The following is a 205,384-nucleotide window of genomic DNA, read 5'->3' on the forward strand; positions in this document are numbered from 1 at the left end:
GGAGTCTTTTACTTTGAGATCAGATATTGAGCATTTTTGACTTCCGAATTTTTTTTTGCTTACCCAGTAAAGTGGGTGTAATTCTTTCTTTTTCAGCCTTCAAGTGCACAATATTGAACATTGCAGTATAAGCCCTTCAGCCCTCGATTTTGCGCTGACCAGTGGAAACAATCTGAAGCCCATCTCACCTACACTATTCCATTCTCATCCATATGCCTATCCATTGACCATTTAAATGACCTTATAGATTGCCTGCAACAGTAGTAGACTTTCCACATCCCTAATACTCTCTGAGTAAAGAAACTACCTCTGACATCTGTCCTATGTCTGTCACCCTTCAATTTAAAGCATTGTCCCCTCATTGCTAGCCATTGCCATCCAAGGAAGAAGGTTGTACAGTGAGAGCCTACCTAACCCTTTGATTATCTTATGTGTCTCAATTAAGTCAGCTTTCAACCTTCTTCTCTCTAACAAAAGCAGCTTTCCCTCGTAAGACTTTCCCTCCATACCAGGCAGCATCCTAGTAAATCTCCTCCTGAACCCTTTCCAAAGTTTCCTATAATCCTATCTCTCCTATAATGCGGTGACCAGAACTGTAAGCAATACTCTAAATGTGGCTGCACCAGAGTTTTGTACAGCTGCAGCATAACCCCATGGTTCTGAAAATCAATCCCTCTACCAATAAAAGCTCACACACCATATGCATTCTTAATGACCCTATCAACGTGGCTGGCATCAAACATTAAAGACCATGTTGAGGGCTTATGGTCAGGATTATCCAGATGATTGGGATAAGGGAGATCCGTTTGTACTTCTTGCGATCAGAGATGCACCAAATGAATCAACCAAATTCGGTCCATTTGAATTAATTTTTGGGCATGATGTTAGAGGAACGTTAAAATTGATTAAGGAGAAATTAATAAGTCAGAATTCAGGGATCACCCATTTGGACTATGTGTCAAATTTTAGAGAACCCTTAAATAGAGCTGGAAAGTTGGCTAGACAGCATTTAAAAGTATCACAGCATACAATGAAACAGGAAGTGGATAATAAATCAGAAATTAGCAATTTTGCAATTGGGGATAAGTATTTGTGTTATTTCCAGTAACAGGTCAGCCTTCAAAAGCAAGGTTTAATGGACCTTATAAAATCGAGAGGAAATTGAGTGAAATGGACTACTTAATAAGTACTCCAGATAGGAAGCAGCCTCTCAGAGTGTGTCATGTGAATAAGCTCAAAATGTATTTTGATAGGGAAGGAAAGCAAGAGGAGAAGGTGTTAATGATTACAGCATAGAAGGAAGAACCAAGTTCGAAGGATTCTGAATTGGACATTCCTCAAATCAAATTGGACAATGAGGAAGTTGTCAAAGATTGGGATAAATTATTGAGTTACCTTCCACAAGAAAATCGAAATGATCTGAAAGAGTTATTACAATCACATGGGGAGATATGTGAAAATAAACTGAGAAGTACTAACCTAATTGTGCATGATGTTAGAGATAGAAGATGCTATTCTGATTAAGCAACATCCTTATAGGCATAACCCTCTAAAGTTGGCGCAGGTTCAGAAGGAGATAGAGTGCATGCTCCAAGATGGCTTAATCAAAATGAGTTAGTGACTGGAGCTCACCCATAGTCATGGTGCCAAAGCCAGATGGTACCCAATGGTTATGTGTGGACTATTGCAAAGTCAACACTGTTACAAATACTGATGCATACCCAATTCCATGGTTGGAGGACTGTGTCAAAAAAGTGGGACAAGCAACTTACATTTCTAACTTGGACTTGCTCAGAGGCTACTGTCAAGTACCTCTGTCAGAGAAAGCAAAGGCAATTTCAGCTTTTGTAATGCCAAATGGGCTATATCAGTTCAACGTCATGCCATTTGATATGAAAAATGCCCTAGCCACATTTCAGCGACTGACTAATAAGGTCATTGCTGGGTTACACAATTGTGTTGTTTACATTGATGACCTGGTGATTTTTAGTCACTCATGGAAGGAACATTTATCAGATTTGTTCGATCAACTTCGGAAGGCAGGCTTGGTGGTAAACTAGCTAAAAGTGAATTTACCAAAGCCCAGTCAATTTCCTTGTCCATGTTAATGGGCATGGACAAATGGCCCCATGGAATGCAAAAATGAAAGTAATTAAGATATCTCCCACATCATTGATGATAAAGGCAGTACTACGGTTCCTGGGATTGAGTGGATTTTACTGGACGTTAATGCCAAACTTTAGCAGTGTGGCTGTTAACCACTGCCCCAGTATTAGCCACACCAGATTACACGAAGCCTTTCAAGGTGGCTATCGGTACCACTGATGTGAATGTTGGTGTGATTCTCCAGCAGGAGGTTGAGGAGGGAATAGAAAGACCCATCGGGTATTTTTTCAGGAAGTTGAACGTTCATCGATAGAAATATTCAACGGTGGAGAAGGAGACTTTGAGCTTGGTATTGGCATTACAACAATTTATATTACCAGCAATGCACCTGAGATAATCATATACAGAGGAACCTAGATTATTCGAACGAGAGGGCCGGACACTATTTTGTTCAGATAACTGATTCTTCGGTTAATTGATTCAATACCTCTCCTCGGGGGCTCGGAGTTTTCTGAAATTTCCTTTTTCCTCACTCTGCCTGTCTTACTCCCTCTGTCTCAGAGTTTGTTTCTGAGCAGAGACACACACTTGTGTGTAATGGACCTGCAGCATTGATGCAGACCCCACACCCCAATCAGTTCAATGAGATTTACACAGTGAGCACTTGCTAAGTCCATTCCCCATTCATGTGACTAGGCAGCAGCACACAGCGTGTGAGCCCCCCATGCCACTGTCACCCGCAACCTGCCCCCATCTGCAGTCTGCCCCTACCAACATCGTCCCTTGTCTGCCACTGCTGCCATGAGGCCCCTTCCATGCTCACCCACCATCTCTGCCCCTCCCCGTCCCCCAACCCCGTCCAACACTGCCTCGTGTCGCCCCTGCCTGCGACACCAAACCTGCCCATAATTGACCCCTGTCGCCCCAACCCTGTCCACCCCCACCCACCAACCGTGCCACTACCCCCGTCACCTCCCCCGCCCCCAATCCGACCTGGCTGCCCGAAACCCTCCCTGGGGCAGCTGTACTGGACAACAACAGTAAGACTGCTGCTGCCTTTGGGTGGGTGAGTCTCCAAAATAACACACACACAAAACCTATTATTGCTACTTTTTGATAGGTTCTGCCTTTGCCATGTATAGGACAATGCTAGAGAGATTATCTGGGGAAGCGGGGTGGTTTAGAGGACACCCTTATGTAGAACTCCAGGGAAAGTATGGAGACAGAGAGAGAGAGAGCAAGGGCGGTCAGTCATTTGGAGATCGTGCCTGGGCTCCCATTGATGTCCAGGACTGTTCTCAGCAGAATTTCATTAAGCCAGGTTCATTTTAATCGTTGTAAACAAAAGATGCGAACAGTGTTGAAACACCTCTTTGATGTAATGTTTCTGTCAGGATGTTGAGATCTTCGGATAATCCGAAATTCGGATAATTGATACTTGGATAACCAAGGTTCCTCTGTACGCCGATCATAACCCGTCAACATTTGTGGAAAAATTTAAGGACAAAAATGCCAGACTGTTTAGATGGAGCTTGTTGTTGCAGCCATTCAATTTGACAATTGTGCATGTGACAGGCCGTGAAAACATAATTGCTGGTTTGTTATCGAGGCTCGAATGAGATACGAAGGCATTTGGTGGCAGGTGTGCTTTGGCCTGAATTTGCATGTGTTTGTGCATGTTTATATGTGTATAATTAGGAAAGTGTACATGTGTGTTTTAGACTACTAACCAGTTTATTTTGAAGGGTTTTAAAAATGAAGCCATCTTTTGATATTGATGATTCAGTTTTTTTTAAGAATGGGAGGTGTCACAAAGCTATTCCTTTCCTCAAGGATACTATGTCCTTGATTTTTTTTCAGAGGGATCGTAAATGTGCGGGCTCTGATTAGACTGGTTTGGTTCAGAGATTAAAAGGATTTTGAGAAGGCCTATTGTTTATATGTAAACAGATGAGACTTCATGCCCAAGTAGTCATATTTTAGAAGCGATCTGTACAATGAAAGGGGAGTGGTCAGCTCTCTAGCTGAGCAGTTCAGTCCAGAACCAGTTGGGAGTTCAGCAGTGGACTGTGTGAACAGGCTGTCTCTCCTTCTGCCCTTCTAACTTCAACCTGTAAGCATCTGTTCCATTTTTTATAGTGTTTTAAGGAGGTTTGCTTATTGGGACTGTTGTGTATATTTGGAACAGCCTAATTAAGTCTAGCTTGGATAGACTGAGTTCTGTAGGAGTTCTTTATTCTGTTCTTTGTGTTTCATTGTGTAATTTTGTGAATATAGTTTTGACTGTTTTAAAACCTGGTAGTCAACCCTGCTAACTTACTCCAGTTAATTTCACTGTACACTTACTGAAACAAATTGCAAAGTTATGATCTGGGCTGCCTGCTTATGAATATTTTGAGTGGTGTGGCCTAGTCCATAACGGAGGTGAGCACTTGGGTGATAGTGACCACAATTCAGTTATGTTTACTTTAGTGATGGAAAGGCGTAGGTATAGACTGCAGGGCAAAAGTTATACCTGGGGGAAAGGCAATTACAATGTGATTAGGCAAGATTTAGGATGCATAGAGTGTGGAAGGAAACTGCAGGGGCTGAGCACAGTTGAAATGTGGAGCTTACTCAAGAACCAACTACTGCGGGTCCTTGATGAATATGTTCAGTTAGGCAGGGAGGAAGATGTCGAGCGTGGGAGCCGTGGTTTACTAAGAAAGTTGAATTTCTTGTCAAGAGGAAGAAGAAGGCTTATGTTAGGATGAGATGTGATGGTTCAGTTAGAGCGCTTGGGAGTTACAAGTTAGCCAGGAAAGACGTAAAGAGAGAACTAAGAAGAGCCAGGAGGGGACATGACAAGTCGTTGGTGGATAGGATCAAGGAAAACTCTTAAGGCTTTCCGTAGGTATATCAGGAATAAAAGAATTACTAGAATAAGATTAGAGCCAATCAAAAATAGTAGTAGGAAGTTGTGCATGAAGTCAGAGGAGATAGGGCAAGTGCTAAATACTTTTCGTCAGTATTCACAGTATAGAAAAATATCATGTTGTCAAGGAGAATTCTGAGATACAGACTACTGGACTAGATGAGATTGAGGTGCATAAGGAGGAAGTGTTAGCAATTCTGGAAAGTGTAAAAATAGGTAGGTTCCCTGGGCCAGTTGAGATTTATCCTATGATTCTCTAAGAAGCTGGGGAGAAGATTGCAGACCCTTTGGTTTTGATCTTTATGTCGTAATTGTCTACAGGAATAGTGCCAGAAGACTGGAAGATAGCAAATGTTGTTCCCTTGTTCAAGATGGGGAGTTGAGACAATCCTGGAAATTATAGACCTGTGAGCCTTACTTCGGTTATGGGTAAAGTGTTGGAAAGGGTTATAAGAGATAGGATTTATAATCATCTAGAAAGGAATAATTTGATTAGGGATAATAAACATGGTTTTGTGAAGGGTAGGTCATGCCTCACAAACCTTAATGAGTTCTTTGACAAGGTGACCAAACAAGTGGATGACGGTAAAGCAGTTGATGTGGTGTATATGGATTTCAGTGAGGCATTTTGATAAGGCTCCCTATGGTAGACTATTGCACAAAATACAGAGGCATGGGATTGAGGGTGATTTAGTGGTTGGCAGTTTGTGATATCAACCATATAATGCTGCCAATATGGCAAGAGGGCCAACAAGGAGTCAACGTATTGGGCTTGAGGAGCCCAGTGCCACTGGTGTATGCATGTGGACCATAGTTCTTTGAGAAGGTGACCAAATAGGTAGATGAGAGTAAACCAGTTGATGTGGCGTATATGGATTTTAGCAAGGCGTTCGATAAGATTCCCCACAATAGGCTATTGTACAAAATGCAGAGGAATGGGATTGTGGGAGATATAGCAGTTTGGATCAGTAATTGGCTTGCTAAAATAAGACATAGGATGGTGGTTGACGGGAAATGTTCATCCTGGAATCTAGTTACTAGTGGTGTACCGCAAGGGTCAGTGTTGGGTCCACTGCTGTTCGTCATTTTTACAAACTACCTGAATGAAGGCATTGAAGGGTGGGTTAGTAAATTTGCAGATGACTCTAAGGTCGGTTGAGTTGTGGATAGTGACGAAGGATGTTGTAGGTTACAGAGAGACATAGATAAGCTGCAGAGCTAGGCTGAGAGGTGGCAAATGGAGTTTAATGCGGACAAGTGTGGAGGTGATTTACTTTGGTCGGAGTAACTGGAATGCAAAGTACTAGGCTAATGGTAAGATTCTTGGTATTGTAGATGAGCAGAGAGATCTCGGTGTCCACGTACACAGATCCTTGAAAGTTGCCACCCAGGTTGATAGGGTTGTTAAGAAGGCACACACTGTTTTAGCTTTTATTAATAGAGGGATTGAGTTCCGGAACCATGAGGTTATGCTGTAGCTGTACAAAACTCTGGTGCACTTGGAGTATTGTGTACAGTTCTGGTCACTGCATTATAAGAAGGATGTGGAAACTTTGGAAAGGGTGCAGAGGAGATTTGCTAGGATGTCGCCTGGTATGGAGGGAAGGCCTTACAAGGAAAGGCTGAGGGACTTGAGGCTGTTTTCGCTAGAGAGAAGAAGGTTGAGAGGTGACTTAATAGAGACATATAAGATAATCAGGGTGGACAGGGAGAGCCTTTTTCCAAGTATGGTGACGGCGAGCACAAGGGGGCATAGCTGTAAATTGAGAGGTGATAGATATAGGACAGATGGCAGAGGTAGTTTCTTTACTCAGAGAGTAGTAAGTGTATGGAATGCTTTGCCTGCAATGGTAGTAGATTTGCCAACTTTAAGTACATTTAAGTCATCATTGGATAAGCATATGGACGTACATGTAATAGTGTAGGTTAGATGGGCTTCAGATTGGTATGACACATGGGCGCAACATCAAGGGCCGAAGCGCCTGTACTGCGCTGTAATGTTCTATGTTCTTTATGTTCTATGTGCCTGAAATTGCCTGGTACAACTCAAGCAAGAGAAGGGGTGTCTAAAGGAGACAATTCAGAGGACAAGATATAAGCTACATGCTGCCAGCAGAGAGTAAGGCCTGTAGAAAAAGCAGAAGGCCCAGAGTCAGCAGAGATTCGGTTAAATGATCTGTCAGTATGTGGTGAAGTTGATCGATTCTGAGTTCTTCCCAAATTAGAGGGGAAGACAGTAAAGATAGAAATAGATTTAGTGGACCAGTATCTCGGATTTCCAAATCAAAATATAGGCAAAGGTTACAGGCACTGCCATTGAAGTTTTCCAAGATTACGCCATGGACATACATGGAACAAGTGGTGCCACTGAAAAGATAAGGTAAAAGTACAGCTTAGGGACACGTATGTGAATTACCTTTGCACATATCACATACTTAATGCACTACCCTGCATTAATTGGACATTTCTGGTTACAGAAATTAACTTGAGGCATGGTTAACACACTGTTAGACTCAAACATGATTTTGCAAGAGCTTTTGGACAGGAATAAAGATGTGTTCAAGAGATCCCTGGTGAAAATGAAAGGAATGGAAATGAAACTTTGATTGAACTGGGAGGTGTTTCCAGTAAAGTACACCATCTGGCTGAAAGTGAAGGTGGAACTGGAATGATTGGTGAACCTAGGAGCATTGGAACTAGTAGCTACCAATGAATGGGCTACTTCAATCATTCCTGTCTTAAAAGCCGATGGCACATTGAGGATTTGTGGTGACTTTAAGGTCACAGTCAACCCATTGTGTGGATCAATACCACTTCCAGTCGCTCTGTTCTGCAGATTGGCTGGGGGAAAGAAATTTTCAAAAATTGATGTGGCCTAGGTCCACTTGCAGAATCGAGTCTCAAAAAAGTCCCAGCCACCGTTGTTGACATTGACACGCAGGGCACTGTTCCATGACAAGTGACTGCCTTTTGGCATCACTTAAGCACTGGCTGTGTTCCAGAGGGCCATGGACCAAATTTTGAGTGAATTGCCAGATATCCAGTATTATTTGGATGATATTTTGATTACTGGATGTCCAAAGAGGAGCATTTGAAAAACCTAGAAGAAATTTCCTAAAGGTTGCAGGAGCATGGCCTACAACTAAAATGTGTTAAAAATTCTCCACAGAGTACCTGGGCCATGTAGTCAATGACAAGGCACTACATGAAGTGCCCTAAAGATGAAGGCAATCATGAAGGCCCCGAGACCAGAGAATGTGTTCCAATTGACATCATTCTTGGAACTTGTAAATTACTTTGTCAAGTTCATATCTGATCTGGCAACCATGCTCAGATGCCTGCATTGGTCACTGGGAAAAGGGCAGCCATGAAAATGGACTCAGGAATGGTAGGAGGATTGCTGGGAAGTGAAGGAAAACATAACAAAAGTCGGACATGTTGACTCATTTTGACACGAAATTTTCACTGCAGTTGACGTGTGACGTCTTTCCTTATGGGATTGCCGCTTTATTGCCAAACAGAGGGAAAAAGCCAATTGCATTTGCATTGAGGTCAGTGACAAAGACAGTCTCAAACGACACCAGGTTATAGTCCAAGAGGTTTATTTGAAATTGCAAGCTTTCGGAACTCAGCTCCTTCCTCAGTGGTATGATAGAGATGTATAAGCCACTGCATTTATAAGTAAAAAGTTAACAACTTTAAACTAGCTGCCCTTGTTGAATCTTTTAATCAGTTAGGATTCCTTTCAAATATTTTTCTGCTAGATTATTACATGTTTTTTCAATGTACAAGAGGTGACAGCTCAGGTTAGACAATGCACTTTAGTTGTGAGGGCCCTCTTCAAATCTGTGTTTTAAACTCACATGAAAAAGTGCTGAAACAAGTGCACCAAGGGCATCCTGACATGGTGCAAGTGAAAGTAATAGCCTGAAGTTACTTCTGGTGGCCAAAGATGAACTCTGAGATGGAGGAGAAAGGGATTCAAGTAAATCTTGTGCATTAGTCAGGAAGATGTTGCGGTCGTTGCCCCTTCACACATAGGAATGCGCTCATTCACCATGCCTACAGATTCAGATCAATTTCACAGGATCAGTCAAGGCAGATGTTACTAGTGACATTGTGACCTGAAGTGGCGGTCACAAAGTCAGTGTCAACAGAAGCAAAAATAGATCAATTGGATTAAATAGTTGCTAGATTTGGGAAATCTGAACAAATTATGAGTGACAATAGCCCATACTTTGTGGGGCAAGAGTACCTGGAGACCAACTCAATATCGCCCTGTGTCAAACAGAGAGATATGTGTAAACCTTGAAACAGGCCTGAAAGATCTCACAATGAGGTTGGGGATCGCTAAGATGGTGACTCAACAATTTTCTCAGCATGTATAGGAACATACCACATGACCACCCAGTGCTTGTAAGGATCCTTAATATTCAAACACCAGCTAAGAACCACATTTGACTCACTGTGGCCAGAAGAGGCCAGAGTGCTGGTAGAGTGAAATCAAAAAGGACAGCTAGTCGGAAGGAAGGGAACCTCAAAGTTAAGGGCATTCATAAAAGGAGAGACCGTATTGATAAGAAATGTATGTTTGGTAAAAAAATGGTTCCCTGTCGTGGTGGATGATTCCTTAAACAGGAGTGTTGTCATATACGATACAGATTAGAATTGAACTAGTATGGAGGAAACATACAAACCAGCTGAAAAGATGACCGGCAGAATAGTGAACCAGTCCAGATGTGACTAGTGATGATGACCATGTCATGTGTCTCCAAGCTAGGATTGGCCATATCCAAGGAGGAGACAACAGCAGCTTTATAGGGTAACAACAGCCAGTCGGAGAGGGATGTATCTGCAGAACAACAGGAACTTCTGGAAGTCCAGGATACTACACTGGAAAAAGTTCTTGATGAGGAGACAGATTCCCAGGAATCACTTTTCCTCTGAGAATCTGATCATATCCGTGTAAATTAGAGGGTTTGTTTTCTTTTGCCATGATTTTTTTGTTTTGCAAATTTCCTGACAATTTACACATGCTAGCTACAATGCCTGTATAACAGTGAGAATTGTTGGATGTAGGTATATGTTAAGGGGAGTACTGAAATAAAAGAGGGTGTTTTATTTACATAGTTGGGTGTGTGCTACCCCTTTAAGACAGCAGATTAGGTGATCCAGAGGCAGAAGAGGGGGGCAGTCTAAAATTGATTGTGGAGCTGATAGGATACACAATAAAGTATTCCCAATTCAGATTTATCCTCCGTATACTTATTTTATTTACGATTCTAGTGAACTGCAAATATAAATAGGAGAGGGCTAATGAAATCCTAGCATTTTAATTAAACAAAAGAGCTGAAGAAATAACACAAAAATATAGACCAGTCTGTATGACATTGATAGTAGGAAAAATACCAGAATCCATTATAAAAGATATAATAGCTGAGCATTTGGAAAATAATGATAGGATTGGACAAACTTAGAATGGTCTTATGAAAGGGAAATCATGCTTGACAACTCTTCTGGAATTTTTCAAGGACATAACCATAAATTTGATGGGGAAGCCATTGGATGTGGTTTACTTGGACTTGCAGAAGGGTTTCAATAAGGTCTCAAATAACAGATCATGTCAGCTTAAAGCACATTGAATTAAGGTGCATTGCTTTGACATGGATCGAGAACTAGTTGGTAGCTAGGAATAAAGAGTAGGAATGAACGTGTTTTTTTCCAGTGGCAGTGAGCAACTAGTGGGATACTCAGGTGTGAGTCAGAGTCATAGAGATATACAGCACGGAAACAGACCCTTCAGTCCAATCCGCCATGACGACCAGATATCCTTACCTAATCTAGTCCCATTTGCCAGCACTTGGCTCATATCCCTCTAAGCCCTTCCTATTCATATACCCATTCAGATGCCTTTTAAATGTTGGAATTGTACCAGCCTGCACAACTTCCTCTGGCAGCTCATTTCATACACGTACCACCCTCTGTGCGAAAAAGTTGCCCCTTAGGTCCCTTTTAAATCTTTCCCTCTCACCATAAACCCATACCGTCTAGGTTTGGACTCCCCCAACCCCAGGAAAAGACTTCATCTATTTATCCTATCCATGCCCTTCTTGATTTTTATAAACCTCTGTAAGGTCACCCTTTAGCCTCCGATGTTCCAGGGAAAACTGCTCCAGCCTATTCAGTTTCTCCCTATAGTTCAAATCCTCCACTCCTGGCAACATCCTTGTAAATATTTTCTGAACCCTTCCAAGTTTCACAACATCCTTCCGATAGGAAGGAGACCAGAATTGTATGCAATATTCCAAAAGTGGCCTAACCAATGTCCTGACTATAAAAATTAACTACTTACATGAGGGAACTAAATGTAATATCCCAAGTTTTCAAATAAAACAAAGCTGGGTGGGAGGCTGAACTTCTGAGGAGGATGCTTCATTCTAATGTGAACACATTCTTGAGTTTTGCCATGAGGCTGGATATGGTGGGACTTTTTTCACTGGAGCATAGGAGGTTGAGGAGTGACCTTATAGAGGTCACAAAATCATGAGGCGAATAGTAGGGATTTCAAGACTAGGGGGCATATTTTTAAGGTGAGCGGAGAAAAACTTACAAAAGACAAGCATCTCTTTTTTTACACAGGGTGATTCATGATTTGACCTAGAGGTTTGAAGAGTTTGAGGTATAGGGAGAGGCTGAATAGATAAATGCTATTTTGCCTGGTGCATCAGAGCCTGAAGGGTGATGTTATAGAGGTTTATAAAATCATGAGGGGCATGGATAGGGTAAATAAACAAGGCCTTTTCCCTTGGGTGGGGGATCCAAAACTAGAGAGGATAGGTTTAAGGTGAGAGGGGGAATCCCCTGAGGGGGACCTTTTTCATGCAGAGGGTTGTGCATATGTGGAATGAGCTGCCAGAGGAAGTTGTGGAGGCTGGTACAATTACAACATTTAATAGGCATCTGGATGAGTATATGAATAGGAAGGATTTAGAGGGATATGGGCCAAATGCTGGCAAATAGAAGTAGTTTAATTTAGGATAGACCAGTTTCCGTGCTATACATCCTATGACTCAATATGTGGAGTGAATGTCCAGAGGAAATAGTGGATATGAGTACAGTTACAAAGTTTAAAAGACATTTGATTAAGTATATGAATAAGAAAGGTTCGGAGGGATATGGGCCAAGCACTGGCAGGTGAGACAAGTTTAGTTTAGGATTGTTGTAGGCACGGACTGGTTAGACTGAAGGGCCTGTTTCCATGCTGTATGACTTATTAGTTGAGTGAGTGAGTGAGCAGGCAAACACATGGCAGACGAAGTATAATGTGGATAAATTTGAGGTTATCTGCTTTGATTGAAAAAATAGGAAGGTAGATTATTATCTGAAAGTTGATATATTGGGCAAGTGGGAGATGCAACAAGACTGGGATTCCTTGTACACCAGTCACTAAAAGTAAGCAAGCAATGCAGCAAACGGTGAAGACGGCAAGTGGTATGTTGGTCTTTACAGAGAGAAGACTCAAATACATGACCAGAGATGTCTTGCTGCAGGAGTATCATTTACAGATTTAGTCTCCTTATCGGGAGAAGGACTTTCTGGCCATAAAAGGCATGCAGCGAAGGTTTACCAGACTGATTCCTGGATGGCAGACTGGTGTATGAACTTGACTGCATCAGTTAGGACTATATTCATGGGAGTTTAGAAAATTGAGGAGTGATTAAATTGAAACCAAAAAAGTCTAACAAGACTAAACAGGGTAAATCCAGGAAGGATGACCAAGAATCCAGAAGCAGGGATCACAGTCAAATGGTGTAGGATTGGCCATTTAAGACTGAGATGAGAAATTTGCTCACCCATGAGAGTGGTGAGCCTGTGTACACCTTAGCCACAGCAAATTTTCTTTGAAATGCTTTCAAGAAAGAGTTAGATATTGTTCCTACTGTTCAGGGGATCAAGTGTATAGTAAGAAAGCAAGAACAGGGAACTGAGTTGGATGATCAGTCATGATCATATTAAATTGTGGAGTAGGCTTCAAGAGCCAAATAGTCTAATCCTGCTCCTATTTTCTGTTTCTGATTAGGCTGATGAAATAACAACCACCAGTGTTGGAGTAATTAAAATCAGGAATGTGCAAGATTCTGGAATTGGAGTAACATAGAGACACTTAAGGATTGTCAGACTGGAATAAGATATAGAGAGAAGGACATGTGATGACTTCAAAGAATTTGAAAGCCATGAGGATAATTTTAACATTGAGAAGTCATTGGGCTAGGCGCTGATGTAGGTCAGAGAGCACAGAGGTGTTGGATGAACAAGACTTGGTGAATGTTAGGATCTGAGCAGCAGATCAATTGAGTGTAAGGATGATGGCAGGTCAGCCTGGACAGCAAGGAAGGAGTAAATTCTACAGCTTAAAGCAGTATAGATGAGTTCCAGTTACAAATGAGTTGACGCAAGACTGAGTCCGTGAAAATCATGGAAGTGGATGTAGCTGATCTTGATGATGGAATGTATATGGAGTCAAAATGTCATCTCGGTGTCGCCAAGCTTGTCAATTATTTGGTTTAGCCTCCGATAGTTACCAGAGTTTGGAATGGAACTGGTCACTGAGAACAAAATTTGTGGTGCGGTCTGAAGACAGTGGTTTTCCAAATACTAAATCAGAGAAAGTCTTTGCTGATCCAGTATTGGAAGTTGGTCAAGTAGAAATAACATGGAGGAAGTGGAGGAGTCAAGTGTGTGATGGTGAGGTAGATATAGATGTTATTAGACATACATCCAAAACCTAATATCATGCTTCCTCTTGGCAACGTTATCCAAAGATATTTTAAATATGAAATTGGAAAATGGCAAGGATGAATCCAGAGGTAACAATAAAGAATTGATGTGCTCTCTGACCTACATCAGCGCCTAGTCCAATGACTTCTCAATGTTAAAATAAAGAGACGCTCTAACAGTTAATTCCCTGGTTATGAATGAATAGATCCAAATGGAACCAATCAAGGGCAATGTATGATCTTAGGATAGTGGTCAAAGGCTGCAGACATGTCAGAGGATAAGGAGGGGTTCTTTTAGCAAGGTTCTGTGACAGAGAATAGACCTTTTGACTTTATAAAAGGTTATTTTGATTCAGTGGCAAGCATGGAAAACTTTCAAAGGGAGTCAAACATAAAATCCCCACGATAACAGGCACAGCATACTCAACAACTTTGGAGGCAAAGGGAGGTTGGAGGTGTTGGAGGAAGATGTCACAGGCACAGAGGGCTCAAGCATTTCTTTTTGAAAAGAGTAGAGATTATGATTGACTTAAAGGGACAAGTACCTTTTAATATTATGTTCTACCAGAGGGTCAGGAATATGAGTTTGGTCTTTGACAGTTTGTTAGGAATAGAGTCAAGGGAATGGGTGATGGCTCTCATGAGCAAGATAAGTTTAGAAAATCCACATGGGTAAAAGGTGAGGAATATATTAATATTTAATTAATTTTTTGAATGTGATTTATTTAAATTTTAACACAGTCTGGCTATTAAATTTCAATCAGCTTTAATGGATGCATGATCCATGGTAATGCATCTATAAATCAGAGTCCACTGCCAATCAATCAACACTCCAATTATGAATCCCACTGCATCTAAATGTTGGTTTTCTGTTTGAATTTTTATTCTTGAAATATACTGGCGTGTGCAAGGTGAAAAGTTTCTACCAAATGCATCTTTTTTTCATCAATACTGACTTGACCTTACTACCCAAATAAACATATTCAATCTTGGGTTCTACTGACTGAAGCTAAATTTGATGCTGATGCCCAGTGAAAGGGAGGTGAGTTAATATGTTTTTGGAAACAGTTTCTTACATGCTTGAAAACTAGCATTGGCCAAATGTCCAATTATCTTGTAAATGTCCATGTTAAGTTCTGATCTCTCTGCTACAGGAAGGATATTGTGAAACTTAAAAGTCTTCAGAAAAGATTTACAAGGATGTTGCCAGAGTTGGAGGGTTTGAGCTACAGGGAGAGGATGAATAGACTGGGGCTGTTTTCCCTGGAGCATCAAAAGCTGAGGGTGACCTTTATTGAGACTTATAAAATCATATGGAGCATGAATTGGCTAAACAGACAAGGTCTTTTCCCAGGGGTGTGAGAGTCCAAAACTAGTGGGCATAGGTTTAAGGTGAGAGGGGAAAGATTAAAAGGGATTTAAGGGGTAACTTTTTCACACAGAGAGTGGTGCACGTATGGACTGAGTTGCCAGAGGAAGTGTTGGAGGTTGGACAGCTAAGTAATGGGACAAGTAGTTCAAAGTGCTCTTAAGGTGACCCAAATTGTGGTAATTTCAGAAAAAGAAAATCCATGCAAGATCACAGAATTTCAATGCAAAGCTTACAAAATGTTGGTGTTCCACTATTGCATAACTTGGAAAGTGCAGTACCTGTAAAGTAGGCCAAGTGGTTTTGGTTAAGTGTGGTGGAGTCTTGTGGAAAATCATTCACCGCAATACTGAACGATTTCTCTTATTGCAGATGAGCAACGGTCCTATCCAACTTCAAATACTTACATGTTGGAAACATTTCTAATTAGATAAAACTGAATGCGATGAGTATTGATTTGAAGGTTCAGCCCGCATTTCAACATTAAAACCGTCCTATTTAAAATCTCGACTGTATATTAGACACTTTTCTGTAGAGATATTAAAGGATCATTTAGAGTGGAAAATATTCAACAGCATAGATTCTATTTTGAATGCAAAGCAGATCAAAACGGAAGATGATATTGCAAAGGAATATTCATTCAGTGACATCCATTTAATGACCTTTTTAATTAAGTTTCCACTATCGAGCGATCAGGAAAATGTTTTGGAAATATTAGTAGAATCTAAAGAGATTTTAAAGAGTAAAAGGAAAATACATGAGCATAATTTTGAATCGATCAGCTTTCCGTCCATATGCACATACGCAAAAAATATTGAGGAAACATAACTGCTGTTTTTGATTTTACGAATAGCGTGTCCATAACTGCTAAAATCCTCGCGTTGACTTGACAAAATGAATGTTAATAATTGATTTAAATTCCAGTTTAGATCTTAATCAATATATTGTTTCAATTTAGAAAACAAGTCAGACATCATCAATAATCAGATTTGCATTTACGAGATAATTAAATTGTCGATATGTTTGTAACCAAGAGAAGATTCATCCTTCATAATTTCTTGATTATTTCTTGAACACAAGGTTTTCGAGGTTTGTAAATTAGTCGTTTTAGAATTAACGGACCCGACCAAGTAAACAAATACAGGGTATTCAACTCATCGATTCCTTTTTCACTATTTATGTAAATTTTATGTGTGCATAGGATTATTGCATGTTTTGATTTTGATTTGGTGAATTCAACTAAATCATTTCGGACCTGCAAGCATATTGCAGAATAGGTTTGGGGCCGGACCTGGGTACGTGTTTGGCTTTTGGGTGGCTACAGTTAACGGAAATGATAGCTCTGTTTTAGATTTGGATTTGGTTAGAATAAACTTTTTTCTTGCATTTTGAAATACTGCATGAAAAAGCTTTGACTCTTTCTTTCGTGAATAATACTGCACTGTTAATTATCCATTGATCCATTAGTTCGATTTCAGTGGTTTAGCTCATTTTAAAATTATTATGTACAAATTTATTAAATAACCAATTGCATGAATTATAAAATATGCCGGAAATTAAAACAATAGCAAAAAAAACTTAGTCAACACTTCGCCAATCACCACCTATTCTCTTGCAAACCAAAACACGGCGGATGCTGGAAATCTGAAATAATTACTGAAAATAATAGAAGTACTAGACAGGTCTACAAAGGGGGAGTCGAGAGTGTGTGGTGCTGGAAAAGCACGAAGGTCAGGCAGCATCCGAAGAGCAGGAGAATCGACATTTCGGGCTGGAGCCCTTCATAAGGATTGAGAGGGAGGGGGAGCCAGTTAACAAGTCAGGTCTGTGAACGTTTCACATTTGTACTACTTCTATTACTTGGTTGGAGTTTAATGTGTGATCATTCATCTGAAATCTGTCTGAATAGAATATTTTACGTCTTGGTTCCATTCTACTATTAGCTATAAAACTTAGAAAATGGTACTGTTACTACTTGGACATATTCTCGCTATTCTTAAATACATTGTATTTAAATAGTGCCTTTAACAATGTAAAGCGTATAAAATACTTCAGCAAAAGTAGTGATTCAAAAAATGCCATCCAAAGAAAAGTGAAGAAGGACGACTAAAAGCTTGGTCTGCAAGGTAGGTGGCAAGTAGCTTATTTGGGAAGAGAGACAGAAAGCAGTTCTGGAGGTAAATTTAAGTGATCAGGGTCTCGATGATTGAAGGGGTCGAGGGGTGAAGGATTAGGGAATGTATAAGATGCTAAAGAAAGAATTGTCAGAAGTTTTCAGGATTGGAGAAGAGGGTTGTGACCAAAGGGGAAACTGAACACTAAAATGAGAATTTTAAAATCCAAGAATTGTCTCACTAATGTAGATCACTGAACAAAGGCGTGATGGGAGGATGGAACTTGGCGCCAGTTAGGATAATTTACCCATAAACGGAATTCACGAAATTCAGACTGTTCAGGTTGTATATACTGTTCCCAAAAAGTGGAAAAAATTCCCAGTGTCTGGAACATTGGAGGGATCATCTCAAGCAACTTTAAACAAAAATCCACGGACCGTGGCTTCTGATACTGAGTTTTCTACTCATACGCCAAATCGTTTATTTTTGTCGTGTTATTTTAGTTTGAATAAAACATTAAAACTTCTGCGATTACTTCAATATTTTCGGCCTCAATTTTAGTCCTTACCCAATCACTTTTTGATTCATCCCCTTTAATCCTTTTTGATTACTGGCAGTGTGCTATGTTATAAATTTTGACCCTTTAATTAGTTTAAAACATATGGCGAATGCTAAATTTGGTTTTTAATGATACTGCCAGCTAAATCTGTGCGCCTCTACTACATGAAATACAGCTCCTTTCTAATGGAATCAACAGCCTTTACACGTTTGCCTTTTGCACCTATACACTAGCCGAGCTGCCAACCTTTGTCTTACTCTTGAAATAATGTTCCAACGATAAATTCGACATATTTTTAAATTCTGTATTCCACGTTTTTGTTAGCTAACTTGATAAATATTTTTCTTGTTAATAAAAGTTAGATCAGAATTCGCAAATTTGCATTGAAAAGCGTTTGAAATTGCGGCTCAGATTACGAGCTGTAGCAAGTGTAACCTCACACTTGGACGTTGCAGTTCCTGGGGGGAATTATAATGGAGTGGTGCGGTACGGAACCCGAGAATAAGCGTGCGGTTACGGCCGTTTGTATCTCGGAAACGGGCCCGGTCCTTCAGGAGTGAGCCGACCCTGACAGCGGCCTCCACCCGGGGAGGCGCCGCCTGATATTGGGATGCATTTGGCTGCTGGAAGTGTTCAAGGGGCAGCCGCCATCGCAGTACGATGTGGCGGACAGCAGTGCGCCACCAGCTCACCGGGGGAGAGAAGCATATTCTGCAGGTAAATATCACTCCAGCACCGATGCGAGGCCAAGTCAGTTCATTGTACATCTGCATTCCCTCAGAAAGAACAATGTATTCTGCTTTTTGATTTCCTTTGTGTTATCACTCGAACAACGATTCAGGCCTTTATGTAAGAGACTCAGCACCAGGTCTGCGACCTCCTTCAGCTTTCCAACCTGATAAATATTTTATAACGATCAAGACGTGTGTGAAAATCCAAATTTTCTCGGAATAGAAAGGTTGCGTTACAATCCAGAAGTCATGTCAATCACTTCATTTATTCTGTTTGGAACAAAACTGCAGTATCTAAAATGAAAGGTCTATATAAAACGAACCGATGGTAATTGTTCAGTATTTAGGGTGTGAACCTTATTCCATTGATGTTAAGGAAAGGATAGTTGTACGTGCTGCTGAGTTATTCCTTACCCAGCATGTTAGAAAAATAATCTTGAATTTAATTTGTAGAAGTACTCCTTTAAATGATACCCGATTGAAAAGTATTATTTCATGACTTTCGGAGAGCATTTCGGCCCATCTGTAAATGCACAAGCCCTCAGAACTATCCACTTCACCCTATTCCCCAAATTATTTTAATTTCAAATATAAAACATATGACAAATTCTAATATAGTAATTGTTTCTTGTCCAGACACTTTAATATTCTAACAACTTTTCTTATCAATAATTATCATTATCATCAGAAATAAAAACAAAGTGCTGGAGAAAATTAGCAGGTCTGGCAACATAGAACAATACAGCGCAGAACAGGCCCTTCGGCCCTCGATATTGCACCGACCTGTGAACTATTCTCAGCTGGTCCCCCTACACCTGTGGAGAAACGCTGGGAAGAATATTTAAAGGGTCCTGAATAATGCAGGTTATGGTGAAAAATGTGGTAGAATAACGGTCAATGTCTGCTCCACTTTGTCATATCGCACTGCTTTTTTTGAACTAAGGTGTCAAGGTGAGATTCTCACCGGGCAGCGTGAGTTGCCTTTTCAAGGGCGTTGGTGCTTGTCAACAACCTTAATAACTGTACATCTCATCTCATTTGATATGCAGTTTCCTATCCTACCACAGGCTGTGAACAAACCAGATGCAGAGAATTTATGACATGGAAGTCAGAGCAAGTATCTTGTGACTTCCACTCACCACTTGCTCAAAAAGACCTCTGTGGGACACCAGGCACTAACATCTCAGGACATGCACCATGGGCACTGGTCACACACAGTCTACAGACACAAGCTTCTGACATGTGACTAGAAGAAATCTCAGGCATCCATCTAAACCACTTACAGTATGCTTCTGCATTTCAAATCTGCACCTTTTGGGTGCAATAGCAACTACCATTGTAATGCAGCAATAATGACACTTTGTGGTCATGGACATACACCCAGTTCATAGACTGAATCAGGCTGCAACTCTTAGCACTCACTTTGAGTCTACTTGGTTGCTTAGAGACTCTTTGTTTTGCCTTGCCCTGCCCTTTTACACCTTGCTAAAAATCACACAACACCAAGTTATAGTCCAACAGGTTTAATTGGAAGCACTAGCTTTCAGAGTGCTGCTCCTTCATCAGGTGGTTGTGGGAACACAATTTATAGCAAACGTTTACGATGTGATGTAACTGAAATTATATTTGAAAAAGACCTGGATTGTTTGTTAAGTCTCTCATCTATTAGAATGACAATGTTGCTTTTGCAACTTGCTCTTCACCCAACGATACTAGGTTTACAGAACTGCTGTATTGCCTTGTCATTTAGTGCAAACATAAAACCAGGAATTTTGTAATGGTTATTAGCAGACCTCAGTCAAGTCAAGGGACTTCGCCTTTGGTTAGGGCGTCCTGGTACAGTAGGTTAAGGGCAGCCTCCGACATCTGTCCATGTGCTTGGGAACAGTCAGTCAGCTGCTCAGAGTGATTAGAGTTAGGACCCTCTCCACGTAAAGGGTGAGCAGCTGAATGTCAGGCAGTCCATCACATATCTTGACACTTGCTGCCCTATTGTGGGCGGTTTTTCTCCTGGAATTAGAGAGAAGCAGGTAATAAGGGAGGGTTAAACTTGAGTGGCACAGCTGTTATTTTTGATGCAGATGGGGAACATGGCCCAAATAAGTGAGAAGACAGTACAGAGGGCATGTATGGTTAGTGCCATTCAGGATCGGAATGGGAGCCACCAAGTGAGGGAAGATTTGCAAGTAATAGGTGAGTGTGGTTGAGCATAAATCTTAGTGAGAAGTGGATGCAAAAACAAAGTGAATGTGAAGTATCAAGAGAAGATGGCAGCAGTTAAGCTGATGGAGTGGAATAGGTCATTGAGTACCTACAGTGCTGTGCATTCCTCGAGAGGGGCTGAGACTGCACTGACCCTAGTGGCAAGCTTGAACCATGGTCTCTCATCCTGGCCTTCACTACCAGTCAGGCGAAGGAGGACATCCTACATCTGCATCACCTTATCCACCAGGACCTCCCTGCCCACGACAGCATGCCAGTTTCTCCGTGTCCATGTCTGGGGCAAATACTATGCAGGGCATTTGCAGACTTTCCGTGCTTGTCCACGTGCTGAATGGCCTTTTACACATATTGTGCTAGTGACACTGGTTAATCCTGGGTCATTCTGACAGTGAGATGGTTCAGGTACAGCAAGTACTAGAATGGGGCTAGAATCAAGACAGGGTGTATCATACTGTTGGGCTAGGTCGTTAATGAAGTGGGTTCAGTTAGCTACAGCAAGAGATTTCGCTGAACCTTGTTTGACAAAACTGAAACACTTGATACCAGATTATTAAAATGTTCTCAATTTTTAGTTAGAAAGGTTTCAGATTAAATATGCTTATTTTTGAAATAATTAACAAGAAGAAAAATAAAGTTATATAAATATAAACATATTAATAGTTCAAGTCCAATGTAAGTACTCCTCTTCAATGATGGGTACAACTGCTTTAGGTATTGATTCCTTAAATGTCAATGGCTTTGGTTTGGCTTAAGGTACTGAAGATTGATCATGCTGCAGGATCTAATGACATTTGAACCTGAATGGAAGAGATACTTTGGGATCTATTAACTTGGCTGACAAATAGTTCTTTGAGAACTGGACTAGAGGGAAGTCAGGACCCCAATTCTTTTATATGTTCGTGGATTGTTGGCATCATTGATAAGGAAAGCATTTATTATCCATCCTTAAAATCCTTGTGAAGGTGGTAGTGAGCCTCCTCCTTCAGCCATTGCTATCTCTGTGGTGTGGGTACACCTATAGTGCTGTAGGCAGGAAGATACAGGACGTTCATCCAGTGACAGCGACAGAATGGTGATATATTTCTAAGTCAGAATGGTTTTGCAAGTTGGAAAGGAATTTACAATTAAAAGTTTCCATGCTTTGGCTTCTTATCATTGTAGACAATAGAGTTTCAGAGTTCAAATGATGCTGTTGAAGAAGCCTTGGTAAGTTGTTGCAATACATTTTGTAGATGGCACACACTGCATCTGCAGTGTACTAGTGATTGGAAGTGACTTTTTTTGATTGCGTCGATTGGGATGTCGATTGAGCAGGTAACTCTCCCCTCAAAGATGTCAAAATTCGTGAATGTTATCAGAGTTGCATTCATTCTGGCAAGCAGAGAGCATTCAATCACCTTTTCAACTGTACCTTTGTAGATGCTGGAATGGAGGTGACTTAATCATTACAGAATACCTATTTTATGATCTGCTTTTACACTGACAACATTTATGCAACTAGTCAGTTAAGTTACTGGTCAATGGTGATCAAATATTAATGGAATAATTATGATGGAATATTGTCAGTGGTTAGACTCTTTTGTTGGATTCAGTAATCACTTGACATGTGTCATACATGTTGTTACTACTTATCAGTCCAAGTCAAAATATTGTCTGGATCTTTTTGCTGCCTTTGGAGCCTTAAAAATTTGAGTCTTTGAACAGTGCAATTAATTGTTGACTGTCATTTCCCTTAAATATGCTTATTTGAATATTCTTTTTGAGGTTCACTGATATGCAAAGTAGAGTTTGATTTTTGTCAAAGTTTATCTGGGAACTGAGAGCTTTTCTTTTTCATCTCGGTTTGCTAGGAATAAAACTTGAACTACCTAGATTTCATATTAGCCATAAACCCTAAATGTAGATATCTTTATAGGAATACCATTTTTAATAAAGAGATACATCAATAAGAATAGCAAATTGACTTTTCAGAAAGAGGATTACGTTCGTCTTTCTTAAGCTAATTATAGTGATCAATAAGCCCCACAATTCCTGAACTCATCACAAAAGTTAAGATTTTATGAAAGTATGCAAAATTGTGCAATCTATCAGTCTTTTAAATCCAAGTTTACAGAAAACGTGGACAACGTTTCTACACATAACAAGAATTGCCAGTTATTACAAATAAATATATACTAAATGAGGCAAACAATTCTGAATCATCAACACTTAAGCCTATTAAAACTGTAGCCCCCTTATAATCTCCACTGTACATATACATACAGACACGAGGTTTTGGAGAGAAGGACTGTGATGAGAGTTCATTAGTCCCTGTTCACATTGTTCACAGAGAGGATTCTATTGGCTTGTCAGCCATTCTGCTGTTTGAAAACATATGTAGAAGGAGAATCATTTGTTTTCAGAAGAGTGTGACTAGTTCACTCACCGGTTGAGCATCATAGCTTACAGCAACTGCTGAAAGAAAAATAAATTGGCTTTAGGCTGTAGTTGTATTTTACTGCAGAGAAAAGAGTTTCTGCCCTTGTGGAGATCCAAAGGCTTGTCTCAAACATTCACATCCCTGCAAGCTGTTCATTTGCCTGGGAACCAATCACATAGTTGTTGACAGGCAGAGGGCATTTTTCATCGATAATTGGTCACTAATCTGCAGACTAATCATCTACTTGATACCAACCAAAGTCCCATTGTTACACACCCACTGGCTCACTTCACCTCACCTGTAACCAGACTCACACTACTGCTTGAACAAACCGCTGTGTAAAAAGCACTTAACAGTGAGTGTCAGGTTATTTTAAAAATGCTGAAAATGTGTTGCTGGAAAAGCGCAGCAGGTCAGGCAGCATCCAAGGAGCAGGAGAATCGACGTTTCAGGCATGAGCCCTTCTTCAGGAATGAGGAAGGGCTCATGCCCGGAACGTCGATTCTCCTGCTCCTTGGATGCTGCCTGACCTGCTGCGCTTTTCCAGTAACACATTTTCAGCTCTGATCTCCAGCATCTGCAGTGCTTCCTTTCTCCAATTTAAAAATGCAGCAATCTTTCAGTAATTTTTGATTTTTAAAAGCTATTTTTGCATTTCAGTCCACATTCAAAGACACAGAAAACTATTAATGTACACTTTCAGAATTCCTTTACATTGCTATTAGAGATGATTTTATTATTTTGGGTTGGCAGTCAGATATGTTGTCTGAGGAAATTAGTTGAATTCTCAGATCGTTAGTAGGTGTAGGTTGGCAAAGGACTGCGCCTTAAGGAAGCCTCACAGAACTTCAAGTTGTGACAATTGCTGTTCACTACCTACATAAGCTGGACACAACTGGACTACTGCTTATAATTTTGATCATCCTGAAATAAGAAAGATGTTGTTAAACTGGAGAGGATACTAAAAAGATTTACAAGAATAGTTTATTTTCCCTGGAGCATTGGAGGATGAGGGGTGACCTTATATAAGATTTTAAAGGATCATGAGGGGTATGGATAGGGTGATTAGCCTGTCTTTTTCCTAGGATGGGAGTGCAAATTTGATGGCATAGTTTAAAGTGAGAGGGAAAAGATTTTAAAAAGGACTGGAAGGTAACTTTTTCATGTAGAGGGTGGTGTGTGTATGGAATGAGCTGCCAGAAGAGGTGGTGGAGGTGGGTACAATTACAACATGTAAAGGACATCTGGATGGATATATGAATAGGAAGGGTTTAAGAGGGATAATGGGCCAAATGTTGGCAAATGGGACTAGATTAATGTAGAATATTTGGTTGCATTGGATGAGTTGGATCAGTCATTCCGTGCTGTATGACTGTCTTCTTAGTCACGTATTCAAAAAAATTTAATCAAGTTTTTGAGACCTGATCTCCCACACACAAAGCCATACTGTTTATCCTTAATCAGTTCTTGCCTTTCCAAATGCATGTAAATCCTGTCTTCAGAGTTCCCTCCAATGATGTTTAGCTCACTGGTCTGCAGCCTTTCTTAAACAATGGTATCACATTAGCCAATCTCCAGTCTTCTGACACCTCACCTGTGATTATCGATGATACAAATATCTCTGCTTAGGGGCCCTGTAATTTCTTCCCAAATTTTCCACAATGTCCTGGGATACACTTGGTCAGATTCTGGGGAATTATCAACCTTTATGCACTGTTTTTTCAAGACATCACTATTTATTTCCTTGAGTTCCCTAGCTTCCATGTCTTCTATCATTGTAAACGCTGATGCAAAATATTTGCTTAGGCTCTTTAGAATGTCTTTGAACTCGCATTAATCTTATCTACCAAACCCATCTCATTGTCCCCTTTTCGCCATCCTGATTGCCCTTTTAAATGTACTCCTTTACTCCTCAAAGGATTCACTTGTTTCCAGCTATCTATACCTGACATATGCCTTTTTCTTGACCAGAGCCTCAATATCTCTAGTCATCCAATGTTCACTGCTCCTACCAGCCTTCCTGTTCACATTAGTAGGATCATGTTGCACCTGAACTCTCATTATCTCACTTTTGAAAGCCTCCTACTTACCAAACATCCTTTTACCTGTGAACAGCCTTCTCCAATCAATTTTTAAAAGCTTGAAGATCTAATTTTGTTCTTGAATGTATGGAAATAGATCAGAGGGCCTTTTGTAAACACCAAAAACATGAAAAACAAATTAAATTTAGGTTAACTTATACTTAAAGTACTTTCATCAAAACATATTTTATTATGTTCCTATTATTAATTGCCAATCTGTAACTCTCATTCAAATGTGCAGGTTTTATTGTAATCTGGTAAGGGCAATATTAAAGCAAAAGGTGATTCCTGTATTATTAAATAGCCCATCACAACTCTGGATCCTAGACTCAAACATGGTCAATGGTTATGTACTGAAAACACCAGAATATGGTTAGTAGCTCTCTGTCACTTATCTCTAGAGAGAACAGGAGACAGTTGGAGACTTTTTTTTATAAAAACATCAGAACAAAATAAATGCAGAAAAATGAGAAGGAAGATGTTTTTTGTAAGGAAGATTGGATTAGCTTTAATGCCACAAATAAATATAATTTTAAACTTGACATAATTGAATACTCCTTAAAGCTTCATAACACACAAGGATGGAATTTTTTTGGAAGAAGTCAAAATATATTGATTGCAGCGTTATCAGTTATCAAAATTTCCTCTCCTGGCAAAGTTACAGGAGAATCAAACCACAAATGTAGCACCTGAATTGACCCTTTTATAGGAGGAGGCAATAGCATAGTGGTATTTTTTCTTGGACTATAAATCCGGAGGTAAAAACAATGACTGCAGATGCTGGAAACTAGATTCTGGATTAGAATGGTGCTGGAAAAGCACAGCAGTTCAGGCAGCATCTGAGAAGCAGGAAAATCAACATTTCGGGCAAAAGTCCTTCATCAGGAATAGAGGCAGAGTGCCTGAAGGGTGGAGAGATAAAAGAGAGGAGAGTGGGGGTGAGGAGAAAGTTGCATAGAGTACAGTAGGTGATTGGGGGTGAGGATGAAGGTGATAGGTCAGGGTGGAGGGTGGGGGAAGGTAGCAAAGAGTACAGTGGATGAATGGGGGTGGGATGAAGGTGATAGGTCAGAGAAAAGGGTGGAGTGGATAGGTGGAAAGGAAGATAGGCAGGTAGGACAAGTCATGGAGACAGTGCTGAGCTGGAAGTTTGGAGCTGGGGTGAGGTGGGGGAGGGGGAAATGAGGAAACTGGTGAAGTCCACATTGATGCCCTGGGGTTGAAGTGTTCCAAGGCGTAAGATGAGGCGTTCTTCCTCCAGGCATTGGGTGGTGAGGGAGCAGCGGTGAAGGAGGCCCAGGACCTCCATGTCCTCAGCTGAGTGCAAGGGGGAGTTGAAATGTTGGGCCACAGGACGGTGTGGTCGATTGGTGTGGGTGTCCCAGAGATGTTTCCTAAAGCGTCTGTTAGGAGGCGTCCAGTCTCGCCAATGTAGAGGAGACCGCAGCGGGAGCAACAGATACAATAAATGATATTGGTGATGTGCAGGTAAAACTTTGGATCTTTGGAGTGGGCGCAGGTTTTGTCATTCCTGCGGTGGCATGGGCAGGTGCCAGGATGGGAGGGTGGATTGTTGGAGGGTGTATAAATCCAGAACCTGGGTTTGAATTCACACCACAGTAAAGGGTGGAATTTGCTTCAGCAAAAAAAAACTGGAATTAATAGTCTAATTTGACCATGGAAACCATCCTCACTTTTTACTAAAAACCTTCTAGTTCATAAATATCTTTTAGGGAACAGAAATTGCTGCCTTTATCCGGTCTGGCTGAAATGTGTCTCCAGACAAATAGTCATGCAATTGAATCTTAACTGACTTCTGAATTGACCTCGCAAGGCTTTCAGTTGTACAAACCAATAAACAGTCTCAAAAAAAGGATGAAACCAGGTGGATCACCTTGAATCACTGAAAGCACCAAATATAACAATGGCAAATCCAGCCCTGTAGATTACTAACAGCTAGGGACTTGTGCCAAAATTGGGAGAGTTGTCTAAGAGACTAGTTGAGCAACAGTATGATTATAGTTACATTCATGGAATCATATTTTACAATATACCAGACATGACTATTACCCTCCCAGGATATATCCTGTCCCACCAAAAGGACAAACCAAGCATTGTGGTAGCACAGTGGTCAGGGCATTGCCGTGGCAGGTGGTGAGGGAACTAACCAAAGGAAAAACATGCTTTACCTCATCCTCACCAATTTCCATGCTATATATGCCCTTTTCCATGACGGTATCAGTAAACGTGACCAATTCACATCTTCACATTGAGGATATCCTGCATCAGGTTGTGTGGCATTATAACTACCCTAAATGAAATGGACTTAGAACTGAAAGACTGCAAAACTGTACTCCAACGCAATCTGCAAATCATGGCCTGGCATATTCCCCACTTGACCATTAGCAACAAGTCAGGGGATCGGCATTGACTCTATGACGAGTGCAGGAATGCAGCCAAAGAGCAGCACCAGGCATACCTGAAACTGAAGTGTCAAATTGATGAAGCCAAAACAGGCCAACTTGCCAAGCAGCATAAACAGCAAGCCATAGACATGATGGGGAAGCCCAGCAAATTAGTACAAAAGTTAAGGCTGAACTATTTGAAGCAATATTCAGCCAGAAATGTCACTTGGATCATCAATCCTGACCTCTTCCAGAGCTCCCTAGCAACACAGATGCTAGTTTTCACTCTGTGATATCCAGAAATGGTTGGAGTCACTGGATATTGCAAACATTATGGACCCTGACAACACTCCGGCATTGTACTGATGGCATGTCCTCCACATCTAGCCAAGTTGTTCCAATATATATAAATCTGGTATCTAACTGACAATGTGGAAAACCACCCAGGTATGTCTTGTATACAAAAAGGACAATAACTCCAACCTTATCACTACTGTCTACTCTTGAACATCAGTAAAGTGATGGTTAATGTAATCAGCAGTGCAATCAAACAGTTCTTGTTTATCAATAAACTGCTCACTGATGCTCAGTTTCAGTTTCTTCAGAGCCACTCAGTTCCTGACCGAATTACAACTCTTTTTGAAAATGTAGACAGGAGAGCTAAATTTGAGATGTGAAATAGAATGATCGGCCCTAGAATGGTGGCATTGTTTATTGAGAAAAGGTTGCAGAGAATGATATTGCATACAAGAGCTTCAATCCAGTATCTAGATATCACAGTGAAAACTAGCATCTGTGTTGCTGCGAACCTCTGGAAAAGTTCAGGATTGATGATCCAAGTGACATTTCTGGCTGAAGATTGTTTTAAATAGTTCAGCCTTAACTTTTGCACTAATTTACTGGGCTTCTCCATCATGTCTATGGCTTGCTGACTAGACAAATTCCACTCATACCTTTCAAGCCATAATTTGATTTCAGTTCACAGACCATAAAATTCAACACTGATTACGACATACCCAGTTCTTACCTAATTAACCCATAATTTATAAATATTCATCACCTGTTCCCTTGTTCCATTAGGTTTCTGGTATTCCTTCAAATCTGACTAGAAGTCCCTCCTTCTCCAGCCTTATTCTGTGTCTAGCCTCATCGCTTCTCCTCACCTTCCTGCCCTGTTCTAACCTGTTCACCTTCCCATTCACCTACCCACTCCACTCCACTCTTTCCACAAACAAATCAAATTACAGTAACCCCCTACCTGCACCCGTCACCACCACCCCACCTACCTTCCCTACCCTCTCCCTCTTTTTTTTTACTTCTTGGCTCTCCTCCCCCTCCCCAGTCCTGATGAAGGGCTTTGGCCCAAAACATTGACTTCCTTGCTCCTTGGATGCTGTTTGACTTGCTGTGTTCTTCCAGCTTCACATCTGTTGTCTCTAACTTCCAGCATTGCAGTCCCTTTTTTTATTTTTAAATACATTGATATATAGAAATAAAATGTACAAAAGGATAACACTTATCATTGTTTTAATGTATGTTTAAGTACCGTTTGCTAGTATTTATAACAGTTTGTTTTAGAACCTAGTACTTTATTCATAAAGCAATTAGTTAGCCAACTGCTGCTATCCACCTATCTCAATTTGGAAATTTCCCCATTCCTAAGCATGTTTTTAAAACAGCAATATCATCACTATTTTTGAATCCTGCATTTCATTGAATGCATGTCATTCCATAGTAACTTATTATTGATGTAGTACTGAATGGGTATTGCTGCTGAATCCCTTCATAGAATTTCTTCTAATATTTTCATCAAGAAAAATGCCAAATCCACTACCACTAAGATACTGTTTATTAATCTTCAGCTCTTTTTTGCTTCACAAGCTAAAGTGCAATACTTACCTCCCTTGAAAGAAAAATTATAAATTCTCCTGCAACTGGAGAATCCAGTACTAAAATCAATAAATTTCATGTTCTTGGCATCACACATTGATGGAAATTTCAAAACATGCTATTTTATCACATTGTTCAATGTTTTATTCACCTGTATGCTTTCTTCCATTTTGGATTTTTTATTTTTGTACTCAACTTGGAACCCTCAAAATTGCTTTGTTTGGATGCCCAGCCAATATAGCTGACCATTTATACTGCAGAATTCCTCCTTTTGGCGTTTTGGAGTTGTGAAAGCTGCTGAAACTTAACTACAAATTTAATTTTTTTTTGTTTTAAACTTAACTCTGACAATATTTTTAAAGTTACTGCTTCCACTCCACAAAGAAATACTCTTCTACATGCATTGTAATGCTTTCAGCTGTCCCTGGTGGTACCAGTAAAATAGGTCCTTTTGAACTGGAGATAACTTAGTTTTAATAGGATAGAGAAGTACCAAGGTCTAGAGGCATAGTTTACACCATAAACACAATTATTTCACCCCCCGAATGCCCCATTGAATTTGGTTCCTCTTCTGAAGGGTGAAGAAATACTCCCCTCGACTTGATCTTTCTGCAGAAGTGTAGCTTTAATATCAATTGATCTACATTCTCAAGCATTTGTTGTGAACAGTTGCAAGATAATCTACATTTCTTTTCCTGTTATATATGATTCTACTCTTATATCTTGGTTTCCTATTTTTGCTTCAAAACCTTATCCCCTTAGCCTTGCTTTAGCCTTACAAGTCTCATCAGGAGATGCATTTTTTTTCTACGCATATCCACCTATGTGATATCGCAATAAATCAGCCCTATGGCATGTCAGTGTATACTCTAAATTCTGTCTTTAAAAGTTGCTAAACAGCAACAATTACATTAATTTATCCTCTATTTTATTTGTAGCACGAGGATTTCCTGACTTTTGTTCCTGATGGCATTCCTGGTCTGTACTGTACTCCTTGATCTTATTAAACTATGCCTTCTGTCTTGCTTCTATCTCTTTCTGGAATGTTCCAGTTTGATCTTTCTCTTCTATTAAAAGAGTACCTTTTCAAGATTTGTATTCTCTTTCTCAGGCATGTCCTCTCCCAGAGCCACTTTCTGATCTTATACTGTGTTTTCCCTCCTGTCATTTTCATACTTCATATTTCCATGGGCCTAATCTCCTGCCCTTCATCATGTACATTCAACTGGTTGTTACGTTTTCCAATGGTCTTTTCTATTCTGGTTATCAGAGTTGCAATTCTCCATCAACTATACCTTCTTACCATCTGGATGGAATTCTTAGCGTGGACAGCCCATGTTAGTCTAGCTGATAATTTACTTTGGCTGGTCTGCCAAAAGTTTCTGAATCATTTCATCTATTACCACAATTTTTTTCAAAATCCTGTTGTTAAAGAAATTACTGGTGACATTTTCATAATGATTATGTTCATGTTTGTACACATGTAATGAAATTCAACTTCAGCAAATTTCCTCCATTTCCTTGGTTGAAATCGCTAAGGGCAGACGTGCTAAAGGCCATGATAGGAGTCTTAAGTATTTCTTTCAAATCTGACATCCATCACATCACTTCCACATGGTTATTGCATCCTTCATCGCCTCTTCCCATGTCATTTACTTAAATGTTTAACATTTTAGATCTCAGGCAACTTATCTTTTGTAGATTTAACACAATTGATTTTTTTTGTCTTTTATATTTCTGCCCCTTTAATATTAATTACACTTAACTAAATAATTTAAGAAATTTTATCGAGTAAGAAAGTCTGTAAGCATGGAGACAGGCCCTTTCACCCAAACCGGTCCATGCTGATCATAATATATACACAGTCACCACATTTTTCTGCACTTGGCCCATATCCTTCTAACCCTTTCCTATTCATGTATTTCTCCATGAGAAATGCTTCAACCACTTCTGCTGGCAGCTCATTCAATATGTGTACCACCCTCTGTGTAAAAAAAAATTGCTCCTCCAGTTCCCTTTTATTCTTTCACCTCTAACTTTAAACTGATACCCTCTCATTCTTGATTTGCCAACTGTGAGAAAAAGACTGAGTGCATTCACTCTATCTATGTCTTTCATGGTCTTCTACACCTCAGTAAGCTCCCTCCCCCTCCCTCAGTCTCCTACACTCTAAAGAAAAATGTCCCAGCTTATCCAATCTCTCCCTCGAACTCAGACCATTGAGTCCATACGGTATCTTGTGAATTTCTTTAGCACTCTTTCCAGTTTAATAATATACTTCCTGTAGCAAGGTGACCAAAACTGACACAATACTCCAAGTGCGGCCTCACCAATGTCCTGTACAACTTCAACATAACTTCCCAACTACTATACTGAATGCCCTGACTGATGAAGGCCAGTATGCCAAAAACATTCTCCACTGGCCTTTCTACCTATGACTCCACAGAGAACCATGCACCTGAACTCCAAGGTCCCTTTGTTCCACTACACTCCACTACCATTCACCGTGAAACTCTTACCTTGATTTGACTTTCCAAAATGCAAGACCTCACACTTATCTAATATTAAACTCCATTTGCCACTTCTCGGCCCACCCCTGGGTGATCAAGGTCCAGCTGCAAGTTCTGATAATCTTCCTCGTTGTCCATGATATCACCTATTTTGGTGTCATCTGCAAACTTACTAATCATGCCTTGAACATTCGCATTCAAATCATTGATATAGATAGCACACAGGAAAGGGTCCAGCACCGATCCCTGAGGCACTCCACTGGTCACAAGCCTCCAGTCCGACAACCATCCTTCCACTATTACACTCTGCTTCTTGCCATCAAACCAATTGTGTATCCAATTTGCTAGGTCCCCCTGGATTTCACGCTTCTAACCTTCTAGATAGTCCTGAAGAAGGGTTACACCCAAAATGTCAACCTCTCCAATTCCTGATGCTGCCTGGTATGCTGTATACTTTCAGCCTCCTGCTTGTCTACTTTGGGTTCCAGCATCTGCAGTTTTTTGTCTCTATCTAACCTTCGAATCTTATCAAATGCTTTACAGAAATCTACATTTACGACATTTACTGCCATGCCCTCACCAAACTTCCTGGTCACTTAATCAAAGAATTCTAACAAATTTGTGAGGCAGGATCTCTCACTCTCAGAGCCATACTGACTACTCCTAATCAAACTTTGTTTTTCCAAATGCATGTATTTCTTATCCCTCAGAATCTTGTCAAATAACTTCCCCATCACTGATGTTAAGCTTACTGGTCTACAGTTCCCAGATTTTTTTTTGCTGACCTTCTTAAATAATGGCACATTTGCTACCCTTCAGTCTTCTAAGACCTCACCCATGGCTAATGATGATGCAAAAATTATCAGCCAGGGCCCCCGCAATTTCTTCTCTAGCCTCTTGCGGTGTTCTTGTATATATCTGGTCAGGACCAGGACATTTACCCATCTTCATACATTATGATACATATCCTCTACTATGATATGGACTATCCCCAAGATATCACCACTAACTTCTCCAAGTTTCCAAGACTTCATGTCTTTCTCCATGGTAAATACGGAGGAGAAATATTCCTTGAGGACTTCGCCCATCTCCTGCAGTTCTACACATACACATACACTTACACTTTGGTCTTTGAGGGGTCCTAATCTCTCTCTAGTTATTCTTTTTCCTTCAATACACTTGAAAAAAATTTTTTAGAATGACTCTAATCTTCTCAGCCCAGGCTAACTCCTGCTTCCTTTTCACCCTCCTGATTTCCTTCTTCAGTAAATTCATATTCCCTTTATATCTCCAGGGATTCCCTTGATCCGAGCTGTCTCTACCTGAGCCATGCCTCTTTTTTTTCTGGTCAAAGCCTCAGTATCTTGACATCCAGGGTTTCCTATTCCTGCCCCCTTGCGCTTCATCCTCACAGGAATATGAACTCCAACTATCTCACTTTTAAAGGCCTCCCAGTTGCCACAGGTCACTTTACTTGCAAGCAAATTACTCCAATCAACCCCTGCAAACTCCTGTTTAATTCCATCAAAATTCGCTTTGCACTAATTTAGAACTTGAACCTGTGGACCAGTTTTGTCCCTCACCATAACTATTTTTAAATTAGTAGATCTATGATCACTGGTCCAAAAGTACTCCCCCATTCTTACCTCCGTCACCTGTCCTGCCCTATTTCACAAGAGTAGTTTGAGTTTTGCTCCTCCCCAAGTAGGATCTCTATATACTGCTTAAGGAAACTTTCCTGAGCATACTTTACAAATTCCACTCCATCTAAGCCCTAAATGCTCTGGCAGTCCCAGTCTATGTTAGGAAAATTAAAATTCTTGACTATGTTAACCCTATTGCTCATGCTAATCTCCCCAGTCTCACTGTATATTTGTTCCTATAATTCCTGTTGACTATCCAGGAGCCTGTCGTGCAACCCCAATAACGTCACCATCGCCTTCTTATTTCTTAGCTTCACCCACAAAGTCTCACTGGATGATTCTTCAGTCATTTCATCTCCGAGTACTATCATGATACTTGCTTTAATCAAAAATGCAACTCCCCCTCTCTTCTCTCCACTACTTCTGTCCCGCCTAAAGCTCCTGTAAGCTACCAGTCCTGTGCCTCCCATATCCACATTTCTGTAATGGCTATAATATCTTAGTCCCACATACCTATCCATGCCCAGAGTTTATTGGCCTTAACTGTCAGCCCTCTTGTAATGTAATCCAATAGGCATTCCTTGCTCCCTGTCATGATCCAGCCTGACCTGTGTCTTTAACTTACTATTTCTGATGACTGTATAGCCTTTGAGTGTCACACTTGCCTCCGTGCTGTTGAGGATCCTCCCCTAAGCTAATCTAGTTTAAACTCTCCCTTGCAGTACTAGCAAACTTGGCTGCCAAGATATTGGTCCCCCTCCATTTCAGATGCAACCTCTTGAACAGGTCACCTCTGCCCAGAAAAGATCCCAATGATCTAAAAATCTGAATCTCAGCCCCCTGCACTAATTCTTTAGCCACACATTCATCAGCCATATCCTCTTGTTCTTACCCTAACTAGCACGTGGCACTGGAAGTAATCTGGCGATTACCATCAATGAGATCCTGGTTTTTAACTTTTTTCCTAGTCCTCTAAAATCAATCTGCAAGACCTTATCTTTATTTCTATCTACGTCATTTGTGCCAACGTTCACAATGACTTCTGTCTGCTCACCCTCCCCTTTGAGAATGTTCTGCAGCTGCTCTGAAATATCCTAGACCCTGACACCTCGGAGCCAACACACCATCCTCAACTCCCATTTGCAGCAACAGAATATCCTGCTGTTCCCCCTATCTCTAAGGTCCTGTATATTTTTACCCTTTCCTGCTTTGCCCAGAGCCAGTCATAGTGCCACCAACCTGGCTATTTCTGTTTTCCCCTGAACTGTCATTCCACCCCACCAGCAGTATCCAAGATGCTATACCTGTTTTCAAGGGAATGGCCTTAGGGGGATTCCAGCTCTCTCTGCCTATTCCCTTTGCCTTTCCTGGTGGTCACCCAGCTACTCTCTGCCAGCATCTTAGGTGTGACTACCTCACTAAAACTCTTATCTGTGAAGTGCTCAGCATCCCTGACGATCCTGAGTGTATCCAGCTCCAGCTCCCAACACAGTCTCCCTGGAGCTGCAGCTGGTTGCATTCCCCACGTGTAGTCAGCAGGAAGAATGGAAGTCTCTCTGAGCTCCCACATTCTGCAGGATGAATGTGCAAATGCCCTAACTGCTGTTAAACTTTAAAAGGAGTTTACCTGAGCTTAATTGCACTGTTTGCTGAGCTATTGCTCTCCAAAGCCTCTCAAGGAAAAAGCTTTACTTCATACTGTGCTACTAAGAAATTTTGCAACAGCACATCTTTGCACCCCTTCCCTCTTTTTTGGGGGGGTGGGGAAGGAGGGAAACACATACTTGAGGACTTTTTCAAAAATAAACTTTATTCATAAAATATTTGATCTGTACAGTTGGTCCTACCGTACATATGTAAACATTCCATTTCTTTGCATACAGAGATCAAAATTTATTATTTGTGTGTGTAGGGTCAGTACGTTTATCAATCATATATCCATATATTTAGCTGAGGCATCAGCAGAGCCCAAATGACTGCGTGGGCCCCCTGTTCTTCTTAGGCAGGCAGATGTTACACAGTGGTCTTTCCCCACCCAGCCTTGGCGGCAGCTGCCCCAAGCTGCCCTCAACACGTAGTCCTGGACCTTGGAATATGCCAGTCTGTAACTCTCAGTCAGGGTCAACTCCTTCAGCTGGAAGATCGCAGGTTTTGGACCACCCAGAGAGCTTCCTTCACTAAGTTGATGATCCTCCAGGCACAGTTGATGTTCGTCTTGGTGTGCGTCCCAGGGAACAGACCGTAGAGCATAGAGTCCCGCGTCACGGCGCTGCTTGGGACGAACCTCGACAAACACCACTGCATTCCTCTCCAGACTTCTTCTGCATAGGCACATTCCAGAAGGAGGTGTGTGACAGTCTCATCCCCTCTGCAGCTGTTTCAAGGGCAGCGTGCGGTGCAGGAGAGAGTCCGGGCGTGCATAAATGATGTCACAGACAGAGCCCTTCTCACCACCAGCCAAGCCATGTCTTGTTGGAAAGTTCTGGCGATGAGGCATTCTGCCAAATGGCTTTGACAGTCTGCTCAGGGAACCGCTCGATAGGATCTGCCCTCTCCTTTTCCCGAAGGGTCTCCAGGACTCTATGTGCTGACCACTTCCTGATGGACTTGTGGTCAAAGGTGTTTTTTCTCCACAAAGGACAGGTGATACGGAACAGTCCAACTACTCGAGCGTTCCGCGGCAGCAGGTCCGGGCAACATCGGGGACAGGTAGAACCTCAGTCCGTAGTGACACTTGGTGTTTGTGTACTGGGGATTCACGCACAGCTTGAAGCAGCCACACCCAAAGGTGGCCATCAGGGTGAGGGTGACATTGGGTGTATTTTTTCCACCGTTGCCCAGATCTTTATACATCGAGTCTCTTTGGACCCGGTCCATCTTTGATCTCCATATAAATTGGAAGATGGCCCAGGTGACTGCAGCGGCACAGGTTCTGGGAATAGGCCAGACCTGTGCCACATACAACAGCAATGACAGTGCCTCATACCTGATGACCAGGTTTATTCCTGCGATGGAGAGCGACTGGAGCTTCCATCTGCCCAGTTTCTGCCTCACTTTGCTGATACACTCCTCCCAAGACTTGGTGCACGCCCCAGCCCCCCCCCCCCAAACCAAATACCCAGCACCTTCAGGTGGTCAGTCCTGATGGTGAAGGGGATCGAGGATTGGTTGGCCCAGTTCCCAAAGAGCCTCAGTTTACCTTGGCCCCCGAGGCCCATTCGAACTGGTCACATATGCACATGAGTCTGTGCACGGACAGCAGATCTGTGTCTGCGACGTCATCCATGTACAGGGAGGCCTTAACCTGTAGGCCCCCACTGCCAGGAATAGTCACCCCTCTCAGGCTCACATCCTTCCTGATGGACTTGGCAAATGGCTCTATGCGGCACACAAACAAGGCAGAAGAGAGAGGGCAGCCCTGCCTGACTCCAGATCTGACTGGGAAGCTATCTGATTCCCAACCATTGTCAGTGCAGTCTCAATCAATGTTGGTGGAGAGCATTCTGATCCAATTGCAGATTCCCTCCCCAAAGCCCATTTTGGAGAGAGCATCTCTCATTCGTGTGTGATATCCTATCAAAGGCTTTCTCCTGGTCCAGGCTGATCAGGCAGGTGTCCAACCCTCTGTTCTGCACATAGGCGATTGTATCCCTGAGGAGTGCGAGACTCTCAGCGATCTTCCTGCCTGGTACAGCACAGGTTTGGTCAGGGGGAATCGCCAACCCTAGAACAGACCTGACCCGGTTGGCAATTACCTTTGACAGAATTTTGTAATCCACATTCAATAGTGAGATTGATTTCCAATTTCTGAGTTGCTTCCGCTTGTAGATGACCACATGACTCCTTCTGTCCAAACTGGGCTTGGGGAGGGAATCTGCAACATTATATTCGAGGACTGCTTGACACCAGGCCCACAACAACCTGCTCTTTAGTGCTGGTGATTGCTTGTCCTCAGAGGGTGCCTTGCTGTGGTCCTCCCTATTGCTAGTGGTGACTGCATCCATGCAAATCCTCACCCCATTGCCTAAAATCTGCATTGCCTAAGTCCTCTGCTGATCCTTTATAGTCTTTTTAAAGGATACAATGAGGCCCCCATTATGTGAATTGCAATTTCAAAGATTTTCAAAAAGCAGTAACTTTGTCAGTTTCAACATCCAATTTCTTCTGTACTTTCTTCATTAATGGTCCACTAAATAACAATGGTATATCACTGGACATTATATCCATGCTAATAAAATTATAAATTTTGACTTCTGGAAGTTAAGAACTGCTACCTGATCTCATGCAACTGGAAATGACCCCATTTGGGCATGAAAATCATGCCCAAATTCCCCAGAGGAGGACATCTACCCAGTAACCAGAATTTCCTTCAAGACCTATGCAGAGTCCCCCACAAGATTTCCCAGAATTCCCTGTGGAATTCCAGTCAGCTCATGCAGTTCTAGGACATTGCTCCTTGAGAACCACTAAACGGATCATTTGAGCCAATGATAGACCCTCCAGTCTACCTTCTGGATAATAGACATACATGAGTTGACAAGTAACATAAGAGCCACATCAATGCCAAGCAATGACCATCTCTGACAAAAGAGAATCTGTCATTCCTTGACATAACTGAACATCCCACCACCATCATTCTGGAGGTTTCCACTGTCTAGATACTGGATTGAACTAGTCATATAAATACTGTGACTGCAAGAAAAGATCAAAGACTAGGAATCCTGCAGCAAGTAACTCACCATCTAACTTCCCAAAGCCTGCCTGCCATATGCAAACCATTAGGACTGTGATGGAATATTTTCCACATTTTCTGAATGACTCCATCTCAACAACACTCAAGGAGCCTGACACTATCCAGGACAAAGGAGCCCCTTTGCTGATACTGCATCCATAAACACAGTTCTACCCCCCAACACACACACACACACACACACAAACAATTGTGGTGTATTATTCTTCAGCTAGCACCTTACCCTTCTAGCCAGTAGTAGTCATTGATTTGTAACAGCAGTAAATGCATTGGAATGCCATCATCCACATTCCTCTCCAAGCCACTCATCATCCCAGCTTGGAAAAATATCACCATTCTTTCAGTTTTCCATCAAAACCTGACAGCATTGTTGATCAACCAAACCAAATGGACTAGAGCAATTCAAGAGTTCATCAACACCTTCTCCATCTTTAAGGACAATCTTAATGCTGATCAAGCCAGTGAAGCCCATACCCCACAAATAAAGACCTATCGCCCTCTTTCAGATGACAGCTTGCCTAATTGCCTAATCCCCTGCTACCTTTTCTGTCACTGCTCTTCACTGGACCATGCAGCCAGCTAGGCTAAATTGTCTCTGGTACTGCCGAGATGCTGTAGTCTGAGTAGCCAGAGAAATTTGAAGTTGCCTCACAAAGTCTTCTGAAATGTTCTCATCCTAACAGCCTTTCATCTGTCAAATCCAGGATATCACAAATGAAAAGACAGCAGGAGTAGGCCCTCCAGTCTGCTTGCCATTCAGTGAGGTCATGGCAAATGTGGCTGTGGCCTCAATTCTAGTTTTATGCCTGTACCCCCAGAATCCTTGACACACTTGTCATTCAGAAATTTGTCCAACTCAGCTTTGAATATATTCAATAACCCAGTTATTATTCCATTGTTTTGTTGGGGAAGGGAATCCAAAGTCGAATCAGTCTTAGAAAACAAAGAACAAAGAAAATTACAGCATAGGAACAGGCCCTTTGGCCCTCCAAGCCTGAGCCAATCCAGATCTTCTATCTAAACCTGTCACCTATTTGCTAAGGATCTGTATCCCTCTGCTCCCTGCCCATTCATGTATCTGTCTAGATACATCTTAAATGACCCTATTGTGCCCCCTCTACCACCTACAATGGCAACGCGTTCCAGACGCGCAGTACCCTGTGTGTAAAGAACTTTACACACATATCTCGCTTAAACTTTTGCCCTCTCACCTTGAACTCATCATCCCTAGTAACTGAGTCTCCACTCTGGGAAAAAGTTTCTTGCTATCCACCATGTCTGTACCTGTCATGCTTTTGCAGACCTCAATGAGGTCGCTCATCAACCTCTGCCCTTATAATAAAAATAATCCTAACCACTCTATATTTCTCTTCATAGTTAGTGCCCTCCATACCAGGCAACATCCTGGTGAACCTCCTCTGCACCCTCTCCAATGCATTCACATCCTTTTGGTAATGTGGTGACCAGAACTGTACACAGTATTCTAAATGTGGCCAAACTAAAGTCCTTTACAAATGTAACATGACCTGCCAACTCTTGTACTTAATACCCCATCCAATGAAGGAAAGCATGCCGAATGCCTTCTTGACCACTCCATTGACTGGCATGCCACCTTCAGTGTACAATGGCACTGAGCAGCCAGATCTCTCTGTACATCAGTTCTCCCCAGGGCGTTTCCATTTTCCATATAGTTTGCTCTTGAATTGGATCTTCCAAAATGCATCACCACACATTTGCTCCGATTAAACTCCATCTGCCATTTCTTTGCCCAACTCCCCAATCTATTATTATTCTGCTGCAATCTCTGACAGTCCCCTTCATTATCTGCTACTCCACCAATCTTAGTAACTTCTGCAAACTTGTTAATCAGAGCACCTGTATCTTCCTTCAGATAATTTATCTATGTCACAAACAAAGGTGAAGAAATTCCTCCTCACCTCAACCTTAAATACTTCTTATTTTTAAACTGCGCTGTCTGGTTCTAGATTCTCCCATGAGAGAATTTCTCATAACACTTTATATTTTAATAACATCATTTTTCATTCTTCAAAACTCCAATGATTATTAGCCAAACTGTTCAATCTTTTCTCGTAAGACAAATAATCATCCTTTGAATTAACCTATTGAATTTCTGAATTGCCTCCAATGTAAATATGCTCCTCTTAGGTAAGGTGACTAGGTCTGTACAAAGTATTCCAGGTATAGTCTCATCAATACCCTGTATAATTCACCTATAATTATATACAATATATGTATGTGTGTGTATATATATAATTGTGCCAAAACTTCTCTACTTTTATATTCATCCCCTTGAACTAAATGGAATTTGTTTCCTACTTATTTGCTGTACCTCTCAACTCTTATTCCTGTAATGTTCCATAAATTTGGTTTTGTTATCCTGAAAACTACCCAATTATCTCAATTCACTTTTTTTTTGTTAGTTAGCCGATCCTCTCTGTCCATGCTAGTACATCATGCATGACACTGTAAGCTCTTATCTTGTGTAATACTTTCTCAAATGACATTTGGAAATCAAACTGCACAACATTCCCTTCATCCATGTTGCTCATTAAATCCTCAAAGAACTGTACTAAATTTGTCAAACAAGATTTCATGTTCACAATACTGTGTTTAAGAACATGGATTCCTTCATGAAAGTACTAAAGAGTTAACACCTAAGAGAAGCTGTATGATAGAGTTGTCCAATCTTTTTGGATTGGGTAGTCACATTTCAAATGTTCTCATACTCATAGGGACTGATGAGCAAACTTCAGAAAGGTAAGGTTTGCCAGAAGAATAAACATGAGTTTTATAAGAAAAAAATTCAAAGCAATAAATTGATAATTAAGTGAGTCAGTAAAAAAAGTGATCATTAAAAATTGCTAAGCAGCAGGATTTACCTTTTCTTTTGCATCTTCAGTTAAGATGTAGAGTGAGAGAGAGAAAAGCTAGGCCTCATTACTAGGAAAGGAGGTCATGATGAGAATAGGGCCAAGCTAAAGATTTGAGTTTAACTAATATTAGCTCGGTTTGCCTCTGCTGAAGCACACTCCAAGCTTGTCTTAATTGGGTTTACTTTAAATGGGAATCATAAAAGGGCTGCCTTTCAGTCTGAGGATTCCTCCTCTTATGGAAATGCTTTTGTCGAAGAGAGGTGTTAAAGAGGAGTAGGAAGAATGTGTATCCATCATAGTCCCAATCACCCACTTTCCCTGTCATTCAAACTCATTTCCCCTCACATTCCAATCATTAACTCACCCATTAATCATCTAACCGTATCTACACCACTCTGTCACTCAATCAGCCACCAACTCCTTCTTCTCCCAGTTTCTCAGAGGCCTCTGAGAGGTGATGGTGAAAATTGTCAAGGAGCAGTAGGGATCAGTTATGAAAGTAGCAACCCTTGCTTCCTCTTCCCGGTCTAAAATTCTAATGCTCCTGAGCTGTTGTTTTAACCACTGCCCCTTCCAACTTACAGATGTCTCCACCCCCACTTCTTTCAGATCTTACCGATGACCAACCTGACTTTGTCCCATTCCCCCATCCAACTGCATGCCATTTCCCTTCTCCTCTTCTCCAGAAAGCTCCCCAGTCCATCACAGCTCCAGCCTTTGGGCTGAATTAAATTGCTAACATTGTGCTTTTTCAGTATTCCCGCAAACATAGGCTATTTCTCTCCCACATTTGCTATTGATAGATTCATTAGTGAGCATCTTAAAAGCAAATGCAGGAAAGAACCGGGCTCTGAATGGAGGAACAGGTCTTTTGAAAATCTTCATTATATTTGCCTGTATTTTGAACAAAGGCTTGGCAGGCCACATAGAAAATTAGTGGCCCACAATGTGTCCTGCAGGCTACTTGTTGAATAAGAAAAATAAAGGACTTTGCACAAACATATAGGTTCCTGAAGTCAGAAGAAGGCTGAAGATCACACACCAAGGAATGTTGGGATTAGATAGGGTAGACAGTGAAAGCCTTTTTCCTAGGATAATAATGTCAGCTTGTACGAGGGGGCATAACTACAAATTGAGAAGTGATAGATTTAAGACAGATGTCAGAGGTTGGTTCTTTACACAGAGATTGGTAAGGACGTGGAATATCCAACCTGCTAATGTAGTCAACTCAGCCACATTAGGGAGATTTAAACAATCTTTAGATAAACACATGGATGTTGATGGGATGATGTAGGGGGAACGAGCTGAGAATAGTTCACAGGTCAGCGCAACATCGAGGGCCGAAGGGCATGTTCTGCGCTATATTGTTCTATGTTCTGTGTACAAGGCAACCTGCAACTAAGTGTATGGTCAGGGCAGGCAATGTGAGGACATGCAGGATCTATTTGTGTCTTGTTTACAGCAGAACATGCATTCAGACGGTGGTTTTAAAGATGGTTATTACAAGTTTGGCAGGAGCTTTGGTGTTTTGAATGGGTAAGATAATTCAACTGAATTGCTGTTCTCTCAGTTGTAGACGGCTAATTCTGGCTGATACATTCCTGCTTTTCTTACTTCTCCAGCTTTTCATCTTCCGCTTCTTGTCCAGATGATGTTAAAGTCTGGTCTTTCTGGAGTATAAGGCATAATATTTTGAGAGATCCTCCAGAGTGATCCAGACCACAAAAGTACTTTTTGATACCAACAGATATCTCCTGTGGTAGCATTTTATAAGTCAGGTTGGTGCCTGTGCAAAGTTCTTTGACAGAATCAACAGCCACATGTTCCAAGATCAACCTTTATCTCTGCAGAACCAGCTTTTAGTATGATAATCTGCATAATATAGGATGATAATAGAAGACAAGACTGAAGACATTGTGGCTTTTAACAGTTAACCAGACTCAAAACTGCATTGCAGCAAAAGAACTTTTTTTAGACAGTCATATATTTATCATTTTCCCTATGTATTCCAGACACCTAATGTGAACACAGGGAAGAATATGTGTAGTCTTTTGATTCTTCCACACTTGGGAAGGCTGAAACAAGTCCAAGAGGCAACATTAGTGAAGCCTTAGTTTGGTAGGAACCAACTTATTTTACATATAAGGTGTCTTTTTCTCAGCCAGAATTGTGTCCAGCTCTGCCTGGCATGGCATCTTCCCGGTCTGGCATGGCAGACTCCTGGTCCAGGCATGATGGTCCTTTAGCCTGGCTTAGCATCTTCTGGCCCAGCATGGCAGTCTCTCTGCCTCGTGTGGCAATTTCTCAGTAGCCCAGCACAGCGGTTTCCACCCAGCATAGTGTTTTTCGGCAGTATGTGGCAGTCTCTTGGCTCGGCGTGGCCTCAGCATGGACTTCCAGTCTCAAAGTGATTGTTCAAAGTGCAGTCCCACCGTGGCTAAGCACTTAAGAAAGACTGCAATGTTTGAGCTTCTAGCTTTGTTTCTTTATTTTCTACTTAAAACTGAGAAGGTCTACAATGTGTAACTCTTAACCTTCCTTCATGTAATTACTGCAATGTTTAACTTTTTAACTTTACTCTTTCTTTCTACTTTGTTCTTAAGATTCTGTACTTAGGTACTTGTATCTAAAGATGGCACCTTTTGTGGCGAAAGTGTACAGTTTTCACTGTACTCTCGTACTTTTGTACTTGAGTACACATGACAATAAAATCAAATCAAGTCTTAAAGGTGTATTGTGAATCAGTGTTCACGACATGAACTGAAAACTTGTTGCACAGATCCACTATTCTCTAAGAAAAGAACAGTCTGTATCCATCAAAATTTTCCCTTATGTAATTCATAAATATGACCTCTGGTATGTTTAGTTTTGTAGTGAATTGTACTATGCGTTCTATATCATATATTTCATCATGTTTGTCATAAAACTTTAAGAAAGTAACATATTATAACATCCAATCTTCCTTCCATTACTGCTTCAATCTTTTTCTTTCAGATATTTTGTGTTGGCCAGATGGTAATCTCATAGTATGGAGGAAAGGAGTGTGGGCTACTAGTCATAGAGTCATAGAATCATAGAAATGTACAGCACAGAAACGGTGTGCGGGTTCCTTTTATGTGTATTGAAATATTTTATGGACACAAGTTCAGTGCTAAATTTAAATTTGTGTGTGTGATGTTATGTAGCTTTCAGGTGCAAGATGAAGATGAGGAGGAATTTCTTAACTCTGAAGGTTATTAGTTTTTGAAATTCTTTTTATTTATTCAGAAAATGTCACTGCCCACTCCAGCATTTGTTGCCTTCCCTAATTGTGTTTGAGAAGGTAGTGGTGAGCCAGCTTTGAACCATTACAGTCTGTGTGTGGAGGTACACTGATACTGCTGTTAGGAACAGGATAGTAAGATGAGCTTTATGTTTACATGAGTGAACATTAAAGTTCTTAATCAAACATAATGATATACAAGGAGTGGAAACATGGAAGTCTTCTAGAACCTGACAGATGCAAGCTCCATTTCCAAGTGATCTAGCATCACTTTTTTTTTCCTTTTATTCATTCATGGGATGAGGGTGTCACTAGCTAAGCAGCACTTATGACACAGCACTATTTGCCCAGAGGACATTTAAGAGTCAACCACATTGCTATGGGTTTGGAGTCACATATAGGCCAGACCAGGCAAGAATTGCAGTTTCCTTCCCTGAAGGACATTAGTGAACTGGATGGGTTTTCCTGACAATCAACAGTGGTCAATATTAATGGTCATCGTTAAATTCTTCATTCCAGATATTTATTGAATTCAGATTTCACCATCTGCCATGGTAGGATTTGAACCCAGGTTCCCAGAACATTATCTAAATCGCTGGATTAACAGTCCAGTGATAATACCACAAAGTCATCGCCTCCCCAATTATGGCATAGCTCTTATGCAAATACTTAGTAACTATTCCTGGAATGATGATACAATTAACCATTTACTTCATACCTACCCAAATTCATTTAACCTTTAACATTCAACTATTAACATTTAACTCTTTACTCCAAACCCCCTCACAAGTTTTCTTCTATTGAGGCATTATCTCTAAAAGTGTTTTCAGTTCCCTTGAAGGATGTTTAGAGTGCTTTGACTTTGTCATTGTCTGGGGAGTTATTCACAGGTGTGGGTGACAGTTTCTCAAAAGAAAAGAACTTTCCTTTTCAGTTTCCAAGGCATGATAGCATTATGCTACAGTTACTAGCATGGGCTTTTAGTTCAGCCATCTTTCTGAGTTGGTTAGATGACTCCAGTGCACTTAAAATGTTGGTCTGTTCAAGCTCATTTTGATGCATAAGTTCCTGCTCCACCAAGTCATTTGCCTCTCAATGTTTTACTGTTTAGTTCCCAAGTTGTTGAATGAAAGAGAACTTGTGTGTCAACAGCATATTTTTGAGATGCATATGATCAATCCAACTGCTATTTGCAATCTCCGAACATTGGACACTGGCTTGGTCTAATTTGGACTTAGTATCTCTTTTTCTCTGCTTAATTTTTAATTATCTGCCTGCAGTATAGAGCTAACTTGTGATTGACTATTTCCAAAGCATTTTCGTAACTGTATCAAGTCCATCTTGATTTTCCCTGTTCATGATTGTAAACATGAATGCATACAACTCACTTCTATCTAAAGTTATAATGTCCATGACTCTGTTGGACTTGTAAGACATGCTACATGCATAGTTAAAAATTACTTTCCAATTCCATAATCCTATAATCCTAGACATGTCAGATTTTGTGAAGAATTTTCTAACAGTAACATGTTTTGAAGCTTCGCTTTGAATACTATAAGATCTTCTTTCTGTTTCCCTGAAGTAGGCTGGCCTTCACCACAGAGAGAAATCTTTTCATCTAACCATGATTACATTTGTGTTTTCTGCAAGGCAGTTTTAACTAGAAAGGTAGGTGTCTTATGAGCAAAATCTAAGCAGGTTGGGACTTGACTCACTGGACTTGAGAAGAATGTGAGGTGATCTCATTGAAACATATAGAATTCCTAAGAGAGTAAATGCTGAGAGGATGTCTCCCCTTATAGTATTATCTAAGACCAGAGGGCATAGTCTCAAAATAAAGATGAGGCAATTTAAGACCCCGATGGGGAGGAATTTCTTCACTCTAGCGTTTGAGACTCTTTGGAACTCCTTACAGCAGAAAACTGTGAGGGACAGAGTCTTTTTTTTGTATATTTAAGGCTAAGATAGTTTCTTGATCAGTAGAAGGATCAAGGATTCTGGGGAAAATGTAGGAAAGTGGTTGTGAGAAATGTCAGATCAACCATGATCCTATTGAATGGCAGAGCAGGCTTGGGAGGCCAAATGGCCTACTCCTATACCTATTTCTTATGTCTGATTGGTTATGGTCTTATGTATTGAGTGTGTTCTGCGAATGAAGCAGAATATCTTTTGTATTTTTCACTTCCTTCAACAAAGAAGTGACTTCTGAAAAGAAGTAGGAGAAACTTCATGGTGTCTTAATCCACATATATAGAAACATCTAAGATCACCAATTCCAATAAATTAATGACTTGAGTGGTAGATTATTTTCTGTCTCTGCCTTGTGCTGAAAGAGCAAACTAATGACTAATTATCTTTGGCATTTTTTTCTGCACCATTTATTTTGAAGGAAATGAAGATCAGTTTTAAGTTTTCATAGGGGTGAATGTTCTGCAGTGGAGACTGTGTTTCAGGGTTCATTGAGTCACATTCAATATCTTCAGCATCTGCTGAATAAAGAAGGTTTCAAATTACGTAAGTATTCCTTCACTAATGAAGGAATGTTTTTAGGAATGATATACAGGGTTTCTGTAATCTTTGTTCTGTTGTAGCAAAATGCACATGCACCGTCTATCTCTGATTTTAATACCTCCAGTGTCTCAAAATTGAATGGAGGACAGGCTGAGAACTTTTGGCCCTAACCATTGAGTAACTTTGAAAAAAGTAGATACATTGACTATTGTATCAAAATTTAAAGTTAGTTTTCTTATTGTTAATCATGACCTCTGCATATCTGGCACAATCAGGGAAACTGAAATCTTACAACGGAGCTACCACATTCCTCAGGAAGAATTCACTCTGACCCTTTCTTTCCTAGACTGCTGGGACATCTGCAGATTGGTACGGTTTGTATTTTATGTGCTGCTACAGCTATGATGTGGTCTCTCTTTGCCCTCAATAAAAATGGCTAGGCTTCTTTAATGAGATTGATTGTGCCCTGTTTCTTCATGGGTTTGCCACGAATGAATTTTCTGAGTACTCATTTTTTGCCCTTCCCTGTTTGTTATTTGATCTAAGATACTATTTTACTCACTGTGACTGATTTAATTTTTCCACATAAATTGCTGCATTCCCTAGTCTGGACTTCCTCCTGTGCCTTTTCAGCTTTTGTGCAAATCAATCCTACCATGGTTTGGTGTCGACATTGACATTGTGCTCTGTTACTTACTGTTTCCTGTTATCACTAAACTTCTCTTCAAGTACTTTCTCTATTTCTGTGTTCAGATTGCTGGTCTGGCTTGATTCTTCACCCATATCACAGCTAATTAATTTGACTTAAGATGTTTCTGGCTCCTGCCCCATCCCCATCAATTCCATTCTGTTCAGCAATGCACCACATAGTAAGATGAGGTTTATACTTTGTCAGTACTCATCAGCAGGCTTTATTCAAACATAACTCTGGGCAAAGAAACAATACAGAACTATACAGACCCAGACTCCATTTTCAGGTAAATCATTGTTACTTATGCACTTACTCAATGTCTATTCTTAGAGTAAAGTTATAATGAATCCTTTACTCCACAAAAGGAAGTTCTTGGAATTTGAACCAGTGATTGTCTTTCACTATGATAAAATCTCAAGTTAGAATGGCATGTGGCTTCGAGAGGAAGTGACAAATGGTATTGTTCACTAGTATTTGATGCTCTTCTGCATGATAGAAATGTGCAGATTTGGAAAGTGCAGTTCTAGGAGCTTGCTGAATTGCTGCAATGAATGTTGTTTATTGCTGCTACTATGTGGTTGTAATGAAGTGAGTGAATGAATGAGCACTGGAGGCTTAGGTTGGTTAGATTCAAGGTTGAGTTACAGATTTCTGATTGACAAAGGAGTCAAGTATTATTCGAGCAGGCAGAAAAGTCAGGGTGAGACCATACTTAAATCAGCCATGACCTGCATTAATGGCAGAGCTGGCTCAAGGGGCCAAATAGCTGCTTCTTGCTCTGATTCTGTTCTTGTTTCTATGTTTTTTATGTAATATTAGCAATGAAGTATTGAACATACATTGGCCATGTCCATCTTGAATTTTGAGGACTCAACAATGCTTGATGGAGAGGTTGAACCCATGTGTTCCAGCAGTCTTTCCAACTGTTCTGAGGTGCATGACATGAGTGTTTTGCTCCCACTCTGGTTGTGAATTTGTGGCTTTCATATTGTCGACATGCTTGTTCAGGACTGTCGCATCTACCCAAAATTTATGTCACTGGTCCTGACATGGTGCTGACCATGCCTCTTACCCATGTGGGGCCATATCAATGATTCTTATACCAAACCTTGTCCCCTGTGTCAAATGTCTCTTTCGCTTGGTCGATTCTTGTGTTCAGCATTGCAATTCTTGATGTTGTTGTTTCACCCTTCCCCTTCTCCCACATCCAGGTAGCATATGTTAGGAAAAGCTGAGTAGGTCTGGCAGCATCTGTGAAAAGAAATCAGAGTTAACGTTTAGGATCCAGTGACCTTTCCTTAGTTCTGACTCAAAATGTTTGCTCTTCACAGATGCTGCCAGACCCGCTGAGTTTTTCCAGCAAGTTCTGTTTTTGTTTCAGATTTACAGCATTGGCAGTTCTTTTGGTTTTTATACTTCTGGGAATCCTTGTCCAAACACCATTGTAAACAGGCTCATGTCCAGCTTTGTGAATGACTGCTCCATGCCAGCTTTGCATACAAATCCTGTATCTGAGGGATTGGAAATTTATCCAGCTCTGAAAAGTGGTTTGCCATCTGTTTGAAATCCCCACAAAGGCAAACCACCCCATCCGGCTTCACAATCGATACAACTGGTGCTGCCCATTCTACATATTGGACTTGTTTGATTCCTTCACTTTCCAGCCTTCTGATTTCTGCCTAAACTTTTGCCCATAAGGCAAATGGCACTGGGCAGGCCTTGCAGAATCATGGAACTGCTTCCTGGTCAATATGCAAGGTGGCCTTGGATCCTCTGATAGTCCCTAGATCTTCATGGAAGACTTCTAGGTATTTAGTTCGGACTTCACTGAGGCTACCATTTTCTAATTACAAAATGGTGAGCCAATCTGGGTGAATCTCTTGCAGCCAATTTCACCCCATCAAGCTTGGATCAGAGCCTTTTACCAATATCTAAATCAGCTGCTTTTCATAAAAGACCAGAACTGAAGTTGTACCCTGAACCTGTAAAGGTTCCCTGGGATAAGTTCTCAGTCCAGCTGGGATATTGTGCAAAATTTAAGGCTGGGGTCCAGAGCAAATTTTGCTAAAAACTGGTTCTGTGATCACTAATGTAGCCGCATCAGTATTAACCGCCATTAGAATTGGATAACTATTTAACCAGTCGTTTATCTTGATTGGTTCTGATTTTGAAATGGCTAAGCAATTTAACTATTCCAAACCAAATGTAGGTGGACTTTCCAGGGGTATGAAGTCTTCTGGATACTAAACTATGAGTTCTCTCACTCCATTTTATGCCTAATAGGAGTCTTTTGCTGTCTCAAGCTTGAGTACCGGCAGCAACTGCCATAACTTGCTGGCCAGGATCTTGAAATAAATTTTAACTGCTTGGCCACGGTTTGACTTCATTTTGGGATTTTACTGTGGACTGATCAAGAATCCCACTGATCAGGATCTGCCTTGAGCTTTGTAATTGTCTTCATTCAACTAATGTTTCCCAAGCTCGGTCGAACTGGTGAGAGTGTCCATTTCCATCGGAATACCCTGCAACTTAAATGCTTCTCTGGTTGCATTTTCCAGTGAGAAAGTCATGTGTAGTGCCATTTAGGCTTCAGCTAGTAGGCATTTTTTCACATTTCATCATTGATTCCAAATACCAGATAGTCTGTAAGCATCTCCCTTCAGGATTTACCTAATGTCACAGGCTTCTGCCAGTCATTTTAAACTAGTCAAAATTCCCGATATGGATTCCCCGTTCCCAAATTGCCTAGTAAAACCAATAGCACCTCAGAGTTGGCGGACACTTGGGATAATATTCCTTAACTATGGCTATCAATTCTAAAAAGCTTTTAGTATTTGGTACGTCGGGGATCATTAGGCTCTAATAACAGAAAAAGTGCAGTTCCACAGGCTGTCAGGAGAATTATTCATTACTTTTCATCTGCCTCAATGTCATTTGCCTGGACAAAACTAACCCATTCTTTCCATATACAGGGCTCAGTCCTTGACGGCAGGGTTTGTTCTCAAACAAAGATATGATGTAATAGGTTTTTACTCCAACTCAAAGATAACAATTGAAAGCGAGTTTCTTTAGGGTAGTGCTTTTATTCCTGGCGTCACTGAAATAACTCCACAGAGCCAGTATCCATCACCAAGTCACTGTTTATTTAGATGTAAACATTGGTTTTAGTACTATCTCATTCAGAGTCAGCTACCAGATTGTCAGCATCTCTGATACTCCCCTTTTTATATATCAACTAGGGTTTCCAGATTTTTGTCCATTGCTTTTTGTCATTTATATAAGTGATTTGAATGTGAACATAGGTGGAATGGTTAGTGAGTTTGCAGATGACACCAAAATTGGTAGTGTAGTGAACAGTGAAGGAGGTTATCTCTGAGTACAATAGGAGCTTAATCACATGGGCCAATGAGCTGAGGAGTGGCAGATTGAGTTTAATTTCTATTTTGATTTTATTGTCACATGTACTTTACAGTAAAAATACAATAAAATACAGCAAAGCTTTTATTTGTCATCTCAAAATGGCACTATTTTGAACAATGTAAGAATAAGGAAGAAAAGAAAAAAATATATAGTTTGAAGAGTCCATCAGTTCTGATCCAGTTCATCACTGTCAGTGATACCTGTGCCACAGGCCCTCTGCCACCACTTTGCTGCTGTATATACTGGATACAATCAAAATTGAAGTTGCTGATCCTCTGGCGCTATATATTTTAAAAATATATTTTTATTAAGAAAAAGGAATTTTTTTTCTTTTGAATATTACAACAAATACAAAACCAAACAGTTCAAACTAATATTAAAAAACAAACCTGCTAAATTCATAAAAATATATCATAGAACAATACAGCACAGAACGGGCCCTTCGGCACACTATGTTGTGCCGAACATTTGTCCTAGCTTAAGCACCTATCCATGTACCTATTCAATTGCCGCTTAAAGGTCACCAATGATTCTGACTTTGCCACTCCCACAGGCAGCGCATTCCATGCCCCCACCACTCTCTGGGTAAAGAACCTACCCCTGACATCCCCTCTATACCTTCCACCCTTCACCTTAAATTTATGTCCCCTTGTAACACTCTGTTGAACCTGGGGAAAAAATCTCTGACTGTCTACTCTATCTATTCCCCGATCATCTTATAAACCTCCATCAAATCACCCCTCATCCTTCGCCGTTCCAATGAGAAAAGGCCTAGCACTCTCAACTTTTCCTCGTACGACCTATTCTCCATTCCAGGCAGCATCCTGGTAAATCTCCTCTGCACCCTCTCCAAAACTTCCACATCTTTCCTAAAGTGAGGCGATCAGAACTGCACACAGTACTCCAAATGTGGCCTTACCAAGTATCCCTCCAATGCTCTGTCTGAACCTTGTTTCCTCAACCTTATGTAAGCCTCCTTCTTCCTCTTTACTAGATATTCAACCTCCCTCGTCAAACAAGGTTCCCTCACACGACCATCTCTTTCCTGCCTGACAGGTACATACATATCAAGGACACGTTGTATCTGTTCCTTGAAAAAGTTTCCCATTTCAATGACATCCTTCCCTGTACAGCTGCAACATCACCTCACAACTCTTGAATTCAATCCCTCTGCTAATAAACGCTAATACACCTTCTTACAAGCTCTCTCCACCTGAGGGCAACTTTCAAAGAGCTAGGAACATAGACCCCAAGATCCCTCTGCTCCTCCACCTTACTAAGAACCCCACCGTTAACCCTGCATTCTGCATTCTTATTTGTCCTTCCAAAATGGACAATCTCACACTTGACAGGGTTGAATTCCATCTGCCACTCCTCAACCCAGCTCTGCATCATATCTAAGTCCCTTTGCAGCTGACAACAGCCCTCCTCACTAACCACAACTCCACCAATCTTCGTATTGTCTGCAATTTACTGATCCACCCTTCGACTCCCTCTTCCAAGTCATTAATAAAAATTACAAACAGCAGAGGACCCAGAACTGATCCCTGCGGAACTCCATTTGTAACTGGGCTCCAGGCTGAATATTTACCATCTACCACCACTCTGACTTCTACCGGTTAGCCAGTTCTCTATCCAACTGGCCAAATTTCCCACTATCCCATGCCTCCTGACTTTCCGCATAAGCCTACCATGGGGAAGCTTATCAAATGCCTTACTAAAATCCATGTATACTACATCCATTGCTCTACCCTCATCCACATGCTTGGTCACCTCCTCGAAGAATTCAATAAGACTTGTAAGGCAAGACCTACCCCTCACAAATCCATGCTGGCTGTCCCTAATCAAGCAGTGTCTTTCCAGGTACTCATAGATCCTATCCCTCAGTACCCTTTCCATTACTTTACCTACCACCGAAGTAAAACTAACTGGCCTGTAATTCCCGGGGTTATCCCTATTCCCTTTTTTGAACAGGGGCACAACATTCGCCACTCTCCAGTCCCCTTGTACCACCCCGTTGACAGTGAAGACGAAAAGATCATTGCCAACGGCTCTGCAATTTCCTCTCTTGCTTCCCACATAATCCCAGGATATATCCCGTCAGGCACAGGGGACTTGTCTATCCTCAAGTTTTTCAAAATGCCCAACACATCTTCCTTCCTAACAAGTATCTCCTCTAGCTTACCAGTCCATTTCATACTGTCCTCTTCAACAATACGGTCCCTCTCATTTGTAAATACTGAAGAAAAGTACTCATTCAAGACCTCTCCTATATCTTTTGACTCAATACACAGTCTCCCACTACTGTCCTTGATCGGACCTACCCTCGTTCTCGTCATTCTCATGTTTCTCACATATGCATAAAAGGCCTTGGGGTTATCCTTGATCCTACCCACCAAAGATTATTCATGCCCTCTCTTAGCTTTCCTAATCCCTTTCTTCAGCTCCCTCCTGGCTATCCTGTATCCCTCCAATGCTCTGTCTGAACCTTGTTTCCTCAACCTTATGTAAGCCTCCTTCTTCCTCTTTACTAGATATTCAACCTCCCTCGTCAAACAAGGTTCCCTCACACGACCATCTCTTTCCTGCCTGACAGGTACATACATATCAAGGACACGTTGTATCTGTTCCTTGAAAAAGTTTCCCATTTCAATGACATCCTTCCCTGGCAGCCTATGCTCCCAACTTATGCTCCTCAGATCCTATCTTGCTACATCGTATTTACCCTTCCCCCAATTGTAAAACCTACCCTGTTGCACGCACCTATCTCTCTCCATAACCAAGGTGAAAGTCACAGAATTGTGGTCACCATCACCAAAATACTCACCCACTAACAAGCCCATCACTTGTCCCGGTTCATTACCGAGTACCAAATCCAATATGGCCTCCCCGCTGGTGGGACAATCTGCATACTGAGTTAGAAAAGCTTCCTAGACACACTGCACAAACACTGCCCCATCCGATCTACTTGATCTAAAGAGCTTCCAATCAATATTTGGGAAGTTGAAATCGCCCATAACTATTACCCTGTGGCTTCTGCACCTTTCCAAAATCTGTTTCCCAATTTGTTTCTCCACATCTCTGCTGCTATTGGGGGGGCCTATAGTAAACACCCAACAAGATGACTGCTCCTTTCCTATTTCTGACTTTAGCCCATACTACCTCCAAAGGCAGATCCCCCTCGAACTGCCTTTCTGCAGCCATTATACCATTTCTAATTAGCAACGCCACACTCCCTCCTTTTTTACCACCCTCCCTAATCTTACTGAAACATCTTTAACCAGGAACCTCCAACAACCATTCCTGTCTCTCTTCTAACCACATTTCCATGATGGCCACAACATCGTAGTCCCAAGTACCAATTCACGCCTTAAGTTCACCCACCTTATTTCTGATACTCCTTGCGTTGAAGTATACACACTTGAACCCATCTCTGTGTCTGCAAGTATTCCCTGTCAGTGCTACCTTCTCCACAGTCTCCCTACATTCTTGGACATTCTGAAAAATAGCTAACCTACTTTCTGGACTACAAGTCCGGATCCCATCCCCCTGCCAAATTAGTTTAAACCCCACCCCCCCCACCGAAGAGTGCTCCCAGGATATTGGTGCCCTTCTGGTTCAGGTGCAACCAGTCCTGCTTGTACATGTCCCACCTTCCCCAGAATGCAGTCCAATTGTCCAAATACCTGAAGCCCTCCTTCCTACACCATCCTTGCAGCCACGTGTTCAACTGCACTCTCTCCCTATTCCTTGCCTCACTGTCACGTGGCACCGGCAACAACCCATAGATGACAACTCTGTCCGTCCTAGCTTTTAGCTTCCAGCCTAACTCCCTGAGCTCCTGAATAACCTCCCCACCCCTTTTCCTACCTATGTCGTTGGTGCCAATGTGCACCACGACTTCTGGCTGCACACCCTCCCCCTTAAGGATTCTGAAGACATGAATAACTAAGCTAAAAGAAGAAAGTCTTCATAATAATAATGATATTAACCATAACACAACTCAGCAAAGCAAAGCAAAGCAATAGCCCTCGATCTTCGAGCGTGTAAGTTTATACATTAGATTAGATTAGATTACTTACAGTGTGGAAACAGGCCCTTCGGCCCAACAAGTCCACACCGACCCGCCGAAGCGCAACCCACCCATACCCCTACATTTACCCCTTACCTAACAATACGGGCAATTTAGCATGGCTGATTCACCTGACCCGCACATCTTTGGACTGTGGGAGGAAACCGGAGCACCTGGAGGAAACCCACGCAGATACAGGGAGAACGTGCAAACTCCACACAGTCAGTCGCCTGAGTCGGTAATTGAACCCGGGTCTCAGGCGCTGTGAGGCAGCAGTGCTAACCACCATGCCGCCCATGTTCATATGTTCATAGTTCCTTCTCTCTAGATTCCAGATTCATTACATAGAATTGCCATGGCTATATAAATGCTCTTGTTAGTATGGTGGACAAATCTGTACGCAGATAGTCCAAAAAGGGCTGCCACGTTTTATAAAAATTCTTGCTTTTATGGTGCACCATACTCGTAAGAAAGTCCAAGGGGCTGTGCTCCACGACCAGCTTACGCCAGCCTTCCTGTCCCAGGGGATTTTCCAACACCCACCCTAATAGAATGTTCTTTCTGGCACAAAAAGTGAGGATATTGAAAAGCCATTTTTTGTGTGCATCTAATGAAAGTGAATTAACAAAGAAGAAAAGATACTGGGTGCATCTCCATCTCTATCCTCAAGGTCTTCTCTATTTTGTTCGATCAAAGACAATGAGTAAGCATGCCCATGCCCACTTTACATTTAGGACACATTGGAGATGCTCCTGCTTTAAATTTAGCGAGGCAGTCTGGGGCCAGATGGACCCTGTGGAGAAACTTCCATTACAAGGTGTGGGTCCTGCTGTAAATTGAGATGCTTCTTGCATTTTCCCAAATATCGTCCCATATTTCAGAAGAGATTTCAATGTCTAACTCCCTCTCCCACACCTTACAGAGCCATTCAGACTTATCTATTGGGAGAGGATCCCTTGGACGTTGTGTTGCTAATAGATAATGTATCCTCAGCACTCAACACCCTCTTCTCCACGTTGGACCTATAAGGATCAGCTTGAAGTGTGGTCTCTTTTTGTATGAAGTTTCTAATTTGAAAGAAACGAAAGAGATCCCTCCTGGGCAATTCACATTTCTGAGCCAGCTGATCAAAGGACATCAATATGTCCCCTTTGAATAAATCACCAAGACAAGACACGCCCCTAGCTGCCTATAATTTAAACCCAGAGTCCATCACCCATAGCTGAAGGCCTGGCATACCAAGTATGGGTATCAAAAATGATGTTTTGGCAATATTGCCCTTACCCTGACGCATTGCCCTCCACGCCTTGACAGTATTGATGACTCTAGGGCTTTGGCAATATTCATTTAACTGTTCATTTTGTCTAAGAACAACAGGCTGATAAGGAGGCATCTTGCCTGAGATGCTTTGATGTCCAATGAGTGAGGGCCCCCCAGGCCCAATCATTCATGTACGATAGTAACAAGCTTAGCTGATAATTTTTGATATCGGAGAGGCCCACTCCTCCCAGTCTGGAAGGTAGCTGTAATTTAGTCAATTTAATTAGTGGCTGCTTGCGATACCAGATAAGAATTAAACCAGCTGCTCAGTCTTCTAAATATTTGCTTAGTATAAAGCAGAGGAAGCATTTGCATAGAATACAACAAGCGGAGCAGAATGTTCATTTTAATGAGGGCTATCCAACCTAACCAAGAAATCGAGGTGCCTCCTATCTATGAAGGTCCTGCTTGATCATATCAAATAAATGGGCAAAATTGGCTTTAAATAGCTAATCAAAAATGGGAGTAATAAGTATACCTAAGTAGAGAAAGCCCTCCTGACCATCCAAAAAGGGAACAGAGATCTGCTGTCACGATCTGGCACTCTCAGGAGACCTCCCATGGGCAGGGCCTCTGACTTTGCAAAATTGATCTTATAACCCGAGAAGCCACCAAATAGATTGATGCATTGTATCAAGTGTGGCACTGAGACTGTTGGGTTTGATAAGAAGACGAGAATGTCATCCGCATACAGTGCAATATTAATTGACTTCTTCCCCACTTCTGGAGCGGTTAAATTGGGATCCCTCTCTATTGCCTTCACCAGCAGTTCGATCACCAATGTGAAAAGCAATGGTGACAAGGGACAGACAGCCCTGTGAACTGCCCCTACAATTATTAAAATTGCTTGTTCATATACCATTGGTGAGGATCGCTATGCAAAACCTCCACCTACCCGATGAAGGTCTCTCCCAGGCCAAACCGCTTCGAGAAATGAAAAGTATATGGCCACTCGACCCTGCCAAATGCCTTTTCCGCATCTAAGGAGATCACCAATCTTTGCACCGATTGCTGTTGACATACTTGATTAAGTAATCTCCTGACATTGTCTGTCCATCTGCGAACTTTTATGAATCTCGTCTGGTCCTCCTTAATGATGGAGGGCAGTACAGTTTCTAGCCTTAATGCCAGAGTCTTGGATAGGATTTCAAAATCCTAACCAAGACTCTGGCATTAAGGCTAGAAACTGTACTGCCCTCCATCATTCAGGAGTGAAATGGGTCTATAGGAAGCATAGTCCTCCAGGGCCTTCCCTTTTAAAAGAATGAGAGAGATGTTCAACTCTCTTAAAGATGGTGGGAGGAGGCCACGATTATGTGAGTCATTAAACATGCTAAGCATCGGCCCTGACAATATACTTATGAATTCGCTGGGGAGCCTGTCAGAACCCGGCACCTTTCCATTCTGGAGCTGCCTGACAGCCTCCTGCATCTCTTGCTCTGACATTGGGGCATTGAGGAGACTGTTGTTCAGGGATCACTCCCAGAAGGTCCAAATTCTTAAAAAATACTCCATTCTAAACCGCCCACTTTCACAGCTTTCAGGTTGGTATAATTCAGAGTAACGTTTCCAGAATACTGCATTAATCCTTTTTGAATCTTTAGTCAAATTTCCAGTGTACTCTCTGATCGGGGTAATGGCCTGGGGAGAGGGGTGCGTGGGGAGGGGGGGGGGGGGGGAAGTGGGAAGGGGGGGTGGAAGGGGCTCTCTTTTTCCTCGCAAGATATGCTAGGTACTTCCCTGGCTTATCCCCATGCTCAAACAGTCTTTAACTTGCAAATGTAAGCTCCTTCTTGGCTATCCGTGTAAGCATAGGATTCAGCGTAATCCGAAGAGCCATGATCCTCCAGTTTAACCAGTGACGGCCTGTCAAAATATGTCTTTTCAGCTACTTTCAGAAGTGTCTCAAGCAAGTGTTGTTGCTCACCCGTCCGTTGCTTCTTACTGGCTGAATAGGAAATAACCAACCCCTTAGCATAGACTTTAGCTGTTTCCCAAAGGATGGGTGGGCTAATGGCTAAGCCTGAATTAATATCTAAAAAAGCCCCAAACCAGTAGAAAAAATTTCAATACTTTTGATATCCTGGAAGATGAAGGGATCCAGTCACTAGTGCCTCAAGCCTACCAGCGTATCCTTACTCTTGACCATTAAATACACTGGGGTGTGATTGGAAATAGTGATATTGGCAATTGTATATGACAGCACCGAGCCCAGATGTGCTGTGGGAGTCAGAAAAAGATCAATCATGGTATGTCATTTATGTGGGTTTGAAATGAACATGCAAGTTCCTGCCTGCAGGGTGAAGGTGCCTCCAAACATTTCCCACCCCCAATTCAGCACACAAATTTCTTAATAGTTTAGATCACAAAGAAGGTATCAGAGGGCCTTTGGGCAATCTGTCTCCTGTTCTATGAGACAGTTTAAACTCCCTTTTACGATGATGTGTTGAGATGCAAGGTTATCCAGTCCAGAAAGTCCAGCTGTCAAGAATTTAAGGGGGTGGGTCAGGGGGCAGTAATCATTTAAGATCCCATATTCTTCCCCATGTATCAAAGCTTTAAGGATTACAAATCTCCCATGTGTGTCTTTAATGCACTCTATTAACTTGGAAAGTCTTTCTAACTAAAATGGACACCCCTTGACTCCTCATTGAAAGATGAAAAATAAACCGGTCTCACTCATTCTGCAGCTTGAAATGCTCTGCATCTTCCAAGTTTCTTGTAATAAAGCAACATCCACCCTCTCCCTTTTAAGGCTGGAAAGTAGCAGGTGCACCAATTAAACATATCCTTAGCCACAACTTTCTATAGCACCATTTAGACTCCAGAGAGGAAGAACCCAAACTACACATCTTTAATGCAAAAGATTCCATAAAACCCAAAAACTACACGGACTAAAATAACTACAGTCAACAAATCTGCAAAACTTATAAAAATGATGTACAGCAAAAACAGAAAAACAAAACAAAACATCGCCAAAGGCACTGATTGGAGGAATTTACCCCCATTCAAAGGGGGTGCCTACACATCCTACAACCGTGCTAATCATCCCAACTGCCCTCTCAACTCCTACCAGCTAGGGTCACGCCACATACAACGACTACCCGGTAGAGAAAAAAATAAACACCCAAAAGCAACGTTAGTACTATAAACAAGTAAACTAAAAATAAATGCCACCCATTCCTTAACATAACTTAAAGATTAAAGATAAATATTCTATCCATCATGGACACAATTTCACACAACTTATTACCAGAAAGGAAACTCCACCAAGTCCTTTCCAAAGAAAAGCAAACCTGAACAGCTCGGTCCTCTACACCTATTTGGCCATTCAACTTCAGTCAACGTGTCCACAATATTCTCCATTTTCTCTGATGTATCAAACAAATGTATGCTTCCATTTTGATTGATCTGAAGCACCGCTGGATATCTTAAAGAATACTGGATCCCAAGCTCTTTCAATCTCCTCTTGATGCCATTATAGGACTTAGTCGTCCGGCCCACTGCTGCCAAGAAGTCTTGAAAAAACATGACTGTGGAGCCGTCACATACCAATGCCCTCAAATCCCTCTCCTGGGCTCCAGAGGCTCCATGACACTCTCCTTGTCTTTATAATGATGAAACCTCACCAGGACAGGTGAGGTTTCATGCTGTGATCCAGTGGGCTCTTTCAATTGTTATCCTGCCTTTCTCTACCGGAAACCACTTCTCGAAGAACTCCTCCAGCTGCTCACTTTCCGTCCCTTCCAGTATGCCAACAATGCTCAGGTTCTTTCTTCTGTCCCTGTTTTCGAGATAGTCTATCAGATCACTGACCACAGACCTGTGTTCCAGGGCTTCATTCTGGCTCTTGGAGGAGTCAGTCTCTACCTCTACCACTGCAGCCTGACGTTTGAGCTCATCGGTCCTTTTTCCCAGTTCTTGCAGCTTAGCAGGTACAGGAGCCAGCTTCTCTTTTTTTTCCCCTGGATCTGCCTCCTGAGGACCTCGTGAGATTTGCCCAGCTTCTCAACCAGGGTATGGTGAGTAAGAAAGTCCACTGCTTCAGAGGCTTCCTTTTGTATTCTCCAGCTGCAAGGAGAAAGATAAGTCTTTTTCAGATTTCTAGTTCCTTTACTGTGTTATTACTCACAGTGAAGTGTTTGGGATGGATCCTGGCTCTGTCATGTCGATGTTGCAGCGCGAAGCCCAGCAAACGTGATCCTAACACACGCTGCCACCTTGGATTCCCAGGCATCATCTTTGCCACTGGGCTGATATTCCTCCACCAGTGCCTCACTGCTACTGGCACCAGACTAATTCAATGTCAGAGTTGAATCTCTTTTCACTGGGCCCACCTTGTCAAGGTCGCTGTGATGCCCTTCTGCTAGTGCCAGACCCAACCAACAATGAAGTTGCTTGATCTTCAGGTGTCATCTTTTGCTGCTGGGCTTACATTGCCTCTGCCAATGTAGCAGCTGCACATTCCAGGTCCTGTGCTTGCACTGGAAAAGTAAATAAGGGTTCACTCTTTCTTATCCTGAGCTTAATCAAGGTCTGTGGCCTAGGCCCACTCAAGGTAGGCCCTTCACGAATCTGCGCCTTGGGCCCACCTCGAGACCATTCGGGGTTCACACCGTGAGCCCACTCATGGTCAGCAGTAGACTCATCGCAGGTCTGCGCCCTGGGTTCAACTCAAGACCGCTCGAGGTCCACACCCTGGGGCTGTTCATGATCCGCGGTAAGCACATCCAAGGGCTATGCCCTGGACCTGGCTCAAGACAGCTCAAGGTCCCCTCTCACCACCACTGATGCTGTCCAACCTCGGGACAATGTACGTTTAAGAAAAAGAGAGATGGAGAAAAAAAAAGCTCTGGCATATGAGGTATTTGATAAATGTGAGGTGTTTCATTTTGGTAAGGCTTTGTACACTTTGTTATGATCTGGGGACTGTTTCGGAAAAAAAGAGACTCTATAGGGATGCAGATTCATAGATCCTTGAAAGTGGAGACACTGGTAGTGAAAAAGGCACTTGGTACACTTGTCTTTACTAGTCAGTACATTGAGTAAAGGAGTTGAGACGTCACATAGTGGCTGTGCAGGATAGTTGTTAAGCCACTTCTGGAGAACTGCATTTAACTCTGGTCTCCCTGCTATAGGAAAGACGTTGTGATACTTGAAAGAGTTCAGAAGATGTTGCTGGGGTTGGAGGTTTTTTCTAATAGGAAGCAGCTGAACAGGCTGGGGCTATTTTCCCTGGTGGCTGAGGTGCGACATTATAGAAGTTTGTAAAATCATGAGTGGCATAGATGGGATGAATAGCCAAGGTCATTTACTCAAGTTAAGGGCATCGAAAACTAAAGGACATAGCTTTAAGGTTAGAGAGGAAAGATTTAAAAGGGACCTAAGGGACAACTTTTTCGTGCAATGAAATGAGCTGCTAGAGGAGGTGGAGGCTGGTGCAACTACAACATTTAAAAGGCATCTGGATGGGTACATAAATAGGAAATGTTTAAAGGAAAATGGATCGATCGCTGGCAAAAGGAACTAGAATAATTTTTAATCTAGTTCCTTTTGGTGAAGTTCGCTGATAACACGAAGTTAGGCAGACAGGCAGGTAGTACTGAGAAGGTGGGGATGCTGCAGAAAGATTTAGACAGTTTAGGAATGTGGTCCAGGAAATGGCTGATTAAATTAACGAGAGCAAGTGTGAGGTCTTGCACCTTGGAAAAAAGAAACAGTGAGGAAATTCATAAAGCCAAAGTTCAAAGAGACCTGGGAGTGCTGGTCCAGGATTCTCTGTACGTTGATTCGCAGGTTGAGTCCATGATTAAGAAAGCAAATGTAATGTCATTTATCTCAAGAGGGTTGGAATATAAAAGCAGTGATGTGCTTCTGACACATTATAAAGCTCTAGTTAGGCCTCATTTAGGTAAAAACAAGGATGACAGATGCTAGAAACCAGAGTCTAGATTAGAGTGGTGCTGGAAAAGCACAGCAGGTCAGGCAGCATCCAAGGAGCAGGAAAATCGATGTTTCGGGCAAAAGCCTTTCATCAGGAACAGAGCCCCATTTAGAATACTGTGTCCAATTTTGGGCCCCACACCTCAGGAAGGCCATACTGGCACTGGAGCGTGTCCAGCAGAGATTCACACGCATGATCCCTGGAATGGTAGGCCTAACATATGATGAACGGCTGAGGATCCTGGGATTGTATTCATTAGAGTTTAGAAGGTTCAGGGGAGATCTAGTAGAAACTTACAAGACAATGCATGGCTTAGAAAGGGTGGATGCTGGAAAGTTGTTTCCATTAGGCAGGGAGACTAGGACCCATGGGCACAGCTTTAAGATTAGAGGGGGTCAATTTAGAACAGAAATGAGGAGACATTTCTTCAGCTAGAGAGTGGTGGGTCTGTGGAATTCATTGCCACAAAGCACATTGAAGGCCAGGACATTAAATGTCTTCAAGTCAGAGATTGCAAAATTCTTGATCTCGCAAGGAATTGAGGGCTAAGGGGAGAGTCCAGGTAAGTGCAATTGAAATGCCCATCAGCCTTGATTAAATGGCGGAGTGGACTCGATGGGCCAAATGGCCTTACTTCCACTTCTATCGTGTCTTATGGTCATAATTTAGGATATCTGTCAGCATGGGAGAGTCGGACCTAAGAGTCTGTTTCTGTGCTGTACAAATCTATGACTCTATGATTGGGGTTGTTAATCTGGTCCAATCAGGAACTCAAATTCTATGAGGTCCAGCTGGCTGACCTCATTACAACCATTACAGACACAAGACTTCATCCCATAATATGGATTTAACAAATAAAGAGGACACAAGATGGAGCACACACTTCCACTACACTGCATTAACTCAATGCTATTACAGTTACCTTACTCTTTCTTCATCCTTTTCCAAGCCAGCTCTATCTATAAAGCTAAGAAAAAAAATATTGAGTTTCTATCTCCCCAAGGAGGTCTCAAGCCAATCCACATCCTGCTACCTGTTCTAAAATTTTTGCTCACATTTTGATGGCTGGGACAAATTGTACTACCAAAGCAATCCTCAACATTCTAAAGTAATTCTAAATGAAACACCCATAAGGTTCTGAAAAAATTCAATTTGCTCTTCCTCCAAATGTAAATGGATCCTTCAAAAAGATCTAGTCTATTAGTTTTTGAGATTTATTAACAGCTTAATAGAAGCAAAATCATTAATCTGACCACCTTTAATGGCAGAGATAATATATACTCAAACTTAAGATTTGAAAGGAGGTTATAATACAGTATTCCTTTTGTGAAGCCTTTCACTCAAGCAATCCAAAATTGTCCCTTTTGCTTTGTATTTTCATCTGCTTCAAGCATTTATCTAGTTTTCCCCCCAAACAAATATTGATTTCTGTCTGAACCAGACCCTTTGGCAAAACATAGGAAAAGTGAGGACTGCAAATGCTGGAGATCAGATTCAAGAGTGTGGTGCTGGAAAAGCATAGGTCAGACCGCATCTGAGGAGCAGGAGAATCTATGTTTCAGGCATAAGCCCTTCATCAAGAATAAGACTTGTGGGCCAGGGTTCGAGAGGTAAATGGGAGGAGGGTGTGGCTGGGGAAAAGGTAGCAACCTCTGTATACATCGTATCAGCCTCCGTCACTTCTGCCACCTACAAACAGACCCCACCACTCGGGATATATTTCCCTCCCCTTACTCAAAAATATCAAAAATAATATTAAAGTCTCCATAACACCCCTATCAGTGTTCTGGAGAGATCATTTCCTCCACGACTCCCTTGCCAGACCCACACTTCCTCCACCAACCCTCACCCCATTTCCGGCACCTTCCTCTGCAAAACCTCACCTGTGTCCAAGGCCCCAAAGAATCCTTGCATATCTGACATAAATTTAACCTGTACCTCCACAACTGTTATCTAATGTATCCATTGCACCCAATGTAGAGAAGGATGCCAGCTTGCAGATCATTTCAGAGAACATCTTTAGGACACCCACCACCAACCAACCCACCGCCTCATGGCTGAATGCTTCAACTTCCCCCTTCCACTCCACCAAGGACATGCAGGTCCTGAGCTTCTTCCATCGCTAATTCCTAACCACCTCATGCCTGGAGGAAGAACGTCTCATCTTCTGCCTTGGGACCCTGCAACCACACAGGATTAATGTGGATTTCGCCAGTTTCCTCATTTCCCCTCCTCCCCCCACCTTATTCTAGCCCCAAGCCTCCAACTCAGCACCACCCTCTTGACCTGTCCATCGTATTTCCCAATAATCCACTCCACCTTCCTCTCCTTCTCCCCCACCTTCATCTACCTATTGCATTCTGAGCTATCCTGCCTCCAGCCTTACCCCCCCCCCTCCCATTTATCTCTCAACCCCTTAGCCCACAAACCTCAAACTTGATGAAGGTTTATACCCGAAACGTCAATTCTCCTGCTCCTCAGATGCTGCCTGCTGTAATTTTCCAGCACCACACTCTCAACTTTGGCAAAACATTTCATTTTGCCTCAAGTGCCAACAGATGAATTCCTTTTGTTCTCCCAATTTGTGGGAGTGTTAAGTTTATACATCTCATCACTGATTTGTCAATTTTAATAAGAACAATTATTATAAATATCAAAAATAATATTAAAGTCTCCATAAGTTTCCTCTTTACCTTATTCATGCCAATGCGCATATTTCTCATATTGCAAGTCTCTCCTCAGCTAAAGATGATCATTGCGGGCATCATTCCGCTAAAATTATGCTGTATGCTCTTTGGTTCGAAGTGTATGTTCTGACATAGGAAAGCCCAAAGTTGCATACAAACTTCCTTTGTACTCAAAATCTTCAAACCTGAAAATTCTCTTAACCTTTCAGTATTTGTACCTTCAGAAAATTAAGCGTTTAGCTTCTGGTTTCTTTGTTCTTTCACACTCCAGTGTCTTAACTCTGCACTTTTGATTTTTTACATTTTGTGCTTGATAATTTGCTTGAGTTTTCATGATTTCTTTACAATTCTCTTCACTGTTTGCCAAATACCACACTTTTATATCAATGATCTATGTCTTATACTAAAAACAAAAGTTAACCTAGTCATTATTTGTTTGACCACATACAATGTTTTTGTGTGAAGAATACACATTTACTGTTGGTCATTCTCTTATATGCATCAGATAACTTTCTATTCATGATGTTAAATTTTGTTTCAAACTTAAATTTTCCTAATGGTTTTTATCAGACCGCTTATGGAGTGACATCAAACATTTCTTCAAAGGTCACTGAAATACTTTTCGAAACTAAATTACTGTTTTATCTTGATTAATACATGTATTTTTAAATGTATAATTTGATCTTAAACTGAGTTCAGCTGATTTATGCACAATTGATGTCATGCAAACTGCTTTGAATTTACTCAATGTATCCATATCATCACTCACTTGTTTCAAGCCTCAGTTTATATAGTTTGGGGTGATTGAGAAATTGTGAATAAAGCCATTGCTATCTGTCATCTAATTTCCTTCAACAGGCTAACGTACAAGCTCGAATCCAGTGACTTAATCATTGTGAGTTCCACTAACAATTGTTTTAAATCTTTGTCTGCATCCTCACTTTCACTGTAATTTATAATTAGAGATTCCAAATATTAATTTTAATTTTTCTGCCATTCTTTAACTGTCTTGTCCACAGTTAGAGTCACTTCTTCATCCCTCACTGTCCTATTTTCTTTTTAACAATTAACAAAAGCCTTACCATTCACAAAAAGTAAAAATGTGAAGCATACATTTATGGATTGCATTCATATATAGTATACATATAAGAATTCCTTGCAGTTATTTACTTACATGTTACACATTTCTTTGTGAATCCTCTCTGTTGACTTTTCCCAGTCTCAATTATTAAATTCCATTAATAATGGAAACTGCCCATGGAATGTTATCTCACTATGATTTCTCACTGACCAACGGTGTCACCACCAAGACAAACAGAAGAATCTGATAGGGGTCTGAATGCCAGTTAGTTCAGTTGGCTGGATGGTCAGTTTACAAAGCAGAGTGATGGCAATAGCGTGGATTCAATTCCTGCACCAACTGAGATTACCATGAAAGATTGTCCTTCTCAATCTCTCCCTTGCCAGAGGCATGGTGACCCACAGGATAACCAGCTATCTCCAAGAAAGCAGTCTATGGTCTAGTCAGACTATGATGACTTTATATTTACTTTTATATTCTATTCCCTTTGAAATAAAAGCCAATATTTAATTTAACTTGCCTACTACAGGCTGAATTTGGATGCTAGTTTTTTATGATTAGTGGTTGAGGACTCCCAAATCTCTCTCTTCTGCAGCTTTCTGCAATCTTTTTCCATTTAAAATAACATTCAGCTCTTCTATTCTTCCTGCCAAAGTTTTTAACTTCAGATTTCCTCACAACCGTGTTGTGGGCGGCACGGTGGCACAGTGGTTAGCACTGCTGCCTCACAGCGCCTGAGACCCGGGTTCAATTCCCGACTCAGGCGACAGACTGTGTGGAGTTTGCACGTTCTCCCCGTGTCTGCGTGGGTTTCCTCCAGGTGCTCCGGTTTCCTCCCACAGTCCAAAGATGTGCGGGTCAGGTGAATTGGCCATTAGGTAAGTGGTAAACGTAGAGGTATGGGTGGGTTGCGCTTTGGCGGGTCAGTATAGACTTGATGGGCCGAAGGGCCTGTTTTCACACTGTAAGTAATCTAATCTATCTGCTAAGATTTTGTCCACTCATTTAACCTGTCTGTATCTTTCTGCGGCCTCTTTGTGTCATCCTCACCACTTGCCTTCTCGCTTATTTTTGTTTCATCAGCAAACTTGGTTACCGTACATTCACTTTCCTCATTCAAGTCATTAATATATTATAAATAATTGTGGTCTTAGCACTGATCACTGTGATTCACCATTAGTTACAAGTTGCCATCCTGAAAATGTCACCCCACCTTTATCCTACTCTGTCTTCTTTTAGTTAGAATATTATCATAGAGGATTGGTCATTTCCAACACCATTGGCCTTTTTCTTATTAAGTAATCTAATGTGTGGTACCTTATCAAACAACTCCTGAAAATTCGAATATGTCATATTCACTATTTTCCCCTTAATCTATCCTGCCTGTTACCACCTCAAAAATTCTAGTAAGTTCGTCAGCCACGATTTCCCTTTGCTGAAGCCATGCCAGATCTGCTTGATCATATTATGCATTTCTGACAGTTGTGCTATGAAATCCTTTATAATAGATGTTAATTTTTTTCCCCATAACAGACGTTAAACTAGCTGACCTAGAGCTACCCATTATTGGTCTGTTTCTCTTTTTAAGTAAGGGTATTATATTGCCAGTTTTCCAAACCTTTGGAACTTTTCCATAATATAAGGATTCCTGGAAGATTATAATCAGTGCATCTACTATTTCTTTAGCTACTTCTTCAAGCATTTAGAACGCATAGTTCAGGGGACTTATTGGTCTTTAGAGTCATACAGATGTACAACATAGAGTCATAGAGATGAACAGCGTGGAAACAGACCCTTCGGTCCAACCCGTCCATGCCGACCAGATATCCCAACCCAATCTAGTCCCACCTGCCAGCACCCAGCCCATATCCCTCCAAACCCTTCCTGTTCATATACCCATCGAAATGCCTCTTAAATGTTGCAATTGTACCAGCCTCCACCACATCCTCTGGCAGCTCATTCCATACACATACCACCCTCTGTGTGAAAAGGTTGCCCCTTAGGTCTCTTTTATATCTTTCCCCTCTCACCCTAAATCTATGCCCTCTAGTTCTGGTCTTCCGCACCTTAGGGAAAAGACTTTGTCTATTTACCCTATCCATGCCCCTCATAATTTTGTAAACCTCTATAATGTCACCCCTCAGCCTCCAATGCTCCAGGGAAAACAGCCCCAGCCTGTTCAGCCTCTCCCTGTAGCTCAAATCCTCCAACCCTGGCAACATCCTTGTAAATCTTTTCTGAACCCTTTCAAGTTTCACAACATCTTTCCGATAGGAAGGAGACCAGAATTGCATGCAATATTCCAACAGTGGCCTAACCAATGTCCTGTATAGCCGCAACATGACCTCCCAACTCCTGTACTCAATACTCTGACCAATAAAGGAACGCCTTCTTCACTATCCTGTGACTCCACTTTCATGGAGCTATGAACCTGCACTTCAAGGTCTCTTTGTTCAGCAACACTCCCTAGGACCTTACTATTAAGTGTATAAGTTCTGCTAAGATATGCTTTCCCAAAATGCAGAACCTCGCATTTATCTGAATTAAACTCTATCTGCGCACTTCTCAGCCCATTGGCCCACCTGATGGAAACAGACACTTCGTTCCAACTTGTCCATGCTGACCAGATATCTCAACCTAACCTAGTCCCACCCACCAGCACCTGACCTATATCCCTCCAAACCCTTCCTATTCATATACGCATCCAGATGCCTTTTAAATGTTGCAATTTTACTAGCCTCCAACACTTCCCCTGGCAGCCCATTCCATACACATACCACCCTCTGCATGAAAAAGTTAAAAGTTAAATTTGCAAATTAGCCAACACTGCTAGAACTAATGTTGGAACCACTAAATAAATTCCATGGAAAGTAGTTGTTTCCAGCAGTGTTTGTGGTTCAAGTAAGGCAATTGGCCATCCAGCAGAAAATGGAGGACAAAATGTTAACTGTCTAGATATAAGTTGAAGGTGACAGTATGAATGATAAATTTAAACTAGGAGAAATGAGGAGAGAAATAGAGTCAGAGAATTATAGAGATGTGCAGCACGGAAACAGACCCTTCGGTCCAACTTGTCCATGTCGACCAGATATCCTAATCCAATCTAGTCCTACCTGCCAGCACCCGACCCATATCCCTCCAAACCCTTCCTGTTCATATGCCCATCCAGATGCTATTTAAATATTGCAATTGGACTAGCCTCCACCACTTCCTCTGGCAGCCTATTCCATACACACACCATGCACTGCATGAAAACGTTGCCCCCAGGTCTCTCTTTATATCTTTCCCCTCACACTTTAAACTATGTCCCCTGGTTCTGGACTCTCCCACCCCAGTGAAAAGACTTTGTCTATTTATCCTATCCACGTCCCTCATGATTTTATAAACCACTAAAAGGTCACCCCTCAGTTTCCAACGCTCCCGGGAAAACAGCACCAGTATATTCAAACTCTCCCTATATCTCAAATCCTCCAATCCTGGCAACATCCTTATAAATCTTTTCTGAACCCTTTCAAGTTTCACAACGTCTTTCCGATTGGAAGGAGACCAGAATTACATGCAATACTCCAAAAGTGGCCTCACCAATGTCCTGTACAGCCACAACATGACCTCCCAACTGCTGTACTCAATATTCTCACCAATAAAGGAAAGCATACCAAACACCTATCCTACCTGTGACTCTACTTTCAAGGAGCTATGAACCTGCACTCCAAGGTCTCTTTGTTCAGCAACACTCCCAAGGACATTACCATTAAGTGTATAAGTCCTGCTAAGATTTGCTTTCCCAAAATGCAACACCTCACATTTATCTAAATTAAACTCCATCTGCCACTTCTCAGCCCATTGGCTCAACTGATCAATATCCTGTCGTAATCTGAGGTAACCTTCTTTGCTGTCCACTACACCACCAATTTTGTTGTCATCTGCAAACTTACTAACTATACCTCTTAAGCTCACATCAATCCCCATTAGTTTCCCTAGTGTTTTTTTCTCTAGTTATGGTTATTTAATTTATTTCCTGCCCTCCTTTTGCTCTTTGAATATTTTGTAATTTTGGAATTCCATTTGTGTCTTCTATTGTGAAGACAAATATAAATAATTTATCCAATTCCTCTGCTATTTCCTGGTTTCAAATTATTATTTTGCCAGCCTCGTTGTTTCAGGAGCCTATGGTAATTGTAGCTTCTGTCTTCAGTTTTATATATTTAAAGAAATTCATCTATTTGTTTTGATAGTAATTGCAACTTTACTCTTAAAGTTTACTTTCTTTCTCTTGATCATTTTTGGTTGTCTTTTTGTTGGTTTTTAAAAGCTTCTCAATCCTCTGGCTTACCACTAACCTTTGCCATTTTGTTTTCAATTTGTTGCTTGTTAACCATTCTTGGTTTATCCCCTTCTTAGAATCGTTCATACTGGATCTTTGCTGTGACCCATGAATTATTTTCTAAATGTCTCCCATTATTCTTCAGCCATCTTTGTTGCTAAACTCTCTTCCCAATCCACTCCAATAGCTCCACCCTCATTCCTTTGTAATTACCCTTATTTAAGATTAACACAGTTATTTCCAACACCAGTTCTTTCCTCTCAAAGCAAATGCTAAATTCTGCCATGTTATTAACATTGTTTCCAAAGGAATCTTTTCTTCTGACATTATTTATTAAATCAGCCTCATTATACAGCACCAGTTCGAAAATAGCTTGTTCCCTGATTGGATGTGAAACATATTGTTTGATAAAACTGTCCCACGTACACTCTATGAATGTATGATGTAAGTTAGATGAGGAGGATTTTTTTTCTTTTAGAATATAGTGAATCTATGGGAATTCATACCACAGACAGCTGTGAAGACTGGATCATTAATCCTGATAGACAAATTTTTAATTCGGAAATGAATCAAGAGTTCTCAGGAAGAGGCAGGAAAGCGGAGTTGAGGATTATTAGGTCAGCCAAGATCTCATTGAATGACTGGATGAACTGAGTGATTTTCTTCTGTTACTATATCTTATGGTCTTATAGTATATCAGACTAGTTGTTATACAATTAGGTAACCTTTGACTTTCCACCTTTACCTCAGTTACAAAATTTCTAGGACAAAAAAGAAGTTATGAAACATTAATCTTTGCAATTCCTCTAAGAATTTTTAATTGGGTTGCTCACAGCATTGTTTAGGAGATTGGAATGTAGTTGCTCGAGGTTCCAGAGAATTCTGCATGTTTCATAATAACTATTTAAATAGAATTTAAATATTGCATGTAAACAGTTGTCTGTCACCATGCAGTTAGAAAATGCAGCTAGTAGGTGGCACTATGGAGATGGTTTCAGATGTACCGGTCATCTGCCTTGCTATTTTGTACAGTATGTGAAAGAGCTTCACTGCGCAATGGCAATTTATTAGTTGCTAAAAAGGGTTTGTTGATAAATTTTGACCTTTCCAATTATAAGCAAGCAGAGAGCATCTTTTTTTTCTGCCAATGCAAGCTATATAAATGGGTCTTAAGAAAAGATGTATTTAACTTTACAGGCAACTCATTTCAAACTTCCAGCCAGATTTCAGTATACAGACCTGTCCAGGCTTAAGGTATTCTGAAAAAAATTTGGAGGTAAATCTGCTGAAAATGATATGCTATTGCAACATTGGTATAAATGATTAACATAGAATTATTTCTTAAATGAGAAAGTAAATGTGACTTTAAGAGATGTACAGAGAAATCATTCTGTTTTTTCATGTGTCTCCTTATTCTATTTTGGCATATATAAATCAAAATGCTCATGTAAACCCTAAGAGACCTGAAATTCAGAATCAACTCGTCTGAGAAAAAAAACATGAACAGTGGTCTAGTTCTTTAATATAAAAATTACATTAAATAACTCAATTAGTTTTTGAATAATAATTTTATTTATCAGAAAAATATTATTGATCCTAGTTGGCATTTGTGATTGAAATAACTTACAAAATCTTTCAAGAATTCAAAAGTACTTCATTATCAAGGTGAGAGCTTAAATATCAAGGAATTTTAATTTTTAATCATAAGTACGAAGGAAAACATGGCTTTCTCACCAATATGAAGCATTCACCCTTTTCTACTTTGCTGACTAATTTATGTTGATTGTGACGAGTGACTAGACCACTTATAGATGGCAGTCTGGTATAATATTGTTGAGGATGTTAGCACTTCATATTTTTTAAAAAAGTGGTTTATGTATTCAATTTATAATCTGAAAGTATTATTGACCATCTGAACCGAGATTGTGTTTTTGTACATCAGCGAATACTATGGACGAAGTGTGAGTGGGTGAAAATGAGGACACAGTGAATGATGTGATTACATGTATAAATGTACTAAAATCCGCAATAAAATAAAACGATCTGATGGAATTCCAGAATAAACGTGGAGGCAGAGTCCTCCTGCAGGATGTCAAGCTGTGTGACTTCCTGGAGAGGCACTACTTGGATGAGCAAGTGAAGATGATCACCAACCTGAAGAGACTGGGAGCCCCTGAGAATGGCCTGGGAGAGTACCTGTTTGACAGGCTCACCCAGGGGAAGAGTGACTGAACTGATGGCAGGAAGCAAGCCGTGTAACTTTTGGTGTTAATGGGAGATGTGTGCAGAGTAAGGTTACTTTTCTTAAAAAGTGGCCTGCCCTCTATTGTGAAATATGCCAAGTGTAAATAAACTGCTCAATATTGTAAAAAAAATTAAAATAAAACGATCTTTGAGTCATTTTAAGATTATACTTTATTTCAATGAAAATCCTACACAATTCCATATTGGTTTACAATATGATTTTATATAAATTAAATAATATGTGCACAATGTCAGCGAATGGCAGACAGTAATGATTATAATGATCGTATTGTATAATGCAGCAAGACTTTTTTCAAGTTGGTGCATTAGAAGGTCTCTGCAACTAATATAAACTAATTGCCAGAATCGCAAAAGATACCGCCCCCAGCCCCCAAGTCAGTCAAAATCCAGAATTCAACAATATGAATCACAATGTCACTTAAATTATTGGAGATTATAAGTATTATGGCACAGATTCTGGTTTGACATTTCCAAAACATTTAAAATCCGCACTAAAAGACAGCCAATTAGGTCAATGAATTTTTCCACACAAACCATTTACGCTTACTCATTAGTTTACTTTAACTCTGATTAAACTTAAGTTTACGTATCGGGTCCGGTGAACCCTTCACGGACACGAAAGGTTAACTCTGAGTTCTCTTCACAGATGCTGCTGCTGAGCTTTTTTAAGCACTTCTGTTTGTGTTTCAGATCCACTGCATCCGCCGTCCTTTCGGTTTTTATATAGTATTTCACTGGATATCAATTGCCTCAATAGGTTTAATATCAGTCATTATCTATAATTTAATACTGATTCCCAACGCATTCAAGCTTTATTGAATGGTTATAGGAGTGTTGCTAGTATTGTTGGGGATCGGTCTGTGCAGAAGCTGCTAAAGTTTTATGTACTACACCTTTGGCTGGGGTTCTGTGTGGTTCTTACATTTGATGTTTCCCTTGTGTCGGCTGAATACATCTTTGCTCTAGTCGATCGCCGAGAGGTAGAACCGCGCCGTTCGGTTTCTCGGAGCTTGACAAACTCCCATACTACCATGGTGAAGATGGAGGAAGTGGCTGCTGGATTAGCAGCGTTTCACATCCAACAGTTCGTCTCAATGTAATATTAAAGGGAATTGTGATGGATTTATTTGATCGTAGCCCATTACTAAGGTAATCATAGGGCTTCTTTCCGCACTAATCAGAAAAATCAATTAGATCAATTTTGAAACAGCGGAGATTTTTTTCAGTGAAGTGCCCGCACGGACCAAATGACTTGTTGCAGTCCCAAGCAAATCCCGTCGTATTCGTATGATGGCTGGGATAGTACCGGGTCTTTTTTTGATAGCAGTTGCACTCACATCATTTACCACAGTTATTAAGGAATCACAGTACAGTAAATTAGTTTACCGTGATCACTAGTATTGTCCAACGATTACCTCCTGCTCATTCGCGACTGATATGTCTGTGTCAAAGGAAATGTTTTTTCAGCACTTGACCTGTCACATACCATTGAAAGAAAGAATATTTTGCCACGGGCCATTTAAACAATCCTAGTAACTTGCCCTGAATCTATACGCCTTCTCGTCGATTCCTTAGGAACCGGTGTATCAACTTTTTTTTGTTAATCGCATTGCCGAGGCTCTGACCTCCTTCTCTTCCGAAGTACTTAGTGTACGTTGACATTCCTGGACACTTTTCCAACACCCATTCCATATCTTGCACTCTAACCTTAACACCAGTAAGAGCTGACAGTCGCTTGATTTTGACGCTTTATATCTGATGTGTCGGCTATCTTGGCGTGAGCGAACGTAAACGGTACTGGAGTGTTTTAACCATTTTTGTTGGTGGGACTTTTCTTCCTGTTTGTTGCAGTGTCTGACGCGGTTTTCAGCTTTTACTCAGATGAACTGGGTTCCATTCGGTCGATTTTGTCCGTGTGTACTAGTGGTGGTAATAGAGCAATTGGGCATATTTACTCAATGTAAATATCGCGTTTTAACTGTTACTTTTAGACACATAATAATTGACTTAGGCGATAGATTGTCGTTGGGCTAAAACTTATTCCAGGATATTTGTGATGTAAATAGTATGTCTGATACTATATAAAACATAGCAAAAACAGGAACATATAATTCGCAATTTTCAGGGAAGTAGTTGGAGGCAAGTGGAGAAACAACCTTATTCCAGTAAGTAACGCAATTTTCCTGTCATCATGGCTAAAAATATGTTGAGATCAATAGAAATACATTCTTCAGATTAATACACAACTGTTAACTCTTCGTGCCACATTGTTTTTGAGACCCGTCAACTATTCTCGATATATTGGATCCTTATACAGTCTCATTGGTAATCACTCAGGATTGATGTAAAATTATTAGTCCAGACAAAAAACCTTTGATTTCTATATTTTCCTTTGCTATTTTGAACTTCTTTGGTTTAGTTTGATCTTCAATGAATTGTGAATTTTACAAATTGGGTTTAATAGAGGTACAGAATTATGGCAAATAAAACGTTTCAATAATTACAATGACTGGCTTTTATTATTAATTGGCTAAAAGAATTAAAGTAACCAAAAAAAGTTTAAAATGTATGTTTTGCTATGGCAGACCTAGAAAATTTTATGATATCAAATGATTAAGAATGAACAGCAACCCATCTTGATAGGCTAAAGAAGTGTTAATGGAAATTACTCCATGAATTTTCTAATCAGCTACACTAATGGTTTCCAACAGCTATTGAATTCACTTCATGCAACTTTGTAAATTGTGTGCATGACATTGGCATAATCCATGACTGTCCACCACAACAGTAAGAAAACCAGTAAATGTGCCAGAACAATTTAATACTGATGATATGCATAGTATTCAGTACCAGGATTGGTTTACATGTCATATAATTATACAGTTTCTAAAATGCCTTTAAAATATTCAGCCTCTTGGAAGTTGAACTCGTATCATGCAACACCATACAGTCAGTATAGTATCATTAAAAAGATAACGTTCCATGATCACAGGTGTCTTTTGATTACGGTTAGCACATTTCAGTAACAAATAAGACATCCGGCATGACATTTTCTGCCAATTTTTCTTACAGCACTGCACTTTGAAGATGGAAACAGAGGTTACTGATGGCCCTATCACTGGTGGTGGTGAGTTTTAAAAGTTTTCTTTAAACTAAATGTTGCCAAGCTTCTGGCAAAATGTAGATAATTGTGCACTCAAATTACAGTTAATGTTTTTTTAAATTAATGTTGTTCTTGAATTCGTATCATCCAAAGGAAGTGAACATCTTAAAGTGAAACAGTCTTTTAGACAGGATGCAAAATGAATTCCCTTACAGATAAATCACTCTACTCATTCTGGGTTTAAGCAGTGTTATTTTAAATGCTTCAATAAAGACTTAGAACACAAACGTTCATATTGCACAAGAATACTTTATTGGAAACAAGAACTATGCTTTATTAACTATGGTGTGATGACCGACCTCTTCATAACAGGTAGTGATGACTTCTCCCCCAAGATGGAGCATTCACGGGTGGTGGTCCCCACCACAAGCACGCCCAATGGCCAGTACACCTCCCTGAGTCACATGACTAACAGTAAGTGCCTTTTTTTGTGCTAGTTTCTACTCTGCATCAGCATAATTCTCCGAATCTGCTAGTTTTGTTACCACAGACTACAACACAGGACTCAACTCTCTGAGGAGAAACTCAGCAAAGGGTGATTAGTACTTGTATATATGAACCTGCCTTACAGTCTAAATTATGGAATGTTTGGATTTGGAAATATTTCTTTATCCTTGCCAGGTAGGATATATTTGTGTTCAGTATGCAATTTGTTCTATTCTTATGAGTTTGTATGTGCATTAGGAAAATACTCTGAATAATGAATAATAGGTTTCTTAAGAAATATTAGTTCAATGTTTCACAATTGTCAGAGACTACTGCATTTAGAATTTTAGTTTGAGCATAATCATTTTCTGACATTCTACTTTTATTTATATTTGTATAATTTTATATATGTGAAACCACTTATGTTAGTTTTTTGAGACCTTTTAAAGCCTTGGATTATTTTCTATCTCATTTTCCATGCCATCTGATTTACAGTAAGTCAGAATATAGTGGTTATGGAAAAGAATCAGTATGTTTCCTGGTGAAGTTAGTTCCATTTGTCAGAATATTGGACTCAGCAAATAAGACTGGAGGTTTAGGAAACATTCTATGTTTAGAATGCTACCAGCTGATGTAAAATTATTTATCAGAGTTGGCTGATACATTGCTTTCTCTATCAAAAGAAGATGGCAGACACCGTCTACTGTTTGTAGATTACACAAGTTGCTATTGCACTTTTGGCTATTAGGCAAGTTAAATCTTACTAAACCTAGTTTTGAAATGTAAGAAGATGCTTCATGCAGCTGATGCAAATATGAATTATTGTGCTCCCAGGCATAATAGCAATTTGGAAGATTATGCACAACGTATATTCAAAGAAAGAAGTTGTTTGCTACTTTCAGGTGATCGACCTTACTTCTAAAATGAGCAAATCTAGAAAAGAACATTTTTTTTGGAGCAGGCGCATAATTTGAATAGTAATTACTTCATAATTTAAAATTCATGAAATGTAACTGGAGTGAGAGAAAACGACTGAATATTTTTGAAAATCATTTTGTCTGTACACAGTAACATGTGTACATTTTTCTTAAATTTTAAGAATGTTGATTTTTATTGGGATAAATGAAAGCTTCATAGGACATGTTGCATGTGTTTGTAAAGGAGTAGATAATTCATGCTGTTGAGGATGATTTTGCATATGCCCTTAAAATATGAATTTGTGAAAAAGTTATAGAGTGATTGAGTCATATAGAATGGAAACAGGCCCTTCAGTCAACCAGTCCATGTTGAGCATAATGCCAAACTAAACTAGCTTCACTGACCTGTGTGTGGTCCATATCCCTCCAAACATTTCTTTTTCATGTAATTATCCAAATGTCTTTTTAAACGTTGTAACTATACTCGCATCCACCACTTCCTCTGGAAGGGATATTTCTCCTCTCACCTGAAAAAATATGTCCCCTTGATTGAAATCCCCCAGCCTAGGGAAATGACACCTGCCATTCACCGTATCTATACCCTTCATGATTTAATAAACTTCTACAAGGATATCCCCTCACCTCCTAAGCTCCAGTGAAAAACAAGTTCCAGTCTATCCAGCCTCTCCTTATTACTCCTATCGTGCATTCCTGGCAACATCCTGGTAAATCTTTTCTGAACCCTCTCCAACTTAATAATATCCTTCCTATGACAGGGCGACCAGAAATGGATATAGTACTCCAGAAGAGGCCTCACCAACGTCCTGTACAATCTCAACATGACATCCTAACTCCTATACATAAAGGTCTGCGCAATGAATACAAACATGTTAAATACTTTCCTAATCATCCTGTCTACATATGAATTCTACAAGTTGAATTTGAACATATTATATGTGCTTGAAATTTGTGAAAAAATTTTTGAAAGATATTGGCTACCTGACTATTTATTAGTAGTGGTTAATGTCAGGTGGGGTGTATGGAGTAACAAGATGCCTTTGCTGTTAATCATATTACTTATTGTTTGGGGTTAGTATGGACATGAACAAAGCTTTTTGGGATGAAATATTTAAAGAATGTGGAGATCCCTGTTTTCCCTCCTGTACTTTGTTTCCTTTTGCATTTTAGATCAGAAAAGACGTATTGATTCAAGTATTTTTTACAGCAGTTCTCTTAAGATAGGTTTCTCAATAGCTTTGGTTACTTTGTCATACTTTTACTGTAAATCTGTTTGAATCTCATGAGACAAAGTGTGGTGCCATATTTCTACTGCAGTTGCCAGAGCAGAAATAATCTGAAATGAAACCTGCTGTCTGTGCCCTAAATGTGCTAGTATTGCACAAAATCTCTCGCTATTGACTCATTACTACTTTTTGTGGAAATCAGTTTGGAGGTAACAGGGAATGTGGTACTATACAATGTAAGATTTATGTTTAGTGATCTGGGGTGGGGGTGGTGAATCTGTCCTCAAAAATGATCCCTTTTTATCTTGGATGTAAGATGATACCTTTGGCTCAAGGCCAAGTATTATTGGGAGAGTGAGAATGATGCAGACAGGACTAGCAACAAGTTTGTTACAGGAATGGGGTGGAAAAAGGTAGGTTTGTCTCAGCCTTAGAGCTTTTGTCAAAACAGTGTTGTTTAACCTTTTGATTGCCAATTTTGTTCATCTACTAAACAAATAGGTGTTTTTTTAAAAAAAAATAATTATACAGAACTGTTCTGTTGCAAAACTGTACCGATGATTTGATTCAGCTCTAGCTTTACAGTATATCAAGTATGTTTAACATTCTAAATCAGATTTGTTCTCCAAAATAATTTCTATTTAACTTGCAACAGTTCTCTTAAAACAATACAATTTTAATTGAAGTCCAGACATTAATAAAACATTAATTGAAGCATGGATTAAAATTAATATCCGTGGAGCTCAAGCAATAATCACTCTTTACATCTAGCAAAATATTCGGCTCAGTGAAAATAAAATCACTATTTTCTTACTTATTATACAGTAATTTGGGGTAGTGATTTGACTGTAGATAAAAGAAACATTTTACAACCTCAGCATATCCGAAAGACTTGTATACAGGCAATGAAGGACATTTAGAAGTTTAGTCATTGTTATCCAACAGGGCAGCCAATGTGCATGGAGGAAGCTCACATAAACGAAATAAAACTCAAATAAACATAACTATAGTGTTTTATTATTGATGCTGCTTAAGGGATAAATATTGGCCAGGATGTACAGGAACGTAACGTTGTGAAATATTTTCGATTCACCAGGGAAAGCAAGCAAGGCCTTTCCATCTGAATGTTTGTTAAAATACAGATCTAACAGCAGCCATAAAAAAGTCAACTTAATGCCTCAGGTAGAGACAGTTAGTTCATACTAACCATTTTTCTTTGTGTTGCTTACATTTCAGATAGAGATACTGAATTAAATCTGACAGTGTCTCCACTCAACATGTTAATATGACTTTTGTCTTACAACTGATGATAGAATTGTAGTGCATTTCCAGAACTTTTTTTAATCTTCATTTTGAGTAAATTTAACCTTTATTCTGTGCTGCTGAGAAGAATTCAAGGCATTCTAATTGTGACGTACAAGACTCTGAAGGGGTTTGATGGGGTATTGGTAGAATATTTTCACTGGCCAGGGAACTTAAAACATAGGGGCACAGTAATAGAATAAGGAGCCAATTGTTTATGTCTAAGATTGGAAGAAATTATTTCGCTTAGAGGATTGTGAATCTGTGGAATTCTGTATTCTAGAAGGTAATGTGTACTCCATCTTTGCATACACTTAATACTGGGATTCAGAGATATTTGGTTTCTCAGGGATGTGGGGAGTGTACAGGAAGATGAAATTGAAGCCCAAGATTAGCCATGATCAGAATAAGTGGTTGAGCAGGCTTGACAGGCCATATGGTGCACTCCTGCCCCTCTCTTGTTCTTGTATTTCGAGCTTGTAGTTTTCACAGATTGCTTGAGATTATTACAGTGAACACTTAAAAAGGCTGAGATCACATCAAGGCAATATAGAATTTCTGCTGACCAGTGTGTAAAATGTCTTATTTTATCATAGATGATGAATACAATCTTTACTATCTCATTTTTACTGTGTCATTTATATATGGTAGAAATGACAAATAAAAGCTACTCTGCTCTCTATGCTACTCTCTCTACTCTCTACTACTAAATATAAATATTTGGAGAATTGTGGAATTATTTTCAATCTGTCCTTGTACACAAATTCAGGTCACTAGAGCTTGCTCTGCACAAATTGACTTATTATTAAAAATAACTTGTTCAATTCCTTTAACTATCACAATTTTATTTATTTGTTTTTCCAACATTTATTGTAAATGTTGCATTGCATTGAGATGAGATTGGTAGGTCATCTTAAACAATTGGTCATAACCCGATACAACAGAGTGGCTTCCTATATACCACTTCCTGGGGCAATTAACAGTCACTCAAAAAATTGTGGGTCTGAGGTCATATATAAACCTGATCGGACAGGAACACATTTTACTTTGCTAAAGGATAGATTTGATTTCTACAGTGGTCTAACAGCTGTGTAGCCCCTTTGATTAATACCAGCTTTTATCTCCCAAATTTAGAAGGCTAACTGAAATTTTCAAAAGCCGTTGTTAGATTAATCCAGGCTCCTGTTTACTAATTCAGTAATTTGACTACTATTGTGTTTGTTAATTGACAGAATTCAAATGTGGAGCAACCTGTGTGGAGTGTGCACATTCTTCCTGTGTCAGTGTGAATTTCATCCCGATGCTCCAATTTCCTCCCACAGTCCAAAGATACGCAGGTTAGGTGGATTGGCCATGATAAATTGTTCATAGAGTCCAGGATGTATATATAAGTGTATTAGCCACGGGAAATGCAGGGCTACAGGAATTGGGTAGAAAGATGGATCTAGGCAGGATGCTCTTCGGAGAATAGGTATGGACCAAAGGCCTGGTTCCACACTGCAGGGATTCTATGAGATTATCCAGTTGGAGTTTGTTTCCTCTTCTGGGCACCAGACTTTAAGAAGGCTGCTAGAGGCCTTAGAGAGTGTGCAGGGAATATTTGTTAGAATGATACCAGGCACATGGAACAATAGTTGTCTGAAGTGACTGGAGAAACTGGCATAATTCTTCTAAAAGAAGAAGATATTCAGGTGGGATATAATGTGGTTGTTCAAAATTATGTAGAATTTATGTAGTGTAAATAAGGAGAAGGTGTTTTATGCCAGAAATGTCAGTAATTATCAGACATAACTTCAAGGTAATTATTGTTGAGGAAAGTACTTTTCCCCCATGTTATTATGATCCAGGATGTATTGCTTGAAGCGGTGTCACAAGCAAATTCAGTAATAATTTGCAAAATGAAATCAAACTCATACTTGAAGGAGAAGAAATTGCAGGGCAGTGGAAGAATGTGCAGGGGAGTGGTACTAGTTGGGTATCTCATTCAAAAAAGCAGAACAGGCAGAATGGGTTGAGTATCCTGCCTCTATGTTGCATATTCAACGGTTGTTAAGTCTTAATGAGTGTAATCTTGATATTTGATTTTAGCAGCACATCAAATGAACACAGGCATTTTTTTAGAATTTTTTTTGTGATTGCTAATTAAAATGGTAGTTTATGTCAATTTACCTTAGATTCTATGTCATTGCTAGCCTTTGAATATAAAATTTTAGCTTTACATTTTAAGACAAATCAGCAATTGACAAAAAAATCAAATAATAAGCATCTTATTCCATACTCCAGTAAAATTGCATTGAGTATAGAATGATAAAAGTTGTGAAAAAACATTGAATTCTACATAGCTTTAGTGTAGTATACTTTAAATAATTTCTACCTCAAAAATGATAAAGCTGTTTGAATAAATGTACTTAGTCCGGTTCTTAAATTGAGGTGCCGCACCCCCAAAAACAAGTGGCATATTATCTTTTTCTTATCCAGGAACCGATTTAAAATGTTTGTTTTGACTTACTAAAGAATTGCCAGATAAATTTTATACTTCATATTTATGTATATTCGTAATCTTGTAACTGGTTGTTAAAGATGACATTTTCCAAGTCTTATTAGGTAGAAGTCAAATTTACATATATGTTACAAATAATGTGAAGTTAACATTTTCCAATATAAGTTCAGAAAAATTTGAATTTTGTTCACATTTCAACATACCTTTGGTGGAAATCTTAATAAAGGGACATGCATTTATAGGATCAATTCTAAGAAAGCAAATGGAAAGATTAACAAACTATTTTATGTAAGCATTATTAGAATATAGAATCTATAGAATTGTGGTTGTTGAAGCTTAGTCAATCACAGCATTTATGAGGAATATAAAGTCTTGAAAAGAAAGAAAATGGCACTTAGTGAGAAAGAAATCAAGAATTGGACTAATTGTGAAGCCAATACTGCCCTAGGTTTATTTTTTGTGCTGATGTTTCCAAGTTTTATGAAATAAAGTGATAAAATAAGTGCTGACATCAAGCAAACTTAGGTGGAAATTTGATGTTGTACTAAACTCAAACAGTCACTAATGCAAAAGTAATTTGGCTTGCAAATGGCTTTCAGATTGAAACAATGGATTAGGTAGTTTCTGATTAAATCCTATTAGTATACAGATTTTTGATAGGATTTTTCCAGTCACACAGTTTTTAGTACAAGTATGAAGGTTAGTGGAAATTTTCTTTGTGCAGTTTCCAGTTCAAAGTGAGCACATAGGCTTTCATCTTTATTTCCTTTTTTGATTTAAATCATTCAAAAGATTGCCTGCATATTATTGTTTGAATGAATGAACTGTTTTGTAAAGCATACTGTAGTTTTATGGCTAGTTTTAGAAACATTTCAGTCTTACCAGGGAACCTGCTCAGATATATATAGTCAACTAGCTGGGATTTCTGAAATGATTATCAAATTAAATTGTTGAAAGAAATCTCACTCAATAAGGTTAGCAGCATCAGCTGGAAGCATCACATATGGATACAGTTAAACATGTTCATTCTTATTATAAATCAACATCAGAAAAACACTGTTTGCAATTATTCTGACCAGATTTTCTTTTCCACAAAATGATGTTTACAAAATGTCAAACAAACTGTTGAAAGTGAAGCTTTTCTTTGTTTTGTCATAACAGTGATATACCGCCTTGGTTATGATGATTCTCCTTCTGATGATTAGTTAAGTGATTTTGCATTTGTCATATTAATTCCGAAAACACATTTGAAATAAAGCCAGTTTACTAACTGTCTGGAGTGTTCATTCATTCAAAACGTTCAGTTTGTATCTTGGAAGTCCTGAAATAGGTTGATTTGGCATTTTCAAGTAGTCCAGCTTGAATTCAAGAACTGTGTTTTCTCTAAGTTAGATTTTGCCAGAAGAATTCATTTGTCATTATTTATGAATTGATGAAAAAAATAGGAATAGACTGTAAGACCTATCAAGCCTGCCCCATCTAACTAACATTGCAACTGTCTATGCCATTGGCTTAGAGAAAATTACCTATTAAATAGACCAATTGAGAAAAACTTCAACTTCTTTCAACTCCCGAAGAAATTGAGCAATTTTTGAAATGTGCAAAAGTCCTTGGTTCCTTATTATCATAATGAATTATTTACTTAGCCTCATAACTGGGATTGCCCTAAGGATCTTGTTAGATTCCCAATGTTGCATTGAGAAAAAATCTTCAGGACTTCTATTTACAGATTTCAAAGGTCTGATTGATTTACTCTCAAAAGTTCCATAACTGTAATATATCCAATATGCTACACATTTGAAAACCTCAAGCATAGGTTCCCTTAGGCAGCATTTGTCCAAAGTAAATAACACCAATTCTTGACATCTGTCTACAAAACTGAGAATCCATGAAGGCTGATATCATCTTGGTTGGCCTTCTGTGTACAGTTTCTAGGGCCTAGATAGCTCTCTCTCTGTGGAGACCAAACTGAACAAATTTCTAACATGTCCATGATTGGAGTATCTTGCAACTAACTAGTTATTGTATTATTATGCATTTTGTTTTTGACAGTGCTAGTAATGCATCTTTTTACTCAAATTAACATACTTAAATTAGACAACTTTTCAAACAAACTAGTTTTTTGCAGTACAAAGATAGAATAGTGGAGTTAAAGCGGGAGTCCTTAGATTATTGTTACTTCCGAAAACATTTCCATGAAACGCACCTCAGAGATTCAAAAGGATGGACAATTGCAATAAATGTTAAAGTGAGACAGAATTTGGTGACATCACTTATTGCTGAACACAAACCCAGTTTATCAGTTTTGGAGAAAGAGATTAACTTGGTCCTTACACATTCAATCATGAATATTTCCACTTTAAATGATTAGTTGTTGGTGACAAATGCATGCTGTTTAAAGAGCTCTTTTCAAATATTAACACGTTGTTAGAAATCCAAATTGATTTGAATTAAACTTCTGTTTTTTCTTTTGCTTCTTGGCTACGTAAATTTTTATTACGTTTTAATGTTAACAATACCACTGTCATTGAGAAAAAAGTGATCTGGTTTGAAAAGTTACCTGGCCACCTGAAACTTCTTTATTATTTGCTCCAAAATAGTTACACCTACACTAAAGCATGTTTAAAGCTCAAATGCTACAAGACTACTTCCTCAAGACAAGAGCCTAACACCAAGTTTGATGTGGATCCTCATATCAACTTAAACTGAAACGATCTCATATTGATGTATTATTATTGGTCTATATTTCAAATTCACATCCTAACAAAATGTTATTTACAACTAAAAGCCATAGTTTAATTGGCCTAACACAGTTTAAAAGGGAAGGAATATATTCTCTAATGAAAAATGATATTTAATGAACATTAAGTAATATCTTCTGCACACAACAGTGATTTGTCATGGATTTACTGATTACATTTTGTTCTGTATGATTAGATTATAATTGAACTTGTGTCTCGGTCCTATTGGAATTGGTTATCTGAGAAAAATCTCCAAACTATGCATCATACTTTCTGAATCTTCATCTTATTTTTAAAGTTCACTAAATATGTCTGAAATGTGTCAAAGACCAATTCTGAAAACATATTTTAAAAGTTTGTTGACTTTTTTACTGAGATCCCAAACTTTTATTTAATCCTGAGTGGAAAAGGGTTGTGCTGGAAAGCACAGCAGGTCAGGCAGCATCTGAGGAGTAGGAGAGTTGACGTTTTGGGCAGAAGTCCTTCATTCCTGATAAAGGGCTGATTCCCAAAACATCGACTCTCCTGCTGTTTGGATGCTGCCTGAGCAGCTGTGCTTTTCCAGCACAACCTTTTTCGACTCTGACTGTCCAGCAGCTGCAGTCTTCACCTCCTTTTTATTTAATCCTGTTGTATTTTTGACTCCGAGGAATTATTGTAATGTATACATAGATCTATGGGGAGTTTATAGCACAAAAACAGTTCATTTAGCGTGGAATTGTGCTATTGTTCATGTTCTGCACAGGCTTTTTCCTATCCTATTTATCTAAGCATCTGCAGGCCTTTTTATGTCTTTCTCATCCATCTGTATCCAGCTCATTTTTAAATGTATGTATGCTGTTCACCTCAAATATATTGTTATTAATGCATTTTGAACTGTAATAACCTTTCCAAACACCTCTTTAATATACAAAAACAGAGATTGCTAGAAAGGCTCAGCAGTTTCTGATTTACAGCATCCAACGTTCTTTTGGCCTTTTTAATGTATTTTCTTTTCTTCCCCAGTTGAGTTTCCGTTGTTCTTATGACCCTGACCAGTAATTTTCTATCCTTATATACATCTCCTTGAACAATAAATGGTTGTCTTGCATACAGGAACCTGCAGCATCTTCTGTCTTAGCATGCACTGTGATTCTGTTTTGGGGTGGGGTGACAAGAGGGTGGAGGATGAGGACAGAATGGTATGGCCTCCAATATCTTGAGCCCTTGCAGCTTGGCTGAAATTGAGAACTTAATGTACAGAATAGTTTGTTTTAATTTGCATGACTAGCTTTTTATGGTCGAGAATCAGTGTGAGGAAAAGAATTTGAACGATAAGTGCTGTGCACACTGTATGCTCACTAGCAGCATCTGATATTGATGACTGTATTTGTACTGCCTTGGGAATAACTATGACTTTTAAAAATGTATGTTATTATTAATCCTTTGCTGTTAATTTATGTTTATGTGGTTTGAGTCACTTAGGACCAAAATAGAGATTGTGAAAGAAAGAGCATCTTATGCGATCTCAGGACATTGCAAGGCATTTTTTGAAATATAACAATATAGAGGAGCATGACAAGTAATGCACATAGCAAGATGAAAAAAAACTTTATATTTATCTGATTAATCGCCTTTTTAATCATGTTATTTAAGAACAGAAAATGGTGAGAGAATTTCCACGTTCTGCTTTGAGCAGTGCAGCAAATTTTATGTCCATCCTCAATGTAGTTCATTGTATTGCCCAACATATGACAACAATATTGAGTATCAGCCCAGAAAATGACTTCACATGCGTGGAGTGGGGCTTCAACATGACCTGTAGTTAAGAGTGCTACCATATAGCCAAAGCTGATACAGTGCCTGATCAAATGTACATTGAACATTCATTCCAAATATGTTTTTTTTTACTTTACCATAGACTCTGGCAACTTTCATTCACTATCCTTTGACTTTAATTCTTCTATGTTCCTCTGATTTGTGGAAGCAAGAACTAGTTAATCTTTTGGGGAAAGCCTATTTAAAGTGACGTTTAAAGTTTCAGTAGCATTCTGAAGTTTGAAAATAATATTATGGATTTCTTAAGAACTTTGGAGAACTATGGATGGTCATTTAGTCTCAACTTGAAAATCAAACACTGTTTTGTAGTAATTTCTTGTATCTAATATAACTAATTAATTAATATAATAAGAAATTGTATCATAATTTCCACTTATTTCAATTGTATGGTTGAACTTGCAGTCCTTGGAACATAGTCCAGCAGAAAAAAACAGAAATTAGCCTTAACTTGTTTGACCTATCTCTTGCTCCAAATGTTAAGTTTAATTCAGTGATTGAGAATTTGTGACACCACACTTTAATGTCTTTGTTGATGATTATTATTATTTAACACCAAATTGTTTTGATTATGGGTGCATTTTATAAAATATTTGAAAATATAACAAAGCTTTGTGCTAGGTATTCTAGTTATTACATTTTGTTTTATTTCTTTTCACTTTTATACTGAGGCTATATATGTTCAGATAATTAAGACTGAAAGTAATTTGTAATGGAATTATGGTTTCAGCAGTTGGAGAGGAAAGGACTATTGTTAGATGGTCATATTACAGTACAGAAGTTTTAGCTGTAACTTTCTAACCACAGTGTCTGCGGCATAGTTGTGCTTTGGAGCATTAGTACTTTGTACTGGGTGTGATGAAAGTTTGCATTTCCTCCTCTGAGATGCCTCTTTGCAGGATTGGGTGTGCATCAGCCAATGCTAGTATGCTGCAGTATGCCTCCCTGTAATTGTCAGAAGATGGAATTAATGGAAAATTGAGTAAAATTTGCACTTCTGCTCAATCTTCATTCTATAGCAGTTGAAAGTTTGGCAAACTCTGAACTGGGAGAAAAAGTGAGGATGATGATGGAATTGGATACTGTCAAAAACACCAGAATGGGCCTTTGGAACATTCTTTAGACTTTATGTGGGTGGAAGATTTTTTTGACCACTATAGAGATAACCATTATATAAAGTGACTGAGCTAAATATTTGACTGTCGTCTTTTCAGTTTGGAGAAAAATAAGTATTGCATTCACAAGTGGTGAATATTCATTTTACTTTCATGTCACAAGATTTGCAATATTGATAAAGTGCAATGTGAACCTTATTTTCCAAACATAATTTTGATTTTGAAAAGTTATTCAATTTCTTTATAAGATTCAAGTGGAATAAATAGCAGTTATATATGTTTCTTCAGTGGGATGAAACAGACATCTTTATCAGTCTTCAAGGGGGAAATGGGCTGGCTGCTTATGCTGTTGCAAAAGCTCATAACATCACTCCAGAAATCGCATTCCACTGAGACATGCACCAAGAGCTGTCCCATATGGTGGGTGCGGGAAACTGTGCACCACACTTTCTACAAAAACAAATGGCTAGTGCTGCCTCTGTGATGTACAACTGATAATAAGTTACAGTACAGCAATTAAGAAAAAACGCTTCTGTGACTGAATCAAATGACAGCATATTGTTACTAATAAGGTCTATTTGAAATATATTGAACATGCTTCATCCATATGAAGTCTGTTTTCTACATTGTAGTTTTACAAATTGGCCATCAGTCAAGTATGGACAAGAGGAAGGACTGGTATAAGAAAAAAAAATGTTTTTCTTTGATAACTAAGCTGCCTGCAAGCAACCATGTTTTATTTTAAACATTTCATTGGTTTTGCAGCAAACTCCATCAAGATAGAGATGCATAGCGATGAAGATGATGGAAAAGTTCTTAATCAGGTGGACAGAGCCAGAAGCAAAGAGGCAATGAGTGCCATGGAGGAGTCTGTGGTGGAAAGCAACGGAATGACTGAAACCAACCCAGGGCCGGAGATACAAGCCGATGGAGGGATACGACTTCCGAATGGTAAACTGAAGTGTGACATCTGTGGGATGGTTTGCATTGGGCCCAATGTTCTAATGGTACATAAACGGAGCCACACTGGTAAGCAGTTAAAAGAAAAATTGATCGTACACTAGATAAGAAATGTGTACTTCGAAAAAAATCAAAGTTGTGGTCCACTTTAGGTATATTATTTTTACGATAGTTAAATTTTTTTTAATCACCAGTGTGGTGGAATAAATAATGTAGGAATTGTCAGTGAATAGGTTTATATAAGATTTTATAGTGCGCAAACTAAAGACATACTGATATAATTAAGATTGTTATCTATTGTCATTGCGCACTCTTAATACTCCCATTGTAAAACAGCCAAACCAAATTTGTTGCCTTGAAAATCACAACATTGGTATTTATCAATTTAAGGATGATGTAAAATCTGGAATACTTAGGTTAGAAATTTCATGATCAAATTGTTTTGCTCATTTGCAAAATACAGTTACAAGTGCTGCTTATCTGTTAGACCTTTTAATGAGTGCATTTGCATGCTTCATTCAGAGGTTCTAGAGAAGTAATATTTGTAAATTATCAAAGTGTACTGAGACTAGTGCTTACAAATTACAATGTTCATATTCTTGTTAGCCTTAAATATATAACATAATTAATTAGTTTCTCTAAACATTATGAAATAATTAATGCATTTTTAAAAATGAAACAGCCGTGAGGGTTAGAAAGGCTTTGTGTTCCTCTTGTAATTTACTTGTTATTTCACACTATATTAAATTCTGGGGAAATTATGCTTTCAATAATTAGCCTCACATAGACATTTTCATATGATAATTTTAAGCCCCTTTAAAAGATTGGGAACTTATCATATCCATCATGACCCCCAGTATGGGAGAATGGACATTTTGGTAGTGATGCATTTGTCTTGTGTGCCTTTCCCAACATTGCATTATGGCTCATTATGGTGTACAACTGCACCTATATTCCTGCGGTGTGGTGGAAAAGCACTGAATGTTGTCAGTCTATTTTTCCATTTAATCTTTAATTTAGTAACCATTAATACCCCTGTAAATATATGTAACTGATCAGTGCAAGTAATTTACAGTTATAGATTCTTGACTAATAATTTGATACCTGACAAAAATTAGCATTCAGTGGTTTCTATTTGCATAAGTAATAATAAGGGAGCATAGACTCATTAGCTAGATAGGAAGGAAGTTGGATGATATGTTTGCTCAATCCAAACATGTTGTCTTAAATTATCTTAATGTAAATTGGAGGAATAAGAGCAGAGGTAAAATCACTGGATAAGCAGCTTAGACTCCTGGGAAAATGTGCTGGGGACAAGGGTTTGTCCCACTGCATTTCAATTCAGTTCATAAATCTTTACCTTGCCAATCTGGCCTACATGTGACTCCAGACCCTCAGCAATTTGTTTGACTCTTAATTGCACATTGAAATGGCCTTTGAAAGGCACTCAATACAGATGTGTCACAAATGCTGGCCTTGCCAGTAACTATCTCATCCAGTGGAAAAACAATAATTGATTCAAAGCAATGAAATAATATGTGTAAAATTTCTCTTCTCCTTTCTTCACATCTTCCCCCTCCTAACCCAGTCTGAAACAGTACCCATTAATCCTAGTTATTTTATTACGTGAATAACAAGCCAGAAGATCCTTCATGATGGGACTTTATGTGCAGAAATTCTGAAAACAAATGACAGTTTATTCTACAATTTGAACTTCTGTCCCTGGTAAATGAGTCTATTTGGAAGAATTTGCTGTGACCAGCACTGGCTCTTCAACTAGAGCTGTCTTTACTCTTATCCCATTCCTTGAACTTTGGCTATGAGTACTTCATATTATTTTCCAAATAGCTGGCTTTTTTTTCAAATAATGACAGCTCCAATACTTCATTAGCCACTTGCAAATAAACATTGTATTCCCAATAACTTTATGTGAATAGAAAAAATGTCTTCCTGTGTTTTTCTTTTTATCTACTGATAATTCTAGACTTGTGCCCCTTCTCAATTTACCAATAAGTGTGAATAATCTTTCACTGTTCACCCTTAAAACCTTCATAATTTTGATAACATTAAGTCCCTTTTAGTTATTCATAAACGTTCTTCAGTTGACATGCCAGTTTGATAAATATCAGCATCATTCAATAATGCAAGCCTTCATTTAGCGTCCATTTAACAATCCTTTCTATTTCCAGAAAAATCAAACTTCTGTTTAATTATGTCTGATTTCCCATTGTTCTTTCTGACTCAGGTGGGGCACATCATACAGAATCTAGATTTTTCCCTAAAAAGGAGAGGTAAAGTCAGAGTGATAATTATCATAATGCTTCAAGAGTGACATTTGCAGAGATAAAAAGTTATTTGATGTTAATTGGACACAATTTTCATACAGTATGAAGAGACTTGGAAATGGGATATACAAAAAGGGTTGTTAAAGCAAAAATGAGTTAATACTGGAAGAACATATACAAACAAAAACAAAAATGGATGACTTTATGTTGGCACCGTATGGTAAAATTGGGCCCAATGCCTTTAATATTCTACTCCCATTCTTCCACTGGGGTTACGTTGGTTCGACAGATATATTTTCCAAGAGTAAATGCATTTGGTAACTAGGTTTGAGAAAAATTGTTTTTTAATATGAAATGAACAACTTTTTATTCTTTTCTGACATGCCTTTAGAGATGAAATTTATTATTTACAGATTTTGTTGCAAATTTTCTAAAATGCACGTAACTTAATAGGGCTACCTCAATGAATGGCTTTCTAATTATTTTCCATTGACTTAATAAGAACTTGACTGTAAATAATTTGCAAATCTTACAAGTTACACTTCTAGGTTTAGTCTAAAATTGCCCAGCTAAGAATATTGTAGCATTGTCATTGATTTTAGTAGGTCAGTTTTTTTTTCTCAAATCTTGAAAATATTGGAGAAGCTCAGTAAAAAATAGTGTACATGAGACTTTTCTATGTGGAATGTTGATAGGTCTGAAAATGAGCAGCTGAGAACAGAATACAGGTGAATTTGGAACTACAGCCTTTGTCCAGACTACGTTTTGACTGCATGCCTATTTTCATGGTAATGAACATAGCAGTGTAGAAAAAAGTAGACTTGACTAATGTCATTTACTGAGACTAGTATTTCCAAGATACACACTGTAGCTGCAGATGGCAGGGAAATACTGTGCAAAGTCTTCAGTGACCAAGAGAAGTACAGAGAAATCACCCTGGCTCTCTGATGCACCTTTTGGATGCTGTCATTCAGGTTATGATAGCAAGTTCGAAAGCCTGTTCTTAGCACGTCAGGCAATTTCTTCATGAGCATTGGGAAGGTTAATTAGGAGGTTAGTGCCAGGAATTTAAACTCTTGGATGTTGCTAATAAAGAAAAATTACCTTCACCTCATCAGAGTTGTCAAGCTAAGAATCTTCTCATCTCAATTACTCTCTTCCACTACACCTACCTGCACCACCTTCTGCATCTTATAATCATTCACAGTGCTGCCACTGTTCTTTCATTCTCCTGCAATTACTATATTACACCACACCACTGTATTCTCCTGGTATATGCACACAATTGTATACCTGCTACATTCACCTCTGTTGCAACCCTCAATTTCTTGCATCTCATATCACAACATATGAACTGTTCATGACAGGTTCAATCTGTTAAACACATCACCAGCTTTATCATAAGCACACTCCTCTCTTCCTTGCGACCATGCACAACATGCAGCAGGAGGCTGGTAACAATAATGCCAGGTGTCCCTACGCATCTTGTCTCTTGAGGAAGAAAATGTTGCTAACATTAAGGGCAGGGTAGATACATGGCCATGATGAGTGTTAACTGGAGGTTGTATTGGGAGTTTTCTATAGGCTTCTGAATAGTTGCAGAAGTGTAGAGGAATGGATAGCAAAGATAATTCTGGATAGGAGTGAGAGTAACAGGGTAGTTGTTATGGGGGGCTTTAACTTCCCAAATATTGACTGGAAATACGATAATTCGAGTATTTTAGATGGGTCAGTTTTTGTCCAATGTGTGCAGGAGGGTTTTCTGACACAGTATGTAGACAAGCCAACAAGGGGCGAGGTCACATTGGACTTGGTACTGGGTAATGAACCCGGCCAGGTGTTTGATTTGGAGGTAGGTGAGCATTTTTGGTGATAGTGACCACAATTCGGTTATGTTTACTTTAATGATGGAAAGGGATAGGTATATACTGCTGAGCAAGAGTTATTGCTAGTGGAAAAGCAATTATGATGTGATCAGGCAAAACTTAGGATGCATAAGATGGGGAGGAAACTGCGGGGATTTGGGTACAATTGAAATGTGGAGCTTGTTCCAGGAACAGCAGCTGTGTTTCCTTCATAAGTATGTACCTGTCAGGCAGAGAGGAAGTTGTCAAGCGAGGGGTGCCATGGTTTACTAAAGAAGTTGAATCTCTTGTCAAGAAGAAGAAGAAGGCTTATGTTAGGATGAGATGTGAAGGCTGAGTTAGGGTTCTTGAGAGTCACAAGTTAGCCAGGAAAGAACTAAAGAAAGAGCTAAGAAGAACCAGGAGGGGACATGAGAAGTTGTTGGTAGATAGGATCAAGGAAAACCCTAAAGCTTTCAATAGGTATATCAGGAATAAAAGAATGACTAAGAAAGATTAGGGCCAATCCGGAAAGTGGTGGCAAGTTGTGCATGGAGTCCAAGGAGATAGGGGAAGTGCTAAATGAATATTTTTCATCAGCATTCACACTGGAAAAATACAATGTTGTCGAAGAAAATACTGAGATACAGGCTACTAGACTAGACTGGATTGAGGTTCACAAGGAGGCGGTGTTAGCAATTCCGGAAAGTATGAAAGTAGATAAGTCCCCTAGGCTAGATGGCGTTTGTCCTAGGATTCTCTGGGAAACTGGGAGGAGATTGCAGAGCCTTTGGCTTTGATCTTTATGTCATCATTGTCATCAGGAATAGTGCCAGAAGACTGGAGGATAGCAAATGTAGCCCCCTTGTTCAAGAAGGAGAGAAGAGATAACCCTGGTAATTATAGACCAGTAACCCTTACTTTGGTTGTGGGTAAGGTGTTGGAAATGGTTATAAGAGAGAGGATTTATAATCATCTAGTGAGGAATAAGTTGATTAGGGATAATCAAAATGATTTTGTGAAGGATAGGTCATGCCTCACAAATCTTTATTGAGTTCTTTGAGATGGTGACCAAACAGGTGGATCAGGGTAAAGCGGTTGATGTGGTGTATGTGGATTTCACTAAGGTGTTTGATAAGGTTCCCCACAGTCGGCTATTACACAAATTACAGAGGCATGGGATTGAGGATGATTTTGCAGTTTGGATCAGAAATTGGCTAGCTGAAAGAAGACAGAAGGTGGTGGTCAATGAGAAATGTTCGTCCTGGAGTTCAGTTACTGGTGGTATACCACAAGGATCTGATTTGGGTCCACTGCAGTATGTCATTTTTATAAATGACCTGGATGAAGGTGTAGAAAGATGAATTAGTAAATTTGCTGATGACACTAAGGTCAATGGAGTTGTGGACAGTGCTGAAGGATGTTGCAGGTTACAGAGAGACATAGATAAGCTGCAGAGCTGGGCTGAGAGGTTGCAAATGGAGATTAATGTGGAAAAGTGTGAGGTGATTCACTTAGGAAGGTGCAGTAGGAATAAAGAGTACTGGGCTAATGGTAAGGTGCTTGATAGTGTCGATGAGCAGAGAGATCTCTGTGTCCATGTATATAGATTCCTGAAAATTGCCACTCAGATTGATAGCATTGTTAAGAAAGCATACAGTGCATTAGCTTTTATTAGTGGAGGGATTGAATTTTGGAGTCATGAGGTCATGCTGCAGCTGTACAAAACTCTGGTGCAGCTAAATTTGGAGTATTGGAGTACAGTTCTGGTCACCGCATTTTCTGCAAGAATGTGGAAGCATTGGAAAGCATTCAGAGGAGATTTCTAGGATGTTGCCTGGTATACAGGGAAGGTCTTATGAGGAAAGGCTGAGGGACTTGAGGCTGTTTTCATTCTAGAGAAGAAGGTTGAGAGGAGATTTAGTTGAGACATATAAGATGATCAGAGCATTATGGTGGACAGTGAGAGCCTTTTTCCTCGCATGGTGAGGGGTAGCATGAGGGGACATAGCTTTAAATTGAGGTGTGATAGATATTAAGACAGATGTCTGATGTGATTTCTTTACTCAGATTAGTAGGGGCCTGCAACAGTAGTAAATTTGCCAACTTTAAGGGCATTTAAATGGTCATTGGATAAACATATGAATGAAGATGGAATAGTGTCGGATAGATAGGCTTCAGATTGGTTCCACAGGTTGGCGCAACATTGAGGGCTGAAGGGCCTGTACTGTACTGTAATCTTCTATGTTTTCTGTTCTATTATGCCTGGCCTCTTCACAACATTTCCTTTTTTTTCCATTTTCCCTTTTATTTCACCCACTGCATCTGCTCACATTTATTTATTCATCACTCTTTCTCCGAGTTAACTTTTTAATTTCAAATGTTGAAAATAAAGGACTCTTTTCTATCAGTAAAGCAGAGGAGACAGACTTACTGAATATGCAATCATTCCACCTGACCTCAGCAGACATCAACTTAGAGACAGTAAGTTAGAACCTAGGCTAGAGGAGAGATCTTTATGCTGTGAATCACTGCACAGAGGATTATAAGAATGACAGCAGGGGCATAGGATGCCGAATTGCCAAACAGCACTGCATTTGGAAATTTGCATGCAGAATGTAAGGGTTCAGTTCACCAGTAGTAAACTCTTGCTCTATGTTCCCTGCTCAAGCTGAAGTAGGTACAATGGGCAGAATGGCCTTCTCCACTTTTGCAATTGTTTGATTCTGTGTATGGGTGAAAGAAGGGTGTGTGTTGACGATAATCTTATGAAGTGATTAGAGACTGCCTCATGATTGAATGATTCATATGTTGTCACGAGAGATATTGGAAAATGAAGGTTAGAAACTGAGTCTGAGTGAGTTACCCTTCGTAGGGTTGGTGTGGACTTGTTGGGCCAAAGGACCTATTCCACACTGGAGGGAATTTAATCTAATCTAGATGGTATTTACCAAGAAATGCTGTGTGTGTTCTGGACACATAGAGATCTCTCATGGTGTGGTTCTGAGCATTGAAAAATGGTTCACTTCATCTTGTTTTGTGGCTTTGATTATAACTTGGAGACTATTTTCCAACATAGAGTGAGAGATCAGTTGAATGAGCACAACTAAGGCACTGATCTCTTTCAGGAGTTCTACAACGAAAACTCTAGTCACTTACATCTTGGTTTTGGCCCCGCATTGATGGATGTGTTCAAGATGTCAAATCATCTCTGCAATTTATTCTTGTTCAGGACCATGGGAGCACAATCCCAGAAAGATGGTCTTCATTCCTCTCAGAATGCTAACATGCCTCCATCCTCACCAACTACTTTCACTGTGCCTTCATTAGTACCACAACTGGGTCTTTCTGGCCTAACATTTGCTGAGACACTGCAGTTGGTAGTTGGATCCTGAAGGCCTGAAGCCACTCAAGGTCACTTTCCATTGTCATTTGAAATGTCCTACCTGGAAGCCTCGTAGACTTACATCTTCCAAGTGGATTAACTTCTTAAAAGCATGAGCTAGGTAAACCAAGTACTGAGGGAGCTTACCGTGTTGATTCTCAATTATTTCTATTAAATAAAGAGCACAGGTGGAATTAAATTGTTGAATTCCAATTTTTTGTTCCTATAAAGCATTGTAGGGGAACTGGGAAGATGTTTCTGCCCATGTTCCTTTTCATGCTGCTCTTTTTCCGCCACTTGTTACACATTTTTTTACCAGTTGTGGTAAAGCTAGTTCCTCGATATCACAAAGTTTGTGACTTGTAGCATATGAGCACAATTCTTGATTCCTACTCCGGGCTTTACTGCAAAGCATCCTGAATGGTTCAGAGTCATTGCTTGAGGAGGGCAATTGTTTGTTTAAATCATAAAATCCCTACAGTGTGAAAACAGGCCCTTTGGCCCAACAAGTCCATACCGACCTTCCAAGGAGTAACCTACCCAAACTCATTCCCCTACTGCTCTGCTTTTACCCCTGACTAATGCTCCTAACCATGATGTTTCTGTTGGGTGTTTGGCACTTCTTAAAGATCTGCCCAATAACTATGGCAAAGGACAAAATCACCATATCGATGTTGTGTGTAGCAACTGTGATTCTTTTTTATCTCTTTAATGGGATGTGAGTGTTACTGGCCTAGCCAGGCTAGCATTTGTTACTCATCCAAAATTACTGTTGAGAAGGTTGTGGTCAGCTGTCTTCTTGAACTGCAATGTCTTCGCTTGATGTACACTGATAGTACCAGAGACAGTGAACCATGGTGCTTCTCTGTCTTGCTTTTTGTGTCTAGGTGAAGTAATATTGTGTTCCACCTACTGTAGAGAGTCTCAGTGATGTTTGGATACAGAAGTCCCCAATTACAGGTGTGATCTAGTGCATCCTGAAAGAAATCCATTGCATGAAAGTGAAGGATGCCCCCCTCCCCCAGCAGCCCCAACTCCACCCTGTGATTTTATCTGCTTCTCCTCAAGCCATAGTAGCTGTTGAATCAGCCCACTCTAGATTAGTGTCTTACAACAGGGTGACCAAACCTGTACACAATATTCCAAGTACAGCGTCATTACTGGCTTATACAACTGTGAAGTAACGTCCCAACTCCTATACTCAATGCCTCGACCAAGGAAGGCAAGGATTCTAGCCCTTTGCTCCCTGACATGGTGGTAGCACCGCTTTAGATGAACTATGTAACTGTACTCTGAGTCCATCTGTTCCACAATACCTCTCAGGACCTTACCATTTACTGTATAAGTCCTACTTTGGTTTGATTTTCCAAATGCAACATCTCACACTTATCTGTGTTGATTTGCATTTGCCAATCCTCAGCCAACTTCCCTACCTGGTCAAGATTCCTTTGTTATTTTTGATAACCTTCCTTGCATCCAGAAACTTACTAATCATACCGTGTACATTCACACCCAGATTATTTATATAAATAACAAATAACAAAGATCCCAGCACAGACCCTGTGACACACCACGAGTTGCAGGCCTCCAGTCCGAGAAACAACATTCAATCATCACGCACTGCATCCTACCATTGAGTCATTCATTCCACCCTAGCCTCCCAAAACATCCAAGGATAGACTTGATCAGGCTCAGGGGATTTATCCACCTTAGTGCACTTTAAGGCTGCAAACACCTCCTCTCTGGTAATATGTTCGCAGTCCAATACATCCCCATTTGGTTCCCTTATTTGCTTTGCATCCATGATTCTCTCCTCAGGAAACACTGAGGAGAAATATTCATTAAAATCTCCCCCATCTCCTATGCCTCAACAGATGGCCATGCTGATCTTGAAGGGGACCTATTCCCTCCCTAGCCACCCTTTCACTCTCAATATAGCTATAGAACCTCTTGGGATTTAACCTTATCTGCCAGATCCATCTCAAATGCTTTCATTGTTTTTCTGATTTCCATCATACACTTTTTATAGTCATCTAGGGTTTCATGAGCCCAGTAGCTTAAACCCAGTGTATGCCTCCTTCATTTTCCTGACCAGAACCTCTATATCCCTCGTCAGTCAGGGATCCCTAAACATGCCAGCTTCTCCCTTCACCCTAACAAGTACACACTATCCCTGGACTCCTGTTATTACACTTTTTAAAAGCCTCCCATTTGCTAGTTGTTCTTTCAAACAGACTCACCCAAACGACTTCTGCTAGATACTGACTAATCATCCCAAAATTGGACCTGCTCCAGTTTAACAGTTTAACCTGAGGGACTGTCCTTTCTTTACTTACAACTATGGGAAAACAAAGAGACTTATGGTCACTGTACCCAAAGTGCTGTCCGACTGACACTTCAGTCACTTGTCCAACTTTGTTTCCTAAGAGGAGATCCAGTGTTGTACCCTCCTGAGTCGGGACCTCTACATACTGATTTAGAAAACTTTCTTGGACACATCTGGTAACTGCGACCCTATCCGCGTCTTTTACACTCCAGGTGGCCCAAACAATACGAGGGAAATTAAATTCTCCAACCAAATGGGCGGCATGGTGGCACAGTAGTTAGCACGGCTGCCTCACAGCATCAGAGACCCGGGTTCAATTCCTGCCTCAGGCGACTCTCTGTGTGGAGTTTGCACATTCTCCCTGTGTCTGCGTGGGTTTTCTCCGGGTGCTCCGGTTTTCTCCCACAATCCAAAAATGTGCAGGTTAAGTGAATTGGCCATGCTAAATTGCCCGTAGTTTTAGGTGAAGGGGTAAATGTAGGGGAATGCGTCTGGGTGCGTTACGCTTCAGCGGGTCGGTGTGGACTTGTTGGGTCAAAGGGCCTTTTTCCACACTCTAAGTAATCTAATCTAATCTAATCTAATACTACTCTATTATTTCTACAGGTATCTGCAACTGCTCTATACATTTAGTACCCACTGGCTATTTGGGGTCTGTAATACAGTCCCAACTGAGTGACCGTCCCCTTCTTTCTAAGGTCTAACCTCATTTGATGACCCTGTAGCAGTCCACACTTTCTCCTTAAAAATATTCTAAGCACTGTTGGTTACGTCCTCCCTTATCAAAAGGGCAAGACCCTCTTTTCATTCACTTGTACGACTGTGACACCTGTAGCTTCTGTATCCTGGAACATTGTGCTGCCATGTACTGCCTATCTCTCAGCCATGTTTCTGTTATAGCTGTAATATTGCAGTTCCCAGAGGCAATCCATGCTCTGAGCTTGTCTGCCTTACCAGTCAAGCCATGTGCTATGAAATAAATGGACTTTTCCTTCCTTTTACTGTGCCCCTGGCTATCCTGAATACTAAACTTGCTCTCTGACTAATGTTTCTTCCCCCACTTCTCATTGGCCCCTCTCATTCAGAGTCCCACACTCCTGGCAAGCTAGTTAAACCTTCCCGGGTAACATTAGCAAATGTCCCCAGAAGGATATCGATCCCCCTCTGGTTCAAGCGCTACCTATCCCTCTTGAACGGGTCACCTCTACCCCAGAAGAGAACCCAATGATCCAGAACTGAAAGCCCTGTCCCCAACACCAGCTCCTCAGCCACGAATTCATCTGGCCTATCTTTCTATTTCTATTACAATTAACTTTGGCTTGCTTTCAAAAGAGGTTGGGACCCTCCAATCACATGGTATCAACATCAACTTCAACAATTTCCTCATTACCCTTCCCCTTACCTCATCCCAAATCCAACTCTCCAACTCAGCACTGCCCTCCTGAACTGTTGAACCTGACAATCTGCCTTCCCACCTATCTGCTGCACCCTCCCCTCCAACCTGTCACCATCATCCCCCACTTGCATCTATTTACCACCTTCCCAGCTAACTCACCCTCACTACCACCCTCCTATTTATCTCTCAGCCCATTCCCCTCTGCCATATTCTTGATGACGTGCTTATGTACAAAACATCGATTTTCCTGCTCCTTGGATGCTGCATGATCTGCTGCACTTTTCCAGTGCCAAACTATTCAACTTCAAAATATTTATCTTGTACCAACAAAATGTGATTACAAAATCTGAATTCAATTGTAAACACAGGAAATAAATAAAAGAAAGACTGGTCAAGCCAACATATAAAGTGTATGTGATGAATGAGTGCTTTTAAATGCAGCATTGAAAAGTGTACCTAAAAGACACCACCAGCAGAGAACAGGACCTTGAATTTCAGTGCCATTGCAATACCAGGTAGTAATTCACTGATTACATCAAACAGCTATTCCTTTTAGCTGTTCACAATTGGTAGAGTATAAACTGTACTCAACCTATTCATGCTTGCAGAACCCAAACCACCAAGTACAGCAGATGAGGAAAAAACTGTGAATGTGGTATATTTGGATTTTTAAAAAAAGCTTTTGATAAAGTCATAAATGAGAGGTTATTGTATAATATCACAGCACGTGAGATTTTTAGTAATATACAGGCAAAGATTGAGAATTAGTTAGCAGACAGGAAACATAAAGCAGAAATAAATGGATCATTTTCAAGTGGACAAGTAGGGGGATCACTGTTTGCTGCAACTACTCACAATATATCAACAATTTGGAGAGAATTAGTGTAATATTTCTAAGTTTCTTAATGACACAAAACTAGGTGGGAGTTTGGTAAGGAGCGTATAAAGAGGCTTAAAGATGACTGATTGAGTGATCAAGTACATGACAAATGCAATAAAATGAGGACAAATGTGAATTTGTCCATTTCAGTCAGAAAAACAGAATATGAGAATGCTGTTTAAAAGGTGCCAGATTGGGAAAGATTGATGTATAAAGGGACCTGGGTGGCCTTTTCCACTAGTCATTGAAAGCAAGCATGCTTGTGCAGTAAGCAATTAAGAAGGCAAATCATACGTTACTATTCAATGCAAGAGTATATGAGAACAGCAGCAATGAAGTCTTACTGTAGCTGTACAGGGCCATGGTGTGCCCACACCTGGGCATTGTGTGTAGTTTTGTTCTCTTTACTTAAGAAAATATGTACTTGCCATAGAAGGAGTGCAGCAGACATTCACCAAACTCATACGTGTGATAGGAGATTTGTCACATGAGGAGAGGTTAGAATTACTGGGCTTGAATTCACTGGAATTCAGAAGAATGAGAAGGGACCTCATTAAAACCTATAAAATCTGACAGGAATGGAAGAACTGGATGCAGGGATGATGGTTCCCCGGTATAGTATGCCTGAAACAGGGGCGTATGGTCTCAGAAAATAAGATAGGCCACTTCCAACTGGGATGAGAGAAAATGTCTTCAGTCAGAATGGTGAAAATGTGAGTTCTGTATCACAGAAGATTGTGAAGGCAAACTTGCTGAATATATTTAAGAACGATTTAAGATTTCTAGAAGCACAACATGCCAGGTTGTATAGGGACTGAGTGGGTGTATAGCATTGATATAGAGGATCAACCATGATTGTGATGCACGGTAACATATTTTCAATGCGCTGAAATAGCTGCATTTATTTTCAGCATCTCTGTGCTTCTCATCCTGAGTACATTAACACCCAATTTAAGGTAATCAGTTAAGCTTGTAACATGGCTATATTTTGGAGAATCCCTACAGTGTAGAAACAGGACAATTGGCCCAACAAGTCCACATCACCAACCCTCAGTGTCCTCCCCAGCGCAGTTCCCCTGTGCCATTGCTCTACATTCGCCCTGACTAATGCACCTAGCCTCCACATTCCTGAACACTATGGGCAATTTAGCATGGCCAATTCACCTAATCTGCACATCTTTGGATTGTGGGAGGAAACCGGAGCACCTGGAGGAAACACACACAGAGGAGAATTTGCAAACTCCACACAGTCACCCGAGGCTGGAACCAAACCCAGGTTCCTGACGCTATGAAGCAACAGTGCTAACCACTGTGCCGCCCCAATAAGTGAAATATATTCATACCAAGGCACCTGTTTTCTGAAACAAAAGGAATATTTCTTATTTTGCCATGAGTCAGCACCTGTAGTACAGTAGTCCACTAGTCAGTTCCTTTAGAATAAATTATTATGATCATTTGAAATTTAATATTCTTGTATTTGTCCAAAATGAAAAGTTCTGACAATGTATCTCACTTTTCAGCAATATAAGTTTTTTTCCATACTTCTGACATGTGCCTTGAATGCCTACATAGGACCTTCATCCAGCATGGTGGATGATAAACCTTGGTATAGAATGAGTTTGTGTAAGCCAATATGTCTGGAATTCATTATTAATCATATTATACCTGTAAAATGGTCAGAAAGAACTTTTGAATTTGTAGGCCTTGGAATGTAGATTCAGCTAATCAAGTAAACCAGAGTGTCAATTATTGTGCTTAATCTTACCAATTCTCTACCAAAATTAACACTTCTAGTGAGTGCGGAGAATGCAACAAGGTTCCTGGTCACAAAATTGATTTTAATTTCAAATAATTGGCCCCATGCTTTAACGAAGCCATTGGATCATTGTCCACGGCTTAAACTTTATCCTACCCCACCTCCCATATTGGTGCCTACTATTTCCAGCACTTAATTTTGTTTTGTGCAATAATGACATTCTGTAAACTGACCACCAGTTGACTCATAACTTTTTTATATTGTACAAGACCAGTAGGAGTGACCATTGATGGCATTCTTACAGTGGTACATTTTTTCACTCTTAACATTAAAAAGTTGTTCACACCCTCATACATATAAATTTGCATATGTCAGAATTTGCATTTAGTCATTACTCTGTTTTGACCTGACTGCAGTGGTCACTGATAGGTCACTTAATAGACAAATTATTTTATAATTAATCTAATTGTACAACGCTTTGTACATCAGAACTATAACACAAAACTTTCCAAAGGCATTGTGAAGGGACTATAGCATGTAATTTTAAAACAAGCAGTACAGGGACTCAATGGTTAGCACCATTTTCTCACAGTGCCAGGGACTCGACTTCGATTCCAGCCTTAGGCAACTGCCTGTATAGAGTTTGCATGGATTTCCTCCAGGTGCTCTAGTTTCCTCCCATACTCCAAAGTTGTGCAGGTTAGATGGATTGGCCAAGGGCATAAACAGTGTCACAAGGGGTCATAATTTTAAGGTGATTGGAGGAAGGTGTAGGAGAGATGTCAGAGGTAAGTTCTTTATGCAGAGAGTGGTGGGTGCATGGAATGCAGGTAGTAGAGTCAGAGACATTAGGAACATTTAAGTGACTGCTGGACAAGCACATGAATGCAGTAAATTGAGGGATGTGTAGGTAAGGTTGATCTTAGATTAAGATGAATGCTCGGCACAGCATCATGGGCCAAAGGGCCTGTACTGTGCTGTACTGTTCCATGTTCTAAATTGCCCATAGTGACCAGGGATATGCAGGCTAGGTGGAGTAGTCATGAGAAATACAGGATTACAGGGATGGGGTGAGTGTGGGCAGGATGCTGTTCAGAGAATCTGGGTGGACACGATGGGCCAGATGACTTCCACACTGTATGGATTCTATGAAAATTTTTATTACATCCATAATGTAAAAAAGAACTGATGTTCACTCTGCTTTATAACACTATGATTTTTACATTTCTCTCTAATATTCTGAAACTACATTAGCAGCTTTCTATCCAGTATTATTTGGTAGTTTCTGATAACACTGACTTTCAACTGAAAGTTATTATGTTCACTTCTGATAAATATGTGGGAAATAAAACCTTACCAACCTCAAGCTTAATGTTAGAAATACACAGTGGATCATGCAGAATCTATAAAGAGAAACGTTTCAGGTCAATAATCACTCAGTTGAAACAAAAAAAATCTGTTTTTAAACTAGATGTCCATCTCCTGCAATGTTTTGCTTAAGGCTTAACTTTACCAAGTGTGATAATGCAAAATGTTTCATAAAATCTATTTTTAAAAAACAGTTCACAAAACTGCATTCCAAAATCTCAGTAAATTTCCCACAAATTCCTGAGAATTTGTAAATTTATCACCAAATTAAAGATGGATTACTGGGCTAATGGTAGGCTACTTGGTAGTGTGGATGAGCAGAGGGATCTTGGTGTCCATGTGCACAGATCTCTGAAAGTTGCCACCCAGGTAAATAGTACTGTGAAGAAGGCATATGGTGTATGGGATTTATTGGTAGAGGAATTGAGTTCCGGAGTCCTGAGGTCATGTTGCAGTTGTATAAGACTCTGGTGCGGCCTCATCTGGAGTATTGTGTGCAGTTTTGGTCGCCATACTATAGGAAGGATGTGGAGGCATTGGAACGAGTGCAGAGGAGGTTTACCAGGATGTTGCCTGGCATGGTAGGAAGATCGTATGAGGAAAGGCTGAGGCACTTGGGGCTGTTCTCATTGGAGAAAAGAAGGTTTAGGGGAGATTTGATAGAGGTGTACGAGATGATTAGGGGTTTAGATAGGGTTGACAGTGAGAACCTTTTTCCGCTAATGGAGTCAGCTGTTACTAGGGGACGCAGCTTTAAATTAAGGGGTGGTAGGTATAGGACAGATGTTAGGGGTAGATTCTTTACTCAGCGGGTTGTGAGTTCATGGAATGCCCTGCCAGCAGCAGTGGTGGACTCTCCTTCTTTATGGTCATTTAAGCGGGTATTGGATAAACATATGGAGGTTATTGGGCTAGTGTAGGTTAGGTAGGCTTCAGTCGGCGCAACATTGATGGCCGAAGGGCCTGTACTGCGCTGTATTTTTCTATGTTCTATATAATGAAGTATTGATTGGAGTTAAGTGTAAGATATTAGAACAAATACAGGCTTAGGCATTCTCATGCATCAAAACTGAATAACTTCCGTATTTGGTATTTGCATGGTGCTTCTTTATTTATGAAATGCAGCAAGTACCATTCATTCACTTTTGTAGTATTCTCCTTATTTTATATGCAATTTCTTTCACATTTTCATATCTTTAAATTTAATGCATTGCTCATAATTTGCTGCAGGGATTTTTTACTTATCATAACTTTTCCACAAATTACCACACCTTCAGGCAAGAAATTATGTATTGAAATTAAAATGCAGTTGTAAGCAGGGCCTATGAAATAAGAGTACAAACCTCAAAGGCCAATAACTTGAAGATTCAGACATCCAGATTGTTCAGTTTGGAATGTGTTTACCTGAAACAATCTTTAAACAATCATTGGTATTAGCTGTACCATTGAATATTCGAGCCAAGTCTACAATTAATATTTTATGAAGAGCCAGATCTTTGCTAAAATGTAATGATGTCTGAATGCTGCCCAAGTGACTAGTGTTTATGCTCCATACAAATCCACCCCCAACCCATTTCATGTAACCTCGTCATCACTTCTTTGCATTTCTCCCACTGGTATTTATCTAGCTCCTCCCTTAAAAGTACCTATATAAGTCACTTCAAATACTTCAAATGTGCAGTAGCAAGTGGCACATTTTAACCACTGTCTCAGCAAAGATGTATTTCTTGAACTCCCTCTCAGATTTATTAGTTGCCCTCTTATTTCTATAATCTTTATTTCTGGAAACACCGTCTCTAAGACTATCACTTTCATCTCTTTTAGATTTTCAAAATTATCTGTTCAGTCACCTCTTGGTCTTCTTTTCCTGGAGATAAAATCTCCAGGCTGCTCAGTTTTTTCTTTAACTTAGCTATTGCCTTTCATTTCTGGAATCTTCCTAAATGGAATTCTTACCTTCTTGAATGCTGCCAGAAACTTTGTGTATTTTGGAGACAAGGCCTACACGGTACTCTTAATTAAAAATAGTTCAACTAAAGTTTGTACAAAACCTGTTCATAGCATAACCTCTTTCCTTCTCAGTTTTGTTCCTTTAAACATCAACTCCAGTTCTTTTCAACATTTAATAACAAATTGACATGTTCAACCATTTGGTTACAAGTCAAATGAGAACTGGTAAAACTGTATTCATACAAAAGTCTAGGGACCCACTTCTTTGCAATGACCCTGAGAATGCAAATGGCAAACCACCATTTACAAACACTAACAAGAAAATGGTTTAGGATGAAACATCAGCAGACAGTTAGTCAAAGAGCTGTCTTTGGGCAAAGCATTCATGACACTACGTAACATGAATGATTGTAGTCAATGGGATTGAGAAAAGTCATCACTAGCAGGTAATCCAAAGGGACGCAAAATTAATTTAATCATTTTAAATGCTGAGGCTGGGGTCAAACATAACTTTGAAATGATGATTTACTGGTTCTGATTTGAGTTTAAAGTTATTTACTTGCATTGCAATTGAATGGATGAAGATGCAGTTCCCTGGAAGAAGAGGTTATGATGACTTGAAAATTGGGCTTCTAGGGGCATGTCAGAAATCAACATTTTGTCCACTGATAGCAATAACTTTCAAATAGTAGACTATTAAGTCATGTCTGCAATGCAGTGTTTTACATTTCATTTGGCATAATCAACTACTATGTTGTTGTGTTTTTATTTAAGCAACATGTGTTTTTAACTTTTACATTGTTACAGGTTCACCCTCTCAAATCCAGCAGCCTCAGACTTTAATGCCTTTCAAAAAAAAAGTTTTAATTCAAATTGGAATGCCTCAGTTCAATGAACAGAGAGCGCAGGAAACCAATCGGCAGGACTATCAAACAGTTTAGGTTAATGGCCATGTTGCTGTTGATACTAATTCACTTCTCATTGTGTTGCGTATAATAACTCTTTTGTGCCTTCCCTCACTTCCTTACACCAATGCAAACAGTTGCAAATAAGAAAGGATATATCAAAAAATGTCTTTGGTTTCAAACAATGCCAGTTCTGGGTAGCTAGATTTGAGAGTGTGGTGTAGAAACATCAGTTGTATTAGTAGTAGTAGTCCAGCTGTGAAATTTGTTGTCATGACCACTGATCGCAGTGACTGTTGAGTCCACACAGACAGATTGAATAAATGATTGCTGCAGTAGCCCATCAGCATTATAAGTGGCAGTTAGTCTAAATCAATAAATTCTCTTGCAACATCAGTGCTCAATGAAAAGAATCATATTAATATAATTGTGTTTCACCTTTCAATATTTAACATATATATTTAGCTTAAATCTAAATTACCTGTTGGCCATGTCTATCACATTTCAAATAACAGTAAACTAATTTTTGTTTGAAGCATGTAAATTTGCTTAGGAGGTACAGTTTCCAAAAGTATTTGTTCACTTTGAAGTTTTGTACTGTACCTTTCAAATATGGCCCATGGGATGTTGGGACATGCAATGAGTAGCCCATAAAGATGTTGTTAAAGTTGTCTTTAAACACTACTATTACATCTCAGTGCAATTGTACAGTTGCAATTATTGACAGCTGAATTAACATTAGCAGATATAGTCATTAACCTAGTATGTTTCAGTGATCACGGGGACAAATTGTTTTTCTATTTGCTTCATGTCAGCTTGTTTGGAAACATTTTTTTTTGGATTCTATTGCACATTAAACCTAGAGGAAATCTTATCGCCTGTCACTTCAACAAGGTATTTTAGATAGATTTCCCCTCACACCAGTCACTCAACAGCTCCTTCAAGCTACTTCTTCTAGTTATAGTTTTTTTGGGATATGTATTAATGGTAAGACTTTAAAGCTGCTACTATGGAAACAACGTCTGCCATGGTAATGCACCTGGGTTTTTGAACTCTGCTGTTGACCACAGGTGTGCTATCTTGCTTTTATGTGTTACAGGTGAACGGCCCTTCCGCTGCAACCAGTGTGGTGCTTCATTTACTCAAAAAGGAAACCTACTGAGGCACATTAAGTTGCATACAGGAGAGAAACCCTTCAAATGCCCTTTCTGTAGTTATGCCTGCAGGAGGCGGGATGCACTGACTGGGCACCTAAGGACACATTCTGGTAAGTTCACATATGAACTGCAGCCTTTCTGCCTACCTTTGGTCATTGTAGGTCTGTAGACGCAGTTATCAGGAATGGAACCCACTTCCCCCCCCCCCCCCAATGCTTCCCTGACTAAACAAGCATGCGTAATATTATCCAATAAATCTTTATATCACATACAAGTGATCCACGTTGTTGTGAAGTATTGTATATCCAGATTAACTGGATTTACCCAACTTTCAATTTGTAAAAAAGAGCACGAAGCACCCTACAAAACAAACTTTACTTTTTAAAAAAGTATCTCTTTAACTGTAGAAACCTGATGCAAAATCTGTCAAACTGAGCGTGATATATTGTAATCATTTCTAGTTTCTGTTTCTCTATTAGTTATGTATAACATTTCCTGTGTCTTGACGTGTAGAGCCATATTGTTTTTAGGCATAGTACTGTTTGATGTATTGCATGGTTGAAGGTGATTGTCTTATGATACTTGTGTTTTCTGTATTAATTCTGAAGTATGAATTTGTAGGATTTTCAGTGGCTGTGTAATTCTAAAAACTCATTTGAACTTATATGGCTTAGTTTGATTTTTAATTTGTTATTGCTGAAATGGTGTAATTTGGAGTTTCAACATGTGAGGGACTGGGCTTTTTTAGCCTGTTGGCTCTTATGATAGGAAATAATATGCTGTGTTCAGAAGTGGGAATTTTTTTGGGCAATTATGTACAGCCTTTGGATTGCTGGTAGGTTCAGGGTAATTCTTGATTCTGCTGTTTGGATTTGTTTGTTTTGCAATGTACATATTGCAACATTGCAATAAAGAATATTGTGGTAATAAAGCTACTCAAACATGATAAATAGTTTTATTCTTAATTTATTGAGGGTTGCATTTTAACTTAATTTACCTTTGGAAAACCAATGGGATTGAATGATGTGCCAGTTTTACACCAAGTCCAATATTACCGTCCAATGAGTTTATCAAGGTGTAAAATTAAATTGGGTCTAAAACCTACATTGCACTGAATCCTATCAGTATTTGAATGGGCAGTTTGTGTTAAAATTGCCTTCTAAATATATAAAATTTAACTTTTAAACATAAAAATGAGTGAATACTTTGCTCATGTTGTCCTTTCTTTTATTTCCTTGTTTTTGTTATCCTACTTCCTTCTCGCTTACATCCTTACACTTTTCTCCACTTAAACTTTATTGTTTCATCAGCTCTGTCTCCCATCTATTTTTGAAGAAAGACACAAGCTTTTTTTTTTCCAAATATGATCCACGTTGAAAATATATTTAAAAGATCACTTGCTATCTAATGTATTTATCTTCACACAGTTTGAGAATGGAGCCATTGATGCCTTCCAATCTGTAGCACAATAGCATTTGAATTTTTAAAAGAACTGAGTTCACTCTGTTTAATCATGTAATTTTTGAAAACTTAAATTTATAACAGAGTTCATGGACAAGATTATTTCAGTTGGATTAACAATAATGACTTTTTTTTTGCAGTGGTTTTATTAGCATTTTATACTTCCATTTTCATTGAAGAAATTTGTCATTATTAATTTGGTTTCAATTTACCATCTCTAAGATTAAAATTGCTGTCTGCTGTTAAGTATTTCAACTGTCACTTACAGTATTGTACAACAATTTAAGATTATTCCATGTACTCTAGACGGAAACTTCCATCAATTCCTCTTGGGGGCAGGGTGTGTTTGCTTGCATGAATACAGTACACAAATCTTCAACTTGTTAGATATGCCTATGTGATATGGATGGCAGAACCTCAACCAAAAACAGCAAATGCTGGAGATCACACTGAAAGCAACAAATACTGGAGTACTGGGTCAGGCAGCATCCACAGAAAGAGAGAGCAAGTTAAATGTTTAGAGTCTATGAACGGGCAAGGGTAGAAGCTCAGGTGATAGGTTAGGTGTGGTTAAGAGCCCTGTCAATTACAGAGGGCAGGAAACCACAGTTTGGGAAGGAGGAAGTCAGGTCAGCAGCGCTCCTTTTGAAGGTGGCATCAACCGAACAGATATAATGCAGGCAAAGGAATTGGGAGAATTGGATGGAATCCTTGCAGGCCTTGGGGTGCGAAGAACTATAATGAAGGGAGTCGGTTGCATTGTAGTGGATGGCAGTGGACAGTTTATTCCACAAAATGGAATTCGAGAGGTCAAGGAAAGAAAAAGAAAGGAAGTGCCAGAAACGGATGATGTGTAAGTTATAGAGGGGTGGAAATTAGAGGCAAAATGAACACATTTTTTAGGGTCCTGATGGGTGTATAAAGTGGCACCACAGTAGTCATTGATGTATGAAGAAAAAAATAGTGGGAGGGGGAAATGTAGGGCCGGAACAAGAATTGTTTCACATACCCCATAATGAAGCAGGCATTACTGGGATCCATGCAGGTGAGCATAGCCACTACTTTTGACTTCGCAGAGTAAGATGAAGTAAAGCAGAAATTGTTCAGTGAGAGAATAGGTTCAGCTAATCGGAGGAGAGTTTTGGTTGATGGGGATTGTTCAGGCCACTTCTCAAAGAAGCCGAGAGCTCTCAGACCCACCCTAGTGGGGAATGGAGGTTTAGAGGAATTGGGGAATTGGACATCCATGGTGAGCAGGAGGCAGTTAGGGCCAGGGACCTGGAAGTTGTCAATGTGGTGGAGGGCGTCAGAGGAATCATGGATGTAGGTGGGCAGGATCTGGACAAGCGGCGGTAGAAGGAAAAGAGCTTGGTATGGCAGGAACAGGCTGATACGATGGGCCTACTGGAACAATCTGATTTGTGGATTTTCAGAAGGAGGTATAAGCGGGCTGTCTGGGATTGGGAGTCTGTAAGGTTGGAGGCAGTGGAGGGGAAGATCTCCAGAGTTAGCGACCCGGTGACAGTCCTGGCAACAATGGCTCGATGTTCAGGTGTGGGATCGTGGTCTGGGGAAGGTAGGACAAAATATCTAAGAGTTGACGTTGAGCCTCCGCAAGATAAAGATCAGTACACTATTCTGTAACATCACCACCTGTAGTTTGGCAGGAAGGACATTATCATCACGACTGCAATCTTCTGGGGTCAAAAGTGCAAGCAAAGGGCATGTGCACAGCCATTCACTCTCTGCAAACTAGAGACATCACTGTAGCCTATTTTGTTGGACATAATACTCCCTGGATGTGCCACAGACGGGCTGAGTGGCAGCATAGTTCAATTACGCCTCCTCCTTTTCCTATTCCCCAGTTGTGAGAGCAAGAAGCCTTCCCAGGCCCAGGCATAATGGATAGAGGTTGCAGCTGAGGCCAATGCCATTGGAACCCACAGAAAAAAAACTGGGTCCAATGCAACTCAATTACAAGCAATCCCCCATGTTCCACAAGGGTAAGTATACTATACTGTTACCACAAAGTGACAGTAATAGGACCATCATGCAGTCTAAGCATGCCCATACAGAGAGATATCAGAGAGGAGGATTATGTATAAGCCTCAGCGCCAGATGGAAAATGTGTACTCAGTTTGTGCCAACCACCTCATGCTATCAGTTTTCCACGAGTTGCAAGCCAGTACAGTTCCTGTTCATGTACTGGGGTGGACTCAGGAGCTGGTGTTGGTATGCATGTTCATGAAGTGCTAATGGACCAATAGAGATGATACTCAATTATTTGCTTTGTCTGTCTGCAGAAGAACACCCATTATAGGAGGGACTGGGCTCAGACTGGCCCAAGGATGGAAGATATTCAAATCACCAACCCTTTTGAGGAGGAGGCCACAGAGCTGGAAGTGGGAGATATGACTGTGCCTGCACTGGGGGAGAGATAGGCCAGTGAGAATGCTTGCACTCTGCTATTGTCAGAGGGGTCAGCAGAGTTAGGCTGTTTAGATAAGAGAGTGCACATACCATCAGCTAAACCTTTTTCTTCAGCATTCTAGGTACTAACAATTAATGGATGGAAAAAAAAGAGGAGACAGCCTTACCCTATCTCCAATCTAGGCCCTCCTCATGTACCACCTCCACCACTACCTTAGAGACTGATATCTCCCACACTTTAGAGAACGTACCAACAAGGTGTTCACCTGCATCTTCCACCAACATGTCCTTCTCTGTGAATGCACGTTCTAAATTAGGCTCTATTAGGCTCTAGGTCACAAATGGTGAACATATCACTGATGTCAGCTAACAACTGGCAGAGGGAATAATGGCTGAGTTCTCTGACACTTGCTTGGAAAACTGCTGGAGACCAGGTCTATGATGACAATCATACTGATTATAAAATCAGCCATGATTTCATTTAATGGCAGAGCAGAATGGGTGTCTTGAATTGCCTATTGCTGTTGCTGTGCCACACGGCCTTATTGCCTTAGAGAGCTCAGTGCAGAAAATGAGTTTCTGGAAATAAGAGTTGGAGATGGAAAGATAGACAATGGAATATCAGACAGAGTTGCCAAGGCCATTTGCAAATTAGAGTGCAAGATGGAGGAGGCCTTCTGACTTGTCTGATGTCATTGTGCTGTGAGTGATCATTTTCATCTCCATATAAAGGATTATAACTGTCTCAGAAACCCAGGTTCAGCAGGACACAAAAAGCTGTTAGGTATGGGCTTGGATCTGCACTCCATTACAGTTCAAAGTTTGGGAGAAGATTTGTAGCTCGGGTGCTCGTTGTGGTTCTGTTCGCTGAGCTGGGAATTTGTGTTGCCGATGTTTCGTCCCCTGTCTAGGTGCCATCCTCAGTGCTTGGGAGCCTCCTGTGAAGCGCTTCTGTGATCTTTCCTCTAGCATTTGCAGTGGTTTGAATCTGCCGCTTCCAGTTGTCAGTTTCAGCTGTCCGCTGCAGTGGTCGGTGTATTGGATCCAGGTCGATGTGCTTATTGATTGAATCTGTGGATGAGTGCCATGCCTCTAGGAATTCCCTGGCTGTCCTCTGTTTGGCTTGTCCTGTAACAGTCGTGTTGTCCCAGTCGAATTCATGTTGCTTGTCATCTGCGTGTGTGGCTACTAAGGATAGCTGGTCATGTCACTTCGTGGCTAGTTGGTGTTCATGGATGCGGATCATTAGCTGTCTTCCTGTTTGTCCTATATAGTGCTAAACCAACTAGCAAAACCAACGTAGTGTACAAAATCCCATGCAAGGACTGCACAAAACACTACATAGGACAAACAGGAAGACAGCTAATGATCCGCATCCATGAACACCAACTAGCCAAGAAGTGACATGACCAGCTATTCTGAGTAGCCACACACGCAGATGACAAGCAACATGAATTCGACTGGGACAACACGACTGTTATAGGACAAGCCAAACAGAGAACTGCCAGGGAATTCCTAGAGGCATGGCATTCATCCACAGATTCAATCAATAAGCACATCGACCCAGACCCAATACGCCGACCACTGCAGCGGAGAGCTGGAACTGACAACCGGAAGCGGCAGATTCAAACCACTACAAATGCCGGAGGAAAGATCATAGAAGCGCTTAACAGGAGGGTCCCAAGCACTGAGGATGTCACCCAGACGGGACGAAACGTCTGCAACACAAATTCCCAGCTCGGCGAACAAAACCACAACTCCATTACAGTAGCCATAATGTATTGGATCTAAAGTAAGGCAAATGAGAGATGAGGCATTCAACCTCCCTCCAAGTGCCACTTTTCAAGGAATCAGGGATGCATTCTTGTACACCAGTGGAAGGAGGAGTTCCCAGCTACATATCCTGGACATTTTATCTCAGGACATTTCAGAGTCCATGCCAGTGATCTCATTACCTCTAATAAGTCAGACCCAGGGAAGTGTTCCAGCATCTGTGCAGCAGACTCTCACCAGGCTGGAGCCCTCAAGGACTAGCCCCAGACCGTGGGTGCCAAATTCATTGCAGTTAATAAGCATAACTTTTGGAAGGCTATCTCTACTTTTAGCTATGATAGTTTACGCTGCACAAAATGTTATCATAAGCAAAGAAAAATAAAGCAGTTGAACACGAGTGACATGATTGTTCAATCAATTGAAATAGTTTTCACTGCAGTAAATGTATGTTCAGTTGCATTACTTATATGTTTGGTGCAGTCTTAAAATGTGCGATGACATGGTTTGGTGAATTTAAAGTTGTGGTGCATCTTCTCTATTGGAATGTGATAATGGTTTTCCCTGGTAGGGATTTCCAAAGCCAGGAGACATTGCATCAGAATAAGAGGCATCCAATATACCACAATGTGTAGGGAACATTTCTTCCGGGAACTATGTTTAGAAGTTTCTCACCAAAAAAAGTGGAGGCACAATGAGAATGCTTAACTACAAAATATGGTAAAATAAAGAAAAACATCCAGAATGTAAGGAAATAAGGTGTTACATCAGAAGATCAGTCTTGGTTTAGGAGAATGCTAGAGCATGCTCGAGAATCCAAATGGGCTACTATTGTTTATTTTTCCTAAATTTACCTTCGAGTTCTCAGCCATAATCCCTGTAATTTTTTCATGCCACTGTGTGGCCCTCCAAAGCCAGTGCACGGCAGTGACTTTGCAACCAGTTGGCACACATGGAATCTCAAAGTGGCAGAAGGAACATTGGATTTCAATAATATCTTGTTTCCATTGAGAATAGACATCAGATGGTATGTGTTCACCTGGGCCAAATTAAAATAGTGTATGGTTTCCAATGCAGAATATATTCTGGCTTACTTGAGTCAAGGGCTATAATCGCAATCGCATTTCCTGCCAAGCTCTCAATGCTGTGGAACTACACAATGTTACGCAGGTCCTGTTGCATGTTATTGCCACAAGATCTATTTCTTTACTGATTGACACATGCAGGGTATTGTGACTACAAATCCAAACCCTGACATTTTTAATCAGTTAAAAGAGGAGTGTTAGAAGTAAAAACAAAGACTGAAAGTATTAAATCTCTGCTGTGTGGCAAAGTGTGGGACTCATGGAATGTTGCATCTGTAGATTGTCAGAAATGAAGTAGCGTCACATCAGGAAGAGATAATGAGGGGATTGACGATCTCTTCTTTCTTTAGCAGTATGTTCTTCCAAATTTCTTTTGTGTTGTCCTTCCAGTTATATACAAAACAAGGTTAAAAACTGACTATAACCTTGATCTGTATGTGCTAGTAGAAGAAAGTATACCAGTGAACTGAGGTTTTTTTGTACCAGCCTAGGTTTCGAGTGCCAGCGCACTGTAAAGGCTACAGTTGAAGAATGACCCACTAGTCACCCCTGTATTACAGGTAAAAAGATTATCTTTCCCTAAGTGATAGAAGCCAACCAGCCAGCAATGTGGTCAGATGAGACCAAAACTATAGAAGAATTGTTTTGCTCTGAGTATTGCTAGCTAACCACCACAAAAATAAAATAAGTCAGAAGTATTTCAACTGATTGAACAGCCAAGATTCTTGAAATTGTTTGATTATTAATATTCTATTATGTATTCTTTACTAATTGAAGAAGTGGCAAATAAGAAGTTGGTGAAGAGCTTTTCATCCTGGTCTGGTCGTAACAAGAGACCCAGAGAGACTAATCTGTATATCTTTTAAAAATTATCATTTTATTAAGTTTATTAATTATTCCTAATCTATGTGTACGTGTGTTGCATTGGTGCTTCTGTATTTACTAACTGATCAACTCAGTCTTCTGTTAACTGAAGAAAGCCTCTTTACATTGGCTTCTGTTAAAACATAGCATGACTTGGTCATCCATGTGGCACCCACAAGAAAGGGATTATTTTTAAATGACCATATTTGAAACCAGCTGAGGAGATAAGTGAATAAAGAAGGAGGTGCCAATTCATTTCTTTTCATCCAGGACCTTAATTTGGGATATCCCTTTGGAACCATAATAACTTAGTTTGTCCCAGGTGAGATTTACCATTGGTAGAGCTAAAGTAAAATAGGTCCTTTTTTTAAGGCAACAGAAGTCAGTGTAAATTAAGTAACATAATAATGTCTGTCCCAAATAGAAAACAACAGCCTCCTAACCAAAAGATATTGAAAAAGAAAGCGTTAAAACTGAAATATTGGTATCTCACTTTGGCTTGGACTCTGTTAGCTTTAGATTATCATGGACCTGTCTGCCTTGTCTCACCAGTGTTCTGAGTTTTTCCTGTTCTTTCTCAATAGGGAACATCTTGCTCCCTGTCACTACTATCATCTCCCTCATTGAAGCAGACATCTCAATCTTCCATCTCTTTCAGCACTAAAACATCCCCGTCCCCCGCTTTGGTGAGTGAGATTGTACAAGCTACAGATTCAAGAATGAAACAAGACACTCATTGTGGAGAACATTGAAGTGCTCCATTTGAGTGATTCAAACACCTAAATCTCATTTTCAATAGGCCTGTCATCCTCTCAGTTGTAGTCCTTGAGTAATTACATATAGCATTATATTTCTCCTCAATGGTGCTTTCCTAACTGGTGGTATCTAGTTCTTCTGAGAGTATCCTTCCAACAACCAACCCTGCAATCTGCCTAGTGCATCAAAGACTTGTACCTTGTGAGTTCTTGAGAATGTAAGCATCATGAGAACTCCCTGTGTTGCATTATCGAACTGGATGATTTGTCTGTTGTGATCGCGTTAGTTGAACATTCATGGGAAATCTTTCTGTTAATGAAGTCAGCTGATTTATCCCAGGGATCTCTATTGGTTGCATGCGCCCAGTCAATAGTCCCTTATACATGTGGGAATCCTATTATTGCAGTAATTCCCAAAGCTCTGCCTTCCTGACTCCCTGGATCTTCATGGAACTTCACAAATTCATGAGCACTTTGATGAGAGCATGTGTGACCTCCTTGATGCATTTGTAAATGGGTGGCTGCGATACCCCACAAAGGTCCCTTGGATAGCCCTAGAAGGAGCCATGGGCAAAGAGACCACCAAAATGAGATTATGGTTTAGTCCTTACAGCTGAGGACATCTTTCAACAATTGGCATTTTATGCATCCATTTCACAGGATATTTTAAGGCACCTTCTGCATTGCTTCATATTCAAGTGAAGGTACCTGCGTTGCTTCTTTTATGATAAAATCATGCTAAGTCAAATTTTTGGGGAACTACCCACAAATTCAAGTGAATGGTGCTTCAAGATAACTGAGGAAGATCATATGAAATCAAATTTGCTGATAAATGTGCTCAATGTCTATTCAGATACAACAGTGACATAATAAATATGAGAAAAACGTCTTTGCTTTTCAATTTATTCCCACTGCTGTGGCCTGATCTTGTTCAGATAAATATTTTGTGAGTTATCTTCAGAAAATGTCAGCATTTTTGCATCTGAAGAGTACTATCTTCTCCCAAGTGTGCAGAATACAGAATGTGAGGTGCTGGAAAGGCATGTTAGAGCAGAACTCAACCCTTAATGGTAAGATCCTGGGGAGTGTTGCCGAACAAAGAGACCTTGGAGTGCAGGTTCATACATCCTTTAAAGTAGAGCTGCAGGTAGACAGGATAATGAGAAAGGCGTTTGGTATGCTTTCCTTTATTGGTCAGAGCATTGCGTTTAGGAGTTGGGAAGTCATGAAGCGGCTGTAGAGGACATTGGTTAGGCCTCTTTTGGACCGTTATGTGCAGTTTTGGACTCCTTCCTATCGGAAGGATGTCGTGAAATTTGAAAGGGTTCAGAAAAGATTTACAAGGATATTGCCAGGGTTGAAGGATTTGAGCTATAAGGAGAGGCTGAATAAGTTGGGGCTGTTTTTCATGGAGCATCGGAGGCTGAGGGGTGACCTTATACAGGTTTATGAAATCTTGAAGGGCATGGATAGGATAAGTAGATAAGGGTCTTTTCCCTGGAGTGGAAGAGTCCATAACTAGAGGGCATAGGTTTAGGGTGAGGGGGGAAATATTTAAAAGGGACCTAAGGGGCAACTTTTTCATGCAGAGGGTGGTGCATGTATAGAGTGAGCTGCCAGAGGAAGTGGTGGAGGCTGGTACAATTTCAACATTTAAAAGGCATCTGGATGGGCATATGAATAGGAAGGGTTTAGAAAGATATGGACCAAGTGCTGCCAAATGGAACTAGATTAGCATATCTGGTCAGCATGAACAAGTTGGACCGAAGATTTTGTTTCCATGTTGTACATCTCTATGACTCCTTACTCCTTAAGAACATCTGCTTTTCACTTCACACCACAGTTTTCCATTTGCTGTATCAACTTTACTTTGTCTCCATCATCAGTACTTTCTACTCTCTCAGATTTAGTCATACTTAGATATCTAACATCTTTTCCCAGATCTCAGCATTGAATGATAGCTTGCCTGTAACTTTATGCTTTCGTGAGGCACCAGGGAAAAAAAAAGTGAAGAAGAATCTTATCAGACTAAAAACATTAACTCTGTTTTTCTCTCCACCAATGCTGCCAGAGCTGCTGAGTTCCTCCAGTGTTCTCTGTGTTTATGTCCTCCTCTTCTACTTCCTCGTCGAACTTCATGTAGTCTATGCTGAGGAGACATAGAGAAGACCTCTTTGCAGTATATTCATTTGCTTTGAGACAACTCACAGTGATCTGGGTAATGAAGGCATTTCCCTGCACCATCCCTCCTACAGTATTTGACTTTACTTCAGTGACCTCTAATTAATATTGTACTAGCCTCGCTGCACCATAAAAGTGCTGCCACTTAACCCTGTGTCACTTTCAAATATCAGCCAGGAATCTGAGATTCCAGTCCTAGAAATTGTTTCCTGATACCATCTCGACATTTCAAACTTTCAGCTGCAACTTTCTCCAAGGCCTTCCTCTGTACTTCAAACATCCTGAGTTACTAATCAGCCCACGCTATAATGTCATTCGCAAATTTGATGGGACCTCGCTGGATTATAACTCGTGTCTTAGAGAAATGTCGATTGCTTGGACATTGGACCGTGGAGATGGAAACTCAGTTGAGCATGATTCCATTACATACATGATTAATGGGATGTCCCTTTAGTCAGAAGTTCAAAACATTAACCTCACCCAACCAAAAGGAACTTCCTCCTGCTTTGGGTGTTATCTTTTGCCAGTGTTTTTGAAGAAAGTTACATGCTTTTGAAATGGATGGCATATGTATTTTACGCCAACACATACAACCCTGCCATTGTCATTCACCAAGATCCCCTCATAATCCTTTATTTATGCTGCAACACCAAAAAAGGCTCTTCATCCCAACAATTCTCCACCAGTTAAAAACAGCCACCTTCTATTCTGATTCCATTTCCTAGCACTTGGCACATAGCCTTACATGCCCTGGTATTGCAAGTGTACATCTAAATAATTCTTAAATGTTAAGATGGTTTCTGCATTTACCACCCTCGCAGGCATTGAGTTGCAGATTCCCATCATTGACTGGGTAGAAAAATATTTCCCCTAAACCTCGTGCCTTTATCTTAAATCCATACTCCCTGGTGATCATACACCCCCTCCACCAAGGGGATTCATTTCTTCCTGTCAACTCTATCTATGCCCCTCATAATTTTGTGCATCATCGTCATGCCACCCCTCAATCTCCTATGCTCCAAGGAAAACAATCCCAGTCTATCCAGTCTCTCTTCATAACTAATACTGTCCAGCCAGGAAACATCCTGGTAAATTTTCTCAGCATCCTGTCCAGTGTAATTGCATTCCTCCTATAATATGGATTCAAGAACTACATTTTATAGAGCCATAGAGATGTACAGCACAGAAACAGACAATCCAACTCAATCATGTCAACCACATATTCCAAACGAATCTAGTCCCATTTGCCAGCACTTGGCCCAAATCCTTCTAAACTCTTTATATTCATACACCCATCCAGGTGCCTTTTCAGTATTGTAATTGTACTCCTATACTCAGTACACAGACTACTAAAGGCAAACACACCAAATGTCTTCTTGACTGTCCTATTGACCTCCAACTCCACTTTCAAAGAACTATGAAACTGCAATCCAAGGTCTCTTTGTTCAGTAACACTCCCTAGAACCTTACCATTAGTCCGTAAGTCCTGCCCTGATTTGCCTTCCCAAAATTCAGCACCACACATTTATCTAAATTAAACTCTAACTGCCACTTCTCGGTCCATTGGCCTGTCTGTTAAAGATCCCATTGTACTATGAGGTAACCTTCTTTGCTGTCCACTACACCTCCAATTTGGTGCTATCTGCAAACTTACTAACTATATCTCCTGCGTTCACATCTAAATCATTTATATAAATGATGAAAAGCAGCGGACCCAGCACGATCCTTCTGGACACCACTGGTCACAGGCCTCCAGTCTGAAAGGCAACCCTCCACCTTCTGTCTTCTATCATCAAGCCAATTCTATATCCAAGTAGCCAGTTCTCCCTATATTCCATGTGATCTAACCTTGCTAACCAATCTACCATGAGGAACCTTGTCAAGCACCTTACTGAAGTCCACATAGATCATGTCCACCGCTCTGCACTCTTCAACACCCTAGTACCCTCATTCAGTACTCTAGCTGTGGTCTAACCAACATTTTACACAGTTCCAGCATCACTTCCCTGCTCTTAAACCTCTATGCCTTGGCTAATAAAGACAAAAATCTACATGTCTTCTTCACCAATTTATCCACTTGCTTGCTACATTAATGGATCAGTGGATATGTATACCAAGGTCCATCTGATCCTTTGTGTTTTCCAGGTACTACCTTCACCATGTATTCCCTTGCCTTTTGTTCTGCTGAAGTGTATCACTGAACATTTATCTGGATTGAATTCCACTGCCACTAATCACCCATCTGATCAGCCTCTCTATTCTCCTGTAACTTAAAGCTATCCTCACTGTTTGCCACCTCTCCAATTTTTCGAATCATCTGCACACTTACAGATCAACTTCCTACATTCAAGTTTGAATCATTTATTTTTTACCACAAACAGCAAGAGCCCCATGCTGATCCTAGTGTATTCCACTGATCACAGGCTTCCAGTCACAAAAAGACCCCTCAACCACCAGCTCTGCTTCCTACCATTCAGCCAATTGCATAGTCTAAGTAGACTACCCCAAAATGTATTGCTGTCACCCACATACCTAGTTACCTCTTCAAACGATTCAATGAAATTAGTCAGGGCTGACCTTCCCTTACAAAACGAAGCTGACTATTCCTCTTTAATCTCTGCTTCTTCAAGTGCAAATTAATTGCTGCCAAAAATCTTCCCACCACTTATCATTCCTCTAATCCGCTACCCTGAACTTCTCCCTTATTGCCATTGACTCCACCTTGTATGAATTGACCTTGTTACTCTTTCAATATCCCTTTCACAGAGCCCTGTCAATGTACTCATCTATTTGGCTCCTGACCATCGTGTTCTCAAGGCCACTTACAGCCTGATTTTTAATATAACTTCCCTCATGAAACAGTTCAAAGTCTATCCATAACCTTCAACTACCAAACAACTATATCCAACACCCAACTTTTTTCAATCCTTTTTTGTGACAATACCTTTTATGTCCTAACCTTCATTTATACCCCCAGGATTGAACTTATATCCAAGCCAAGATGTTCCCTTCTCCACCCATAACATGATATACACATGCATGTCTTGTTTACCTTTCTACCTTCCTGTGACCTCCTTTCCCAGACAATCTCCTACCCATGCCAGCAACTCTCCCTCCTCCCTTGTGCACTCTTCACTCCATCCTTCCCTGACATGTTCCGTCCTTCTCTGACACAATCCCTCCTTCAAGCAGTCCCTCCTTCCTTGGTGACCTTCCAGCCCTTGGGAAATTTTTCCGCAGCTTGGAACACCAACACCAGAACTGAAACAAAAAAACATTAGTTGTTAAAATGTACAATTAGATGGGCAAAGTAGCAACTACTTACTCCGAAATCAGGGAAGAAGTCTACCTCAGTAGGTGTACATTTGCAGTCAGGTATCTGAAAATATGTATGTTTTGATTGTGAAGAACTTAATTGAGAAGGGGCACTTGATTCTGATGGACTGGCCTTTGAACATTGGTGAGATGCTAAAGGGCTTTCTGATACTTGCCATTGGGAAGCTCACTCACTTTTAAAATTCAGAAAACTTAACTGCAAAAAATCATCCTGCTGAATATTGTCCAATTAATGAATTTCCTCTACTTGGCTTTCTACCAAATGCTGGGAGCAGAATAAGATTTTGCCCTCTATATGGGTAGAAAGATTTCTACTCTTTCCTCTAACAATAATTATATAGTTGCTGATTGGGTCCATAGGGAAGTCTCATTTTACTCAGTAGAGTAAACATCTATAACCAAGTACATACTCATTCCTGGTAATGTGTTTAAACTTGTATTTCATTTAACTGAGAAAGCAAGTTATTATTAGTATATGTTTTCCCCACAAGAACACTTCTGCTAATTTTTTCATCTTTCATCTTCAGATAATTGCCATGTGCACACTGCTATCACTACATAGACTGTTGCATCAAATCATAATGCAGGGAGGCATTGAAGTCAGAAAGGCCTTAGGAGACTCATCAACTCATTTTATAATACTTTACCTTGTCTATTAGAAGCATTGGTGAATTCCCCAAGATTTTAATGACCTTACAGAAGTTTGCATTATTTGTACATTTCATTCAGAGTATACATTTGAAATGATAGGTCAATGCATAACTGTTTAACACATTGATAAAGTACTTGCCTCACCCACATAAATTTGAATTAAAGATTGAATGAACTAATATTGATTTTTATTGTTTAGAAACCTCATCAAACGTTTAACATTATCGTTTGGGCATAGGATGGTAAGGCCAGCATTTAACCATTGCAAATTGATTTTGAGAAGGTAGTGGTGAACTGGCTACTTGAGTCATTGCAGCTGGCAGAGTGTACAGAGGTTCCAGGTTTTTGACTTCACCACAGTCAAGTAACAAAAGTATAGTTCCCATGTCAGGATAGTATGCAGGCAGCTTGCCGGTATGGTGTTCCCATGCATCTGTTGCTCCTTTCCTTATAAGTAGTAGAGGTCCTTGTTGTAACAGATGCTGTTGGGGGATAGTTGGTTAGTTATTGTTTTGTCTGTTGGAGATAGCATGCACTACTTCCACTGTAACAGTGGTACAGGATGTGAATGTTTAAGATGCCATACAGGGTCTCAGTCAAACAGGCGACCTTATCATAGAATTCAAATAGTACAGAAAGAGGCCATTAGGCCCATCAAGTTTGTACTCCACCTTCTGAACAGCATTCCACCCAGACCCAGCTCCCCCCACCACCATTCCCATAACCCCACATTTACCATGGCTAACCCACTTAATTTGCACATCCCTAGCATGGCCAATCCACCTCATCTGCACATCTTTGGACTGTGGGAGGAAATTGGAGGACCCGACAGAAATACAAACAGACACAGGGAGAATGTGCAAACTCAACACAGACAGTCACCCAAGGCTGGAATTGAACCCGGGTCACTGGCGCTGTGAGCCAGTAGTGCTATCTGTATCCTGGATAGTGTCAAAAAGTGTGGTGCTGGAAAAGTACAGCTGGTCAGGCAGCATCCGAGCAGTAGGAGAGGCGACATTTCGGAGCATAAGCTCTTTATGAGGAACGTTTGAGCTTATGCTTGAAACGTTGACTGTCCTGCTCCTCTGCTGCCTGACCAGCTGTGCTTTTCCGGCACCACACTTTTTGACTCTGATCTCCAACATCTGCAGTCCTCACTTTCTCCCTATGTCCTTGATAGTGTCTAGATGCTTGAGTGCAAGTAGACTGGCACTCATGCAGATACTCATCACAGTTTTCAGCAGCAGAACTCACGTTCATCCTCTGGAGGCCTGGTGTATTCAATTTAATTTTATGTTTTCTCAGTCGCAGCCCACTTATGCCTGTTACTCACCATGTGCTGATTTTTTTTCACCTTACTATCCTTGAATCAACGTGCAATGTCCGTATCATAGCTGCTGCCTGCAGGTGTTTGTACATTTTGCTTGCAGACGTGCTTGCACTCCTCAGCCTCAGGTTGCATTAACTAGAGAGATGGCAGTTTGTGGATTTCTGAAATCATCCATGATGTGGAGGTACTAGTGTTAGATTGGGAAGGCTAAAGTTAAATCAGGCAACACAGGTTATAGTCCAAAAGTTTAGTGCTGGAAAAGCACCACTGGCTGTGAGCCAGTAGTGCTATCTGTGTCCTGGATCATGTCAAAAAGCGTGGTGCTGGAAAAGTATAGCCAGTCAGGCAGCATCCGAGGAGCAGGAGAGTCAACGTTTCAGGCATAAGCCCTTCATCAGGATTCCTGTACTGATTCGTACTTAATACGAGATCATATGATAAGGGTAAAGTGGCAAAAAGAGAAAGTGCTTTTGCAATGACACCAATTTACAATAACCTCAGTCATCGTCAGACCAATAACTTGTATAACTCTCTCTTCCAAAGGTCTCTTAAAATGCAGACATTGCATGTCAGCCTCCCCACCTTCTACCATCATTTCCTGTTATGTGCCACCTGGCTCTGAGAGAGGGAAGAGTGTCAGTTAGAGTGCTGCAGTTTGTTGAAGTGATGTACTGTGATAGCTGGATTTGTGTGGAAGCTGCAATGTGGCTGAAAGTTTTTCAGCAATGGTAAGTATGTGAGGGGAGAGATGAATTATTGTTCTATTGGTCTTTAATCCTTCTCCGAAATATTTCTGAAGGTGATTCTACCAATTTGTGCAGCCAGAATGCACCTTCATTTTAAGATATGAAGGCTAGCTTTAAAAAGTTAAAAATTCTTGCACTACTCACACATACTTGGGGTCTTGCTAAGTATACAACGTGTCAGCAGCATAGATTCGTAGAGATGTAAAGCACAAAAACAGACCCTTCGGTCCAACTCATCCATGTCGACCAGATATCCTAACCTAATCTAGTCCCATTTACCAGCACATTACCCATATCCCTCTAAATCGTTCCTATTCATATAACTGTCCAAATGCCTTTTAAATGCTGCAATTGTACCAGCCTTCACTACTTCTCTGGCAGCTCATTCCATACATGCACCAACCTCTGCGTGAACAAGTTGTCTCTTAGTTCCCTTTTATATCTTTCCCCTTTCACCCGAAACATATGCCCTCTAGTCTGGACTCCCCCACCCCAGGAAAAAAACTTTGTCATGTCACAAATATGGTGAAGAGCAGCCAATCTGAAGATTGCATTCTGTCTCCTTCATTTGGGCTGGCACAGTGGCTCAGTGGTTACCACTGCTGCCTCACAGTGCCAGGGACACGGGTTCAATTCCCACCTTGGGCTGTGTGAAGTTTGCACATTCTCCCTGTCTCTGCGTGGGTTTCCTCCGGGTGCTCCAATTTCCTCCCACAATCCAAAGATGTGCAGGTCAGGTGAATTGGTCATGCCAAATTGCCCATGCCAAATTGCCCATAGTGTTGAGTGCCTAGTCAGTGATAAATATAGGGGTCTGGGTAGGTTGCTCTTCGGAGGGTCGGTGTGGACTTGTTGGGCCAAAAGGCCTGTTTCCACACTGTAGGCAATCTAATCTAATTTTGATTAAACACAGGATAGTCATAAATTGCAAATCCTGCTCCAAATATCAGCTCACAAAAATCTTCAGCCTATTATCTTGCCAACATAATATTTTTATTTATGAGCAAATTATCTGCCCTGTTTTCTATATTAAAACAGTAACTTTACTTAAAACTACCTAATTTGCTACTCAGTTGTTTTTGGATTTCTGAGTTCATGTATGGTACTGCACAAATCCAGGTCTTTTGTTGACCATGCAGTGTTTAAAGACATATTTTGTCAAAACTTTTTATCTCACAAGACATTTTATCTGATATGAGAAGAGACTAGTGATTGGTTATCAATTAGCCTCTGTTTGGTAGATCTCTTGCCATGGAGAATGCACTAGTTAGATGATAACTAACAATTAACTGCTCAGGTAAATTTAAATTTAAACCAGGGTGGCTACATACAAGCATAGAAAGTTGGGACAGGAGTAGGCCGTTAAATCCTTCAAGCCTGCTTTTCCATTTAATAAGATCATAGTTGATCTGATTCTAACTCAAATCCACATTTCCATCTACCCTGATAACTTTCACCTACTTGTTTAATAAGAATTTATCCAACTCTAACTTAAAAGTGTTCCTTTTCAGGAAAAGAGTTCCAAAGACACTCTGCGAAATAAAAAAAGTTGTCTGTCTGTTTTAAATGGATGACCAATGATTTTTAAAGAGTGATGCCTCGTTCTTGATTCTCCCAAAAGGAAAAACATCCTCTCTACATCCATCCTGCCAAGACACCTTACTTATGTTCAATCAAGTCATTTCTTAATGTTTTAAACTCTTTGCTTATTACTTGTCATTATTTGTATTCTGTCCACTGTTCTGACCTGCCACCTGTATTTGCAGAAATGTATACTTTTTCTTTAAGTTGGTACCTTTCATGTGTCTAGTTAACGACAGATGGTCAGTCCATCCCTTGGAAATTTTCTTAATTTTTGTAATTTATGTATTCTTTGTATTCAGAAATGTTCCCTTAAAGATCTACCACTACATCTCTAATAACCTTTCCTTTAATTTGTCAATTCATACTGTTTGCATAACCCTCGTAATTGCCCTTATTTAAATTTTAGAAAATAATCTTAGACATATTCCTCTCTCGCTCAGACTGTAAGTAAAATTCAGTCAGCTGCTGCTACTTAGGTGCACTTTAAGTGTGAGATTATTATTTAATACTTTCTCATAGCATAATATCAAGTCTAGTATAGTCTGATCTCTGGTCAGCTTCAGACCATAATGTTCTGGAAGGATAGAAACTGTCCCAAAAACATTCTGAGTTTCTCATTGAGACTATATTTGCCCAGCTGATGTGTTTTTCCAATTCATTAAAATTTCCCATTATTGTCATCTTGCCATTCTGTCAAGCTCCTATTGTTTCTTCCTATATGTTCCACCCTACTGTTTGAGTACTGTTAGGTGCCCTGTACACCACTACCATGAGTGTCTTGTCTTTATCATTTGTCATCTCTACCCACCCAGTTCCACATTCTGCTTTCCTGAGCTTTGGTCATCCTTCTTTATTGTACTACACATAGTTCTTCTATAATGCCATAGATTCATTCAAGTGAAACCTCACTCAAAAGAAAAGTGCTTGATATAAATAATGGGAGCTATGGGAAAAATGGGGTTAGGAGCAGACCGGCAAAAAAATCACTCATAATCGCTCAAAAATCACTTAAAAGTCTAACACAAAGTATAGCACAGCCTGAATGAAGATATAAAGCAGATTTGTCAATGAAACAAAAGTAAATTTGATACAGTACATTTAAAATAATATTATTAATGCAGGGCAGAGGGTCATGGTGCATAAAGTGGACTCCCTCATTCCTGTTAAGCAAGCTATATCACATATTCTCTCCTTACGCTCAAAACACTTTACAATATCTAGTTTCTCTTCCAGTGTTAAAGCCTTTCTTTTGCATTCACCACCTGCAATTGTATCACCAGAACGCATCTTCCTAACATTCTTGCCTCGATGCCTCTCCATTTTTTTCAAAAAAAGGGATAATCTAGGAGTAGTCTACCTTTCACATGAACCTGCTCAGTGTATCGTACCTCTCACAGAATGCTGCTCTGTTGGCAGCTAACATTGGCACAGAATGGCACAAAGTCAGGCACTGACATTGGTGCATGTGCAGAATGGCTTGAAGACGTCAGCATGGACATCGTCGCATGCACAGAACGAAGCACTTGAACCGCTCTGTTGCGAACGGAGGAAATTAATTCCTTAATTCCTCAGCAATGTTATAAGCAATTTGTGTTGCCAGAATGCGAGCTATCCGAGAACTGCCTGTATTACATCCTGTACCCTTCAAGGTTCAAGCCCCAATCTATGTGATAACAACCATGCTTCTGTAGTCACTATCAGATCATATTTATTTCTAATGGCACTTTCATTCATTTGTGCTTTGTGCATTCAGATGCAGCGTCTTTACTTTTATCATTTATTACTTTTTCTTAATTCTTTTCTTGTCCATTGGTTGACTTTTAGATTGGTACTCTCTATATCTTCCTGTTGCCCTGTTTTATCACATCCTATATTAATACCTTTTTCCTTTCGGCTCTTCAATTTACCACCTCTTCCCAAATTTGACTCCTTAACCCGACGTGTCAATTTATAATCCTATAATCCTCTTTGCATGTCTAGTTATGCAGCTTGCAAGAACACTGGCCCTAGCAAACCATCTGATCAGATGCCACTTTCTCGAGTAACAGTGCCAGTGCCTATGAAGTTGGACCCATTTCTCCCAGACTACTTTATGAGCCATGCATTTATCTCTCAAATCTGTTTTGTCTTATGCCAATTTAAATGTGGATGAGCTAAAATCTAGAGATAATGATCACTGCATTCTGCTACTTAATTTGGCTCCTCACTACTCATGCTTACGATACAGAGCCTCCTATTTTGTCCTGCCTATGCCATAAATATCCATATGACAGCAGTTATTGGAATCTACCTATCATGCTGCAGGTTCCTGTTCTGCCTTAACCAGATGTCCCAAATCCTGGCCCCCCCGCAGCCAACATCAACATCTGGATTCATTCACAGATTGACTCTTGTGCATTGCCCTGAGGATTGAACCAGAAATTAGTTGTGTCCAGTTTTGTTAATTTGAAACAAGCACAATACATCTGCAAACTCTTATTGTTCACAAAAAGGGTCATTTGTATTAATTTATGTAACATAAATGTAAACTGATTGGTAGCATATTTGTTAATACACTCTGGATTTTTAACAAAGGTTGTCCAATCACAATCAAATCTAATAATGGACACTTCATTTTGAGCTTTGTAAACATGGGCTGATTGGATGTGGTCAGTAGCTTGCCTGTTATGAAGGCTATCTAAAGACTATGCTGTTTGATACAATTCATCAGTCTTTGGGCTGTGCAACCTACATAGAAACACAGGAGCTGAAGTAGACCATTCAGCCCATTGAGCTTGTTCTGCCGTTCTCAATGTTAATTAATCATCCAACTCATCGCGATATATTCTTGCGCCATGCCGATATCACTAAATAAAATGCATAGCTAGAAATCTGTCATTCTCTGTCTTAAGCTTATTTAACGCTGAGTATCCAAGTCCCCTGAATTAGAGAAATCCAAAGATTCACTGCATAAATGAAGAAGCTCCTCATCTCAGTCCTAAATGGCTTGTCTTTTATTCTGAGTCTGTGGCACTCTACTCTTAGTCAAACAGCAATGAAAAATACAATTTCTGCAAATATTATGTGAACTCCTTTAAGAAGTTTATGAGTTTTATTGAAGTTGCCTCTTGTTTTTCTAAAGATCAGAGAATAGAGGCTTTCCTGATTGGGCAGTTCCACCTCTCAGAACAATTCTGGTTAACTTCCACTGAACTCCTTCTATGGCAAGTATAGCCTTCCTTAGACCGAAGGATCAGAACTGCATCCAATACTTTAGCTGTGAATCCACTAGCGATGTATACAATTGAAATGAGACCTCTTTGCTCCGCTACTCAAATTTTCTTACTAACATACTGTTTGCCTTCCAAATTGCTCACTCTGTGTGCATGGTAGCTTTTAATGACTTATGAACAAGAACACAGTGTCCCTTCAGACATCACCACTTTATAATCTCTCACCATGTAAGAAATACTCTGTACATTGATTGCTCCTACCAAAGCAGGTAACCTTACAATTAGCCACATTCCATTCCATTCCATTTGCCATACTCTTGCCCACTCACTCAGCCTATCTGTACCCCCTTTACGTCCTGTTAACAGCTCACATTCCCAACAAGTTTTATATCATCTGTAGACTTTAAATATTATGATTGATTTCCAAATACAGATCATTTATATGGATAATGAACAGTTGGGGCTCATGCACTGATCCTTGATGTAACACAGTGGTTACACTCAATCAAATTGAAAATAATCCATTTAGTCCTATTCTGTATTAACAAATCCTCAATCCATGCCACTATTTTAGCCCTAGTCACATGCACTTTCATTTTGATTACTAACAGCCTGTATAAGATTTTATCAAAAGCCTTGTTAAAATCCAAGTACACCACCTTAACTGGATTCTCCTTGTTGACTCTGCTAGTAATTTTCTCAAATGAATCAATTTTGTCAAACATGATCTCCCCTTCATAAATCCATGTTACTCTACCCAATTGAACAATTGTTTTCTGAATATCCAATAATGACATCCTTTATATTAGAGTCTAGTATTTCCCTCCTACTGAGGCTGGGTTAATTTCTCTAATTCAGGGGACTTTGGATACTCAGCATTAAATAAGCTTAAGACAGAAAATGATAGATTTCTAGCTATGCACTTTATTTAGTGATATCGGCATGGCGCAGGAATATATCGCGATGAGTTGGATGATTAATTAACATTGAGAACGGCAGAACAAGTTTTATGGGCTGAATGGTATACTTCAGCTCCTGTGTTTCTATGTAGGTTGTAGGATGTCAGTAGTTCCTTGTTTTCTCTTTCTCGCCTTATTAATTGGTGGGGTTATATTTCCAATCTTCTAGTCTGTAGATACCATAGCAGAATTAATGGAACTGTGCAACTGAAATTTGAAAGATGATCATCAGTGCATTCACTATCTCTTGACATGTCTCTCAGTAGTCTGGATTTGTCAACTTTCAGTCCCATTAATTTCTCCACTTGTAATTTTTTATTAATACTCAGTTCATACTCTCATTAGATCCTTGGATCGTAATTATTTGAGGGAGACTTCTTGTGTCATCCTATGAGAAGATAGATACTTGTTTTGCTTTTCTGCCATTTCTTTATTTCTTATTAAAACTTCTCCTGTTTCTGCCTGTATGGACCCACATTTTTCTTAGTCTTTTCCATTTTTTTGCATCAATAGTTGCTTTGACAATCCACTTTTATATTTAATGCTATTTTACATTCATGTGCTATTTTATTTTCCACTGTCACTTTCTTAGTCCTCCTTTGCTGAATTCTAAAATTTTGCCAATCCTTAAGTTTATAATTTTTTGACAACTTTTTAAACCTTCTCTTTTGACCTAATACTATATGTAACTTACCTTATTACCCATGGCTCTCTCACTTTCCCTGTTGGGTATTTTTCCCTTAAAATAATATATGTTCACTGAAACTTAAGCTTTAATTATTTATATACTGACTATTGCCTATCCGCCATCAAACCTTTTAATATAATTTGCCAACCCACCAAATGTAACTTCCACTTCACACTTTCATAATTGCTTTTTTTTTTAGATTTAAGATACCTGTTTCAGATTGAATACATCTTTTTCAAACTTTATGGAAAATTCTATCATCCTATGACCATTATTCCCTAAAGATTCTTATTCGCCATTTCTCATTGCATAATAGTAAGGCTAAATTAGCTTATTCCTCAATGCAATGTTTCAAGCAACTGTCTCAGACACATTGAGGAATTCTTCCTGTACAGCATTTGTTCTCTCTATATTTACGTAGTTCACATGTAAATTGAAACTCAGATTTCCTGATCTGTACCTTGTCCCACTTTACCACTACTTTTGAAAGCTTAATATCCACTCCTACCTGTCCCTTGCTGTGCCTTCCCTCCACCCAAATAGATTAGACATCCTGATCTTAGAATAGTACAGCACAGTACAAGCCCTTCAGCCCTCAATTTGTGCCAGCCTTTTATCCTACTCTAAGATCAGTCTAACCTACATACCCTTCTTTGTGCTACTTTCCATGTGCCTATCTAAGAATCGCTAAAATGTCCCTAATGTATCTGACTCTACTGATTGCCGGCAGTGCATTCCATGCACCAAACCCTTTCTGTGTAAAGAACTTACCACTGACATCTCCTCTAAACCTTCCTCCAATTACCTTAAAATTATGCCCCCTCGTGATAGACAATTCCACCATAGGAAAAAGTCTTTTGCTATCCACTCTATCTCAACATCTTGTATACCTCTATCTAGTCCCCTCTCATCTTTATTTGCTCCAATGAGAAACGTCCTAGCTCCCTCAACTTTCTTCATAAGACATTCCCTCCAGTCCAGGCAACATCCTGGTAAATCTCTTTTGCATCCTCTCTAAAGCTTCCATATCTTTCCTATAATGACATGACCAGAACTGAACACAAAATTCCAAGTATGGTCTCATCAGGATTCTATGGAGCTGCAATATAATCTTGTGGCTCTTAAACGCAATCCCTTGCTTATGGAAGCCAAAATACCAGATATGCCTTCTTTACAATCCTATCAACTTGGGTGGCATCTTTGAGGGATCTTTGGACATAGACCCCAAGATCCCTCTGTTCCTCCACACTGCCAAGAATCCAGCTTTTAACCCTCTATTCTGCATTCAAATTCGACCTTCCAAAATGAATTACTTTACATTTTTCCAGGTTGAACTCCATCTACCTGATGGAGTTGAACTTATCAGCCCAGTTCTGCATCCTCTCAATGTCCTGTTGCAACCTACAATGGCCCTCGACATTATCCACAACTCCACCAACCTTCGTGTCATTGGCAAACTTACTAACCCACCTTCCACTTCCTTATCTAAGTCGTTTATAACAATCACAAAGAACAGAGATCCCAGAACCGATCCCTGCAGAATACCACCGAGCTCAAGGCTAAATATTTTCCATCTACCACCACCCTCTGTCTTCTATGGACCAGCCAATTCTATATCCATATGGCCAGATTTCCCTGTATCCAATGCCTCCTTATGAGCCTACCATGGGGAACCCAATTCAAATCCCTTGCTGAAATCCATGTACACCACATCTGCTACTCTACCTTCATCAACATGTTTTGTCACATCCTCAAAGAATTCAATAAGGTTTGTGAGGTATGACCTGCCCTTCACAAAGCCATGCTGACTATCTGTAATCAAACTATAATTTTCCAAGTAATAATAAATCCTGTCTCTCAGAATCAGTATTCTGCCCGCCACTGACATCAGACAGACGGGTCTGTAATTCCCGGGATTATCCCTGTTCCCTTTCATGAACAAGGGAATAACATTTACTATCCACCAATCATCTCGAGTGGAGTACTCTAGTGGACAATGAGGACACAGTGACCATCACCAAAAATCCATCAATCTCTTCCCTCACTTCCTGTAATAACCGAGGGTATATCCCATCTGGCCCGGGGATTTATCTATCCTTATGTTTTTTGAAATTTTCAGCACATCCTCTTTCCTATCATCAACCTTTTCGAACGCATCAGCCTGTTTCACGCTGTCCTCAGAAACATCAAGGTCCCTATCAGTACTTAATAGTGAAGCAAAATATTCATTAAGGACCTCCCCTACTTCCTCCGACTATCCCTGATTGGCCCTACTCTCACTCTGGCCATCCTCTTGTTCCTCACACGCCTTCGGGTTTTCCTTAATCATACCCGCTAAAGCTTTCTCATGTCACCTTCTAACTCTCCGAAGTCCATTCTTCAGTTCCATCCTGGCGACCTTGTAACCCTCTAAAGCCCTGTCTGATCCTTGTCTCCTCAACCTTAAGTAAATTTCCTTCATCCTCTTGAGTAGATGTTCCATATCCCTTGCCACCCAAGGTTCTTTCAACTTACTTTCCCTCCCTTGCCTCAGTGGGGCAAACCTGTCCAGCACTCTCAGCAAGTGGTTCCTGAACAACCTCCATATTTCTGTCGTGCATTTCCCTGAGAACATCTGTTCCCAATTAAGGCACCCCAGTTTGTGCATAATAGCATTGTAATTCCCCCTCCCCCAATTAAATACTTTTCCATACCATTTGCTCCTGTCCCTTTCCATGAGTATAGTAAAGGTCAGGGAGTTGTGATCACTATCCCAGTGAGAGATCTGATTCCTGGCATGGTTCGTTGCCAAGCATCAAATCCAGCGATGAGTCTGTGTCAGTCAAAAACAACCACCTAACTATTCTAATCCCATTTTCCAGCACTTGGCCAACACACTTGAATGCCTTGGTATGCAAATGCACATCTAAATACTTGTCTCTAGTCTAGTTCCCTTGATGCTCCTTTCAGAATTGCATCCATCTTTATACTTGTGTTATTGGGACTAATGTGGATCACAGCCTCTGGCTCTTTACCCTCCCCGAATGAATCTTCTGCAGACATTCTGCGAAATCCTTGACCTTGGCACTGAGGGGGCAACATACCATCTAGAGTTATGTCTACAGTTACAGAAACACCTGTCTATCCCTTGACTTTTGAATCACTTACCACTATTGGCTATCACTTTTCATTCTTTTTCCCTTCTTCACTGTGCAATTGAACCACTTGTGGTGCCACAAACTTGAATGTTACTACATTCTTATGAACAGTCATATTCACCAGTATCCTCATCAAAATGGCAAGTGAGTGAGTGAGATCGATTTAGAGCGCTTCTTCATTGCCTGGTCTTTCTTGACTGCTAGCTGTCACCCACATCCTCTCTCACTTACTGCTTTTGACTCATGGTGTGACCATTTTGTTAAATATGTTGACGACATAGTTCTCAGCCTCGTGGATGCACCACAGTGACGAGGTGTGGCTTTTATTTCCAAAATGTGGAGATCAAGATTTTTTGCTGGTGGAGACACTTCCTGTATATGTGATCATCTAGGCCACACAAATCATACCTGCATATAGATACCTAGCATCATACTAGCACTGTAATTCATATACCGCATTACTTGTTTCCATGATTGCATTGACAATGACATCCTATTAGTGGCGAGCACAACTCATGTTGCTATTGTATAGTATCAACTAGTAATAGTCAGTTTCATCTCTTGCTCATTTTTTTGAGACATCTCACTCTTACCAGTTAATCTGAGGTAGACTGAGTACTTTTCAAAGCTCAAAGTGGCAGCTTTAGGCTTGTTCGTGTGAGTTTGTGTGACATACAAGAAATGATCTGATTGGAATCGCTGTTATTTTGTAGAGTAGCTTTGATATGTCCAATTTCAGCATCACATTTGCAAATTAAGTAAATGGTTTGTGCCCAACACCACGTTGCCATTAAGGACAATCTTAAAGCACAAGTAGCCGTAAGAATCAAATTGCATACATTGTTTGTGATAGACATTCGTGGAGAATCATCTGGTATATCTCTGTTACCACATCAAGGAAAGGGAGGTAATTAGAATGGAGTCATAAAGACATTGAATGAAATTCTTATATGCAGCTGTGGATTCAAATTTGGCAACCATACATCTGCAGGTTGCAAATATGGAATGAGTAGGAAGTTAGGATGCATTCCATTGAAAACATGGGGAATGCAGCAAAAATGCTTGTGAAAGCTGAGTCTGGAGTGGATCGCATAGTGACACCAACTATTTAAGTAAACATGGTGTAGTTAGAACTGAACTCAACTGTATGATTCTCAGAATTGATATGTTCAGTGTGTACTAATTCACACAATGGTGGTAGTTTTAGATCTTCATAACATAGTGCTGCAAAAGCAATTGTCTGTGGCTTTGCAAAGAAAGCTCATGATGCCAAATGAACCTTCTTGTTGGTACATTGCATAGGCTTTCAATGTCAAATAAATACATGGACATGGCATTGTCATCGATACAGAAGTCCTGTGTGGTTCTTACAAATCTGAAGGAATTCCTCTCTGTTTATATGGAAAACATGTTTCAAGCATTACAAGATTGGCATCATCAGCAATTTCGTAAATAGGGTAAATCCATTTGCCAGTTGTGCAAGCGTAATTCTACAATAGGGCACAATAAAGCCATCCTGCAAAATATTGGTTTCCCTGATCTGATTATTTCTCACTATATATCATAAATCAGTGAAGGGGCCTATGGCATAATGTCTGTTCTTGAAATGACCCCACTCTACTTCGGTTTACTCTGAAAGGTAAGCTATCTCAAAGGTGAAGCTAGCCGTTTCATGCTGCTATAAAGCAGCAGTGACATAAATGGACTTCACCACTGACAGGGTGCAGCTGTCAAGGCAAAAAGAAGATATGTCACATAAATGTGGGGAATAAATTTCAGTGCCATTGTGGCTGTAGGTATCATATCAGAGAACATGTTCTTTTTCAATTGTGAAGGTACTGACTGTACCCAAACAGCCTGTATCAAAACATAGTGCCCAAATTTAGATGTGGTGCCACAGTTTAACAGCATTTATTAAATAATCTTGATCGTTCTATGGATTATAGACACAACCAAGTTATAATTGTTGATTGGATGCTAAGTGTGGCACACTTCCATATACTGGAAGCGGCATGTATTTTTACGTAGGGCTCTGTTATTTGTAGACAGAAGAACACACAGAGACTTTACAGCTGTTGCAAATTAACAAATTAGGCAGGACCTATTCTGTGGTTCATTCCTCAGGTCAAGACCTTGATTTTAATTCTAACAAAGTTTGGCAGTCAACTGTCAGTCATTATCTAACTGCATTCTTGATGGCACCAACTCTAGAAGTCAAGAGTTCATGTATCAACCAATCAGCACTGTTTTCTTACACAGTATAAAATGTTGTTCCATTTCCATAGATTTGAGAATGTCACATTTGATGTTTGTCCTGATGATTGTAAGACAAAATGTATGTTTTTAACAATACTCAAGTTCTGTACCACTGAATGACATTTAAAAAAAAACATAATGGCATAGGAAAAGATTTCTACTGTAGAACAGAAATTATGGAATTATAAAGCAGCACTAGAAACTTACACCCCTAGTATTTCTTCATGCTCAGAATGTGATAAATTACATGACATCTCCGGTTCACAACAAAAAGTGCACACAACATGAAAGTTGTGAAAAGGTAGCTACTCAATACCAATTTAATCAAGTCAGATTTGATGTCAGATTTGGCCACTCTATTGAAATAGGAGTATGAATCTCTCTGTTCTGGAAGGAATTAAAATAATAGAATATGTGTGCAATTCTGATCTCCCTCATTTAGGTAGGATGTTGTGAAACTTGAAAGGATTCAGAAAAGATTTACAAGGATGTTGCCAGAGTTGGAGCTTTTGAGCTATCGGGAAAGGCTGAATAAACTGGGCTGTTTTCCCTGGAGTGTTGGAGGCTGAGGGGTGGCCTTACAGAGGTTTATAAAATCATGATGGGCATGGATAGGGTGTTTTCCCTGGGTTGGGGGAAGTCCTGAACTAGAGAGCATAGGTTTCGGGTGAGAGGAGAAAGATTTAAAAGGGACCTAACGAGCAACTTTTTCACACAAAGGCTGGTGCCTATATGGAATGAGCTGCCAGAGGAAGTAGTGGAAGCTGGTACAATTCCAACATTTAAAAGGTATCTGGATGGGCACATGAATAGGAAGGATTTAGAGGGATACGGGCCAAGTGCTGGCAAATGGGACGAGATCAATTTAGGATGTCTGGTCGGCATGGCTGAGTTGGACCGAAAGGTCTGCTTCCATGCTGTACATCTCTGTGACACTATGACTATGACTACGGAGGTTTTTTTTCACAAATATGAGCTCAATCGAAGTGGATAAAAATGGTCCAAGGTCATCAATGTATTGGCAATGTACGCTCATTCTTGTAAAATGCTGAAAGTTTGGAATTGCCATAGAACACTTCCATTTAGGTCTGGACAATATTAATATTTTGATATAAGTCTGGCGTCTTATTTAGTGTTATATGTGTATTATTACACAGAAACTGTTTTGCAAATTTTTTTCTACAGTATTGAGATATTCTAGTATCAATACTTTGAATGGATGCAAGTGCAAAATCAGCATATAAACATTAGGATTGTTTATGTGAAAAATCATACCTTTTGCACAATTCTTTCTTGATGAAATACAGCATAAAAGAATTTTATGAAAATATTTTTGGAAGTATTGTGAAAATTCATCACTCAGATTAAATTTATTTTAATAGTAAATTCAAAACCCCTTATTGATTGGACTTTGAGTTTTCTGTTTCTGTTTTGCCAAGCTAAATTGTACCTTTGTACTATTGATTCCAACTTCTTATTAAAAAAATACATTTGGATGGCAGTTTGCAATGGAAATAAGCAACTTGCTCTCAACAGACTACTCTTAATAAATACTCTTGCTTTACACTTCAACCAGTGACTCTCAACACTGTGAAAACCACTGCTGAATATTTTTTTTAAAGACAATCACCAAAGGTAAATAGTAATCCACAATTTAATCATTGATTTTAATGGGGGTGTGTGTGAGGACTATGATAAATAGCTGTTGAGCATTTTCTCTGAAGGCCTTTGAGTAAAATTTCCAGGAAATTGTGTCTTGGCCTACATAATAGTGCAAGACGCTCACACCATGACTTGCTGGAACTTCTGAATCGTAATAATGATGTATGTCATCAGTAAGTTAATTGTGCTGCGTAGAGCCCTTTAACAGACTGAAAAAGGAAAACAAGGGAGTCCCTTTGTAGAAGAGATGAAAATAAAGGAAAAAAGAAAACAGGTCATGGTCATGGATTAAATTTGTGAGGAGTATTAAATAAAAGCTTTCATAAGTTACAATTCCTGTAAAGAAATAGAATTGAGTGTTAAACTCTTGACATTGGTAATATTCCCTTAAACAAGAGTACACTTTCTGAAGTTTGCTTCGAGCTTGTTTAGAGAATAGCAGGAAGACAGACAAAGTATGGTATTTTAATTGCTCAGTTGCTAATTTTATTAACTCTGCTTCAGAACACAATGGGTTCACACCCACCCAAGAGCCTTGGACACAAAATCTGCCGTGACACTCGAGTACAGTAGTGAGAGAATGCTGTACTATTGTATGAGAATTTGAAACATGGACCTGTCTGGCCCCTCAGGTGAACATAGAAGTTCTCATTCCTTGGTTTGAAGAAGAGCAAAGACATTCTCCCTAGTATCCTAACCAATATTTATCCTTCAATCAACTTCTACTAGTGATTATTGGACTTTAGATTATGAGAACTTGTTAAGCTGCAAAATAGCTGCGGTACTTCTTACAATACAGCTTTGACTACCTTATGAAGAATGAACAGCTTTTAGAAAGTGGCAGTATAGAGTAGAAAAGGCAAGAAGGAGTTAGATTGAGTATTTTATTCTAGTTCACAACTGGCACTAATTGACAATTAGTAGTCTTTTGGAACATTGTCATAATAGATGTGAGTTGTGTGTTGACTCTACTCAAGAGTATTTTTTTCATGATGCCCATAGATATAACTGGACAAAAAATGCACCCCTGTCATTCACAGAATCTTTCATGGTGGCATTTAATTTTTAGTCCAAGAAAGTTGAATGTGTTTTTGTGTGTATCGTAAAGTTCAGGTTCCAGAGTCTCTTTCACTGTTGTGAGAGTATTCATAGAACATTACAGCTCAGTACAGGCCCTTCGGCCCTCAACGTTGCACCGACCTGTCAATCTGAAGCCCATCTATCCTACAACTATTACATGTTTATCCCTATGTTTATCCAATGACCACTTAAATCCCTTAAAGTAGGTAAGTCTACCACTGTTGCAGGCAGTGCGTTCCACACCCCTACTACTCTCTGAATAAAGAAACTACCTCTGACATCTGTCCTATATCTTCCACCCCTCCCTTTATAGCTATGAGCCCTCATGCTAGCCATCAACATCCAACGCAAAAGTCTCTCACTGTCCACCCTATCTAACCCTCTGAATATCTTATATGTCTCAATTAATTCACCTGTCAACATTCCCTCTAACAAAAACAGCCTCAAGTCCCTCAGCTTTTCCTCATAAGACCTTCCCACTATAACAGGCATCATCCTAGTAAATCTCTTCTGAACTCTTTCCAAAGCTTCCACATCCTTCCTATAATGCAGTGACCAGAGCGCAATGCAGTACTCCAAGTGCAGCCACACCAGAGTTTTGTACAGCTGCAGCATGGCCTAGTGGCTCCAAAACTCAATCCTTCTATCAATAAAAGTGAACACACCATATACCTTCTTAGTATACCTATCAACGGGGGTGACAACTTTCAGGGATCTTTGTACATGGACACTGAGACCCCTCTGCTTGTCTACACTACCAAGAATCTTACTATTAGCCCAGTACCCTTTATTTCTGTTGCTCCTTCCTAAGTGAATCACCTCACACTTTTCCACATTATACTCCATTTGCCACCTCTCAGCCCAGCTCTGCAGCTTAACTATGTACCTCTGTAACCTGCATCATCTTTCAGCACGATCCACAACTCCACTGACCTTAGTGTCATCTGCAAATTTATTAACCCCATCCTTCTACACCCTCATCTGGGCCATTTTTAAAATGACAAACAGCAGTGCCCCCAAAAGTGATCCTTGCGGTACACCACTAGAAACTGAACTCCAGGATGAACATTTCCCATCGACCACCACCCTCAGACTTCCTTCAGAGCCAATTTCTGATCCAAACCACTAATTCACTCTCAATTCCATGCCTCCATATTTTGTGCAATAGCCTACCTTATCAAGTGCCTTACTGAAATCTGTGAATACCACATCAATTGCTTTACCTGCATACACCCGTCTGATCACCATCTCAAAGAACTCGATAAGATTTGTGAGGTATGACCTAATTTTCACAAAACCGTGTTGACTATCCCTAATCAACTTATTCCTGTCTAGATGATTATAAATCCTATCTCTTATCACCTTTTCCAACACTTTACCCAAACCGAAGTAAGGCTCACTATTCTGTAATTACCATCCTTGTCCCTACTCCCCTGCTTGAACAAGGGGGCAACATTGTCTATCCTCCAGTCTTCTGGCACTATTCCTGTAGACAATGATGACATAAAGCTCAAAGACAAAGGCTCTGCAATCTCCTCCCTAGCTTCCCAAAGATTTCTAGGATAAATCCCATCCAGCCCAAGGGACTTATCTATTTTCAAACTCTCCAGAATTACTAACATCTCCTCCTTGTGAATGTCAATCCACTCTCATCTAGTAGCTTGTATCTCAGTATTCTCTTTGGCAATGTTGTCTTTTTCCAATATGAATGTTGAGAAAAAATATTCATTTAGTGTTTCTCCTATCTCCTTGGACACCACACACAATTTCCCACTACTAGCCTTGATTAGCTACAGCACTGTCACTAGGCTACTTCCTCCATGCCTGACAAGTACACACTTATTAAGGACACACAGTAGCTGAACCTTGAATCAAGTTCCACATTTCAATTGTGTCCATCTTCTGCAGTTTCCCTCCCTATCCTTTGCATCCTAAATCAGCCTAATCACATCATAATTGCCTTTCCTCCACTCTTGCCTTGAGTTTCATGACAGTTTTTATAACACTTGATATTATTACATATTTGTGATATTTATTGGGGTACCATTTGTGTTGTCGCCAGCTAAGTGATAGATTTCAGTACAGAGACTGTTGCTAATGGCATCATTTGTGGAGCAACAACAGAAATTGCTGGCGACACTCAGTAGGTTTGGCAGCATCTGTGGGGAGAAAGCAGAGTTAATGTTTTGAATCTGCTGAAATGTTAACTCTTCTTTCTCTCCACAGATGCTGCCACTTGTGCTGAGTTTCTCCAGCCATTTCTGTTTTGTTTCAAGTCTTCAGCATCCATAATTCTTTGTTTTATTATTTGTTAGACTCCCCACAGTCCAAACTACTTTCTATTGTTGTGGGTAAGGTAGAAAATAACTCTACTGTATTGTTGGTCAAACTCTGTTTTCAAAGCAGGCAGATTTTATCTGCATATCCCAAAAAAAACTGTCAGAGAATCCAGCATGTTGGACCCCTTCTCATCATCAGTGATTACTGCTACCCTTCCATACATGTTTCCCAATTAGTCTTGGCACATGCTTTATAAGTAGCATCACATTTCCTTTTATAAAATGTTTGTTCCTCTGTTAGTGCTTACTTAAATAGCCATAGGTGCTTGAGTGAGAGGTACTCTTCAGATTCAGCTGGAAGGTAATTGCATTTTTCTCAGAGTGATGAAAGCAGCTAGGACAACATTAGAACTCTTTTAACTCTGCTTTTTCATTGTATAGTTATTAGTGTTCTGAAAATAAATGGGCTCATGCTTCTGTTGAAATAGTCACAGCAAAGTGTGTGAATGTGTACATGGTCACGCTAAAATTGCAACATATTCAGAATTTTAATGTCATGTTGGTAATATCAAATTAAGTGGCTTTATCTGAGCTTTCATCGAAACTCTTTGATGGTTGCTAAGAAAACAAAATGTGTAAATGTTCATTGACTTCCTGGACATATCCATGACTTATACTGTAGTGTGCATTCTTTGGTACTATTTCAGAAATCCTTTTATTTTACATCAATAATCAAGGCAAAATTGGATTCTCTGAAGTATTCCGAATTTAATTCCATTGTAAATGCATGTTTATAAGGTATCGGCTCTGAATGGGTTAATGTTAATTTGTAAATGCGTTTCTTTCAATCTAATGGAGTTGTAGACATGATTTACCTGAGTTCAGACTGTTGTAATTATACCTAGCTAGTTAATGTTAATTATACATATAAACTAAACAAAAGCCTGTTGTGTAAGTCAAGTGCTACTTATTAAGACCTATAGTAGTCTAACCTCTACAACTAATAAGTAATTAATAATTACCAGGCTTAGACTCAACGTCGCTGAAAATGTGTTGCTGGTTAAAGCACAGCAGGTTAGGCAGCATCCAAGGAACAGGAAATTCGACGTTTCGGGCATAAGCCTTTCATCAGGAATGAGGAGAGTGTGCCAAGCAGGCTAAGATAAAAGGTATGCCCAAAACGTCGAATTTCCTGTTCCTTGGATGCTGCCTAACCTGCTGTGCTTTAACCAGCAACACATTTTCAGCTGTGATCTCCAGCATCTGCAGACCTCATTTTTTACCCTTAGACTCAACGTAGAAAGCAAAATTGGACTCTTTTGGTGCAGTGGTAATGCTAAGCCTAGCTAAGCCTGGAGGCCCAGATTCAAGCCCATCTACTTCAGGCATGTGTAATAATATCTCTGAACAGATTGATTAGAATAATATGTAGAAAGGAAGAATCATAGAATAAAGTGATAGAATCTCTATTGTGTGGAAACCGACAATTAGTCCCATTGAGTCCACTCCGACCCTTCGAAGAGCAGCCTACCTAGGCCCATCCCGCTACCTAATCCCTTCAACCCCACATTTCCCATGGTTAAATACCTAACCTATACGTTCCTAGACACCATGGGCAATTTTAGTTTTGCCAATCCACTTAACCTGCACATATTTGGACTATGGTAGGAATTCAGAAACCCACACAGACAAGGGGACTCTTGTATCTACCACCGGGTCCAGAAGTCTGGTCAAGTCCTACCTGTTCCATAGGTGTGCAATTACATTGTTGAACAGGTTGCTTAAGAGTATTTAGAAAGGAATGTCGTAGCAGCAAACTATCCCGGACTCAAGCCGCCAATGTTCGTTAATCAGAAGATATAAAATGCTAGCAACCCAAATATCTGAAATATGACAAAGCATTTCACAGTGGCAGTTTGCATATTAAATATGGCACTTTAGTAAATATGTTGTTTTAAATCACTATTTCATTAGTCCAGTTGATCATCAGATTTCTTTTTCCCAAAGTTGAATAGCACTTTCATAGGTTAGATTCAGGAAATAAGGATTCTCAATACAGAACTAAAGAAGGCTAGAGCTTCAAAATACAGGGACTAATTCTAACTTCAGTTAATTGTGTAAAATTAGCCTTGTTAAATGTTGTGCCCAAATTTCCACAGATGTGGGCAGTTAATTTGATACTACCCATTTTGCATTATCATCCAGAATCAAAATTGATCCTGTAAAAACAAAATGTTACTGTTGATGTTATATGAATGACATTATCTCAGCACAAAATAGTCTTAAGTCAAGTTTCCTACATACACAAACAAGTTTTAGGAACTGTCCATAATTGTGTAAGAACTCTCTTCAGTTAGCTTGAGACCAATTGCTTATATGAAAATGACATCATGAAGCACTTATTAGAAGAGTTTTTTAACTGCATCTATTATGTTTGTTTTTCATAGAATCATAGAATCTCTATAGTATGGAAAAGGCCATTTGGCCCAACAAGCCCACACTGATCCTCTGAAAAGTAACCCACCTAGACCCATTCCCCTATCCTATTACTGCATTTACCTCTGACTAATGCACCTGAATGCACACCCCTGATTATTATAGGCAATTTAACATGGCCAGTTCACCTAACCCGCACATCTTTGAATTGTGGGAGGAAACCGGAGCATGCAGAGGAAACCCACGCAGGCATGGGGAGAATGTGCAAACTCGACATAGAAGTTGTCCAAGGCTGAAATCAACCCCAGGTCCCTGGCACTGTGAGGCAGCAGTGCTAACCACTGAGCCACCAAGCCACCTCAGCATTTTTATTGTTATTGAACGGAGAATCGTCATTACATTGGAAGAAGAAAAAACTCAGAATAAAGCATGTTTTCACTTTTGACACTTCTACCACATAAAAATCCAATGAGCATGATAAGTTTAGAACATTTTTAGAAAAGACAACTTGTACAGAAACTTGTAACTAGTATTTTAATTATAAAGCAAACAGAACGTTGGGATGCATGGCAAAGGGCCTAATGTATCAAATCCAGAAAAATCACTTTTAGACCCTATTTGAAGCTGGTGTGATTATATCCACATACAGTTGGCTTGGTTGACTATTGATGTGGAGTTTACGCATTCTCTTCATGTCTGTGTGGGTTTCTGCCAGGTGGCCTTATTCTAATAAGGATATTCAGTTTTTGAAGGGGTTATGTGGAGGGTTACATAGTTGATCTGACAATTTCAAGGAATGACAAATGAGAGAAAATTGACAATTGAAAAGAAAAAGACTCAGAAAGGGTGGTGCTGGAAAAGCACAGCAGGTCAGGCAGCATCTGAGAAGCAGGAGAGTGGACACTTAGGGCAAATGCTCTTCATCAGTAATGTGGCTTATGCCTGAAACGTCGACTCCCCAGCTCCTCAGGTGCTGCTTGGCCGGCTGTGCGTTTCCAGCGCCACACTTTTGACTGTGACCTCCAACATCTGTAGTCCTCACTTTCACCTGATTGAAAAGAGAAAGCTGAGAGGGGATACAATCAAATGCAGGGGCATTTAAAGTGTTAAAGTGTTTGGACAATTGGATAAAAGTAAGCTTTTCTCTCATTTATTCAATTTAAGCACAACTGGTCATATTTACAGCTAATTACAACATAAGGAGATAAAAAGAATGAAAAGTGAACTTTTTTTTGATCAAGAATGTGGAAAGGTGGTGGAAGTAACTAAGTAGGTTTATGTCAGCAAATGGAAATAGGAATATGCCAAGAGAATATGGTGTATAAATAGAAAAACTCTATTACTGTCTGAAACCATTTTGTGAAAATGTAGTACTAATAGTAATGAGTAGGCAATGCTACTTGAGTATTTAAGTATTACCTAATTTTTATGGTTAATATGATTCCAATTATCAAATTTCAGAAGAAAAAACATATTGGTTATTGGGAAAAAAAAACCCAAAGAACTGCGGATAGTGGACATCAGAAACAAAATCATAAATTGCGAGCAAAAAATAATGTTGAGATGCTGCTGTTGGACTAAGTTAAAAGTCACACACCAGGTTATAGTCCAACTGGTTTATTTGGAAGTACAAGCTTTCAGAGCTTTCAGTAGATGAAAGAGCAGCACTCTGAAAGCTTGTATTTCCAAATAAACTTGTTGAACTATAACCTTGTGTTGTGTGATTTTTAATGTGGATAAACTCAGCAGGCCTGGCAGTATCTGTGGAGAAGAAGCACCCATAACGTTTCAGGTCCAGTTACCCTCCTACAGAACTGAATTAATGTATTGTTATTGAATTCCATTTAATTTAAAATGACCTCAACCTGTACTGTTGGGATTTTATGATTTCATGAATGGGACTCATGCTAGAACTCATCAAGTACATCTGCATGGAGGGAGAGTGCGCTGTTCCAGGATACGCTGCTTAGAATATGCATTGTGCAAACATAATGACCCTTTATTAGAACAAGGGTGACTGCAGTGATTGTTGCAACTAACAGAGCATCTCCCATACTAACTTACATAAAACTTTTGAAGATTTCCTGCATTCATGATGCATGTGGCTAATAAGAAATGTTTGAGTCTCATTTCCATAGATTGTTGCTCCTGGAACAAGTTGCTAGTTAGAGCATAGAGACTATAGTTTGAAGGGACACCACTCCACTGTAACTCTGGCTGATCAGGAGTCTCTCCTGCTCTTGTTTTCCAGAGGCTCTTGAAAGGAATTGCAAGTTGATACTCAACATATTTGGTTACATTATAAATGCATCTTCCTTGGTCACTTAGTCTTAGAGTGAAACTCAAACCTGAAGCCTCTGTCTTAGCAACAAGGAATGCTACCACTGCACCTCAAGACACAAGATTTCCCTCCTGACTGCACCTACATTCATTCGAAAAGTGGTTTCAGAGCTAGAAGATCTGCTGTTGACATGATCTTTTTGCTGCTGCAGCTGCAAGAGAAATATTGTGATCAAAAGTGACAACTGTATATTGGTTTGACTACATTTGACCATGCTTGGGTTAAAATTCCCACCTGCTCCAGAGGTGTGTCATACCATATCTGAACAGGTTGATTTAAAATATTTATAGATCAATGGTTGGAGTGCTGATCAAACAGGCTGTGTTATCCTTTATGGTTTCAAGCTTCTTGGAAGTGTTGTTGGAGCTGCACTCATTCAGGCAAGCGGAGAGCATTCATCATACTACTCACTTGTGCCCTGTATATGACAGAGAGGCTTTGAAGAATCAGCAAGTTAGTTACTTACCAAATAATTCCGAGCTTCTGACCTACTCTTGTAGCCACAGTATTCATTTAGTCAGCTCAGTTCAGTTGCTGACAGAAGTAATGCCCAGCATATTAATAGTGGGGGTAATTTAGTGATGGCAGTGCATTGAAGATCAAGAACAAGTCAGTAAATTCTATACTCTTGGAGATGATCATTGCATGGTATCTGTGCATTACAAATTTCACTTCAATCCTGTCCAGTCATTTAAGCAAAATCAATTCAACCTGGGAGTCTATAGTTTCTATGGCTTGATGATACCCTGAATTTATTCACTAAGCCATGAGTGCAATTGACTTTACTTGCCTCCTTTTCCTTCCAATCCACTAAGTGTATTTATAATGGCGTATATGAAATGAATTCCTCCTTCATGTTGCACTAAATTTATGATCCAGATATGCAAAATTTGCAGAAGTAAATCCATTTAAATATTTGTTTCACTATACCAAAATAAAATCAAACTTGCTGAAACTGCCTGCTAAATAAATAGTACAACAGAACACTGAGGTACTTGAGAAGCATATCAGTTCAATCCTTGCAAGTAAAATTTACTTCCATCTTTTGATTTTTGTCAATTATCAAATATAATTGTTTTCGTTCAACTATTTATTAATTTTGTGCCCATATTTCTGCTTTCTCAAAGATTAATGTTCACACTGGGGTGGAATTTTAGGTGTAACTGTTCAAGTGGTTGTTTGAAAAAACCTGATCAGTGATTAGTGCTGCACTGTTTGTCTGGATAACAGGGAGGAAAATAAGCAAGTCACCATAACCAAGGTCAAACTTGTCCGAAGCATGCATCTTCATTTACGAGAGACTGAAAAGCAATTAAAACTGGAAATGCTGACTTCCTTTCCTTTCTTTCCCCCATTAACACCCAATGACAACAAGGTCAGTTAAGATGATATATTAATGTATAAGCTGTCCAGATCACTACCATTTTCTGTAGCATATCATGGTGATTTAGTCAATATGTCATTTGTCAGCATAAGTTGTTCTCCTCTGTTAGTAATTGATGCCAGGGGATTGGTTACCTCATTGACAAGTTACAATTAGAACATAAACTAGTAAACATAAATAGTTGTATATAGTTTTAAAACATTCCCATGTATCAGTTTCTTTTTTTTAAATACAGTAGGCATTGTAAAATTTATTTGAAGCATCTTGAAGAGTCATAGAGATGTACAGCATGGAAACAGACCCTTCGGTCCAACCTGTCCATGCCGACCAGATATCCCAACCCAATCTAGTCCCACCTGCCAGCACCCGGCCCATATCCCTCCAAACTCTTCCTATTCATATACCCATCCAAATACCTCTTAAATGTTGCAATTGTACCAGCCTCCACCACTTCCTCTGGCAGCTCATTCCATACACGTACCACCCTCTGCGTGAAAAAGTTGCCCCTTAGGTCTCTTTTATATCTTTCCCCTCTCACCCTAAATCTATGCCCTCTAGTTCTGGACTCCCCGAACCCAGGGAAAAGATTTTGTCTACTTATCCTATCCATGCCCCTCATAATTTTATCAACCTCCCCTCAGCCTCCAACTCTCCAGGGAAAACAGCCCCAGCCTGTTCAGCTTCTCCCTATAGCTTAAATCCTCCAACCCTGGCAACATCCTTGTAAATCTTTCTGAACCCTTTCAAGTTTCACAACATCTTTCTGATAAGCTTTTCCTTAGCCTAAGGATAGTGTGCACAGTGCATGCTTGGGCATTCTCTGCAATTCATGTGAAGACTTCTCTATATGTTACACAGCAATCTGAAAGTCCCTGCACAAGGTCTGCATAAGTAGGCCACTTTAATTAAATAAATCACACATGTGCTCTATAAAAAGTGAAAAGGAATGTTGTTCACATATAACAACTTTGACACAATTTGTGATTCAATCATTGAAAATTTGTTATATAATGAATTGTGGTTCATTATGAGGAATAACTAGTTAATGTCAGTCATACATTCAAAGAATAATACTTGAAATTTTTAGCAAACCAACTTGTATCTGTCACATTTAATGAAAATCTTTCACAGAATGTTTCCCTAACTTTGCTGAACAACTCAATGAAAGGCTAAATAAGTAACAGTTTGAGGGGAAAAAAGTGCTATAGGCTGCTAATTTCATGTCTAAAATTAGTATTTTCATTACGCATTTATTTACATGGTTACTGGGTTCTGTGTGGGTAGCAACTTTGAGGTTAAATAGTGTTAAGTTGACCATAGCTCTTATTCAGATAACTTTAGTTAGTGGTGCATGGTTTGAAGAGAGTAGAGCGTACAGGCTGAAGCACAGGTGTTGATGTAGCAGCGGAGTTTATGTTTTCAGTTCCAGCCGTGAAAATATTATCACTTGATCTTTCATGAATACAAGTGCTGGCAAACCATAGTGATGCACATTGCTGGCTGTGCTTTTTACTTGTATTGAGCTTCAAAAAGAATAGCTATCTGTTACTAATCACCTTCTATTAGCCTTTAAGAAAATGTAGACCCAATGTGTATTGCTAAATTCTATATTTTATGCACATATATTGCACTGGGAATCTGTGGACGTTAAAAAGGCACCTTGAGAATTAACAACTTCTCTACGTGCATATGGGACTGTTATTCTAAATGTTACAACCTGTGGTAATGAGACCGTTGGATGACTTTGCACCTGTCAAACAGTGCTCAGTAATTTTTAATGTCAGAGTTCCTCTTTTCAAATGACATTTCCATTAAAAAGTCCCCCAATATTATGCTTGATTCAACTTATTTGCATTTGGCTGTTTGCAGAAATATTTTTTGGGAACCATTCAGGCATTCTGCCGTGTTGCAAATGGTACTCTATTATTGTGCTATGCAGTTTAAATGAGTCTTCAGACTTCTGACATTTTTATTTATTATTTAAAGTTTGCACATGATTCTGATCGATTATGGCATGGTTTAAAGGTGCATCTTTATTTTGCGGTCAATAAGGCAGGTCTGCACAATTGTACTGTTTGAATATTCATATATTCATATAATTCATCAAAATAAATTGTCTGTTTACAGTATGAAGGCAAACAATTATTCATTAAACTGAGCTAATGAGGGGGTAATTTTATCTAGTATCAAACCAATTAATATATTTCTGTGAAATTCCTGTAAATGCTACCTTAAATCTTTTTGTTCAGCTGTTTATTCTAAACTAATTAATGAATGCATTGCAATACTTTAAATATTCACTACTGGAACAAATGAAATGCACCATTGATAGAGTCATATAGCAGTGGTGGTACTGTTTTACTTAAAACACATTTCTACTTTGTGGGGTAGTTTTCCACATACAAGCCTCTGGCCCATCACAAATTCTGTTTAACAAATTGCAGATACTATCACTGTACATTTTCAGTTGTTGCCTTCAATACACAGAAAGTTTTTGACAGTGCCAGTTGCACAGACTTTGCTCATGATGACTGGGTCATCACAAGTAATTTGCTAAAAAATATTTATTCCTTTCGTGTATTGCCCCATTTCTCTCTGCCTTTGCTGTATTAATTTTATAGCAGAAATAAATGCTGACTTTCGCCTTCTACTTTATTTCTTACTTAACAATAAAGGGAGTTTCTTTTGGAGTCCACAGAATATTAGTTAAAACTACTATGGCTTTGGTATTGTGATAAGAGTTCTTGTCACAAACATGTATTCAAGAAACTGTTAGAATCATGATTGCTCTGGAGGAACAATGTCACTGAAAAGGTGAGCATCTGTTAACTGTGCAAATTGTCATGTAGTTACCAGGCAACAAATGAGTCATTGCTGTATCACCTGTCTGAACTACACATCTCTAGTACATCTTAATTTATATTCTGATAATGATATTCATCATGCATTTTTGAGAATTCTTTTCAGATCACAGAAAAATCTGTTAAAATACTATCAGAAGCTACTTTATCATTGTGATATAAGTAATTTCTACTGTCATGTGAGTACTAATGAGGAAAGATGAACATAAACAAATGACAAATTCAATTTTCTAGTTACATTGTTTTCACATCATAATGTTTAAAATGAGTTAACAATTAGAAAGCAATACAGACAGAGCATCTGCTTAGTGTGCTTTGGCCACTTAGATTGTTCAAAAGAATTTTTTCAGTGTTTTAGATTTGGACATTTAAGACTTATTATGCTTTTAATATAAAGTGTTCAGATTTTTTTTCCATGCTATGTTAATTTCATGGACTGAGACATGACTAGTAGTAGTTACCATGATGTTTTGTTCATTTTTCCGTTAATATACAATACTAAAAACAGAAAGAACTACCAATGCTGTAAATCAGAAACAAAAACAGAAGTTGATGAAAAAATTCAGCAGGTCTGGCAGCATCTGTGAAGACAAATCAAAGTTAAAGTTTCGGGTCCAGTGACCCTTCCTCAGAATGGTTTTGAGGAAGGGTCACTGAACCAAAAGCATTCATTTTGATATCTCTTCACAGTTGCTGCCAGACCTGCTGAGCTTTTCCAGCAACTTCTGTTTTTGAATACTATAAACAGTCCTTGTGATCCTTCAAACTTGTGAAATTTAAACTGGACACACCTGCAAGCAAGAAGTTCAAACTCAAATAAAAACTGAGTTGTCAGGTTATTGGTGGCTACATAGGGCTACGGACAAAGACCTTTTGTTCCAAATGTAGGAATATTCAGTTGCACTAAATGGAAAAATGTGTCTTTGAATTACATTTCTGTGAAAATTGTTCAAAACTACTCATTACCTTATTAGGTGATTTTGTGTAGGGTTCCTCTTCCTTTTAATTTAGTGAAGATGTTTTCACCAACATATTAAAATAATGTTATGTACCAGAATAGTTATGATACTTGCAAGATGTATGTGCTATACATAAAATATTTAATATTTTACAAATGTATGCATATTTATCCTGACCAACCTGACTGGAGTATGTCATTTACATAGAGATTCAATATGATTATGTTCATTATTACTAAATTTGAGTAGAGATAATGCTATTCTGGATGTATGTGAGCAGTTTGCCATACAGATGTTATTATAAATGCATTTGAGCAATTCCCCTTTGGATGTTCCACATTGGCTCCTCATCTCCTCAGGGAGTGAATTGCAAATATTCATCCACAAATACCTACATGACCTTGCCCACCTTCTGTCTGTAATCATCTCCAGCTGTGAAATTCTTCACCTGCCTACATGCTTCACACCATCACCACTTATTCCATGCTTCTGTTGTTCATTTTCCTGTTAGCCCACTCCACGTATTCTCCAGAATCATTGCTGTGAAATACTCTCTACTTTCCTCCGAACTTTATCAACATCCTTTGTAAACACATCTTTCTGACCACACTTTTGGCTACCTTACCTAACCCTACCTTTTGTCCGCAATGAAGTCTTGTGGGATTTTTTTCATCCTTTGCTTACACTGTACGAGTGTAAGTCATTGTTTTTTCTCTGTGGCAGACAGATTAACCACAGAAACGTAGCTTGCAGAATCCATTTTGTCTTAAAAGAGCATTTGAGCTGAATCAAGTAAAGCACTCAGTTGAGGTTATGAAGGAAATGCTATAGCAAGTAAATATAATTTTCATCTCACAGTGCCCCATTTCCTTTAATATTGAATGTATTGTGGCAGGTTTAATCTTTTTATTGCACTATTTGTATTTTTAAAATTACATATCTAAAAGATATAAAATGTTAGTTTACGAATGACCAAAAACTAACAGTGGACAAAAAAACTCAATAAATAATAGAGATTGAACCAAGTGTGATGAATTGAAACTCTGAAACTGTTTATATCCAAACCACTAGGAGTAGCAACTGACTTCACATCTGCTAACTTTGTTGCTATTAACTCAGTTAAAGGCAGAAGTGCAGGGAAGGATGACAGCAACCTGCTTTGTTCTTTAACAACTTCTTATGACTTGGGGCGGCACAGTGGCACAGTGGTTAGCGCTGCTGTCTCACGGCGCCTGAGGCCCGGGTTCAATTCCCGACTCAGGCGACTGACTGTGTGGAGTTTGCACATTCTCCCCGTGTCTGCGTGGGTTTCCTCTGGGTGCTCCGGTTTCTTCCCACAGTCTAAAGATGTGCAGGTCAGGTGAATTGGCTATGCTAAATTGCCCGTAGTGTTAGGTAAGGGGTAAATGTAGGGGTATGGGTGGGTTGCACTTCGGCGGGTCGGTGTGGACTTGTTGGGCCAAAGGGCCTGTTTCCACACTGAAAGTAATCTAATCTAATCAACTACTGTAACTTGAAAGCTATGATATCTTGTATTATCATTTATCTGGCAAATCATTATAAAATGTTTAGTCCAGTTGATTGGACTTCCCCCTTAACTTGATCAATGTTTGCTTGGAATGCACAGCCACTTGGCAGAGTAGGAACAATGGTCAAAAAGCTGTTTTAACTTTGGGCTCTATCTTAATATTTCACACAAAAATATATGGTCCCATCAATCTCTGCCTTATTGAATTTGTTTCAGAATACTGGTAAATTTGTTCAATTTTCAGATAGCCTCAGGCATTGGTATCAAGTATAATGTCTAAGCTATAAGGTGAAGGACCTTTGCACAGGGTTATAGCTGTCATCCGGATTGAGAAATGTGCAACCTGACTTCATTCTTTGGAAATTGGCAAATGAAAATAGTTTCAATTAGGCATTTTGAATAAACAGTATCTGTTTCTACCAAGTATAAACATTAGTAAACAGTTACTATTCTAATGCTGCATTTGTAATACTCTCAGATTAGGTGCTAGACTTTCCTTCTTTTAAGATGTTTTTCCTGTTGAGAAAATAGTTTTAAAATGTGAAATCAGAGAAACTTACAATTCAGTGGGATGCGACTTGAGTCATTTTGTCTATGCTGGCTCTTTAACAAAATACTTGCTCGTAGCCCCATATACCTATCTTGTGTCCATTATCCTGTAAGATCCTGCATCATCAAATATCTATTCAATGACCTTTTAAAATTATTTATAGAATTAGCTTTAATCACCATTTTAATAAAATGCATTCCAGATCTTAGCATGTGTCTGATTGTAAGTAATTCTCCTCATCTCTAGATCTTTTGTCAACAATTTCAAATCATTACCAAAAGGTCTGGAGTCGAGGAGAATTTTTTTTCACTTGTTATGACTCACTGGCCATAGGCAGTGGTTCATCTTTATTCCACTAAATCCTTTCATCATCTTGAAAACATCATCCGAAGGGCCTGCATTGCGCTGTAATGTTCTAATTTACAGTTCAATTTTCTTTGTCCCTAGGAAAATAATCCTGATGCATATCCATTATGTTCTCATACCTGAAGTACCTCTCAGCTGTTTTACTTTGGAGAAATGAACTTGAATGTATAAATGACCTTAATTTTTCCTGTGTTCTTTGACCAGTTTCGTGGATGAGATTCTTTATGACTATCTAAAATTAAAGAGATTGTATACCAGTTTATATCTATCTGATTTATCAGAATGCCATCTGAAATATGGCCAGAATTTGTGCCCAATGATGGAAGTCTGTTTGTAGAGTTTACATTTCCTCTATCTCCCAACACTCATACACTCGTCACCAGTTATTATTCCTTGAGATACAACATGCGACTAGGTAGTTCTTCAGACAAAGTTTGCACCGTGGCCCAACAATGGCTGGCTGTTTAACTTTTCTCTCTTGTTAATGCAGCATATTGGTCCTCCAATGTATTAATCACTGGTGTGCCACAACTAAAATGTTATAATGGAGAATTATTATTTCATGTTTTCATCAAATGCTACCAAGTGTAAGCATAGCCCTGTACTGATTAAATCCTAATTTATCTATCCCAGCAATGTGATCCATCTGAGCCTCAGAAGTACATTTACTTTGAACAGTGAATATTTTTACTTCTCCTGCAAGCTTTCAATTTAGCAGATTAGGTAAGAAAGAGGTTGAATATATTTAACCCCTTTTGTGATCTCAGCACATCCTAAAGCGTCACCAATGGAATATTTTTGAATTGTAATGCATTTGTAATATAGGAATTACATTGTCGTAATGTTTATGCATTGGAATTATTTTCTACCTTGTAGACATGATATAAATGCATGTAGTAATTTTTTTATGGAGCAAGCTCATGGGTCATTCAAGATTACAAAGTCTGTGTGCCTTCAAGAGAGTAAAAAGTGAGGTCTGCAGATGCTGGAGATCAGAGCTGAAAATACGTTGCTGGTTAAAGCGCAGCAGGTCAGGCAGCATCCAAGGAACAGGAAATTCGACGTTTCGGGCAAAAACCGCTTTTGCCCGAAACGTCGAATTTCCTGTTCCTTGGATGCTGCCTGACCTGCTGCCCTTTAACCAGCAACACATTTTCAGCTCTGCCTTTAAGAGAGAGCTGGGTGAATTCCTGTTTCAAAAGAAGACCGTGTTTTATAAAATGTAGGTACATTGCATATGCTGACTATATTGGCAGTGTGGTCTCCTGGAAAAGATCCAAATGAGTTGAAGAGAAATTACTTGGTTTTTTTCCTTGAATGGCCTTGAACCTTTTTCCAGTCTGTTGCCTCTCGCTAGAGATTACATGGCTGATGGTGGTTAAGTATGCAAATATGGGAATGCGATCTGAATTGTGATGGTCCAGGTATCCCATTTATTTGGGACAGGCTTCTTGGACCAAGTGTTCTTTCACTGCATTTTGAATTTGTATGTTTACAGTAAACTCTCCTAATCTATATGTATGAAGTATTTGCAGAATTGAGATGGCAATAGCCTAGTGGTATTCTCTGGATTATTAATCCAAAAACCCACGTAATTTTTTGGGGACCCAGGTTTGATTCTTGCCAATGCAGATGGTGAAATTTGAATTCAGTAAAAATTTGGCTATAAAAATTGGCTAATGATGATCGTAAATCCATTGATGATTGTCAGAAGAACCCATCTGGTTCACTGATGTCCTTTCGGGAAGGAAGTGGCCATCCTTATGTCGTCTAGACTACATGTGAACTCCAGACCTACAACAACCTGGTTGTCTCTTAACTACCCTCTAGAATAGGAAATAAATGCATGTTGAGCCAGCAATACCATCATCCTATGAAGGATTAAAAACATAGAATATTTCAGTTCATTATTTTAAATGGTCATGCATTAATCTGTTGCCATTTATGAAAAATAAATTTTCATGTATTGCTTATGTGGCGTGTGATAGTTGCATTTGTTCATGTAACATTTCCTCAAATAGGTTTAAAACATTCAATAGATCATTACTGAAGGCACTTCAGCTGCCAGAGTCAATTGTCAGTTGGTCATAAAAAGATAGGAAATAAGAGCAGGAATAGGCCATTTGTCCCCTCAAGCCTACCCCTCCATTCAACAATACCATGGCTGATCTGCTTTAGGCCTTAACTACTCTTTCAAGCCAGCTCAGCATATGAAAAATCTATCTACCTCCTCTTTGTCTGTATGAGTAACTTATATGAGAAAGAACAACATGCAGGACTAGCATGGGAAAGGTTGGGAACTGACAAGGGGTAAATTGCTCCAGTGGAGGTCCAACCTTGTCACAGTAGATTGGACTGAGTAGTCAAGAGTGTGGTGCTGGAAAAGCACAGCAGGTCAGGCATCATCCGAGGAGCAGGAGAATCAACGTTTTGGGCAAAAGCCCTTCATCAGGAATGAAGGACTGAATAGTCTACTGTGCTGAAACAGTTCTGTGCTGATGTCATTCAGTGAGCTGTAGTGTTTTTGTTGACATTTTCTTTCTCTGAGATTATAGTTGTTATGCAAAGGTAAATTGTGGGTGCACCAGAACATCATTATTTACTGAGTTAGGTAAAGTCCTATTTTTGTTCCAAATTGTCGAGCATCTTTCTACGGGTGAAGAAAAAAATAATGGAAGCTGTTTGCTTTCTTTCTTTCTAGCAACAAAATATTTATATCGTTGCAGCAGCAAAATAAAGATTTTTATGTAATAACAGGAATTAGAAAGTCAGGCTTAGTAGTTGGCACATCGAGGCAGTGTAAACTTAGTGAGTCACCCCATGTCATCCTCACATATCTTCACCTGGCTCTATCAACAATCACTTTGTAAAAGCCTGGGGGCCTATACAATACTTTTATACTGCTTTTGCGTAATTAGTTTGAAATCTCTGTCTGTCTTTGTTTTGTTGTTATTGGGTCCATATTGAGGAATTGTTTAACATTACTTCCAAGTCATATTGGCAAGGTTTGTGAACGACACTGCATTTTATTCATGGCAGGATTGGCTGAAAAATAGGGTGGAAAATTTCACAGATAACAAGCTGTCCTTTCAATATAAATGCTTGAGCAATGAAAGATACATGACTTTAAAATTGGCATTGGTTGCTACCCACTACAGAAAAATTCTCAGCAGGGTGTGTGAAGAGGCTTTTGAGTACGTTACCTGATGCCATCCAATGATGGCATACAATTATGGTGGAATGAGTGGGTAGGCTCCATAAACAGCACTGATGCCATTGCATTCTGTTTTAATGGCCCCACCTGCCTGCCAAACTGCCCTTAAGGTAAACAAGCAGGAGGCTGGAAGAACTCAGTAAGCCAAACAGTATCAGGAGGTGGAGGTCAACATTTCAGGTGTAACCATTCTTCAAGACGCCTGAAGAACGGTTATACCTAAAACATCGACTTCTCCACCTCAGTAGTTAGCACTGTTGCCTCACAGCGCCAGCAACCTGGGTTCGATTCCAGCCTCGGACAACTGTCTGTGTGGTGTTTGCACATTCTTCCCATGTCTGTGTGGGTATCCTCCAGGTGCTCCGGTTTCCTCCCACAATCCAAAGATATGCAGGTTAGGTGAATTGGCCATTTTAAATTGCACATAGTGTTCAGGGATGTGTAGGTTAGATGCATTAGTCAGGGGTAATGTAAAGTAATAGGGTAAGGGAATGGGTGCTGGATTAGTGGTGCTGGGAAAGCACAGCAGTTCAGGCAGCATCCGAGGAGCAGTAAAATCAACATTTCTGGCAAAAGCCCTTAATCAGGAATACAGCACGGGAATGGGTGGGATACTCTTCAGAGGGTCAGTGTGGACTGTTTGGGCCTAATGGCATGTTTCCACGTTGTAGGGATTCTATGATAATTTCTGTGATTCCACCTCCTGATACTTGTTGGCTTGCTGTGTTCTTCTAGCCTCCTGCTTGTCTACTTTGAATTCCAGCATCTGAGGTATTTTTGTCTCAATCTGCCTTCAAAGAGCATAAAATTCAACCCATACTAAAAGTCTGATAATTTCTTTAATGACTCAAACAACTAATCCTTCTAGTTTATTTCTTGAAGTGTAAAGGAGTTGCACATCTGTGCTGTATTTTGGTTTAACTGGTGGGTTTGCAGTAGGGGCTTTACAGCGTCTTGGATCTCCAGCATCTGCAGTACTTTGCCTCGTATTTAGAAATGCCTCTGTGGTTAGAAGAGAACAATTGGTTGTTTTATCTGCAATTCAAGTTGTCTAGGTATAGTAAAACAGATATAATAGCAGAATAATTGATCATTTTAAAAATATATCTGAATAGCAGAATGAACTTTAAAAACTGTTCTCACTTTTCAGCAGACACATTCATAAAATAGGCTAATTAAAAAGATAGAATTCTGTGAAACTTGTGTACAGATCTTGGGTTGGACGAAGAATTGCTTTTATTGTCATAAGCAGAACGCCATTATAAATACACTGTAAGCTTGCCAGTCTGGAAATCTATTGTTTGGAAATGCAAGTTGTCTGGAAATCTTTTGAGCAAATCCAAACACTTTTTCAATATTATTGACATGATTTTAGAATAGTATTTGAGATTGCAAGCATATAGCATTTGAATAAGTAAAACTATTAATGGTTTGTAATGTTAGTTTTATCAATATTTTATGTTTTAGGTAAATATTTATTACAACTGTGTTTTCTAGTTCTCTCACATGTAGCTAGATAGTCTGATGTCATTCTATAAATCAGGAAATTCTGAAATCCAGAAATGACTTGGGTTCCAAGCATTTCAGACTGGTGAAGCTACAATGTGTTATCAGGCATTTTCTGTATTGCAACAGTGACTATACTTCAAAAATCTTTAATTGACTTTGAAGATGCCCTAAAGCTGTAAAATACCAATATGTTTTATTAGCAGTAGTCCTGGGGACCGACTACTTATGGAGTAACACAGATTGAACTTGAGGCTCGCAACAACCATTATTCATCATCTGCATGAAGGGATTTGGGGGAGCACATGGATGTGCAAAGTTTGAATTAGAAAACTGATAATGACAGAAATGCTTTTTTTAAATTATCATGCAAGAATCTTCTAAGGCTTATCCCCAAAGCCAAGAGGTTGCAGTAAAAGTAAACATTGGGATATTTTTCTCAGACAAAACAAAAAACATAAATATCCTTTTCATAAGAACTGGTTAGGCCTAAACTAAAATGCTTGAAAAAGAGACACTGAAAAAGATTCAGACAAAAGTCACTAGATTGATGTTTATGACAAGCTTTGGAAGCTCGATCCATTTTATTCTAGAGCAGGGTAGTTTTGAAGAGATTTGATTGTAGTCTTTAAAATAATTAAAGGATAATATTTGGCCTGGGTGAATCAACAATTTGACTTAGATATTCAGAAAGGACCAGCTTTAAGCTACCCACCACTTCAATGCCAACATATACTGAACCCTAAAAATCCCCTAGATTATATATGATCTTCACCACCACCACTACCCTGACTGACCACTTCCCACCCCCTGGATGAACTTTATAGGAAGCCACAGACATACTGGCCCTACCTCCAGGTTGGGCGCTGGGCGGCTCAGTGGCAAGCACTACTGCCGCACAGTGCCAGGGACCCAGGTTCAATTCCCTCCTCTGGCTACTGTGTACTGTTTGCACGTTCTCCCCGTGTCTGTGCGAGTTTCCTCTGGGTGCTCCGGTTTCCTCCCACAATCCAAAAGATGTGCAGGTCAGGTAAATTGGCCATGCTAAATTGCCCGTAGTTTTAGGTGCATTAGTCAGGAGTAAATATAGGGTAAGGGAATGGGCCTGGATGGGTTAATCTTTGGAGGGTTGGTATGGATTTGTTGGGCCGAAGGGCCTATTTCCATACTGTAGGGTGTCTAATCTTGATTCCTGGCCCGGACTAATTTTATCAGAGTTCCAAAACTGACCATAACCTAATCCTAGGTACAGACCCCTTGACTTGTTTTGGACCAACCAAATGATGGTAGTCCAACTAGAAAAGGCCTAGCCTGCACTGACCAGGGCTCTGGTCACCACCCATCATCCCCACTGACTGGATCCTACCATTCACTACAGTGAAATATGTCTTTTACATATCATGCTCTTCAGGCATATGTAGTATGTTTGCTGCTAACATGTGACCCTCCCATTCCCATTTACTTGTGACTGGTTTTGTTTTCTGTGCTAAAGTTTTCCTTTTTGGTCATCAGCTAGTAGGAATTTCTTCAGTGCTAAAGTTTTTCCCCTCAGCCACAAGTTGCTTGTTGCTGTGCATATTAATTTGCTACTTAGGAGAAAAACTGAAGTCGAAGCCTGCTTGTAAGTATGCAGATACTGTTGTGTTGCTGTTGCCTAGTGGATGGTTTGAGGATCCCGGAAGGCATTATCCCAAATGTTAAGGCACCTGCTGCAACTGTACTGATTCCATGTAAAGAGATTGTCCAGCACATCCATGTACTAGACTGAGGCTGAGAAACTACATGACCTGTTTTTTGCTGTTGAGGTTTGGAAACATCGAGTTTCTTGATTGGGCAGAAGTTAATTGGGAAGGCAAAAATTCATATGGTGAGTTGGAAAATTATGAAATGCAAATTTCTCACCAGCACATAGTTGATCTCACCATCTGGGGAGGAACAATTACTTAATTATAGTTTTTCTTGATTACGCAAATCTAATTTTTGCAGTCTCCTCTGATTAAGGCATCATCCTTGCCTTTGTTTCTGCCACCTCCTAGAGGGGAAAACCACACCTTAGGTGCCTGCTTGTGAATAGAAGCAAAAGGTGTTGTTGTTAATTTACAATATGATATTAGGATTAGCTTGCGAAATAACTTGGTCTTCTGATCTAATTAGTTCAGTAAAGATCCTGACTTTTTCTTTCGAGCAGTGCCATTTTCTGAACCTAGTCCTGTGACCTACTTAATTGTTCTGTATTTGTTAGAGAGGTTTAAACCAATGATAATATGGACTAGGGGAAAGTGAGGACTGCAGATGCTGGAGATCAGAGTCGAAAAGTGTGGTGCTGAAAAAGCATAGCCGGTCAGGCAGCGTCCGAGGAGCAGGAGAGTCGACGTTTTGAGCATGATCTCTTCATCATGAATGAATGGGGCATAATATAGGCTATGCATAGGAATAATAAAGGCTGTTCAAATTAGAAATTGTCCAGATTTCAATCTATAGAGCCATTATTGTCCTAGGTAACGATATGAATATTGCTCATTGGCATTCACTGCTGTGTTATCATTGATTTATTGCAGCCAAATGCAACACTACAAAGTATCAACTGACCACTGTTATATTGATATTATTATATTTGAATAATGAAACTATTTCAAGGACATTGCAGCTTTATTGACTGTGTTATTGGTATTGAACGAGTTTGCTCTGTGTTGAGTAGTGTAAAATGTTAAATGATGAACATAATGGATTCGGACTTTCCTAGTGACCCTGGTGATGTAAGATATACCATACAGAAAATAATATCATAACAAACCCTGCATAGTGAATATTATTAGTTCATTGATATATACTGTAAAGAAGATGGATAATACTCCAGCTGTCTTTTCATATATTCTGTAGTATTGCCATTCTAATATCAGTTTTGCTAGTCTTCTTCCTATACGTCTTTCTGTCTTTCTATCTCCATGTTTACCTTTAGATTGACTGCCTTTATTTGTCCTATATCTATACTGATAACTTGCACAAATAGCCACTCTTTTGTTATGAAAAAAATGTAGAAACTGTCTGGTTTCCTCCCACAGTCCAAAGATGTGCATACTAGGTTGATTGGCCATGTTAAATTAGCCATAATGTCCAGGGGTGTGCAGGCTAGGTGTGTTCGCCATGGTAAATGCAATATTACAGGGATAGGGTAGGGCACTAGGTCTGTGAGGGGTGCTCTTTGGAAAATTGTTGTGGATTTGATGGGCCATTCAGCCTGCTTCAACACAGCAGGGATTCTATGATTCTATGATGAAAGAACGTTGATAAAAGTACAAACAAGACATGCACTCTTTGAACATCCAAAAGTTATCATGAGTTAAACTCTGTGGTTATGTATGTACATAGTACATTTTGAAATCTACTCTAGGCTGTTCTCTTATACTTCATCTTCCCCAATTTTCGAAGAGCAAACATTATGAAGCAGCTTCTTATAGCTTGATTATACTTAATAAATATATTACATGCATTGCTATGGATTGTTATTTATAGTGACAGTGAGGAAAATTAAATAAGATTTTGTAACATTCATAAGCCCAGTCAAACATTACTTGCTGCTGAGTCCACTGGAACAAAACAATAAACACTGTACATGGAACTTTCTTAATACATCAACCTTGTTTTCAATCGCAATCCCATTCACTGATTGAACTGGTAAGCCAGGAGGTTTGCAAGGGTTGTTAAAGTTGGCAATTTTGCAGTCTGTTTGTATCACATCTCATCCAAATTTCTAAGTAGTAATTTACAAATTGTCCATGTAATTTGTTACTGTAGCTCCATATTTATGTGTTTTAGTTAAATTTCAGCATTATCGTCTATAATAATTTAAAACAAATTGGTTTTAATATTCTTAAGTTATTTATTCCATATGTTTTGTTGTTAGTTTTGTTGATATTTTGTAGAAACATGATTCTCCTTATCCTTCTCAACTTGATTGCACCAAACCAAAAGGTATCTTTAATGCGTTTGTTTCCTAAAGTGCATGGTTATATTCACCAAAACACCATTTTGATACTATTCCTTTTTTCTGGTATCATACCATTTGTATCAGAAGCAAGCATATCCCTGTGAAATTTACATTAATGTATGGCAATAATAATTTGTGATATTTAAGTCATTGTATTCTTTCAAGTGCAACTCACAACAGTAAGTTATTTTTAACTTTTATATTCTCCCAGAGGATTAGTTGTAAAGCACTTGACATTCTGTTGATCTTAGTGATTTTTGACAAGATTTGTAGCTCAAGTTGATGCTAAGTATGTAAGTTAGCTCAACTCTGTTGATCTATTAATATTTGTAGAATTTTATGACGTAGAATATATTAAATGAATAGGTATTCGTTGTGCGTTTAGACATACTATTATCTGTTTTGCATATGAAAGGAACTTCAGCATTAAAACCATTGTCCCTTGACTAAAACCAATGAGAAACACAAACATTTAATTGTAACAAACTCTATTAAACATGTATTATTGATTTTTTAAAAATCTCATTAAACATGTACATCTCTATAAACTCTGTGACTACTTCTGCAATTTCAGCCACTTTGCTCTAAGGACCCAAAAGATTTTAACAGCACAGCTGGGTAGTTTTGGCAGTTAAACATCAATGTCCACACTCAAATCCAAATCCTAGTTCTAATCTTAACCATTATCACGTTATTCTCATTCAAAGTATTAGGCTTGTTCTTGCACATATAAGTATATAAAGCGTCATGTTGAATTACTAGCTAACTTTTAAAAGAAGGGGAATACAACACTGAAAGATCTGACTTGTTTTGCACGTTGTCAATATCGGGAATGTGTCTTGCAGTTTATATGCATTCCAAACTGTTCCAATCAATAAACATTTTTAACGTGATAATCAAAGTGCATATTCCAACTATGCTTCATATTGAACTGTTATGTTACAAATGATGACTGGACTAAATATTCTTGCAATCTGTTAGATGCTTTTTTTTAGAAATGCAGAGGCCAACAAAAGTATTACTTATTTTCACACATTTATTAACTAGTTAATGGAAAATAGTCTGATAAATTATTTAAATTTTCCATTTTTCAAATCTGTAAATATTAATTAAGAGCTGTAAGACTATCACATGTATTCAAGAAAATCTCAGATGTCACAATCTGTTCAAACATGCCTTGAAATCTCACATAGGGCCCACTATCAAGATTTTCAGCTTTTGCAGGGAATCGTGGAATGAAATCCCTAAAATATTGTTGATAATTTCAACACTCCTGAAATAATGTTGTGTTAGTTGGTTGTCAGAAGAAAATGGCTTTAATTATAATGTGACACTTTAAGTTATTAATTATAATAAGTTATAATAAGTTATAATAATTCACTTTTAATTATAAAAAAATTTTTAAAATACCATTAGAAGTTCTAGAATACTACAAAATAACAACAGAATTTGTATTATTCAGTCATCGTGAATCCATAGCCTTTTTATTATCTATTGAAGGACTCATCAGGTAAAGAAAATACAAAATTGAACATACTTTAAAACTGAATTGCTTTACGACTGCATAAGAAAAATTTTGTTCTTCATGAACAATGGAGTTGGCTCAAAATTATCTAACTGTTTTAATATTTTTAAGAAACTCAGATATTTAAAATACCAACATACTAGAGTTTCACAAGTTATTTCTCTGATCAAAAAGAGTTTTGAAATTCATGAGGTCTACACTTTTAGCCAGTCCAACATATGTATGTCTTAAAAAACACTCAGTCCAACCTCCGTGTAGTTTCAGGAACAATGAACATGGGTAATGGAACCAGAAAGTTCTGTAGCCTTTCATTCCCTGAACTCCACCCTGTCAAACAAGACTGACAGCCCCAAATGCCAACCACAGCATAGTAAGAAGTTAACAGAGGACACACAGATAAAGTTATTAGGAAAGTACTCAATAATAACATATAATAAAATCTAATTCTGGTGGCTTTCCCATTGCATGTATTGTTGTAGTGGTTTCAAAAAAAGATGAGTCAGTAGCACTTGACTGCTTCTGTACGTATTTTGCTGATAACTATAGGTTAAATTTATGTGTTGCCTTTGATTCATGTTTAATGAAACTTATGGTGCAGTTTTCCTTTAAATACTCTTTATGCTTATTGAAAATGATTGATATAATAATGATGATGTAACTTGAGTACAATTTCTTCCACAGTGGGCAAGCCTCATAAGTGCAACTACTGTGGTAGAAGCTACAAACAGCGCAGTTCACTGGAGGAGCATAAAGAGCGCTGTCACAACTACCTGCAGAATGCCGGCGTGGAGGCCACACAGCCCATGAATCACCAGGGTGGGTGGGATGACGTGAAGGAGTTCCAGTTTGTAGTGACTCCTCAATAGTTTTACCTTGAAACTCTATCTTTTCTATCTTGATAGTGTATCCATTTTTAGATATTATTAAGCATGTTTTCTGTCATAAGCAGAATAGCCAGCCAATGCAATTAATTTTTGTTATCAAAGCTACTACTACTAAAAGGAAATAGTAAAACAGAGGCATCCTGATGTGGGTATAGTGTTACTACATAAACTATATTTTCCTACTACACGTAATATTATGATTGAATGTTCGCGTGAAAAAGTGACTATTACCTTTTCAGATTTTCCTATTCGTGCTTTCTCACCCAAGTATTTCCATTCTGGCAGTAATGTTTATTCAGACATTTCCAAAAGAAATATTCAATTCCAGTAACCAACTATTGACAGTTCCTGTATGTGTTCTTCCAGAATAGAGGTTAGATTAATTCAGAGAAAAAGATCAGAGTGTGTCTTTTTATCCAGATGTCAAAAGTTTACAGTAATAGACATTTCTTTTTAATTGGGTCACAGTTACTAAATGGCAAATCTGAAATATATTAAAATATAAATCCACAACATGATTAAATATTTTTTAAAAGCTGGCAATTTGATACTTCCAGATTCACAGGGAATATTAGCTGAGTGACCTGTTTCTATGCTATGAAACCTGTGTAATTTGATGGAACATTGTTAGATTATATTATGGAAACAGCAAGGTCATCTTAAAATGAATTTTTAAAAATAAGTTAGGAGTAGTTTTTCAATTTTTAAAAAAGCATCCTCCAGTTTGGCATTATATTTTGGTTCACCATTCACTCCCAAATGACTGCAAGGTTGCAGCACATTCCAGCTACCTAACTTCTTAATTTTCGCAAATTATTTGCAAATTAAGTCTTCTCCTCATTCCTCCTCACCTCAAGAAAAATGTTGCCATTTGGTATTTAGTATAATTTCACTCATCTCCGTATAAAGTCTGAATGAAGGTTTTCTTCCATTTTTCTTTCTTAACACCTTTAATACCTTTTGGTTTTCTCACGGTGACACATTCAGTTGCTCCAAAAAAAGGATGAGACAAGCAAATTTCCCTCAAGAATCTGATAATTAAGGAAGAGAAAGACATTGTGTTGCCAGGAGAAGGACAGCTGTCCAGATGATTCTTTCTGATTTTGAAGAACTTTGGATTTAGGAGCAGGAGTCAGCTGTTTGGCCAGCTCTGACATTCAAAATGATGATGGCTGATCTGGTTGTGGTCTCACTCCACTTTCCTGTCCCATCCCCATTACCCATGACTTATTTGTGTATTGAAAATCAGTCTAACTTAGTATTGAATGAATTCACTGATGCACCCTTCATTATTTTTCTGTGGAAAAAAATTCCACATAGTAACACCCCTCTTGAGGAAAAATAATTCTCCTCATCTCTGCCTTATAAGGTAGAACTCTTATTTTTATACTGTACCCCTAGTCCTACTGTCCTAGCCAAGAGAAAATATTCTCTGTATCTGTAATGAACCTGTAGCTATGATGTGTTGCAGGATAAGAGCTCTGGACAAGAGAAGAGTTCACGGTGTAGGATAACGTTTTTAGCATGGGTGAAGTTTCTTCAGGATCTTTTACATTCAAATAAAATCAGTTCTCATACTTCTAAACTCCACTGGGTATAGGACAATCTGTTCAACCTCTTTTCATGCGATAAGTCCTCATCACAGGAGTCAGTTGAGTGCCCTTCAGTGAACCGCTGCTAATGCAATTATATCCTTTTTATAATAAGGCCAAAACTGTATTAAGTACCCTAGATGTATTCTTATCAGGGCCCTCTTTAATACAATTTCTTGATTTCTATATATCGTTCCCCATATATGCCAACATTCCATTTGCCTATCTAATTACATACTGTATCTAAATACTAACTGTTTGTGATTCATGTACCAGGATACTCAGTCCCTCTCCACTACTGTGTTCTACAATTTCTTCCCATTTAAATAATGTACTCCTTTTCTATTCTTTCAGCCAAAGTGAAGTTCACATCTTCCAACATTGTACTCCATCTGCCAATTTTTTACTCCTCACTTAACCGATCTGAATTTTTCTACTGACTTTCTGCATCCTTTTGACAACTAATTTTCTTAATTCTTTTGGTGTAATCGACAAATTTAGCTATCTTGCATTCAGTCCCTTCATCTAAGTCATTGATACTGATTGTAAATAGTTGATGGTTGAGTTCACTGATTTATGTGGTATTCCACTAGATACAGCTTGCCAATCCAAAAAGCATCAACTTATTCCTATGCTTGCTTCCAGTTAGCTAACCAATCAATGCTGATATGTTACCTCACACCGTGAACTCTTATCTTGTACAATAACCTTTGATGTAGCACATTAACAAATGTCTTTTTGGAAATGGAAGTACATCATAGATGCAGGTTCATTTTTTTCATCAATTTGTAACTGGAGATTCTGGGCAGAATGCTCATTTGCCTAATGGTGAAAGGCAAGTCTGCAACTTCCTGCTATCACTATGTGTACCAATTTACTAATATGGTCTTTCCTCCGGGCCATTTTTATTCAGGGTGTTGATTAGAGCTATTCACTCTCAGGTTACTCATTAAGCTGTTTAACAGGCTTAATAAGCTAACTCTGCAGACATTGCCTGGAATTTCCAATTGGTACAAGAAACATACTGAGGAATGTACATGACCGAGAAATGGAGATGACCTTCTAGTTGCAGGCTAAGGAAGACGGCAGTGCTCTGTTGTTCTTGGAGTTTCCCCTTCACCTGCACCTTTCAAAGCTGTAGGATTACATCTATTGCCATTAGCCCTTCATAATGGCCTGGAAGCTATAGCCTTTTTGAATTTAAAAATTTTGACGTCTTCAGAGAGTCCCTCAAAATTTAGCCCACTGATCCTCTGCATGACAATCTCCCTCCCTTGTTTGGCCTCTATCTAATTAATTCTGCAAGGAATCGCTATTCTTTGATTTTTCTATTTCAAAAATTCCTGTTAATAGTGGAGTTATTCACTGGCAATGTTCTTCATTACTTCAGTTAATGGATTTAATGAAACAACCCATTAAAAAAGTAGAGGGAATGTTCTGTGTCTGGTCATGATTGTTTGAGATTGGATAGGTTGCGACAAATTAATGCTATCATTTCTCAGCCAAACTGCATGGAAGCAAAATACAGAGGAACCTCGGTTATCTGGCATTCGATTATCCAAATTTCGGAGTATCCAGCAAGATTGCAAGATCCTGATACTTGGCTAAACTATGTTATCTGGCATTCAATTATCCAGCATTCAATTAACCGAACGAAATTCTCTCTGCCCATGTCCTTCAGATAATCAAGGTTCCTCTGTAGTTAGCAATGCAGCATTGCATTTCCAAAATACTGTTGCTCCTAGACTCACTACTTATTAAGAACTATTTTGTACACTTTAATTTTGTCTCTTTGCATAATTAATTTCTTTATTTTCTAATCCTTATCAAAATATTTAAATTTCACCCAATAATATTAATTATAAAACTCAGTTGCTAAACACAAGCAAGAGGCATTGTGCCAATTTATTGTTTGCTGATTTTTTTTCATAGACATTAGTTGATTCAAATTAGTTGGGATCAACAGTGTCCTTTATTAGCATAGATACAGAATGTGGATTTTGTTTTTCTTTGAATCAAGTAATAAGATATGCATTCATCGGATAAATATAATGGAGGAAGTTGACTTAAAACATACAATATATTTTATCAGGTATAAAATAGACTATCGTACCATTTAAAACTACAAAAATTATAGGTGTGCTTAACAGAAAATTAAATTTCAGCCAACAAGTTAACTTTAATTTATTTTTCCAGTAATAATGTATTTTCATTTCATGTGGTGAGAGAGCACAATTAATCATTTGCATTACCCTAACTTGCCAAATCTTAGTTTAAATGTAAAAGTTTTGGCAAGTCTCAGTGTAGTCAAGCAGAAAACACCATTTGTCCTCATTGCAATGTTTCAAAGAATATGCATTAGTTATTGAAACATAATACTGTTGAAACTTAACGTTTTGAATTCTTCTGAAAATTGAGACATTCTATTTAGTTTAGATATGGCCCATATACTAGAGATGAAATCTTTTGTAAAAGCACTTTATCCTCTGATAAAGAATCCCTGATTTCTGAAATATTCAGCACAGCAAATGTTAATTTTAATAGCGTTATATTATTAATATAATAATTTAAAAGAGATACTTAAAAATAGAAACTTTTGTGGAATGGTGTATTCACATTTTGAATGTTCACTGTTCTCTGCAGCAGAGGACTACAAGGAGCAGGATCCAGTAGCAGATCACATTCCTCTGATGTCATTTGAGAGACCTGCAGTCATAGAGAGGCTATCAAGCAACGTAGGAAAGCGTAAAAGCTCCACACCGCAAAAATTTGTTGGTGAGATTTACTGTCTTTCTTTACTAGCAATAATGTAATAGCAAAATAATAATCAACTACCCATTTAAACTGACCATACGAAGAGAGAATAAAGGATAGACCTTATCACAAGTTGCTATGTGATCTGCTATTGTTTTCCGAATGTAAGTATTTAAATAAATATTAGCAATTAATTCTCTTAATTGGTGTTCTGTACCACTGCATTAAAATAAGTGGTTGAATTGTCATGGTCATACTGATAAATTTTTTGGGATTTGAAACATGACTGTCATTGTCCACTGCTAAAATGGAGCTGCACTTAAGTTGGTTTCCATCCTCAAAATCATTCCTGGATGTTAATTTACGAGCAGTGAGGATGTAGTTTAAATGATCACCTCTTGAGGTCAGTTAAAGCCTCAATACTTTGGAGGGGCTCTTGTGGTGCAGTGGTAGTGTCCCTCCCTTTGAACCAGGGAGCCCAGGTTCAAGTTCCTTCTGCTCCAGAGATGTGTAATATCATCTCTGAACAGGTTGAGTAGAAAATATCTATAAGGACATTTCAGAGGGGCTTTTGTTGTGCAATGGTAGTGTCCCTACATCTGAGCCAAGAAACACAGTTCAAGTCCCATCCTATAAGAGTGTCACACCATCTCTGAACAGGTTGTTTATAAACTATCTGAAGGAAGCTTTGGCAGCTTGATTATGTTTTTAAATTCCCCAATACTGCTGAAGGCAAGACATCAGAAAAAACAAGTAAAGATTGACTGGTTTCATGTTTCTTCTAAAATAATAACTTTTCATCAAAATTTAATTTTTAATATATAATGAATGCACACATGCACATGCACACACAGTCTCAAGTGTCATGCATCTAACTTGTGGCCATTTCACACAAACCACACTCTGTTGCAGGTGCAACGCAATCTTATAAAAGAAGCAAACAAAAACCAATTAGCAAACTGGAAATTACATGAGCAACATTTGTCATTTAAATGACAATTAAGCTTTATCTTGCTCATCAAAAATCGTGTTGCTGAGTTAGTAAGTTCAGCCACATTCCAAGACTAGACTGCATTATTAAGCTGGTACTTAAGGGCAATTTTGAGGAAGTGTTATATTGTGAATGAGCTGATCTTCAGGTGCAAAATTAAACTGCGGAAAAATTCTATGGAGCTATTCAAAATGAAAAGGGATCCTCCCAGTTTCCTATCTAATATTGATCTCTTAAGCAACACCATGGATTGATTGCTACTGGTGTATTTGGTATATGTTACCTTGCTCTGTATAAATATGTTAACTTAAGCTTATACTCTTCCAACTACCACCACATATTTACCTGTGGATTAATTGATCAGATTATGAGCATTGGGCTGTCTGATTAGTACCCCCAGCTTGAAGGAATTGTGATGATGTGGCCTGTGTATCAATTTAGAACTATTCCGGAACCCCTCTGTTTTGGCAAACTTTGGCTGTTATTCATGTCTGGATGGCATAGTAATGAATTTAGTTCTGAAGATGTTATATTCATCTTGAAAAGTTGACAGTTTCACTCTGTGCCAATACTGCCAGACCTGCTGAGTACTTCCAGCACTTTCTGTTTATATTATAGGAAAGAGAACAGACCTCTTTAGGAACATACTTGAAAATTAACTGGAGTGATTTGAGAGGAAATTAGTAAGACATTGACATAAGATTTGTGGGAGACTATATGATGTTACTGTGATTTGAAGATCATTATGCCAAACCATACCAAGGCTTTGTGAATTTAAAAGGGTGTTCAAGATTGCACTTTAAAAGATGCATGACATAGCTATCAAATTCACCGGTGGAGTGATTGTGCAGTAAGTCAAATTTTTGCTCGGATACTCTTAACTGCTAGTTAACCACAGATTTCCATAACCTTGGAGGGTTTCAGACTGTAGGCAGAAAAAGATAAAAAGAAATAACTTTTTTAAGGATTAGATGACCATAAGCAAATCTCAAAAAGAAAGTTTAGCAGGAGAAATTTTATATATGCGGTGGTGTTACTTGATTTTAACCAGGATATTGCAATGAAAACTAAGAGACTTAGACTTTTTTTGTGCAGTTTATTGACTCACCAGACTAGCAGCTGTCACACATCCAGTTGTAGCTGTATCCCCTTTCTGGAAAGAAAAGAATAACCTATTATAGCATATCTCTGGGGTAAGTAGGACTTGAACTTGGACCTCTGGTCCAGATGAGGAGACACTACCATAGCACCACAAGACCCTGTTCACCCTTTATATATCTATATATCAATTAACAGCCATCACCTGTTTTCCTTCTAACCTTCATTAACAGGCCCTGTCTTGTATTTAAATAATATACTTGTTCAATATACGAACAAAAGAAGTAATGAAGATCAAACTGATTTATTTTCATGTTCCATGTCTTGCATTATAATATATTCGCTTTTCCATATTTAATATTCTCCCATCTTTAAAGAAAAATATGCAATATGTGTAATTTCACAGCAATCCAAACAATGTTCATTTTCCCATGTTCTTATCATACAAGATGTATCTCTTCTATAACGTCTAATAATTTCTTCAGCACACATTTTTCTTCGTAAAACAGTATCGATTGGTGACATGCATTGATACATTTTATTTTAGTGATCTTTCTTTCCCACATTTCACAGTAGTCAGTTCAATTCTCAACCTTTTCTCTACAGCATTGTTTGTCAAATGAACATTGTTCACAAAGAACTGTTATCCACAAGATTTTCCATGAACAATTTTTTTCCCCAGATTACACAGGATTTCTTTCAGAATCTTAGATAAGTATGCCCCGTATCTTAGATCCAATATTCTCAGTATTTAGCAGCTAAGGTGCTTTTAATTATCTCTTTTTATTTTCTTAGTTTTCCAGGCTAATTATTAGCACAATATTTGTTACTATTTCCAACCAAAAATATGATAAACCCTGCCATATTGGAATATTCATCAAGATGATTGGCATGTAACTAAAATGACTAGCATTATATCTTCTGGATCATCCAAGGCTGGAAACTTGGGTACATATTTTTCTGAATTTAATTTCTTCACTGTTTTATTTGACCTCAGAACATTCTCAAAAATAGCATATTTTATCACGGTGCAGTTCCACAAGTGGCATCGTATCCAGATGAAGTACATAACCAATTCAGCTTTTTTCAATTTAACTACCCCATATTGCTCAACTTCTGTAGAACTTTTCCTCAGAAAAGTATTAACATTTATCGTCAAGTTATCCATTGGTTTGTTCTTATGACGTTAATGAAACATGACTGGGTCTACTTTTAATAGAATACAATCTGCTTACAGCAGAGTGGACCAAATTGGATATAGCAACACTTGATGCATCATTCAATCCATAATCATAGTTGTTTATTTTTCATAATTTCCGCTCTATATCATCAGGGTTTCCTTACATGACTTCAATAAAACTTTCCGTTGAAATTCCTCCTTTTGAAAATTGGAGTTTTTATATCAACCAATTTACCTTCCCAGAAATATGTTGCTAAAACAGCTAAGAAAATCTTGAGGGTTACTTTTCCTGCTGTAGGGCAATCGACTCAAAAGTTTGATCAGTAGATCTCTCTTCAGAACCTAAGCCACTAACTTAGGTTTAACCTTTTATGTAGCATCAGGAAGCACTTTTCCTGTCTCCTATCTAGCACCTTAGCATGTACACCAATTTTTTTCTAGATTTTCATTTTTTTGGCATCCTTTATCAACTTTTATTTTATTAGTAGCTATTAAACCTTTTCAATCATAAGGACTTCCACTTCTCATGGTATTCCAATTCTGTTCCATTGTCCTTATCAGACTACGACCTGTATTTGACTTCCTATCGCATTCAAGACCATTATGACAAAACCATCCCCTCCCATGGTCAAAATACCTTTCACAAGTCCACAGACTTTTCCTAGAATTGTGTTCACTTCTAAATTCATTTTCAGGTCTTCTACATCTTTGCCTCATTTTGCTGATCCAAGGATCTTACCTCCTGTCCCTACGTGGGCGGCACGGTGGCACAGTGGCACAGTGGTTAGCACTGCTTCCTCACAGCGCCTGAGACCTGGGTTCGATTCCCGACTCAGGCGACTGACTGTGTGGAGTTTACACGCTAAATTGCCCATAGTGTTAGGTAAGGGGTAAATGTAGGGATATGGGTGGGTTGCGCTTCGGCGGGTCGGTGTGGACTTGTTGGGCCGAAGGGCCTGTTTCCACACTGTAAGTAATCTAATCTAATCTACTCTTGCACATTTAGGCGATGTTTCTATATGTTAGTGGCTTTCCATCCTGTCTTGATTATGGTGGCATCCCTCCATTCATTGGGTCTTTCTGTCGCATATATATGAACCTTTGCTAGTTGTTCATATGAATAAATAGCCTATTATATACATTAGCATCACTTTATCCATACTCGGTTAGTCTTTCATCTCCCATAATCTACTGCTTATACTTGTTGAAGAAATGTATATTAGAAGTGCACAGTAGCACATCTGTGACTTGTTCCAATTCTGTAAAAGTACAAGATGTTTCAGTGTACCTTAAGAAATTCACCCTAACTGTCTGATTGCCATATTGGAAAGTTACAATTTCCACTCCTTCCTTTAATTTAATATGACCCCAGATTAGAATTCATTTTTGATGGCAAATTATCCCATAAAACTCCTGAATTTTCCCTGAAACCTCAGTCATAATGCCCTTTTCCCTTCATGCAGGGTATTCATATGCTAAAAAGAAGTGGAGCTACTTGTAGTCCCTTCCCAAACTGGAGAATGATCACTCATTACTGATAAAATTTTTGGAATTCTCCAAAAAACCAATTGATATGGAATGAAACCCCTAACCATTTGCAGTGAGTTATTTTCATGGATTTATTAAGCTTTACTGAAGCATCTTGTCTATTACTGTGTGATTTATTTCACAAACTCCATTATTGAAAGGATTTTCTGCAGTCAATATCATTTCTACAATGTTCATGTTTTCACACATGCATTTAAAATCATTGACAAATCTCACCCCGTTGTCAGTGTGGAATTTAGCTCATTGCTTCTGGTCTAGTTTCTATCCATTTGTCCATTAATTTGTCCACTATCACTTGTTTCCTTTTACTATGTATCGTAGATTGGCTCACTTTGGCAGCATATTTATTAAAATTGGAATGTACAGAGAAGATTAGCATGGCTTCTGAGCTAGGTTGAGACACAAATTCGTGAAACTTTCCATATTTCTTAGGGCTTGTGTGGTGCAGTGTTTGTACCCCTACCCCTGGACCGAGAGACTCGGGTTCGAATCCCACCTGCTCCGGAGGTGTGTAATGACAATTCTGAACACAACACTAAAAAGGAAAGAATTTGTAGACAGGCTAAATCTATTTGCCAATCCAAGAAGTGCAAGATGAAAATGTTTTATCTTTATCCCATACACATAGCTGAGCCTTCATAGAGAACTCTTCTTCTTAACCTCTCCCCTCATGTGAGGTGTCATGACCCTCAGGTGAAACCACACCAGTCATTTCTGTCTAATCGGAGAGCAACCCTATGATTCTTCCCTATCATTCTTCAGGACTATGGCAATTTCATATCACTTCACCATCAAGTGAAGTCAACTTAATTCAAGTCTCTTGCTAATGGGAGATTCACTTAGGGCCATGACTTTGTCATTCTGTATTTTTAAACATATATTAAATTTATCACTGATCTCATCTCATTGACCCTTAGACGTGCATTCCTTTGTAGGGTTTTAGCTTGTGAGAAGATGATTGGGCATACTACCTTTAAGACAGTCAACTTTTTTTCTTTGAACTTCTATCCCGTCATGCCATGAATACAAATAAAATGTTTTGATTGAAGAAGTTAGATCTTATTAGCAGGGTACAATGATGTCCAGGTTGCATTAACCATAATTCCACTAACATCCCAAAAACACTGCATTTTTTGCTGTGTTTCATGTTCAGTTTCATTCTGAGCCCTTTCATATTTAGATTAGATTAGATTCCCTACAGTGTGGAAGCAGGCCCTTTGGCCCAACAAGTCCACACCGACCCTCCAAAGAGTAACATACCCAGATCCATTTCCCTCTGACTAATGCACATAACCTATGGGCAATTTAGCATGGCCAATTCACTTCACCTGCACATCTTTGGACTGTGGAAGGAAACCGGAACACCCAGAGGAAACCCACACAGACACGGGGAGTATGTGCAAACTCCACACAGACAGTTGGCCAAGGCTGGCATCAAACCTGGGACCCTGGTGCTGTGAGGCAGCAGTGCTAACCACTGAGCCACCGTGCTGACCTAACAGTAATATGCCTGCTTAACAGTAAGAGTAGTTAATTTGATACAATGTTTGTGCTAATAAGTGGTTTGTCTCTGCTGCATCTTAATTGCACAACCTTCCAAACAACTTTGTATCTTTTGCAACTTAGATATATCATATTTATTGCCCTCATCTAAATCTTTAATATATATATTATGAATATCTGGGTTCTAAGCACTGATCCCTGTAGTTGTCCACTAGTCACTGGCTGGAACTAGGAAAAAGATCTGTGTAATCTTACTTTCTGTTTCTGATCTACCAACCAGTTCTCTAGCCATGTCAATACTCTGTCCCAAACTGGCATGCTTTAATTTTACATGCTAATTTCTTAAGTGATTCCTTATCGAAAGTCCTCTAAGTCCAAGTAAACCACATCCACTGGCACCCCCTAATCAACTCTATTAGTTATTTACTCAAACAATTCCAGTATATTTTAACCATGATTTCCACTTTCATAAATCTATGCTGATTCTAACTGATTCTGTCACTGTTTTCCAACTGTTTTGCTATTAAGTATTTTATAACGAATTCCAGCATTTTCCGTACTACTGATGTCAGGCTAACCAGTCAAAATTCCCTATTTTCTCTTGGTCTGCTTTCTCTTAAAGAAATCCTGGGGTTACATTTGCTACCTCAAATCCATACAAGCTGTTCTAGTATCTGTAGAATCTTGAAAAATGACCGCCAATGCACCCACTATTTGTAAATCCACTTATTTAATTAATCTGCGATATAGATTATTGGGCCCTGGGGATTTTTCAATTTTTAATCCTATGAATTTCACCAACATCATTTCCCTACTAAACCTGATTTCCTTCAGTTCCTCCCTATCACTAAATCCTGTGTTCACCAATATTTTTTAAGAACAAAGAAAATTTACACCCCTTCAAGCCTGAGCCGATCCAAATGTACTGTCTAAACCTGTCACCCAATTCTAAAGCATTTGTATCCCTCTGCTCTCCACCTACTCATGCATCTGTCCAGATGCATCTTAAATGAATCTGCCATGCCTGCCTCTACCCTCTCTGCTGCCAACGCATTCCAGACGCCCACCACCCTCTGTGTGAAGTACTTGCCGCGTGTATCCCCCTTAAACTTTCTGCCTCTCACCTTGAAACCGTGACCTCTTTCTTTTGGACATAATTTGTGTCCTCATTTGTGAACATGGAACCAAAGGATGTATTTACTTGGTTTGCCATCTCATTCCAATTCTCACCTCCATCCTCAGTACTTTCCTTTCCTAATCTGAGAAGGAGACCTTGGACATTTCTAGCTTTCCATTCCTTATCTTGGCAGCTTACCTTTCTTTCATTCCCATTTTCTATCCCTTACAAAGGAACCATTAGGACCAGTAAAGGATCAGACCAAATTCCCTCAAAATATATTCAGAAGGTAGTCTAGTCTCTAACTTTTTCTTATTTTAAAGGTAAGTACAAGATGTTGCATTCCAGATACAATTCAATTGGTCAAACTACCAGATATTAAGCAAAACAAACTTTATTTATACACTATAGTTAAAATACAACAAAAGAAGGAGAAATTGAAATAACTCTATTGGAAAACTTAACTGAATAATAGATAATTTAATTCTAAAAAGTAACTGTTTCAACATCGTAATATCCTATAAACACAGATTGTCTCATATGTAATTTTTGCATCAGGAAGAGAACCAACAACTTTTACCTGTAACTAAGAGGAAAAACCATTTCTATGTCCATCTTCAAGACCACAGCAGCTGCTACAGAAAAACTAAAACTACATATCCTGGTTTTGTGGGAGCTTGCCCCATCCATTCAGGCTGCTTCTATTCTTCCTACTTAAAAATACCCCTAAGGCTTCACAAGCTGTTTGTGTTATGGGCTTTCAGTAGACAACTCACTACCTCTGTCTTAAAACCTTCTTCAGAAAATACCAGGACAAAATACACCTCTTAAAGCATAGGTTCATTACAGAAACAAAGGATTAGTTTTATGGACTAATTCATAATTGTCAGACATTACTGCTGCCAGTCGAGCAGTCACAACTCTTGATCCTCAACATGAATTCTTACTAGCTCAGTTGGATAGATTACTGGTTGGTGAATCAAAATGATGCCAACAACATTAGTTCCTGCTTCAGCTGAGGTTACTATGAAGGACTTCACCTCCTGAACCTCTTCTATTGTCTGAGGCATGGTGACCCTTAGGTTAAACCATCATCCCAGTCATTTCCTTCTAATGAGAGAGCAGTTGTATGGACTGGTAGAACTATGTCAGCTTTAACTTTACGATGGAAGGTAGTGAGTTTTTAAATTCCTCTAAGAGAATAACTACTCTGAGAAATTCATACATGCTTTGACCTTCTAATAATCCGCCTATCAAAATTACTTTGCAGAATCCTTTCAAATGCAACATAGATTTTCCCAAACTGCTTTTTTAAATTCTGGAATATTTACCTACATGTCTCAGGCACTAACTTATATGCAGCCAATATAGTCTTCTTCACTGCATCATAATCCCATCTGTCGGGGACTGGGTGGGAAAGGTAGGCAGCCATAGGTACATGTAGAGAGATTGAGAGGGGACTTGTGGAAATATGAACCTTCAGATATGCTACTAGAAATAACTTGTAGATATTTAAGGGTTCATTAGCGCATTGAGGCTAAGGCTGGTAACAGAGGAGCATTCTCAGTTGCCTGCCATCATGATGCAAATCGAAAGTATACAATGGGGAAGGAAATGACTGTGACACTCAAGTAGATAGGGTAAGTGACTCAACTTATGAGGGAGGGGGCTGCAGCAAGCTTTTAAAGGGAAAGAGCATTGGTCACAGACCCATGCACTATATTGAACACAGGAATGGAGGGTACTTACTCTCTAGTCATCCTACAGCATTGTGTGATGAATTTCCCTGGCTCAACCAATGCAGGACAATTCTTTGACAGTATAGCTGAAGAGTAGGGATGTTGTAAAAGGAGAGCCAAAGATGTAATGCATTATTCCTTGGCTTCCAAACAGTGTAGTAAGCTCTTGGTGCAAACTTCCATCTACTGAGTCTTGTCTGCAGACATGAAGTGATGCCAGATGGTGTAACAATGCATTTGGGCTGAAAATGTGTTGCTGGAAACGCGCAGCAGGTCAGGCAGCATCCAAGGAACAGGCAATTTGACGTTTCAGGCATAAGCCCTTCTTCAGGAATCTTGAAGAAGCGCCCTCACTTTCTCCAGCATCTGCAGACCTCACTTTCTCCTTAACAATGCATTTGGGCCAATACAGAGAGATTCACAAACTCATGTATGGTTAAAGCACAAACATCTATAGAAAAGCTGACAGAGATACACATGCCATTGTCACCTGTGACACCAAAGTTTCTCCTTCCTTTTCCTCCCATTACACCTTAGTGCACTCCCTGTTCAGCAACTGGGAGGGAGGAAGCAACCTTGGCAATGTAGGTCAGGCCCTTGAAAATTGATGGGGTGATTCCCCCAGTGTCTGGACAGGCCAGACATTCTTGCCAGAGGCAAATGATCCTCCTTGGCTTGTCATTCCAAGTGTAAGAGACAGGCAAGCAGGGTGAAGATGGAGGACCTGGCCACCTCTGGAGTGTCCTGACTGAAAACTGCCAAGAGACTTGGCTGTGTTTACTCCTCTAAATGTGTACGTCCTGATACAACACTGTCTCCTTATGATGAGGAGGTCTGGGAGGTCTATCACTTTAGTCCATAGGCCCAGTAGCTGGCACAGTGGGATGTGGGTATGTGAACCTCTCCAGCAACATCTGAGGGTGCTGGGCCTGGCTATCCATAGTAGCCACTAACCTGTTCATGGAGGTAGACAGATGGTTGCATAATTCACTGCACTGTAACAGCTTCTGGACAATGAGAGCCATTGTGCCCCACATACCTGTCTGCAGCACTAGTTCCTCCCTGTACAGCAATCAGTCCCTGATTGCTGAAATCACTGGGTCAGCCTCTGCCTTGGGCCAAGCAGGGGTCTCGTCTCCGGCAGTCCACTAATTGTCAGCGGCCTAAAGCATTCTTTCCTTGGCTAGCAGTGAACCTGTCACAGTGAGGTTCTAACCAACTTGTGTTCCCACACTGTCTGTGCTTAACATTCCCTTTGAGTTGTTTGAAGCTGAGTTGGTGAGGCATGCAGAAGACTGCCTTGCTGCTGCTTGGCACTGTCATTCTCAAAAGTCAAAAAGATTGCTTCCATGGAAGCCAGGTGTTTCTGTGAAGAAATCATGGGAGGCTAACAGAACCTGCAAGATATAAGGGAAACAGCATCATGACCAGTGGTTAGGAGTGAGGTGCAATGAATGAGACGGACAGTATAATTCTGGAAGAATGGCAGCAGCATGCAGAATAGTGCTTGCTTGTTGGGCTAGACATGGAAGTCTCTACATCCCCGTAGGACCAGCCCCGGTCTTCTCCTGTAAGGGAAAGGATTCTATCACCTTAAGGGATGAAAAGCCTAATGTTAGGCACTGTCACTTGGCTCCATTTAGCCTGGTGGAGTGAAGCAAAATGTTCACTTCCTTGTGATTTTGTGGACTATTCTTGGGATCCTGGAAACGGCGTTGATGTACGTGATGACCACAGATCAAACTGGTAGGGTCTGATGGTATGAACCACCTCGATTAGTCCTCTGAAAAAATGACACCTCTCCTTTGCACTACCCAAGTAGTGGACCTCCAAGTTATGTTCAATAATCATGGCGCCACAATTCTTCTCCACAATGTCCCGACTCTGTTAACAAGCAGGGCAGCTTTGGAAGGCCAGTGCTCCATTGGATGCACAATGACCTTTCAAAGATGGCAGGGATGCAAGAAGTTCTGGTCTTTTGTCATATCTGGCAAATTATTCCAGGAATGGTGAAGGATAAAATGGGGAAAGAACTGAGGGAAATTTGCCATGGAAATGGTGTTGGTAACTTGGTTAAATTTGGTCAGTTTGATTAAAAAAAACTTTGCTTGGCCTCGTAGTGAAAAATCGCTAAGAAACTCAGCACAATTTGCACTTAGCCAACAAGGTAAGATTCAATCCATTTAGTTCTGAAGAAAGGTCACGGGATCTAAAATGTCAGCACTGCTTTCTTTTTACAGATGCTACCAGACCTTCTTCAAAATTTCTGGGTTTTTTTCTGATTTCCAGCATCTGCATTTCTTTGGGTTTTTTTTAATTTTGCAAAATGCAGTCCATTCTTTGTGCAGAGATTATGGACCATATATGTCTTGCAGTTCTCATATAAAGTGCCAGTATTTCCGATTTATCTAGCTAGTCATGTGTTGAGAACCATCACTTCCTAAACTTAATTACTTACTATAATAACACTTGTAACAAGTGCAGTGGTAGTGTCCCTACCTCTGGGCCAGACAGCCAGAATCAATTAACCTGCAGTAGAGGTACATCTGAGCAATTTGCTGAATAAAAAAACCTAAAAGATTCTCATGAGGAAGAACAGGGTGGACATTTTTCTCTAAGCCAGGGGGCCCAAGTTAAAGTCCCATCTTTGAACAGGTTGATTAGAAAATATATGTATTTAGAATCATGCGTCATGAAGGATTGCGATGATGACAGATGGTCAGAACCGAAATTGTTTCTGTGTAGAACATCAAAGCTGAACTCTAATGCCATCATCAAGCCTGTATGACCATCTGATCATAGCTAATGTATATATTAACTCCATTGACATCCAAATGATCTGACCAAGTCACTTTTGAAATGTTACTGTGTTATTTGTGATATTTAATTTTAGCAGCAAAGTCAAACAATGAAAGTTCCAGTACTAAATATATTAAAATTCTTAGATAAAATATGTGAAAAACAAAGTATGTAATGGTTGAGTAATGTAAGAATTAGCTCTCTTACTTTCAATGTTTTTTTTTCTAGGTGAAAAATTTATGCATTTGAATTATCCAGACATGAATTATAACATGAGTTTGAACTATGAGAAAGAGGCAGAGTTCATGCATTCGCACATGATGGATCAAGCCATCAACAATGCAATTACATATCTTGGGGCTGAATCCCTCAGACCTCTGATGCAGCATCAACCCAGCACAATGGCAGAAGCAGTTCCAGTTATGAATGCTGCCTATTCTCAGGTATACCATCCAAGCAGGCTTGAAAGGCCAAGCAGTCGAGAAATAACAGAAAGCCACGAGAATACAGTGGATGGCCCCATTTCTCTAATAAGAGCAAAAAATCAGACAGCAGAAAGAGGAATATCTCCTAGTAACAGCTGTTTAGATTCTACTGACACCGAAAGTAGTCATGATGATCGAAGTGGTCAACAATATCCTGCAATTCCAGCCTTTACTCCTCGGAACAAGCAAAGCCCTGCCTACGCAAAGGATGATTCAAAGGTTATTGAACCAGCAAAGGTTTTATCTCATACCTCTAAAGAGATATACAGGGTCTTCAGTGGCGAGGGCGAGCAGATTAGAGCTTTCACTTGTGAGCACTGTCGCGTGCTGTTTCTAGACCATGTCATGTATACCATTCACATGGGCTGCCATGGTTTCAGAGACCCCTTTGAGTGTAACATCTGCGGCTACAGAAGCCAGGATCGTTATGAATTCTCATCGCACATTGTTCGAGGAGAACACACATTCCACTAGGCTATGAGTTCTTGGACAATGATGAAAAACTGTATTTTGGCACCCACATTACAATAACTGAAAGGCAGATGTGGCATGGTGACAAGATTTGCCTTGTTTTTACGATCCATGGACCAAGAATATACTGTAGTGAGTATATTTCACTCATTTGCAGTAATGTGATTTTTTCACTCATATATGACTTTGTGGGAATTAAAATTAGCCCTTAGTTTATGAAAATGAGCTGTCAGTCATGTCATCTGAAGAATTTTATATCATTCAATTCGGTCCTTGCGTAGGTGCAGCTGTGACAACCTATAAACGACTCATATGTAGAATTATAGTGAAGAAGAATGATGTAGGTTCAACATGTCTTAAACTTCCTTAACTTCAAAATAGAATAGGAATAAAAGATTAATACTCTTTTATGAAGTGGTCTTTTAGTATCTTTGCCTGTTTCACATATTTCAAATTAACCAAGTGAAGGTTCACTAGATTAAAAGCAAGCACTTGTTGGTTAATTTATACTTTTCAATGTTGATCAAAATAATTGAAAAGGGAAGTCCTATATTTAAGTTTTTGAATTTATATAAAGTTGGAAAAAAATAGGAATCATTCGGGAGGCCATCACAAGTTGGTTAATGGGTGAATACATTTAATCACAGGCTCAGTATTAATCCACTGATGGTGTTCCCTTTTTGATTATCAGAGTCTTAATCATTTTTGTCCTTAACTGCATTTTCTTATAAGTCGAAGATGAATGATACAGTTCCACTCAGATGACAAGCTTGATAACTTATTTTGTGGCACTTGCTCTGTGAATAAAGATTACCTCTCACACTTAGATTGCTTGTTGAAGGGGGCATCAAAACTATGCACTTACTGGAAATTTTCATAAAGTACTGGAGACTATTGTTAATTTCTGAACATATAGCAACAAGGGAAGGATGTATTAAAACTCTGAAACTGTGATCATTCAACTGATTGTGAAGCGCTGTCAGTTCTTAACCAGACTCACTTCCTGTTTCATGTAGCATTTTCTAATCTGGAACAAATGACCCTGTTCTAAATCCTTGGGCTTTTTTGTTGCTAAAGCATTAGGTATAAGCTGTTTACATATTTTTGTACTAAAGTGTAGTTTTATACATGAAAATGCTTGAAAAATAAAAGGTACATTAGCTTTGTAGTGCATTTGCTACTGGAATCGGGTAACTGGAACCTCTTCCTTTGTTTGTTTAATGGTGGCAACGTGTGTTTTTTTTGCATAAAACTCTGGATGTACATTTTCCTTATAACATACCTTTGTAAGATGATTGAAACTTTAAACTTTTTTATGCAATTATTTAGAAGGTTTCAGCATCAACAACTATAGTATGTTTTAAATCTTTTAAAATGCTTTGATTACAAATTTAAAATAAAATTACTTTATTTCAATGTCGGGCGTTGGCAGCAGCTATTTGTAGCCTAGTGTCTTTTCCTCTCAAGTCCTTGTCACTCAGTAGTATAAGCATCATCAGAGTCTACAACAGACTTTCCAAACTTGAACCGGTTATGCTAAACAGGTGAATGCAGTTTTCAAGTGCAATACTTCCTTTTTTTTCGGACTGTATAATGTATTTTCTCAATTTAGGAAATAGTTTATGTAAAATGTTTTTGAAATACATTAACTGATTCTTAAGACTGTATTGAAAATCCCTGTTACTGTGACCTAAATAACATGGCTTGTAAAAAATACAAAGTTGCAGAATCTTTGTTAATATTTTTTTAGGGAAAACTACTGTAAGGTTTGTACTGTCTGAGTGCACAAATACTGAAATAAATTTAGGGAACCTCAGGAATGAATTCTGCGTGTGTCTGGTTGTTTCACTCATTACCATTACAAAACTTCACATGGAGGATTCAACTTGGTGAGACTTTATAAACACATATGAATCTTACAATTTTCTCATTCATTATCCACAAAATAAAATCTTATCTAAGCTCTAAAAATCACAGCATCATTTGTCTTTGCAAAGCTGAATTTATTTTGCATTTAATGGAATTTTCTTTCAATTACTTTTGCTTGTTCAGTATAAGAATATGAGAAACCAGAAACTTTCTCATCTAAAGAAAAAGCCATTGAGACTTGGTTAATAGAATATTTGAAAATGGAGCTGGTTAGACTTAGGTAAGTGTTATAACAGTTATGATTTCAAAGTGGGTAGATAGAATTAAGATACTGATCAAACATAATCAAATTGGATAACAGACAGATTTCTGGGGCTGAATATCCTACCTTTGCCTGTATTTTCTATTGCATATAATGATAAGTCAAATATTAAGGGTTGGATTTTGCATGAAATCAGGAAGAGCCGGTGAACCATTGAAAGCTACTGCCAGTCTACTGCCAACCCCCTATCTTCAACATCTAATTTTTCCAGGTAAGAGAAAGAGGACAGGGTGTGACTTATGCAGGACAGAAAACCAAATTTCGGAGGGCCATTTGACCAGTACTGAGTTCAAATAGACTCCATTTTGGCTAGCCACCATAATGTATAGTTCACAAGCTTATTAGACATAAATGCCTTTGACAAATAAAGTCTTTTAAAGTGCAATTAATAAATCCCCACTCTTTAAAAATGAAAGTAAAGGCTGAACTTGCATGTGCAAACTTAACATAAAACTCTCTGTTGGATTGCTTTGATTGACAGACCATCTGGTTTCAAAACAAAACATGACCACCTGTTCATACAGGTTCAACAAAAATCACTAAAGACATTTGCCTGAGGACTAATGTTATGTCACTACAAATATTTGTCTGAATTTTAACAAAAAAACTGCAAGGATTCTGACATCACAGTTTGATTGCCAGTTTGAAGCAGCTACTGAAGGATGAGATGTCCTTGGGCCATCTGAATATCAGCTTTTTTTTGGTTAAAAAAAATTAATTAACCCCAAGGAAATTTGCAGTGTGTAAATAATTTCATAAATGAGAGTTCTTCACATTCTCAAATCTGCAGAAATGACAATTATTTAGGTTGTTAATTTTTATCTTTTCCACAAAGTTCTGTTTTCCATGGGGATAGGAGGTGGATAAACCATGGAGGTGGCATGTGGGATTGGGCGTGGGAGATATGAGGTTGATGGAGGGTGTAAGAGATCAAAGAGATGGATTGGAGGTACGAGGGAGCATAAGTTGGCATGAAGATATTATGGGGAGCAAAGTCAATGAGCCTTAACATCTAAAACAAGTGGGACAAAGAACCAGAGAATCGAGGTCAACCTTTAAGCAGCCCATTTCAGAACTTGCCCACACCCTCGGCTGCCTATGATTTGCTTCCATGTTTGGGGGCCTGATTCAATCCCATAAATCCCTCCCTAGAGTGAAAATTGGATCCAACCGTGACTTTTAAACTGAGGGGCACCTTGCTTTGGTAACAAAGATGTGTCTGTATCTGTAATTAGACATTTTGGAAGCCCTGTTTCTTCATGATAGTTACTTTAAAAATTATCATAATGAGGCTGTTCAGCAAATTAATCCTTGAATCACACAACTGTGTTCCTGTGTTGAAGGTGATTATGAGGTCAGAATTATCTGGAGGGTCATTATCTACTTTGCTCTCTTTTCCTGGCACTCCCTGTCAGGATAAGGCTTCACTGCAATTGATTTCCATGCTAATGAGATGCAATTTGACGTCTCAGCCAGTGCTAATTAAAGCCATTTAGCTGAACCTCAAGTAAACACAACAGATTTGCAATACTTATGGCAATGCCTCTGGAGGTTACATTACAGTATAACTGAGTAGGTATACTGTCTTGCATGTGACAGGGATCATTACCTTGTGAATTGAGTTTGATCCCACAAAAAGTACCAGTGGCAACAAATATAAATGACCACCAGTGTAGCCATTTCAGTCTAATATACAAGGAATGGAGCAGTACAGATTTTTATTCTGCTCACTTATGTGAGTAGTTCTGCATTTTGAGGCACGACATTGGTCAAGATCATCAAGAATACCCATCGAGTTGCTGTATATCTATCAAGGTCTGGCTTGGAGCTTGACCAAGGATTGTAAGGTGTCTATGGCATGGATAATGGTCGTGTGCGGCACAGTGTCTGATGAAGGGAAGTAGGTTGTTTGAGGCCCAGAGCTTGACCAAGCAAAGCAGTTTGTCCAGGCAAAAAAGGAAGAATAATGTTTTTGGGTACATATGGTATTCCACTAGGTGGGTCAGGGAAGGGGTTTTTGTGCAAAAGTTGGTGGTCAGGAGATGATCTGAAAGGGTGAAATTAGGAGCTTTGCAAGGTGGGATCCCAAGGATTAAACTGAGGATACTGTGCATTAAGTGGAACCATGAGTGTGAGATGGCTGAGTAATTGTTTTCTTATTGGTGGTTCATGGGACATAATAGAACAGACAGCTTGGATAATGGGAAGGCATGAGCAGGGTCAGGATGGGCATAGGGATGATAATGGATATAGGCTTGGGGAGAGCAGGTATGTGGATGGTAACTATTAAGGATGAGGGATCAATCTGAGGTAGGATACTCTACCATACAGTTGATGTCCATGTGCAAAAGTCATGTTCTAGAATGATGGTGGGGAGTGTAAGGTCATACTGGCAAGGGTCTTTCTGAGGTTCTGAGACCTGAGGGCAACTGTTAGAAGATCATGGATGGCAGTGGGAAGTTTGAAGGCAAAGGTAATTTCAGGGGTACGAAAGAGGTAAAGACATTAATGTGCTAGGATGGAACCTTGAGGGTCCTGGGTTGCTGACAAGGAGATGCTTGGAACATTGCTGAGGCCATGACAAAGGATATCTGGAATGTGACCCATGGGTAATGGAGGTAAGCTGAGTAGCAATCGAAGGAAAGTGCTTCCATTTTCCATTTCAGTGCTATGTGGCTGTATGAAGGCTTCATGGTTGATAGTGATGGTACTAGCTACAGAGCCTTCCACTGACAGAATGGAGGAAGACCTTCAAAGAATCTGATGACCATACGGACATTTGCAATTTCTTCATAAATTTTCTCAGGCAGTCATATGATGAGACAAGTCAATCCTGCATTTCAACTGTCAAGGTGCAGCTATAAAGGAACTGGCAGAGAATGGCTCACAGCCAAGTACAAACAATGGCCAGAACAAGGAGTAACAGTGGCAGAGGGTCAAGCAGAATGGAATGTTGACAATCTGGGACCAGTGTGGCAGTGTGCATTGGCTTGCAATCATGTATATCACAGGAGGTGCAACTACCTGCAGATATCTGAGAGACAATACCAGAATGGCTTAGAGTGCCCCTGGATGCCAGCTTTTCTGTGAAGCGTTGCATCTGCAAGAATTAGGAGGCAATCTGTGGCCTATAATGTTTAACACCATTGTGGCATTGACCATTTTCACCAGTGGCTCTTTCCAGGACTCCACGGTCATCCTTTGTGGAATGTCCCAGTACGTCAGACACAAATCAGAGAGGTGATAAATGTCCTGTTCAGAAGGGTAAATGATTTTGTCAAATTCACTGCAGACCTGAGAATCAGGTAGCTTGAGCTGTGGAATTTGCTGCCATCACAGGATTCTGACAGGTACAAGGCACAATTGACTGCACACGCATGGAGCTGGAAGCTCCTGGGATCAGCCATCAACATTTGCTAAAAGAAAGGGACTTTGCTCGCTGCATGTGCAGCTTGTCAATGATCACAGGAAACAAATGATTTGGTGTGTGAACAACCAAGGGAGCCTTCACAATGCATAAATCCTCACACAATCACAAGTGCCCCAAGGTTTTGCTCCTCATTGCCTATAGGAATGGCTTCTGAATGATTCCAAAATATTACATTTAATACTTCTAATAATAAGGCTAAGGCTTGTTGTGAAGTTTCAATTGTTCACTCCAAGTAATTTGAGGCTCACTGAAGAGCAGTTCAAAGGTTACAGGCATTTGATGTGTGTGTGTGTGTGTGTGTGTGTGTGTAGCAGTGCTGACAATACAAGTGAACTTTACTGGTTCTGCATAATTCAGGCGAAGGGAGAAGTCCCCACAATTGTTTGATTATTCTGTGCAGTTAAAACTCAGGCAAAACTTCCACGAGTCAGTTGGTGCAGCTGAACGACATTTACAGCTCAGAAAAAAAACCCAGGGGCTGTACTGTATTGATGAAGCTAGCTCACTGTGAAAAGCTGGAGTTATGCCTGTAAGCATTTTCCATAATCCATGCTATTACAGTATTAGGCAAGGAAAGGCAACCACGAGAAAGTGAGCAATCATTAAAGCCAACTATAATAGATTGTTTTTTATTTTGAAAATATTCTGAGGCCAGATCTTCAAAAGAGAAGAAATAAAGTATCTCATGAAGTTTTAATGAAATTTGATGATCCTTGTGGGAGGTTGCTGAGAAATCCACGGGTTCTGTCTTGATTCATTTGTTATTTAATGTGCTCTGTGGGGAATTTGACCACAGTGTTTCTGTTACCCATGTGTATCTCAAGTTAATTCAAGATGTTAGAATATAAGTTGTATTTATTAATACGTATCATAGATGGAATTACAATTCTAACTTTGTGTAATAATATTTATTGTTAAAATTAATAAAGTAAAATAAATGATTTGTTCAAATCCTTTGAGTCTTATGGCTTCATTGCCTTAGAAAGTATCTGGATCTCACACTTTGTTAACTTAAAACACTGTTACTGATTATTAACTAGATTGTAATGTATATTTATTACTCCAGACCATAATCATATCAAAATATCAGTTGGTGGATAGGTTCCCAGCCCACAACTCCATAAATGATGCTCAAGGTTCAATCCTATATACTGCAGACACAATAAATGGACCCACATTCTTTGTGTGGCATGATGTCTCAGTGGTTAGCACTGCTGTCCCCCCAGCACCAGATCCAGGTTCAATTCCAGCCTCAAATCTCCTAGAAGATTTTAACCTAAGCAACATATTTTTAAGCTCTGATCTCCAGCATTTGCAGTCCTCACTTTCTCCTAGAAGATTTTAACCTACTGCGAATTGTCTTATAAGGATGCCTTCCTTGAAGAAGATCTCTTCCTCCCTCCCTACCTTTTATCTTAGCCTGCTTGGCACACTTTCCTCATTCCTGAAGAAGGGCTCATGCCCGAAACGTCGATTCTCCTGCTCCTTGGATGCTGCCTGACCTACTGCGCTTTTCTAGCAACACTTTTTCAGCTAAGTTAAGACTGTATTCATTGGAGTTTATAAGAATGATGGGGAATTCTCATAGAAGCCTATAAAATTCCAACAGGATCGACAAGTTCAATGCAGGAAGGATGTCCCTTATGGTGTGGAAGTCCAGAACCCATAGTCATAGTTTCAGGAGAAGGGTTTAAATAACCTTTTAGGACTGAGAGAGGAACCTGCAGTGAGTTGTCTCTGTAACTTGGAGTCACTCTTTGCCTCTTTGTAAACTCAAGATAGCAGGTTAGCTGGGATCAAGAGTGAGGAAAGAGTAGAATTTTTTTTGTGCAATGAGTCTAGACTGATGTACCTGGCTTGCACGGAATTAATGCCTGTCTGGATCCCCTTTAAATATAACACCCAAGTAGTAATAGCATGAGTGTTGACTCCCTGTCTGTTCCTGCTGCATGATTCCCCACATTTCTTGCACCTAACTTGCTGACCACCCGTGTAATCATGGAAGAAAGGCTATCCCCCATGAACGATTTTTGGTCGCACTGCTGAATTAAAACTCCACAGCAGATGGAATCCCAATAGCCTCTCAGCACCGCACTGAGGCAGAGCCTAAGCATAACACTGAAGACCCATTCTGACAGATGCAGTTTTTTTTGCCAGCAATGAGTAGGTAGTTAATTGCACAACAGGGATAAACAAACTGAGCAGGGCCGTTTGAATTTTGTGCCAAGTTCACACAAACTCCACTTCGGCTGGTCTCAGAGTCTAAAGCAAACTGAGGTGCATCATAAATTTATGTGGAAAATTTCACAGGCTGGTAAGATCTGTTCATGTGTCATTGCTATTGGTTTTTCTTCAAAAATGAACAAATCACTCTTAAGCTGTCAGTGATTACTTAGAAATAGGTTTTGCAGAACTACTTTGATTGACAGGATTTCTGTGGTAAGTTAAAAAAAAGTTACCATCTTGAGTGCAGTTCCTTTGTTGGCATTTCTATTATTATGTTATTCTGAATGTTTGGTTGACTTTCAAAATCATCGAGGAAAAAGTGAGGACTGCAGATGCTGGAGATCAGAGCTTAAAAATGTGTTGCTGGAAAAGCGCAGCAGGTCAGGCAGCATCAAAGGAGCAGGAGAATCGATGTTTCGGGCATGAGTCCTTCTTCAGGAATTCCTGAAGAAGGGCTCATGCCCAAAACGTCAATTCTCCTGCTCCTTTGATGCTGTCTGACCTGATGCACTTTTCCAACAAAGCATTTTTAAGCTGAGTTTCAAAATCTGCAATTATCTCAGCAATGATCTGAATTCAAAGCTAATTGATTTTTGAATGAGACTGTTCAATGATTAGTAATCTTTAAAGAGTCATCTGAATGGAAGTGAGTGTTTTTTTCCATAAAAGATGAACCACTTCAGACTTAAAAGCTTGGAATTAGTTTCATTGATGGGAGATGTACTTCTTGTCAAGTTTGTATGAATTTTTTATATCTCCTATTGGCTGCTGATGTCTTCGATGGTAAGATATCTGATGAATGACTGTGGAGCTGGCTTAATGGGTTATGAGGAAGTGGGACATGGGAGTTGGTAGAGGACATGCATTGACATGGAGGTGAAGTGGAAGGTGAGTGAGGGTATGAGTTGGCATGAAGTTGGGATAGTGAGGAGGTGTAAGATGTCAAGGCTTGAGAAGTTAATGCCTTCTAAACCAACTAAGACCAACGAAAGAGAAGCTAAGTGGTCCTTTCAACCAGGCCACCTTGGCTCCCCCACCTCAGTAGCCAGCAATGCAATTGATTCTCTCCTTCCCAGAGCAGAAGTTTAGATCTAATAGATGCCTTTCACCCATATCAGCTCTGTTGATCCAGCAAATTATTGAAGAGATATGGAAAAGAGGAGTAAGAGTGACAATTTACTTATGTTACAGGCATTAAGTTACTTTTCCACATTCAAGCCACCTGCCTACACGTCTGAATGGTGACTTGAGCCTCTTATCTCCTGAGTCAGGCAAGGGTATTATCATTGTGCCAAATCTGACACATTGCAAGTCTTAAAATTCAAATTATATTTGAGTGTGGCATAAAGATGTGTGCTTTTGAATGCCAATGACTCATTATGAATGGATTATACATAGAATCATAAAGTCATAGAATATACAGCACGGAAATAGATGGTTCAGTCCAACAAGCCACGCTAACCATGTTCCCAAACTAAACTATTCCCACCTGCTTGCATTTGCCCATATCCCTCCAAACCTTTCCTACTCATGTACTTATCCAAATGTCTTTTAAACCTGTAACTGTACTGTCACATCTTCTGACAATTCATTCCACACACAAACCATTCTCTGTGTAGAGATGTTGCCCCTCATGTCCTTTTTTAAACTTCCTCCTTTCACCTTAAAAATGTGCCCTCTAGCTTTGAACTTCCCCACCTTAGCAAAAAGACCATTGTCATTCACCTTATCCATGCCTCTAATGATTTTAAAAACCTCTATAAGGTCACCTCTCAACCTCCTAAAGTCCAGTGAAAAATGACCCACCTATCCAGCCTCTCCTTATAACTCAAACCCTCCATTCCCAGCAACTTTCCGAGTAAATCTTTTCTGAACCCCCTCCAATTTAATAATATCATTCCTATAGAAGGTGACCATAACTGCACACAGTTCTCCAGAAGAGGCCTCACCAACATTTTGTTCAACCCCAACATGATGTCCCATATCTCATACTCAAAGGTCTGAGCAATAAAGGCAAGCGTGCTAAACACCTTCTTTACCATCTTGTATACTTTTGATGAAATTTTGTAATGTGTGGTGCAAATACTTTCCCAGAAATCTTTTGAAGTTACTGCCTTTTAAAATACACTTTATTTAATGCGAGACCTTATTGATACCCACCTATGGTAAAATGTATATTATAACATTGTAACTGGTTAACAAAATTATGAGGGGCATGGATAGGGTAAATAGGCAAAGTCTTTTCCCTGGGGTCGGGGAGTCCAGAGTGACAGGGCATAGCTTTAGGGTGAGAGGGGAAAGATATAAAACAGACCTACGGGGCAACTTTTTCACACAGAGGATGGTACATGTATGGAATGAGCTGCCAGAGGAAGTGGTGGAGGCTGGTACAATTGCAACATTTAAGAGGCATTTGGATGGCTCTATGATTAGGAAGGGTTTGGAGGGATATAGGACGGGTGCTGGCAGATGGGACTAGATTGGGTTGGGATATCTAGTCGGCATGGACTAGATTGGACCAAAGGGTCTGTTTCCATGCTGTACATTTCTATGACTTTATGATTCTATGTCAGATACAACACAGTCATGAACAAGGAAACTTGGCAAGCCCATGTAAATATTCACCTTTAACATAAGCAAATTGTCACACTCACACCTCTTTCTCTCATAACTATTCAAGAATTTCTTCATACAAAAGTGTCCAAAACAAATCCTGTAAACGAAGCCTAAAAATGACAATGAAACAAGGAAGAAGTTAACAAAGAAATCCTTCAAAGGTTAGAAAATACCATTATGTGAATTTCAATTTTAAGACAGTGTATTGCAAGTCCAGATCAAACCGTTGTATGTGTCTGCCATTTGAGAAGTAGTTCACCACTCTCTACTGGTGGATCACCGTCATTCATTTCAAAAATTAACAAACCAGATATTATATATCACTGAGTCACTTTGGGACTTGTTACTACATATTTTACCAATGATTCAAAAATCTAATTGAAAATTTATAACTCTCTTTTTTCAATGTAAACACCAAAAAGTTAATAAATGAATTGCCAGTCATTAAAAAAGAAAGGAAAGTGGCTGAATTTTTTTGCATGCCATTGTAAGAGAATAGAAAACTAATTTGCAGTATGGCGGCACAGTTCATGGACTTAGGGCATCCGAGAGAACTTTTAAACTGTTAGCCAGGACTTCACAAATTGGAGTTTTGAGCTGTAATTTTGAGATTGACTGATTGCTGGGAGTTTGGTGAGTCATTTGGGAATCTTAATTTCTTTCATAAAAATCTAAAATTTAACTGCAACTACTATTTAAATTCGGAGACCTGAGCAAGGGTCTACAAACAATCCACTGTGAAAAATCTGTAATTAGTTAATGAAGGAAGCCTGACTGAATTAGCTTTTCTGAAATTGGAGCTCAGCTAATTCTATCGTTCTGGAACAAATAAAAATAGGAACTGTGCAACTTAGCGCAAACTTGAATGGAGTCCTGGGGAGTTTAGTGAGGAGGGGAAGGAGACTCAGTTACCTTTAAGAAAAACATTGCATTCCAGAAGGAAGTAGATATAGCTTTTATGGCTAAAGGGATCAAGGTATATGGGGAAGGACATGATTAGTGTATTGAGCTCAATGAATAGTCATGACCAAATTAAATGGCAGAGCTGACTCCATGAGTCAAATGGTCTATTACTGTTCCAATCTTCTTTATTTTGATGTATTTTCACCTTTTAGTAAAGGGTTCTTACATTATTTTTTATAGGTATTTTTGTTGAAAAAAAAGGAAATTTTAAAAGATTTTTTTACAAAATTACAAAAGTAATACAAACAAATATAAACACCAATATAAAATTAAATAAATAAGAAAAAAAGAAAAGAAATAAATAATAACCGAAACAAAAAAAAGAGAAAAACCCAACTACTGATCTATCCCACAAACAACCAAAACATAAAATAGGATATCATTACTATCAATAAGCAACAGAATAATTAAATAACTAAGTACATGCTCAAAATAGATTTACATCAAGTCATAATGAAACCTATAATGATACAGGATTCCTCCTCCCAGGGGCCCCCGGACCAGCCGGAACCATTACCACAGCCAGACAAAAGCCCTGGACAATATGGCCGAAATATCTGTGTCGATATAGTTCAAAAAGGGCTGCCATACTCTATAGAATAAGTCAGTTTTTTGGTGCGCCACATTTGTGAAGAAGTCAAGGGGAATATATTCTATGATTAACCTGTGCCTGTTTGAAAGTCCTGGAGGGCCCTCAGCTACACAAGTCACTAAAATATTTTTCCTTGCACAAAAGGAGAAAATGGAAAATAGTTTTCTCCCGTGCACGTCCAGGGAGGGAAAATCTGAAAAACCCAAGAGTAGAGACACTGGATCCAATCTAATCTCCATACCCAAGATCTCTGTCAACGCATTCTCCACTCTGTCTCAATACCTGCGGATCTTATGGCATGTCCATAGACAATGCTTGAGAATGCCAACATCTATTTTGTATTTAGGACACATTGGGGATGCTCCGACCTGAAATTTTGCGAGTCATTCAGGTGCTATATGAGTTTTGTGGAATACCTTTAATTGATAGCTTGAGTTCTATTACAAATAGAGATCTTTCTGGCATTTTCCCAGATGTCCTCCCACATTTCTCCCACATCTGCCATGCTTATCACCATATTCATATAATCTCTGCTTTGTGAATAACATTTCCCTCTTTGCTGTTTGGGTAAGTGCAGTATACAAGGCTGCCCTAAGGGCTATGATCCTTTGTAGCTTCGTAATAGAGGGCCTATCAACATACACTGTCTCAGCTGCCTTCAAGCAAGCCTTGAGCAGGTGCTGTTGTTCTCCCTTTTGTCTTTTCTGGGTCGCAGAATCTAAGATGACCAAACCTCGTGCGTAAGCCTTAATGGTCTCCCACATTGTAAACGGGTTACTGGCCGTGCCTGAATTAATTTCCAAAAAGGTTTTGAATTCCTGAGAAAAATATTTTATAAATTTGCTGTCCTTCAATAAGAAAGAATCTATACGCCAATGTCAGGGGCCTATTCCATCGTCCCTAGTATTGACTTCCATATAAATTACAGCATGATCAGAAATAGCTATGTTACCTATTTTGCAAGACAATATGGAATTCAAAATGGTCGAGGGAGCAAAGAACATATCAATTCTGGTATGGCACTTGTGTGGGTTAGAGTAAAAAGTAAAGTCTCTACCACGGGGGTGAAGGCACTTCCCCACATCTACTAGCCCTGTCTCCTTATTCAGATCCGCCAGTTGTCTAGATCTAAGAGATATACCCTCAGTGCTCTTAGTTTCCTATCTGTCTGAGTCCATAATACAATTAAAATCTCCTCCTATAATTATATGGAAGACCCCAAAAGCCATCAACTTGGAGAATGCTTCAATTACAAATTTGAAGGGGTGCACTGGGAGGGGGGTGGCAATAAAGATTCAAAATCCCATAACTCCTCTCTATATATTAGGGCTTTGATCAGTATATACCATCCAGACTCATCTTTTATCTGGCTTAAGATTTTGAAAGGAAGATTCTTCCAAATGAGAATGACTACTCTCCTACTTTTTGAACTAAAAGATGAGAAAAAACCTAATCAAATCCACCCTGTTCTAGCTTTAAGTGCTCTTTGTCAAGCAGATGTGTCTCCTGTAAGAGAGCTACGTCAACCCTTTCTTTTTTGAGACTTGAGAATGTTTTTTTCTTTTGATTGGTGAGTTACTCCCTTGACATTCCTGGTGCACCATCTAAGCAAATGACTAGCCATGATGGTCCAGACAAGCCCGAGATCTCCCCAGGAGGAAGAACCCCAACCAAAAAACTTTGAATAAAGACCATGGAAAATTCACAAATGTAAAAATTCTTTAAAACATTTACACTAACACAATTAAAAACCATTCCTAAGTTTAAAAAAAAGCAAAACACATTTGAAAGGAGACATTTCCCCTTGCTCCCAGGGGGCATGACTACCTGTTAATAACCCCACCATAACCTCTCCTAACTAGTACCCCGCCCTCGACCCAGGCTTAATAAAATGGAGTAGACAAATTCAAGTATTCCATAAAACCAAAGTTAAAAGTGAGTGACCAACTCCACCCCCACCCCACACCAACACCTAGGTGCATTTAGCAAGCATAATACAAAATATAAATATGTAAAACAACAAAGTTACAATACAAGCAGGTATTAGGTAACTAAGTAAAATGACAAAAGAAGAAAATCCCGCTTTAAAGAGAGGTAAGTTTTCGATTTCACGGTCATGCTACTGCAGCGCAACCAAGAGCGACTCCCACCTGGCCCTGGATTCCTCAACGAAGGAATTCTGCAATGAAGGATTCCTGCAACTTGTTGATTCCAGAGATCAGGCCCACCTCTGCAGATAAGTTCCCCCGAGGCAGCCGCGGATGTCTCCGCTGCTGCTGTAGGGGGTGGGGGAGGGGTCCCTGCCTATTGTGAGCTGTGGGAAGTTTTGCCCTTAGTCATTTTAAGAACAACACCAAACTATCCAAGTTTGATGACTAACTATGCTGGGCAAAAGCTATTTTAAATGATTTAAAAGGTGTGGTGAAGGCAGGTGCCCCACTTTGCCTGAGTCTTAGGCAGAGCACTACAGACTCAGACTTGCTGGGTCGCCACCACCTTGAGTCTCCTCCACACTATTCTTAAATATCCAATTTACGGTAGACAAGAAGGAGCTGATCAGTGAGCGAGGTGAGTAATTCTGTTTTCTAATCTCAACATTAAGGAAAACAATCCAAAATTAAGATAAACAAATGGCAGGGCAGTTCAGTGAATTGGAATGCCTATCCTGTGGCATGTGCGGAGTTGTATCATGACATGACCTCGATGACTAAATGTGCAGGAAGTGTCACTGGTTGCAGAAACCTGAGCTCCAGGTTTCGCAGGCGAGAGATGGCTGAAGTCACTGTGATGTACCTGCAACGCAGAGGGCTGTGGGGATATCATATTTAGGGAGGTGGTCACATTACAGTGCAGGGGCACGCAGACCGACAAAGAACAGGTGACTGCCAGACTGCCTTAGAGATCTAGATAAGTAGTTCAGAAGTCCCCGGGATGATTTCACTGACTAATAATTTTTTTTTGTCATGGATTTTGGTGAGGGCAATTGTTCTTCAGAAGAATGTGGCAACAGCCAAGCCTGTGGTACTACATGAGGTTCAGCTGCACAGAAGGGAGGGAGAGAAGAATGGAAGAACGCTCATCGTAAGGGCTTTGCTACTTAGGAGAACAAACAGGCATTTCTGCAGCAGAAAACATGACTCCAGGATGGTATTGTTATGAAGTTGAAGGCGTATACTTATCATTAAGGGAGAGCAACCGCCATGAAGACAGATCTAAGAAATTAGGAAACACTCCCTATCAAAGTTATCTTTTAACGTGAAACACACTTGCAGCAAAAAGAAAGAAGACGACTCAGAGAATTCAGCAGCTGGAAGAGTGAAATCACAGAAGACAACAGTGGCTGTGCGGTTTTGAAATTACGTTGATGTAATTTTAATAAGTATCTTATTGGAACAGCATATTGTGATTGAATTGGAGGCAGGTAATAAGCAGTTAAGAGAAAAGGGGCTTAGTGTTGTGAGTAGTAGTTGAATCTTAACTTTCAGGGTTAAAAAATAAATTGATGTTATTTTATTTAAATAGTAGAATTTGGGAGTTCTCTGTCACTCATATTTTAACAGATTACGAGGCAAGGTGAGCTTTTCTGGGTGTTTCGTTTAATAAACAGAGGGGTTCACCTCCGTGTCATAACAATATGTTGTCTCCCTGGTGCCAGGTTCGTGGATGCCATAAAATGGCTACAAGACAGTCTTCTGGGGGATTTGGGCTGGAGGACATGGTGTACACAGTACCAGCAGCATAGGTAAGAAGGGTCAAGTCGTCAACTGAGGATTCAAGACAGAAAATTAACAAGGAGGACTTATAAAATAGAAAGTTTGGGATTACTTCAAGTGTAAAGTGGAAGTGAGTCCAGAAATCAGGCTGATGAATGTGTGGCTTGGAAAATGTTGCAGGAAGAAAGGCTTCAAATTGCTGCGATACTGGGACTGGCAGGAGAAAATGGCACCAGTGCAGGCCAGACAGGTGGAACTGGAGCAGAGCTGGAACTGAGTTAAAGCAGTTGATGTGGTGTATATGGATTTCAGTAAAGCATTGGATAAGGTTCTCCAAAATAAGCTATTGCACAAAATACAGAGGCATGGGATTGAGGGTGATTTAGAGGTTTGGATCAGAAATTGGCTAGCTGAAAGAAGTCAGAGGGTGGTAGTTGATGGGAAATGTTCATCCTGGAGTTCGGTTACTAGTGGTGTACCACAAGGATCTGTTTTGGGGCCACTGCTCTTTGTCATTTTTATAAATGACCGAGATGAGGATGTAGAAGGATGGGTTAGTAAATTTGCAGATGACACTAAGGTCAGTAGAGTTGTGGATAGTGCTGAAGGATGTTGCAGGTTACAGAGGAACATAGATAAGCTGCAGAACTACGCTGAGAGATGGCAAATGGAATTTAATGTAGAAAAGTGTGAGGTGATTCACTTTGGAAGGAACAACAGGAAAAAAGAGTACTGGGCTAATGGTAAGATTTTTGGTAGTATAGATGAACAGAGAGATCTCGATGTCCATGTACATAGATCCCTGAAGGTTGCCACCCAGGTTGATAGGGTTGTTAAGAGTTTTATTGGTCGAGAGATTGAGTTTCGGAGCCATGAGGTCATGTTGCAGCTGTGCAGAACACTGGTGCGGCTGCACTTGGGGTATTGCATTATGCTCTGGTCACCACATTATAGGAAGGATGTGGAAACTTTGGAAAGAGTTCAGAGGAGATTTACTAGGATGTTGCCTGGTATGGAGGGAGGGTCTTATGAGGAAAGACTGAAGGACTTGAGGCTGTTTTTATTACAGAGAAAAAGGAAGATATGTGACTTAATTGAGACATATAAGATAATCAGAGGATTAGATAGGGTGGACAGTGAGAGCCTTTTTCCTTGGATGGCGATGGCTAGCACAAGGGGACAAGGCTTTAAATGGAAAGGAGATAGATATAGGACAGATGTCAGAAGTAGTTTCTTTACTCAGAGAGTAGTGGCAGCGTGGAACACCCTGCCTGCAGCAGTAGTAGACTCGCCAACTTTAAGGGTATTTAAATGGTCATTGGATAAACATATGGATGAAAATGGAATAGTGTAGGATAGATAGGCTTCAGATTAGTTCCACAGGTTGGTACAGCATCGAGGACCGAAGGGCCTATGCTGTGCAGTAAAGTTCAATGTTCTATTAGAAGGTAATACCAGAATGTGCAAAGTACTAGAGGTGACACGTTTCTCTATACTAGAGAATAGTACGTAATGAGCTGGACTTGGGACAGCCTAAGCATGGCATAGCGCAGAGTGCCTTGTGGAATTATAATGCTGCTGCAGTTACAGAGGCCTGGCTCAAGGAAGAGCAAGACTAGGTGTTAAATATTCCTGGATGCAAAGTGTTCAGGAAAGATAGGAAAGGAAGAAAAGGAGATGTGCTATTAAGGAGTGCTTTGCAGTGCTGGAGAAAGAGAATGACCCAGAGAGTTCAAAGGATTTCAAGGAACAAACCTGCAATAAAGTTAAAAGCAAATGCAAATATTGTGCAATAGCTATAATGGGGACTTTAATTATCCAAGTGTAGATTAAAGCAGGGATTATGTAAAGGGCAGAGAGGGCAAGTGTTCTTCGATTGTGTTCAGGAGAATTTTCTGCAGAAATACGACATGGAGAGGTAGTATTAAATAAAGTGCACTATTTTAAAGGAGCACAGGGACCTGGGTATACACAGACATATATCATTAGATGTGACAGGACAGATCGAAACAGCAGTTAATAAAGCTTACAGAATCCTATGTGTCATGAGTATGGGCATTGAATAATCCTGTAGGGAGTTATACAGTCAGAGAGTCATAGGGATGTACAGCATGGAAACTCTCTTTGATCCAACTTGTCCATGCTGACCAGATATCCTAAACTTATCCAGTCACATTTGCCAGCATTTGGCCCAAAATCTCTCTAAACCATTCCTATTTATATTCCCATCCAGGTGCCTTTTAAATGTTGTAACTATACCAACTTCTACCACTTTCTGGCAGCTCATTCCATACAAGCGGCACCCTGTGCGTGAAAAACTTGCCCTTCAGATGCTTGTTAAATTCTTCCTCTCTAACCCAAAACCTATGTCTTCTAGTTTTGGACTCCACTATCCTAGGGAAAAGACCTTGGTTATTCATCCTAACTATGCCCGTCATGATTTTATAAACTTCTATCATGTCGCCCCTCAGCCTCTGACACTTCAAGAAAAATAGCCCCAGCCTTTCCGTCCCCTCCCTATAGCTCAAACCCTGCAACTATTACAACATCCTTGTAAATCTTTTCTGAACCCTTTCAAGTTTCACAACATCCTTCCTATAGCAAGGAGACCAGAATTGAACACAGTATTCCAAAAGTGGCCTGAACAACGTCCGACACAGCTGCAACATGACTTCCCTATACTCCTATACTCAATGCGCCAACCAATAAGGGCGAGCTTACCAAACACCTTCTTCACTATCTTGTCTACCTGTGACTCCACTTTCAAGGAGCTATGAATCTGCACTCCAAGGTCTCCTACACCTTGACCCACTGCTCCATTTGATCAAGATCCTGCTGTACTCTGAGGTAACTTTCTTCACTGTCCACTACACCTCCAATTTTGGTGTCATCTGCAAACGTACTAACTATGTCTCCTCTGTTCATATCCAAATCATTTATATGAATGACTAAAAGTAGAGGACCCAGCACTGATCCTTGTGGCACTCCACTCGTCACTGGCCTCCAGCCTGAAAAGCAACCCTCCACCACCACCCTCTGTCCTCCACCTTCGAGCCAGTTCTGCATCCAAATGGTTAGTTCTCCCTGTATTTCATGTGATCTATTTTTGCTAACCAGTCTACCATGCAGAACCTTGTCAAATGCCTTACTGAAGTCTATAAAGATTGCATTCACAACTCTGCCTTCATCTTCTTCAAAAAAAATGCAATGAAGTTAGTGAGACATGACTTCCCATGCACAAAGCCCTGTTGACTATCCTTAATCAGCCTTTCTAAATGCATGTATACCAGTCCCTCAGGATTCCTTCCAACAACTTGCCCACCACTGATGTCAGGCTCACCAGTCTATGGTTTCCTGGCTTTTCCTTACCACCTTTCTTGAATAGTGGCACCATGTTAGCCAATCCCCAGTCTTCTGGCACCTCACCTGTGGCTATTGATGATTCAAATGTCTCAGCAATGGGTCCAGCAATCACTTCCCTAGCGTCCCACAAAATTCCAGACTGTGGGGATTTATCCACCTTTGTGCATTTTAAGACGTCCAGCACCTCCTTCGCTGTAATATGGGCATTTTTCAAGATGTCGCGATTTATTTGTCAACCACCTGATGAAGGAGCGTCCAATTAAACCTGTTGGACTATAACCTGGTGTTGTGTGAATTTTAACTCTTTGATATGTTGGTGACTCCAGGTTCTACTCTCTCCTGCTCCATGTTCTTCCTTGGTGCAGCTCAGAATCAGATGGTATTTCTACCGAAGGTAGACATTGCAGAATTCCTTGGAAAGCTGGTGAAGGCATATCAATATGAAATGATTATACAGAGACTTGGGCCACTTTTCCAGCTATGAGAGGAACCATCCAGAGACATAGGCCTCAAGAAGGTTTATTCAAGACAGTCTTCTTTGTTTAACCTGTAGTATGGCTTTGGTTGTTTACAAGAATTGGATCCTGAGAAGATTGAGAATTAATTTACTCTTCAGGCAAATACATGATTATTTCTGGTTTTTGAAGACTGGCTTACCTGTTTGCTCAGAATCCTGCTTTCAATGAATGGTATTACAATCTCCACAGTGTGAAAGCAGGCCATTCAGCCCATCAAGTCCAGACCAACCCTCTGAAGAGCGTCCCACCCAGATTCGGCCCCCTACCCTATCCCTGTAACCCTGCATTCCCCATGGCCAGTCCACTTAACCTGCATATCTTTGGATATGGGTGAAAACTGGGGCACCAGGAGGAAACCTACGCAGACATGGGGCGAAAGTGCAAACTCCACACAGACAAGTGTGGAATTTGAATTCCCAAGGGTGGACTCAAACCCCAGACTTGGCGCATGAGTCAACAGTGTTAACCACTGAGCGACTATGCCATTGATATTGTAGACAGGATGGGGAGACTAAAGGCAGACTGGACAGCATCCTGAAAATGTGCACACTGTTAGAAACAGCCCATGAAAGAACTCAGTTGCAACTTAACAATTAGTTTCTCTCTGATCAAGGGTCTGTTGCTGTCCCTGGGAAGTAAATTCATTCAGAAAGTTAGGAGGTACGGGATGCAGGGAAATTTGGCTGTCTGGGTATAGAATTGGCTGACCGCAAATGACAGTGAGTGGTAGTAGATGGAAAGTATTCCGCCTGGAGGTTGGTGACTAGTGGTGTCTCAGAGGGGTCTGTTCGTGGGCTCTGCTCTTTGCAGTTTTTATAAATGACTTGGATGAAGAAGTAGCAGGGTGTTAGTTGGTTTGCCGATAACCAAGGTAAGGTCAGTGGTGCTGCAGATAGTGTTGAGGGCTGTTGCAATCTACAAAAGACATTGACAGGTTGCAGAGCTGGGCTGAGAAGTGGCAGATGGAGTTCAACCTGGATAAATGCGAAGTGATTCATTTTCGAAGGTCGAATTTGAATGCTGAATACAGGGTTAAAGACAGGATTCTTGGCAGTGTGGAAGGACAGTGAGATCTTGGGGTCCACGTACTAGATCCCTCAAAGTTGCCACACAAATTGATAGGGTAGTTAAGAAGGTGTATGGTGTTTTGGCTTTCAGTAACAGGGGGATTGAGTTTAAGAGCCACAAGATTTTGCTGCAGCTCTACAAAATACTGGTTAGACCACATCCAAGGAGCAGGAGAATCGACGTTTCAGGAATGTTAATTCTCCTGATCCTCAGATGCTGCCTGACCAACTGTGCTTTTCCAGCATCACAATCTTTGACTCTGATCACCAGAATCTGCAGTCGTCACTTTCTCCTTGGTAGACCACACTTGGAATATTGTGTCCAGTTCTGGTTGCCTCATTATAGAAAGGGTAAAGATGCTTTACCCGGATGCTGCCTGGATTGGAGGGCTTGTCTTATGAAGAGAGGCTGAGTGAGTTAGGGGTTTTCACACTGGAGAGAAGAAGGAAGAGAGGTGACTTGATAGAAATGTACAAGGTAATGAGGAGCATAGATAGAATGGATAGCCAGAGACTTTTCCCCAGGGCAGAAATGGCTGTCACGAGGGGTCATAATTTTAAGGTGATTGGAGAAAGGTTTAATGGAGATGTTAGAGGTCGGTTCTTTCCACAGAGAGTGGTGGGTGTGTGGAATGCACTGCCAGTGGTGGTAGTAGAGTCAGAGATGTTAGCTACATTTAAGCAACTACTGGACAAGCACATGGATAGCAGTAAATTGAGGGGTGTGTAGCTGAGGTTGATCGTAGATTAAGATAAATGCTTGGCACAACATCATGGGCTGAAGGGCCTGTAATGTGCTGTACAGTTCTATCATCTGTGTTCTATGTAAACTGGACTATCAGCACCTTCACAAATACATGGAGGTTTGTTCGCACTTCCTATCTACTGTTCTTCTTTTGTTTGTTGACTGCAAAGTGCACACAAGAAATGCAAACATACATATAAGAACAAACATACAAATACATCTGGAATAGTAGATTCCAGAAGGTTGGTGTCTATGCTCCTTTTAATTACTGTCAGAACTTTCTAGAATTACTGTCAGAACTTTCAACTTGCATCATGTGATTGGCAGTAGCCATATTTTATGGCCTTCAAGGTTCATTTTTAAATAGACAAAACAGTGAAGTTTGATTTAGACGGCTGTTTTTCATCTCTTTCATATCTTCTTGACATGACAGTTTCATTGATATCATTCCTCTAACTCCAGAGTGTAAAGCCCAATTTAGTCATCACACAACACCAGGCTATAGTCCAACAGACTTATTTGGAAGCACTAGCTTTCAGAGTGCTGCTCCTTCATCAGGTAGTTGTGAAGTATAAAATCGTAAGACAAAGAATTTATGCAAAATTTTACAATGTGATGTAACTGAAGTGATATATTGATAAAGACCTGGATTGTTTGGTAAGTCTCTCACCTGTTAGAATGACCATGTTGGTTTCATTTCTTTCATATGTGAATCCCAGGACATTTTTTTAAAGTTGCATTCTCAAGTGAACTTTAACAATAGTGGCTGAAGCACTCCAATTTCTAGGCCAGTATTCCAGAAATGTGGTCTACCCAGTGCCTTCCCTCTCTTATGGCATTGTGTATCGCTATGAACCAGATGGGCTGCAATGACTCAAGAAGGCAGTTCACCAACACCTTCTCAAGCAATGGGTAATAAATGCTGGTACCAGACAGTAACACTTACATTTCCTCAATAGAAAAAGTAAATGATTTATAATCTCTGCCATAAGAGAGGGAAGGCACTGGGTAGACCACATTTCTGGAATACTGGGCCAGAAATTGGAGGGATTCATGTGCTGCAATTTTAGACACAAAACCCTTAGGCTTTGCTTATAACAGACAAGGCAGTGCCCTAGGTCCAACTGTCTTAAGCTGCTTCATCAACAACCTTGCATCCACCATAAGGTCAGAAATTAAAATATTCACTGATGTTCAGGATCATTAAATATATCGCATAATTGACCTTTTCTCTTGTGTCTACAAAAGTTAATTGAATGGAGAGTGATTTCGGAATTA

At 39.6% G+C, this 205,384-nt stretch overlaps 1 protein-coding gene and 1 non-coding gene across 8 annotated transcripts; both read left to right on the forward strand.

Annotated features, from left to right (window-relative positions):
- Nucleotides 1-18,174: 18,174 nt before the first annotated feature.
- Nucleotides 18,175-184,506, forward strand: ikzf2 (IKAROS family zinc finger 2). 7 transcript variants are annotated; one of them, XM_060827646.1, is made up of 8 exons: nucleotides 18,175-18,556; nucleotides 76,035-76,089; nucleotides 76,438-76,539; nucleotides 88,951-89,214; nucleotides 108,340-108,507; nucleotides 165,203-165,337; nucleotides 169,644-169,772; nucleotides 181,955-184,506. In XM_060827646.1, the coding sequence occupies exons 1-8, from the start codon at nucleotides 18,500-18,502 to the stop codon at nucleotides 182,683-182,685; spliced, it is 1,641 nt and encodes a 546-aa protein (XP_060683629.1). In that variant the 5' UTR covers nucleotides 18,175-18,499; the 3' UTR covers nucleotides 182,686-184,506. The 7 variants fall into 7 exon arrangements, with proteins under 7 accessions (XP_060683629.1, XP_060683628.1, XP_060683633.1 ...); XM_060827645.1 differs by having other exon boundaries at nucleotides 18,176-18,556; nucleotides 169,641-169,772; XM_060827650.1 differs by having other exon boundaries at nucleotides 18,177-18,556; nucleotides 88,951-89,136; nucleotides 169,641-169,772.
- LOC132817743 (U6 spliceosomal RNA) lies at nucleotides 174,892-174,997 on the forward strand. The gene has a single exon (XR_009644912.1). It is a non-coding gene; the product is annotated as a U6 spliceosomal RNA (small nuclear RNA).
- Nucleotides 184,507-205,384: the final 20,878 nt, after the last annotated feature.

This window comes from Hemiscyllium ocellatum, chromosome 7 (genome assembly GCF_020745735.1).
Source record: "Hemiscyllium ocellatum isolate sHemOce1 chromosome 7, sHemOce1.pat.X.cur, whole genome shotgun sequence".
NCBI lineage: Eukaryota > Metazoa > Chordata > Chondrichthyes > Orectolobiformes > Hemiscylliidae > Hemiscyllium > Hemiscyllium ocellatum.

What these genes read in the sequence shown, in the direction of transcription:
- ikzf2 (XM_060827645.1), top strand. Translation starts at nt 18,500, where the DNA reads ATGTGGCGGACAGCAGTGCGCCACCAGCTCACCGGGGGAGAGAAGCAT. An exon ending in GAGAGAAGCATATTCTGCAG is followed by an intron (nt 18,557 to 76,034) that starts GTAAATATCACT and finishes TTTTTCTTACAG; the next exon opens with CACTGCACTTTGAAGATGGA. An exon ending in TGGCCCTATCACTGGTGGTG is followed by an intron (nt 76,090 to 76,437) that starts GTGAGTTTTAAA and finishes TCTTCATAACAG; the next exon opens with GTAGTGATGACTTCTCCCCC.